Source organism: Macaca fascicularis, chromosome X, assembly GCF_037993035.2.
Source record: "Macaca fascicularis isolate 582-1 chromosome X, T2T-MFA8v1.1".
Lineage (NCBI taxonomy): Eukaryota > Metazoa > Chordata > Mammalia > Primates > Cercopithecidae > Macaca > Macaca fascicularis.
Genome location: NC_088395.1, coordinates 77,974,529 through 78,246,994, shown reverse-complemented (window position 1 = coordinate 78,246,994; position 272,466 = coordinate 77,974,529). Strand labels below are relative to the sequence as shown.

The 272,466-nt window shown below is 44.2% G+C and overlaps 3 protein-coding genes and 7 pseudogenes across 19 annotated transcripts; 6 read left to right on the top strand and 4 right to left on the bottom strand.

Moving 5' to 3' along the window:
• Positions 1–35,776: 35,776 nt before the first annotated feature.
• Positions 35,777–36,925, top strand: LOC102117859 (inhibitor of growth protein 1 pseudogene; annotated as a pseudogene).
• Positions 36,926–67,576: 30,651 nt separating this feature from the next.
• LOC102121130 (keratin, type II cytoskeletal 8-like) lies at positions 67,577–68,947 on the top strand (annotated as a pseudogene).
• LOC141406933 (keratin, type II cytoskeletal 8 pseudogene) lies at positions 68,947–69,468 on the top strand (annotated as a pseudogene).
• A 4,546-nt stretch (positions 69,469–74,014) lies between these two features.
• TAF1 (TATA-box binding protein associated factor 1) lies at positions 74,015–172,478 on the bottom strand. 14 transcript variants are annotated; one of them, XM_065538096.1, is made up of 40 exons: positions 172,223–172,478; positions 171,099–171,213; positions 170,544–170,660; positions 163,686–163,805; positions 161,475–161,716; positions 160,835–161,053; positions 160,205–160,423; positions 159,633–159,840; positions 157,248–157,424; positions 156,578–156,705; positions 156,377–156,484; positions 156,081–156,254; positions 154,866–155,039; positions 154,245–154,349; positions 151,504–151,704; positions 150,597–150,738; positions 150,107–150,237; positions 149,312–149,392; positions 146,251–146,400; positions 145,975–146,094; positions 145,491–145,666; positions 144,723–144,901; positions 141,564–141,777; positions 140,321–140,486; positions 137,014–137,225; positions 132,040–132,148; positions 131,043–131,141; positions 130,573–130,750; positions 117,424–117,491; positions 115,641–115,763; positions 114,823–114,915; positions 114,657–114,741; positions 85,981–86,048; positions 85,372–85,488; positions 81,920–82,045; positions 81,035–81,136; positions 80,582–80,738; positions 79,474–79,651; positions 76,157–76,221; positions 74,015–75,635 (listed from the first exon to the last, which is right to left on the bottom strand). In XM_065538096.1, the coding sequence occupies exons 1-40, from the start codon at positions 172,400–172,402 to the stop codon at positions 75,559–75,561; spliced, it is 5,703 nt and encodes a 1,900-aa protein (XP_065394168.1). In that variant the 5' UTR covers positions 172,403–172,478; the 3' UTR covers positions 74,015–75,558. The 14 variants fall into 14 exon arrangements, 12 of the variants coding, with proteins under 12 accessions (XP_065394168.1, XP_073886329.1, XP_065394165.1 ...); XM_065538093.2 differs by having other exon boundaries at positions 74,315–75,635; positions 75,951–76,221; XM_074030228.1 differs by lacking the exon at positions 81,035–81,136.
• LOC123571526 (small nucleolar RNA U13) lies at positions 98,515–98,642 on the top strand (annotated as a pseudogene).
• LOC102118589 (polyadenylate-binding protein 2 pseudogene) lies at positions 118,201–118,806 on the top strand (annotated as a pseudogene).
• Positions 172,479–185,589: 13,111 nt separating the features above from the next.
• On the bottom strand, positions 185,590–186,316 carry LOC102118215 (rho-related GTP-binding protein RhoG-like; annotated as a pseudogene).
• A 38,622-nt stretch (positions 186,317–224,938) lies between these two features.
• On the top strand, positions 224,939–225,950 carry LOC102117853 (zinc finger CCHC-type and RNA-binding motif-containing protein 1 pseudogene; annotated as a pseudogene).
• A 9,411-nt stretch (positions 225,951–235,361) lies between these two features.
• ITGB1BP2 (integrin subunit beta 1 binding protein 2) lies at positions 235,362–239,291 on the bottom strand. 2 transcript variants are annotated; one of them, XM_005593910.3, is made up of 11 exons: positions 239,171–239,291; positions 238,853–238,902; positions 238,707–238,763; positions 238,483–238,628; positions 237,380–237,474; positions 237,218–237,276; positions 237,034–237,104; positions 236,827–236,926; positions 236,438–236,551; positions 236,134–236,196; positions 235,362–235,765 (listed from the first exon to the last, which is right to left on the bottom strand). In XM_005593910.3, the coding sequence occupies exons 1-11, from the start codon at positions 239,232–239,234 to the stop codon at positions 235,538–235,540; spliced, it is 1,047 nt and encodes a 348-aa protein (XP_005593967.1). In that variant the 5' UTR covers positions 239,235–239,291; the 3' UTR covers positions 235,362–235,537. The 2 variants fall into 2 exon arrangements, with proteins under 2 accessions (XP_005593967.1, XP_015299378.1); XM_015443892.2 differs by lacking the exons at positions 238,483–238,628; positions 238,707–238,763; positions 238,853–238,902.
• A 575-nt stretch (positions 239,292–239,866) lies between these two features.
• NONO (non-POU domain containing octamer binding) lies at positions 239,867–258,453 on the bottom strand. Of its 3 annotated transcripts, none has more exons than XM_074030225.1 (12): positions 258,098–258,453; positions 257,636–257,692; positions 250,066–250,228; positions 248,876–249,069; positions 246,349–246,650; positions 244,256–244,351; positions 243,869–244,065; positions 243,448–243,532; positions 242,976–243,078; positions 242,416–242,455; positions 242,112–242,221; positions 239,867–241,086 (listed from the first exon to the last, which is right to left on the bottom strand). In XM_074030225.1, the coding sequence occupies exons 3-12, from the start codon at positions 250,217–250,219 to the stop codon at positions 240,952–240,954; spliced, it is 1,416 nt and encodes a 471-aa protein (XP_073886326.1). In that variant the 5' UTR covers positions 250,220–250,228; positions 257,636–257,692; positions 258,098–258,453; the 3' UTR covers positions 239,867–240,951. The 3 variants fall into 3 exon arrangements, with proteins under 3 accessions (XP_073886326.1, XP_005593965.3, XP_005593966.3); XM_005593908.4 differs by having other exon boundaries at positions 258,367–258,453; XM_005593909.4 differs by lacking the exon at positions 257,636–257,692 and having other exon boundaries at positions 258,367–258,453.
• Positions 258,454–272,466: the final 14,013 nt, after the last annotated feature.

The following is a 272,466-nucleotide window of genomic DNA, read 5'->3' as shown; positions in this document are numbered from 1 at the left end:
TTACAGGCTTGAGCCACCGCGCCCGGCCTCCACTATTATTTTTATGTATTGAAAGCACATTTCATATTTATTCAATCTCAAGTAAAGTTGAATGAAATTTTTATTTCGTTTTTTTTTTTTTTTTTTTTTTGAGACGGACTTTGGCTCTTGTTGCCCAGGCTGGAGTGCAGTGGCACGATCTCACCTCACTGCAACCTCCACCTCCTGGGTTCAAACAATTCTCCTGCCTCAGGGTCCTGAGTAGCTGGGATTACAGGCATGTGCCACCACGCCCAGCTAATTTTTGTATTTTTAGTAGGGATGGGGTTTCACTATGTTGGCCAAGCTGGTTTTGAACTCCTAACCTCAGGTGATCTGCCTGCCTCAGCCTCCCAAAGTGCTGGGATTACAGGTGTGAGCCACCTCGCCTGGCCTGAATGAAATTTTTCGAATGAAAATTGTTGTCTTTATTTTTGAGACACGGTCTCACCCCGTCACCCAGGCTAGAGTGCAGTAACACGATCACAGGGCATGATGGTGTTTGGTAGGAGGATCACAGTGGGAGGATCCTGGGCTCAAGTGATCCTCCCACCATGAGCCAACACACCCAGCTAATTTTTTTTTTTTTTTTTGTAGAGACCGAATTTCACTATGTTGCCCAGGCTAGTCTTGAACTCCTGGCCTTACATGATCCTCCTGCCCTGGCCTCTCAAAGTGCTGGGGATTACAGGCATGGTGGGTCATGCCTGGCCTAAAAATTGTTGTCTCTTCAAATGGCCCATTTTCAAAAGCTAGTGTTGAAGAGACATACCTGTGATAAAACACAGAATTTACGTATACCTTGTAAATTAGATTAAGTATTTTTAATCTTACACTTTAGAAAGATTTAGAATTATGCTTTGATATAATCTTAGACAAGGGAACACAGATCCACAACATATCTTTTAGAACATCATTTTCCAAATTATTTTAAGGTTGCACTAATTTTTTGGTTGTGAAAAGTTGAATTTTTCTGTTGCCTTCATTTTCATCTGTGGTTTGTCCTCTTTTTAAATGGTCTTGCACATAAAAATCTTAAAGAAATTTATCCCACCAATATAGACATTGTTGCTTTTTCTGTTATTAAACTCTGCTATACATTGTCATAACATATAAAGACAACTAGAACTATTACTTTTTAAAGTATTAGATGATCTTAGATTCCTATGATAGTATTTTTTGTATTATCTGTATTTTCCTTTGGTAAATGTTTTATCTTGATCTTGTTAGATTAGTAAACATTATCTTGGTTAGAACTTGATTATACAATTGGTTCTCATAAGAGATCGTATTATCTTGCAACATTAAAATTTTTATAAAGTTTGAATTGATTTGAATAAAACATTGTTTAAAAAAGAAAAAGAAAGCATTGTTTTGAAGTTGGATTTATATTTTTCTTGAATGTAGTCACTATTAAATATGCTACATTTGACCCCTGCCCTCCCCACTTCGCACAAAAAAAGACTCTGCCAGATTTATGGGAGTCTTATTGCATACCATATATACTGCCATTTAAAAAATAGTTCTTTTGAGGGGGAGCACGGTGCCTCACACCTGTAATCCTAGCATTTTGGGTGGCCAAAGTGGGAGGATCACTTGAGCCTAGGAGTTTGACACCAGCCTGGACAACATGGTGAAACCCCATCTCTACAAAAAAAAAATACAAAAATTAGCTGGGTGTGGTGACGCCTGCCTGTGGGCCCAGCTACTCAGGAGGCTGAGGTGAGAGAATCACCTGAGCCCAGGGAGGTGGAGTTTGCAGTGAGCCAAGATCACACCACTGCATTCCAGCCTGGGCGACCAAGCAAGACCCTGTCTCAAAAAAAAAGAAAGTTTTTTGTTTATTTTTATTTTACCTAAGTCTCAAGTAATTTGGAACCATTAATCTTTTTATTCTCTGAATCAGTAGTCATTGGAGGTGGTTATCCCCAATAGTTTTCAGTTATTGTGAAATGCAATGTGTGTATTCATTGCACAATGCTGTAATGTAGTGTTTTTGTATTGCCTTGTCCAGAAGATGTTTCCAGTTACACAGCTTTAAAGGAAAATGCTTCCATCTCACATACAACATGTAATTCAAGGTGTTTCTTCCTTTGTCTTTTACAGTTTTCCTATCTCTACCCTCATTTAAACACAGAGATAGGGCGGGGAGTGGTGGCTCACGCCTGTAATCCCAGCACTTTGAGAGGCCGAGGCAGGCGGGTCACCTGAGGTCAGGGGTTCGAGATGGTCCTGGCCAACATGGTGAAGCCCCCTTTTTATTAAAAATATAAAAATTAGCCAGACGTAGTGGCTGGTGCTGGTAATCCCAGCTACTCTGGAGGCTGAGGCAGGAGAATTGCTTGAACCTGGGAGATGGAGGTTGCAGTGAGCCAAGATCACACCACTGTACTCCAGCCTGGGCAACGAGAGTGAAACTCTGTCTCAATAAATAAACAAACAAACAAATAAACAAACACAGAGGTAAAGGTCTTAAGTCAAACTTAAGGGCTTTGTCATTCAAACATATCTGTATCCCCACTTTTTTAAATTTGCCTTTTTTTTTTTTTTTTTTTTTTTTTTTGAGACGCAGTCTCACTCTGTCGCCCAGGCTAGAGTGCAGTGGTGCGATCTCAGCTCACTGCAAACTCTGCCTCCTGGGTTCAAGTGATTCACCTGCCTCAGCCTCCGGAGTAGCTGGGATTACAGGCGACCGCCACTGTGCCCGGCTAATTTTTGTATTTTTAGTAGAGATGCGGTTTCACCATGTTGGCCAGGCTGGTCTCAAATTCCTGACCTCGTGATCCACCCGCCTCAGCGTCCCAAAGTGCTGGGATTACAGGCGCGAGCCACCACACCTGGCCTTTTTTTTTTTTTTTTAGAGACAGGATCTTGCTCTGCCACCCTCCCACCTCAACCTCCCAAGTAGCTGGGACTACATGTGTGCACCACCACACCCAGCTTTTCCTTTGTTTTTTGAGATCAGACTGAGATATTATCAGAAAAGACACAAAGCCATGATTATCATGGTATTATGCTATTTTGACTTAAAGGGAAAAAGGTAATTAATTTTGGAGAAACGTTGGCTGTACCTTGTTAATGAAGACTCATTTTCTGATATATTTTCACCTAATATGATACAATATGGAATGTGTTGTAATATGTGTTCACTATAAACTATTTGGATTAAGAACTGTTACAGACCGGGTGAGGTGGCTCACATCTGTAATCCCAGCACTTTGGGAGGCCAAGATGGGCAGATTACCTGAGCTCAAGAGTTCAAGACCAGACTGGGCAACATGGCAAAACCCCGTCTCTACAAAAAAAATTAAAAATACAAAAATCAGCCGGGTGTGGTGGCATGCTCTGGTAGTCCCAGCTACTCAGGAGGCTGAGGTGGGAGGATCACTTGAGCCTGGAAGGTCGAGGCTACACTGAGCCGTATTTGTGCCACCGCACTCTGGCCTGGGTGAGGGAGCAAGAATCTCTAAAAACAAACAAACAAAAAGAACTATTACAGTTGTGAACTTGCTATCAAATTAGTGCAGACATTTAAACTACTTTTTTGGCAAAACTGTTTATATGTAAACAATTTAAAATATATCTAGGGTGAGTTGAAAGTTCCCATGCATCTATATTAGGATGGCAGGTATTGTCAGAGAGCCACTGTATGTTAATAATAAATGTTGAAATGGCTTCTCCATGTTTCAAGAAGCACTTACATGTACTACTTGTGAAATCATTGTGCACAGAGATCTTTGAATTGCCCTGAATCCCATTGTATCATGTGAACATAGCTTGTCCCCTGAGTTTTCCTCATGACAGTATATAACATCTAGCTGTTTAGTGTCAAGATTATTCAAACTTTCATCTAAATGTTTTTAAAGTTGTATTTCATGTTGTTTTGGAGAGCAAATGTAAACACTGTTCTCTTTCATAAATATTTGATGTGCTTTTGTATAGCCATAATATATTTAAAGAAATATGCCCTGTCATAATACAATTTGAAATTGTTAAGTTCTGATAGCATATTGATGAAAATAAAAGTGTTTGCCAAGAAATTAACTAAATTTACAAACAGAAAGAAAGGAGTATTGCAATAATTTCTGATTTTGTATGGCAAAATAGTCATTTGACATAGGTAGCACATTATGTGAAAGATTAACTTTATATGATACTAAAACAGTCTGGTTAAAAAATGGAAGGTAAAAGGAGAAATAAAACTTCATCCTGTAGTTTGGTCCAAATACATTTTGATCATAGTTTTGGATGGTAACTGAGATTGTGTCTGGAATTGGTGGGTTCTCGGTCTCACTGACTTCAAGAATGAAGCCACGGACCCTCGCGGTGAGTGTTAACAGTTCTTAAAGATGGTGTGTCCGGAGTTTGTTCCTTCAGACATTCAGAGGCGTCTGGAGCTTCTTCCTTCTGGTGGGTTTGTGGTCTCGCTATCAGGAGTGAAGCTGCAGACCTCTGTGGTGAGTGTTACAGCTCTTAAAGGCAGCGCATCTGGAGTTGTTCAGTCTTCCCTGTGGGTTCGTGGTCTCCCTGGCTTCAGGAGTGAAGCTGCAGACCTTCGCAGTGAGTGTTACAGCTCATAAAGACAGCGTTGACCCAAAGAGTCAGCAGCAGCAAGATTTATTGCAAAGAGCAAAAGAACAGACCCTCCACACTGTGAAACGGGACCGGGTTGCTGCTGGCTTGCTGGGGCAGCCTGCTTTTATTCCCTTATCTGGCCCCACCCACATCCTGCTGATTGGTCCATTTTACAGAGAGCTGACTGGACTGTTTTGACAGGGTGCTGACTGGTGCGTTTACAATCCCTGAGCTGGACGGGCGCCGTGGCTCAAGCCTGTAATCCCAGCACTTTGGGAGGCCGAGGCGGGTGGATCATGAGGTCAGGAAATCGAGACCATCCTGGCTAACATGGTGAAACCTCGTCTCTACTAAAAATACAAAAAAAAAAAAACTAGCCAGGTGTGGTGGCAGGCGCCTGTAGTCCCAGCTACTCGGAGGCTGAGGCAGGAGAATGGCGTGAACCCTGGAGGTGGAGCTTGCAGTGAGCCGAGATCGCGCCACTGCACTCCAGCCTGGGCTACACAGCGAGACTCCATCTCAAAAAAAAAAAAAAAATCCCTGAGCTAGACACAGAGTGCTGATTGGTGCATTTACAATCCTCTAGCTAGACAGAGAAGTTCTCCAAGTCCCCACTAGGTTAGCTAGATACAGAGTACCAATTGGTGTATTTGCAAACCTTGAGCTAGACACAGGGTGCTGATTGCTGTATTTACAATCCCTTAGCTAGACAGGAAAGTTCTCCAAGTCCCCACTATACTCAGGAGCCCAACAGGCTTGGATCCTGCAGCAGGGCTGCAGGCGGAGCTGCCTGCCAGCCCCGCGCCCCGTGCACCGGCACTCCTCAGCCCCTGGGCGGTTGATGGGACCGAGCGCCGCGGAGCGGGGGGGCGGTGCTCGGAGCAGGGGGCGGTGCTCCCGCGCTGGCCGGGCGGGAGCCCACCGCGGGGCTTCGGGCATGGCGGGCTGCAGGTCCTGAGCCCTGTCCCTCGGGGAGGCAGCTGAGGCCCGGCGAGAACTCGAGCACAGCGCCAGCGGGCCGGCACTGCTGGGGGACCGGACGCACCCACCGCAGCTTCTGGCCCGGGTGCTAAGCCCCTCACTGCCCTGGGCCGGAGGCGGCGGACGGCCGCTCGGAGTGCCGGGCCCAACGAGCCTGCGCCCGCGCCCGCGCCCGCGCCCGCGCCCGCCGGAACTCACACTGGACTGTGAGCGCCGCGCGCAACCCTGGTTCCCGCCCGCGCCTCTCCCTCCACACCTCCCCGCAAGCAGAGGGAGCCGGCTACGGCCTCGGCCAGCCCAGAGAGGGGCTCCCACAGTGCAGTGGCGGGCTGAAGGGCTCCTCAAGCGCCGCCAGAGTGGACGCCAAGGCCGAGGAGGCGCTGAGAGTGAGGGCTGCTAGCACATTGTCACGTCTCAAGATGATATATGGGCACAAACTCTACCTGATTTTCTTTTTCTTTTTTCTTTTTTTTTTTTTTTTTGAGAGGGAGTCTTACTCTGTCTCCAGGCTGGAGTGCAGTGGTGCGATCTCGGCTGGCTGGAACCTCTGCCTCCGGGGCTCAAGCGATTCTCCTGCCTCAGCCTCCTGAGTAGTTGGGACTACAGGCGCACACCACCATGCCCGGCTAATTGTATTTTTTGTAGAGACAGGTTTTCACTATGTTGCCCAGGCTGGTCTTGAATGCCTGAGCTCAGGTGATCTGCTTGCCTCGGCCTCCCAAAGTGCTGGGATTACAGGCGTGAGCCACCGCATCCGGTCTTATACCTGATTTTTAAATACGTGCTTTTAAAAGTCTAAGCTCAAAGGAAAAAAGGAAAGAAAGAAAAAAGAAAAGAAAGAAAACAGGCAGGAAAGCTCTATCCATTTGCCATGATAAATAGATCAGAGGTTATTTTATTTTATTTTATTTTATTTTATTTTTTTTTTTTTTTTGAGACGGAGTCTCGCTCTGTCACCCAGGCTGGAGTGCAGTGGCCGGATCTCTGCTCACTGCAAGCTCCGCCTCCCGGGTTCCCGCCATTCTCCTGCCTCAGCCTCCCCAGTAGCTGGGACTACAGGCGCCTGCCACCTCGCCGGGCTAAGTTTTTGTATTTTTAGTAGAGACGGGGTTTCACTGTGTTAGCCAGGATGGTCTCCATCTCCTGACCTCGTGATCCGCCCGTCTCGGCCTCCCAAAGTGCTGGGATTACAGGCTTGAGCCACCGCGCCCGGCCGGTTATTTTAAATCAAAAGTTTTATCACAAAATATGATGAAGACCAGAATTATCGTCAAGTCTTACTAGGACACTGTTACGCATTTCTACAGATAAGAACACTATTGAAAGAACACTAAAGTTCTCATTCCCTTTTTCTCAGAAAAAAAAAAAAAAAGAAGAAAAGAGAAAAAAAGCTTTTATTTCTACTTGGTGCAATATTCTGAAATTTTAGAAGGTCAAAATATTTATCACAGGAAATGAGGATAGAACTAAAATAGTTTTCAAGGAGACCAGCTGCACAGGGCAACTATCTTGCTCTTGAAGAAAATCAAGTGTCATCTAGGAAGTAAATTATAAAGTATACATTATAGTTTCTGAGTCAGTATTATCAAAACAGGATAAAAGTTACTAAAATCTTTTTTTTTTCTTTGAGACTGAGTCTCACTCTGTTGCCTAGGCTGGAGTGCAGTGGCACAATCTCAGCTCACTACAGCCTCTGCCTCCCAGGTTCAGGCAATTCTCCTGCCTCCTCAGCCTCCTGAGAAGCTGGAATGACAGGCGCCCACCACCAAGCCCGGGTAATTTTTATAGTTTTAGTAAAGACGGGAGTTTCACCATGTTGGCCAGGCTGGTCTTGAACTCCTGACCTAGTGATCAGCCCACCTCGGTCTCCCAAAGTGCTGGGATTACAGGCATGAGCCACCGTGCCCAGCCAGTTACTAAAATCTTAAATGGGTTATGAGCAATCTCTCTGTTAGTGCTACATCTCAATATTTTATTTATTTATTTTATTATTTTTTTTTTTTTGAGACGGAGTCTTGCTCTGTCGCCAGGCTGGAGTGCAGTGGCGCGATCTGGGCTCACTGCAAGCTGCACCTCCCGGGTCCATGCCATTCTCCTGTCTCAGCCTCCCTAGTAGCTGGGACTACAGGTGTCTGCCACACGCCCGACTAATTTTTTTGTATTTCTAGTAGAGGCGGGGTTTCACTGTGTTAGCCAGGATGGTCTGGATCTCCTGAACTCATGAGTGTTGAAATTACAGGCATGAGCCACCGTGCCCAGCCAATATTTTCTTTAAAATGCCTTCAGTTACAAAAAATTAGCCAGCGTGGTGGCAGGCGCCTGTAGTCCCAGCTACTCGGGAGGCTGAGGCAGGAGAATGGCCTGAACCCAGTAGGCGGAGCTTGCAGTGAGCCGAGATCACACCACTGCACTCCAGCCCGGGGGACAGAGCGAGACTCCGTCTCAAAAATAAAATAAAATAAAATAAAATAAAATAAATAAATAAATAAATAAATAAAATGCCTTTGGGCTGGGCGCAGTGTCTGACGCCTGTAATCCCAACACTTTGGGAGGCCAACGTGGGCAGATCACTTAAGGTCAGGAGTGCAAGACCAGCCTAACCAACATGGAGAAACCCCATCTCTACTAAAAATACAACAACAAAAAAAATTAGCCAGGCATGGTGGTGGGCAACTGTAATCCCAGCTACTCTGGAGGCTGAGGCAGGAAAATCTCTTGAGCCCGGGAGGTAGAGGTTGTAGTGAGCCTAGATTGAGCCACTGCACTGTGGCCTGGGTGATAGAGCTAGACTCTGGCTCAAAAACAAACAAAAAATAAATAAATAAATAAATAAAACAAGGAACAATTGCCAGTTCCATAAATAAATTTCTAAAATATTGGTACACTAGCAATCACAAATTTAGTTTTTTATAATACTTTTTAACCTTTTTATAAACATCCTTTTTATTAATCAATTATAACATGGCAAAATATGTAGTTGCTGTTTCTGAAGACAGAATGTTCCAAACTCTACATTTAGAAGTAATGAAAAATTATTATTATTATTTGTTTTCAAGACAGAGTCTCGCTCTGTCGCCCGGGCTGGAGTGCAGTGGCACAGTCTCGGCTCACTGCAAGCTCCACCTCCCAGGTTCACGCCATTATCCTGCGTCAGCCTCCCGAGCAGCTGGGACCACAGGCACACGCCACCACGCCTGGCTAATTTTTCGTGTTTTTAGTAGAGACGGGGTTTCACCGTGCTAGCCAGGATGGTCTTGATCTCCTGACCTCGTGATCTGCCCACCTCAGCCTTCCAAAGTGCTGGGATTACAGGCGTGAGCCACCGCACCCAGCCAGAGTAATGAAAAATTCTTATAGAATTTTATAATAAGTAGCCAGGTTCAGTGGCTCACGCCTGTAATCCCAGCATTTTGAGAGGCTGAGGTGGGCAGATCATGAGGTCAGGAGTTCGAGACCAGCCTGACCAACATGGTGAAACCCTGTCTCTACTAAAAATACAAAAAATTATCTGGGCATGGTGGCACACGCCTGTAGCCCCAGCTACTCGGGAGGCTGAGGCAGGAGAATTGTTTGAACCCGGGAGGCAGAGGTTGCAGTGGGCCGAGACTATGCCACTGCACTCCAGCCTGGGGGACAGAGCGAGATTCCGTCTGAAAAAAAAAAATTGTAATAAGTATACATTGGATTAAAGAAATTTTATAGTCATGTTGGAGTGTTATGAAATTAACATTTGCAATCAGACTTCTGTAATTAACACCTTTTCTGTGTTTCAAATCAGGTGTGTACCATTTGTATTTAGAATCCCACAGAATTATCCCAATTCTATTGATTTCAATGGATTTTGGTTTGTAAACAAAGTGATTTCTTGGCCTGGCACGGTGGCTCACGCCTGTAATCCCAACACTTTGGGAGGCTGAGGTGGGCAGATTGCCTGAGCTCAGGAGTTGGAAACCACCCTGGGCAACATGGTGAAACCCCGTCTCTACTAAAATACAAAAAAATTAGTTGGGCATGGTGGCACTCGCCTGTAATCCCAGCTACTTGGGAGGCTGAGGCAGGAGAATCACTTGAGCCCGGAAGGCGGAGGTTGCAGTGAGCCAAGTTCATGCCACGGCACTCTAGCCTGGGCAATAGAGCAAGACTCCGTCTCAAAAACAAACAAAGTGATTTCTTGTACACTTCTGGAAATTAATTGTATAAGAATTTTTTACCTGTTTGTAGATATGGTGTATATATATATATACATTTAAAAAATAGAGATGGGAGTTTCACCGTGTTGCCCAGGTTGGTCTGGAACTCTGGGCTCAAGCAATCTGCCTGCTGCCTCAGCTTCCCAAAGTACTGGGACTACTGTGCCCATTCTTAATTTTTTTTTTAATTTTTATTTAAGGGTACAGTAGTGTGCACTTGTAGTACCAGGTACTTGGGAGCCTCAGGCAGGAGGATTGCTTGAGCCCAGGAGTTTGGAGCTGTAATGTGATATGATCACACCTGTGAACAGCCACTGCACTCCGGCCTGGGCAATGTAGCAATACTTTATCTCTAAATAAAAATTCATTCAAAAAACAATAATACCCCCCACCCCGCCCACACACACACACACATTTATTTTCTTACACTTTCCATGGATCAAGAATCCAGGCACAGGTTAACTGGGTCCTCTGCTCAGGGTCAAGGTGTTGGCTACACTTCAAACTCAGCTGAGGCTCAAGGTCCTCTTCCAAACTCATGTAGTTGTGGCAGAATTTAGTTCCTTGGTACTGAAGTTCCCACATTCTTGCTGGCAGTTGGGGTGGTGGGTGCTCTCAACTGTTAGAAGCCACACACACTCCTTGTCTTGTTTTGTTTTTTAATTTTTAATTTTAATTTTTATGGGTACTATAGTAGGCATATATATTATGGGGTACATGAAATATTTTGATACAGGCATACAATGCATAATAATCACATCAGGGTGAATGGGGTATTTGTCACCTCAAGCATTTATCCTTTGTGTTACAAACAATCCAACTATATTCTTTTAGTTATTTTTAAATGTACAATAAATTATTGACTGTAGTCACCCTATTGTGATATAAAATACTAGAACTCATTCATTCTATCCAACTATATTTTTCTATCCATTAACCATCCCACCTTTCCTCCTCCTCCACTACACTTCCCAGACTCCAGTAACCACCTTCTACTCCCCACATTCTTGTGATGTGGCCTCCTCCATCTTCAAAGTCAGCAATGGAGAATCTCCCTTGTGTCAAATTCCTGTCATGCTTTGAATCTCGCAAGAAATGGCCCAGTTCCCTCCCGCCCTTTTAAAATTGTGGTTAAAAAACACACAACAGCCTGTAATCCCAGCACTTTGGGAGGCCGAGGCGGGCAGATTGCTTGAGCCCAGGAGTTTGAGACCAGCCTGGTCAACATGGTGAAACCACATCTCTGCTAAAAATAAAAATAAAAATAAATTAAATTTTTAAAAATGAGCTGGGAGTGGTGGCAGGAGCCTGTAGTCTCAGCTATTGGGGAGGCTGAGGCAAGAGAATCACTTGAGCCCAGGAGGTGGAGGTTGCAGTGAGCTGAGATTACGCCACTGCACTCCAGCCTGGGCAACAGAGCAAGACTGAATCTCAAAACAACAAGAACAACAGCAACCAAAAACCTCACAATGTAAAATTTACCACCTTAACTTTTTTTTTTTTTTAAGACGGGATCTCACTCTGTCACTCAGGCTAGAATGCAGTGGTGTGATCACAGCTCACTGTAGCCTTGAATTCCTGGGCTCAAGTGATCCTCCTACCTCAACCTCCCGAAGTGTTGGCATTACAGGCATGAGCCACTGCACCTGGCCCATCTTAACCCTTTTTAAGTGTGCAGTTCAGTAGTGTTAAGTAGATTCACATTGTTGTGCAATGGATCTCCAGAACTTTTCCATCTTACAAAACTGAATCTCTATCCATTCAAAAACAGCTCAGGCTGGGCACGGTGGCTAATGCCTCTAATCTCAGCACTTTCGGAGGCTGAGGCTGGCAGATTGCTTGAGCCCAGGAGTTTGAGACCAGCCTGGGCAACATGGAGAAATCCCAACTCTCCAAAAAAAAAGCAAAACATTAGCTGGGCGTTGTGGCACGAACCTATAGTTCCAGCTACTCGAGAGGCTAAGGTGGGAGGATCACCTGAGCCTGGGAAGTCGAGGCTGCAGTGAGCTGAGATTGCACCACTGCACTTCCACCTGGATGACGGAGTGAGACTCTGTCTCGAAAAAAATAATAATAATTAATAAAAATAAATTTTAAAAAAAACTCCCTCCCTCCCCCAACCCCTGGTGACAACCCTTCTACTTTCTGTTTCTATGGATTTCACTACTTTACATATGTCCTATAGGTGGAATTAAACAGTATTTGTCTTTCTGTGACTGCAGAGCCCAGTCCTTTTTAAGAGTTCACTTGATTAGGTCAGGCTCACCCAAGATAATCTTTATTTCTTTTTTTTTTTTTTTGAGACGGAGTCTCGCTCTGTCGCCCAGGCTGGAGTGCAGTGGCCGGATCTCAGCTCACTGCAAGCTCCGCCTCCCGGGTTCCCGCCATTCTCCTGCCTCAGCCTCCCGAGTAGCCGGGACTACAGGCGCCCGCCACCTCGCCCGGCTAGTTTTTTGTATTTTTTAGTAGAGACGGGGTTTCCCCGTGTTAGCCAGGATGGTCTCCATCTCCTGACCTCGTGATCCGCCCGTCTCGGCCTCCCAAAGTGCTGGGATTACAGGCTTGAGCCACCGCGCCAGGCAATAATCTTTATTTCTTAAAATCAGCTGACTTAATTACATCTGCACAATCCCTTCACAGCAGTTTCTAGATTCGTGTTTGACTAAGTAACAGGGAGAAAGTATGTATACACCGGGATGAGGGAATATTGGGGGTCGTCTTAGAATTTTGCCTACTACAAATGGCAATTAGTAACCCTGAAAAAGGAGGGAGAGTGCTAAGTGGGGGTTGGGGGAGAGGGTCTGTCGGTTTCATATACTGAGTGTAACTTTCATATATAGTATTAGCCCTTTCAATTTGTCACATACAAACCTCTAGGCAACAGAGCACTGAAAAAGAAATAACCTGATTCTATAATGTTCAAGGTATGAAATTCTTACCTCGGATTAACTGAAGAATTTGGTAGAGGGAAACAAAAGCAAGTAAAGAAAAGTAAATTAGTGAGACGAAAAAGCCTTGGATAATTTCATCTCCTGCCCTATGGAGTGGGCATAGTGGAGATAAGGACCCCATCCTCAAAGGTCTGAAGGCTGCCTCTGGGGTGAAGAATTGGGACATTAAAGAGCATAAACTGAACGGAAAAACCTACCAGGCCTCACATTGCATGCTGAAAATAGGTGAAAGGGTGTAGAGCTGCAAGAACACATGTGGGATATCAAAATAGCTCTGGAATTCATCCTCCAACTCCACTGCCAGTGCCACGCCCCTCATCCTGGCTTGGGCAATTGCAACAGCCCCGTAACTGGTCTCTGGGGCTCTATTCCTACCTGACTCTAATTTTCCACACTTGACCTTAGAAAATCTAAAATAGAAACCAGAATTAAGTCAATACTCAGCTTAAAACCCCTCAGTGGTTCTGCATCATTTGGTTTAGTGCACAAGGCCCTCCATATGTCAGCTCTGCCTACTAATCCAGTCTCATCCGCTGCCACATTCCTGTACTCACACTTGGCGTCACTCATACTGGTTTTAGTTCCCTAAAAAGATCAGGCTGTTTCACACTTCCAACCGTGTCTTTTCCCAGTCTCCTCCCTCTCGCTAGAATGGCCATCCCCTCCATCCCAGTCTGCCTAGCAAATTCTTACATATTCTTCACTATCCTCTTTTTAAGTAAAGATACTGGCATGTGGCCCATCATCTCCCTCCCGACTCTAATTCCTGACCCTTTTACGAGGGGATCTCATTGTCTGTGAAGACGACACAATCAGCAACTTCTCATTTCCTTGACTCTCTCAATGACCTTCTGTGTTCCACTTCAGCCACACATAAAGCACCACATCTTGAACTGTATTGTTGTCTGGAACTGCTCACCTCTAACATCTATAATCCCAGGATTTCATTTGAACCACAGCGCCCTCTCCTTTCTGCTCCCTCAGGCCCCCACGCACATGTGAGGTTTTTTTTGTTTTGTTTTGTTTTTTCTGGTTTAATTTTTTAACCTCATATGGACTCCTCTAGTCCTTTGAGCCCTCTTTTTTCTCCCAGTCTGACAGTCCCTCCTGGCCTCTTTTCCTTCCCCTCTCAATAGATTTTTTTATTTTATTTATTTATTTGTTTGTTTGCTTTTTTAGACAGGGATCTCACTCTGTCACCCAGGATAGAGTGCAAAGGCATGATCCTAGCTTACTGCAACCTTGAACTCCTGGGCTCAAGCGATCCTCCTGCTTCCACTTCCTGGGTAGCTTGAACTACAGGTATGCCCAGAATTCGTTCCTTCTGGTGGGTTCGTGGTCTCACTGACTTCAAGAATGAAGCCGTGGACCTTTACGGTGAGTGTTACAGCTCTTAAAGGTGATGCAGACCCAAAGAGTGAGCAGCAGCAAGATTAATTGTGAAGAGCAAAAGATCAAAGCTTCCACAGCATGGAAGGGGACCTGAGCGGGTTGCTGCTGCTGGCTGTAGTGGCCAGCTTTTATTCCCTTATTTGTCCCCACCCATATCCTGCTGACTGGTCCATTTTACAGAGTGCTGATTGGTCCATTTTACAGAGTGCTGATTGGTGCATTTACAATCCTTCAGCTAGGCACAGAGTGCTGATAGGTGCATTTTTACAGAGTGCTGATTGGTGCATTTACAATCCTTCAGCTAGACAGAAGAGTTCTCCAAGTCCCCACTCGACCCAGAAAGTCCAGCTGGCTTCACCTCTCACAGGCACCACCACACCTGGCTAATTTTTTTAAATAAATGTTTTTATAGATGGGGGTCTCACTATGTTGCCCAGGCTGGTCTCGAACTCCTGGCTTCAAGTGATCCTCCCTCTTTGGCCTCCCAAAGTGCTGGAATTATAGGCATGAGCCACCATGCCTGGCTTCAACCTTTCTTAACCCCATGCTTGACTCTCTGAACTACTCTCTCACCAGTGCCCTCAATTCCCTTTCATCCCTGTCTACCACACCAGCCCCACAAACCTCTAACCTTGGGTCGGTACAGCTAACCACTCTTCTTCCCTTCTTCATCTGGATGTTTCTACCCTACAAAACAATACAAATCAGTGCCACTAGAAATACATGGTCTTCAGCCTCAGTGGAACGACTACAAGCAACACTACATTTACATACATCCCTATCTCCATTCCATCTTCCTGTTCCAGGTCCACCCATCCCCCTGTGTCCCAAATGCCATCTTTTTCCATCTCTTTCAGCAGCCTGCTCCATGAGTTATCCATTCTCTTATTTCAACCTGTGGTGTCTGTTCCTCAGCCTTAAACACGTTAGGACCTTACCCATTAAGAAAAAAATTACAAAACTCTCCCTTAATCCTGAATCTTAATCAGGTGCCAATTCCTTTCCTTCTCAGCTTTAAGCTTCTCCAAATAGCAATAGTCTGATTTGCAGTCTCTACTTCCTGAAATCCATTCATACCCCTACCTACTGTACTAGAAAATGGTTCCTCTGAAATTGCTTTTAGCAAAGTGACCTCCAAACTGCCAAAGTCAATAGGTACTTTTCACTCTTAATGTTGCTGGACCTCTCCAGCATTTGAACACTGCCAATCATTCCATCCTCATTGAAAGTTCCTATTCATTGACTTCTATCACCTTGAATTAATTCAGTTCCCTAGTTATTCTGTATGTGCCATGTAGTTTGTTTGTTTGTTTGTTTGTTTGTTTTGAGATGGAGTCGTGCTCTGTCGTCCAGGCTGGAGTGCAGTGGCACAATCTCGGCTCACTGTAACCTCCACCTCCCAGGTTCAAGCAATTCTCCTGGCTCATCTTCCTAAGTAGCTGGGACTACGGTCATGAGCCACCATGCCTGGCAAATTTTTGTATTTTTAGTACAGACAAGGTTTTGCCATGTTGGTCAGGTTAGTCTCGAACTCCTGACCTCAAGTTATCCACCTGCCTCGGCCTCCGAAAGTGCTGGTGGGATTACAGGCATGAGCCACCGTGCCCGGCCTATTCCGTGTGTACTTCTGACCATTCCTATTTGGTCTCCTTTTTGATCTCCTCTTCCTCTTTCCACCACTTAAATGTTAGTGTCCCCCAGTGTTTTGTCAAGAATGGTGAAGTGTCTGAGATACTCATACAATGAAGTACTTTGTATGTGTGAATACTAAAGAAACCTGAAGCATCTGGATCAGAAGAGTTGTTTTTTGTTTGTTTGAGACGGAGTCTTGCACTGTGGCCCAGGCTGGAGTGCAGTGGTGTGATCTTGGCTCACCGCAAGCTCCGCCTCCCAGGTTCACGCCATTCTCCTACCTCAGCCTCCTGAGTAGCTGGGACTACAGGCGCCCGCCACCACGCCCGGCTAATTTTTTGTATTTTTTAATAGAGACAGGGTTTCACCATGTTAGCCGGATGGTCTCTATCTTCTGACCTCCGCCCGCCTCAGCCTCCCAAAGTGCTGGGATTATAGACGTGAGCACCCGGCCCTCCCAATTTTTTTTTCTTTTTTTTTTTTTTTTTGAGACAAGGTCCCATTCTGTCACCCAGGCTGGAGTGTGGTGGCACATCTCAGCTCACTGCAGCCTCTGCCTCCCAGGATCAAGTGTTTCTCCCACCTCAGCCTCCTGAGTAGCTGAGACTATAGGCATGTGCCACCATGCCTGGCTATTTTTTTGTATTTTTAGTAGAGACAGCATCTCACCATGTTGCCCAGGCTGGTCTTGAACTCCTGAGCTCAAGCAATCCGCCCACCTCAACCTCCCAAAGTGCTGGGATTACAAGCATGAGCCACTGCACCCAGCCAAAAGTTCTTTATTAATACTCACGAACAGAGCAACAGCCAAAGTCACATTGTCACGTAGGTTCCCTACACCTAGACCCACAGATGACACGATGAGAACTGTTGGAGACTTCCTGGGTGAGTTACAAGTTTCACCCCATAGAGGAATGAAGAACAGTGGATTTTCTCCATTTATACAGAGGAGAGAGACAGCTGTCTTGCTCCCTTCTAAAAAACCTTTCACTCCTTGAAGATGGGATTGAAATGATTCTAGTTCTTACCTTAACCTTTTATAATGTAAACACATCTTTCCAAGGGCCAGATTTCTGTCTCCAGATTTTACAGCCTAGTGATGTCTCCAAGGTCTAGGCTTCATCCCTTTTGAAGCGTAAATATCTAGGAAAAGAGTGATCCAGTGGTCCTGGCCCCTAGGGACCTAGCCCTGGCTGTAAGCATTTGGATCTCTTGGGGAGAAGTTTTTTTCTTTTTAGAACAGGGCAATTAGCTAGACAAATGGCTACTACAGAAATCATCCTCATGGTATGTGAAAAGTGAAATGTGTCTAGGGGAAGCAAAAACAAACATTCTCTATATTGTATAAATTCCTGTAGCCTAGGCGGCTAGAGCTTCCCCCCCCCGCCCCCCCCCCCCGCCAAGACAGTTTCGCTCTTGTTGCCCAGGCTGGAGTGCAATGGTGCAATCTCGGCTCACCACAACCTCTGCCTCCCAGGTTCAAGCGACTCTCCTGCCTCAGCCTCCCAAGTAGCTGGGATTACAGGCATGCGCCACCATGCCCAGCTAATTTTGTATTTTTAGTAGAGACGGGGTTTCTAATTTTGTATTTTTAGTAGAGACGGGGTTTCTCCATGTTGGTGAGGCTGGTCTCGAACTCCCAACCTCAGGTGATCCGCCTGCCTCAGCCTCCCAAGTAGCTGGGATTACAGGCATGCACCCACCACGCCCAGTTAATTTTGTATTTTTGGTAGAGACGAGGTTTCTCCATGTTGGTCAGGCTGGTCTCGAACTCCCAACCTCAGGTGATCTGCCCTCCTCAGCTTCCCAAAGTGCTGGGATTACAGGTGTGAGCCATCACGCCTGCCAGCTAGGGCCTTTTATAGGGGCACCAAGAATCCAGGCAAGCTTTCTTTCCCACACCCAGGATTCTGTTTTCTTTCTTCTTCTCATCTCAATCTACATGCTCTCCCTGGACCATCCTACCCATTTTTATTGTTTTAACTGCTACCTGAATGCTAAGGACTTTAAATATCTCACCACCTGCTAGACATCTATATCTGAATGTTCTACAGACACCTGAAATACCACATGTTAAAAATGGAACTTCTCACTCCTGCCCCCAAACTCTTCTATTCTCTACATTGGTTCATAGCGGCACCATCTGCGTCACACTGTGGCTGCCCTCAGAATTTGAAAAGCTTTTCTATATATGGAAGAATGTCCATGTTATGAGCCCCAGCTCCGCAGTGTAAGTCAGAGATATTTGCCAGTCTTCCTTATGACCTTGTGAGGAAACCTGCTCTATGTGGATATGTGGAGTTTGGAGCTTCTCTTCCTTTTTTTTTTTTTTTTTTCCACTAGGGAATTTCCAGTGTTTTCAAGGTTGATTTCTCACAGCAGTGGGGGCACCTATATCATCCAGCCACTTCTGCAGTGGTTTCAGGCATTGTTCCTGAAAGCTGAGCCTCTAAGCTGATTCTCCAGCTCTCCCAACAATTGTGGGAGCTCCCCAATATCCTTTTTTTCTTTTTAAGAGACAGGATCTTGCTCTGTCAGCCAGGCTGGAGTACAGTGGCGTGATCATGGCTTACTGTGGCCTCAACTTTCTGGGCTGAAGTGATCCTCCTGACTCAGCCTCCTGAGTAGCTGGGACTACAGGTGTGTGCCACCACACCGAGCTAATTTTTTAAATTATTATTATTATTATTATCATCATGAGACAGAGTCTCACTCTGTCACGCAGGCTGGAGTGCAGTGGTGCAATCTTGGCTCACTGCAACCTCTGCCTGCCAGGTTCAAGAGATTCTCCTGCCTCATTCAGCCACCTCCTGAGTAGCTGGGATTACAGGTATGCACCACCACACCCAGCTAATTTTTGTATTTTTAGTGGAGACAGGGTTTCACTGTGTTGGCCAGGCTGGTCTCAAACTCCTGGCCTCAAGTTGTCTACACGCCTCAGCCTCCCCAAGTGCTGGGGTTAAGGCATGAGCCACCACACCCAGCCTATTATTTTTGTTTTATTTAGAAACAGGGTCTCACTAAGTTGCCCAGGCTGATTTCGAACTCCTGGGCTCAAATGATCCTCCAGTCTTGGTCTCCCAAAGTGCTGAGATTACAGGTGTGAGCCACCATGCCCAGCTCCTAATATCCTTCAAAAATAATCATAATAATAATACTCTTTATGCTGAGTCAGCCTTTGTTGCTCTCAACTAACATCTCTGACAAATCCACACTCCATCACACAGAACAGGAACCTGGAGTTATCTTTAACGCTGTCTCACCACCAATATCCAATCAATGCTCAAATCCTGTTAATTTTGCCATCTAAGCCTTTCTTGATTCTGACCTTTCCTTTTTATCACAATTACCACTTCCCTGCCTGGCTAAGACCCTGATCATTTTTCATCTGGATTATTGCAACAGTCTTCTTATTAGTCTCCCTGCCTCCAGTTTTGTTCCTCTTCTAATCTTAGACGTCACACTGTTAAAAGAAGGATTTATCTAAAACATAAGCCTGTTGTTCACTTGTTTGAAACCCATGACTTACCACTTCCTAGTTTGATTTTTTTCTTTTACAAGATGGAACCACTTGGCCAGGCACAGTGGCTCATGCCTGTAATCCCAGCACTTTGGGAGGCCGAGGCAGTCAGATCACTTGAGTCCAGGAGTTCGAGACCAGCCTGGGTAACATGGCGAGACCCCACCTCTACAAAAAAAAAATTTTAGTTGGCTGTGGTGGCACGCCCCCATAGTCCCAGCTACTCAGGAGGCTGAGGCAGGAGGATTGCTTGAGCCCAGGAGGAGTAAGTTGGAGTTAGCCAAGATCATGCCACGCACTCCAGCCTCAGCAACAGAGTGAAATCCCCATCTCAAAAAAAAAAAAAAAAAAAATTTCAAGATAAGATGGAACCACTTGTAATTACTTCCTATGCATATGCACGCACACACGTGCGCACACACACACACACACTCTCTCTCTCTCTCTCTCTCACTCTGTCTCTCCATATGTATCTTCTATCTCCTAGCTCTATACCTTTATTTGTGTTCTGCCTAAAATGACCTTCCTTCCCCTCTTCACTTGGCCACTTTCTTTTTTTCTTTTCTTCTTCTTTTTTTTTTTTTTTTTTTTCCAGAGACAGGGTGTTGCTCTGTCACCCAGCCTGGAGTGCAGCAGTGTGATCATGGCTCATTGCAGCCTCGACCTCCTGGGCTCAAGCGATCCTCCCGTCTCAACTTCCTGAGTAGCTGGGACTACAGGCACATGCCACCATGCCATGCTGATTTTATTATCATTATTGTTATTATTTGTAGAGACAGGGGCTTGCTATGTTGCCGAGGCTGGTCTTGAACTCCTGGGCTCAAGCGATCCTCCAACCTCAACCTCCCAAAGTGCTGGGATTACAGGCATGAGCCACTGCACCTTGGCCACTTGACCAATTGGCCACTTTCTAATAATTCTTTTAAAGCACCCCCAGGCTGTGATGGGTGCTGCTCCTCCTTACTTCCATAATACCTTGTATATACATCTACCATTGCATGTACCACAAGGTACTATAATTGCCTATTTACGTGTTTGTCTCTCCCAACTATATAGTGAGCTCTCTGAGGGGGCAGATAAGATCTGAATACATATATATATATATATATAGAGAGAGAGAGAGAGACAGAGAGAGAGAGAGAGAGAGAGAGAATATTAATATATGCATAGATATAGGTATCTATATCTACTATATCTATTTATGCGTTATTTTATTTAAATTTTTTGAGACAGAGTCTCACTCTGTCACCCAGGCTGGAGTGCAGTGGCGCCATCTCGGCTCACTGCAATCTCTGCCCCCGGATTCACGTGATTCTCATGCCTCAGGTGTGAGCCACTACACCTGGCCTATATCTATTTATATCACCTCAATGCCTACCTCACTGACTAGCATTTAGTGTGCACACAATAAATGTTTGCTAAGCGATTCACAAATTGATTAACAACTCAATTCAAACATCACTTCTGGCCAGGTACAGTGTCTCACACCTGTAATCCCAGCACTTTGGGAGGCTGAGGTGGGAGGATCACTTAAGCCCAGTAGTTCAAGACGAGCCTGGACAGCACAGGGAGAACCCCTCTCCTCCAACTCTACAAAAAATTCAAAAATTAGCTGGGCTTGGTGGCACACACCTGTAGTCTCAGCTTCCTCTATGCATGTGATGCATTCCTCTTTTTAAAAAGTTGATGTGGCCAAGCATGGTGGCTCACACCCATAATTCCAGCAATTTGTGATCCTAAGGTGAGAGGATTACTTGAGGCCAGGAGTTCGAGACCAGCTTGGGCAACATAATGAGACCTCATCTCTACAAAATATAAAAAATTAGCTGGGCATGGTGGTGTACACCTGTAGTCCCAGCCACTTGGGAGGCTGAGGTGGAAGGGTCTCTTGAGACCAGAAAGCTGAGGCTACAGCGAGCCCTGATCATGTCACTGCCCTCCAGTTTGGGTGACAGAGTTAGACCTGTCTCAAAAAAAATTGATGTAAAATTCACATAAAACATAAGATTAACCATTTGAAAGTGTCCAGTTCAGTGACATTTAGTATATTCATGAAGTTGTATAATAATCATCTCTATCTAGTTTCACAACAGCTTCATCACCCCATATGTAAACCCTATACCCATCAAGAAGTCATTCCCCATTCCTCCCTCCCCCAAGGCTCTAGAAACCACTAATCTGCATTCTGTGTACGGATTTATCTATTCTGGATATTTAATGCAAATGGAATCATACAATGTGTGACCTTTGTGTCTGTCTTTTTTCTACATAGCACATTTTTGAAGTTCATCTATGTTGTAGCATGTATCAGTATATGGTGGAATACTATTCAGTTCTATGGGATATGCCATTCATCCATTGATGGACATTTTGCTTTTTTCCATCTTTTAGCCATTGTGAATAGTGCTGCTGTGAACATCTGTGTACAACTTTTGGTTTGAATACTTGTTTTCAATTCTTTTGGGTAGAAACATAAGAGTAGAATTGCTGGAATATATAGTAATTTTTTTTTTTTTTTTGAAATGGAGTCTTGCTCTGTCACCCAGGCTGGAGTGTAGTGGCGTGATCTCGGCTCACTGCAAGCTCCGCCTCCTGGGTTCACGCCATTCTTCCGCCTCAGCCTCCCAAGTAGATGGGACTACAGGTGCCCGCCACCACGCCCTGCTAATTATATATATATATGTGTGTGTGTGTGTGTGTGTGTGTGTGTGTGTGTGTGTGTGTGTATACATATATACATATATATATATAGTTTTAGTAGAGACGAGGTTTCACCGTGTTAGCCAGGATGGTGTCTATCTCGTGACCTCATGATCCACCCGCCACGGCCTCCCAAAGTGCTGGGATTACAGGCGTGAGCCACCGCGCCACCCCAATTTTTTTTTTTTTTTTAGATGAGGTCTCACTCTGTCGCCCAGGCTGGAGTGCAGTGACGCTATCATTGTAGCCTCAAACTCCTGAGCTCAAGTAACCCTCTCACCTCAGCCTCCCAAGTAGTTGGGGCTAAAGGCATGCACCATCATGCCCAGCTGATTATTTATTTATTTATTTATTTATTTTTATTTTTATTTATTTTTTTGAGACAGAGTTTCACTCTTGTTGTCCAAGCTGGAGTACAATGGCATGGTCTCAGCTCACTGCAACCTCCACTTCCCGGGTTCAAGGGATTCTCCTGCCTCAGCCTCCGGAGTAGCTGGGATTACAGGCACGTGCCACCATGCCTGGCTCATTTTTTAAAAATTATTATTATTATTGAGGCAGAGTCTCACTCTGTCGCCCAGGCTAGAGTGCAGTGGTGTGATCTCAGCTCACCGCAACCTCTGCCTCCTGGGTTCAAGCGATTCTCCTGCCTTAGCCTCCCAAGTAGCTGGGATTACAAGCATACGCCACCACACCTGGCTAATATTGTATTTTTAGTAGAGATGGAGTTTCTCCATGTTGGTCAGGCTGGTCTGGAACTCCTGACCTCAGGTCATCTGCCTGCCTCGGACCCCCAAAGTGCTGAGATTATAGGCGTTAGCCACCTCGCCTAGCCAGATTTCTTTGGTTTTTACCTACTGTCCTTTTTCTATTCCAGGATCCCATCCGGGACACCACATAACATTTAGTTGTCATTTCTCCTCAGCTGTGACACCTTTTCAGACTTTTCTTGTTGTTGATGACCTTGATATTTCTGAGGAGCACTGGCCAGGAATTTTGAAGAATATCCCTCAATTGAGATTTTTCTGATGTTTTCCTCATGATTAAACTGGGGTATGCATTTGGGAGAGGAAGACCACAGAGGTAGGGTACCGTTTTCATCACGTTATAGGATACATACTATCAACATGACTTTCCACTGTTGATGTTGATCATCATCTGGCTGAGGTAGTGTTTGTGAGGTTTCTCCACTGCAAAGTTACTCTTCTCACCCCTTTCCACACTGTACTCTTTCGAAGGAAGTCATTGTTTGCAGCCCATGCTTAAGGAATAGAGAGTAATGCTCCTCCTCCCTGAGGGCAGAATATCTACCTAAATTACTTGGAATCTTTCTGCATTAAAGATTTGTCTATTCTCCCCCATTTATTTATCTATTTATTTAATCACTTATTTGTATCAGTATGGACTCATATTTTATATACATACATATTTTTTTTCTTTTTTTTTTTTTGAGATGGGGTCTCGCTCTGTTGCCCAGGCTGGTGTGCAGTGGCATGATCACAGCTCACTGCAACCTCTGCCTCCTGGGATCAAGCAATCCTCCCATCTCAGCCTCCCAAGTAGTTGGATCACAGGCACAAGCCACCATGCCCAGCTAATTTTTTGTATTTCTGGTAGAGATGGGGTTTCATCATGTTGCCCAGGCTGGTCTCAAACTCCTGAGCTCAAGCGATCCACCTGTCTCGGCCTCCCAGAATGCTGGGATTATAGGCATGAGCCACCGTGTCCAGCCTCATAGATATTTTAGACTTTGCCCACCTTCATTTTTATGTTCAATCATTTTTACTTTCTTTTCTTTTCTTTTCTTTTTTTTTTTTTTTTTTTTTTTTTGAGACAGGGTCTCATTCTGTCACCCAGGCTGCAGTGCAGTGGCTCAATCACAGCTCATTGCAACCTTGATTTCCTGGGCTGAAGCTTCCCACCTCAGCCTCCCAAATATTAATAGTTGAGACTACAGGCATGAGCCAATGTGCCTGGCCTACTCTCTTTTTTATGCAATTAACAGCATTTTGACATCAGCCAACCAACTAAGCAACAATATGGTGGTTCCATTTGACTACCATGGCACATGGCTCCTGACACTGGGAAACTCTTCCTGGGCCCTGAAGAATGTTTTATTTTCTATCAGAGGCAATGGTAGTTCTCTGTAATTATTCACTGAAATTGGTTTTCCCCTTGAGGGGCGGATAAAAGGGTCTGAGGAGTCCCTCCCTATGCTTGTCTTATCAATGAAATGAGTTCCCAGACTGGATGGCGGAAATACCTTGAAGGATGTATCAGTCAGGGTTCAATCAGAGAAACAGAACCAGTAGAAGATATATATGAAGAGATTCATTGCAAGAAATGGGCTAACACTGTTGTAGGGAGTGAAATCTGTAGGGTGAAATCCGAGTCTGAGATCCGTAGGGTGGGCCATCAAGAAGAGCAGGCTGGAACTCTCAGGCACATGCTAAAGCTACTGTTCACAGGGAGAATACTGTTCACAGGGCCTTCAGCTCTGGTCTTAAGGCCTTTCAACAGATTGAATCAGACTCACCCAGATTATCAAGGATAATCTCCCTTACTTAAAGTCAAATGGCTGTGGACTTTAATCACGTCTACAAAATAGCTGTACAGCAACACCTAGATTCATTTGATTGAATAACTGGGAACTGTAGCCTAGTGGAGTTGAAATTAAGGAGAGGAGGAGAAGAAAAAGAAAAGGAAAAAAAGTGTCCTTTTAGTGGGTGAAATTATATGAAGTCTGCTGGTAGTGGAGGAGGAGGAGGGAGGAGAACGAAACAGAGGAAAAGAAGGAAGATGCCAGGAAGTCAGCAGAGGGCTTCCATAACCAGGATTATGATGACAAGTAAAAGGTTGTGGAAAAAAAAAAGTTGAACCAGCCACATTACACCACATATACAAAGCATTCTCCGTGCATGAAGGATTTATACAAATCCACTAGATAAGACGTTTTATCACATACTCCAGAAAAGAGGGAGGATTCTGCAAGTGGAAACAGTTGCCCTTGATAGCAACAGCAGAGACTCTGAGGAAGGGGATGGCTCACAGCCACAGTGTTCAAGAGATCACTGGATAGAGCTTCCTCATGGCCAATCAAAATTGTTAGTGCCATATTCATTGATCTAGAAATTCTACTTCAAGGAATGTATTCTATATGTATTCATTCTACATGTAGTCTATGAATTTATTCTATATATTCTATAAGTAAATATATATAAATATAGATACACACACACACACACTCTCACTCTGTCACCTCAGCTAGAGTGTAGTGGCGGGATCTTGGCTCACTGCAACCACCGCCTCCCGGGTTCAAGCGATTCTCCTGCCTCAGCCTCCCAGGTAGCTGGAACTACAGGCATGTGCCACCATGCCCGGCTAATTTTTGTACTTCTTGTAGAGACAGTGTTTTGCCATGTTGGCCAGGCTGGTCTCGAACTCCTGGCCTCAGGAGATCTGCCTGCCTCAGCCTCCCAAAGTGCTGGGATTGCAAGCATAAGCCACCACACCAGGCCTATAAGTATATATTTTAAATGACACATGTACAAAAATATTCACTGAAACAGTCTGCAAGAGCAAAAAATTAAAAGTAACATAAAAGTCCACCAGTATGACATTGATTCAATATGCAGTGGTACAACTAGCAGTGTCATACTGAGAGGTGAAGCCAGTTGGACTTCCTGGGTCGAGTGGGGTCTTGGAGAGCTTTTCTGTCTAGCTAAAGGATTGTAAACGCACCAATCAGCACTCTGTGTCTAAAGGACTGTAGATGCACCAATCAGCACTCTGTAAAACACACAAATCAGCACTCTGTGTCTAGCTAAAGGATTGTAAATGCACCAATCAGTGCTCTGTGTCTAGCTAAAGGATTGTAAATGCACCAATTAGCACTCTAAAAATGCACCAATCAGTGCTCTACGTCTAGCTAAAGGATTGTAAATGCACCAATCAGCACTCTGTAAAAATGCACCAATCAGCACTCTGTGTCTAGCTAAAGGATTGTAAATGGACCAATCAGCACTCTGTAAAATGGACTAATCAGCAGGATGTGGGTGGGGACCAATAAGGGAATAAAACCTGGCCACCCCAGCCAGCAGCAGCAACCTGCTCGGGTCCCCTTCCACACTGTGGAAGCTTCGTTCTTTTGCTCTTCACAATAAATCTTGCTGCTGCTCACTCTTTGGGTCTGTGCCACCTTTAAGAGCTGTAACACTCACCGTGGAGGTCCATGGCTTCATTCTTGAAGTCAGTGAGACCAACTACTCACTGGAAGGAACCAACTCCAGACACATCCTGGCAACCCAGATGGGACTATCGCCAAGCAGTGGGTACCATTGGACCCCTTTCGCTTGCTAGTCTGTCCTATTTTTCCTTAGCATTCAGGGGCTAAATACCAGGCACCTGTTGGCCAGTTAAAAGCAACTAGCGCAGCCGCCAGACTAAAGACACGGGTGTCAGGCTTTCTGGGAAAGTGCTCTCTAACAACCCCCAACTCTTAGGAGTTGGGAGTGTTGGTTTAACTAGAACCAGTTTCCACTTTTCCTATACTTCTGGACTGAGCTGAGGGTCAACAGAGAGGAAAGCCATTCAGCTCTGGGGTCCCGACAAAAAGTTGGTTGACCCTGTAGCCATGAGCAGAACTCTCAAAGTCATGTCGCCCAAACAAGACTCGCCCATCTATCCTATCTATCCTGATTCTTGCCTCCTGGGTCTCAACTCCTATCAGACAAACTTCCTCTCACCTCTCTTCTCCGAGACTTGTCCCACTTTTAAAAACCACTCCCTGTCTCCGGTGCTTTTCTAGTTTCTCCTAGAAGAATGATTTCTAGTATAAACTTCAGGACTCTGTTCCCTTCTTTAGGCACCTGGGCTCAGCAATCAGAAAGACATATTTTTTGCCCAAAGCCCTGTCGGTGGTGGGGGGGCACTATCTGGAATTTTAGGATCCCTCCTCAGACTAGCAGGCCTAATAAAAGTTATTCCTGAAGCTAGGATATGGGGAACCTCAGAAATGATATCCTTCCTATTCATATGATGAGAAGCGAGGACAAAAGGCGTCACTCTTCCAACCCTGGAGATCCCTTCCCTCCCTCAGGATATGGCCCTCCACTTCATTTTTGGGGGCATAACATTTTTTTTTTTTTTTTTGAGAGAAGTCTCGTTCTTGTCCCCCAGGCTTGAGTGCAATGGCTTGATCTCGGCTCACTACAACCTCCACCTCCCGGGTTCAAATGGTTCTCCTGCCTCTGCCTCCCAAGTAGCTGGGACTAAGGCGCCTGCCACCATGCCTGGCTAATTTTTGTATTTTCTAGTAGAGACAATGTTTCACCATGTTGGCCAGGCTGATTTCGAACTCCTGACCTCAGGTGATCCGCCCACCTCGGCCTCCCAAAGTGCTGGGATTACAGGCGTGAGCCACCACATCCGGCCTTTTTGGGCATAATATCTTTATAGGACAGGGGTAAGGTCCCAATACTAGCAGGAGAACACTTAGGACTCTAACAGGTTTCTGAGAATGTGTCGGTAAGGGCCACTAAATCTGACCTTCCTTGGTCCTCTTTGTGGTCTAAGAGGAAAACTAGGGTTTCTGCTGCTGCGTCGGTGAGCACAACTATTCTGATCAGCAGGGTCCAGGGACCGTTGCAGGTTCTTGGGCAAGTGAGGTTTCTGCTGCTGCGTCGGTGAGCACAACTGTTCCTATCAGCAGGGTCCAGGGACCGTTGTGGGTTCTTGGGCCAGTGGGGGGAACAAACAAACCAAAACCATGGGCGGTTTTTTCTTTCAGATGGGAAACACTCAGGCATCAACAGGCTCACCCTTGAAATGCATCCTAAGCCACTGAGACCAATTTGACCCACAAACCCTGAAAAAGAAGCGGCTTATTTTTTTTCTGCACTATGGCCTGGCCCCAATATTCTCTCTCTGTTGGGAAAAAATGGCCACCTGAGGGAAGTATAAATTACAATACTGTCCTCCTGCTTGACCTTTTCTGTAAGAGGGAAGGCAAATGGAGTGAAATAACTTATGTCCAAGCTTTCTTTTCATTGAAGGAGAATTCACAACTATGCAAAGCTTGCAATTTACATCCCACAGGAGGACCTCTCAGCTTACCCCCATATCCTAGCCTCCCTACAGCTCCCCTTCCTATTAATGATAATCTTCCTCTAATCTCCCCCACCCAGAAGGAAAGAAGTAAAGAAATCTCCAAGAGACCACAAAAACCCCTGGGCTATCGGTTATGATCCCTTCAAGCTGTAGGGTGAGGGGAATTTGGCCCAACCTGGGTACATGTCCCCTTCTCCCTCTCTGATTTAAAGCAGACCAAGGCAGACCTGGGGACGTTGTCAGATGATCCTGAAAGGTATATAGATGTCCTACAGGGTCTAGGGCAAACCTTCTATTTCACCTGGAGAGATGTCATGCTATTGTTAGATCAAACCCTGGCCTTTAATGAAAAGAATGTGGCTTTAGCTGCAGTCCGAGAGTTTGGAGATACCTGGTATCTTAGTCAAGTGGATGATAGAATGACAGCCAAAGAAAGGGACAAATTCCCTACTGGTCAGCAAGCCGTCCCCAGTATGGATCCCCAATGGGACCTAGACTCACATCATGGGGACTGGAGTCATAAACATCTGCTGACCTGTGTTATAGAAGGACTAAGAAGAATTAGGAAAAAGCCCATAAATTATTCAATGATGTCCACCATAACTCAGGGAAAGGAAGAAAATCCTTCTGCCTTCCTCAAGTGGCTATGGGAGGCCTTAAGAAAATATACTCCCCTGTCACCTGACTTCCTCGAGGGTCAATTGATCCTAAAAGATAAGTTTATTACCCAATCAGCTGCAGATATCAGGAGAAAGCTCCAAAAGCGAGCCCTGGGCCCTGAACAAAATCTGGAGGCATTATTAAACCTGGCAACTTCAGTCTTCTATAATAGGGACCAAGAGGAGCAGGCCAAAAAGGAAAAGCGAGATCAGAGAAAGGCTGCAGCCTTAGTCATGGCCCTCAGACAAACCAACCTTGGTAGTTCAGAAAGGACAGAAAATGGAGCAGTCCAATCACCCGGTAGGGTTTGTTATCAGTGTGGTGTACAAGGACACTTTAAAAAAGATTGTCCAACAAGAAACAAGCTGCCCCCTCGCCCATGTCCACTATGCCGAGCCAATCACTGGAAGGTGCAAAGTTTCTCTGGGTCAGAAGCCCCCAACCAGATGATCCAACAAAAGGACTGAGGGTGCCCAGGGCAAGCGCCAGCTCATGTCATCACCCTCACTGAACCCCGGGTATGTTTAACCATTGAGGGCCAGGAAATTGACTTCCTCCTGGACACTGGTGCGGCTTTCTCAGTGTTAATCTCCTGTCCCAGAGAGCTGTCCTTGAGGTCCGTTACCATCCGAGGAATCCTGGGACAGCCTTTAACCAGGTATTTCTCCCACCTCCTCAGTTGTAATTGGGAGACTTTGCTTTTGTCACACGCCTTTCTCATTATGCCTGAAAGTCCCACACCCTTATTAGGGAGGGACATATTAGCCAAAGCTGGAGCTATCATCTACGTGAATATGGGGAACAAGTTATCCATTTGTTGTCCCCTGCTTGAGGAGGGAATCAATCCTGAAGTCTGGGTATCAGAAGGACAATTCGGAAGGGCAAAAAATGCCCCCCCAGTCCAAATCAGGCTAAAAGACCCCACCACTTTTCCTTATCAAAGGCAATATCTCTTAAGGCCTGAAGCTCACAAAGGATTACAGGATATTGTTAGACATTTAAAAGCTCAAGACTTAGTAAGAAAATGCAGCAGTCCCTGCAACACCCCAATTCTAGGAGTACAAAAACCAAACGGTCAGTGGAGACTAGCACAAGATCTTAGACTCATCATTGAGGCAGTAATTCCTCTATATCCAGTTGTACCCAACTCCTATACCCTGCTCTCTCAAATACCAGAGGAAGCAGAATGGTTCACAGTTCTGGACCTCAAGGATGCCTTCTTCTGTATTCCCCTGCACTCTGACTCCCAGTTTCTCTTCGCCTTTGAGGATCCCACAAGACCACACATCCCAACTTACATGGACGGTCTTGCCCCAAGCATTTAGGGATAGCCCTCATCTGTTTGGTCAGGCTCTGGGGCAAGATCCAGGCCACTTCTCAAGTCCAGGCACTCTGGTCCTTCAGTATGTGGATGATTCACTTTTGGCTACCAGTTTGGAAGCGTCGTGCCAGCAGGCTACTCTGGATCTCTTGAACTTTCTAGCTAATCAAGGGTACAAGGTGTATAAATCAAAGGCCCAGCTCTGCCTACAAGTCGAATATCTAGGCCTAATCTTAGCCAGAGGAACCAGGGCCCTCAGCAAGGAATGAATACAGCCTATACTGGCTTATCCTCGCTCTAAGACATTAAAACAGTTGTGGGTTCCTTGGAATCACTGGCTTTTGTCGACTATGGATCCCTGGATACAGCGAGATGGCCAGACCACTCTATACTCTAATCAAGGAGACCCAGAAGGCAAATACTCATCTAGTAGAATGGGAACCAGAGGCAGAAACGGCCTTCAAAACCTTAAAGCAGGCCCTAGTACAAGCTCCATCCTTAAGCCTTCCCACAGGACAAAACTTCTCTTTATACATCACAGAGAGAGCAGGAATAGCTCTTGGAGTCCTTACTCAGACTCATGGGACAACCCCACAACCAGTGGCATACCTAAGTAAGGAAATTGATGCAGCAGCAAAAGGCCAGCCTCACTGTTTATGGGTCGTAGCGGCGGTGGCCGTCTTAGTGTCAGAGGCTATCAAAATAATACAAGGAAAGAATCTCACTATCTGGATTACTCATGATGTAAATGGCATACTAGGTGCCAAAGGAAGTTTATGGCTATCAGACAACCACCTGCTCAGATACCAGGTGCTACTTCTTTAGGGACCGGTGCTTCAAATAAGCACACGTGTGGCCCTCAACCCTGCCATTTTTCTCTCAGAAGATGGAGAACAAATTGAGCATGACTGTTAACAAATTATAGTCCAGACTTACGCCACCGAGAGGATCTCTTAGAAGTCCCTTAGCTAATCCTGACCTTAACCTATATACCAACGGAAGTTCATTTGTGGAGAATGCCATATGAAAGGCAGGTTATGCCATAGTTAGTGATGTAACAGTACTTGAAAGTAAGCCTCTTCCCCCAGGGACCAGCACCCAGTTAGCAGAACTAGTGGCACTTACCCAAGACTTAGAACTGGGAAAGGGAAAAAGAATAAATGTGTATACTGATAGCAAGTATGCTTATCTAATCCTACATGCCCATGCTGCAATATGGAAAGAAAGGGAATTCCTAACGTGTGTGAGAACTCCCATTAAATACCACAATGAAATCATGGAGTTATTGCACGCAGTGCAAACACCCAAGGAGGTGGGAGTCTTACACTGCCGAAGCGAAAGTCAAAGGGGGCAGGAGGGAGAGACAGAAAGAGAGAGACAGAGAAAGAAAGAGAGACAGAAAGTCGAAGAGAAAGAGAGAAAGAAAGAGACAGAAGTCACAGAGAAAGAGAACGAGAAAGAGAGAGAGGAAGAGACAGAGAGACAGTAAGTCAGAGAGAGAGGAAGAGAGAGAGACAGAAAGTCAAAGAGAGAAGGAAAGAGAGAGAGGAAGAGACAGACAAAGGAGGAGTCAAAGAGAGAGACAGGCAGAGGAAGAGACAGACAAAGAGGCAGTCAAAGAGCAAGAGGGGAAGAGACAGAGACAAAGAAGGAGTCAAAGAGCAAAACAGAAAGTCAAAGAGAAAGAGAAAGAAGTAGTAAAGAAAAAACAGTGTGCCCTATTCCTTTAAAATCCAGGGTAAATTTAAAACCTATAAATGAGAATTGAAGGTCTTCTCCATGACCCTGTAACACTCCAATACCACCTTGTTGTCAGTGGTCAGTGTAAACAAGAGTGTAGCCCGAAAGCACTGAGGCCACTGACGACCCATAGCCTTCCTGTCAAAAATCCTTAACCCAGCAGGTTTCCTAACGGAATCTTAATTAATTACTACACAAAGATCCAACCAGATATAGGAGGAATTCCCTTCAGGACAGGACAATAGATGGTTCCTTCTGGGGGATTAAGGGAAAAAGACACAATGGCTATTCAGTAAGTGATAAGGAAACTCTTGTAGAAGCAGAATTAGGAAACTTACCCAATAATTGGTCTGCTCAAACTTGTGAGCTGTTTGCACTCAGCCAAACCTTAAAGTACTTACAGAATCAGGAAGGAGCCTTCTATACCAATTCTGAGTGAATATGAACTGAATGAGATTTTATTAATAGCAAAGAAAAATTAAAATCCCAAACTTACAAGGTTTCCAACAAAAGTGAAGTTTGCTAAAAGTTAACAGTGTAACATGTATTATCTTAACTTCTAATCTTATGGAAATCAGACCCTATCAGTGCCCCTCAAAGCTCAAGTCCGTCAGCACTGGGCCATACAACTAATACCCCTACTTATAGGGTTAGAAATGGCCACTGCTACAGGAACCAGAATAGCAGGTTTATCTATTTCATTATCCTACTACCACACACTCTCAAAGGATTTCTCAGACAGTTTACAAGAAATAACAGAATCTATCCTTACTCTACAATCCCAAATAGACTCTTTGGCAGCAGCAACTCTCCAAAACCACCGAGGCCTAGACCTCCTCACTGCTGAGAAAGGAGGACTCTGAACCTTCTTAGCGGAAGAGTATTGTTTTTACACCAACCAGTCAGGGATAGTACGAGATGCTGCCTGGCGTTTACAGGAAAAGGCTTCTGAAATCAAACAACGCCTCTCAAACTCTTATACCAACCTCTGGAGTTGGGCAAGATGGCTTCTCCCCTTTCTTTTTTTCTTTTTTTTTTTTTTTTTTTGAGACGGAGTCTCGCTCTGTCGCCCAGGCTGGAGTGCAGTGGCGCTATCTCGGCTCACTGCAAGCTCCGCCTCCCGGGTTTACGCCATTCTCCTGCCTCAGCCTCCCGAGTAGCTGGGACTACAGGCGCCCGCCACCTCGCCCGGCTAATTTTTTTGTATTTTTAGTAGAGACGGGGTTTCATTGTGTTAGCCAGGATGGTCTCGATCTCCTGACCTCGTGATCCGCCCGTCTCGGCCTCCCAAAGTGCTGGGATTACAGGCTTGAGCCACCGCGCCCGGCCGGCTTCTCCCCTTTCTAGGTCCCGTGACAGCCATCTTGCTATTACTCTCCTTCCGGCCCTGTATTTTTAACCTCCTTGTCAAATTTGTTTCCTCTAGGATCGAGGCCATCAAGCTACAGATGGTCTTACAAATGGAATTCCAAATGAGCTCAACTAATAATTTCTACTGAGGACCCCTGGACCAACCTACTGGCCCTTTGACTGGCCTAAAGAGTTCCCCTTTGGAGGATACTACAACTGCAGGGCTGCTTCTTCACCCCTATCCAGCAGGAAGTAGCTAGAGTGGTCATTGCCCAATTCCCAACAGCAGTTGGGGTGTCCTGTTTGGAGTGGGGATTGAGAGGTGAAGCCAGACTTCCTGGGTCAAGTGGGGACTTGGAGAACTTTTCTGTCTAGCTAGAGGATTGTAAACGCACCAATCAGTGCTCCATGTCTAGCTAAAGGATTGTAAATGCACCAATCAGCACTCTGTAAAATGGACCAATCAACACTCAGTAAAATGGGCCAATCAGTGCTCTGTAAAATAGACCAATCAGCAGGACGTGGGCAGGGACAAATAGGGGAATAAAAGCTGGCCACCCCAACCAGCATCAGTAACCCACTTGGGTCCCCTTCCATGCAGTGGAAGCTTTGTTCTTTCACACTTCACAATAAATCTTGCTGCTGCTCACTGTTTGGGTCCGTGCCACCTTTAAGAGCTGTAACACTCACTATGAAGGTCCACAACTTCATTCTTGAAGTCAGTGAGACCAAGAATCCAACAGAAGGAATCAACTCTGGACACAATACTATGCAGTCACAAAAACCATGAGCAGCTCTATATAGACTCACTTGGAAAGATATACTTCCAGGATATACCCTTTCGGGGGTGTCCAATCTTTTGGCTTCCCTGGGCCACATTGGAAGAAGAATTGTCTTGGGCCACACATAAAATACACTAACACTAACAGTAACTGATAAGCTAGCTATATTTTTTTAAATTGCCAAAAAATCTATTTATTTATTTAGAGATGGAGTCTCATTCTGTTGCCCAGGCTGGAGTGCAGTGGCACAATTTCGGCTCACTGCAACCTCTGCCTCCCAGGTTCAAGTGATTCTTCTGCCTCAGCCTCCCTAGTAGCTAGGACTACAGGTGCGTGCCACGACGCCCAGCTAATTTTTTGTATTTTAGTAGAGATGGGGTTTCTCCGTGTTTGCCAGGCTGGTCTTGATCTCCTGATCTCAGGTGATCTGCCTGCCTCGGCCTCCCAAAGTGCTGGGATTACAGGCATGAGCCACTGCACGCAGCCCAAAAATCTCATAATATTTTAAGAAAGTTTACAAATTTGTGTTGAGATGCATTCAAAGCAGTCCTGTGCCACCTGAGGCCCACGGTCTGCGGATTGGACAAGCTTGCCTCAAGTGGAAGAAGCAAGGTGCAAAACGGCGGGCATATAATGCTAAAATTTGTTTGTTTTGAGACAGGGTCTCGCTTTGTCATCCAGGCTGGAGTGCAGTGGCACAATTGTAGCTCACTGAGGCCTCAAATTCCTGGGCTCTCAAATAGCTGGGACTACAGGGGAGAACCACCAAGCCTAACTAATATTTAAAATTTTTTGTAGATATGGGGGTGGAAGTGGGGGTCTCCCTGTGTTGCCCAGGCTGATCTCCAGCTCCTTGTTTCCAGAGATCCTCCCACCTCTGCCTCCTAAAGTGTTGGGATTACAGGCATGAGCCACTGCACCCGGTGGAGGTGCTGTTTTTCTAAACTATGAATCTGGAGTATGTCACAGAATTTACCAAACTTTCTGACCTCTATCTGCTCCTACTGCCTTACACAGGGTTGAATAGCACTCCACAAGTAACCCACAAAGCGCTTCTACAGAACAATGCCTGGGCAAAAGCTGAAAACCTTGCGAACATAAGGGGGCATTTCCACTTCTTCCAACTGAAAGCAGAGATTCTGGAAGAGTAGGAAAGATATAGCAGCGGTGAATGCAGAGCTATTTGACAGTGTCTGAGAAAACAATCTGGCTTTTTGGACCGTGACTTAAGACATTGTAACAAGGTTTTAGCACAGAGAGCACATTTCTTAAGGGCTAGAGCGTGTTTGCTTGGAGACATGCCAATTAGATCATGTGAGTTTTAAGCAGAAAACAAAGTAAGAGTTAGCTCACGCCTGTAATCCTAGCACTTTGGAAGGCCGAGGCAGGCAGATCACGAGGTCAGGAGTTCGAGACCAGCCTGGCCAACATAGTGAAACCTCGTCTCTACTAAAAATACAAAAAATTAGCCAGGCATGGCGCGCCTGTAGTCCCAGCTACTCAGGAGGCTGAGGCAGGAGAATCGCTTGAACCCAGGAGGCGGAGGTTGTGGTGAACGGAGATCGCGCCACTGCACTCCAGCCAAGGCTACAGAGTAAGACTCCGTATTTTAAAAAAAAAAAAGTTCAAAGAAAGTAAAAATGGTTGCAACGGAGCACAGTAAGAACGGCATTGCGCTTCCAGCCGCGGAGCAATGCCGGAGGTCGGGCCGGGGCCAGGGCTGGGGGCTGGGGGCCTGGGCTGCAGCTCGGACCGCCCGTCTAGAGCCGGCGTACCGCGACACCGGCTCGCAGACGGTCACATGCCGCACCTCTGCAGACCGGAGGATGCGGCTGCGCGTAGCGGGGGAGGCGTGAGTTAGCGGGGCTCCAGGCGCGGAGACTTTGCTGGAGGAGACCCTGAAGGACCTGGACGAGTGCTACGAGAAGGTCCGCGGCGACACGAACTGCGCGCAGAAGCCGCAGGTGCCATCCTGCGTCCAGCGGACCCTGATCCGCAGCTAGGAGCCGGGCGACCAGAAGATCCAGATCGTGAGCCAGAGGGTGGAGCTGGTGGAGAGCCGCACGCGGCAGGTGGACAGCCACGTGGAGCCGTCCCAGGCGCAGCAGTAGCAGGGTGACGCGGCGGGCGACAGCGGCAAGGTCCTCCCGGACAGGCCCAGGGGCGAGGCGGCCGCGCAGGCGGAAAAGCCCAACAGCAAAGCGTTCTCGGCGGCAGCGCAACAACGAGAACTGCGAGAACGCGTCCAGCAACAGCGACCACGACGACGTCACCTGGGGCACGCCCAAGGAGAAGAAAGCTCAGACCTCCAAGAAGAAGCAGAGCTCCATGGCCAAGGTGTAGCGGCAGGCGTCCCCCGCAGACCTCCCCATCGACTCCAGCGAGCGCTTCTAATGAGAGATGATCCGCTGCGACAACGAATGCCCCATCGAGTGGTTCCGTTTCTCGTATGTGAGTCTCAACTATAAACCAAAGCCCAAGTGGTACTGTCCCGGATGCCGGGGGAAGAACGATGGACAAAGCCCTTGAAAAGTCCAAAAAAACAGGGCTTGTAACAGGTAGTTTGGGGACATGCGTCTAATAGTGAGGAGAACAAAATAAGCCAGTGTGTTGATTACATTGCCACCTTTGCTGAGGTGCAGGGAGTGTAAAATGTATATTTTTAAAGAACGTTAGAAGCCGGGCGCAGTGGCTCACGCCTGCAATTCCAGCACTTTGGGAGGCCGAGGCGGGCGGATCACGAGGTCAGGCGATCGAGATCATGCTGGCTAACACGGTGAAACCCCGTCTTTGCTTAAAAAAAAAAAAAAAAAAATTCGCCGGGCGTGGTGGCGGGCGGCTGTAGTCCCAGCTACTCAGGAGGCTAAGGCAGGAGAATGGCATGAACCCGGGAGGCGGAGCTTGCAGTGAGCCAAGATCGCGCCACTGCACTCCAGCCTGGGAGACAGAGCGAGACTCCGTCTCAAAAAAAAAAAAAAAAAAAGAAAGAAAAAAGAAAAAGAAAATATCCAATTCCTTAGTATAACAGACAGGATCCTTCAAATACAGTCGCCTGTCCATTTCATTTCCTGACATGATTTCTGTCTTTGTTTTGTGCTGCTATAACAGAATACCTGAAATTGGGTAATTTTTAAAGAATAGAAATTTGTATTCTCACAGTTCTGAAGGCTGGGAAGCCCAAGATCAAGGAGCCAGCATGTTGGGTTGTTGGTGAGGGCCTCCTCTGAAGGAAAATAATTCTGTGTCCTCACAAGACAGAGGTGTCAGGGCAAGCAAACTGAATGCTCTGTGAAGCCTCTTTTTTTTTTTTTCCCATCCAGAAACTTTTATGGGCAATTTTTTTTTTTTTTTTTTTTTGGAACAAGTAGGAGGGGAAAGTGGAGGGGGATGGAGGAGGAGGGGAAAAGAGTTTTTAAAAAGCCTCTTTTCTCCTTTCTGAGGGCCTTAATCCTGTTCTTGAGGGAGAGGCCCTCATGGCCTAATCACCTCTTAAAAGACCCATCTCTTGATATTATCACGAAGGCAACAACTGAATTTTAGAAGAGACGCATTCAAACCATAGCAGCTTCTTATGTACTTTATATTCCAGCTGTAAGAAATACTTTGTAACTCTCTGAAGCTACTGCTAATGTATTCCTCCAGGCCCTTTGCCATCCTCATCCCTCTGTCTGTAATACCAGTTCTGTTTCCACTTAGTTTGCCTGTTGAGCATCCACATGAGTGACTCACTTAACAATTTAGGCTTACTTTTTTTTTTTTTTTTTTTTTTTGCGACGGAGTTTCACTCTTGTTGCCCAGTCTGGAGTGCAATGGCGTGATCTCGGCTCACCGCAACCTCCTCCTCCTTGGTTCAAGTGACTTTCCTGTCTCAACCTCCCAAGTAGCTGGGATTACAGGCATGTGTCACCATGCCTGGCTAATTTTGTATTTTTAGTAGAGATGGGGTTTCTCCATGATGGTCAGGCTGGTCTCGAACTCCCAGTCTCAGGTAATCCACCCGCCTCGGCCTCCCAAAGTGCTGGGATTATAGGCATGAGCCACGGCGTCCAGCCTAGCCTTACATTTCTAATTCTGCCTTCACTCCAGGAGCTCTTCTATTCCATTGCAGCCCCATCTCTCAGGGCCAGACTCTCACTGACCAGAAAAACCCGACCTGTAACATCTTAAACCCCAGTATCACAAAGAGGCAGCGGGACTTCTACATTTGGCCAAGATTGAGTAATTCACCCTACTGCCTAAAACAATAGCAACAAAAGGGACAGACTATATAAAACAATGGTTTCCAGACACTGGACATCAGGCAGCATATGATAGTGACAAGAGAAAGGGGAGAAACAAACAAGATGAGGTTTTTTTGTTTGTTTTGTTTGTTTGTTTGTTTCAGACAGAGTTTCGCTCTGTTGCTCAGGCTGCAGTGTAGTGGTGCGATATCAGCTCACTGTGACCTCCGCCTCCCAGGTTCAAGCGATTCTCCTGCCTCAGCCTCCTGAGTAGCTGGGATCACAGGCGTGTACCACCATGCCTGGCTAATTTTTGTATTTTTAGTAGAGACAGGGTTTCACCATGTTGGCCAGGCTGGTCTCGAACTCCTGACCTCGGGTGATCCACCTGCCTCGACCTCCGAAAGTGCTGGGATTGCAGGCATGAGCCACCGTGCCCAGCACAAGATGAGTTGTATAATTGCCCTAGCATACTGCCTGGAGAGAGTTTCTAGGCTACAGTGCAGAAAGGAGGAACACAGGCAGAGCCTAGCAGTCTTTTTGAGCTAAGAAGACAGACTTGGAAGACTAGGAGGCCAAGGTAGCTAAAGTTCACAGGACAGAAAACTGGAGAAAAGATAGCTGCACCAAGAGAAAGCTCTGGAGATCTGCAGAGGATGTCTCTCAAGTCTTCAGCTGGGCATTGGTCAGTGCATGCCCATAAAGAAACTACCTACCAGTACTTTGGGAGGCTGAGGTGGGCGGATCATGAGGTCAGGAGTTCGAGACCAGCCTGGCCAATATGGTGAAACCCTGTCTCTACTAAAAATACAAAACTTATCCGGGCGTGGTGGTGCACACCTGTAGTCCCAGCTACTCGGGAGGCCAAGGCAGGAGAATCTCTTGAACCCAGGAGGTGGAGGTTGCAGTGAGCCGAGATCACACCACTGCACTCCAGCCTGAGCGACAGAGTGAGACTCCGTCTGAAAATAAAGAAAGAAAGAAAGAAAGAAACCACCTAAAGCTAAGAGAAGAACCACCTGAAGGGATTAGAGAGACAAATACTCAAAGATCACACAGGGACCAGAATAGTTTGTGTTCCCACTGGCCTGATTGTGGGTGGGAAAACTTCATAAGACACTGGGTAGAATACTTCCCCAGTAGAGAAGCAAATCTAGTCCTAGATTAAAAGGCTACTTTTTGATCCTGGCTTAAAAATCAACTAAGCCAAGAAGAGCTTAAAAGCAAGCATTTAAAAAGGTTAAACTGTTTCCAAATAACTTAACTTCCCAGAACAAAGCTTAAGCATATTTACAGTAGTACAGAAATACCCAGCACCCAACAAGGTAAAATTTTTAATGTCTGGCCTCCAATAGAAAATTAACAGGCAAGCAAAGAAGCAGGAAAATGTAATCCACCATGGGGAGAAAAATCAATAGGAACTGACCAGAGATGACATAGGTGATAAAGTTAATAGACAAGGATGATAAATGGTTATTATAACCATATTCCAGATGGTGGAGGAAAAATTGAGCATGTTAAGTAGAGATACAGGAGATATTTAAAAAGATAAACTTCTAGAGATAAAAAAGGCAATATCTAAATTTAAAAAAAAAAATGTGTTAGATGAGGCCAGGTGTGGTGGCTCATGCCTGTAATCCCAGCACTCTGGGAGGCCAAGGCAATTGTATCACCTGCGGTAAGGAGTTTGAGACCAGCCTGGCCAAGAAGGTGAAACTGGTCTCTACTAAAAATACAAAAATTAGCCGGGCATGGTGGCGGGCGCCTGTAATCCCAGGTACTCGGGAGGCTGAGGCAGGAGAATTGTTTGAACCTGGGAGGCAGAGCTTGCAGTGAGCCAAGGTCGCACCACTGCACTCCAGCCTGGGTGACAAGAGTGAAACTCCGTCTAAAAAAAAAAAAAACATACATTAGATGGAACTAACAGCAAATTAGGTACTACAGGAAAAAAGATTCGTGAACTTGAAGACATAATAATAGAAACTACTGGAATGAAGCACAGAGAAAAAAGACTGAAAGAAAGAACAGGTCATCAATGAGTTGGGGGGCAATCCGAAGCAGCCTTCTGTACATGTGATGGGAGTCCCTGAAGGAAGAGGGGTGGATTAAAAAAAAAAAAAAGGCCGAAATTTTTCCAAATTTGATGAATACCATAAACACAGATCCAAGAATCACAGCATACTCCAAGTACAGTAATTATGAAGAAAATTATACCAAGAAGAGCAAACTAAACCCAAGAAGAAAATAATGAAGAGTAGAGAGGAGATAAACAAAATAGGAAGTAGACTAATAATACAGAGATTCAAAGATCAGCAAAATTGACAGACATTTAACTAGATTGACTAAGAAAAAAAGAGAGAAGGCTCAAATTACTAAAATCAGAAATGAAAGAGGAAACATTACTACCAACGTTAGTGAAATAAGAAGGATTATGAGAGACTATAATTATTGAATAATCTAGATGAAATGAGCAAATTCCTAGAAACACACAAACTACCAAAACCGAGTCAAGAAAAATAGAAAATCTGACTAGACTTATAACAAGTAAAGAGACTGAACCAGTAATCAAAAATTTCCGGCCAAGCTTTGTGGCTCATGCCTGTAATCCCAGCACTTTGGAAGGCCAAGGCAGGAGGGTCTCTTGAGAGACCAGCCTGGGAAACATAGTGGGACCCCTGTCTCTACAAAAACAAACAAACAAAAAATATAGCCAGGCGTGGTGGTGTGCACCTGTAGTCCCAGCTCCTGGGACTGGGGTGGGAGGATTGCTTGAGCCCAGGAGTTGGTGCTGCAGTGAGCTATGACCAGGCCACTGCACCCCAGCCTGGGTGACAGAGCAAGACCCTGTCTCTAAAACAAATTTAAAAAAAAAAAATTTAGGCAGAGCACAATGGCTCATGCCTATAATCCCAGCACTTTGGGAGGCCGAGGCAGGAGGGATCGTTTGAGCTCAGGAGTTCCAGGCCAGCCTAGGCAACATAGTGAGACCTCACCTCTACAGAAAATCAAAAAATTAGCAGGGTGCCTGTAGTTTCAGCCACTCAGGAGGCTGAGGTGGGAGAATCACCTGAGCCCAAAAAGTCAAAGCTGCAGTGAGCCATGATCGCGCCACCCAGCTACTCGAGAGGCTGAGGCACGAGAATCGCTTGAACCCAGGAGGTGGAGGGTGCCGTGAGCGGAGATTGTACCACTGTACTCCAGCCTGGGTAACAGAGCAAGATTCTGTCTCAAAAATAAATAAATAAATAAAAGAAAAAATGTAGGGGGAAATATTGATGACCTTGGATTTGGCAATGAGTTCTTGGATATGACTCAAAAGTACAGGTAACAAAAGAAAACTAAGTCAATTGAACCTCATCAAAATTAAAAATTGTGTGCATTAAACAACAATATCAACAGAGTAAAAAGGCAACCTATAGGATTGAAGAAATATTTGCAAATCATATATCTGATAAGGCATTAATATCCGGAATATATAAATAATTCCTACAACTCGACAACAACAGCAAACAACCCAATCTAAAAATGAACAAAGGGTTTGAATAGACATTTCTCCAAGGAGAATATACAAATGACCAATAAGCACATGAATAGACGCTGAACATCACTAGTCATGAGAAAAATGCAAATCTAAACCACAATGAGGTGCCACTTCACACCCATTAGGAAGGCTATTATAAAACATACACCTGCATGTGCACACATAGAAAGCAGCAACTGTCGGTGGGATTGTGAGGAAATCAGAGCCCTTATACATTGCTGGTGGGAGTGGAAAATAAAATGCAGTCACTGTGGAAAACAGCTTGGCAGTTCCTCAAAAAGTCAAACATAGAATTACAATATGACCCTGTAATTCCACGCCTAGGTATATATTCAAATGAATTGAAAACAGGGACTGATAATGTACGATAGCTATGCAAGATGTTACCGTTTGGGGAAGCTCAGTGAAAAGTATTGGGATCTCCATACCACTTATTTACAACTGTCTGTGGAATTTACAGTTATTTCAAAATCAAAAGTTAAACCAAAACCATGCATTGACCTCACTATTTCCATGGATCAGGAATCCAGGCACTGCTTAGATAAGTCTTACAGTCCAGGGTCTCTCACAAGGTTGCAGTCAAAGTGTTGGCCAGGACTGAATTCATGTCAAGGTTCAACCGGAGCAAGATCTACTTCCACATTCACCTTGTGGTTGTTAGCAGGGTATAAAGTACCTTGTGGACTGTTGGACCGAGGGTCTCAGTTCCTTGACATGTTGGCCTCTCCACAGGGGAGCTCACAACAACACAGCATCAGGGTATTGAAGTTCATCACCCTGAAGCAAGCGAAAGAAAGCAAAAGCATACCAGCAAGATGGAAGTAATGGTCTTTTGTAACCTAGTCTTGCAAGTAATAGCTCCATCACCTTTGCTGTATTCCATTTGTTAGATCATCGGGCCCGGCCCACACACAAGAGGAGGGAGGGACTTATACAAAGGCATGAATACTAGGAGGTAGGGATCACTGGGGGCTGCCTGTCTACCTCAGTAGCCAAATAAAACACTTAAAGGATGAATAATAAGTTAATTTTGGCCAGGCGTGGTGGCTCACACCTGTAATCCCAGCACTTTGGGAGGCCGAGGTGGGCGGATCACCTGAGGTCAGGAGTTCAAGACCAGCCTGGCCAACATGGCGAAACCCTGTCTCTACTAAAAATACAAAAAGTAGCCGGATGTGGTGGCAGGTGCCTGTAATCCCAGCTACTCGGGAGGCTGAGGCAGGAGAATCACTTGAACCCGGGAGGTGGAGGTTGCAGTGAGCCGAGATCGCGCCACTGCATTCCAGCCTGGGGAACAAGAGCAAGACTTCTTCTCAGAAAAAAAAAAAAAAAAAAAAAAAAAAAAAATTGCTGATTAAGTCAGAGGTTATAACCACATTCAGATTTACTAAATATCAAAATGTATCCAAAGTGATTATATCAATTTACACTTCTGCTAGTAGGATTTCCATTGCTTAACATCCTTGACAGCACTAGTATTGTAAGGCTTTTTAATATTTAATATTTTTAATATTTTTCAATCTGATAGGTACAAAATGAATCTCATCATGATCATTTTGCATTTTTCTGATTATGGATGAATCAGAAGTTTTATTGGCCATTCCTGTGTCCTCTTCTGTGAAATGCTGCTTTATGTTTTTTGGTGAGTTTTCATTGGATGGCTTGTCTTTTTCTTACTGATATATAGTCTTACTTTTTTTTTTTCAGAATTTAAAAAGAATTTTTGCTAGAGATAGACCTCCCTATGTTACCGAGTCTGGTCTCAAACTTGTGGGCTCAAGCAATCCTCCCACCTCTGCCCGTCAAAGTTCTGGGATGCTGGGATCACAGGTGTGAGCCATCGTGCCTGGCCAGGATTCTCTCTTTTTTTTTTTTTTTTTTTTTGATACAAAGTCTCGCTCTATCACCTAGGCTGGAGGAGTGCAGTGGTGTGATCACAGCTCACTGCAGCCTCGAACTCCTGGGCTCAAGTGATCCTCCTACCTCAGTCACCAAAGCATTGAGATTACAGGCATGAGCCACCGCAGTTGGGTCAGGATAGTTATTCTTTTCGTTTCTTTTTTCTTTTTTTTTGAGAAGGGGTTTTACTCTTGTTGCCCAGGCTGGAGCGCAATGGCGTGATCTCGGCTCACTGCAACCTCGCCTCCCGGGTTCAAGCGATTCTCCTTCCTTAGCCTCCCAAGTCGCTGGGATTACAGGCACCCACCACCACAACCAGCTAATTTTTTTTCTATTTTTAGTAGAGACGGGGTTTCACCATGTTGGCCGGGCTAGTCTCAAACTCCTGACCTCAGGTGATCTGCCGGCCTCAGCCACCGTGCCTGGCCCAGGAGAGTTATTCTTTATCAGTTGTATGAATTGGAAACATCTTCTGCCAGCCCATCACCTTTTAAAATGATGTCTTATGATGAACAAACGTTTATTTATTTATTTATTTAGAAACAGATTCTTGTTCTGTCACCCAGCCTAGAGGGCAGTGGTGTGATCTCGGCTCACTGCAGCCTTTGCCTCCCATGCTCAAGCGAGTCTTCTGCCTTAGCCTCCCAAGAAGCTGGGATTACGTGCATGTGCTACCATGCCTGGCTAATTTTTGTATTTTTAGTAGAGATAGGGTTTCACTATGTTGGTCAGGCTGGTCTCGAACTCCTGACCTCAAGTGATCCACCTGCCTCAGCCTCCCATAGTGCTGGAATTACAGGCGTAAACCACCGTGCCCAGCTTCAAAAGTTTATATTTTTTAACATAGTTAAATGCATCCAACTTTTATTTTATGATTTGTCCTTTATGTTATTGTCTAAGAAATCCTTTTGTATACCAAAGTCATAAAAATATTCTTGGTGGGCACAGTGACCCACACCTATGATCCCAGCACTTAGCACTTCAGAAGGCTGAGGTAGGAGCATGGCTCCAGGCCGGGAGTTTGGGACTGGCCTGGGCAACATAGTGAGACTCTGTCTCCATAAAAAGTACAAAAATTAGCCAGGCATGTGCCTGTAGACCCAGCTTATTCAGGAGGCTGAGATGGGAGGATCAACTGGGCCCAGAAGGTTGAGGCTGCAGTGAGCTGTGATTTCTCCATTGCACTGCAACCTGGGTGACAGAGTGAGAATCTGTCTCAAAAAAAAAAAAAAAAATTAAAAAAAATGTTTTAAATTATCTTATATTGGCCGGGCGTGATGGCTCATGCCTGTAATCCCAGCACCTTGGGAGGCCGAGGCGGGCAGATCACGAGGTCAAGAGATCGAGACCATCCTGGCCAACATGGTGAAACCCTGTCTCTATTAAAAATATAAAAATTAGCTGGGCATGGTGGTGGGCGCCTGTAGTCCCAGCTACTCAGGAGGCTGAGGCAGGAGAATTGCTTGAACCCAGGAGGTGGAGGTTGCAGTGAGCTGAGATCACGCCATTGCACTCCAGCCTGGGCAACAGAGAGAGACGCCATCTCAAAAAATAAATAAATAAATAAATTATCTTATATTTCTCCTAAAAGGTCTAAAATTTTGGCCGGATGCAGTGGCTCACACCTGTAATCCTAGCACTTTGGGAGGCTGAGGCAGGTAGATCACTTGAGGTCAAGAGTTCAAGACCAGCCTAGCCAACATGGTGAAACTCACCTGTACTAAAAATACAAAAATTAGCTAGGCATGGTGGCAGGCACCGGTAATCCCAGCTACTCGAGAGGCTGAGACAGGAGAATCGCTTGAAGCTGGGAGGCGGAAGTTGTAGGGAGCCCGGATTACACCACTGCACTCCAGCTTGGGCAGCAAAGCAAGACTCAGTCTCAAAAAAAAAAAAAAAAAAAGGCTTTGCCTTGCACATCTAAGTCTTTTATCCATCTAGATTGATTTTTGTGTGATGTATGAGGTAGGGATCTCATTTCATTTCTTTCCTATGTGGATAACCAACTGATCTAGCACTGTTTATTGAATAGTCCATCCTTTCCCCACTGATCTGCAATGCTACTTTGATATTTACCAAGTTTCCACATATGTTCAGGTCTGCTTCTAAGTTATCTATTCTATTCCATTGCTACGTTTACCTATTCCTGTGCCAATCCCAAACTCTTAACTGTTGCTTTAAAATAAGTCTTTTTTTTTTTTTTTGAGAGAGAGAGAGAGAGGGTCTCACTCTGTTGCCCAGGCTGGAGTGCAGTGGTATAATCATGGCTCACTGCAACCTCAAACTCCTGGGCTCAAGCGATCCTCCCACCTCAGCCTCTCAAGTAGCTGGGACCACAGGCGTGTACAACCATGCCTGGCTAAATTTTTTTGTGTGTGCTTTTTGTAGAGATGGGGTTTCATCATGTTGCCCAGGCTGATCTTGAACCCCTGGACTCAAGTGATCCTCCCACCTCCCCCTCCCAAATTGCTAAAATTACAGGCATGAGCCACCGCACCTAGCCTAAAATAAGCCTTGATATCCAAAAGGGCAAGTTCCAGTTCCCTCACCCTGTTTGTCTCCTTAGTTATTTTCGGTCAGTTCCTCTTCCATATAAAGTGTGGAATCATTTTGTCAAATTCTATGAAAACCCTTATTGGAATTTTGATGAAACTGCCTTGGAATTCATAGATCAATTGAAGATATCTTTTCATCTATGTTAGTCCGTTTGCGTCACTGTAAAGAAATTTGTGAGGCTAGGTAATTTATAAAGAAAAGAGGTTTAACTGGCTCACGGTTCTCTGCAGGCTTTACAGGAAGCATGGTGCAGGCATCTGTTTCTGAGCAGGTCTCAGGAAGCTTACAATCATGGCAGAAGGTGAAGGGGAGCCAGCATGTTACATGACGAGAGCGGGAGCAAGACAGAGAAGGAGGAGGTGCCACATTCTTTCAAACAACCAGATCTCAGTGAACTAATAGAGAACTCACTCATCACCAAGGGGATGATGCTAAGCCATTCATGAGGGATCTGCCCCCATGACCCAAACACCTCGCACCATGCCTCACTTCCAACATTGGGGATCACCTTTCAACATGAGACTTGTAGAGGACAAACACCCAAACCATATCAACATGTTTCGTATATTGAGTCTTGCTATTCATGAATCTGGAATGTCTCTCCACTTATTTAAGTCTTATTTAAGTCTTTAATATATTTCAGTAAAATTTCATTATTTTCTGCATAAAGGTCTTGAAAATCTTTTATTTCGATTTATTTTTTTATTTTTTTTTTATTTTTGAAATGGTGTCTCGCTCTGTAACCCAGGCTGGAGTGCAGCGGCGCGATCTCGGCTCTGCAACCTCCACCTCCCAGGCTCAAGTGATTCTCCTGCCTCTCAGCCTCCTGAGTAGCTGGGACTACAGGCTCTCGCCACCACGCCCAGCTAATTTTTTTGTATTTTTAGTAGAGACGAGGTTTCACCATATTGGCCAGGCTGGTCTCAAACTCCTGACCTCGTGATCCACCTGCCTCGGCCTCCCAAAGTGCTGGGATTACAGGCGTGAGCCACCACGCCCCAACCCCTCTAGCTTCTTCTACCTTTGCCTACCCATTGGACACTGGGTCTTTTCCCAAGTTGGGCCAGCTCTCATCTCATCTTGTTAGCTAATGACATTAACAACCCAACCTTTCTCCTGAGCTCCACTATTTCCAGCTACTTACTGAACATCTCCACTTGGATGTCTCCCAGACATCTCACTCACCAAATCTGACACTTAATTCATTACCATCTTGAACCCAAAACCTATTCCTTAAGTTCTTCCACAATCACGTCCCACCCCCATCCCTGATTTCCTAAGACAAAAACCTGGAAGAATTCCACTCTCCTCTTTGCCTATTACACTCCCAGAAACGCTAGCAATATTTCAGTTCCTCAAATACACCAACCTCTTTTTTGCCTCAGAGCCTTTGATCTTACTATTCATTCTACCTAGAATGATCTTCCCCTGGCTCAATGCATGGATGGCTCTTTCTTATCTTCAAGTCTCAGCTAAAATGCCACCTCATTATTAGACACCTTCTCTGTCTACCTATCTAAAGTAGGATGGCCTCTACTCCAACCCAGTCACAATTACTTTAATACATCACCTTCTTTTACTTCTCACAGTTTGTGTTTACTTGTTTACTGTCTGTTCTTTTCCACTGGAATGCAAGCTCCATGAGAATAGGATTTATATCAATGTTTTCCCTGCTATATTGCCAGGGCCTAGAACAGTGTCAGGTGCATGGTGGGTACACTATATTTATTGACTGGATGAATGAATCTTATATGCCTCCTTATTCCTTGTCTGCCAATAATAGTCAGTCACCAAATGCAGTTGAGTCTATCTGCTAAACATCTCCCAAATCTAGCCCATATTCTCCAACCCAGTCATTGCTTTAATTGAAGCACTCATCACCTCTCACCGTATAGTCTTGTAACAGGTGCTTTTTCCTCAAGCCTGGCCCCTTCCCTAATACATTCACTACATTCAGTATATACATACTCTGAAACCAGTGCTAATCTCTCTGCAACCAAACTAACTCTAATCACATCCTTCACCTGTGTAAAATTCTGCATTGTCAATCAAGATCAAGTCCAAACTCCTTACCATAGCCTATAAATCCTTTGAGAACTCTTCCTTTCCTTCCTTCCTTCCTTCCTTCCTTCCTTCCTTCCTTCCTTCCTTCCTTCCTTCCTTCCTCCCCTCCCTCCCTCTCTCTCTCTCTCTCTCTCTCTCTCTCTCTCTCTCTTTCTTTCTTTCTTTTCTTGTTTTGCTCTTGTCACCCAGGCTGGAGTGCAGCGGCACGATCTTGGCTCACTACCTCTGCTTCCCGGGTTCAAGCGATTCTCATGCCTCAGCCTCCCGAGTAGCTGGGATTACAGGCGCCCGACACCACGCCCAGCTAATTTTTGTACTTTTGATAGAGACGTGGTTTCACCATGTTGCCCAGGCTGGTCTCGAACTCTTGACTTCAGGTGATCGCCCTCCTTGGCCTTCCAAACTGGTGGGATTATAGGCATGAGCCACCGTGCCCAGCCAGAGGCCCTGTTTCATAATCTGCCCTGCCTTCTTCACCTTTCCCCAACCCTCACCTTCCTTCCCCATATACCCAATGCTCCAATTATACTGGACTACTCGTAGCTCTCCAAATATTTCATGATAGTTCATGTCTCTGGTTTTGTTGTTGTTGTTGTTGTTATTTTTAAGACTCGGGGGTATCATGCTGTGTTGCCCAGGCTGGAATGCAGTGGCTCCATGTAGTGACTCACAGCTCACTGTAGCTTCCTCGAATTCCTAGGGTAAAGTGATTCTCCCACTTCACCCTCCCAAGTAGCTAGGACTAGAGGTGCACACCACCATGCCCTGCTAATTAAAAAAAGTGTTGTTTGTTTGTTTTTAAGAGATGTATTCTCACTATGGTAATGTCTCAAACTCATGGCCTCAAGTGATCATCCCGCCTCAGCCTCTCAAATCACCGGTATTACAGGCAAGAGTCACTGCACCTGGCCATGGCTCTGGCTTTTGGATATGGTACTATCTGTCTGGAATATCCTCACCCCACCTCACCTGTCAACCCCCTGTTATCCATTCAGATTCAGCCTAAAGGTCTTTTGTACTGTAAAGCTTTCCCTCACACTCACCCGACCTGCCTGTACTCTGCAAAGCTGATTTCTTTTTCCTCCCAAATTTCCCCCTTCCTTTCATGTACTTCTGCTGCATCAGCCACAGCCTACTCTCAGGTTTGTGCTTATTGTGTCTGTCTGACTACCTGTGACACTTGAGGGCGAATGCGGTATCTCATTCTTCATATTCTCAGTTGTCACATGTAGTAAGTGCTGGAATGTTTATTGAACAAGTGAAAATGAGCAAAAAAAAAAAAAACAAAAAAAAAAACCCTTTCTAAATAATATCTAAAGTTGTCAAAGTTGTAGTGAAATTAGTATGTTTACATAGGACTTCTGGCAAGATAAACAAATACAAACTTTTGAAAAGCAATATGACACTGCATATCAAAACTCGTAAATATCTTTGTAACAGATAAAAGTGGTCACCTCTGGAGAAAGTGAGCAGGGAAGAAAAGGGAAGGGGTAGGGAAGGGAACTTGCTATTCATTCTGAGCGGTTCTGATTTTTTAACTGTGTATTACATAGATAACTATGTTATTTTATTTTATTTTATTTTTATTTTTTTGAGATGCAGTCTCACTCTGTCGCCCAGGCTGGAGTGCAATGGCAAGATATCAGCTCACTGCAACCTCTGCCTCCCAAGTTCAAGCGATTCTCCTGCCTCAGCCTCCCCAAGTAGCTGGGATTATAGGTGTGCGCCACCATGCCCAGCTGGCTTTTGTATTTTTAGTAGAGACGGGGTTTCACCATGTTGGCCAGGCTGTTTTCAAACTCCTGACCTCAAGTGAGTCGCCCACCTCAGCCTCCCCTGTGCTGGGATTACAGGCGTGAGCCACCGCATCCGGCCAATAACAATTTCAAAGAATTGTTTTTGACCTTTGGCCTAATAATTCTATACTCAAGAACTGATGCAAGAGAAGCAATGAGACAGAAGTAAAAGCTATATGGATGAAATGTTCATTGTATTATCGAAAATTCGGAAATCTTAGAACAAACTAATAATAGGGAAATGGCTAAGTAAATAAGGATAAATTAATTCAATAAACTATTAAGCCAAGATGGGCAGATTGCTTGAGCCCAGGAGTTCGAGACTAGCTTGTACAAAACCTTTTATCTATTAAAAAAATACAAAAAGTTATCCAGGTGTGGTGGCACATGCCTGTAGTCCCAACTACTTGGGAGGCTGAGGTTGAGGCAGGAGAATAGGGTCTGGAGGTGGGGAACCTAAGGCCATTTCACACTGACTTCCTAGAACTAAATTGAAAGGAAAACTCTAACTTTCCATGTCTAAGTAACAAAAGGACCAGAGGCTACGCCCTTTGCAAACCCCCTCCTTTTCTGCCTGGCAGTTGGGAAATTGAAAGTACCTCAACCAATCAGAGGTTTGCATAGGAGTGTAACTTTGTAATGTCACTTCAGCCTCAGATTGGTTGCTGTCCACAACCAATCAGATTGATTGTGGGCCACCACTTTATTTACATGGGGTGAACACCAAGTAGCCAATGGGAAACCTCTAGCAGGTATTTGGACCTGAGAAGATTCTGTATCAGGGCCCTTGAGCGGCTGCTCGGGCCTGCTCCCACCCTGTGGGGTGTACTTTTGTTTTCAATAAATCTCTGCTTTGTTGTTGCTTCATTCTTTCCTTGCTTCGTTTGTGCCTTTTGTCCAATTCTTTGTTCAAAACGCCAAGAACCTGAGCACCCTCCACCAGTAACAAGGTGTGAAGATCACACCTGTAATCCCAGCTACTTGGGAGGCTGAAGCATGAGAATCGCTTGAACCCAGGAGGCAGAGGTTGCAGGGAGCTGAGATTGTACCACTGCACTCCAGCCTGGGCAAAAGAGCAAGACTGTCTCAAAAAAAAAGTGTGTGTATATATATATATATATATGCATACATGCATATATATACACACACACAGAAAAGATTGTGGTAAAAGGAATGTCACCTGTAATCTCATTACTGAAACAATTTTTATTTTTGAATATCACCTCTCTGTCTTTGTTCCCTCAATTGTGTAATATTACCTGATAGCAGTCATGGTGTACAAAGCATGTTTTTAAAACTTTTATAAAGTATTATTTTACAATATTATTACTCATTATAGGAAATCAGACAATATAAACAAAAAGAAGGCGATATAAACCTGTAATCCCACAGTCTACAGAGAACCTCTGTTAACTTGTCTATAGCTAGCTTCCAGACTTGTTCTTACACAGTTGTGTGTATATAATGTATATAATTGTTCAAAACTAGATCATAGTTGCACATAACACTTTATATAATGCTTTATTTTAAAACTTTAGACCAGGTGCGGTGGCTCACGCCTGTAATCCCAGCACTTTGGGAGGCCAAGGCAGGCGGATCACCTGAGGCTGGGAGTTCGAGACCAGAGCCTGACCAACATGGAGAAACCCCATCTCTACTAAAAACACAAGATTAGCCGGGAGTGGTGGCGCATGCCTTTAGTCCCAGCAACTCGGGAAGCTGAGATAGGAGAATCGCTTGAACCGGGAAGGCAGAGGTTGCGGTGAGCCAAGATCACTCCATTGCACTCCAGCCTGGACAACAGCAGCGAAAGTCCGTCTCAAAAATAAATAAACAAAATAAAACAAAAAATAAAACTGTATATATTAATATATTTATTCTGGAGACACTTGAGGTGGGAGGATCACTTGAGCCTCAACTCCCCAGGCTCAAATGATCCTCCCACCTGAGCCTCCCGAGTAGCTAGGACTACAGGTGTGCACCACCATGCCTGGCTACTAATTTTTAAATTATTTGTAGAGAGGAGGTCTCCCTATGTTGCTAGGCTGGTCTTGAACTCCTGGGCGCAAGCAATCCTCCCTCCTCAGCCCCTCAAAGTGTTGGGATTACAGGTATGAGCCACCATGCCCAGCCACCATTATTATTTTCCAGATCTTTTCTACACTTAACAAAAAAAGTGGTCATACTTAATTTTGTATATTGTCTCACTTATTATGTTATGAGCTTTTCCCCATTTCCCATGTTCATCTTGTGGCCATACCTTTTTTCTTTATCTCCCAAGCTGGAGTACAGTGATGTGATCATAGCTCACTGCAGCCTTAAACTTCTGGGCTCAAGGGATCCTCCTGAGTAGCTGGGACTACAAGCACATGCCACCACACCCAGCTAATTGTTTTTTTTATTTTAGTAGAGACAAGGTCTTGCTATGTTGCTCAGGCTGATCTCAAACTCCTGAGCTCAAGCCATCCTCCTGCCTTGGCCTTCCAAAGTGCTGAGATTACAGGCCTGAGCCACCGCACCCAGCCTCCTTTTTTTTTTTTTTTTTTTGACATAGGGTCTCCCTCTCTTGCCCAGGCTGGAGTGCAGTGGCACAATCATGGCTCACTGTAGCCTTGACCTCAGGCCCAAGCGTTCCTCCTGCCTCAGCCTCCCAAGTAGCTGAGACCACAGGCTCACACCACTATGCTTGGCTATTTTTTTTTTTTTTTTTGTAGAGACAGGGTTTTACCATGCTGCCCAGATTGGTCTTGAACTCCTGGGCTCAAGCGACCTGCCCACCTTTGTCTCCCAAAGTGCTAGGATTAAAGGTGTGAGCCAGCAGACCCAGCCTGTTTCAATTTTTTTTTTTTTGAGAGGGAGTCTCGCTCTGTCGCCCAGGCTAGAGTGCAGTGGCACAATCTTGGCTCACTGCAACCTTCGCCTCCCGGGTTCAAGCGATTCTCCTGCCTCAGCCTCCTGAGTAGCTGGGATTACAGGTGCCCACCACCATGCCCAGCTAATTTTTGGGTTTTTTTTTTTTTTTTTTTTTTTTTTTTGAGACAGAGTCTCACTCTGTCGCCCAGGCTGGAGTGCAATGGCGCGATTTCTGCTCACTGCAAGCTCCGCCTCCCGGGTTTATGCCATTCTCCTGCCTCAGCCTCCCAAGTAGCTGGGACTACAGGCGCCCGCCACCTTGCCCGGCTAGTTTTTTGTATTTTTTAGTAGAGACGGGGTTTCACTGTGTTAGCCAGGATGGTCTTGATCTCCTGACCTCGTGATCCGCCCGTCTCGGCCTCCCAAAGTGCTGGGATTACAGGCTTGAGCCACTGCGCCCCGCCTAATTTTTGTATTTTTAGTAGAGACAGGGTTTCACCATGTTGGCCAGGCTCATCTCGAACTCCTGACCTCGTGATCTGCCCACTCCAGCCTCCCAAAGTGGTAGGATTACAGGCGTGAGCCACCTCATCCGGCCTGTTTTCAATTTTTAATATTAAAAATATAATGCTTTGATGGGCATATTTTACACGGATCTTCATGTTCATCTCTGATTATTTACTTAGGGTAATGTTCTAGAAATGACATTACTAGATGCAAGGGTATGAAAATTCTTTTTTTTTGAGACAGGATCTCTGTTGCCCAGGCTGGAGTGCAGTGGCACTATCATGGCTCACTGCAGCGTCGATCTTCTGGGCTCAAGCAATCCTCCCACCTCAACCTCCCGAGTAGCTAGGACTACAGGTGTGTGCCACCACGCCTGGCTAATTTTTGTATTTTTTGTAGAGATGGGTTTTCACCATGTTGCCCAGGCTGGTCTTGAACTCCTAGGCTCAAGCAGTTCACCCACCTTGACCTCTCAAAAGTGCTGGGATTACAGGTGTGAGCCACTGTGCCCAGCCTGAAAATACTTAATGCTCTTGATGCATGGTGTCAAATAGCTTTCAGCAAAGTTGTACTGAGTTACACTGCCAAGCAGTGTTTCAGGGCCTGGTTTACCACATTCTCATCATAATATTTTCTTTAAAGGTATACTGTGTTTTGTTTTTTTTTTTTTTGAGACGGAGTCTCGCTCTGTCGCCCAGGCTGGAGTGCAGTGGCCAGATCTCAGCTCACTGCAAGCTCCGCCTCCCGGGTTCACGCCATTCTCCGGCCTCAGCCTCCCGAGTAGCTGGGACTACAGGCGCCCGCCACCTCGCCCGGCTAGTTTTTTGTATTTTTAGTAGAGACGGGGTTTCACTGTGTTAGACAGGATGGTTTCGATCTCCTGACCTCGTGATCCGCCCGTCTCGGCCTCCCAAAGTGCTGGGATTACAGGCTTGAGCCACCGCGCCCGGCCTATACTGTGTTTAAAAACATGTTTTGGGTTGGGCGAGGTGACTCACGCCTGTAATCCCAGCACTTTGGGAGGCCGAGGCGGGCGGATCATGAGGTCAAGAGATTGAGACCATCCTGGCCAATATGGTGAAACCTCGTCTCTACTAAAAATACAAAAATTAGCAGCTGGGTGTGGTGGTGCATGCCTGTAGTCCCAGCTACTCGGGATGCTGAGGCAGGAGAATCACTTGAACCCAGGAGGTGGAGGTTGCAGTGAGCAGAGATTGCGCCATTGTACTCCGGCCTGGTGACAGAGCGAGTCTCTGTTTCAAAAAAAAAAAAAACAAAAAAAAAACCATGTTTTGAAAACAGGTAGTCCCATGTTCAAATGCTGGCTCTACCACTTAGTGATGTTAGGAATGTCACTCAATCCTTCTAATCTTCAGATTTCTCATCTGTAAAAACAGGCATACTACCACCTACCCTCAGGGTTATTGTGAGGATTAAGGGAGACTACATACTAGATTGAAACATATGAAACTGCCAATATTTATTCGTTTTGACCTGCAAAATTGTTTTTCATATGCTTAAACCTAATACATAAAGCATGTTATGTGATCTGGAATATTATGTGATCAATAAATGGTAGATATAGAAATTATTATCATGGAAGTGGGATGATAAAAGTGAATGGCATCCTTACTGAAACCTCCAAACTTAGAAGAAATAAGCCCAGATAAACTCCTTAAGAAAAACTGACCTTTTTAGAAAAGGATTGGAAGCCAGGAGTGGTGGCACGCACCTGTAGTCCCTACTACTTGGGAAGCTGAAGTGGGAAGATTGCTTGAGCCCAGGAGTTCTGGGTTATGATGACTGTCTGCACTAAGCTTGGCATCAATATGGTGACCTCTTGGGAGTGGGGGACCACCAGGTTACCTAAGAAGAGGTGAATCAGCCCAGGTCGGAAACCAAGCAGGTCAAAACTCATGGGCTGATCAGTAGTAAGGTCACCCCTGTGAAAAGCCACTGTAATCCAGCCTGAGCAACACAGTGAGACCCTGAAAAAAAAAAAAAAAAAAGAAAAAGAAAAGAAAAGAAAAAGAAAGAGAGAGAGAGGGGAGGGAGGGAAGGAAAGAAGGAAGGGAAGGAGGGAAGGAGGGAGGGAGGGAGGCAGGGAAAGAAAAGAGCAGGTCTCAAGGAAGAAGAGATCAATACTATGGGGAGGCTGGGCGCAGTGGCTCACACTTGTAATCCCACACTTTGGGAGGCCGAGGTGGGCAGATCACCTGAGGTCAGGAGTTCGAGACCAGCCTGGCCAACATGGCGAAACCCCCCAACTCTACTAAAAATACAAAAATTAACTAGGCGTGGTGGCACACACCTGTAGCTACTCAGAAGGCTAAGGCAGGAGAATCACTTGAACCCGGGAGGCGGAGGCTGCAGTGAGCAGAGATCGTGCCACTGCACTCCAACCTGGGTGATAGAGGGAGACTCTGTGTCAAAACAAACAAACAAACAAAAAACTATCAGGAAACAGTTGGAGGTCACCTTCCCCTTCCCATCTATAAATCTCTCTTGTAGTTTACATTTTACTATCCTTACTTTTTTTGTTGTAGTTGTTTGTTTGTTTTAGACAGAGTCTTGCTCTGTCACCCAGGCTGGAGTACAGTTGTGTTATCATAGCTCATTGTAGCCCTAATCTCTTGGTCTCAAGAGATCCTCCTGCCTCAGCCTCCCAAGTAGCTGGGATTACTGACAAGTGCCACCACACCTGACTAATTTGTTTTTCTTTTTAGTGGAGCTGGGTCTCTCTGTGTTTCCCAGGCTGGTCTTGAACTCCTGAGCTCAAGCAATCCTCCTGCCTTGTCTTCCCAAAGTATTGGGATTACAGGTGTGAGCTACTGCGTCCGGTCTAAATAGTATCCTCACTTTATGGAAGATGGGAAAGTGCAAATGTCCTACATTTCAAAAAGGAAAATAAGGAAACTATAAACTCATAAATAAGGAAACTATAGGCTGGGCACAATGGCTCAGCACTTTCGGAGGCTGAGATGGGAAGATCACTTGAGCCCAGGAGTTCGAGACCAGCCTGGGCAATGAAGCGAGACCCTGTCTCTACAATAAAAATTTTATAAATTAGCCAGGTACGGTGGCATGCATCTGTAGTCCCAGCTACTTGGGAGGCTGAGGTGGGAGGATAGCAAATTATAGAATAATCAGGTGTAAGGCCAGGTGCGGTGGCTCACACCTGTAATCCCAGCACTTTGGGAGGCCAAGGCGGGAGGATCACGAGGTCAAGAGATCAAGACCATCCTGGCCAACATGGTGAAACCCCATCTCTCCTAAAAATACAAAAAATAGCTGAGCATGGTGGTGCCCGCCTGTAGTCCCAGCTACTGGGGAGGCTGAGGCAGGAGAATCGCTTGAACCTGGGAGGCGGAGGTTGCAGTGAGCCGAGATCGCACCACTGCACTCCAGCCTGATGACAAAGCAAGACTCTGTCTCAAAAAAAAAAAAAAAAAGTGAGGTGTATGTCCATGGTTAGTCTGGTATGTCTAATGGAAAACAGAGAGAAAAGAGAAATGCATAAGCCAGTGCTTCTCAAATTTGGGTTAACAGTAAGAATCAGCTGAGTTGCTTTTAAAGCTAGTTTCCAAACTCATACCCCAGACACACTGAATCTGACTCTGGAGGAGGGGCTTGGAAACCAATAGTTAAACATGTACCCCAAGTGATTATGATAACCAGACAAGTCTGGGAAACAACTGAACCTTATGGCTTTCAAGAAGGCAAACTCGCAATAACCTCATGGATGAGGAAATATGAGGTGGATGATAGGACAGGCAATATTGGTAATAACAAAATTAGGATGAGTCAAAATGTAAGGGACCTATCAAAAAATTGATTAATTACTATGGTGGTTTTAACATATGTCCACAACTTCTTGGATATATCTTCCTCTGCAAAGTGGAACTTAATTTCCCCAGCTCTTGAGTGTGAGCTGGATTTAGTGACTTGCTTCTAAAGATTAGAGTATGTGGCTGGGCTCGGTGGCTCACGCCTGTTCATCCCACCACTTTGGGAAGCTGAGATGGGCAGATCACTTGAGGACATGAGTTTGAGACCAGCCTGGCCAACATGGCGAAACCCCATCTCTACTAAAAATACAAAAAATTAGCCGGGTGTGGTGGTGTGCACTTGTAGAACCAGCCACTCTGAGGCTGAGGCACAAGAATCACTTGAACCCGGGAGGTGGAGGTTGCAGTGAGCCGAGATTGCACCACTGCACTCCAGCCTGGGCGACAGAGTGAGACTCTGTCCCCCACAACACCCGCCAAAAAAAAATTGTTTTGTAGACACAGTGGGGGGTGTTGTGGTCTCCCTATTCCCTGTGTTCCCTAGGCTGGTCTCAAACTCCTGGCCTCAAGTGATCCTCCTTCTTTGACCTCCCAAAGCGTTGAGATTACAGGCATGAGCCATCAGGCCCAGCCAACAGTAACTTTATAGTGGAGAAACCTGGCATTGCTTCTCAGCCTTTTGGTTAAGATCAAGTGGAGAAACTTGGCAGACAGCTTTTTAACCAAGTGATCAATATTAATATCACCAATAATAAGTTATGTTGATGTTATACGTACCACCTGATATGATGCAGATGTACTTCATCTCTGTGGTATTCTGCCCAAAAATACATTACCGAGTCTAATAATGAGAAAAACATCAGACAAACCCAAATTGAAAGACATTCTACAAATAGCTGGCCAGTACTCTTCCAAAGCATCATGAAAGACAAGGAAACACTGAGAAGATTCACAGATTGGAGAAGACTAAAGAGACACAATGTTCCACATTGAAATCCTAACTGAATATCACGAAAAGATAAAAAATAAACAAACAAAAAAAGAGACATGATGACCAAATGCAACGTGGTATCCTGAATCAGATCCTGGAAGGGAAAAAGGATGTTAGTGAAAAAACTAGTAAAATTTGAATAAAGCCTATAGTTTAAAGAACTATACCAATCCTAATAATTTAGTTTTAATAAATGTGCCTTTAGTAATATGTTAACATTAGGGGAAGCCAGGTAAAGGGTATATGGAAAACTCTTTTCTGTAAATCTAAAATTAGTTCAAAATAAAAGTATTGAAGGAAAAATGTGATTTTTTTTTTTTTTTGAGACGGAGTTTTGCTCTTGTTGCCCAGGCTGGAATGCAATGGTGCGATCTCAGCTCACTGCAACCTCTGCCTTCCGGGTTCAAGTGATTCTCCTGCCTCAGCCTCCCGAGTAGCTGGGATTACAGGCATGCGCCACCATGCCTGGTTAATTTTGTATTTTTAGTAGAGACGGGGTTTCTCCATGTTGATCAGGCTGGTCTCAAACTCCCGACCTCAGGTGATCCGCCTGCCTCGGCCTCCCAAAGTGCTGGGATTACAGGCCTGAGCCACCAAGCCCAGCTGAAAAATGTGATTTCTTAAGCTAGGTGGTAGGTACACATTTAATGGTTTTATTATTCTCCACATCTAATATATCCTATATTACTTTAGGATAATATTTTAGGATAATTATTTAGGACTTTTTTATTCTATATTATTTTACACATGAACTATTTCATAATTTAAAAAACAAGACTGGGAGTTGTGGTTCACACCTGTAATCCCAGCACTTTGGGAGGCAAGGCAGGAGGATTGCTTCAGCCCAAGAGTTTGAGACCAGCCTGGGCAACATAGTGAGACCCACATCTCTACAAAAAAAATTAGCCAGGTATGATGGCACACGCCTGTAGTTCCTGCTACTCAGAAGGCTGAGGTGAGAGGATCCCTTAGACCAGGAATTCAAGGATGCAGTGAGCTGTGATTGTGCCACTGCACTCCAGCCTGGGTGGAGAGTGAGACTCTGTCTGTAAAAAATAAAAATAATAAACAATTATATTTTCCTTTGTTAATAAATAATAAAGGAAAAATGTAAGGCTTCTAAAATAAGCCATCCTTGGAAGGGATCTTTGAGATTTTTAACACTCTAAAGTCAATTAAGTTGATTTGGAATAAGCACAGGATTGGCTGTGCCAGTAGGCAACACACTTCTATTTCAGAACTACCCTGAGCTCTACCTGATGAAATGATGTATTAACAGAATAAGGGTAGTAAGCAAGTCATCAGATGAGAGTCCAGAATACAGGCCAAATTCATCAATATTCACCAGCACTATCTGGAAGCGGGGAGTGTTCTGGTAGAAATCCATCCCTATAGAGAAAATGGGTGCTTGATGATAACTAGGCATTAAAATCATTGAACGCAACAACTAGACATCATATGCCTTCTCATGTGATACAATAGGAAGCATACGCCATCACTTACAAAGCATCTTGCTACTCCCTGATCCACAAAAATAAAATCATTTTTTACCTGAGTCTAATCCAGCCTACTGGATTGATGGTCTAAATGTCCATTGATAGTACAGAAAAATACTGGGTATACAATCAGCCATACTATGAGAAATTCAAAATCATCTGGTTTCCTCAAGAAATAAATGCCATTTTTAGGCTGGGCAAGGTAGCTCACCCCTGTAATCCCAGCACTTTGGGAGGCCGAGGCAGAGGGAATCACCTGAGGTCAGGAGTTCGAGACCAGCCTGGCCAACCATGGCCAACATGGTGAAACCCTGTCTGTACTAAAAATACAAAAAATAGCTGGGCGTGGTGGCAGGTGCCTGTAATCCCAGCTACTGGGGAGACTGAGGCAGGAGAATTGCTTGAACCTGGCAAGCGGAGGTTGCAGTGAACTGAGATTGTGCCACTACACTCTAGCCTGGGCAACAGAGAGAGACTGTGTCTCAAAAAAAAAAAAAGAAAAGAAAAAGAAATAAATGCCATTTAAAACAATTCCTGCATAATTAGCTCATGAAAGAAAGAAAGAAAAAGATTGGTGGGACTTTTTTTTTTTTTTTTTTTTTTTGGTGTGTGTGTGTGTGGAGACAGGGTCTCACTCTGTCGCCCAGGCTGAAGTGTGGAGTGCAGTGGTGGGATCATGGCTCACTGCAGCCTCTGCCTCCAGGCTCAAGCGATCCTCCTGCCTCACCCTCCTGAGTAGCTGGGACTTACAGCACATGCCACCATGCCTGGCTAATTTGTGTATGTTTTGTAGTGATGGGGTTTCACCATGCTGCCCAGGATATTCTAGAATTCGTGACCTCAAGCGATCTGCCCACCTTGGCCTCCCAAAGTGCTGGCACTACAGGCCCGAGCCACCTCCCCCGGCCTGAACTCTTAAAGATTATAAAAGACTTCAAAGACAATGTCTAAATCCTGATGTCAACAAGACAAATGTATAAAAACATTTTTCAAGACAATGGGGAACTTTGAACATAGATTGGGTATTATATTGTATTAGGGGATTATTATTACTTATTTGATACGTGTTATAATGGCAGAAGCATTTTGGGGAGGCTTGTTTCATTTTTGTTTTAGAGATAGGGTCTCATTCTGTTGCCTAAGCTGGAGTGCAATGGTATGTGTGATCATAGCTCACTGCAGCCTTGAACTCCTGGGCTCAAGCAATCCTCCTGCCTAAACCTCCCAAGTAGCTAGGATTACAGGTATGCGCCACTAAGCCAGCCCATTTTATTCTTATTCTTATTTTGTAGAGATGGAGGTCTCGCTATGTTGCCCAGGTTGTTCTCAAATTCCTGGGCTCAAGCTATCCTCTTGCCTCAGCCTTCCAAAGTGCTGGGATTACAGGCATGAGCCACTGTGCCTGGTCAGACGAGTTATTGATTTTAGAAGTTTTTATCTGTAAGAGATACTGAAGAATTCACTGGTAAAATAAAATGTCTGGGATTTGTTTTAAGATACCACAGCATCTTTCTAAAAAAGGGTGGGGGCCAGATAGATGAAAGAAGACGGGCAAAATGTTGTTAATTGTTAAAGCTTGATAAGGGTTCACTATACTCTTAAAGGTTCATTATATTCATTCTGGTTTTTTTGTGTGTATTTTTTGTTGGCTTTTTTTTTTTTTTTTTTTTTTTTGAGATGGAGTCTCGCTCTGTCACCTAGGCTGGAGTGCAGTGCCGTGATCTTGGCTCACTGCAACCTCCACCTCCCGGGTTCAAGCGATTCTTCTGCCTCAGCCTCCCGAGTAGCTGGGACTATAGGCATGCGCCACCATGCCTGGCTAATTTTTGTATTTTCAGTAGAGACGGGGTTTCACCATATTGGCCAGGCTGGTCTCGAACTCCTGACCTCAAGATCCGCCCGCCTCGGCCTCCCAAAGTGCTGGGTTTACAGGTGTGAGCCACCACACCCGGACCATTATATTCTTTCTACCTTTAAGTACGTTTAAAATTTTCCATAGCAAAAAGCTAAAAATAAAATCCAACTTACTGACTGGTTCTGATTTCTCACCGAGCAACATTCTGATTAAAATGTCTTCTGGGCACAGAAGACATATATGTGTGTGTGTGTGTTATATATATAATTTTTTTTTTTTTTTTTTGATTCAAGGTCTCACTGTGTTGTTCAGGCTGGAGTGCAGTGGTGTAATCTTGGCTTACTGCAACCTCTAACTCCTGGGCTCAAGCAATCCACCTAAGCCTCCCGAGTAGCTGGGACCACAGGTGCATGCCACCATGCCTAGCTAATTTTTTTGTATTTTTTTAGTGATGGGGTCTTACCATCTTGCCCAGGCTTGTCACCAGCTCCTGGGCTCAAGCAATCCTCCCGCTTCAGCCTCCCAAAGTGCTGTGATTACAGGCGTCAGCCACCACACCTGGCCACTTACGTATATATTGAGAGACTATCTTTGACGTTTCAGGGCATTATCTATGGTAAGACTTGACATCTAGAGATAACTCCAGGCAGTCCTCTTTACACAGCTCCAACTGATAGCAAAAGCACTCTAATTGCTTGAAACTTTAATAATTACAGGTTTGCATGGAAAAACCTAGAATTTATGTCATAAAATGAAGAGCCTTTGAAATTAGGTCAATTGGCTACACTGGGATGTAAAAATATTTTAATGGAATGGATGTATTTACTATGTAATAACTTCTAAATATGGATTAAAAATCGTCATGCCAGAATTGAGTTAAAGGGAACACCTTCTGGTTTAATTGTAAGAAACTTTTTTTGAGACAGGGTCTCACTCTGTCACCCAGGCTGGAGTGCAGTGGCATGATCACGGCTCACTGCAGCCTCAGTCTCCTGGGGCTTAAGCGATCCTTCCTCAGCCTCCTGAGTAGCTGGTGCCTCAAGCATGCACCACAATGCCCAGCTAATTAAAAAAAAAAATTATTTGTAGAGACAGTGAGGGGGAGTCTCTCTACGTTGCCACACTGGTCTCAAACTCCTGGCCTCAAGAGATCCCCGCAGCCTAATTCTAAGAAATTTGTCTTACCTTTTAAAAAATGTATATTACACTTTCTGGTAAACAAATTCTGTCCAGCTCGATTTTTTTTTTTTTTTTTTTTTTGAGAAGGAGTCTTGCTGTGTCGCCCAGGCTGGAGTGCAGTGGTGTGATCTCAGCTCACTGCAAACTCCGCCTCCCAGGTTCATGCCGTTCTCCTGCCTCAGCCTCCCGAGTAGCTGGGAACTACAGGTGCCTGCCACCACGCCTGGCTAATTTTTTATATTTTTAGTAGAGACGGGGTTTACACTGTGTTAGCCAGGATGGTCTCGATCTCCTGACCTCGTGATTCGCCCACCTCGGCTTTCCAAAGTGCTGGGATTACAGGCGTGAGCCACCGCACCTGGCCTGCAGTCCGATATTTATTGCTTAAAGTTTGGAGAACCCATACTTACTTGGTGTTCTTAAGAGTTAAATCTGTTGACTTAGAATTTAAAGTTAAAAAAAAAATGAAGAGAAAATGAAATGAGAAGCAAATCTTTTAAAATTCTCAATTTTTATTCTAAATTTGAATTTTGGAAATATATAAAGAAACTGTATTATAGTACTTGGAGCTGTCCAGAGCTCTCAAGTATTTGTTTTGCTTTCATTTGACTGTGTCATCTAGTTTATTTTAAATAACAGAGAGTCAAGTAAGTTGAAAAGATTGCTTTCTAGCCCTGTCAGAAACGGGAGACGAAATCAGTAAGTGGTTCTGAAGCTTTTCCCCTATCTTTATACATTTTCTTTTTTTTTCTTTTTCTTTTTCTTTTTTTTTTTTTTTTTTTTTTGTAGAGATAGGGTCTTGCTATGTTGCCCAGGCTGGTCCTTTATACATTTTCATCTGTAACAGTGGCTCACCAAGGCACTACTTTACAGCCAAGGGGATACTGCTTCTCTAGTTGTGACTATTTATGTTTCCAATTTCCCATTACAGCCTTTTCTTTAAAGCATTCCTGATTTCATAGGAAGAAGGAAACACAAGGAGAAAGTAATTTTGTGATCACTGGTATAACATGCCCTCCAACTCAAATGTAATTTAACTGCTTACTCTATTTGACCACTTCTTACATATACTGTAGGATAACTGAGTCAAATTTCTGGTTAATGGAAGGTCTTATGTGCTACATAAGAGAGTCACGAACACAAGATACAAGTACACATTTTTATTTTATTGTAAATCAGGATGAATGGATATTTAAACAAGACGAAACATGGTAACATGGAGTTCACTGAAAACACTGGATTCCGAGTCCCCAAAATGTGGACAATCCAAACCTATATAGGCAAAATTTTAAATAAACGATTTCAAACTTTTATATCCATTTAAACCAACTTGTAGAATTTATATGTAATTTTAATCATCACAATTTATGCATGATGGACGAAATATAAAATGTTAAGAGCAATTTATTACTAAAAAGCCGTGACTATTGGCTGGGCACGGTGGCTCACACCTGTAATCCCAGCACTTTGGGAGGCCAAGGTGGGCGGATCACGAGGTCAGGAGATCGAGACCATTGTGGCTAACACCGTGAAACCCCGTCTCTACTAAAAATACAAAAAAAAAAAAAAAAAAAATTAGCCGGGCATGGTGGCAGACGCCCGTAGTCCCAGCTACTCTGGAGGCTGAGGCGGGAGAATGGTGTGAACCCTGGAGGCGGAGTTTGCAGTGAGCCGAGATGGCGCCACTGCATTCCAGCCTGGGTGACAGAGCGAGACTCCATCTCAAAAAAAAAAAAACAAAAAAAAAAAACCTTGACTATTAAGTTATTAACCAGAAAGCAAAGAATAAATCTGCAAGATTATATACCTAGTAATTTTTAAAATTATGACTATATTTCTTCTAAAGTACTTGTATTTACCAAAGGATTATTATTAATAATATCGCTATTGCTTTAGGGACTATCTGCATCACAATTACAGGTGTGCATATTATAAATGCACATTCCAAGCCCAGGAATTGAAATTTCACAATAAGCGATCCCTACTCCATTTTGATGCACATTAGTTTAAGCAGCTGATACAGAGAATAACATTAATTTGGGAATGTTGCTGGATCAGAGTTTCCCAAACTTCTCAAGTAAGAATCACTTAGGTCATCTATAAAATATACAGACTACTACCTCTTCTCCACTAGATATTCTGACTCAAGAGGGCTGAACTGGGGCCTAGAATCAGTGCTTTTTTTTTTTTTTTTTTAACAAGTACACCAGTTGCTTCTTTTCTTTTTCTTTTTTTTTTTTTTGAGACGGAGTCTTGCTCTGTCACCCAGGCTGGAGTACAGTGGCCGGATCTCAGCTCACTGCAAGCTCTGTCTCCCAGGTTTATGCCATTCTCCTGCCTCAGCCTCCCGAGTAGCTGGGACTACAGGCGCCCGCCACCTCGCCCGGCTAGTTTTTTTGTATTTTTAGTAGAGACGGGGTTTCACCGTGTTAGCCAGGATGGTCTCGATCTCCTGACCTCGTGATCCGCCCGTCTCGGCCTCCCAAAGTGCTGGGATTACAGGCTTGAGCCACCGCGCCCGGCCACCAGTTGCTTATTTTCAAAGTTGGGGGAAGGGAAAAAGATTGTTTTATTTAGCAAATATTGTACTGTAATTCCCAAGATCCTAGATCTGCAAATGAAGCTTAAACTATCCATAGGAAAAAAAATTTTTGGATGACCAGGTGCGGTGGCTCATGCCTGTAATCCCAGCACTTTGGGAGGCCAAGGCGGGTGGATCACCAGAGGTCAGAAGTTTGAGACCAGCCTGGACAACATGGTGAAACCCCATCTCTACTAAAAACACAAAAATTAGCTGGGCATCATGGCGCATGCCTATAATCCCAATTACTCGGGAGGTGGAGGCAGGAAAATCACTTGAACTGAGGAAGTGGAGGTTGCAGTGAGCCGAGATTGTACCACTGCACTCCAGCCTGGGCAACAAGGGCAAAACTTATCTCAAAAAAAAAGGCCAGGCATAGTGGCTCAAGCCTGTAATCCCAGCACTTTGGGAGGCTGAGGCGGGCGGATCACGAGGTCGAGATGGAGACTATCTTGGCCAACATGGTGAAACCCCATCTCTACTAAAAATACAAAAATTAGCCGGGCGTGATGGCACGCACCTGTAGTCCCAGCTACTTGGGAGGCTGAGGCAGGAGAATCGCTTGAACCTGGGAGGCGGAGGTTGCAGTGAGCCGAGATAGCGCCATTGCACTCCAGCCTGGCGACAGAATGAGACTTCATAGTATCCAAAAAAAAAAAAAAAAAAGCCCGGGCGCGGTGGCTCACTCCTGTAATCCCAGCACTTTGGGAGGCCCAGGCAGCAGATCACCTGAGGTCAGGAGTTTGAAACCAGCATGGCCAACATAGTGAAACCCCGTCTCTACTAAAAATACAAAAGTTAGCAGGGCCTGGTGGCAGGTGCCTGTAAGCCCAGCTATTTGGGAGGTTGAGGCAGGAGAATCGTTTGAACCTGGGAGGCGGAGGTTGCAGTGAGGTGAGATGGTGCCACTGCACTCCAGCATAGGTGACAAGAGCGAGACTTCATCTCAAAAAAACTTTTTTTTTTTTTACTATTTTCACACTGGTTTGGAAGCACAAACCTGAGGTCATCTTCCCAGGTTCTACCCCATTCCCACTGAAAAGTTTCCCATTACTCTTAGGATAAAAACAAAACTTTATTTTTTTAGAGACAGGGTCTCCCTATGTTGCCCAGACTGGTCTCAAACTTCTGGGCTCATGTGATCCTCCCACCTCAGGCTCCCAAAATGCTGGGATTACCGGCATGAGCCACCGGGCCAGCCTGACAAAACTTCTCAACAGGGCCTACAATACCCAGGGGCATGGTTTTGCCCCCTTCCTACTGCATATATATGCATCTTTCTGGCCTTAAAGAGAGTCCTTCTCCAGTCCAAGGCTAATCCCTCTATTTGTATGACCCTGAACAAGTTCCCTCATTTGTAAAATGGGAATAATACCTATCTTATAGATGGTTCAGGATTAAATGAGGTCAGGTACTCTCTGCGGAGAGGTTGGCACAATGAATGATAGCTATTATTTAATCAAATCAAGCTCCTAGAAACTGTTGCTACTTCTTCTCATTCAATTATTCAACCTACTTGCCATCTGATTTCAGCACTGTTTTCACCAGGCTCACCAAATGCCAAATCCAAATGACAAATTTCAGTCCTTACCTGACTGACCTTTCTGCAAGTACTGGACACTGCTGACCACTCCATCCTTTGAAACTCTCCTTCTTTGGCTTCCCTCCAATCAGTATATCCTGGTTTCTGCATATTTTTCTGGACAGTGTTTCAAAGCATCTTTTGAGGTTCTTTTATTGCTTGCCTTTTCACACTTAAAAAAATGTTTTAACTTTACAGAAATAATACATGTATATTTGTATGTCAATGACAGTTACTCAGCAAGGGCTTCCCTGACCATTAAATTAGCACCCTTGATTGGGTGCAGTGGCTCATGCCAGTAATCCCAGCACTTCGGGAGGTTAAGGCAGGAGGGACTGCTCGTGTCCAGGAGTTCAAGACCAGCCTAGGCAACATAGCGAGACTTTGTCTCTTCAAAAAATACAAAAAAAATTAGCCGAGTGTGGTGGCACGTGACTGTAGTCCCAGCTATTCAGGAGGCTGAGGTGGGAGGATCACGTGAGCCTAGGAGGTTGAGGCTGCAGCAAGCTGTGATAGCGCCACTGCACTCAGCCTGGGTGACAGAGTGAGACTGTCTCAAAAAACAAAACAAAACAAAACAAAAAACTAGCAACCTCACCCACACCCTCTCATATCAATTTTATTTTCTTAATAGTGCTTCTCACTCTTATTTGTTATTGTCTCCTTCATTCACTAAATTCTAAGCACTTTGAGGGAAGGGGCTGTTTTATTCATTGCTGTATCTAAAACAAGCTTGTCCAACCTGTGGCCCACAGGCCACATGCGGCCCAGGATGGCTTTGAATGCGGCTCAACGCAAATTCATAAACTTTCTTAAAACATTATGAGGACCAAGAAGCAGGTTCTCTGCTCCTTCTGGGATCTCCACCTGGTTCAGCCTGCCTGCTTCCACTCCTGCCTCCACCATCTCCATCACAAGTCCTACAAGGTGTCCACCTCTGGCCCCCGAGGCTTCAGCAGCCACTCCTACATGAGCGGGCCCGGTGCCTGCATCAGCTCCTTGAGCTTCTCCAGAGTGGGCAGCCGCAGCTTCCAGGGTGGCCTGGCCAGAGGCTATGGTGGGGCCAGCGGCATGGAGGCATCACCGCCGTCATGGTCAACCAGAGCCTGCTGAGCCCCCTTAACCTGGTGGTGGACCTCAACATCCAGGCCGTGAGCACCCAGGAGGAGCAGATCAAGACCTTCAACAACAAGTTTGCCTCCTTCATAGACAAGGTACAGTACCTGAAGCAGCAGAAGATGCTGGAGACCAAGTGGAGCCTCCTGGTGCAGCATAAGATGGCTCAGAGCAACATGGACAACATGTTGGAGAACTACATCAACAACCTGAGGCGGCAGCTGGAGACTCTGGGCCAGGAGAAGCTGAAGCTGGAGGCAGAGCTTTGCAACATGCAGGGGCTGGTGGAGGACTTCAAGAACAACTATGAGGATGAGCTCAATACGGGTACTTACAGAGATGGAGAATGAATTTGTCCTCATCAAGAAGGATGTGGATGAAACTTATATGAACAAGGTAGAGCTAGAGTCTCGCCTGGAAGGGCTGACTGACGAGATCAACTTCCTCAGGCAGCTCTATGAAGAGGAGATCCAGGAGCTGCAGTCCCAGATCTCGGACACATCTGTGGTGCTGTCCATGTACAACAGCCACTCCCTGGACATGGACAGCATCATTGCTGAGGTCAAGGCGCATTATGAGGAGACTGCCAACCGCAGCCAGGCTGAGGCTGAGAGCATGTACCAGATCAAGTATGAGGAGCTGCAGACGCTGGCTGGGAAGCACAGGGATGACCTGCGGTGTCCAAAGACCGAGAACTCTGAGACGAACTGGAACATCAGCCAGTTCCGGGCTGAGATTGAGGGTCTTTTTTTTTTTTTTTTTTTTTTTTTTGAGACGGAGTCTCCCTCTGTCGCCCAGGCTGGAGTGCAGTGGCCGGATCTCAGCTCACTGCAAGCTCCGCCTCCCGGGTTCACGCCATTCTCCGGCCTCAGCCTCCCGAGTAGCTGGGACTACAGACGCCCGCCACCACGCCCGGCTAGTTTTTTGTATTTTTTAGTAGAGATGGAGTTTCACCGTGTTAGCCAGGATGGTCTCGATCTCCTGACCTCGTGATCTGCCCGTCTCGGCCTCCCAAAGTGCTGGGATTACAGGCTTGAGCCACTGCGCCCAGCCGAGATTGAGGGTCTTAAAGGCCAGAGGGCTTCCCTGGAGGCCGCCATCGCAGATGCTGAGCAGCCGGGGGAGCTGGCCGTTAAGGATGCCAACGCCAAGCTGTCCGAGCTGGAGGCAGCCCTGCAGCAGGCCAAACAGGACCTGGTGTGGCAGCTGTGTGAGTACCCAGAGCTGATGAATGTCAAGCTGGCCCTGGACATCGAGATCGCCACCTACAGGAAGCTGCTGGAGGGCGAGGAGAGCCGGCTAGAGTCTGGGATGCAGAACATGAGTATCCATATGAAGACCACCAGCGGCTATGCAGGTGGTCTGAGCTTGGCCTCTGGGGGCCTCACAAGACTCAGCCTCGGCTACGGCATGGGCTCCAGCTCCTTCAGCTGCACCAGCTCCATCAGGGCCATGGTTGTGAAGAAGATCGAGACCCGCGATGGGAAGCTGGTGTCTGAGTCTTCTGATGTCCTGCCCAAGTGAACAGCTGCAGCAGCCCCTCCCAGCCTGCCCCTCCTGTGGCTTCCCTAGAGCCCAGGAGGGAGGCCACTGTGCAGGGGAGCACAGGGAACAGGAGACCCACCTGAGGCTCAGCCCCAGCCCTCGGTCTACCTGCGGGGGAGTTTACTGCCTGGGGACCCCCCTTGTCCATGCCTCCAGCTACAGAACAATTCAACTGCCTTTTTTTTGGTCCAAAATAAAACCTCAGCTAGCTCTGCAAAAAAAAAAAAAAAAAAGATTTATGCGGCCTTTTTATTAAAAAGCTCATCAGCTATCGTTAGTGTATTTTATGCGTGGCCCAAGACAATTCTTCTTCCAATGTGGCCCAGGGAAGCCAAAAGATTGGACACTTCTGATCTAGAATAATGCCTGGTATCCATTAGACTCAATGAATATTGACTGACTGAAATAATCCACATCTAATCAGTCATCAAATTTTATATAGATTCTACCTCCTAAATTCTCTCAAATCTCTGACCACTGTTCCTGCCTTACAGCTGATTTGTCTCACCTAATGACTGCCATAACAATTTCCAGTCCTGCTCTTTACCATCCACATTCTGAATTGCTGCTGAAATGATTCCAGTCCTTCAACAGATCCCCACTGCCTTTAGGATAAAGTCCAAATTCTTTAGCAAAGCATACAGAGCTCTCCAGATCTGGACACTGGCTAATTCCTTAGTTTCAGTTCTTGCCAGCCCTTCCATGTGCACCATGCTGTAACCATTCCTAATTCTTTAGTCACATGTTCCTTGCACATGCTATTTTTTCTGCCTGGAATGATAACCATTCCCTACCCCCATTGCTTGCTTTGCCTAATTCAAGCTAGTAATCTCTGGAAAGGTTTCCCTTAGATCCAGAGTTGAGGTTACTCTGTATCTTCAAAGTACACCATATGTATTTTATCATTTCACTTATCACACTCTTGCATGGACTTGTCTAACACTAGACCATGAGCGGTATTCACAGCACCTAGCACAGTGCTTGGTATAGAGTAGTCAAGAGAGCGTTACTGAAATGAAATGAAATTCACCATCTATTCCTTATAACCAGGTCTTCACCCCAGACTGCTTTACTATCTGTGCTTCTACACACTGACCAGTTGTGTTGCTAAGTACCTTTAAAGGAAAAACAGGCCGGGCATGGTGGATCATGCCTGTAATCCCAGAACTTTGGAAGGCCGAGACAGGTGGATCATGAGGTCAGAAGATCAGGACCATCCTGGCTAACACGGTGAAACCCCGTCTCTACCAAAAATACAAAATATTAGCCAGGCATGGTGGCACACGTCTGTAATCCTAGCTACTCGGGAGGCTGAGGCAGAAGAATCACTTGAACCTGGGAGGCGGAGGCTGCAGTGAGCCGAGATCGCATCACTACACTCCAGCTTGGGCAACAGAGTGAGACTCCATCTCAAAAAAATAGAAATAAAAATAAAGGAAAAAAAATCACACCACAATAAGTGGGTACCATTTTAAATTAAGTCTTCAACCTTGCTTGTACATTAAGCATCCAGTAATCCTTTCATGGATCCCTAGTCAGCTCCAGCTCCCATTTTCATCGGTGACTATTACAAGATTAAAAACAGGCCGGGCGTGGGGGCTCAAGCCTGTAATCCCAGCACTTTGGGAGGCCGAGACGGGCGGATCATGAGGTCAGGAGATCGAGACCATCCTGGCTAACACGGTGAAACCCCGTCTCTACTAAAAAATACAAAAAAAAAACTAGCCGAGCGAGGTGGGGGGCACCTGTAGTCCCAGCTACTCGGGAGGCTGAGGCAGGAGAATGGCATAAACCCGGGAGGCGGAGCTTGCAGTGAGCTGAGATCCGGCCACTGCACCCCAGCCTGGGCAACAGAGCGAGACTGCGTCTCAAAAAATAAAATAAAATAAAATAAGATTAAAAACAAAAATGCTTAGACTTATTTTTTTTGAGATGGAGTCTTGCTCTGTCACCCAGGCTGGAGAGCAGTGGCACGATCCTGGCTCACTGCAACCTCCGCCTTCCAGGTTCAAGCAGTTCTCCTGCCTCAGCCTCTGGAGTAGTTGGGATTACAGGCACGCGCCACCATGCCTAATTTTTTTTTTGTAGTAGAGATGGGGTTTCACCACGTTGGTCAGGCTGGTCTCAAACTCCTGACCTCAAGTGACCCACCCGCGTTGGCCTTCCAAAGTGCTGGGATTACAGATGTGAGCCACCGCACCCAGCCAATTTTCCTTTAACAGCTACATACTTTTTCACTGAATGGATATACCATAACTCAACCTCTCTGCTACTGGACATTTAGCTTGTTTCCAGTTTCTCATTATCCCCCACAGTAGGATAGTATTCAAGCCCTCATTCCCATTTTCACTTTTGTCACAAGGATGATCTTACAGCTTCAGAGAGGAAGCTGAAGCTACGAAGCGTGAACTCCTCAATTTCCCATCTCCCTATCTACACAATGATAGATAATTACATCCATTCTTTTGTCTCTCTCAGGGGAAGATCTCTCTCAGGGGAAGATCTCTCTCCTCTAAGTCAGTATCTCTACCTGTTAGCTAACATCTTCTCCTGTTTTCACAGGTCCTTCCAACAATTATCCTCTCTTGCTTTCTTTCCCTAAGCCTACAGAGGTATACATATTTGTCTTCCATCTTAAGACTGTGCATCTCCCTAGCTTCTTGAAAGAGTAGTCTATTATCTTTATCATCACTTCCTCATCTCCCATTTGTTCCTTGCTCCACTGCTGGTGAGATTACAATCTCACTACTCTGTTAAAACTGCTTTTGATCGCTCAGGTCACCAGGGACCTGCTAGTTGCCAAATCCAAATGCTCTCTCTTGGGTCTGACTTTACTTTTCTGTGGTAAATATGTTGTCTTTTTCTCTTCCTTAAATCCCTTCCTTGGCTTGAGAAATACTACTCTTCAGGTTTTCTATTTCTCACCACCCCTAAATACTGGTCTTCGCCAGGAGTCTATCCTCTGTACTCTTCGACTCTACACATTTCCTGGGTGATCTCACCTACTTCCAAGATTGTAAAAATCCTAAACTTTATACATACCATACTTCAAACTTACATGCTTCAAAACTAAGCTTAGCTGTTTCCCCCTACCTTCCACTCTCAACCTGTTCAGTAAATGGCATCACCATTTATCCAGTTACCCAGATCAGAAACCTAGGTTCCACTCCCTTACTTTCCATTATCCAATCAGTCACCAAGACATACCACTCATTCCATCCCTGCTGTCAATGCCTTAGTCAGTTTAGGTCTCCAGCATCTCTTATCTGGCATCACCCCTTCTCCACTCTATTTTCATACTGCTGCCAGAGTGACTGCTTTAAAATGAGCATTTCATCCTGAGCTTGTGATCACTATACTACATAGGTTCCCTACATTCCAGCCGTCTATAACTATATGTAGTTCTATGAACACGTTGCTTCATGCTCCTAAGCATTCTGTTCCCTCTGCTTAGAATGCCCTCCCATCCCACCCCTATGACCATCTAGTAAATTCCTTTCCACTCTTCATGATTTTTTTAAGGGTCTCCTCTGCGAAGCATTCTTGTTCGTACTTCGTAAAGAGTCAAGAACTTTTTCCTCTCACCACGGATTCTTGTAAATATTTATTGCAATGATCACTTTTTATTAAACTTTTTTATTTACATATCTATCTCTCATTCTAGACCTTAAGTTCCTTGCAATCAGGGAGTATATCTTACTTCTCTATCAGCATCTGGCAGGCTGCTTATAAAAACAGGTGGTTTGGCCAGGCACAGTGGCTCATGCCTGTAATCCCAGCACTTTGGGAGGGCAAGGTAGGTGGATTGCTTGAGGTCAAGAGCTCTAGACCAGCCTGGCCAACATGGCAAAACCCCATCTTGGCTGGGTGCGGTGGCTCACACCTGTAATCCCAGCACTTTGAGAGGCCGAGGCAGGCAGATCCCCTGAGGTCAGGAGTTCAAAACCAGCCTGGCCAACATGGCGAAACTCTGTCTCTACTAAAAATACAAAAATTAGCTGGGCATGGTGGCAGGCATCTGTAATCCCAGCTACTGAGGAGGCTGAGGCACAAGAATCGCTTGAAGCCGGGAGGCGGAGGTTGCAGTGAGCTGAGATTGCACCACTGCACTCCAGCCTACAAAAATCAGCCTGGTGTGGTGATGCGTGCCTGTAATCCCAGTTACTCAGGAGGCTGAAGCAAGAAAATCGCTTCGAACCCAGGAGGTGGAGGCTGCAGTGAGCCGAGATCACACCACTGCATTCCAGCCTGGGCAACAGAGGGAGACTCCATCTAAAAAAAACAAAACAAAAAAAGGTGGCATGATAAATGTTGAAATGAACCAACGAATACCCCAATCCTCCCAACCAAAATTCTGGAAGCCACCTTCCATTCCTCCTTCTCTACCCCCAAATGCCAAGTCCTACTCCCTGAAGATCTCTCAAATCCATCCCCTTCCTCCATATTCCAATGCCATAGCACCAGTTTGGGCTCCATTCTCTCTTACTTGAACTAGATCCATCCAAACCATTCTCCACACTACTGCTGGAATTTTTTAAAAATTTTATTACAAAAATAATACACACTTGTAAAAAAATTCAAACAATACAGAAATAAAAGCACAATATCCCACCCAGCATACATAACAAACACAGAAGCCCCCTCCCCTCCAATCCCATTCCTGGGGGTCATCATTGTGAACAGTTAGCATATATCCTTTCAGACTTTTACCTTTGCATACACAAGTATATATATAAACACATATAAATAAACACACATGGTTCTGTCTTTTACAAAAAATGGGATCACATATATCTGTTACATGATTCTTCAATTTCTTTCTTCATTCATTCATTACACAGATTTCTAAAACACAAACCTGATTATATCACTCCTTTAAGAGCTTATTTCCCATAATATAAAAATCATACATATTAACATCAAACACAAAGCTTGTGATGATATACTTCCTGCCCATCTTTCAGTCTCATCTCTAGCCATTCCAGCATTAAAGGACTGGAATATGAACTACCTTAAATCCTTCCTGGAACAAGGCAGGTACAAACAAACAAACAAACAAACTAGGAACACACTCTGCCATTTCTAGACTGTGGCCCTTCCCATTCATGTTACACTTTGCCTGGACTTTTCCATCTGGCAAGCTTCTACTAATTCTAAAACAATCAGCTTAAAAATTACCTCTAGGAAGACTTCCCTGACTTTTCAGACATGATTACTCCTCTATTTCCCCTATACTTTATAACTAGCTTCTTAATTGCACTTATCTCACAGTACTATGATGATTTATTAACATGTTTTGAATTCCACTTCCCCTCCCCCAACTTGATGGTGAGCTCTTTGGGTAAAAGGGATTTGTCTTATTTACCTTTGCATCCCAAGGATCTGATAGAGTGCTTATCATGAAAAGCAGATGCTCAGTAACGTATCTGTTGAGGACTTTATGATTCTAGGAACATTTACTGAGTACCTACTATGCACAGAACCATATCCTAAGCATGAAAAGAAACAGAAGACACAGTCTTTGTCCTAAGAAACTTACCATTTTCCTACCATTTCCCCTGGGGGGGAGGGACAGAAAACATTTAGGTGGCAACATTATCATTTCTGACATACAGGCTGTTTCAAAATTTACGGTAATTTGCCTCAAATCCATTTAGGAACTAGGCATTGCATAATTAAATAAATAAAATAATGGGCGGTTTGTCTCATAGGTTTAAGTGTAGCACAGAGTCCACTAGAACCCAATTCTCTGTCCCAGCAGGAGGGCTTTCATCTGTTCCAGCCTGTAAATTAGAAAACTGAGATGATACCATGCTTGGAAATTTTCTTTTTTTTTCCTTTTTTCTTTTTTTTTTGAGATGGAATCTCACTCTTTCGCCCAGGCTGGAGTGCAGTGGTGGGATCTCCACTCACTGCAAACTCTGCCTCCCGGGTTCAAGCGATTCTCCTGCCTCAGCCTCCCAAGTAGCTGGGATTACAGGTGCCCGCCACCACGCCTGGCTAATTTTTGTATTTTTAGTAGAGATGAGGTTTCGCCATGTTGGCCAAGCTGGTCTCGAACTTCTGACCTCAGGTGATCCGCCTGCCTCGGCCTCCCAGAGTGCTGAGATTACAGGTGTGAGCCACCACGCCCGGCCGGAAATTTCCTAATACATCAAGAGGACATAAAGTTACTAGTTCTTTCATAATTTCCCCTCCTTCCCCAGGGAAAAATTATACCAAAAGCAATACATGGAGTTAAAGGAGGACACGGGAAAATGAGCTTGCTCTTTTTGGTAGTGGTAGGGGAAAGGGGGTTGCTTTGTTTTAAATCAAAGGGTGACACTGCCCCAGGAAGATTAGGAGAGGTGATTTATTATCATTTACTTACTACTTTTAAAAAGGCTAAGGTGTTAGTTAATTTCATGATTTCAGGATCAGATACTGTACAAATATGAACAAATTGGGGAAAGGTGAACCACCTAGGCTGGAGAACAGGGAAGGCTGACCAAGGAGGCCCAAAGGAAGCCTCATTCATCAGAGTCCAAGTCACTGTCCCCAGCAATGGAGTGGAAATCCTCACTGTCCTCCTCGTCCTCTGACAGGTGGACCTGGCTTAGTACGCTCGGCCCAGAGCGCTGCTCTTCCTCCTCCTCATCTTCTTCCTCCTCTGATACCTCATACCCACCGATGCTGCTGAAGCTTGTGTCTTGGGTGTTCGACTTGGGATCAGGCTCCTCATAGCTCCCATAACTGAGAAGAGAAACATGTCATCTCTCAAGCTCGGACACCATCCTCTAGCTGACCATTCCCATTCTCAGTGCCACCAAAGGATAAGCCCATCTCACCTCCCCTGGACACTAAAGTGACTGGTTCTGAACTATTCTATATGCCCCTGAGAGAAAAATGATCCTGTTCAAAAACATCAACTTGCCAACTTCATATACACAAGAACCTGAATGGAAGAAACTCCCTTACACCTGAACAACACACTGCCATCTTACATGACCATAAATGCTCTGACAGCCTCATGGTTTCATCTACCACTTACAGTATCCAATTAGTCAATAGTCCTGAAGATTCTCTCTTCAATATATCTTGTCTCTATCCCCTCCTTTCCATCCCTACTCTGCCTGCCTTGGCTTAGTCCTTTGTTATCTCTGGCCTGCACTACTGAAGTAAGTCGTCATGTCTCCAGTCTTGCTCTCCTCCAATTACTTCTTCACACTTCTGCCAGAGTGCTCTTTATTTTTTTGTTTGTTTGTTTATTCTTAATTTTACTTGAAAAAAAAAAATCACACAAGTAATGCACGTTCACTGGTTAAAAAAATCAGAACATACACCAGAAAAAATTTTTTAAAAATCATCAATAACTCCATCATCCAAGATAATCTTTTGGTATATTACCAAAATTTTCTGTGCACTTTAGATGCTTAAACATTTTTGTTTAATTTACAAAATTGCGATACTCTACATACTCTCCAGGAATCTGCCTTCTTCACCAATGATTATAACGAACATCTTCCCGTGTCAATAAACATACATCTATAGCATAATTTTAATAGCTACATGGTATTCTGCCATATGGCTGTAACATGACTTAACAGTCTCTCACTAGGACATTGAAGCTGTCTCCAATTATTCCACTATTAGGAACAATGCTGTCATAAAACATCCTTACACAAACATCTTGATGGTGTGTTAATTATTCCCACAAAATAATTTCCTAGATGTGGATTTTTTGGGCCAAAGGGGATGCACATTTTTAAATGTTTTTATTTATGATGATAAATTGCTAAGCCTCTCTCCAAACCACCCCATTTTTATCAATCAACATTACCACCAGTAGTTTGAGAATGTCTTTTTCCTCATAATCTTTCCAAACACTAGGCATTATCATTCATTTTAATCACCAATATGATAGGTAAAAAATTGCACTTCGTGGTTTTACTGCATTTCTTTATTAGGGGAGTTATTATTATTATTATTTTGAGACTGAGTCTCGCTCTGTCACCAGGCTAGAGTACAGTGGCACGATCTCGGCTCACTGCAACCTCTGCCTCCTGGGTTCAAGCGATTCTCCTGCCTCAGCCTCCCCAGTAGCTGGGACTACAGGTGTGACCAGGTTCAGCTAATTTTTGTATTTTTAGTAGAGAGAGGGTTTCATCACGTTGGCCAGGATGGTCTCGATCTCTTTTTTTTTTTTTTTTTTTTGAGACAGAGTCTCACTCTGTCGCCCAGGCTGGAGTGCAGTGGCCGGATCTCAGCTCACTGCAAGCTCCGCCTCCCAGGTTCACGCCATTCTCCTGCCTCAGCCTCCCGAGTAGCTGGGACTACAGGCACCTGCCACCTTGCCCGGCTAGTTTTTTGTACTTTTTAGTAGAGACGGGGTTTCACCGTGTTAGCCAGGATGGTCTCGATCTCCCGACCTCGTGATCCGCCCGTCTCGGCCTCCCAAAGTGCTGGGATTACAGGCTTGAGCCACCGCGCCCGGCCGGTCTCGATCTCTTGACCTTGTGATCCGCCTGCCTCGGCCTCCCAAAGTGCTGGGATTATAGGCATGAGCCACCGCGCCCGGCTGGAAGTTATTTTTTCATATGATATATTGGTCATTTACATTTCTTTTCTAAATTAGTTCATGCCTTTGCCCATTTTTCTTTTGGGGCACAGGACAATCTTTCTAAAATGTAAATCTGGTCATACTATTTTCATTCAATGACTGCCCAGAACTTTCAGGCCCTTCATGATTTGGTATTTACCTACCTCTTTAAATCATTTCTATCACATGAATTATAGATCTTACATGGATCAATCAAAAAATCTTCAGTCACACTGAGCTACGTGTGGTCTCTAAAAGTGTTTCATGCCTGTGTCTTCATATAGGCTCTTCCTAGTCTCTGGAATGCCCATTGCTTTCTCATTCGTTTAGCTAATTCCTATTCATATTTGGCTCAATTTCCTTCTCTAGCCAGCTCTCCTCCCTCCCCACCTCTACCCAGGTTCTAGAAGAACCCTGTGGTTGCCTAGCATAGCACTTTTCATATTACACTGTGATTGCCTGTTTTAGGTTTCCTACTAGACTCATCTCCTTGAAGGAAGGGACCATATCTTAGTTTGTTTTTGTACTTATGATAAATATTTGCTGAAATAAAAAAATTTATTTACAATGTTATTTGCATATTAGCTGCTTGCTGGTTAGATGTATCATAGGTACATTAAATCCAACATGTCCAAAGCCAAATCCAAATCCATTTTTTCCTCCTTTCCTGCCCCATCTAACACGTATTCTTCCTCTTTACCAGAGACATCTCCATTCATTATTCATCTAACCTCTTACCTCTTTATGTCCCTTTATTTTCCCCACTCCTGACAAGTCCCTGTTGATATCATCATCTGTCCCACATTGTCCTAAGTTATACAAATTTGATGTCACTTCCTTTTCCTTAAACTGATGACTCCTATTACCCACAGGTTAAGGTCCAAATGTCTTAGCATGCCTTGTAAAGTCCTTCACAATATAATTCCCCTTGCTACACTTCTGGAGCCTCAACTCCCCAACAAATTCCATTTGCTCTGGAACACACTGTTCCACCTATAAAGATCTCCCCACCCCCTGCCATACTACCTACTTACTAAACTCCTATTAATCTTTTAAGGCCCAATTCAAATGTTCCCTTGTCTGTGAAACTTTCCCTGATAACTCCAAGCAGAGTGAGACACTCCCTTCTCAGTAGTGCCTTGGCACTTTGTCTTACTTATGCTATAGCACTTATCACATTGTATTTATAATGATTTGTTTGTGTCAGTCTCTTCCACTAGGCTGTGAGCTCCTCAAGGGCAGGGTATGTTTTGCTCCTCTGTGTATCCCCAGGACCTAGCACAGTGCCTGGCCCTAGTAGGTGCCCAGGAAATGTTTGATGGATGAAAAGTAATCTGATGCTGGGCCCCTCGACATCATAGCTAGGCACTGATGCCACAGCCCTGTAGCATGTTGCTGCCGATTACCTGATGTTGCTATCCTCCAAACCATGGGAAGCCTCCCCACCGTCTCCCTCATAGGACATCATGCTTTCTTCATTTTCCATGTCCATCCTTGTGTTCTCCTGAAGCATGCGGGGTTGTTTGGGTCTTATTCCACCAGATCCCACATCAGAGTCACTTCCACTTTCACTCAGCTGGATAGCTGTAAAAAGAGACAGATTCTGGTTCATCAAGAGTTAAGCCTGACAGATTTAACTTGATCTTTGGCTTGATCTTCCCAAACTAGTAACACTCACACATCTACACAGGCATCTTGCCTATACTCCTCTCCTCAGATGCCTTTCTTATAACTGCCTAGGGTCAACAGTAGTAGCAAGGTTTGTAGTTTAGAATCTGAATCCAAATAACAATTTCCTTTTCCATCTCATGCCAACCTATCTGTGTTTTTTCTACCATCTACTCCCATACTTTTCCTTGGCCATTGCCATTAATCCACAAAACATTAGTCCCCCAAACAGGATTTTTCTTAATTTTCCTTCCCTGTTGCCACATATAACACTTTATTATTCTGTTCTCATCTTTTTTTCTTTTTCTTTGGAGACAGTCTCACTATGTTGCCTAGGCTGTAGTGCAATGGTTATGATCATGGCTCACTGCAGCCTTAAAGTCCTGCACTCAAGCGACCCTCCTGCCTCAGCCTCCTGAGTAACTGGGACTACAGGCACTTGCCACCACACCCAGCTAATTTTTATTTATTTACCTCTTGTAGAGACAGGGTATTGCTATGTTGCCTAGGCTGGTCTCAAACTCCTGGTCTCAAGTATTCCTCCTACCTTGGCTTCCCAAAGTGCTGGGATTACAGGCATGAGCCACTGTGCCCAGCCTTTGACAAGTATCCAAATCAAAGCTCTTACTTAGACACTATCTTTTCCACTGTCGTATTTTGTACCTCCTGCTAATGAATATGATCATCCTATGCGTGAGTGCTCAGTACTCTCAGTTCTATTAATAGGAATTCAATAAGAGAGGCAGCTTCCAATAAAAGCATATGTGGCCAAGAGCGCCTATCCAGTCCAGCCCTGAGGGTGCTATAGTGAGTTATAAAGGAATAGAAGCAATGGTCGAGGCCTACCAGAGAATGGATTGTCTCCTTCTTCATCACTCCCAGCATCTTCCTCATCATCTTCTCCTTCAGACATAAGCAAATCCTCATACAGGACACTGGCTTGAGGCTGTTGTACAGTTCCTTCCTCTTCATCTGCAAGATCACCATCTCCATCTTCACCTTCCTGAATGAGACCAGTTGGGGGTCAAAGTCCTATCAACTGACCACGTAAGAGACCAGAAGCCACCACCAGACACAACCCCCCTCCCCACCCTGCCCATCCCTCCACTTGCTGCCTCACAAGAAGTTAAGTATTTTTGGTGGATAGATTGTTTAGTTGGTCCCAAGGATTAAATTCGGATTGGGGCTCACTAAGGAGACCCCCTGATATCACCTTAGGATTTGGCCTGCCCTGTACTGATGGGGCTCCTATCATATAAGGGTATAACGTAACCATAAGCTTTCTGTAAGCATACTCACTGGGGCTGGAGTCTTAGGTTTCCCATCCTCCTCCTCATCATCATACCCTTCAATATCTACATCAGAGTCTTCCTCGCCCAGCCTACCTCGGCCCTGGCGCATCTGAGTAAGGAACACAAATAGCACATCATTGAGGGACGTGCCTGTAGGAGGAGTTAACCAAGGGCTCTCACCCAGGATGAATGCTCCTCCCTGATATCCCAGCCAACCCCACTGCTAGTGGGGGCTGTTTAGACCACTCAAGGCATGCGCATTTTCCCCCATTCTTTGGAAATCATAGCCAGAGTAAAAAACCCAAAGAACAGGAAAGGCCCTTAGTCTACTCTTACTGTATCATTACAAAGAGACTCTTTCTAACCCAAACTTTTCCTTATAGCTTGTGTTGAACTCTTTGGGATAGAAAAACCTTCCTGGGTTTTTACACTTTCCAGTGGAACCCTGACTGAGAATAGCTGTAGAATTTCTGGCTTCAGACTGTATCTTCTGATACCTCTAGAAAAGGCCAATTTTTAAAATTTAATTTTATAAATAATTTTAATTTAAATTATAATACACATAAAGTAGGCCAATTATTCTGAACTGTCTGAGTGCAGCTGGCCATTCTAGTCACCTGTCAGGCTACTCTGATGCTTCATACCCTTTTTTCATACTTGTGCCTTCCCTGAAGTTCTGCTGTGCCTGACTCTGCCCATGGGGACAGACAGAAGATAACTCCGGTCACACGACCTGACGCCATCCCAACTTGAAATCCCATTTGTAAGCTTTCATTCCCAGGGCCAAAGGGCCCAGTCATTCTTGACATATGTCACATATCACCATCACCATTCCCCTAGCCCCACCTGCAGGCATAATACCAATCTTATAAAAAGAAAAACAACATCCTACCTGTGTTACTTGCTTTTCTGGAGTGGCAGTGGGAATATCCAAGACAGACATATTGCTCTCATCTTGAAATACAGAGGCATCTCGAGACATACTGAGGGATGTGTTGGTATCATACAAATCAGGAGGCTGTGGCACAAAACATACAACTTAGCTTCTATCTAGGAAAGGGAAAATAAATACAGATAACTCCCCTTTAAAGCATTTACTGGAGAAAAAGATCATGCAGAGCAATTCAGTTAAAGAGAAACAGTCTGACACAGCTTTACAGACAAGTTTTTGGGACTCTTACAAATGTTGCCTATTCTAGTAGACAGGTGCCTGATGCATGTAATCAGAAGCCTGAAGCAGAAATGCACCAAAGCTATGGGACAGTTTTATGCCCTAACAGCCTTTCTGGTCAATAACTTAGTTTTTTCTAAGCCTTGTCTTTTGGTTTTTAGGCCCAAGGCTTAGTATCAGTGCTATTTTGATTGCTTGATCTGGAGACATCTCAGAGAAAATGGGATAAAGGAATTTCAATTCCAACAAGAGCATAGAATGCTTTGATAGTTTATGAGCCCATCAGAGGATGCCATGAAGCAAAATGGCATGGTGAAAAATCACAGGCTTTGGAGTAAAATGTCCTGGGTTTGAGTCCTGGCTCCAACACTTGCTAGTGAGTAACAAATTACGTAACATCTCTAAACCTTGATTAACTCAAGTATAAAACATGGATGATAATGTCTACCTCACAGGGTTGTTGTGAGAATTAAGAGATGTGTAAGTTCCTTACCAATACTCAATAAATTATAGATCCCTTCCCTGTTTTCTTCCCTGGAAAGAACAGGGATTTAGCAAATAGACTATTCAGTGACAGGAGGGCAAGAAGGACTAGATAAAGTGCTCACAATATAAAGTGAAAAGAGTAAGACACAAAACCATATCGATCAATTTCATTTTAAAAGTGTTTATATAAACACAAATACATACCCCACAGATATGAAAAATAAAAATATTCACACTGGTTGATGTTGCTTCTGAGTGGTGGAAGTGATTACAGGTAACTTATTTCTTGTTTTAATTTTTCAATTTTCTCTAACGAACATGTTACTTTTATCAACAGAAAACCCATATATGTGTTACATTGTGTTTCTTGAAAAAAGGAAACAAGACTGATTCTGAAGAGGGTTTTGGTGAAATAGAGGCAAAACAAAATTCAAAGCATTACAGAGCAGGTAAATCAGTGTGGAACAGAAGGAGGGAAAAATAAGGGGATGAAATTTCTGCAAAACCCTACAGCACAGTGTAGAAAACTGCAAAGTCAACAGTTTTAGATAAAGTGTTAAGCTGAACAGATGATGCAATGCAAGTTAGGTGGAAATAGTTGAGTGAAAATACATCATTGGGCTGGGCGCATGGCTCACGCCTGGAATCCCAGCACTTTGGGAGGCCAAGACGGGCCTGAGGTCGGGAGTTCAAGACCAGCCTGACCAACATGGAGAAACCGTCTCTACCAAAAATACAAAATTAGCCAGGCATGGTGGCCCATGCCTGTAAAACCAGTTAATCGGGAGGCTGAGGCAGGAGAATCGCTTGAACCCAGGAGGTGGAGGTTACAGTGAGCCAAGATTGCGCCATTGCACTCCAGCCTGGGTGACAAGAACGAAACTCCGTTTCAGAAAAAAAGAAAATATATTATTGACCACCACCATTTAGAAGTTGAAAGGTATGATTACTGTCATGCTTCTTACAACCAAAATTGTATTAAGGCAGGTTACACTTTTGCAAACATACTCTAATAACATTTGAGTTTGAGAGTAGTAATGTGTAAGGACAGTCACTCATGTACACCTTCCTCAGGTTAAGAGATAATGAGTTGGTTACTATCTTAAACTGTTTGAGTGAAGGGAATGATGACAAGGTGAACTGGAATAATGAAGCAGTACTATCTAATCCTACTCTTCATAGGAAACCCTCTAACTGCACTAAACAACAGCTAATGTTCAAGAGAGAGAATAGTTGACAGGTTTTCCTTAGCCATTTGAAGTAGCCTGGGAGACGTAGCGAAGAAAGGAAGGTGACTTTGGGGTCCAAGGCTTTGACTCACCAAAGGACTAGGCTTAGACTGTCCTAGAAATGAGCAAACCATGTGTCATTCAATGGCTAGACTCTCCTGGGGAATGATGGCTAACACCCAGGCTTTAACTTACCAGAAAGTACCTTGTGGAAGCTGTGGGCCTATTAGCAAATAGGGCCTTCCTGGGGCAACATCACTCACCCAAGAACCCTTGACCCAATCTGCCCACACACTCCAAGAGCCTTTCCTTGTTCTGGACCTTGAAGGAGTATCTGAGGGTTCTTTTATACCTGGCCCCTCAGTAACCTAGGTTGTGAGATGAAAGAGAGAGTAAAAGATAGATAGGGATAGTGCATGAACGAGATACAGAGATAGCAATAATCCAACAGAGGTCACATAAGTTGCATTATCAGTTCAGAGGGAAACCTGGATAGAATGAAAAAAAAAATTTTCCTGTGGGAATTGGCAGAGTTCTGCATTAAAATACTTGATTAAATTTGAAAGGGTCTCAGAGAACAGATAAAGATGTATCAGGCAAATTAAATTAATTCATTTAATGTTTACAACAATCTTGAAAAGATTTCAGAGAAAAGGAAACTAAGTGAGAGAGGTTAAGTTTCCAAGATTACAAAGCTAGACAACAGGAGAACTAAGACTCAAACCCAGGCCTGTTTTATGTCAAATCTTATGTACTTTCCGCCCTACCATAGTGCCTCCAATACAGAAACCAAGCACCAGTGATGTTTTGTTAAGTCCTATTCTTCAAATATGCCAACCCTCTAAGAGTACAGTAGAGAGGAAATACACTCTTACTGTATTTCAAGGATCCAGTTAGACCAGGAAGACTAAAAATTTCTTAATTATCTTTCTCTCTAATTCTTTTGACACAAACATTTAAGAACATTATTAGTACTACCTTTCTTCATTTACTAGGAGTCAATCCAGGAAAATGAGTGACTTCTGAGCTACACTGAGATACCTCTGAGGGAATGAGTAATCAAGTGTCTGTAAGGCACAGGAACAATATGGCCCATGTCTGTAACTGAGAAGTCTACACTCCAGGGATGTTCTAGAGTCCCAAAATTCATGGACAAGAAAATTCCCGAGACCCAGAGGATGGCTGGGTCAGGAATTTGGTATTCCCAAACATTGCCTAAACAACTAAGGCCCCACCCCACTCATTCATCCCACAGCTGCCTCATCTGGATTCAAGGCCACCAAGACCCATGGCCCTCACTCACCTTAGCCTTTGAGAAGACAAGAAAGCACACGAAAGGCATATGAAGAGGAAGGACAGAGAAGAATGGTATCTCAGTAAACGGATTTGTTAACACGCTCCCAATTTCCCAAACCAATAAGAAAACTATACAAGGAAGCACTTAGTCCTCAGACTCACCTGAGGTGTGTAGGGCCCTGGGGTCATTGGGTCCAGGCTTTCTAATTCTGCTTCCTCCAAAGCTGCTTCTTTAGCTGTACAGATATCCTTCTCAAGTTGAGTCAAATGCTCATCATACTGAGAAATAAAGGAAATAAATTCATTCAACATGTATTTTAATTACTGGGGATACAAAAGTACACAAAAGACAAAAATATCTATCTTCATGAAGCTTATGTTCTAGTGGCAGGACACAGATAACAAAAATAAATCAAGCAGGGAAGGAAATAGGGGATGTGGAGTTGGGGGGCAGGGAATACTACATTTTAAAATAGGATAATCAGGGAAGGCTCCTCATTCAAGGGAACAGGATTTCAAAAAGCTAGATCCCAAGGGGATCTCTTTTATTTTTTGAGACAGAGTCTTGCTGTTGCCCAGGCTGGAATGCAGAGATATGATCATGACTCACTGCAGCCTTGACCTCCCGGGCTCAAATGATTCTCCTACCTCAGATGAGTAGCTGGGACCACATGCGTTTACCACCACACCCCACTAATTTTTAAATATTTTTTGTAGAGATGGGGTCTCCCTATGTTGCCCAGGCTTGGGACCTCCATCTTTACCACCTACCTCAGTCAATGTCTGGTAACAGACGTTCACAATCTCCTGGGCAGTCTTAGTATACTGACTCTCAGGTCCTATAAATAAAATAAGAAAGTGCCATTATCTTTGCAGACTTGTTCCAGAATTTTACATTCTGTCATCAGCAGTGTGTCCCATTATCCTAGACCTAGAAAAATCATTCCTCAGCTTTAACTTGGACTCTTGTTCTACTTTCAGAGGCAGAAAATTTCAAACATATGCAAAACAACACTAACATAATGAACTCCCATGTACTCACTAGCCAGCTTCAATGATTAACACACAGCCAATCTTGTTTCATTTACTTCAATTTTCAGACTCTTCTCAAATTGTTCTAAAGCAAATTCCAGCATCGTAACAATTTTCCTTTAAAAATTTTTCAGTATGTGTTGCTAGGTTTCACCATGTTGGCCAGGCTGCTCTTGAACTCCTGGCCTTAAGTGATCCACCCCCCTCAGCCTCCCAAAGTGCTGGGATTATAGGCATGAGCCACTGTGCCCAGCATAAGGCTGCTTTTAATAAACAATTATTGGTATAAAGGTGGATACATGTCATTATACATTTCTCAAAACCCATACAACGTATACCACCACCAAGAATGAACCATGGACTTGCGGGTGATAATGATATGTCAATGTAGGTTCATCAACTAACACAATTAATATAACACTCTGGTGCAGGATGTTGTTTTTGTTTTGAGACAGAGTTTCGCTCCGTCACCCAGGCTGGAATGCAGCGATATGATCACGGCTCACTGCAGCCTTGAACTCCTGGGTGCAAGCATGCGCCACCACGCCCATTTTCGTTTGTTTGTAGAGATGGGGGGGGGTCTCATTATGTTGCACAGGCTGGTCTTGAACTCCTGGCCTCCCAAAGTGCTGGGATTACAGGCGTGAACCACAATGCCCAGCGTGGTGCAAGATGTTGATAACTGGGTAGGCTGTATGTATGTGAGGGCAGGGAGTATATGGGAACTCTGTAACTTCTGCTCAATTTTGCCATGAACTAAAGTTGCTCTAAAAATAAACCAACTATATCACATCTAAAATAATTAACAATAATTCTTTAATATTATCAAATAGCCAGCCAAGATTCAAATTTCCCAAATTACTTTATAAACACTCTTTTACATTTATTTCTTTGAATCATAACCCAAAAAAGGTCCATACATTGCATCTTGCTGATGTGTCTCCTTAAGACACTTTTACCTACAAGATGATTCTTAACTATATGGGTCCCCATATGGCCTTAGTTACAAGTTGCAAACTGGTGGCTTATAGCTTTGTTTGGCTCACATAAAAAATTAGTTCAGTTTGTAAAAATGGATTGAGCTATACACCCACAATACATAAAACACTTTTCTGTATCTAAGTTATATTTCAATAAAAGGCTTTTTGAAAAAAACTTAGTTGATAACATTTAACAGTGGGAGATTTCACATAAAAACCTAAATTGTCTGGCTTCTTTTAGAAAATGTAAAGATGTGGCCAAGACAGGGTCAGCATTCCTGCAAGGCACCAATGGGCTGGGGCTGAGTAGCAGCTGTTCGTTTTAGATAAAGCATATGTTCTCCAAGTTATCATAGTCCCTCCCAGGTCTGCTTATCTTATGCCTAGACCCTGAAGGCATTTGAGTTTTCAATCCCTGCCTTAAGTGCTCAAAATGTTCTTTTAATATACTGATCATTCACTTATTTATTCATAAGACATTTTCTTAATACTTCTTGTGTGCCAGGCATTGGAGATGATAGAAATGAGTGAGATATAGGTAATATCCTCAAGAAGTTTATAGTCTAGTACAATGAGATAGACTGTAAACAAATAGGGTAACACAACGCAATGGAGAAACAGTGGCACAAAGAAGGAAGTGGCTCATTCCTGGAGGTAAGAGGGGAAGAGGAATTAAGAAAGCCTTCATAAGAGGTGATCCCTAAATTAAACCTACTGTTTTATCAGGATATAAAGGATAAAAAATATACCACAGGCCAGGCATGGTGGCTCAAGTCTGTAATCTCAGCACTTTGGGAGGCCGAGGTGGGGAGATTACTTGAGGCCAGGAGTTTGAGACCAGCCTGGCCAGCATGGCAAAATCCTGTCTCTACTAATAATACAAAAATTAGCTGGGCATGGTGGTACATGCCTGTAATCCCAGCTACTCGGGTGACTGAGGCATGAGAATTACTTGAACCCGGGAGGCAGAGGTTGCAGTGAGGCAAGATCATGCCACTGCACTCCAGCCTAGGCGACAGAGTGAGACGGCCTCAAAAAAAAAAAATATATATATATATATATATATATATGTACACACACACACACACACACACACACACACCCCATGTGGACTTCAAATTATACTACAAAGCTATAGGAACCAAAACGGCATGGTACTGACATAAAACAGACACACAGACCAATGGCACAGAATAGAAAACACAGATACAAATCCAAACACAGCCAAATAATAATTTTCAACAAAGGCAACAAGAACACACATTTGGGGAAAGGGCAGTCTCTTTAATAAATGATGCTGGGAAAACTGGTTATCCACATGTAGAAGAATAAAACTAGATCTCCATCTTTCACCATACATAGAAATCAACTCAAAATGGATTAAAGACAAATGTTAAGACCTAAACTACAAAGATGAAAATGTGGAGAAAGGGGAACGCTCGCACACTGTTGGTATACTAGTACGCAGCCATTATGGAAAACAGTATGGAGGTTACTCGAAAAACTAAAAATTGGATTATCACAGGATGCTCCAGCACTACCACTGCTGGGTATCTATCCAAAAGAAGGGAAATCAGCATAATGAAAAAATATCTGCACCCGCATGTTTACTGCAGCACTATTCACAAGAGCCAAATATGGAATCAACCTAGGTGTCCATCAATAAATACATGGATAAAGAACATGTGCTGGCCAGGCACGGTGGCTCACGCCTATAATCCCAGCACTATGGGAAGCCGAGGCAGGCGGCTCACCTGAGGCCAGGAGTTCGAGACCAGCTTGGCTAACATGGTGAAATCCTATCTCTACTAAAAATACAAAAAAAATTAGCCAGGCGTGGAGGTGGGCGCCTGTAATCCCAGCTACCCGGGAGGCTGAGGCAGAAGAATCGCTTGAACCCGGGAGGCAGAGGTTGCAGTGAGCTGAGACTGTGCCACTGCATTCCAGCCTGGACGACGAGAGCAAGATTCCATTTCAAAAAAAAAAAAGTGTTATATATACATGATGGAATATTATTCAGCCATAAGAGAGAATGAAATCCAACCAGTATGGTTGGAAACAGAGATCATCATGTTAAGCAAAATAAGCCACGCACAGTGAAACAAATATTACGTGTTCTCATTCATATGTGAGAGCTAAAAACGTGGATGTCATGGAAGTAGAGAGTAGAATGGTGGTTACCAGAAGCTGGGAAGGGAAGAGATGTGGGGGATGAGACAGGAGGAATAAATTCTAGTATTCAATAGTACAGTAAGGAAATCATAGTTAATAATTTATATTTCAAAATAGCTAGAAGAATTGTAATGTTTCTAATACAAAAAAAAAAAGATAAATGTTTGAGGTGTTGGATATCCCAATTACCCTGATTTGATTACTACACATCGTATACATGTATCAAAATATCACATGTACTCCATAAATATGTACAACTATCATCTGTCAACAAAAAATAGATACCGCATGTGTATGTGAAGCTTTGAAGCTTTCAGGTCATATCTACTATGACTATTACAAGCTATTACATAAATAAAAAAGTCTTGGCCAGGCGCTGTGGCTCACAACTGTAATCTCAGCACTCTGGGAGGCTGAGGCGGGAAGATCATTTGAGGTCAGGAGTTCGAGACCAGCCTGGGCAACTTGATGAAACTCCATCTCTACTAAAAATATAAAACTTAGCTGGGCATGGTGGCACATGCCTATAGTCCCAGCTACTCGGGAAGATGAAGCACAAGAATCTCTTGAACCCGGGAGGTGGAGGCTGCAGTGAGCCAAGATTGCACTACTGTACTCCAGCCTGGGCGACAGAGCAAGACTCTGCCTCAAAAAAAAAAAAAAAAAAAAAAAAGTATCTTCCAGGTAAAACTTCTTACAAGTATAGGTCATTTATTCTTTAAAACATGAAAAATAAAGTTGTATCCTGACAGAAACTGCCTGTGCCAAACACAAACAAGGAAGAAAAGTCAATTGTCAAGATATCTAGAGCCGGGTGTGGTGGCTCATGCCTGTAATCCCAACACTTCGGGAGGCTGGGCAGGATGATCACTTGAGCTCAGGAGTTCAAGACCAGCCTGGGCAATACGGCGAAACCCCGTCTATACAAATAACACAAAAATTAGCTGGGCATTGTGGTGTGCACCTGTAGTCCCAGCTACTCAGGAGGCTGAGGTGAGAGGATCAGTTGAGCTCAGGAGGTTGAGGCTGCAGTGAGCCATGATCGTGCCACTGCACTCCAGGCTGAGTGACAGAGCGAGACTCTGTCTCAAAAAAAACAAAAAAAGAAAACAGAAATGTTGCTGGAGAAAATAGAAAGGCTGCATACAGGTTACAGGCCTCCTTCACCAAGCCTGTACAATGGTAGTTCCTTACAGTATAGGCTCTTCTACCTATAGGGACCTGCCTCATGGCTAAAACCCCAGCCTATAAATTAGGAATTCAACCTTTATTCTACTTTAGTTTCGAAACTTAAACATGAACTAACCTCTCAATATCTCAATTCCCTCACTTTATAATACAAGGAAAAATTAGTTTTATACATTTGTGAAGTTTCTCTCTTACTTTAATCCATTTTGAAAATGGGACCTCTTCCCTACCCATTTTCTTTGCAACACATCACTCTAAGAAATACCCACTAATGGCTGGGCGCAGTGGCTCATGCCTGTAATCCCAGCACTTTGGGAGGCCGAGGTAGGCAGATCACCTGAGATCAGGAGTTTGAGACTAGCCTGACCAACATGGAGAAACCCCATCTCTAATAAAAATACAAAATTAACCAGGCATGGTGGCGCAAGCCTGTAATCCCAGCTACTCGGGAGGCTGAGGCAGGAGAATCACTTGAACCCAGGAGGCGGAGGTTGCGGTGAGCCGAGATCGTGCCATTGTACTCCAGCCTGGGCAACAAGGGTGAAACTCCGTCTCAAAAAAAAAAAAAAAAGCAAAGAAAAGAAAAAAGAAAAGAAATATCCACTAATACCTCCAGAATATTTTAAAAAACCCACACTTACTTGCACAGCTGATACACTTATGTGTTTGTGTCAGTTTCAGACAGTCCATGTTCTCAATAGTTACAAGAGCTTCAGCTATTAGACTCTATTACACTATTATATGCAAAGGAGCATTTAAGTCTTTCTAATGAAACATGGTGGTGGAACTGGCAAACCACTGTTAACATAGTGGATAAAAATATCCACTGTGATGTTTTCTTATCCCTACCTATACCAGGAGTTCTTATGAGAGAGAGAGCTACGAATCCTTAGAACTATAAACAAAATTCTGTATGTAATACTCATCTTTGAGAGCAGAACAGCTTTAGTTTTTCATCGGATTTTCAAAGGGATCCATAACCATCTCCGTAAGTCTAAAAATATCGTTCTACATTTTGGAGCAATCAGGAACTTACTAAAAGTAGGATGATCAGCTATAGGTTTTGTAGCTTAGGAAGAAATGAGGAATCCAAGTAAAGAGACAAAGACAACAGAGCCTCTACAGGAATAGTAAAGGTGCTGAAGCTACTGTGGGTGGGCTGGGAAGAAGGTTAAACAGAACTGAACTCCAATTCCTAGTCCCTACAGGGTTACTACACAGAAAACTAGAATTAAGTTATAAAGAATTTCTAGAATGACACCAAAATGAATGAAAGATGATCTGTGACTTGTCACTGTACTCAACAGAATAAGCTACCCACTCATGAAAAGGAATGTTTTTCCTGAGTATATTTTTTTTCTCTCTCTCCTTGTTAAATCATGGCTGAAGCAACTCTACATGTCACGTTGGAGAAACGTTATTTATTTATACTTTGCCTCATACCAAATAAGGAGTGGTAGAGTCTACAGAATCACATACAATTCAAATTCTAATGTCCTTAAATAGAGATAATGCCAATGACAACTTTGGAAAGCTGATACTCCACCAAGAAAATTCTTTTTCTGGTTTCTAAGTTAATTTCCTTCTGTATGGTGATGTGAGAAGAAACCCAAGTCACAAGCTTCATGGTTCTAGTAAGAGGGGGAAAGCAAGCATTATTGCTATTTTTTTTTTTCTTGACACAGTGTCTCGCTCTGTCACCCAGGCTGGAGTACAGTGGCGCCATCTCTGCTTGTTGCAACCTCCGTCTCCCGGGTTCAAGTATTTCTCCTGCCTCAGCCTCCCCAAGTAGCTGCGATTATAGGTGTGCACCACTACGCCCATCAAATTTTTTACTTTTTAGCAGAGACAGAGTTTCACCATGTTGGCCAGGCTGGTCTCGAACTCCTGACCTCCAGTCATCTACCCGCCTCGGCCTCCCAAAACGCTGGGATTACAGGCGTGAGCCACCATGCTCTGTCTATTGCTGCTAACTTTCTGAAAACATTCAGAGAAAAACACCAGTCAAGTTGGTAAGCATCCCTGGGCCCCAAGAAGAGGGGATTTGTGATCACTCCTAGGCTCACATTTCCCTTGAGAATTCTTCCACAAATACTAAAAATAATCCCTCCCTAAGAAAATGAGTACTCTGTCAAAACAGCATAAATTATCATCTTGACAGTGGATGGTGTGAGGATATGCATTTGTTCCAATGTGAACTATTAAAATTAAAAAATAAAAGTTCAGTAGAAGTACAAAGCTTTTTTTAAAAAATCAGTGCCAGATATAAAAAAAAGAATCTGCATACTAAATTCCTAAAGAAATCAGAATTACTAAATGCAACTATGCATAGTCCAGATCCCAAAGAGATGAGCTCTGACTCTGCAATTCTTAGATATTTATCTTCAAACTAGATCCAAAACAAGTGAAAATTAAAGAGAAGTGAATCTAATCTTTCACAATATAGCTAGGCTCCTTACCTTATGTAGAATGAGGATCAAAAGTAAATTAGGATGTTTAGTTTCCAAAGAGGTTCAGTCTCTCAATAATCTCACTCAGAATCTAGACTAGAAATTCAAGAAGGTAGAAACCATCCAGAAGGAACTGGGGTAATAAATCTCACTGGCCAAGGGTCTATTTGATGAAAAGCCCAAAGACCCTGAAAATGTTTTTTTCCTCAAAAATGAAACACCATTCCATTTAGCAACTTAAAAATACATAGATAAATAAACAGATAGCTTTGGCTAAAAACATATCCTCATATCTCATATCTCTACAACTACAAAAATAAACACCTCAAAACACCTTTTCCTATAGAGTAAAATTTATGATACTTCACACCAAATCTAATACTGGCTACTAATGGGATGGTAGGAAGGGAAGAACAAGATTTTTCCTTTTCACTTTATACAATTCTATGCTGTTTCATTTATTCAATGAACATGTATGTAATTTTTATAAAATTTTAAGTTATATACTTTAATTTTACAAGAATAATTTTTAAAGTATTGATATTCCCAGCGTTAAAGAGGTTGTAGGGAAACAGATATTTTCCTTCACTGTTATTTTGACTATAAAGATACAGCCTTTTGGAACACAATTTCAAAATATCAAGATTTCCTACAAAAATTTTATACAAGCACTCATCAATAAAATATAAAAATAGTGAACAACTAGGCCGGGCACAGTGGCTCACACCTGTAATCCCAGCACTTTGGGAAGCTGAGGCAGGTGGATCACCTGAGGTCAGGAGTTCGGGACCAGCCTGGGCAACATGGGAAAACCCCATCTCTACTAAAAATACAAAAATTAGCCAGGCATGGTGGTGCACACCTGTAATCCCAGTTACTCGGGAGGCTGAGGCACAAGAATTGCTTCAATCCGGGAGGCAGAGGTTATAGTGAGCCGAGATCACACCACTGCACTCCAACCTGGGTGACAGAGACTCAGTCTCAAAAAAAAAAAAAAAAAAAAAGTGAACAACAGTCTGCAAGCCAGCATCATGGAGATACTTTAAATGCCTATCAATATAAAATAAATTATGATACATCCATCCATGCTAAGAAATAAGTTTAAAAGAATGTAGAAATCTATATGTACTAACATGAAAAGAGAATCAGTAAAGATGTCAATTCTCCTCAAATTGATCTATGGGTTTTAACACAATTCTTACCCAAATCCCAGTAAGGTGTTTTTGTAGATATAGACAAGCCCCTTCTAAATTTAGTGGAATGGCAAAAGAACTAGAATATAAAACAGTTTTGAAAAAGAGAGGAATCACTCTACCTGATCATAAGACTTCTAGAAATAAACCAACACACTCAATTGATTTTTGATAAAGGTATACATACAGGGCAACTCAATGGAGGAAGGACAGTTTTTTCAATAAATGATGAAAAATTGGACATCCATAGGCAAAAAAAGTACTTCAACCTAAATTTCAAACTGTACACAAAAAGTAATTAAAAATGGATCACGGACTTAAATGTAAAAGGCTACAACTGTAAAATTTTAGGAAAAAACATAAGAGAAAACCTTTGTGATCTGAGCTGGGCAAAGACTTTTTTTTTTTTTTGGAGACGAGTCTCACTCTGTCGTCCAGGCTGGAGTGCAGTGGTGTGATCTCAGCTCACTGCAACCTCCACCTCCCAGGTTCAACCAGTTCTCATGCCTCAGCCTCCTGAGTAGCTAGGATTATAGGTGTGCGCCACCACACACCACACCCAGCTAATTATTATTATTTTTTTCTTTGTATTTTTAGTAGAGATGGGTTGCACCATGTTGACCAGGCTGATCTCAAACTCCTGACCTCAAGCAACCCACCGTTCTCGGCCTCCCAATGTGCTTGGATTATAGGTGTGAGCCACCGTGCCTGGCCAACTTCTTAAGAGACACAAACACTGGGCTGGTTGTGGTCTCGTACCTAGAATATATCAAGAACCCTCAAAACTCATTAAGAAAACAGGCCGAGCGAGGTGACTCACGACTATAGTCCTAACACTTTGGTAGGCTAAGGAAGGCCAATCACTTGAGGTCAGGAGTTCCAGACCGGTCTGGCCAACATGGCAAAACCCCGTCTCTACTAAAACTACAAAAATTAGCCAGGCATGGTAGCAGGTGCCTGTAATCCCGGTTACTTGGGAGGCTGAGGCAGGAAAATCACTCAAACCTGGGAGGCGAAGGTTGCAGTGAGCTGAGATTGCGCCACTGTATTCCAGCCTGGGTGACAGTGTGAGACTCTGTCTCAAAAAGAAAACACAGGCTGGGCACAGTGGGTCATACCTGTAATCCCAACGCTTTGGGAGGCTGAGGCAGGCAGATCACTTGAGGTCAGGCATTCAAAACCAGCCTGGCCAACACAGTGAAATTCCGTCTCTACTAAAAATACAAAAAAATTAGCCAGGCATTGGGGCGGACGCCTGTAATCCCAGATTCTCAGGAGGCCGAGGCAGGAAAATCGCTTGAATCTGGGAGGCAGACACTGCAGTGAGCCAAGATTGCGCCACTGCACTCCAGCCTGGGTGACAGTGTGAGACTCTGTCTCAAAAAAAAAAGAAAACAACACAATTAAAACTGGGCCACAGACAGGGCAATCAGGCAAGAGAAAGAAATAAAGGGTATTCAATTAGGAAAAGAGAAAGTCAAATTGTCCCTGTTTGCAGATGACATGATCGTATATTTAGAAAACCCCATCGTCGGCCGGGCGCGGTGGCTCAAGCCTGTAATCCCAGCACTTTGGGAGGCTGAGGCGGGTGGATCACAAGGTCAGGAGATCGAGACTATCCTGGCTAACATGGTGAAACCCCGTTTCTACTAAAAATACAAAAAACTAGCCGGGTGTGGTGGCGGGCGCCTGTAGTCTCAGCTACTTGGGAGGCTGAGGCGGGAGAATGGCGGGAACCCAGGAGGCGGAGCTTGCAGTGAGCCGAGATCACGCCACTGCACTCCAGCCTGGGAGACACAGCGAGACTCTGTCTCAAAAAAAAAAAAAAAAGAAAAAAGAAAACCCCATCGTCTCAGCCCAAAATCTCAAGCTGATAAGCAACTTCAGCAAAGTCTCAGGATACAAAATCAATGTGCAAAAATCACAAGCATTCTTATACACCAGTAACAGACCAACAGAGAGCCAAATCATGAGTGAACTCCCATTCACAACTGCCACAAAGAGAATAAAACACCTAGGAATCCAACTTACAAGGGATGTGAAGGACCTCTTCAAGGAGAACTACAAACCACTGCTCAATGAAATAAAAGAGGACACAAACAAATGGAAGAACATTCCATGCTCATGGATAGGAAGAATCAATATCATGAAAATGGCCATACTGCCCAAGGTAATTTACAGATTCAATGCCATCCCCATCAAGCTACTAATGACTTTCTTCACGGAATTGGAAACAACTAATTAAAGTTCATATGGAACCAAAAAAGAGCCCACATTGCCAAGACAATCCTAAGCAAAAAGAACAAAGCTGGAGGCATCACGCTACCTGACTTCAAACTATACTACAAGGCTACAGTAATCAAAACAGCATGGTACTGGTACCAAAACAGATATATAGACCGATGGAATAGAACAGAGGCCTCAGAAATAACTCCACACATCTACAACCATCTGATCTTTGACAAACCTGACAAAAACAAGAAATGGGGAAAGGATTCCCTATTTAATAAATGGTGCTGGGAAAACTGGCTAGCCATATGTAGAAAGCTGAAATTGGATCCCTTCCTTACTCCTTAACAAAAATTAATTCAAGATGGATTAAAGACTTAAATGTTAGACCTAAAACCATAAAAACCCTAGAAGAAAACCTAGGCAATACAATTCAGGACATAAGCATGGGCAAGGACTGCATGACTAAAACACCAGAAGCAATGGCAACAAAAGCCAAAACTGACAAATGGGATCTAATTAAACTAAAGAACTTCTGCACAGCAAAAGAAACTACCATCAGAGTTAACAGGCAACCTACAGAATGGGAGAAAATTTTAACAATCTACCCATCTGACAAAGGGCTAATATCCAGAATCTACAAAGAACTTAAATTTACAAGAAAAAAAATCAAACAACCCCATCAAAAAGTGGGCAAAGGACACAAACAGACACTCCTCAAAAGAAGACATTTATGCAGCCAACAGACACATGAAAAAAATGCTCATCATCACTGGCCATCAGAGAAATGCAAATCAAAACCACAATGAGATACCATCTCACACCAGTCAGAATGGCGATCATTAAAAAGTCAGGAAACAACAGATGCTGGAGAGGATGTGGAGAAATAGGAACACTTTTACACTGTTGGTGGGACTGTAAGCCAGTTCAACCATTGTGGAAGACAGTGTGGCGATTCCTCAAGGATCTAGAACTAGAAATACCATTTGACCCAGCCATCCCATTACTGGGGATATACTCAAAGGATTATGGATCATGCTACTATAAAGACACATGCACACATATGTTTATTGTGGCACAATTCACAATAGCAGACTTCGAACCAACTCAAACGTCCATCAATGATAGACTTGATTAAGAAAATGTGGCACATATACACCATGGAATCCCTATGCAGACATAAAAAAGGATGAGTTCACGTCCCTTGCAGGGGCATGGATGAAGCTGGAAATCATCATTCTGAGCAAACTATCACAAGGACAGAAAACCAAACACCACATGTTCTCACTCATAGGTGGGAATTGATCAATAAGAGCACTTGGACACAGGGTGGGGAACATCACATACCAAGGCCTGTCGTGGGGTGGGGGGTTGGGGGAGGGATAGCATTAGGAGAAATACCTAATGTAAATGACGAGTTAATGGGTGCAGCAAACCAACATGGCACATGTATACATATGTAACAAATCTGCACGTTGTGCACATATACCCCAGAAAAAAAAATACAAAATTATAGCTAGATAGAAATAAGTTCTAGTGTTCTATAGCACCATAGAATGACTATAGTTAATAATAAAACAATCTATAGTTTCAAATAGCTAGAAGGATATTGCACATTCTCAACACAAAGAAGTGATAAACATTTGAGACACTGGATGTGCTAATTACCTTGATCTGATAACTATAAATTATATGTATGGAAATATAATTATGTGCCCTCAAGAATATGTACAATCGCTGTTAATTTAAAAAATTTTTAAACTGTATATTGAATCCTTAAGATGCTAAATTTACTTATATAACAAAAAAATTTCTTATGCTAATATTTTTCAAAAATCATAGCTTTTATGACTTTATATAAATATATCTAAAATAACTGTATGATTTTTGTAGTTTAATAAAATTTGCACCAAATTCCAAAAAAAAAAAAAAAATAAAATCACAATAGAAGAACAGCTAAAATTTTTTAAAGTGTTAATAGTGAATGCTGCAGAGAAACTGGATCACGTACATTGCTGGTGGGAATGTAAAATGGTACAGACACTCCAAAAGTATGGCACAATCTTTTTGTAGTTCATAAGCTTATGATGACATAAGTGTGATGACGTTGGGTTTTCACGCTCATGTGTGAGATGTGCCTCCCTCAAGCCTTATTACAATGCCAGTACATTTTTTTTCCACATCTGATATGGAAAAAAAAAATGAAATAGTGCGGTTTCTTGTAAAACTAAACATATACCATTCTATTCTTGGGCATTTATCCCAGAGAAATGAAAAATTAAACTCATCCAAAACCCTGTCTATGATTGCTCACAGCAGCTTTACTCATAATGGCAAAATAGTGAAAATCTGAATGTCCTTCAATGAGTAAATGTTTGAACAAACTCTGCTACAACCACACAATGGGACACTCAACAGTTTAAAAAATGAACTACTGATACAACAATTTAGATGGACTTCAAGGGAATTATGCTTTGTGAAAAAAGTCAATCTCAAATTGTTACATACATATTATACTATTCCATTTATATAACATGCTCAAATGTCAAAACTATAGAGATGGAGAACAGATAAGTGGAACAGGAACAGTGGTGGGTGCGGTGGTGGGCGTGTGTGTGTGGGGGGTGCAGATACAAAGAACAGGGAGTTCCTTTATGGTAACAGTTCTAAGTCTTAATTGTGGTGGTGGTTACAGGAACATACATACGGCATGAAATTGCACACAGATATGCACAAATAGATTTTTTAAATGGTGAAAACTAAGTTTTGTAATTTATTTAACAGTAATGTACCAATATAAATTTCCTGGTCTTGATATTGAAGTACAGCTATGTAAGATATTGCCATTGAAGGAAGCTGAGTGAGAAGCCCACAGGACTCTGTACTATTTCTTACAATTTCCTGAATCTATAATTACCTCAAAATAAAAAGGATCAGAATATATTCATGAGCAAAAAAGAGCAAATTACAGAATAAAACAAAAACTTGAAAAACCTACATGTATTTTTCTTTTTTACTGCTCCTGCAGAGCAGGGCTACCCTATAGGCAGTGTGCTGAGAGTGGCGTAATAAGTAAACACATTTTGTGTAAGCATAGAAAAAAGTACCTAAGACTATATATCAAGCTGTTATCTCTGGGGAAATGAAAATATGGGAGACAGGAGTGGGAGGGCAGGCAGAAGCTTTAACTTTTAATTTTATATATTTCTAGATTATTTGATCTTTTTATAAGAGGTTTTGCTTTTTTGTTTTTTAAAAGGTCTACCCGACAGGAATGTAGATGTTAGGTTAGAAGGAGATAAATATAAAGGCTGGGACATTCACCAGGTGACTAGGCAAAATATAATGCAAGCTTTAGTGACATACTGGATGTTGGAACTTATTCAAAATAAAGAATCAAAAACAAGAGGTTCCTAGATGTAGCTACTGGGTAATGTTAATGTCCCATTAAACCCAGATTGGAAATTGTAAATGAGTGATTCAAGTAAAGGAGGAGAGAGGGAGAAAGTTGGAATAAAGAAGGATAGGAGGAAACAATAATACACTCAGCTTGAGGTATGTTTTAAGTTCCACTGAAACATCCAAGAGGAAATGTTTGGCAAGTGGCTTTGTCTACAATAGAGTCATCAGGAAAGAGGTGATAACTGAAGTTACAGGAGTGGGCAGAACATTCAGCAAAGGAGATTAAAAAGGAATAGTTTAAGAGGTGGGAAGAAAATAAGGGCTGACTTTTTTATTTTTGGAGTCTCGTTCTGTCACCCAGGCTGGAGTGCAGTGTCATGATCTTGGTTCACTGCAACCTCTGCCTCCCAGGTTCAAGTGATTCTCCTGCCTCAGCCTCCCGAGAATGCTGACTGCATTCTTATACTGTGTGCCACCACGCCTGGCTAATTTTTTTGTATTTTTAGTGAAGACAGGTTTCACCATGTTGGCCAGGCTGGTCTCGAACTCCTGACCTCACGTGATCCACGCGCCTCGGCCTCCCCTAGCCGGAGCTAAAAATTGTCATGGAAGCCAATCGCAATACAGTTGTGAGGAAAGAATGGTCAATTACGTCAAATAGTAGGGTGAGGTCAAGATAAGCACAGAAAAGTGCCCACTATATTTGACAATTATGCGGTCCTGTTTACTTGGGAGACTGGACAGGGTGGAAGCCAGCTTAAAGCTAAGTGAGGCATTACTGGCAGACAAAGAAAATAGTGAGAGATGTTACATATTCATAAAAGAAGTCTGGCTGTCATAAAAAAGAATGAAAGTCTGATACATGCTACAACATGGATGAACCTTGAAAATATGGTAAGTAAAACAAACCAGACACAAAAGGAAGAATATTGTATATAATGTATGATTTACTTATATGACATACCTAGAATAGGCAATTGCATAGAGAGAGAAACTAGAATAGAGATTACCAGGAGCTAGGAAGAAGGGGAGTTACCATGTAAGGGGTACAGAGTTTCTGTTTGGAATAATAAAAAAGTTCTGTAAATACATAGTGGTAATGGTTGCACTACACTGTGAATGAACTTAATGCCACTGATTTGTACACTTAAAAATAGTTAAAATGACGGCTGGGCACAGTGGCTCATGCCTGTAATCCCAGCACTTTGGGAGGCTGAGGCAGGTGGATCACCTGAGGTCAGAAATGGGAGACCAACCTGGCCAACATGGTGAACCCCCGTCTCTACTAAAAATACAAAAATTACCCGGGCGTGGTAGTGTACACCTGTAATCTCAGCTACTCTGGAGGCTGAGGCAGGAGAAACGCTTGAACCCAGGAAGCAGAGGTTGCAGTGAGCCAAGATCGCACCACTGCACTCCAGCCTAGGAAACAGAATGAGACTCAGTCTCAAAAAAATAAAAATAGTTAAAATGACAAATTTTTATATTATCTATATTTTACCATAATAAAAAAGTCTGTATGGAAAGAGAAAGAGACAAGATGGCAGCAAGAGACTCAAGCAGGATTTGGGGAAGTTTTTCTTCTCTTCAATGACGTGAAGGACTTAACCTTCATATGGAAATATTTCTTTTTTTTTTTTTTGGAGACAGAGTCTCACTCTGTCGCCCAGGCTGGAGTGCAGTAGCATGATCTCAGCTCCAGGCCCAGCTAATTTTTGTATTTTTAGTAGAGATGGGGTTTCACCATGTTGGCCAGGCTGGTCTTTAACTCCTGGCCTCAAATGATCCGCCTGCCTCGGCCTCCCAAAGTGCTGGGATTACTGTTGTGAGCCACCAAGCCTGGTCAGAGATACTTATATCTTGGGTCCCAATCACTGATGGAAAAAAAAGACCCTTATTATTTGTTAGTGGCCAAACTTACAGAGTAGTACCCTCATAGCACAGACTTAGAAACTAGTATCATGGAAACGCTTTAAGTATTACATTTAACCTATGAACAATACTGAATCAACTACCCATATTCTTCAAACTGAAACCTTTAGACTTAATAACCAGTTAGGAAAAAAAGAGCACAAGCACAATGGCAGCAAAGCTTTTAAATTTTATATAGAATATTGACAATGAAGAATAAACAAAATAAAAACTTTTAAATTGCCTAGGAATAAACAATGAGAAATTCAAAAGCAACAACAACTATAAAATGTATAAGAATAAATTAAAAGATGCCTAGAAACTATATGAAGAAAACTAGAAGCCATTATTGGGGGACATAAAAGAAAATGTGAGTAAATGAAGAAATATAAACTCCCAGGTGGAAAAATGGAGAATTATAAAGATACACAGTTTCTCCAAATTAATCCATAAATTAAATAAGGTCTCAATCATGTTTATTCATTCGACGACAAGGTAGAATCTAACAAAAATGACCTTAGGGTTTATTTAGGATAATCAAGCAAGCACAGTCAAGGAATTTAAAATTATAAAGCCTTTGTGATAAAACAATTATATTATCTGGTGATAATAGCACCAGACTAGACAAACAGATCAATGAAGCAGAATAGAAAGCTCTCAAATAGGTTTGAGAATATTTAAGAGCCGGGCGAGGTGGCTCACGCCTGTAATCCCAGCACTTTGGGAGGCTGAGGCGGGCGGATCACGAGGTCGAGAGATCGAGACCATCCTGGCTAACACGGTGAAACCCCGTCTCTACTAAAAATACAAAAAAATTAGCTGGGCGTGGTGGCGGGCACCTGTAGTCCCAGCTACTCTGGAGGCTGAGGGGGGAGAATGGCGTGAACCCGGGAGGCGGAGCTTGTGGTGAGCCAAGATCGTGCCACTGCACTCCAGCCTGGGGGACAGAGCGAGACTCTGTCTCAAAAAAAAAAAAAAAAAAGTAAGAATTTAGTATAGTATAAAAGTAGCATTTTGGCCAAGTGCATTGGCTTATGCCTGTAATCCTAGCACTTTAGGAGGCTGAGGCAGGTGGACCATTTGAGCCCAGGAGTCTGAGATCAGCCTGGGCAACATGGTGAAACCACATCTCTACAAAAAATACAAAAAGTAGGCCAGGCCAGGTGGCCCATGCCTGTAATCCCAGCACTTTGGGAGGCCGAGGCGGGCGGATCACGAGGTCAGGAGATCAAGACCATCCTGGCTAACACGGTGAAACCCCGTCTCTACTAAAAATACAAAAAATTAGTCAGGCATGGTGGCGGGCGCCTGTAGTCCCAGCTACTCAGGAGGCTGAGGCAGGAGAATGGCGTGAACCTGGGAGGCGGAGCTTGTAGTGAGCGGAGATCAGGCCACTGCACTCCAGCCTGGGCGACAGAGCGAGACTCCGTCTCAAAAAAAAAAAAAAAAAAAAATACAAAAAAACAAAAACTAAACCAAAAACAGAAATTAGCCAGGCTTGGTGATGTATGCCTGTAGTCCCAGCTACTTGGGAGGCTAAGGTGGTAGGATAGCTTGAGCCCAGGAGGTGGAGGCTGTAATGACCCATGATCACACTACTGCACTCCAGTCTGGGCAACAGAGCAAGACCTTATTTCAAAAAAAAAAAAAATGCAGGTAGCATTTCAATTAGTAGAAAAGGTTAGACTGTTCCATAAAAGGGACTTGGACACTTTGGCTAGTCATTTGGGAAAGAAAGAAAGTTAAATATTTACCTTCTACTTAAGATTTTATTCTAAAAAGTAGACAAACATTTAAATATTTAAAATACTGTACGTATTAGAAGAAAATATGGTTTGCTATCTTGGGGGTAGGGAAGATCTTTTGAAGAGTTATAATACCAAAGACAGGAATCATATAGGAAAGACTGATAAATACAAATGTATGCATATGAAGTTTCTGTATGTCAGAAATACCATAAAACTAAACATTAAAAGACTTTCTGGGCATGATAGAATAAATGCTATTGGATTAGTCTTCCTACTATAAACAGAAAACTAGAAAAAAACAAATGAAACAACTGCTTTCAGACACTGAGCAACTAGTAGTGTAAGATTCTGTGATCCCTGTGAGAAGGGAAGGGAAATGAAGTGAGCCCTACAATTGTCCCTGGCTTTCTGCTGAAGGCAAGCCAATTATCGCAGTCTTCCTGAGCTGTGGAGACATATTAGAGTCTGAGGAGGTTAAGACAGCCGGAAATTGCAAGGCACAACTGGAGAAGAGGGTGCTCCACAAGATCTGCAAGGGCTCCCTTTAGTCTTTGGCTGAATAACTACTAAGCTACACAGGCATAGGATGAGACCCGAGAATGTCAGGCAAAGGTCCTATAACCTGAACAACTATCAGAGCCCACAAAAGATTGGGAGATACTCAAAAGTTGGGGACAGGGGGAGATTTCTCAGTTTTTCTTTGTAAATTTATATCTAGATTGTGGGGTCCAACTGAGCATTCTAAAACTTTGGGCTCTCAGGTTTCATGACACAAGTTCTACCTATGTCCATCCTAAAGATGGTTTCTTACTGGAGTTGATTTTGGTTTTAAGAGCACTAGAGGAGAAACTTGCTATGAAATCTTTGGGAAAGGGGAATCTCATCATGACTAGCTCAGCATTACCTATTGGTTCAGACTACGCAGCTCATTTCAAATGAGATCAGGCACATTTAGGGTGGTATAGCCACAGACTATGCAGCTCATTTCAAATTTAACTAAACATTAAGTAGTAAGGCCTCTGCCAATTTTGTTAAGTCCGGCAAAAAGTTTGGGTTGTATTTTTGAGAAGGGACTTATCTGTATGACTCTCTCCTTTAACTGTTGTGGTCCTTTGGGGACTGCTGTAAATAACTCCAACCACTTAAAGTTGTGGACTTCCCTGTATTAATGTTCTTTTCAAATGCTATTTAAACATGAACAGAGGTTCTGAAATTGATCTAGTACTTACGTGGCAGCTGGAAGGTACAAGGGCTTAACTCTATAATTAGCGTACAGTCCACTGTCATCACTTAAGGACAAGACCAATTCCTCTGATACATGCTGCCTATGTCCAGATGTGTTTTATATGGAATGTTACTTATCTTCTGGTTTTTGCCTAATGACCCTAATCTTAGTGCTAAGTATTCTGGCTATATACAATATAGTTCACGGGCTAAATATGTGACTAACAAAGTCAAGGAAGTCAGTGTAAAATGTTATAGAAATATGGTCATATGCAGTATATTATGAGTGAAGGATCTGAATATAGAGTCAAAATAATGTTAATTAGAGATACCATTCTACTAATTTAGATTAACTTTAATACTAACAATAAAATTTTACAAAATAAAAATTTTAACGTAGAGAATAAAGTCCACATGGACTTTGTTACTATTTATATTTTTTGTTTCTTGAGACAGGGTCTCACTCTGTCAACCAAGCTGGAGTGCAGTGGCACAATCATGGCTCACTGCAGCCTTGAACTCCTGGGCTCAGCAACAGGCACACACCACCATGCCCAGGTAATTTTTAAAATTTTTTAAGAGACAGGGTCTCTTGCCAGGGCTGATCTTGAACTTCTGGCCTCAAGAGATTCTCCTGCCTTGGCCTCCCAAAGCATTAGGATTACAGGAGTGAGTCGCTGCATCCAGCCTGGACTTTGTTACTATTAATTAAAAAAAGAGGAAGGATCATATTTGGCTGAACCAACAAAGTTTTAAACAGAAATATTTCGTGTGTATCACCTGATAGTGGGAAATATTTCATGTGCCTTTAACTCCTCAATGTCTTTATGGTATCTTTCTAGATGTCATCATTTCATATCACATGGTACCACTAACCCTTATAGCCCTATTCAGAAGTTTCCTATTCCACTGGTTAAGAAGGGGGAAAGTCAACCTTCTAGGCTGTCCACTGCTACTACCTAGACATTATTTACTTCTTCTTGGGGATAAAAAAAAAATCTCTCCTACTCTAAGGCCTGTTTTTCACTACGCCAGAGGTTGAAGACTTGGAGCCAAATTTGGCCTGCAGATAGATGTTTTTATTTGGCCAACGGAGTAAATAAACATTTAAACTATTTGCAAATACGTAAAAATTTAAGAAATGTCACATAAAAAATTCAGATTTTCAGCTTCTCTTGAAAAATTAAGGGCCGGGTGTGGTGGCTCACGCCTGTAATCCCAGCACTTTGGGAGGCCAAGGCGGGCGGATCACGAGGTCAGGAGATCGAGACCATCCTGGCTAACACGGTGAAACCCCGTCTCTACTAAAAAAATGCAAAAAATTAGCCGGGCGAGGTGGCGGGCGCCTGTAGTCCCAGCTACTCGGGAGGCTGAGGCAGGAGAATGGCGTGAACCCGGGAGGCGGAGCTTGCAGTGAGCCGAGATCGCGCCACTGCGCTCCAGCCTGGGCAACAGAGGATACTCCGTCTCAAAAAAAAAAAAAAAAAAAAAGAAACATTAAGACATCTAGCAACACAGGATACTCATTTCCTTAGGACAACAATCAGATGAAGGACATGCTGCTTTAGATGGAATATGCATGCACTCTTCTAGTTTAGCACAATCCCACCTGGCCCACCTTAGTCATTTACATTATTTGCCTGGCCCCTGCAGGACACCTGAGTTTGAAATCTGTGTTCTTCACCTTTAGTCACCATTATTAACTGATTCTCATTCACAAAAACTTATGCACCTGGCACAATCATTCTCTCGGCTCCAAATCTCTCCCATCATAGTGAGTTACTTTATTGTTCACATGTACAACCTATCCAAATCCCTGCAAATCTTTGTGCCAATAGTTTGCACCTTTGCTCCAGCCAAACACATCCATGGCTACCAAACACATCCATGGCTATACCCAGAATGCTATCTAGTGAAAACTGCTTCACCTCTGGAACTTTCAACTCCAAATATTCAACTTTCTTACCACAGCCTTGTGTCTGTCCAGTTTTTTCATTCTCTTTCTCTTACTTCAAGAAAATTGCCAGGCCCATTAATTTCTATCTCTAAACATATTAAGCCTCTCCTGGCATTACTTTAATGTATAATCAGCCCCATGTTTTAAAAACTAAGGTAATGCAGAAGAATATACCAAAGTAAGCTATGGGATCATTGTTGTATAGCTTCCTGAATCAGCAATTTTACTTGAAGATTGGAGAGGGGATGTGAAGTAATTTGGTAAGAAATTTAAAGCAAGTTAAAGTACAGATAAGCCTAAAGGAAAATTTGCATAAGTTTTTAAGATAAAACACAAATTGCCAAATAAATTGCAAGCTTTTGTGAAGCTGCTCTGAGATATTCCCCCAAACTGGAGACTATACGGTCACAATCCTCTGCAATAAAGCGTCCTTTATTGGTCTGAGATGCCTGAACTTCAACAATTTTTTCTTCTTTTGCTAATACCCTCACAATTCCCAATCTTTCCAGCACATCCACAAAACAAAATCTCAATCCTGAATCAATTTTATCATCTGCCTTCTCAGTTCCCTAACTTGATCTGATGAGCACTGACAAAAATTACAGAACTGTTCCAAATGATACTGCTCAAAAAAAAAGTCTCCATCTTCAGCTGGACCCTGAAAAGCTGCTCAACAGCATTCTTCTGAAATGTCCCTAATCAGCTCCTTTTCCAATTTCCCATAAAAATAATTCTTGTTGATATTTTTCTTCAAATTCCTTCTCGTACTTTAATCTCAGCAAAAAATACCGTTTCCTACTTTACAGAGAACTAAGATGCTACTTAGGCGGAAACTTTCTCAATGTCTATCTTCCCACTTTCATAGGCATTTCACATCCTTTTCTTCTCTTTGACCTATACAAAGGTCTCCTCTGTCCAACTGCCTTCATCCCCTCAACATATTGTCTACTTCCTTCTTCCCTTCACAGGCAACTCTCAATCTCTACTTTCTTGCTTCCCATTCATTCATAACTCCTGCAGTCTGGCTTTTTATTCTACCACTTCAGTGAAATAACTCTTCTAACAACCATCCTCTTTGGTCTTCTCTGTAGCACTTGACCTGTTGGTAATTTTCCCTCTTTGAAATTCTCTTCTCTTAGTTTGCAGTATATTATTCTCTCTTAGTTTTTCTTCTTTCATTCTGGCCACTCCTTCATACTCACTTTTTTTTATTTTTTTTATTTTTTTTGAGACGGAGTCTCGCTCTGTGGCCAGGCTGAAGTGCAGGGGTGCAATCTCGGCTCACTGAAACCTCCGCCTCCCGGGTCCAAGTGATTCTCCTGTCTCAGCCTCCCGAGTAGCTGGGACAATGGCGCATGCCACCACGCCCAGCTTATTTTTTGTATTTTTAGTAGAGACAGGGTTTTGCTATGCTGGCCAGGATGGTCTCGATCTCTTGACCTCATGATCCACCCACCTCGGCCTCCCAAAGTGCTGGGATTACAGGCGTGAGCCACCGTGCCGGGCCTCACCTATTATCTTAAATATTGGAATTTGTCAGGTCTATTCTTATCCCACATCCTCTCTTAAACAGTGATTCTTATCTTTTTTGGGATCACACACAACTTTGATAATCTGATAAAATCTATGGTCTTTCTACTCAGTAAAATCATCATATTTTACATACAACAGAGGGTTCAAGGAATGTACCCTACTCCCTATTTGAACTCATCTACTTATATTTTTATATGCTGATAATCTGAAAAATAACCATATTTATAGTATAAACTCTCTTCTGAGGCCAGGTGCAAAAGTTCACACCTATAATCCCAGCACTTTGGGAGGCCGAGGGAGGTGGATCATTTGAGGTCAGGAGTTTGAGACCAGCCTGGCCAACATGGTGAAACCCCGTCTCTACTAAAAATACAAAAATTAGCTGGGTGTGATGACATGTGCCTGTAATCCCAGCTACTTGGGAAGCTGAAGCAGGCAAATCATTTGAACCTGGGAGACGAACGTTGCTGTGGGCCGAGATCACACCACTGCACTCCAGCCTGGGTGACAGACCAAGACTCTGTCCCAAAAAAAAAAAAAAATATATATATATATATATATATCATCTGAGCTTTGGACTTGTATACAGCTAACTACCTATTAAAAGTCTTCACTTAGATGTCCTACCCCAATACAACATAGCAAGTTGAACTCTGCTATCTTTTCTCCAAACTACTCTTCCTGTATTTCCCATATTAGTCAATGGCACCACTTGTTGCCCAAGTCAGAACTTTGGACGTCATTTGGTTTCTTCATCCTTCCAAAAATGGAAATTTCTCCTAATTGCAAAAGTACATAATACTTTTAGTGAGCACATATGCTCACTAAAAAATTCAAATACCTAAGTACAAACAAGTATAAAGTAAAAACTATTCTCCATTTCTCCCTTTGGTAATTCAATTCCATGGCAACAACTGAGCTAAACAGTGACTGACTCCTAGATGGGATACCTGCTCTCCAGTTCATTGGCCCCCACAACATAGCCCATTTCACTCATTTGTATTACCTGTCCATAGAATCCAAATTTGTGACCCCCCCTTTCTAAATATACTGTTGAGTAATATGGTTCTCAATAATACAACTTGAATATCTTTTCATATGAGTATACACAAATACACCTAATTTGTTAGCTAAGTCTACCGTTTTGATAGCTGAGCAGTACTTCATCATATAGATGTGCCATTTTTAAAACAATTTCCTATTGTTGAATATTTAGAATGCTCCATGTTTTTGCAATTACAAGCAATGCTGCAAAGAACATTTGTACATGTACCTTTATAAACTTGTGTGTAGTCGTCCCTGGAAGTGAAGGTGCTTAGCCAATGGAAATGAACATTTACAGTCCTCTAAAACGTTTGTACTAATTTATGTTTCCCCCAAGAGCATGAGTGCTTGATACCATCTTAAAATCTCCATCCTTTACCCATGCCCCCAACTTCTAACCATTTATGAAACATCAATTCTACCTCCTCAGTATCTCTACACCCCGTCTTCATCTTTTTACTCTTATCGATACTGATCTTAGTTCAGGCCGTCAGTATTTTTAACTGGGAATGCTGTCAATAGTTTCTTTACCGGTCTCTATCTTATTCCCCTCTTCCAATCCATTCTTCAGACAGGTTTCGGAATGATACATTCAGGTACTAGTACCTGATATGTCCCTTTCTCCTTCTAAAGGTTTGGTGTAACATACTAGGCCTTTCATGATTTGGCCCCTCTACCTTTAAAATCTCGAATCTCACTACCAAATGTAATTCCACTATGCATCCTAGTCATATTTAACTACCGGCATTTCCTATCCAAGGCACCTTCATCTACTTTTGCATTTGTGTTATCTGCCAGGAACTTCTCCACCGTTTTCCACTTGACTATTTCCTTGGCACAGTAGGTGCTCAATAAGTAGTTACTATCATCATCATTCTTCAAAACTCAGTTCAAAAGTCACTTCCTCTTAGGAGAGTTCCCCTGCTTCCTATACAAGGAAAAACCATGGAAAACATATAACATCATCCCCTTTACGTCAACTGTTCAAGTTAAATAAGTCCTTGCTAACATAAATAACAGTATCATGAATACCTCTGACTACATCTCTGATTAGGATTATCATCTTACCACATGCTAACTACTTACATGCACTATTTTATTTAATCCTCACAACAACCCTCAGAGGGGAGTACTATTATTCTTATTTTACAGATAGGAAAAGCAGAGACTAAGTTATTTGCTCAAAGTCACATTGCTATTAAGTGCTGGGGCCAATGTTCAAATCCAAGTCTACCTGACAATAAAGTCTGTTCAATAAAGTCTGAACAATTTTTTAGTCTCTCAATGTTGCCAAATAGCTTTCCAGAAATCTCACACAATTTTATACTGCCAACAGCAAAGCGTGAGAGCACCTGTCTCACTACCATTATGTCTACTAAAAAACTGAGTTGGCTGGATGCAGTGGCTCATGAGGTCAGGAGTTTGAGACCAGCCTAGCCAAGATGGTGAAACCCCATCTCTACTAAAAATACAAAAATTAGCCGGGCACGGTGGCGGGAACCTGTAATCCCAGCTACTCGGGAGGCTGAGGCAGGAGAATCACTTGAACCCAGGGGGTGGAGGGTGCAGTGCGCCAAGATCATGCCACTGTACTCTAGCCTGAGCGACAGAGCAAGACTCCGTCTAAACAACAACAAAACAAAACAAAACAAAACAAAAACAAGAAAAAAAAACTCTTTCAATTTTTTTTTTTTTTTTTTGAGACTAAGTCTCACTCTGTCACCCAGGTTGGGGTGCAATGGCACTATCTTGGCTCACTGCAACCTCTACCTCCCAGGTTCAAGCAATTATCATGCCTCATACTCCCAAGTAGCTGGGATTACGGGAGCCTGCCACCACACCCAGCTAACTTTTGTATTTTTAGTAGAGATGGGGTTTCACCATGTTGGCCAGGCTGATCTCGAACTCCTGACCTCAGGTGATCTATGTGCCTCAGCCTCCCAAAGTGCTGGGATTACAGGCATGAGCCACCACGTCCGGCCCAATTGCATTTCTTCGATTACTAGTGCAACACAATATTTATTCATGTTTGTTACCTCTTTAATTTTCGTCTTTTGTGATTTGTCCATCTGCCCTCTGCTTACTTTTTTATTAGTATCTTCTGGGTTTTTCTTACTGTTTTACATAAGCTCCTTGTAAGTCTGCCCTATGTCCTAAGTCAGGCATCACCAGGTCAAGTGCCTTTCTGTAACACTCTTGCTTATCACTTGCTACACATAGTCTTTTTTAGACGTCTGTGAGCTTACCAACACTTCCACTGCCAGAATTCTGGGTGATTAACTTTAGGTGTTTTCATGAAATAATGGATAATTGACCCAAGAAGGGACATTTCCACTCTCCAATTTCCAATGTGTAATAAGCAGAGCAAAGTGAGAAAGTAGATTCTTTCAACCCAAACCAGAATGAACAAAAATGGAAGTCTCATCTCTTTAATGATATATGCATGTCCTAGTTACATATAATTCCCTGAACTTGCCCTGTTCTTTCATTCTTCCATGATATTAAATATTGTGTTCTCTGCCCAGAACGCCTATTTCTTCATCAGTCTTTCCAACTGACCAATCCTTCACCTTTTCTCTCCAATACTCTGCCCCTTCTGACAAACTTAACAGTCATACTACTTACTGCTAAAAATTACAGGAGAAAAGTCTTATAATCATGTGGATTCTTAGTTGAGAACCTCAGTATGCTAGATAATTCTCTCATATGCCCTTAGCTCCCTCTTCTATTTGTTTAAGGAATTATAAGAAATCGTTTCCCTGTTTCATTCCTTCAGTGTTTTCCTATTTAGGATCAAGTACAAACTCAAGTATAGCACACAAAATCCTCTATGATTTGACTCTTGCCTGCCTCTCTAAACAGTTATTCACCAATATGTACACTTGAACTGCAACCCCAACACCTTGTTTCTTTTTTCTTTTTTTGAGACGGAGTTTCACTTTTGTTGCCCAGACTGGAGTACAATGGCGCCATCTCGGCTCCCTGCAACCTCCGCCTCCCAGGTTCAAGCGATTCTCCTGCCTCAGCCTCCCGAGTAGCTGGGATGACAGGCATGCGCCACCACGCCCGGCTAATTTTGTATTTTTAGTAGAGACGGGGTTTCTCCATGTTGGTCAGGCTGGTCTCAAACTCCCGACCTCAGGGGATCCCACCACCTCGGCCTCCCAAAGTGCTGGGATTATAGGCATGAGTCACCGCACATGGCCTGTTTCTTAAACCTATCATGCAATTTCAGGCCTCTGTGCCTTTACATATTGCTGTTCTCTCTACCTAGAACATTTTCTCCTCCACATTCTTTGCCAAGTAAACACCATTGATCTTTCAGAATTCAGCTTAAGAAAACTCTCTTCTGGATGGGTGTGGTGGCTCATGCCTGTAATCCTAACACTTTGGGAGGCCAAGATAGGAGGATGGCTTGAGTCCTGGAGTTCCAGACCAGACTGGGCAACACAGCAAGATCCCCATCTCTATTTACAAAAAAGAAAAAGAAAAAAGAAAATCCTCTTCCAGAAAGCTTCCTCTAACCCCACTTTTTTTTTTTTTTTTTTGAAATGTGGTCTCACTATGTTGCCCAGGCTGGTCTTGCACTCCTGAGCTCAAGTGATCCACCCGCCTTGGCCTCCCAAGGTGCTAGGATTACAGGCGTGAGCCACTGCACCCCGCCCCACTCTAATTTAGATATACTGTCCTGTGATACTCTGTGCATGCTTATAGCAATAAAATTTAAGTACTATAATTTTTCTTTTCTGTTTCCCGAACTAAACTAAACTAATTTGGAACAGAAACCATATATAATTTGATATTTATAACATCTATCAGTGCTAGCACATATAAGTACTCAATGTTTAAAAATTGTCATTAAAAACTGTATTAGCTTGTTTATGAAGCCTTCCCTCTCAGTTAAGATATTCCTTGCTCTCGTCTGATGCACTCTGCACATACTTCTATTATAGCCCTTGTCAAGCTGCATTTTACTTATTTATTTTATTTATTTAGAGACAGGGTCTTGCTGTCACCCAGGATGTAGCGCAGGGGCGTGATCATAGCTCACTGCAGTCTTGAACTCCTGAGTTCAAGTGACCCTCCTGCCTTAGCCTCCCAAATAGCTAAGACTTCAGGCACTCACCACTACACCTAGCTAAGCTTTTGTTTGTAAGTGTTTTATACAGACAAGGAAGGTCTTGCTATGTGTGCCCAGGCTGGTCTCAAACTCCTGGCCTCAAGCAATCCTCCCACCTCCGCCTACCAAAGTGTTGAGATTACAGGCATGAGCCACCATGCCTGGTTCCAAGCTGCATTTTAATTGTCTCTTTCTGCCAACTGGATTGTGAATTACTTGAGGACAGTGACTGTCTCTCTTATCAGTAGATTAAGCAGCTAGCACAGAGCCTGGCATATGTTATTCAATCAACTCATGTACTGAGCAAAACTCCATGCACCAAGGAAGCTCACCACGGTCCATAGCTACCCATTTCCCTAAGCTCCATCTAAGGGCCTGGGACATAGGTGAGTTTTCACATTCTAGGAAAAAGCAGTGATGGCTCAGAGCCCAAAGTAATATCCATTTGATTTTTATTCTCACTTCATTTTTCTGTGCCTTCCGAGATTTCAAAAGTAAGCATATATTACTTTTTCATCATTAAAGGCTAATAGCAATCTTTATACAACATACACACTAAAATATATGCTTGCTTTAAAAAAAAAAAAAAAAAAAAAAAAGACTGGCCAGGAGTGTGGCTCACACCTGTAATCCCAGCACTTTGGGAGGCTGAGGCAGATGGATCACCTGAGGTCAGGAGTTCGAGACGAGCCTGGCCAACATAGTGAAACCCCATTTCTACTAAAAATACAAAAATTAGCTGAGCGTGGTGGTAGGCACCTGTAATCCCAGCTACTCAGGAGGCTGAGGCAGGAAAACTGCTCGAACCTGGGAGATGGAGGTTGCAGTGAGCCAAGATCGCGCCACTGTAATCCAGCCTGGGCGACAAGAGTGAAACTCCATCTCAAAAAAATAAAAATAAAAAGACTAAGTCACTCAATTGATTCTGTGATCACTGCTCAAGGCTGCTTTATGCACATAAATTTTAATAATGCTGGCTAGGAGTGTTGGCTCATGCCTGTAATCCCAGCATTTTGCGAAGCCGAGGTGGGAGGATTGCTTGAGCTCAGCCTGGGCAAAACAGCAAAACCCTGTCTCTACTAAAAAAAGAGCCTGGCGCAGTGGCGTGTGCCTGGTTCAGTGAACTATGATCACATCACAGCATCCAGCCTGGTTAGGAGAGCAAGATCCTGCCTCAAAAAAAATTTTTTTAATAATGCTAAGTAATGTCAGATGGATAGAAGATGGATGGATTCATGGAAAGAAAATAAAGAGAAATACCCACCATTATACTTAACACTGTTGGCCAGAATAAGGTTTACATCATCTAGAAAGCTCTCCCGACTCTGATACTTGTGCTTCGAGATGTTCTGTGATGAAAAGAATCAGGCACTCAGATACACACAGTCACTTGATTACAAAAAGGCATTTAGATCAAATCAGTCACTCACCTTACGTATGGTCTCTAAATCCATTGGATTGACAATCACTTTGTAATAATCTGGAACAAATTTCTTATTAACTGGGTGATGAAATGGCCAAGACTAGTAAATAGAAAGCATAAGAAATTAAATGGAAATCACTCTTCATACCAGAATTTCACCACCTTTGTTGGGTTACAAATATTCCTATAAAAAGCTATGGACTCTTTCCCTAGAAAAACACATACTCATACAAAACTTCTGTATATAATGTAAGGGGTTCACAGATTCCTTTAAGGATTTCTATGCCATGATAGGGTAAAAACACTTGCTCTATAGTCATAATTAAAATTTCTTCTTCCCTAGTCCCATCCGGAAGTTTTATAGCATTACACACGTAGAACACATTCCTATAGTGCAAAAGGAAACTGTTGAGAATTCCTAGGGAGGATCACCATAACAATATAAAAACGAAATAAAAGACAACCAACGGTGTCTAATTATCAAAGTATCATTTGCTTAGAAGTACCTTTAAATCAAAAGCCTCACATTCGCTAGCACCCTCTCTCTATAGGGCTACTCAGGAGCATTCATATACTGAATGTCAGCAACAGGAAGCAAAAACCTCCCTACATCCAAAGATTCCTGGCCTCTTTGACTTCAATGATAATGTACTCTTTAAAAAAAAGATAATGTACCCATACAGCAAAAAGGTCAATATTTAAAATCACATACCAGTCACAACTGACATACCCACTTAGACTCTCCAAAATACACACACGTACACCCTATACATTTTTCCTTTCCCCTGCACGATCCTCACAATATTTAGCACAGAGACAGCTTACATCTGGAACTGCCATCATTTTCTGGGTGACTATGTTGTCCAGAATGAAAGAAAAGGCCACTTGGTCATCATCATCCAGCAAGGGGTTGATAGCTTTCTCTAAGCGAGCTAATTTGTCTTCTTTCTGAAATTAAAGCAAAGCCAAGACAGAAGTTTCCCTAAGGTGTGATCACCACAGAAAAATTAAGGATAATTTGCTGGGCGTGGTGGCTCATGCCTGTAATCCCAGCACTTTGGGAGGCTGAGGCGAGTGGATCACAAGGTCAAGAGATCGAGACCATCCTGGCTAACACGGTTAAACCCCATCTCTATTAAAAATACAAAAAAAACTAGCCAGGCATGTTGGCGGGCGCCTGTAGTCCCAGCTACTCGGGAGGCTGAGGCAGAAGAATGGCATGAATCTGGAGGTGGAGCCTGCAGTGAGCCAAGATCGTACCACTGCACTCCAGGCTGGGTGACAGAGCGAGGCTCCATCTCAAAAAAAAAAAATTAAGGATAATTTAAGGTTCAGCTAGCTATCTATGACCCTTGCCCCAGAAAGTGTAACTTTGAATTGTCTACGGAATGACAAAAAGTCAAGATAAATGATATTCCAGGCTGGGCACAGTGGCTCACACCTGTAATCCCAGCAGTCTGGGAGGCCGAGCAGGTGGATCACATGAGGCCAGGAGCTTGAGACCAGCCTGGTCAACATGGCAAAACCCCATCTCTACTAAGAATTAAAAAAAAAAAAAATTGGCTGGGCGTGGTGGCACACGCCTGTGGTCCCAGCTACTCAGGAGGCCAAGGCACAAGAATCACTTGAACCCAGGAGGCGGAGGTTGCAGTGAGCCAAGATCATCCCACTGCACTCCAGCCCGGGTGACAGAACGAGACCCTGTCTCAAAAAAAAAAAAAAAAAAACAGATATTCCAGTAAAACGGTCAAAATGGATACGTCAACAACTTCTTTAGGTACTCTACATTCTATTCTTCTGGTTCACCAAAATTTATACTTCCCTGAGTGTCAACATCATAGCTGCCACACACACAAAAAAAACATCTTTAGCAATTTAGGCTTTAAGATCATGCTCTCTGTTTTTGGTATAAAACTACTGCTGAACAACACTAAACATTATTACTGATTAGTGACTTTTGTATAATGGGACGTAACCCAATAAATTTATTTTAGACTCTAGTAGGAAAAAGTTTGTATTCCTATTGCTCCAAATCCTCATCAACACTTAGTATTGTCAGTCTTTTTAATTTTAGCCTTTCCAGTGGGTATGTAGTGACATCGTGGTTTAAATTTGCATCTCCTCAATAATCCGTCAAGTTGAGAATCTTTCCATGTTTACTGGCTAGCTATCCTCTTTTGTGAAATGTCTACTTCATACTTACACTTTTGTAGGTTTATAAAGTACCATTAAATGTTTTTGGTAAGAAGAGGGAATATAGATAGATTATCATTTAAAAATTAAAACTTCTAGCACTTGCTGCTTAGTTGGTTAAAAATACAAAGAAAAAATTAAAATTCCTCCTTCCTAAAACATTGACTAGTCTCTCAGCTACAGCTGACTTCCTGGAAACTCACTTTCCTTTGCCCTTTCTAATGAGTTATGGGCCCAGTTTTTCCATCTACAAAAGGGACTGGCCTATGAGTTCTAAAGTCCCTTCCAGCCTTCACATATACTAAATATCTGCTACTCCCACATATATTTTTCCTTCTGTTAAACTCCCTACTTCCTAAACCCTGATATACCCCCCTCCTTCAAATTCCACTGCCTTTCTCTCACTCTGTCTTACCTCTTTGAGTTTTTCATCACAGAGATCCAGCATGGATTGAGAGATCTGAGTCAATGAGTGTTTTGGCCCTGTAGAGGAACAGTAAGAGATGAAACCATTAAAAATGGAAGGCAAAATCTGCCAACACTTCTTTATCCTCTTAATGCACTTGCTTAAGAACCTAATATGTGTCAGGCACCAGGCTAACTGATGGGTTAGACAAATATACCAGACTTATATCCATTTTTCAGTGCCTAAAACATAGCAGGTACACAATATGAATGAATAAACTAATTTTAACTCTTTCCTTAATTTGTGTATATCTACACACAGTAGTACTACTGCTGCCTTTAATACCTTGAACATAATACTATGGAAGGGGAGCAATTATTTAAGAATGCCTGAAGAGTGAGCAGGCGGCAGGGGCTGTGGATGGCGGGGGCTGCGGACGGTCGGGGCCCCAGGCCAGGGCAGCGGTGCCATCTTGTGCCCAGGGCCGGTGGGGAGGCCAGGGAGGGGACCCCGGGGGGCACAGGGGACTACGGGAATGGCCTGGAGTCTGAGGAACTGGAGCCTGAGGAGCTGCTGCTGGACCCCAAGCCAGAGCCCAAGCCCGAAGAGGAGCCGCCCCAGCCCGACACCCCCACTCCCGCGGGAGCTCCGGGCCCTGGGCCTGGTTCGGGAGCCCCTGGCAGCCAAGAGGAGGAGGAGGAGGAGCTGGGACTGGTCGAGGGTGACCCGGGGTACGGTGCCATTGAGGACCAGGAACTGGAAACTATCAAAACTCGAGTCAGGGAGATGGAAGAAGAAGCTGAGAAGCTAAAGGAGCTACAGAACAGAGGTAGAGAAGCAGATGAATACGAGTCCACCTCTAGGCAATGCTGGCCCAGTGATCATGTCATTGAAGAGAAGATGGAGGCTGATGCCCGTTCCATCTATGTTGGCAATGTGGACTATGGTGCAACAGCAGAAGAGCTGGAAGCTCACTTTCATGGCTGTGATTCAGTCAACCGTGTCACCGTACTCTGTGACAAATTTAGTGGCCATCCCAAAGGGTTTGCATATACAGAGTTCTCAGACAAAGAATCAGTGAGGACTTCCTTGGTCTCAGATGAGTCCCTATTTAGAGGAAGGCAAATCAAGGTGATCCCAAAACGAACCAACAGACCAGGAATCAACACAACAGACCGGGGTTTCCCACGAGCCCGCTACGGCGCCCAGACCACCAACTATAACAGTTACCTCTCTCGATTCTACAGTGGTTTTAACAGCAGGCCCCAGGGTCGCGTCTACAGGGGCCGGGCTAGAGCAACATCATGGTATTCCCCTTACTAAAAAAGTATTAGGAGAAGAGAGAAGAAAAAAAGAGGAAAGGAGGGGAAAAAAAATAAAAAAAAAACAAAACAGAAGATGACCCTGATGGGAAAAAAAACATTTTTTTAAAAAAAGATATACTGCGGAAGGGGGGAAAATCCCATAACTAACAGCTGAGGAGGGACCTGCTTTGGGGAGTAGGGGAAGGCCCAGGGAGTAGGGCAGGAGGCTGCTTATTCACTCTGGGGATTCGCCATGGACACGTCTCAACTGCATAAGCTGCTCCCCATGTTTCCCTGCACCATTTCACCCCCTTGGGTGCTGCTCAAGGGTAGGTGAGTGTGGGTGGTAGGAGGTTTTTTTTTTTTTACCCAGGGCTCTGGAAGGACACCAAACTGTTCTGCTTGTTACCTTCCCTCCATCTTCTCCTCACCTTTCACAGTCCCGTCCTGCCTGCTCCTGTCCAGTCAAGTCTACCACCCACCCCAGCCCTCTTCTCCGGCTCCCTGCCCCTCCAGATTGCCTGGTGATCTATTTTGTTTCCTTTTGTGCTTCTTTTTCTGTTTTGAGTGTCTTTCTTTGCAGGTTTCTGTAGCCGGAAGATCTCCATTCAGCTCCCAGTGGTTCCAGTGTAAATTCCCCTTCCCCCTGGGGAAATGCACTACCTTGTTTTGGGAGGTTTAGGAGTGTTTTGTTTTTCAGTTTTTTTTTTTCCTTTGCCTTTTTTCCCTTTTATTTGGAGGGAATGAGAAGTGGGAACAGGGAGGTGAAAAGTGTATTTTGGTTTTTTTAGCTCATTTCCAGGGGTGGGAATTTTTTTAAAAATATGTGTCATGAATAAAGTTGTTTTTGAAAACTAAAAAAAAAAAAAAAAGAATGCCTAAAGAAACCAATGGGTAACTTGTAATTTTCCCACACTTAGCATATACAATTTGTGATTGCAATTTTTGTTTGTAGAATTTATGGTCTGTAATGTTCTAATAACATTGGGTTAATCCAAAGCCTCTGTTAAAAAATAATCTCTGGGCTGGGCGCGGTGGCTCAGGCCTGTAATCCCAGCACTTTGGGAGGCCCAAGCAGGGCCTGAGGTTGAGAGCTCAAGGCCAGCCTGACCAACATAGAGAAACCCCGTCTCTACTAAAAATACAAAATTAGCCAGGTACGGTGGTGGGCGCCTGTAATCCCAGCTGCTCGGGAGGCTGAGGCAGGAGAATTGCTTGAACCCAGGAGGTGGAGGTTGCGTGAGCCAAGATTGTGCCATTGCACTCCAGCCTGGGCAACAACAGTGAAACTCCGCCTCAAAAAAAAAAAAAAAAAAAAAAAATACACGAATCTCCACACTGACCCCTATCAGAAGCTTCAGAAAATCCTTGAACTATCTGACCTATCTCCTACACTCCCTGCTTATGAATGCCCTAATTTAAGCTCATCATAAAGAAGCTAAAATATTTTCATTTAGCTAGTAACTCCAATTACTTCTTTTACATATCCTTTGCTAGATTGTATTCCTCTGTCTATCCTTTTGTTAGTGCTCCCCAGAGCCTAAATGTCAGTTCTCTTCTCACTTACTATTTAATTTAATTCAGCATTCACTTGTTTATTCATTTAATAAATGTTTAATGACTATGTACAATGTGTTCAATGATGGGAATATAAGGAAAAATAAGACAGACTTCCTGCCTATGAGACTTACTGGTTTAGGCCAGGCACAGTGGCTCATGCCTGTAATCCCAACACTCTGTGAGACTGAGCAGGAGGATTGTTTCAGCCTAGGAGTTTGAGACCAGCCTGGGCAACATAGCAAGACCTCACCTCTACAAAAAAAAAAAAATCAAAAATTAGCTGGCCGTGATGGCATGTACCTGTAGTCCCAGCTACTCGGTAGGCTGAGAAAGGAGGATTGCTTCAGCCCAGGAGGTCAAGGCTGCAGTAAGCCAAGGCTGTGCCACCGCACTGCAGCCTAGGTGACAGAGTGAGATCCCATCTCAAAAAATAGAACAAAAAAATAAAATAAAGATAGTTGCTGGTCTAGTCAAAGAAATGACTTGAAAATAAATTATTGCAAGACAGAGAATAAATGCTTTAAGTATTTATGGATGAAATGATACAAAAGCTGAAAATATATACTAGATTGACCATATGCTAACAAAGTGTTGAACTGAGTGAATAGCACTGAAGTTTATTTCCTCTTTTACTTCTGAATGTGTCTACCAATTTCCGTAATAATTTTTTAAAAAATAGAGTATTCGTATAAATAGAGAAATATATTGGTTGCCATAAATTATGGAGGAGCTACATATGAGATACAGATGCTCCTTGACTTATGATAGGGTTACATCCCAATAAACACATAATCAGTGGAAAACATCATAAATGCATTTACTGCAGACAGCACAACACAGTATGCTATAAGCTGTTTTACAACAATTGAATCTGCTTACTGGGGCCGGGGGTGGTGGCTCACACCTACAATCCCAGCACTTTGGGATGCTGAGGTGGACAGATCGCTTGAGCCCAGGAGTTCGAATGTGACAAAACCCTATCTCTACAAGAAAAAAAAAATACAAAAATTAGCTGGGCGCACTGAAGCACACCTGTGGTCCCAGCTACTTGGGAGGCTGAGGTGAGAGAATCATCGAGCCTAAGGATATTGAGACTGCATTATGCTGTGATTATGCCACTGTACTCCAGCCTGGGCAACAGAGTGAGACCGTCTCAAAAAAATAAAAAATAAATAAATTTCTTACAATTATGGAGGCTGAGCAGTCCAGGGTCAAGGGGCCTCAATTAGTAAGAGTCTTTTTGCTAATGGAAACTCTGCAGAATACCAAAGTGGCTCAGGGAATCCCGCGGTGCTTGCTCAGGTCCCTTTTCGTCTTCTTATGAAGCCACTAGTTCCACTCCCATATTAACCCATTAATCTATTAATCCATTCATGAGGACAGGGTCCTCCAGATCCAGTCACCTCTTGAAAACCCCACCTCTCAATACTGCCACATTTGGGCATTAAGTTTCAATATGAATTTTGTTTTATTTATTTATTTATTTGAGACAGGGTCTCGCTCTGTCGCTCAGGTTGGAGTGTTGGCCAGGCTGGTCTTGAACTCCTGACTCCAAGCAATCTGCCCTCCTCAGCTTCCCAAAGTGCTGGGATTACAGGCGTGAGCCACTGTGCCCAGCCTGTCTCTAAGAGTTTCACTCTGGTTCAGCAACTGCCTAAGTTGCACTGCTGTTCTGAAAGCAGTCACTTTAAGCAGAGGTGTTGGACACTGGATGATACCTAGAGGAAGCTGGGAAAATGAGTTGCACAGGCAGTAATTGTTGTATGAATTCAGAGGGGAAATAAATTTATCCAGATCAGGAAAGTCAAAGAAGGCTATTCTCGAGGAAGGTGGTGATGACTGTGCCCCTTTTGTATCGACCTTGTGTGTTTGATCCTTATGCCTATTCCTGGATGGAAAAAGAACGGGCTGATGGTCAGTGAATACCCTGGGGTGGTTTCCCACCAGAGTTAAATTATGCTCTGGACTTATTTTAGCTGTGGAAGCTGTGCTAAAGACGACTTCTAGGTGGGAGGCCTCACCACTCAGAATTGGCTCTGTGTGGGCAGAGAGCAACCCCTAGTGGGCACACTCTGAAAGCCACTTTTTTTCTTTTTTTTTTTCTGAGACAGGGTCTCCATCTGTCACCCAGGCTGGAGTCCAGTGGTGTGATCATAGCTCACTGCAGCCTCGATCTCCCAGGCTCAAGGAATCCTCTCACCTCAGCATCCCAAGTAGCTGGGACTACAGGTACATGCCACCATGCTTGGCTAATTTTTTTTATTTTTAGTAAGACGAAGTCTATGTTGCCCAGGCTGGCCTCAAACTTCTGAGCTCAAGCAACCTTCCCCCCTCAGCCTCCCAAAATGCTGGGATTACAGGCATGAGCCACCAAGCCCAGCTCACTTTTCTTTATTCTGACCAAAATGAGGTGTTGTGTTTATTTTGTTTTTGCCTATGATATGGGCCTAATGTGGACCTTAGCTAATGAAACAACAGGATGGGGGATGTATCTATTTCCCCAAATCCTTAAGGTGAGAAATAAATTCATTCTCAATTTTTTTTCTGTAACCAAATATGTATGATTATTTAATGCCCTTTCCTCTGTGCTCTGACACTTAAAGAAGATACTGCTATAAGAATTAGGTCTGAAATTAGGGCAGTAATTAAGAACCTACAGAAAGTGGAGTACTTCGGGACCTAAATTGAGGGCAAGGCGTTGATGGGGTATTAATATGAGGGTATAAATATAGGAACTCATAATAAACAAGCTTCTTGGAGAGCATCTCTGCCATATCATTTACTCGGAAATACTGATTCATGAAGAAATGGATGAGTGTGGTGGCATTAAGACCTGTAGTTTTACTCACATAAGGTTGAAGGGGAGGAGACCCCTGGTTTATCTAGCATTGTAACCATATTACAGAATTTTTGCCTTCTCCAGCAGAATACTAGAATTATTAAGAAGACATAGTAGCTTCTATCACTTAATGAGTACTGTCTATGTGAGAAGGACTAATAAGTACTATGCATGCCTTCTTTCATTTAACCCTCAGGTTAAAAATTTTTTCTGGCCAGGAGCTGTGGCTCACGCCTGTAATCCCAGCACTTTGAGAGGCAGAGGCGGGTGGATCACTTGAGGCCAGGAGTTCAAGACCAGCCTGGTCAATATGGTGAAACCTTGTCTCTACTAAAAACGCAAAAATTAGCTGGGCGTGGTGGCGCACGCCTGTAATCCCGGCTACTCGGGAGGCTGAGGCACAAAAATCGTTTGAACCCAGGAGGCAGACGTTGCAGTGAGCTGAGATGCACCACTGCACACTCCAGCCTGGGTGACAGAGCAAGACTCTGCCAAAAAAAAAACAAAACAAAAAACAAACGACAAGTTCACAAAGATTAGAGGGAGAAATGGGTTTTGCCTCCTGACCTCAGAGACTAGACTCTTAACCATTCCTCTTTTTCTTTCTTTTTTTTCTTTTTTGAGACAAGAGTCTTGCTCTGTTGTCCAGGCTGGAATGCAATGGCATGACCCTGGCTCAATGCAACCTCTGCCTCCCAGGCTCAAGTGATTCTCCTGCCTCAGCCTCCCGAGTAGCTGGAATTACAGCAGATGTGTGCCACCACGTCTGGCTAATTTTTGTATTTTTAGTAGAGATGGGGTTTTGCCATGTTGGCCAGGCTGGCCTCGAACTCCTGACCGCAGGTGATCTACTCGCCTCGGCCTCCTAAAGTGCTGGGAATACAGGCGTGAGCCACCGCGCCCAGTCCTCTTAACCATTTCTCTAGCTGAGTGTGACTTTGTCTGCCTTTCTCTCCAGTTTTGTGATGTCTCTGTTTTTCAGGAATGGAGGTTCCTCTGCTGCTCTATAGCCAGAGACCCAAAGTGAGAGCCATGTTTCTTGATTCAACCCTGGAAACCTTCTATGATAATTTAAAAAAAATGACTAACCATTTATTGAGCACCCATAATATTTTAGCACCTTTGATACAGTAGATCCAGACCTTATGACAACAGTGTAACACAAATACCTATGTGTATGAATGGTTTTTAATCTTTTTGAGCTCACCAAAAGATTAAAAAGCCTTTTGTGAGATACTGGTGACAGCTCTGGATCTTCTTTCCAGAAAAATTCAGTTATGCACATATACATAGTATTGTACACAACTTCAGAAGAGGCTTCTAGGACCTACTGAAGCCCATCCTCTAGTAGTCCACAGACTCCAGGGTAAGAACTCTTGACTTATACAACCCTTTGCAGCTGACTCTTTTATAGCATTAAGGGTATAAAGAGTGTGAGGGGGCATCTTATCCTCCTCATCTTCTCCTCAGAGAGAAATGTTTAGAATAGCTCCCTACATTAACCAAGTATCTCTGAATATTCTTTCTTTCTCTCTTGTACATAGGACTACAAGGGAAGAATGCAGACAATCACATGTGTGGTTGTAGGAGATGAGGCTATAGGTAAAACCTGCCTCCTCATCAGTTACACAACAAACGCCTTTCCTGAGGAGTATATCCCCACTGTCTGACAACTATAGCGTCCAGACATCTGTGGATGGGCAAATCGTCAGCCTGAACACGTGGGACACTGCTGGCCAAGAGGAGTATGACTGACTGCGAACACTCTCCTAACCCCAGACCAGTATCTTTGTTCTTTGTTTTTCCGTTGGCAACTTAGAATTTCCAATTTATGGGACTTAGTTATCTATGAGTGTGGGGAAGAGAAGATGGAATAAATTATGACTATGATTTCTAGGATGTACAACTAGATGGGCAATCAGATAATAAGTTGCCAGTAGGGCAATGAAAAACGGACATGTCTGGCAGACAACTGGAAGCACAGGTATGGAGCCCTGAAGAGAGGTATGGGGCTGGAGATAGTGATGTTAACAGACATATGATGGCTGAAGTAATGAGAATGAAAAGGCAAGGAAATCATTTGAGAAAGTGTTTCTGGAAAAGGGAGAAGAGAGTATCAAGGAGGAAAAAGTGGTCAATAGTGGCAAATGCACAAAAGTTCAAGAATGATATTTCTAATTACATGCAAAAATTTTCGGCATCATTAGTCAATAGGGAAATGCAAATCAAAATTACAATGAAATACCACTTCACACCCACTAGGATGGTTAGAAGCAAAAAGATGGACAATAACAAGGGTTGACAAGGATGTGAAGAAACTGGAACCCTCATACACCGCTGGTGGGATTACAAAATGGTGCAGTTGCTCTGGGAAACAGTTTGGAGGTTCCACAAAAAGTTAGTTAAACATATGAGTTACCATGTGGACTCGGCAATTCGGCTCCTAGGTACAGACTGAGTATTCCTTATCTGAAATGCTTGGGACCACAGGTGTTTCAGATTTCAGGTTTTTTAAGAATCTGAAATATTTTGGAATATCTGCAAATATGTGAACATCCCTAATCCGAAAATCAGAAATCCAAATGTTCCAGTGAGCATTTCCTTAGAGCATCAAGCAGGCATTCAAAAAGTTTAAAATTTTGGAGCATTTCAAGTTTTTGGATTTGGGATGCTCAATCTTTATATACCCAAGAGAAATAAAAACAAGTGTCCCTTTCTTACATGCCCAAGAAATAAAAAAAATTAAAATTAAAAAAAGCAAATGTTGGCCGGGCGCGGTGGTTCACGCCTGTAATCCCAGCACTTTGGGAGGCCGAAGCGGGTGGATCACGAGGCCTGGAGATCAAGACCAACAGTGAAACCCTGTCTCTACTAAAAATACAAAAAATCAGCCAGCCATAGTGGCACGCGCCTATAGTCCTCGCTATTTGGCAGGCTGAGGCAGGAGAATCACTTGAACCCAGGAGGCGGAGGTTGCAGTGAGCAGAGATCGTGCCACTGCACTCCAGCCTGGGCGACACAGGAAGACTCTGTCTCCAAAAAAAAAAAAAAAAAAAAAAAGCAAATGTCCACACAAAAGTTTGTACAAGAATGTTCACAAAATGTTCACAGATGCATTATTTGCATCAGCCAAAATTACAATCTAAATGTCCATCAATTGACAAACAAAATGTGGGGCATCCATACAATGGAGTATTACATGATAAAAAAAAAAAAATGAGGTTGGGCACAATGGCTCATGCTTGTAATCCCAGCACTTTGGGAGGCCAAGTCAGGAAGATTGCTTGAGCCCAGGAGTTTGAGGCCAGTCTGGGTAACATAGTGAGACTCTGTTTCTACAAAATAAAAAATTAGCTAGGCATGGTGGCATGCACATGTGGTTCCAGCTACTTGAGATGTTAAGATGGGAGGATTCCTTGAGCCTGGGAGGGTGAGGCTGCAGTGAGCTGTGACTGCGCCACTGCACTCCAGCCTGGACAACACAGTGAGACCCTGTCTCAAAAAAAACAGGAATGAAGTACTGATACATGTTTTTTTTTTTTTTTTTTTTTTTTGAGACGGAGTCTCGCTCTGTCACCCAGGCTGGAGTGCAGTGGCCGGATCTCAGCTCACTGCAAGCTCCGCCTCCCAGGTTTATGCCATTCTCCTGCCTCAGCCTCCCGAGTAGCTGGGACTACAGGCGCCCGCCACCTCACCCGGCTAGTTTTTTGTATTTTTTAGTAGAGATGGGGTTTCACCGTGCTAGCCAGGATGGTCTCGATCTCCTGACCTCGTGATCTGCCCGTCTCGGCCTCCCAAAGTGCTGGGATTACAGGCGTGAGCCACCGCGCCCGGCCCGATACATGTTACAATATGGATGACATGTTAAAACTGATCACTTTAGCCAACCAGGCGTGGTGGCTGATGCCTGATTTAATCCCAGCACTTTGGGAGGGCGAGGCAGGCAGATCACTTGAGGTTGGGAGTTCAAGATCAGCCTGACCAACATGGAGAAACCCCAACTCTACTAAAAATACAAAATTAGCCAGGAGTGGTGGCGCATGCCTATAATCCCAGGTACTTGCAAGGCTAAGGCAAGAGAATCGCCTGAATCCAGGAGGCAGAGGTTGCAGTGAGCCGAGATCGCGCTATTGCACTCCAGCCTGGGCAACAAAAGCAAAACATCATCTCAAACAAACAAACAAACAAAAAAAACTGACCACTTTAAATGGATAAATTGCATAGTATGTGAATTATATTTCAATAAAGGTGTTTAAATAAAAGGTTATTTCTGAAATGTGGCCAGTGGATCCAGCAATTAGGATGTAGCTGGTACTTCAGCAGAAGACAAGTGCAGGGTTGTGAGGCGTAAACAGTAAGTGAAAAAGTGGAGAAGGGTATATGGAGCATGGTGGTTAAGAGTACAGGCTCTGACATTAGATATAACTGGATTAACATCTCTACTCTGTCATTTTTTTTTTTTTGAGACAGAGTCTTACTCTCTCACACAGGCTGGAGTGCCGTGGTGCGATCTTGGTTCACTGCAACCTCCACCTCCCAGATTCAAGTGATTCTCATGCCTAAGTCTAGTGGTGGCTCTTGCCTGTAATCCCAGCATTTCGGAAGGCCAAGGTCAGTGAATCACTTGAGGCCAGGAGTTCAAGACCAGCCTGGTCAACATAGTGAAACCCTGTCTCTACTAAAAATAGAAAAATTAGCCAGGCATGGTGGGGCACAGCTGTAGTTCCAGCTACTCAGGAGGCTGAGGCAGGAGAATCGCTTGAACCCCAGAGGGGGAGGAAGTTGCAGTGAGCCAAGATCATACCACCACACTCCTCCAGCCTGGGTGACAGAGACTATCAAAAGAGAAAATCAGCTGGACACGGTGGCTCACGCCTGTAATCCCAGTACTTTGGGATGCTGAGGAGGGCAGATCACCTGAAGTCAGGAGTTCGAGACCAGCTTGGCCAACATGGCAAAACTTCATCTCCACTAAAAATAAAAAAATTAGCCCAGCATGGTAGCGCATGCCTGTAATCCCAGCTACTCAGGAGGCTGACGCAGGAGAATCACTTGAACACAGGAGGCAGAGACTGCAGTGAACCAAGGTCGCATCACTGCACTCCAGCCTGGGCGACACAGCGAGACTCCATCTCCAAAAAAAGAAAATCACAAATGTAGGTTAGAAGTGCCCCTAAAGGTAAAGTAATCTTCCTCCTTTTTTTTCTTTTTACTTTTTTTTTTTTTTGAGACGGAGTCTCGCTCTGTCACCCAGGCTGGAGTGCAGTGGCCGGATCTCAGCTCACTGCAAGCTCCGCCTCCCGGGTTCCCGCCATTCTCCTGCCTCAGCCTCCGAGTAGCTGGGACTACAGGCGCCTGCCACCTCGCCCGGCTAAGTTTTTGTATTTTTAGTAGAGACGGGGTTTCACTGTGTTAGCCAGGATGGTCTCGATCTCCTGACCTCGTGATCCGCCCGTCTCGGCCTCCCAAAGTGCTGGGATTACAGGCTTGAGCCACCGCGCCCGGCCTTTTTTCTTTTTTTTTAATACATGTGCAGGATGTGCAGATTTGTTACATAGGTAAACGTGTGCCATGGTGGTTTGCTGCACACATCAACCCATCACCTCATCATTAAAAAAACATTTTTTAAAGCTATTTAAACACTATATGCCTGCATGTTAATCTGGAAAATGAGGGTTATAACAGTACCCATTTTAAAGATTTCTTAAGGTGAAATAAAGAAAATCATGGGCCGGGTGCGGTGGTTCATGCCTGTAATCCTAGCACTTTGGGAGGCTGAGGGCAGATCACGGGGTCAGGAGTTCAAGACCAGCCTGGCCAACATGGAGAAACCCCGTCTCTACTAAAAATACAAAAATTAGCCACGTGTGGTGGTGGGCGCCCGTGATCCCTGCCACTCGGGAGGCTGAGGCAGGAGAACCGCTGGAACTCAGGAGGCGAAGGTTGCAGTGAGCCGAGATGGCGCCACTGCACTCCAGCCTGGGCTACAGAGCAAGACTCCATCTCAAAAGAAATAAAATAAAAAGAGGTAATATAAGTTGGCCCAGAAATATAGGAAAGAAAGGCATCCCAGAGAGAGAGCAAAGACTGCAAAGTCATGAAGAAATGACAGGGGATATTTTGTGAAATATAATGCTGAGTGTGGCAGGGGTTGATAGTGGGTATGGGAGCCAGTCATTGGAGATGGAAAGTTGATAAATGGGTTGGGCCTGCTTCTGAAAGGTTTTAAAATTCACATAGTACTATCCCATGTTTACAGATGAGAAAACTGAGGAGGGTATGAGAAGTTAAATAACTTGTCTATGGTAACTCAATTAGTAAGTGCCAGAGCCATGATTTACACTCTATCTGTACTCTGAATCCCTACATTTATATATGTGAATCTGTGCTCAAGGACGCAAACGGAAACCAGAAAACCTTATCCTTTACATGCAGAAGCTATACTGTTTCCTCTTTTTAAGACATAGCAACAGGCCAGGTGCAGTGGCTCATGCCTGTAAACCCAGCACTTTGGGAGGCCGAGGTGGTCAGATCAGTTGAGCTCAAGAGTTTGAGACCAACCTGGGCAACATGGCGAAACCCCGTCTCTACCAAAAAAATACAAAAATTAGCATGGCATGGTGGCAACCACCTGTAGTCCCAGCTACTCGGGAGGCTACTGGGCAACAGGAGTGAAACCCTGTCTCATAAGGGGAAAAAAAAAGACAAACAGATTTCTTCCCCTTTGTCTTCTCAGTTTTTGAGCAAAGTGAACATATAACGGCGCCTCTAACAAATTTGTAGACCAAATAGAAGATTCAGACACAGCAAACATGGTCCCAAGTGCATACCCTACACAGGTTCCATCCACACTGAATGTCCCTCTTTTCTACTAACCTAGGACCACCTCTTCCACTACTTTCCATGGAACTGTTTCATTGCAACGGACAGACTCCAAATTCTCCAGAGGATGTAAGAATTAAACAGTGGGAATAAAAAGAAGTGACATTAGGCTGGGCGCAGTGGCTCATGCCTGTAATCCTGGGAGGCTGAGGTGGGTGGATCATGAAGTCAGGAGTTAGAGACAAGCCTGACCAACATGGTGAAACCCTGTCTCTACTAAAAATACAAAAATTAGCCGGGCATGGTGGCGCGTGCCTGTAATCCCAGCTACTTGGGAGGCTGAGGCAGGAGAATCGCTTGAACCGAGAGGCGGAGGTTGCAGTGAGCCAAGATTGTGCCACTGCACTCCAGCCTGGGCAACAGAGAGATACTCCAACACCCACTCCCCGCAAAAAAAGAAGTGATATTTATTAAATGACTGAAAATGTGCATTACCTGATTTTCATACCCACAAATGAATGCACAAATACACTGTAGTCCTCTCAGTCCAATCTAGTCTGAATTTAGGCCCAGTAAGGAATAAATAAAGATCTGAACAGTGACCTTTGCAATCACAGAACATTTGATTCTTACCATTGTAGGTTGCACTATTTTTCACAATTAGCTCCAGATGCTCTCTGAACTCTTCCCGAGATGGGTAGAGGCGTTTACGCACATTTTCGCGGAGAGTTTGTAGGTCCATTGGCCGAGTGATGATTTTGTAGTAGTCCTTTACAACCTTTGCATTGACTGGAGTGTGGAAAGGGTATGTCTGCAAACAAGGGCCGGAACCATACATCAGCAAAGAACATTTGCCAGAGCCAATTCCTGAAGATTCTCACATCTTACCTATCTACCTGGCTATCAACTCTGAAAGGAATCTTTCTAGGTGGAGCAGGTCTGTTTCCTCTACTGAACTGCTTAAACAAACAAAAAAACTAAATCCCCAAAAATTAGGCATTCCAGTTACCTAAATCTATAGATTACTGCCCTCTACTGGAAATCACAGACAGAACAAAGGGCTTTGACACCCCTACTATAGATATCCAACGCAATGAACTCACATTCGGAAGATCTCTCATGTCATTGATGATAGACTCCAAGATGGATGACAGCGTCACCATAGGATCTGTGCGGCGCCGGTGGATGGACTTATGAGGTCTCTAAGAAGAAACATGAAATCAGAATGCTTCCTCAGACCAAAAAAAATCCACATTCTGTCCAGGCACAGTAGCTCATGCCTGTAATCCCAGCACTTTGGGAGGCCGAGGTGGACGGACCACTTGAGGCCAGGTGTTCAACACCAGCCTGAATAACATGGCGAAGCCCCATCTCTACTAAAAATACAAAAATTAGCTGGGTGTGGTGGCACATGCCTGTAATCCAAACTACTCAGGAGGCTGAGGTGGGAGGATCACTTGAACCTGGGAGGCAGAGGTTGCAGTGAGCCAATATCACACCACTGCACTCCAGCCTGGGTAACAGAGCGAGACTCTATCTCAAAAAAAAAAAAAAAAAAGAAAAAGTCCGCCAAGCACGGTGGCTCACACCTGTAATCCCAGCACTTTGGGAGGCCAAGGCGAGTAGATTGTGTATCAGCTGGGCATGGTAGCTCATGCCTATAATCTCAGCACTTTGCGAGGTGGAGGCGGGCAGATCACCTCAGATTACCTGCGGTCAGGAGTTCAAGATCAGCCTGGTCAATACGGCAAAACCCCCTCTCTACTAAAAGTATGAAAATTAGGTGGTGTGTGCCTGTAATCCCAACTACTTGGGAGGCTGAGGCAGGAGAATTGCTTGAACCTGGGAGGTGGAGGTTCCAGTGAGCCGAGATCGTGCCACTGCACTCCAGCCTGGGCAACAGAGTGAGATTCCGTCTCAAAAAAAAAATCCACATTCTCTAACTAGACAAACATATTTTAGAAATCTTATAATGAACAGTACACATAATTCTCAGGGCAAGGCAAATGGAGAATCTAAGGCTGTCAGAGCCATGGCATATACGGTTAGGGGAATCAATGAGAACCCACCTAATCAGAAGGAAGCAATGCACATACTCACATTCAAATAGTCACAATGAACAGTGGTTCCAACTCTCCGTTTCTTCTTTGGAGGAAGCTGCTGTTTAGGAAATTTGAGAACCAGAGATTTTCTGCGAACCTCATCCGCACTGTAATCAAAACACTTTAGTAAGATACAGCCCCTATTTCTAGTTCCCAGGGAAAAAAAACCAACTGTAATAAAAAAAAGTCCGGCCGGGCGCGGTGGCTCAAGCCTGTAATCCCAGCACTTTGGGAGGCCGAGACGGGCGGATCACGAGGTCAGGAGATCGAGACCATCCTGGCTAACACGGTGAAACCCCGTCTCTATTAAGAAATACAAAAAACTAGCCGGGCGAGGTGGCGGGCGCCTGTAGTCCCAGCTACTCGGGAGGCTGAGGCCGGAGAATGGCGTAAACCCGGGAGGCGGAGCTTGCAGTGAGCTGAGATCCGGCCACTGCACTCCAGCCTGGGTGACAGAGCGAGACTCTGTCTCAAAAAAAAAAAAAAAAAAAAAAAAAAGTCCAAGGTACCTAAGCATGAGCTTAGGGAGGAAAAAGCCAAACCAAAGGCCAGACATCCACCTTCAGATCAGGCAAGCCCTCATAGGCTCTCCAAGTTAATAAATAACTAGGCAAGTCACAACTTTACCTCAGTTTCCTATTGGGAAGATAAGGAAACCAGGCTAAAGAATTTTAAGAATCCTTCCAGTTCCAACATTCTATCTTTTTCTTTGAGACGTAGTTTCACTCGTCTCCCAGGCTGGAGTACAATAGCGCAATGTCAGCTCACTGCAACCTCCACCTCCCAGGCTCAAGTGATTCTCCTGTCTCAGTCTCCCAAGTAGCTGGGATTACAGGAGCCTACCACCATGCACAGCTAATTTTTGTATTTTTAGTAGAGGCAGGGTTTCGCCATGTTGGTCAGGCAAGTCTCGAACTCCTGACCTCAGGTGATCCACCCGCCTTGGCAAACCAAAGTGCTGGGATTACAGGTGTGAGCTATCGTGCCCAGCCCCAGCATTCTATCTTAAAAGGCTAGGAAACCTAACTCATTCAGAATGGAAACAAGAAATTTAAAACTGGTTTGAAAAAAGAAAACAAACTAGTTTGGGCTTCCCTCAATCATTAAAGCTCATTCACCTTCTTCTCTTCCACTTTAAGGGACCATGGTATCACATTTTCTTCTTCTTCATTTTTTAAATTTAAAAACTGCTTTTTCAGTAATAGAGACAGGATCTCACTATATTGCCTAGGCTGGTCTCGAACTCCTGAGCTCAAGTGATCCTCCCACCTCAGCCTCCCAAAACGCTGGGATCATAGGCATGAGCCACCACGTCTGGCCCATCTTCCTCTTCTAATGTGCTTCAAAAAACAATGACTATTACAAATATTAATAATTAAATCAACAAGGATGGAGGCTGGGTGTGGTGGCTCACGTCTATAATTTCAGCACTTTGGAAGGCCAAGGCAGGCAGATTGCCTGAGCTCAGGAGTTCAAGACCAGCGTGACCAACATGGCGAAACCCCATCTCTACTAAAAATACAAAAATTAGCCAGGCGTGATAGAACGCATCTGTAGTCCCAGCTACTTGGGAGGCTAAGGCAGGAGAATCACTTAAACCCAGGAGGCAGAAGTTGCAGTCAACTGAGATCGCACCACTTCACTCCAGCCTGGGCAACAGAGCGAGATTCCATCTCAAAAAATAAAATAAATCAACAAGGATGGGAAAAGGAACCCCAAACTAAACACAAACAGAAATAAATGACTCTAACTGTATCAAATTGATTTCTTAAATTACACACAAAAAAAGAAGTGATTCAAATATGTTTGGAATACCCTAACTATACCTCAGCGGCATGTAGTCCAAGAAAAATAAACTATGAAAAACATCTTGAATCTACTTTATGGGTTTGTTGGTGGTAGTGGTATTATTATAGTAATTCTGAAACTATTTTGTACCTATCATAGGATAGAGTAAATTTCTCAATATATTGATTTCTAAGTAAACATATAGAGAAATTAAGTTATTTCTTGAGAATGGAGACAAATATGAAATGAGGGAAGATGAGGAAAAAAAGATCTATAAACTAAATTGGAGGTATCAGTATAAAGTTGTAATTTAAAATACATGTATATCAGCTGGGCATAGTAGCTCATGCCTATAATCTCAGCACTTTGGGAGGTGGAGGCAGGCGGATCACCTCAGGTCGGGAGTTCAAGAGCAGCCTGACCAACAGGGAGAAACCCTGTCTCTACTAAAAATACAAAATTAGCAGGGCAAGGTGGCACGTGCCTGTAGTCCGTTACTCAGGAGGCTGAGGCAGGAGAACTGTTTGAACTGGGGAGGCGGAGGTTACACTGAGCCAAGATGGTGCCACACTGCAGCCTGGGAGACAGAGCAAGACTCCGTCTCAAGAAGAAAAAGGAACCTGGGCTCTTGGAGAAATGGCTGACTCCAGGTATAGGATAGGAAAATTTGAAAGAGAGCTTTTAACATCTTGTGCCAGAAGGCTGGGATTGGTGGCTCACGCCGGTAATCCCAGCACTTTGAGAGGCCCAGGCGGGCGGATCACGAGTTCAGAAGTTTGAGAACAGCCTGGCCAACAAGGTGCAAACCCATCTCTACTAAAAACACAAAAATTAGCCAGATGTGGTGGCACAAGTCTGTAATCCCAGCTACTTGGGAGGCTGAGACAGGAGAATCCCTTGAACCTGGGAGGCAGAGGTTTCAGTGAGCCGAGATTACGCCACCACACTCTAGTCTGGGCAACGGAGCAAGACTTCGCTGAGACGGAAACAAAAACATCTTGTGCCAGAAAGCAAGGAAGTTCTCAAATATTTATAGGGTCGTTTAAAAAAAAGAAAAAAAAAGAAAAAAAAAGAAAAAAAAAAAAAAAACAGGATCTGGCTTGAGGGAGTCAAATTTGGGACACTATGTTGGAAAGGGAGAGTAGAAAGCTCTTTTTTATAGAAAAATGTTAGCTAATGTTGAAGAAATGCTAGAATTAGAAAAATTACCATTTTTGAACCCCCACTGAAATAACTGAATAAAGCAATGGTCATCAACTGATGCTAAAACTATTAAAAGATTGTCAGGGAACAGGATATTCACCAACATGTTAATTACAAAGAAAAAACATACTTTATTAAAGGATCTGAGGATCACCACTTTAGCAAGATGATCAAAACAGTGGGAAAATCTGACATTACATGCTTGCTGATATGGTATAGTAAGTATATCACCCAGATATGACATTAAATGTCTTGCCAACAACATTTAATTGGAATCTGATCAATGAGAGAACAGACAATTCCAGAATGTGGAATATTTTGAGACAACTGGCCTGGAATTTTCAAAAAATGCATGTCATGAAAAACATAAATGGGGCTGGGTGCAGTGTCTGATGCCTATAGTCCCAGCACTTTGGGAAGCTGAGGCAGGAGGACTGCTTGAGCCCCGGAGTTTGAGACCAGCCTGGGCAACACGGCAAAATCCTGTCTCTACAAAAAATACAAAAATTAGCCAGGTGTGGTACTGCACGCCTGTAGTCCCAACAACTGTGGATGCTGAGGTGAGAGGATGACTTAAACCTGGGAGGCAGAGGTTGCAGTGAGCTGAGATCATGCCCCTGCCCCTGCACTCCAGCCTGGGTAACAGAACCAGACCCTATCTCAAAAAAAAAAAAAAGAAAAATATAAAAGGTAGGGAAAACCATTCTAGATTAAGAGAGATTCAAAATATATTTAATGTTTGAACTGGGAATGAATCCAGAACTGGGGACAGAGGAAATAAAGGACACTGAGACAACTGGGGAAGACTGAATGAGATCTGAATATTATATATTATTACATTAATGTTAACTTTCTTAGGAGTGAAATATGATGCCTGCAACTTAGTTCCAAATGATTCAGGGGAAAAAAAAAAAAAAAAAAGCTTTAGGTATATAAAGATGAAGCAAATGTGACAAAATGTTAACAATTAGTGATTTTAAAGGAATCATATACTACATTCTTTCAACTTTTCTGTAGGTTTGCCATTTTCAAACTAAAAAGTTAGGAGAAAGAACTTTACAACTTCTTCATTTTATTATCTATTAAAGTCTCTGAGGGCAAGACCCAAGTATAAGCACAGTTTCTATGTCTCTTCCATCCTTTATTAGAACACTACAAGGCCGGGCATGGTGGCTTACGCCTGTAATCCCAACGCCTGGGGAGGCCGAGGCTAGAGAATCACTTGAGGACAAGAGTTCGAGACCAGCACGGCCAACATGGCAAAACCCTGTCTGTACTAAAAATACAAAAATTAGGCCGGGCATGGTAATCCCAGCACGTCTGTAATCCCAGCACTCTGGGAGGCCAAGGTAGGCAGATCACTTGAGGTCAGGAGTTCAAGTCCAGCCTGGCCAACATAATGAAACCCCATCTCTACAAAAATACAAAAATTAGCCAGGTGTGGTGGTGTGCGCCTGTAATCCCAGCTACTCGGGAGGCTGAGGCATGAGAATCGCTTGAACCCAGGAGGCAGAGGTGGCAATGAGCCACTGCACTCTAGCCTGGGCAACAGAGCAAGACTTTGTCTCAAAAAAAAAAAAAACAACAATATTATGGACCTTGCAAATATTATTAAGTATCTAGAAGTAGAACAAGAAGAGATAACCAACATCTACTGAGCATCTACTATATGTCAGGCACTATCCTGTATGCTTTGTAATCTGTCTCATTTTATCTTCTTAACTATCCTGGTAAGGGTGGTTTTATTTTGTAACTAAGGAAACAGACTCAGAAGTTAGGCAGTATGCTCCGAAACAAGTGGTACAACCTAATGAGTGCTATAATTTTCAGTACTGGCAACAATAACTGAGGAAAAGCCATCAAAATTCCTGTTCCTTCAGTTCCATTTCAGAGAACACATCACATCTACCCCCACCAGCCACCAATAAAACCAAACTCAAATGAATCTGTCCCATAGCACTTCCTGCCTGGTATCTCTTACCTCTCAATTAGCTGTTTCCCCAAGACAATTTTAGTCCCTTCAACCTTGATAAGTTCTTCATTATCATTATGAATGACTGTCTTTTCCAACTCCTCCTCCTGCTCTTCTGTCATGGCAACAGGGTTGGAAGGTGGCGCATTTGTTTGATAATAGAGGGGGCAGAATTTGTTAGTCCTCATGTGTCCAATGGCACCACATGCTCCACATTTCAGCTGCAAAAGGAAAAGTATCAAACATGTCAGAGGTAAGTAGGCTGAAACATGTATCAGAGATAAGCAGGCAAGTTGTCCCTCAGTATATGTAGGGGATTTGTTCCAGGACCCCGAGTATACCAAAATCCACACATAGTGAAGCCCATATATCCAAAAAGCCAGCCCTCCATATACACAGGCTCCACATACCACGATCCACACATAAGTGGACCCGTGCAGTTCAAACCCATGTTGTTCAAAGCTCAACTATACATACAAGACGGGAAAAATAAAGTCAGCTTAAAAACTTTTGCTCTGGCCGGGCGTGGTGGCTCAAGCCTGTAATCTCAGCACTTTTTCGGGCGGATCACGAGGTCAGGAGATCGAGACCATCCTGGCTAACAGGGTGAAACTCCGTCTCTACTAAAAAATACAAAAAACTAGCTGGGCGAGGTGGCGGGCGCCTGTAGTCCCAGCTACTCAGGAGGCTGAGGCAGGAGAACGGCGTAAACCCGGGAGGCGGAGCTTGCAGTGAGCTGAGATCCGGCCACTGCACTCCAGCCTGGGTGACAGAGCAAGAGTCCGTCTCAAAAAAAAAAAAAAAAAAAAAAAACTTTTGCTCTAATAGAATTGTTAGGCACTGATCAATCAGAAGCCACTAGACAAAACTGCATGTATGGAAATGACACATGGAAAAAAAATGAAATCCAGAGACTAAACATTGCTTTAAAACTCAGGTAAGAAGAAGAAAGAGAAGATTTTCACTCCCAATTTAAGTTGTAAACTACGAAAATATTAAATATGCAGGAGACAAGCTGTTGGAAGCCTATCTACATTCAGCAGCATAATCAGCCTGCTGGGTGTATTCCCATTCTCTAGTCAAAACAAGAAAAACGTTCGATAACACCGAGTCTCCATCTCAGTTTTGCAGATGAGTAGCTCTGGTATCCTAGACCTTGGTTTCATCTGTAAAATGGGGCCAATACTGTATCACACTTACCTAACGCCACATACAAAAAGGAACATTAAAACACTTAATGACTTCAGTATGCGTTAAGAACAGCTCTTTATATCTGTTGAATATTTTATAGTTTATAAAGTGCTTCCCCTGAATTGCATCATTTAAAACAACAACACTGTGGATATATCATTTTATATTAGAGAAAACAAGTTTGGAGAGGTTAAGGTCACAGACCTATTAAATGGCAGAAACAGAACCTGAATTCAGATCTTCCGTTTCCAAGCTCATGGCTCTTTCCACTGTATGACAACTGCCTCATCTTAGGATGCTTATTACAATCACAGTAGTATCTGTGATCCTAAGTTATGGAAAACAACTTGTATGTTTTACTTTTGTTGCTTCTTTTAATATGTAAAATATTTTAAAGGTACATATTTAAAAATATATATACACAATGTATACACACAGACAAGAGACATGAAAGTACATGTTAAAAAACCTACCAAACTTGGGCCAAGAGCAGTGGCTCATGCGTGTAATCCCACAACTTTGGGAGGCCAAGGTGGGAGGATCACTTGAAGCCAGGAGTTCGAGACCAGCCTGGCCAACATATTAAAACCCCGTCTTTACTAAAAATACAAAAAAATTAGCCGGGTATGGTGGTGCACACCTGTAATCCCAGCTACTCGGGAGGTTGAGGCACAAGAATCCCTTGAACCCGGAAGGCAGAGGCTGCATTAAGTGGAGATCACACCATTGCACTCCAGCCTGAGCAATAAACAGAGACTCTGTCTCTAAAACAAACAAACAAACAAAAAACCCTACCAAACCTATCTCAACTCCTAGAAAATATTTCAGATAAAGAATAAGGCCAGGCTCAGTGGCTCATGCCTGTAATCCCAGCACTTTGGGAGGCCAAGGTAGGCAGATCATCTGAGGTCAGGAGTTCAAGTCCAGCCTGGCCAACATGGTGAAACCCCACCACTACTAAAAATACAAAAATTAGCTGACCGTGGTGGCGAGCGCCTGTAATCCCAGCTACTTGGGAGGCTGAGGCAGGAGAGTTGCTTAATGGGAAGGCAGAGGTTGCCGTGAGCCGAGATGGCACCACTGCACTCCAGCCTGGGCAGAGCAAAACTCCGTCTCAAAAAACAAATATTAGCCGGGCATAGTAGCACATGCCTGGTAGCACAGCTACTTGGGAGGCTGAGGCACAAGAATTGCTTACCAGGAGGCAGAAGTTGCAATGAGCTGAGATTGCGCCATTGCACTCCAGCCTGGGAAACAGAGTGAGACTCTGTCTCAAAAAAAAAACAAAAGAATAAATAACAAGCCTGGTGTGGTGGCTTACACCTGTAATCCCAGCACTTTGGGAGGTGGAAGCAGGCAGATCACCAAGTCAGGAGCTCGAGACCAGCCTGGCCAACATGGTGAAACCTCGTCTCTACTAAAAATATAAAAAATTAGCCAGGCATGGTGGCAGACACCTGTAATCCCAGCTATTCGAGAGGTTCTGGCAGGAAAATCGCTTGAACCCGGGAGGCAGAGGTTGCAATGAGCTGAGATTGCGCCACTGCACTCCAGCCTGGGAAACAGAGTGAGACTCTGTCTCAAAAAAAAAAAAAGAATAAATGACAAGCCAGGCATGGTGGCTCACGCCTGCAATCCCAGCACTTTGGGAAGCCAAGGTAGGAGGATCACTTGAGCTCAGGAGTTTGAGACTAGCCTGGGCAACATGGCAAAACCCCATCTCTACAAAATATACAAAAAGTATCCAGGTGTGGTGACATGTGCCTGTAGTCCCAGCTACTTGGGAGGCAGAGGTAGGAGGATGGCTTGAGCCCAGGAGGCAGAGGCTGCAGTGAGCCAACATCGTGCCAGAGTGCTCCAGCCTGGGCAACAGAGCCAGACTCTGTCTAAAAAAAAAAAGAAAGAGAGAACAACAGCACCAGATTTGGTGTGGAATTGTCAATATCACCCACATTAGTACTGAGAACACCCCCAAGTAGTCACATCAATTCAAACCAGCTTTCCACAATATACCTCCCTCATTCCCAGTAAAGGAGGATATCAAAAGAGGATGTCAAAAGCTAAAGGAAAAGGTATACTTTCTTCCTTTGCTCCATTAGCTGTAATTATACCACATTATACTTACTTTTAGGTCAGGACGCTCCTTCATTTTCTTGGGCTTCTTCTCAGGAGGACCCTTAAGCTTCTCCTTTTCCTGGTTCCGCTTAAGCCGCCTCAGTTGCTCTTGAATCCTCCGCCGTTCTTTTCGCATCTCTTCCCGATGTTGTTCATCAAAAAGGGCAAATTTTCGACTGAACAATGTGGGCAGCAGAGGAAGGACCGTAAGCAAACCTTAACCAAAAAGGCTATCGTAATAGCTAACATCTCAGGACTACAGTAATCCATTCAGGTTAATATAAAAGGGGCTACATGCCATTCCCATCTCCCTCCCTAGTCGACCCTCCATTTGCAGAGGTAACTCTCTTAGAATAAGTCCTGAGTAATCTCTAAGATTTTTTTTTTTTGAGACGGAGTCTCCGTCTGTCGCCCAGGCTGGAGTGCAGTGGCAAGATCTTGGCTCACTGCAACCTCTGCCTCCCGGGTTCAAGTGATTCTCCTGCCTCAGCCTCCCGAGTAGCTGGGATTACAGGTGCGTGCCACCACATCCAGCTAATTTTTGTACTTTTAGTAGAGACGGGGTTTCACCATGTTGGTCAGGCTGGTCTTGAACTCCTGACCTCGTGACCCGCCCACCTTGGCCTCCCCAAGTGCTGGGATTACAGGCATGAGTGCCCGGCCAGTAATCTCTTAAGATTTTTGCAAACCAACCAATCAAAATGCAAAGGACTGAAATGGAACAAGACATGCCTTCATCTTGTGGCAAATACTGAATAGAATTTTCCCTGTAATTTGGCTCTATTCAAACCCAATCTAAAGGCAAGATAGTTCTCAATTACAGCAGAGTTCTAGAAATAACTGTGAAGAACCCTGTCACTAAAACTCAAGCACCCACCCCAATCACCATTCCCCACCATTACTATTCTCCCTATCACACTCAAAAGTGGTGAATTAGGCCAGGCGCCGTGGCTCATGCCTGTAATCCCAGCACTTTAGGAGGCTGAGGCAGGCAAATTGCTAGAGCCCAGGAGTTCAACACCAGCCTGGCCAACATGGCAAAACCCCATCTCTACTAAAAATACAAAAATTAGCTGGGCATGGTGGTGCACGTCTGCAATCCCAGCTACTCTGGAAGTTGAGGCACGAGAATCACTTGAACCCGAAAGATGGAAGTTGCAATGAGCCGAGATCATGCCGCTGCACTCCAGCCTGGGCCACAGAGCAAGACTCTGTCCTCAAAGAAAACAAAGGAAGTGGTAAATCAAACTCACATGAATTCCTCATCTTTTGTAGTCCGTATGCGCACATAGGCATCAATGACAGCTGGTTTTCGGACTGTCTCACAGCGAACATACTCTTTCCCTTCTTCATCTCGAAACGTGCGATAAATCTTGAGACAGCGTCCAGTGGCAGAAGAGTTAAGGCTAGTCACGGAAGCTGTGTCATCATCTCTGTGATTGTTTCCTGATGCTGCTGAGCCTGCTGCTGCAAGGTAAGTAGAAAAGATTTCCAAACGTTCCCCTTATCTCCCAAATGATCAAAATGATCATTTTCTTGGGGTTGAGTGGAGATACCAAAACTCAACATGCCACAAAGAAACTATGGTTCTACAAAAAGCATCAAAGTCATCATCATCCCCAAGAATATGCTGATTTGTCCTTTCCTGACCTCATTTTAGGCACTGCCAATTTCCCCACTTTTTTTTTTTTTTTTTTTTTTTTTGAGACAGGATCTCTCTCGCTCTGTTGCCCAGCCTAGAGTAGTGGTGCAATCTCGGCTCACTGCAACCTCCACCTCCCAGGCTCAATCCATCCTTCCAGCTCAGCCTCCTGAATAGCTGGGACTACAGGTGTGTACCACCACACCCAGCTAAATTTTTGTAGAGATGGGGTCTTGTCATGTTGCCCAGGCTGGCCTCTAACTCCTGGGCTCAAGAGATAGGCCAGCCTTGGCCTCCCAACATGCTGGGATTACAGGCCTAAGCCACACACCCGGCCAATTTCCCAACTTTTATAAATACAAAAAGTTCTGAAAGAACCTCAAAGAACTACATGTTTGCTATAGGAGATAGAGAAGCAGATTCCTCTGAACAACAGTGCAAGAGAAAAGGCCAGGTAGGCAGTGGGTGATGATCACATTACAAATAAAAGCACGCAAGGCCGAGTACAGTGGCTCATGCCTATAATCCCAGCATTTGGGGAGGCTAAGGTGGGAGGATCGCTTGAGCCCAGGAGTTTGAGACCAGCCTGGTCAACAAAGGAAGACACTGTCTCTACAAATGCCTTTAACTAGCCAGGTATGGTGGTACACACCTGTGGTCCCAGCTACTCAGGAGGCTGAGGTTCTTGAGCCCAGGAGGTTGAGGCTGCAATAAACAAGCCATGGTTGCACCACTGCCCTCCAGCCTGGGCAACAGAACGAGACCCTGTTTCCAAAAAAAAAAGTACCCAAGCACGTAACTCAGGGGGAAAATGGCACTACAAAAACAAGTTCCGAGTCTTAAAGCCTAACATATGCTTCTCAAACGTTAATATGAATAGGAATCACCTGGGGATCCTGTTCAAATGTAGGATTTTTTTGGGTTTTTTTTTGAGACAAGAGTTTTACTCTGTCGCCCAGGGCAGAGTTCAATGGCGCACTTTCAGCTCACTGCAACCTCTGCCTCCCAGGTTTGAGCGATTCTCCTGCCTCAGTCTCCCAAGTAGCTGGGATTACAGGCACCCACCATCATGCCCGGCTAATTTTTGTAGAGATGGGGTTTCACCATGTTGGCCAGGCTGGTCTTAAACTCCTGACCTCAGGTGACCTGCCCGCCTTGGCCTCCCAAAGTGCTGGGATTACAGGCGTGAGCCACCGCACCCAGCCACAAATGTGGGTTCTAATTTAGTAGATGTGGAGTGAGGCCTGAGATTCCACATTTCTAATTCCCAAATGATATAGATACTGTGTTTCAGGACTACACTAGAAAACATAGAAGACCACATTGGTGGAAGGGCTATATCACATTTTTACAAACCACCCAAAACAATGAAATTACACAAAACTTACACAGAAAAGAGGAAACAAAGGGAAGACTACTGTGACTGAGAAGTCATATAAATCTTCATCATCAGCCTTTATCCTCTCTTGCAATATCTACATTCAAGTTTTCAACTGCCTCTTTGACACGTATACTTCAAGGGTGTCAAAGGGACCTCAAACTCCACATACTACACATTCCCTTCCTAACTTCTTTGAGACAGGGTCTCACCCTGTCACCCAGGCTGGAGTGCAGTGGCGCAATCTCAACTCAACGCAACCTCTACCTCCCAGGCTCAAGTGATCCTCCCACCTCAGCCTCCCGAGTAGCTGGAATTATAGGTGCCTGCCACCACATCTAATTTTTGTATTTTCTGTAGAAACAGGGTTTCACCATGTTGCCCAGGCTGGTCTCAAACTCCTGGGCTCATGTGATCCTCTCACTTTGACCTCCCGAAGTGCTGGGATTACAGGCATGAGCCACCACGTCAGACCTTGAAATTCACTACTCTAATCAATGGTACCAACATCTTTCTAGTAATCTCAGAGTGAAATCTTAAGGTTGTCTTGATTTTCATCCTTAATGCCCTCCATATCCCAACTCAATTCAGGTCTTTATTATTCCTACCCTCAATTTCTACAATTTTAAAACTCTTTTCAGGGTCTAAGACTCCTTCTAAGGGTCTTCTGAAAGCCATGGATGTTCTCAGAAAATGCACATTTAAGGCCAGGCACGGTGGCTCATGCCTTTAATGCCAACACTTTGGGAGGCTGAGGCAGGCGGATCACTTTGAGCTCAAGAGTTCGAGACCATCCTGGGCAACATGGTGAAATCCCGTTTCTACAAAAAATACAAAAATTAGCCAGGCATGGTGGTATGCACCTATAGTCCCAGCTACTCAGGAGGCTGAGGCAGGAGGATCGTTTGAGCCTGGGAGGCGGGGGCTGCAGTAAGCTAAGATTGTACCAGTGCACTCCAGCCTGGGTGGCAGAATGAAACCCTGTCTCCAAAACAAAAAAATAATAAAATGCACATATGCATATTTTACACGTAATTTCAGAAGTTTCAAAGATAACTGCCTAAATTCATTTACAAATTCTGTATTAAAAACTCTTACCCTCTAGGATAAATGCACAAAAAGCTCATTTGAAGTACAGCACTGATAGCCCAGGCTTGGCCAGGCACCTGATACAGACAGAGGCAGTAGTGGAGTGGCATCATCTCTGAAATTTGTCCTCCACAGACAATCCTAGAGTCCAGATTGTGAAAAGCTTTCTACTTCATTCACAGACTTTTCTACATGCATCCTCTACATCTTCTGCCTCCAGATCTCCCTCAATTATAGTCTGCGGTTATTCAGGCTCCTTTTTAAATCCTCTTTTTTATCTGTCTGTGAAGCCACTATCCTCACCCAGTAGCATTCGCTGTAGTTCCTTCCGCTCCTGCTCCTCCCGTTCACGTGACAGCTGAGAGCTGGTTTTCTTGTTCTGCAACATGTTCTCAATGTTCTTTCCCATTTCTTCGAAGTCACTATCTTCAGCTGAGCTGCTGTCTGTGTCAGTTGATAAAACTTCAGTTGATGACAGAACCCTAAAAAGAGAAAAAGCAATGTGCAGAAAGAGCTAAAGAAATATGGTTGCAGGCAAAAGTAAAAAATTGGGAAATCAACCTTAAAAAGGCATACTCAAAATCCACTAAGACATGGGGCCCCTAACAGAAAAGCTTTACAAAGTTTTCCGACACATTTGGTCAACAAGACAAGTTTGAAAAACTGTAGTAACTCTTTCAGAATTCCTGGAGACAATTTGATAAATAAATCAGCACACTGGTCATTTTTAACAGTGTATTAACGTCCTCTCACAACTAAACCTTTAGAAAAAAACTCCACCTGTCACCTGCTACCATTGTGCTGTTAGTTAGGCCCAAGTAGGCCATAAGAGTTGTCATGGAACCTAGAACACAAGACTAGCATCTCTTTCCATTCAAAAATTTTGCCAAGTTGGATTGAAGGAAATAGGTACTCTGGTGGTGGTATTACAAACAGATACTACCCTGACACGTCGGATATCTGACTACCTAGGTAGTCAAACTTTTAGGTGACCTCCTCTTTATTATGAAATAGTGCCTGGAACTCCTCCCCTTTCCAGCTTGGATTTTCTGCAGCACTAAAACGACCCACTTGTTCTGTAGGTCAAAGATGCGCTGACATTCCTCTTTGTAACGCTCTTGATGCTCAGCCACAGAAAACCTTGATCCGCGGGCAAATTTACTCATGGGCCCCTCTCCAGAACGAGCCTGTTCTGTTGACATTGTGCGCACCACATCAATCACTTCCCAGCGGGACAACTTTTTAATCTGCAAGACAAATAGCCACATACATATACATACACACACACACACACATATATACACACAAAAATCATTCAGGGATTTCAAAGGACAAGCCAATGTACACAATTAGTTAGACCAAAAAAGAAAAATCATCCCAAAGCAGATTACATAGAAAGATAACTCCTGAAACAATATCTAAGACCTAGCTTACTATATCCTACTATACCCTACCATACAAAGTTACCCAGATAGTTCTATACATCTACCTCCTAGCAATTCCCTCTCTATACAAAGCCCCTAGTATCCTCTAAGTTTTCCACTTCCACACTCACCTCTTCCTCAGGCACACCAAATTTACGTAGAAGTTGCTTGGCATTTTTCAGGGAAAGGCGACGAAGGTCTGCATCTGTTCCTGTCACTGTCTTCTTCACTGGCTGCGGTTCTTTATCATCCTACCTCAAACCAAAAAAAGTGAGAATCCTAAAAACCTGAATTCCTTGTAAGTAGGAATCTAAGTCATTCTGCTAACTTAACTACATTCCAAGTCCTCCACTCACCCATTTCTTTCTCCCCTGACTTTCTCATTCTAGAAATAAACACAATCCCACCTTCTGCTGTGTTGGTTTGTTTGGAATCTTCACATAGGAGAATCCTTCACCACACCCTGTGGGATCTGCCACCCCAGTCACCTCTAGGAGACACTTGCCCTTCATGGCAGCAATGAAGGCCCTTGTGGTGTTCCAAGGAGCAGTGCGAACCTGAGATAAAGAAGAAGATTCTCAGGGCAGTGGGAAACATTTGTTCTATGTCTAGCCAATATCCACAAGAGTAGAATAATTACAAACTATTTCATGTTCCTTTTTTTCTAATGTTTAATTTTTGTGGGTTCGTGCTTTCTTAACTGTCCACAAAAATCAACAGTTAAATATAGCTACCTAGTACTCAGTTCTCTTCTATCCTATGGTACAATACTTACAACATGATATTAAATAGAGATCAAGAGCTCAGCCAGGATAAGGAGAAAAATAAAGAACAGTGGTATCCCTTCAGCCCCTTATCCCTTGGGCTTCAATAAGCATTCTTAAAGACAGTGTTTCCCTCATCTTCATGATGCTCAAAATTAGACTAATGACTACATTTGATTGTCCAACTGCTCAAATAGCTGTTTTAGAATGAAACCTATTTTCTCGAAATAGTCGATATGCTTGCATTCAAAGCACTGGCCCCCTATTCCAGTGACACTGAACCAAAGTCCATTCTATTTCTGCCACTGGTTTGGTCAAAAAGGTCTGTCGTCTCCTGCGACCCTGAATAGTGTTTACCAACCCCTGCAAAATTCTTAAAGAATTAAGCCAAGGGGTGAATGTGCCTGCCCACACAGACCAGTCAGGAGTACACATAAGGCCAGGTGCGGGGGCTCACACCTGTAATCCCAACACTCTGGGAGGCCGAGGCGGGCAGATCTCTTGAGGCCAGGAGTTCAAGACCAGCCTGGCCAACATGGTGAAATCCCATCTCTACTAAAAATACAAAAATTAGCCAGATGTGGTGGCGCACACCTATTGTCCCAGCTACTCAGAAGGCTGAGACACGAGAATAGATTGAACCCAGCAGGCAGAGGTTGCAGTGAGCAGAGACTGCGCCAATGCACTCCAGCCTGGGCGACAGAGTGAGACTCTGTCTCAAAAAAAAAAAAAAAGAGTATATATGATTAGCAAGAAAATGGCCAATTCTCTAAGATACAATATTAAAGCCATTCAACAGAATTCTTCTTTTCTTTTTATTAAAAAAAATTGTTTTTCTTTTTTAGAGAGAGGGTCTCACTATGTTGGCCAGGTTGGTCTTGAACCCTTGGCCTCAAGCAATCCTCCCACCTTGGCCTCCCAAGGTGCTAGGATTACAGGCCTGAGCCACTGCACCTGGCCTCAATAGAATTCTTAATTTCTGAAATTCTTAGATATCCACTCATTTTTCATTCCAACCTCAAAATAGTACAACGATTCTTTACTCACTCTCTGTGGCCTCATTTTCTGCTTCATTTTATAATCACTTAATTCATTTAACAAATATTTACTGAATACCAACTACACACTACTCCATGCTACTTTTTCATGAACCTCAAGTCAGTGAGGGAAAAACAGCCAACCAAGTTCAGTAATATTGTGATCAGTACCATGGTAAGAAAGTAAAGGAGGCCAGGCACAGTGGTTCATTCCTATAATCCCAACAGTTTAGAAGACCAAGGCAGGATAATTGTTTGAGCCCAGGAGTTCAAGATCAGCCTGGGCAACACAGTAAGACCCCATTTCTTTCTTTCTTTTTTTTTTTTTTTGAGACGGAGATTCGTTCTTTTAGTCCAGGCTGGAGTACAATGGCGTGGTCTCGGCTCCCTGCAACCTCCACTTCCCAGGTTCAAGTGATTCTCCTGCCTCAGCCTCCCAAGTAGCTGGGATTACAGGCATGCACCACCACGCCCAGCTAATTTTGTATTTTTAGTAGAGACAGGGTCTCACCATGTTGGCCAGGCTGGTCTTGAACTCCTGACCTCAGGTGATCCACCCGCCTTGGCCTCCCAAAGTGCTGGGATTACAGGCATGAGCCACCATGCCCGGCCGTGAGACCCCATTTCTACAAAAAATTTAAACTATTAGCTGGGTATCGTGGTGTGTGCTTGTTGTCCCAGCTACTCGGGAGGCTGAGGCAGAAGGACTGTTTGAGCCCAGGAGTTCAAGGCTACAGTGAGCTGTGATCTCACCACAGTACAGCCTGGGCAACAGAGCAAGACCCTGTCTTGGGAAAAAAAAAAAGTAAAGGGGTACTATATGTACATAATGAAAGGAGAATTATCATCCAATCGAAACTTAGGGTGGAATGAGGGGAAAAGTCCAGGAAAGCTTCCCAGAGAAAATAACTTGTAGATGAGAGTCAAATGGCAGAGTGGAGAAAAAATATCTCCACAGAAGACATTAACAGTTGCAAAATTCTGGAAGGGGAGAGAAATTTAGGAAACTGAATGAACTTCGGTATGGTTGGAGCTTAGAATATAAGACAGGCAGTGACAGAAGATGAAAAGAGGTCAGATTAATATGCAAGGTCAAAATCATGTGGAGTCTTATAAATCAGGTCAGTCTTTTTTCTAGAAGAAATGAAAATCCTGCCAGGCGCAGTGGCTCATGCCTGTAATCCCAGCACTTTTGGGAGGCCAAGGCACGAGGATCACTTAAGGTCAGGAGTTCGAGACCAGTCTGGTCAACATGGTGGAACCCCGTCTCTACTAAAAATACAAAAAACTAGCTGGGCATGGTGGCATGCAACTGTAATTCAGCTACTTGAGAGGCTGAGGCAGGAGAATCGCAAGAATCGCGGGAACCCGGGAGGTGAAGGTTGCAGTGAGTCGAGGACCTGCCACCACTGCACTCCAGCCTGGGCGACAAAGCAAGACTCCGTAAAAAAAAAAAAAAAAGAAAAAGAAAAAAACCATATCATATAAAGTACAGTATTTGATATATCACATCATTTTTTCTGGCATGAATAAAGCAAGAACATGAAATAGTATACTTTAAATGTGTACAGTTTATTGTATCTTAATTTTATCTCAATAAAGCTGTCTCTTTTAAAAGGATAAATGAAATGTATTAATGACTAATACAAACTAGTATAAAGCCTTACTTCATCATCAATCTTCATCTGGAAATCTTCCTCATTTTCTTCTTCTGGAGCAAAAAAGGATTTCTCACCATAGCCAGCATCCTGGAAGAGGACAGATCCATGCATAAATCAGTCAGTTAAAAAACACAAAGCACAAGTTTTTTTTTTTACTGAATACAAGTACAGAATACCAAAGCCTATTTTGCATAGATGGATTCCATAAAGTCTTCACTATATCTAGCACCATGATACATCCTTAAGCTATGAGAAGATACATTACCACATGCCAAAGAGCTTACTAGCTGATGTACAGATAGTTACAGCCCATAAGCAAGCTGAACAGAGATGCTCAATAACTGAGACTCATTAACTCAGTGGGACAGAGCTGTGCTGTCCCACCCCAGCTGGACCTTTTCTCTTTCGGCCTTATAAGAATTCTGTGCTTCTCTAAACCACACATTCAGCACCATCATCATCTCTGCCTACCCGAGAGGCTGACAAGTACTTTCCCTGCTTATATGCTTATCTTGCAAAGAAGAGATTAAAGTCACCCAGTCACCATTTTCAAAGCAAAACAATATGCCCAAAGTTCCTGGTTATGCCTTCCCACTGATATTCAGCTACACTGCAGTTTTTCTCCAGAACTGATGTACATAGGAAGTAATTTACACAAATTCAACTTCTTAGTAATTGGTAATAATCTAGTAACCATCCTCCCTAAGCCAGCGAGAGAGAGAGTCTTCTTTCTCATCTCTCTGGGGGGGAGGAAAAAAAAAAACCACAGGCATAAGTGGTGTCTGAGAGGAAGGTGTTCACCTTCAGTCGTTGCTCTGCAGCTATCATGCTATAATAAGCACAGCACTGCTCTGGTGACACCATAGCTCTGATCTCTTCTTCCGTTGGTAAACGAAAATCAGACTTAAGCACCCACCAGTTTGAGTCCATCCCTGGAAAAGACATACACATAGAGAATGAGACCATTCTGAATTCCAAAGGCCCTGATATTTATTGACAGCAACAGGGACAGTAAACCAAAACTGTAACAGGCCTAGCCACAGTTGGCATGACTGGCCAAGAAAACCCCAGCTGCTAAGTTTCCTACAACTCATAGAAGATATCCAACAATCACATTAAACTTCCTGGCAGCCAAATTCAAAAAAGCAACCAGAGCGTTAGAAGATCTGCTACCGCCTTTCAACGGCCATCAATTTCTATTTTATTAACTATATGCTTATCCTTTAACTCAAAGCCATCAAAATTCTTTTCTTGGAAAAAGGTAGTCAAATAACTAGTCACAACGGATGACCTGTGCGTTTGAAGTCAGCGCAGAGCTTTAGCCTCTTCCGGATGCTGCTTTCTGAATGGGAAGGAAAGGCTTTTTTTATATCTTCCATTCGTATCCTCCGTGGCCGATCTTTACTTTTCCAGAAAAGGCGGTAAATAAAAACCTGCCCAACAAACCAAGTGTATTTTAGTTGGCAAAGAAAAGGATGAAAGTCCTCACTAGGGCCTCTTCCCTTGCTAAGCTCTAATGTATTTTCATCTTTCCTGATGTGCTCCCAAAGCCACACACCCCACTTTTTCTGAGACGGAGACTCACTCTGTCACCCAGAGTGGAGTGCAGTGCTCACTGCAACCTCTGCCTCCCGGCTCCAGTGATTTTCCTGCCTCAGCCTCCAGAGTAGCTGGGACCATAGGTGTACACCACCACGCCCCAGCTAAATTTTTTTTTTTTTTTTTTTGGAGACTGTTTCACTCTTGTTGCCCAGGCTGGAGTGCAATGCTGCGATCTCGGCTCACTGCAACCTCCGCCTCCTGGGTTCAAGCGATTCTCCTGCCTCAGCCTCCCGAGTAGCTGGGATTATAGGCATGTGCCACCACACCTGGCTAATTTTCTATTTTTAGTAGAGATGGGGTTTCTCCATGTTGGTCAGGCTGGTCTCAGACTTCCGACCTCAGGTGATCTGCCCGCCTTGGCCTCCCAAAGTGCTGGGATTACAGGTGTGAGTCACCGCGCCCGGCTAATTTTTGTATTTTTAGTAGAGATAGGGTTTCACCATGTTGGTCAGGTTGGTCTCGAACTCCTGACCTCAAGTGATCCATTCGCCTCGGCCTCCCAAAGTGCTGAGATTACAGCCGTGAGCGACGGTGCCCAGCCCCAACATACCCTTTCTATATACAACCCAACCCCCTCCCTATCCTCCCATTCTTACCTGTAGAAAGTCTCGAATATGTGTATTGGCCCTTTTGGAGTTAGGCCCAGGAACTTCAAACAAGGGACACTGCTGGCCAACCACAAAAATATCCACTAATTCCCGAATATAGTATCCCTGTCTTGTCCGAATGATCAGGAAATCAGTTTCTGGCATCTTATGAAGATAAATTGGAGCACGAAAAAGGTTGTTCTCAAATGCCTAACAAAAGTAAAAACACAAAAATTATGTACAGAGTAGCCCCAGGAAATTCAGTCAACTGCTGAGAAAGAAAAATCAAGCTTATTGCTCTCCATCTTCATTATGCCATCTAAAGTCTATCCAGTAATACAAATAAATTAAAATATGGATTATCAAATGTGATTAAACAATTTTTCATCCACTATCTATCTTTCAGAGTCAGTAGGGGAGAAAATACAAGAAGTGAATTCAGATGATGCTAGCTCTGCCATTACCTATATTATTTAACATGTCTATTTAAGCTTTTTAACAAGTCTATTTAAGCTATTTAACATATCTAAGCTTAGTTTTCCTCATCTACAAAACAGAGGTACTTAAAAATGCCTATACCTCACAGGACTGCTACGAAGATTACATATGAAAATCACTTAATAATGTACCAAGTATTACACTACTACTCTAGACCACAGTGTAGCCCGACACACAACAGGTGAGAGCAACATTTGTTGGATAAATTAGTGAACTAATTAAAAAATAAAACAACGCTGGGCACGGTGGCTCATGCCTGTAATCCCAGCACTATGGGAGGCCAAAGTGGGTAGATCACTTGACCTCAGGAGTTCAAGACCAGCCTGGGCAACATGACAAAATCCCATTTCTACAGAAAATACAATAATTAGCTGGATGTGGTGGCATGCACCTGTTGTCCCATCTACTTGGGAAGCTGAGGTGGGAGGATGGCTTGAGCCCAGGAGGCAGAAGTTGTAGTGAGCCAAGATCGTGCCACTGCACTCCAGCCTGGGTGACAGAGCCAGACCCTGTCTCCAAACAAATCATAAAACAACCAATGAAGTATAAAGGGTGCTAGACAGAACAGGCTGGAAAAAAAAAAGGAAAACACAAGACAGTAGGGCAGAGGACAGCTGAACAGAAACATCTAAGCCAGTTTAAGTAGAGGCAAGATAGGGATCAACTGTCATAAGAAGCCTGAGACTAAGGAAAGCCTTTGCCGAAAATCAGAAGAGTAGACAGAAAGAGGGAAGAACATCACTGAGTGTGGAAAGAAAATTCTAAATGTGAAATACAGGCAGAAAAAGAATTACAGAAGAACACAGAAAAAGAATTACAGAATACAGAAAAAGATCTTTTTTTTTTTTTTGAGATGGAGTTTCACTCTTGTTGCCCAGGCTGGAGTGCAATGGCGCGATCTCGGCTCACTGCAACCTCCGCCTCCTGGGTTCAAGTGATCCTCCTGCCTCAGCCTCCCAAGTAGCTGGGATTACAGGCATGTGCCACCACACCCGATTAATTTTGTATTTTTAGTAGAAACAGAGTTTCTCCATGTTGGTCAGACTGGTCTCGAACTCCTGACCTCAGGTAATTCGCCCACCTCGGCCTCCCAAAGTGCTGGGATTACAGGCGTGAGCCACTGCACTCGGCCAGAAAAAGATCTTTAAGAGCCAGGCGCGGTGGCTCCTGCCTGCAATCCCAGCACTCTGGGAGGCCGAGGCGGGTGGATCACAAGGTCAGGAGATCGAGACCATCCTAGTTAACACTGTGAAACCCGGTCTCTACTAAAAATGCAAAAAATTAGCCGGGCGTGGTGGTGGGCGCCTGTAGTCCCAGCTACTTGGGAGGCTGAGGCAGGAGAACGGCATGAACCCGGGAGGCGGAGCTTGCAGTGAGCCAAGACCACGCCACTGCACTCCAGCCTGGGCGACTGAGCAAGACTCCGTCTCAAAAAAAAAAAAAAAAGATCTTTAAGAGACTACAAAAGTAGACACAAAAGAAGAGGCTGAACTGGTAGAAAACCTCAACAGAAAGTTTCAGGGAAAGGAGAAGAACAATACAAAGATGATACTAAAAATCTGGTAGGCAATAGACTATGGATGTAAAGGATAAAGAAAAAAACTGAGTTTTGCAGACGTTTTAGGAGAGTAAAGGATAACAACAGTAGAATAAACTAGGTATAAGAGTAGGACAAATGGTTAAGATTGCCAAGAGAAATGAAATGGAGAAAAAAAAGATAGGACAGTGCTAGAGATTTTCCACATCATTTGTGGACCACCATACTTCCCCCCTTGAATATATAAAAGCTGTTACAAGAGGGCCTCTTTACACCCATTAGAATAAAGGAGGAAAAAAAGGCATTTCACTATGGCTGGGGACTGCAGATGGCACAGTTCAGGTGTGGTTCAATATTCACAATAACCACAGCTAATATGATCAAAATGTTATCAATTTTATACACAAAAATTAAATATTCATAAATTATAGTAAATTCATCCTAGGTTGACTTCCTTATGCTTCCCAGATGTTACTGAGCTTACCAGTGTGTATTTTTAAAAACCTATTTTACATTTAGCCTAAGAACAACACAATTTACAGCCAGTTTTAAGAAAAATATTTCTTTAAAACATTTTTGGATTATACTTATCTTCTTTGTACTTAATATTAAAGCATCTCAATCAACTAAAATTATAATAGTTCTTTCTGAGCTGACTGGCTCCTCATTTATCAATTTCCTTAGTTAACAGTAAAAACAGGAAAGAATTCCTCACCTGCAGTAATTGGCCAGGATGGAGAGAGCCCAGGAAAGGAGATGTATGGCAGTAAACAGTTTCCCCATATTTACAATCTGGTGCTCCAGGATCTTTTCCAGGTTTCTAAAAGGAACACAGAAGACCCAGTTATTAATCACAGAATATAATCAATAATCCTACACAATATGAGCATAGCACTTTACTAACACATGTTGAGTATCCCTCATCCAAATGTTTGTGACCAGAAGTGTTTTGGATTTTAGAATAGTTGCATTATACTTACCAGTTGGGCATCCCAAATCTGGAAATCCAATATGCTCCAATGAGTATTTCATTTGAGTATCATGTTAGTAGTGCTCAAAAAGTTTTGGATTTTTACTTCGAATTTTGAGGTCTGAGATGCTCAACATGTTTTAACTACAAAACAGGTACCACTCCTTTCTCCCACGAAATTTATGGTATATGTTCACAGATTACCAGTAGATCTCTAACTACAGCTATGTTAATAACAAAAAGTTTGTATATAAGTTTGCAGTTTGTCTTACTACAGCTACGTTAATAACAAAAAGTTTGTACATAAAAGTTTATGGAAGCATAAGCAGAGTTATGTGTGGAAAAAAATTCTCTGAAAAGACTCACCCGTTTATAATAGTTCTTTATCTTGGTTGCCATGCCAACCTGCATCATTAAGGGTCCATTTTCCTCACTATATTCTGCAAGAATAAGATCTCCATCTTTGCCTGTGAGGTCCTGAGGTGTGCGCATAAAAAACATCTCTCCACCACCTGAAGCTTGCCTCTCTTGTTCTCTCATCTGTCCAGAACAAAGAAAATACCATCTAGCTCCTGACAGGATAACTACTACACACAATGATGTTGTTCAATCTGAGACAAACACACCAAAAAGATTTTACCTATTTTTCAAACTACTGTAAAGTCCAAACAATAGTACAGTCAGCCCTCCATATCCATGTATGGTTCTGCATCCGTGAATTCAACCAACCATAGATAGAAAATATTCAGAAAATACAACTGCATCTGTGCTGAACAGGTACAGACTTGTCTTGTCATTATTCCCTAAACAATAACAGTGTAACAACTGTTCACATAGCATCTACTCCAATATAAGTAATCTAGAGGTGATTTAAAGTATAGGAGAGGATGTGCATAGGTTATGTGCAAATATTATGCTATTATATCAGAAACTGGAACATCTAAAGATTTTGGTATCCAGAGGAAGTCCTAGAACCAATCTCCCAGAGATACCTAAGGACTACTGTACTACGAACACTTATCCCACGTTGCTGTTTATATTTTGCCTTTTTTTTAACCTTTACCTTTCTATAGACTTTGCTGGATGGTTTTTGAAAGATGCAGTCATTGTGACACCTCACCTTTAAATATTTTCACAGCATCACCTAACAATAAAGACATTCTCCCCCAGCACTTTGGGAGGCCGAGACGGGCGGATCACGAGGTCAGGAGATCGAGACCATCCTGGCTAACGCGGTGAAACCCCGTCTCTACTAAAAATACAAAAAACTAGCCGGGCGAGGTGGCAGGCGCCTGTAGTCCCAGCTACTCAGGAGGCTGAGACAGGAGAATGGCGTAAACCCAGGAAGCGGAGCTTGCAGTGAGCTGAGATCCGGCCACTGCACTCCAGCCCGGGTGACACAGCGAGACTCCATCTCCAAAAAAAAAAAAAAAAAAGACATTCTCCTAAATAAATAAAATAACATTCTATCACATCTGAGAAAGTAACCAAGTCCCTGATAGAATCTAATATCTGGTACATTTCCCTAATTTATACCCCAATATCCTTTATAGCTGTTTTCTAACCAGAATTCAATTATACCTTGGCCTTTTTTTTGATGTGCTTTAGCAAAGGTTGGACTGAGTGGGGACCTGGCTGAGACAGTGCACCAAATGAGTACTTTTTCAGAGGTGGGCGATGGAACTGCCGGAGTTTGATGGGCCCCATGTGGGTGGGAAAGAAGGGCTGCCGTAATTCCACAGCAGGAATTGAATGCTAAAACAGGAAATAGAAGGGTTAAAATTAGCTAATTCCAGCCTAAGCAAGATTTTCCCATATCCTCCGTCAGAACAAAGCCATGGGGTTCTCCTCTACCACAGAAAAGACACTATTTGTACCTGGATAATATTCCCTCCAAAGGTGCCTCGAAGACCCTGTTGCTTGGGGTAATAATACTCATCATTGGAGAGATTCCACGGATCTTTCACTTCTGGCTGAGACATGTTCTAATGATAGATAATCAAACAAATCTTGGTCAGACTATCCTTCTCTATTACCTTTGTTCCTCTAAACGCCAAGCCCCTTTTTTCTTCACACACCTGCTGTGGTTCCTCCTTGATGACCCCTGTTTTCCCTAAGAGAATTCGACTCTTCTTCAGAGATGATTCCTTCTTACTCTCCTTGGAGGGGGAGTTAGAGGTGGCCTCTTCCTTCTCATCAGGAATTTCTGAGAATAAAACAAAAATCACTTGAGTTGCTCTCCCTGAAGATTCACCTTTCCTACAGACAAGTATCCAGTTTTCTTCTTTTTTAAGGTGATGGATGTCCCAATGAAGTTATTAACTAGATCTTTCATCCCACCCCAGGTAACTTCTAGTCCATGATTTACTAACTCAACTACATGCTTGACATCTCAAAGGTACTACTGACATTCCTACATGAGTTTTCCCTAGGGAATACACAAATTAAAAACTAACAGCTACAACTTTGCTCTCTCTGAAACTGCTACCTAGAAGTTTCCAGTCCATGATTCACTAACGGAACAAACTATGCTCCTGACATCTCAAAGTTGCAACTTTCCAATATTCCTACATGAGTGTTCCCTAAGCATATACACAAATATAAACAGCCAAAACTTTGCTCTTTCAAGCCACTACCTATAAGTTTCTAGTCCTAATCTTCTCCAACCCTTCTGATTTCCTCCTGCCTGTTGACATTAACAGCAAGTTGTCAAAGGAGAAGGAACACTGGCCTCTGCCAGTAATATACCCAAAATGAGGTTCTCATCATTGGGATCAAGTGTCAAAACAGGAGGTTCCAACAGCCGGGGCATGGCCTGAGCATCCCAAATGATATTGTCCTCCCAGCGTCCATACACCAGATCCTCATTGTCAATGGGAAAAATGGAGTACCAAGGTTTGTCATCATCAAGGGTGGCTGCAAAACCTAGTCAAAGCGCAAGGAGGAAATAGTAACAGAGAAAACATTTATGCCCCTTTCAATCAAGATTCTGGCAAAGATTTTTTATGAGTAACATGAGTAATGTGAGTTACTCATGTGCCCACTGAAAAGGAACCTACACAGCGCATTTCTCACTTTAAAATAACGTTGCAGGCTGGGCGCGGTGGCTCACACCTGTAATCACAGCATTTTGGGAGGCCAAGGCAGGTGGATCACTTCAGGTCAGGAGTTCAAGACCAACCTGACCAATATGGAGAAACCCCATCTTTACAAAAAATACAAAACTTAGCTGGGTGTGGTGGCACATGCCTGTAATCCCAGCTACTCAGGAGGCTGAGGCAGGACAATCACTCAAACCTGGGAGGCAAAGGTTGCAGTGATCTGAGATCGTGCCATTGCATTCCAGCCTGGGCAACAAGAGTGAAATTCTGTCTCAAAAAATAAATAAAAATAAAACAATGTTGCAGTCAAAAATGTTCATTGCAACACTGTTTACAATAGTTGAAATTTAAATAACCCAAATGTTTAAGAAGGAATTGCTTATAGTGAATGATATGGTAAAGTATGCTAACAATAAATGGTAATAAATTTTATTAACAAATGCAACATGTATCAGTAAATTATGAAACATTCATAATAATAATACACAACCCATAAAGTGGGCAGAATGGAAAGGAAAAAACCTATTTCTTAGGTTTTAAAAATCAGACATTTTTGTATCCGGGTGCGGTGGCTCACGCCTATAATCCCAGGACTTTAAGAGGCCAAGGCAGGCAGATCACTTGAGGTCAGGAGTTCAAGACCAGCCTGGCCAACCTGGTGAAACCCCATCTCTACTAAAAATACAAAAATTATCTGAGCACAGTGGTGCACACCTATAATTCCAGCTACTCGGGAGGCTGAGGCACAAGAATCACTTCAACCTGGGAGGCGGATGTTGCAGTGAGCCAAGATCGCGCCAACACATTGCACCCTGGGCAACAGAGACTGTTTTCTCAAAAAAAAAAAAAAAATTTTGTTTTTCCTCCAAAATGTAGAAGTAATTCAGCTTTCTATGTTTATGCAGTCTGCTTTTTTTCATTTACACTAATAGGATATCATATATGTTGTTTCATATCTTCTTTCTTTCCATTTAAAATGAGTTTCTCAAGCCAGGTGTGGTGGTGTGCACCTCAAGTCTCGGCTGCTTGAGAGGCTGAGGCAGGAGGATCACCTGAGCCCAGGAGTCCAGCCTGAGCAACATATAAGACACTACCTCTACAAAAAAAATAATAATTTAATTAAAATAAAATGAATGAGTTTCCCATGTCATTAAACATTTTTATAAAGAACACAATAATATTTATGTGGCTGGGTTGGGTGGTTCTTGCTTGTAATCTCAGCACTCTGGGAGGCCAAGGCAGGAAGATCGCTTGAGTCCAGGAGTTTGAAACTAGTCTGGGCAACAAAGTGAGGCCCTGTCTCAATAATAAATAATAAAAAATGAAAGAGAGAAAAATATTTATTAAGTGAAAAGCACAATACACAAAAACTGTACATATAGAAATGAGCTCAACTACATACACACAGAGAACACTGAAAATACACCAAAAATTAACAGTTGATAATCTCCAGATAGATTACCAGTGACTTTTTTTTTAACACTATACTGTATTTTCAAAGTGTTTTACATGAATCATGACATACCTTAAAAAAAAACACACAAACCTATTTAAGGAGAAAAAAAGGAAACTAGAATTCTAAATACAAAGGGACTTGGGAAACAAAAATATACTATAAAGTACTGTTATAGTTCAGAAAGATCTTTAACTTCAGGCCAGGTGTGGTGGCTCATACCTGTAATTCCAGCACTTTGGGAGGCTGAGGCGGGTGGATCACCTGAGGTCGGGAGTTCGAGACCAGCCTGACCAACATGGAGAAACTCCGTCTCTACTAAAAATACAAAAATTAGTCAGGCATGGTGGTACATGCCTGTAATCCCAGCCACTCCAGAGGCCGAGGCAGGAGAATCGCTTGAACCCGGGAGGCGGAGGTTGCAGTGAGCCGAGATTGCACCATTGCACTCCATCCTGGGCAACAAGAGCGAAACTCTCTCTCAAAAAAAAAAAAAAAAACACACACACAGCTAAGCCCACTTATGGTGACTAAGATTAAGGGCAGTATATGCTGGACACAGCTAGCACAGAAGCACACCTTGCTGAACATTGTAAGCCATCGCATTCCTAGTCATGCTAGAAGGAAGCCAGCCTGCTAGGCTTGCACGCTGAGGTTTTGTCCCTTTGTGTTTGACATCCTCCCCATCCCAGATGATATCATCCTCCCAATGCAGCTGTGTCACCATCAGGAAGTTTTCATCAGCCAGAAGATCAGTGCCATTGTTTTCCTCAAGTTTCCTAAATTCCTGGGTAAGTAGGGAAGAAAAAACACACCCTCGATTGGTCACTGGTCAAAGTTTACACTCCAAATTCCACATTAGAGATACAGACACATCGTAAGCGGTCCTTTACTTGAAACAACCACTTGATAACAGAGGAATATTTGCCTCTTCCCACTCCTAGTCTGGCACAGCACTCACTTCACAAACAGAATCCTTAGTATAGGACCTAGCTACCAGGGTGATATACCATACCAAATAAAAGGCTGAGACACCTCAATCTCCCACTAAAGAAACTCCACCCAATATCTCCCAAATTAAAAAGTAAAGTTAGTAAAAGTAATAGGACCCGAGTACACTGATTCCTTTCTTACATACCAGTGTTGCTCACCTCTATCATTCTAGATTTTATCACAGGTTCATGTTCTGTCTTTCTCAGTTTGAAGCCATAGTCAAACCCACTGCCATCTTCAGGGACACCCAGCATATCGTACCACAGTCGGGCAGGCCCATAACGCCACTCAGCCACTCTTGGTTTGGTATCTGTCACTTTATCTATATCTCCAGTTGATTGGGAAAATTTGGACTCCACAGGAGCCATCATTGTGATCTGTAACAGAAAAAAGAAGTAGAGCAGGGAGAATTTCCTGATCCCAGCTGTCCTAAGGCTATAGAGAGTTAACAGTCAGGAGGGGAACTTAGACAAACTGAGGATGATTTACCTGGAGTTAGAATGTAAACAATGGAGATGTATCATAGCACATTCCGCCTATCGATCAAACCTTATTCAGCAGCATATCACCATCTATCCCTCTCATCCCCGCCTACCCCACCAAACATTTTTCTTTTACAATAGGGAAGGGGCAGCCGCTGAGATTGAACCCATGATTACTCATTGAGAATTAGCACAGAATTCTATCTGCTATGGTGTTATTTACAATTTAGACATAAACTAGAGAGAATTCATTGAATTCATTTGTTCCTCTCATAAGCCTTAATCTCAGGTCTCCATTTTGCCTACTTCATCATCAGAGAGACACTGCTCTGGAGGTGGTGGTGGAGCGTAGTCGTAGTTCCACAAAGACTTCTGGCTGACTTCTGATTCTACTGAGCATTCCACCTCCTGGATCTGCTCTTCTTGTATCAGCTCACGGTGCTTCTTCTTCCTCTTTCTCCGAGCACTCCGCCAAACAGATGGGACATTCTTCCCTGGTCCAAAAAGACGTAGGAAGCGTAACACCTAGAACACAGAATACATTACTATGACAGAGACTCAAAGTCAGATAGGAAAACAGCAGCATCTGGGCCTGAAAACGCCCTTGAGAGATCTATTCAAATGCGGAGGAGAAACAAAGGAGTGTTGCATTCAGACTTACAACATCTAACAACAAAGTAAAGAAGTGTTCCTTAATAATTTGGACTAGTTCTTTTAAGGTAACAGGGAAATTTCCAATGAGAACAGCATAAATCACATTTACTATCAATATATACAACTTTAAAAAAAAGACCTAATACAGTGTGAAGAACTCTTATATAGCCAAGAGTATGTCACTGAATAAGGAAACCCTTAGGTCTATTCCATACTCAGCATCTTAACAACGAAACTCATTATTTGGAAGAGGTCGGTGGTTTGCAATCTGGGCATTCTCCATACAATGTACCTTTCCAGGTCGAAATTCTGGAAAAAGTTCTGTGACACTTGGCAACAGCTTGGTGGCATCATGTTGCATAATCCCAGCCAATGGAAGGGTCAGCTTTCCATCCTCAGATTCTGCCTGTGTTGTTTCCTGAGATCCCATCTCAGATTCTGAGTCAGAGGAACTACTGAAGTCCACTTTCTCTGAGGCCAAAGAGGAAGGGGCAATGATGGAGGGCAAGATGATGCCTTCTCCATTTTCAGACACTGCAACAAGGAAGAGAAACCCCTTTGGCATATAACTGTGAATATATTTCCTCGAATTCCGCAAACACCCACTTTAGGCTATACACATGGCTCAATGCCAGGAGATATAGGCCCAAGCACCCAAATCGTAATACTAGTATGCAACCCAGAAAACTCTTCTAACTCGTTATCTCCCATCATCCCCCAACTCACCACGTACCTGGTACCCTACGGTTGTGATGAGAAAACAAACACTATTACTAGGTTTACTACTTTCGGTGTTTTTTTTTTTGAGACAAGTCTTGCTCTGTCGCAGAGGCTGGAGTGCAGTGGTGAGATCTCAGCTCACTGAAACCTCTATCTCCCAGGTTCAAGTGATTCTCCTGCCTCAGCCTCCTGAGTAGCTGGGATTACAGTCATGCGCCACCACGGCTGGCTAAATTCTTGTATTTTTAGTAGAGACGGGGTTTCACCGTCTTGGCCAGGCTGGTCTCGAACTCCTGACCTCAAATGATCTGCCCGTCTCCACCTCCCAAAGCGCTTGGATTACAGGTGTGAGCCACCACGCCTGGCCCTACTTTCTGTTAAGTAACCAATATTGTAACCAATGTTGTGACCAATAGCAAAATTATGTAATACTTTATACCACTCAGGTAGTCCTAGTTCAGAGACCCATGAGCTGGAACATCTTTTTTTTTTTTTTTTTTTTGAGTCGGAGTCTAGCTCTGTCGCCCACGCTGGAGTGCAGTGGCCAGATCTCAGCTCACTGCAAGCTCCGCCTCCCGGGTTTACGCCATTCTCCTGGCTCAGCCTCCCGAGTAGCTGGGACTACAGGCGCCTGCCACCTCGCCCGGCTATTTTTTTGTATTTTTTAGTAGAGACGGGGTTTCACCGTGTTAACCAGGATGGTCTCGATCTGCTGACCTTGTGATCTGCCCGTCTCGGCCTCCCAAAGTGCTAGGATTACAGGCTTGAGCCTGTAATTACAGCGCCCGGCCTGGAACATCTTTTTAAGCCCACAGGACAACATTAAGATTCTTTGGCATAAAGAAGATCTATGAAACAGCTGACATTTAGCAGACTGTTAAAAAGAAATGGCTTAAAACAGGAAGAATTTAGGTAAATGCAAGCCTCAACATACAGGTCAATCAAACACACTGCTCTTCCCCAATTTTCAAGCCTAGGACAGTTACTGTTACAGGAATAGGTAAGATAAACACTGAAGACTCTACCAGCCTTTGAAATCTCCGAATATCTGGTAGTTGACACTATCTGATTTATCAACATTCCAGGGCACCTTCCTTATTTAACCACTTCACTGAAAATAAAGCCATCTAAACAAGTAGTTTCTAAATACCAGTATACAGATCAGTTGTATCATAAATTACTTAAGAAACTCTTTAAAATTCTTGGGTTCGGCAGGGCGCAGTGGATCACACCTGTAATCCCAGCACTTTGGAAGGCCAAGGCAAGAGGATCACTTGAGGTCAGGAGTTCCAGCCCCTACTCTAGAGGCTGAGGCACAAGAATTACTTGAACCCAGGAGGCAGAGGTTGCAGTGAGCCAAGATCGTGCTACTGCACTCCAACCTGGGCAACACAGCAAGACTCTTTCTCAAAAAAAAAAAAATTAATTAATTAATTAAATTTAATTCCTGGACTCTACCCAAGATCTTCTGAATCAGGTTCAAGGGGTGAAAGTCAGGTATTGGTGTTTTTTTGCTTTTTTTTTTTAAAGACTCTAAGTGATTCTGATGGGTAACCAGATTTGAGAACCACTGACTAAACTACTATATATTGAGCACGTTAAAATACTGTGGTCAAATGTTTTAAAACTTCCCTTTAATACAAAAATTTGAGATTGTATGAATTATTTCTAGCAGTTTTGTCCTTTCGTATAAACTCAAGTTTGTCCCTTATGTGTGAGCCACAAGACTGGACTTATGAATGGAAACTTGCTCCTAACACAAAAGTAGACAATCTCTACTTACCACCGGTAACAGCATCCTGGTCCTTATCCTTCTTCATTGGTCCCGGGGGTGGAGGTGGAGGAGGCATCAACTTGCAATCAATGTCTTCACAATCAGCATCATAGTCATCTTCATCATAATCTAATAAAACCAAGAACGTGATCTCCTCAATATCCAAAATATTACACAACCGCCTTAAGCTTCCTTGCCACTCAATTTTTTGTTTTTTTTTTAAGATGGAGTCTCACTCTGTTGCACAGGCTGGAGTACAGTGGCACAATCTCAGCTCACTGTAACCTCCACCTCCCGAGTCCAAGTGATTCTCCTGCCTCAGCCTCCTGAGTAGGTGGGATTAAAGGCATGCGCCACCATGCCTGGCTAATTTTTGTATTTTTAGTAGAGACAGGGTTTCATCATGTCGGTCAGGCTGGTCTCGAACTCCTGACCTCGTGATCTGCCCGCCTCAGCCTCCCCAAGTGCTGGGACTACAGGGCCACTCAATAATTTAAAGTACCCCATGAAGCACTATCCATATCCCTTAAGAACACACAAGTGAAAAAAGCAAGGTGAGGGCCAGGCATGACAGCTCACACCTGTAATCCCAGCACTTTGGGAGGCCAAGATGGGCAGATGGCTTGAGCCCAGAATTTTAAGACCAGCCTAAATAACATGGAGAAACCCCATCTCCACAAAAAATACAAAAATTAGCTACGCATGGTGACACATGCCTGTAGTACTAGCTACTCAGGAGGCTGGGGTGGAGGTACGGTTTGAGCCTGGGAGGTCAGGGCATTGACGAGCAGTAATCGTGTGACAGAGCAAGACCATGCCTCAAAATATTTTACATATATATATCTGAAACATAGCTTTAGCCTTTAGAAAGAGATGACATCAAGGTGCAAGTCAATTGCTGTAACATGAATAACACCTCATACAAGACATGATGGCTGGGCACAGTGGCTCACGCCAGCACTTTGGGAGGCTGAGGTGGGCAGATCACCTGAGGTCAGGAGTTCCAAGACCAGCCTGGCCAACATGATGAAACCCCATCTCTGTCAAATACACAAAAATTAGCCAGGAGTGGTGGCATGTGCCTATAATCCCAGCTACTCAGGAGGCCGAGGCACAAGAATCACTTGAACTGGGAGGTGAAGGTTGCAGTAAACCGAGGTTGCGCCACTGCACTCCAGCCTGGGCGACAGAGTGAAACTGTATCTCAAATAAATAAATAAATAAATAAATAATCATACAACATATGAAAGAGCTTCCAAGAGCTATTTGAAACCTTTGCTCCTTTCCTGACCATATCTTTTTTAGAATTTTCATACTGGGCCGGGCACAGTGGCTCGCACCTGTAATTGCCAGCACTTTGGGAATCTTCTCCCTCTGTCAGTTTCCCGTAAGACTGGTCTTTCTTCTCATCTCTCAAATGAGAGATGACACAGTTTTTCTATCTATCATCTGCAGTTTATTACTCTTTTCATGGCCCTTCAGCCATTGGCATCACTCAAGATTTCGTCCTGAAGACTCTGCTTTTATTCCCCTGCACATTCCCCATTCCCTTTCTCAAGAATCACCTTCACCTGGATTAAACCCAAATACACATATGCGGCCTTAAGTTACCTCCTCGGGCTGGGCACGGTGGCTCACGCCTATAACCCCAGCACTTTGGGAGGCCGAGGCAGGTGGATCATGAGGTCAGGAGATCGAGACCATCCTGGCTAACACGGTGAAACCCCATCTCTATTAAAAATACAAAAATTAGCTGGGCGCAATGGCAGGCGCCTGTAGTCTCAGCTACTCGGGAGGCTGAGGCAGGAGAATCGCTTGAACACAGGTGGCAGAGGTTGCAGTGAGCCAAGATTGCGCCACTGCACTCCAGCCCGGGTGACAGAGGGAGACTCTTGTCTCAAAAAAAAAAAAAATTTACCTCCTCTACAATTCCACAACTCTTCTGCTTCCTAAAGAATCTTTCTACTCAGATATTTAACAACTGTACCTTATAAAACACTGAAATATCCTTTATCTCTTTTAAATTCCCTATCAACATCACATCCACATGCATTTTCCCAGCTTATGACTTTAGTCCACTGTCTCCATCAATCTCGTGACCCCCAATATACATTTGTCCAGTTGATCATTACAAATAGTAAGTGTAGGGCCAGCGAGGTGGCTCACACCTGTAATCCCAGCACTTTGGGAGGCTGAGGCAGGCGGATTGCCTGAGTTCAGGAGTTCAAGACCAGCCTAGGCAACATGGTGAAACCCAGTCTCTACTAAAATTCAAAAAATTAGCTGGGAGAGGTGGCATGGGCCTGTAGTCCCAGCTACTCAGGAGGCTGAGACAGGATAATCGCTTGAACCCAGGAGGCAGAGGTTACAGTGAGCCCTGCCTGTGCCACTGCACTCCAGCCTGGGCGACAGAGCAAGACTCCGTCTCAAAAAAAAAAAAAAAGCATAGCAACTTCCTACTATAAAACTTCCATTATGTGCCAGGCATTTCTAGATGTTTTATGTATAATCCTCCCAGTAACACTTCACAACAGGAATTATCCTGAGATATGGAAGAGACTGAATTTTAAGTGACAAAATCACAATACAAGCCTGGTTTAACAACAAAGCCTACATCTTTCCAACACAATTCCTCACTCACCAAGCCCTGTATTTTATTTATTTATTTATTTTTTGAGACAGGGGTCATGCTCTGTTGCCCAGGCTAGAGCAGAGGCTTGATCATAGTTCACTGCAACCTCCAACTCCTAGGCTCAAGTTATCTTCCCGCCACAGCCTCCTGAGTAGCTGGGACTATAGGCAACCAAGTCCTATGATACTTTATCAGTATCTTCTAAGTTTGACCTTAGCTACCTTTTTTTTTTTGAGGCGGAGTTTCGCTTTTGTCCCCCAGGCTGGAGTGCACTGGCATGATCTCGGTTCACTGCAACCTTCGCCTCCCGGGTTCAAGCGATTCTTCTGTCTCAGCCTCCCAAGTAGCTGGGATTACAGAAGTGTGCCACCATAGCCGGCTAATTTTTGCATTTTTAGTACAGACGGGGTATCACCATGTTGGTCAGGCTGGACTTGAACTCCTGACCTCAAGTTATCCATTGTCCTCGGCCTCCCAAAGTGCTGGGATTATAGGCGTGAGCCACCACGCCCGGCCTGACCCTAGCTATCATTTTCTACAATTGTCACCCTACTTCAGACCTTAATAACTTTATATCTCTAGCCTGCAAGAACAACCTCCAAGTTGATGTGACATTCACTCTTTTACTAATCAAAACCCCATAGCGACAAGTATCACTCTTCTAAAGCATCACAAAGGGAAGCCTCTAAGACTGTAAACTAGCAAAGCAGAAAAAAAGGAAAGTCAACTAATATTGACAAGAGCATTTACCATTATACTATGTGCTTTCACATCATGTGATAAACTTAAATTCTCACAAAACTATTATTAATGTAACTATTATCACCTTTACTACTGACAAGAAAACAGAGGGATTATTACAAATGAGAAATCCAAGCCTCAGAGATTGAGCAACATGCTCACAGTCACACTAAATGTGGAGTTGGAATTTGAATCTATGACACTCTAAGCCTAGGACACTTTGACTCCAAAGTCCTTTTCTTTTCATTATACCATCCTGCCTCTCACTCAACAGTCTATGATGGTTTACAATTCCTTATGTCATCAAATCCCAAGTAATACATACATAAAGGTACTGTGAAATTGCTCTATTCTTGGTTCTTGCTATTTGGCAGCATGTTTTCTACTCCTTTCAAGAAAACCTACTGGCTAATTCCCCCCTCTACACACATGACTTGCTTATTTCTAAATATCTCCAAAACTTTAGACAAGCCATGTTTTCAAACCAAAATGAACTGCTGCTCCTTCTCCACCAAACCTTGCCTCACTTTCAAAATTCTACTCAAAATTCACCTCCACGAAAGCTTTATTAGCAATCTACATCCACTTCCAATTATTCCCAAGAAGCACCCTTGTAAATCAAGCCACGCAAAGGAACCAATGCCAAGGAAGGAAAAAGCTAAGGGTATAGGTGAAGGCACCCCTAGAGGACAAGAGAACTTAGAAATGAGCATCCCAGAGTACTGAGATTCTATCAAATGTAGCATCCTCCTTTTCCAGGAAGTTAGCTCATAAAACTCACCTAGGGAAACTCCCAGCCTTTTCCTTACCATCCCTAGTCAAGACAACAAACACAAACCTGGAAATTATAACTTCTACTGAAAATAATAACTGCCACCATCTCCCCTCAGTCAGGGTGCTCAAAAATGACAGCTATTGACTTACCTATTCTGGCAGCCCATCAAAACTAAATATAACACTCTATATACAGAAACATGAGCTCATAGTTGGTTCGCCTTACTATGAATAACTGTTCTGCATTTATTTATGTCATCTTCCCCACAAGATAACAATATCCTTAAAGGCAGGGCTTATATCTTCTATTTTTCATGGGTTAATTTTCGTATATGCAGTACAGTTAATTCTTTTCAATATAAGCAGCACTCAAATCCATAAGCTGTCCCGAAAAAATTAAGTTCAAGTATTTACCAAGGTTTTATTCACATTTATCAGCAGCCTGAAATCTAGTTCGAAGAGGTGGACAATGAATAAATAACGAGCAACTTCATATAAAACTTTCAAGCAGGCCGGGCAGGGTGGCTCACATCTGTAATCCCAACACTTTGGGAGGCAAAGGTGGGTGGATCACCTGAGATCAGGAGTTCGAGACCAGCCTGGCCAACATGGCAAAACCTCATCTCTACTAAAAACACAAGAAAAATTACCTGGGAGTGGTGGCACGCACCTGTAGTCCCAGCTACTGGGGAGGCTGAGGTGGGAGAATCACTTGAACCCGGTAGGTGGATGTTGCAGTGAGGCAAGATTGCGCCACTGCACTCCAGCCTTGGTGACAGAGAGAGGCTCCGTCGGGGGGGTGGCAGGGGCAGTTTCAGGCAGTGAGAGGCAGAACAGGGCAGTGCAAAGAATGAACTATAAAGAACTGTGGAACAATAGCTCTAGATTCCAGACCACTAAATTGAATTCAAGTTCCGAAAATGGACTTCATTATCTTTTGAGACAGCGTTTAGCTCTTGCCGCACAGGCTGGAATGCAGCAGCGTCATTTTGGCTCACTGTAACCTCCCCCTCCCTGGGTTCAAGCGATTCTCATGCCTCAGCCTCCCGAGTAGCTAGGACTACAGACGCACGCCACCATGCCCAGCTAACTTTTGTACTTTTAGTAGAGAAAGGGTTTCTCCATGTTGGCCAGGCTGGTCTCGAACTCCTGGCCTCACATTATCTGCCCACTTGGGACTCCCAAAGTGCTGGGTTTACAAAGGCCTGAGCCACCACACCCAGCCAACTTCATTATCTTCGAAACACACTGCCTAGGCCGGGTGCGGTGGCTCACGCCTGTAATCCCAGCACTTTGGGAGGCCAAGGCGGGGTGATCACGAGGTCAGGAGATGGAGACCATCCTGGCTAACACGGTGAAACCCTATCTCTACCAAAAATAAAAATAAAAATAAAAATAAAAATAAAAATAAAAATAAAATTTAGCCGGGCAAGATGGCGGGCGCCTGTAGTCCCAGCTACTGAGGAGGCAAAGGCAGGAAAATGGCATGAACCCAGGAGGCGGAGCTTGATCTCAGCTCACTGTAACCTCCGCCTCCGGTTTGAAGCAATTCTCCTGTCTCAGCCTTCCGAGTAGCTGGGATTACAGGCATGTAATCCCACACCTGGCCAATTTTCTTCTATTTTTAGTAGAGAAGGGGTTTCACCATGTTGGCCAGACAGGTTTCGAACTCCTGACCTCAAATGACCATGCTCCCCTACAGGCGTGAGCCACCACACCCTGCGTAAACAATGAACTTGATACCTGCTTGCAAATATGTTTTCTTCTTCTCTGGTATAAGGTGCTACATTATAGAATCAGAACAAGATGCTACATTGTAGAATCAGAACCTCAGACCTAGAAGGTAAAGTCAGTAAGTGGAAGGAGTCTTAGGATTTATTTGTAACCTCTAGTAGAAAAGGAAAATTTGAACTTTAGAGAATAAAGTGTGGAATTTTATCAAAAGTAATACAATTAGCTAGTAGTAGACTCTGACTAATTTAACTCAGTTCATTACACGTTGTTTGAGCACTTGTTATGTACTCTAAACTGACAGGAAGTTTCTTTTTATTTTGAGACGGAGTCTCGCTCTGTCGCCCAGGCTGGAGTCTAGTGGCGCGATGTAGGCTCACTGCAACCTCCGCCTGCCGGTTTGAAGCAATTATCCTGCCTCAGCCTCCCGAGTACCTGGTATTACAGTCCATGTGCCACCACGCCTGGCTAATTTTGTATTTTTAGTAGACCGAGTTTCTCCATGTTTGTCAGGCTTGTCTCAAACTCCCGACCTCAGGTAGGTAATACGCCCACCTCGGTCTCCCAAAGTGCTGGCGTGAGCCACCGCGTCCTGCCTTAGTTCACTGTTTATGTATGACCTTGCATCCCTCTTGAACTATCAATTCCTTCAGGGCAAAAACTGAATTTGTTTCATAGTTTCCAACTTTGAAGTGCATCCCACAAACCCCTGCAGGTATTCAAATACCAGATGACAAGGAAGCTACTTGTCATTAACCAAGAATTCATGACTGAACAGTATGAGGAATAACCACGAGTACAGTTAACACTGGCCAGAACAAAAAAAGATAGCAGCTACTTGGAACTCAGCTGACAAAGGGAGAGGAGCAAAGCAAAGGCATAGAGAGCAGGAACAATGGCAGAAAGCAGGCATGGAAACCAGAGCCCAAACTGGACTATACAGCAGGATAATGCACTGGAATGTTCAAGCTAATACACCAAAGAATCACCTGAGTGGCAAAGGGGCTGCAAGGTTCCCATTGTCTGCTGGTATCTTCGGCTTTCATCTTCTGCCACCTCGTTGATGTCTGAATAGTCCACAGCATCTTCCGTACTCCTAATCCACCCTATGAAAAAGCAGGGAGAATCGCAACAACAGTAAGTGACCCTCACTCCCTCAGGTAATTCCCATTTAAAAGTACATGTACAGGCTAGATTGGTGGCTCACGCCTATAATCCCAGCACTTTGGGGGGCCGAGGCGGGCGGATCACCTCAGGTCAGGAGTTCGAGACCACTCTGACCACTATGATGAAACCCTGTCTCTACTAAAAATACAAAAATTAGCCGGGCGTGGTGGCGCGCGCCTGTAGTCCCAGCTACTTGGGAGGCTCAGACAGGAGAAATGCTTGAACCCGGGTGGCGGAGGTTGCAGTCAGCCGAGATCGCCCCACTGCACTCCAACCTGGGAGACAGAGCAAAACTCCATCTTACACACACACAAAAGTACATATATAGTAGGTGGCTAGCCTCCTCCCCCACCTACTCCTCACAACCCAGACTTCACCTTCATCATTTACCAAGGCACCGTCAGTCCCGGTCAATTCTTCATTTGCCGTGAGTTCAGTGATCAGGCTGCCCAGCCCCAAAGCCCCCAAGCCTGCCAAGTGCTTCTTACACTCCTGAAAAAGGGACAGCACCAGAGTCGAAGACAACAACTAAACCTACGATTCCCACACCAGAAAGGCTTATTTCCCTGGTCCACAACAAAGTCACAAATCCACATGAAAAATGACTGTGCAGTGTGCCAAAAGGAGTAACACGTTCAAGAACTGCAGTATCTATCTACCAAACTTCCCATCGATCAGATCTTTATTAAAGCACCACAGCCAACTGCATCGCCTACACTTTAAAATATAACACTACAAGAGAAGACGAATCAAAGAACTACCAAGACTGAACGAATGGAACAGTCGTTCTCGGAATCAGGGCCAAGGCAGGGAGATGAGTGGGATTGGAGGCGGCGAGACGGGGCTCGTTCGGGCCAAGTTTCGCATGGGCCTGTGGCACAGTAGGGGCCACAGCGGCCGACAGCTTCACCCCTCAAGAAAACGGGCCTAAGTGAAGGCGGGGTAGTTTCACGAGGGCGCAGGACACTATTTCACGGATGTCAGTGAAGACGCTGGGAGAACCACCTATAAGGCGCACTGGGAACAGGAGGCCCGCCTGGGTGCTGAGAATACCCCATTGTCGTAAGCCTGGGGCCAGAACCAAATGAGCGGGGGGCAGGTCCTGTCCAGTCCTCTGGCTCTATAGAGCCATCTCAGCCTAGCGATGTCAGAGGGGCAGGAAGTGTCAAGAATCTCCAACCAGGTTACGGGTGGGAAGCCATCTCATTAGGCAAAACAAGCATGTGTCCTACTGTCTGGTCGGCAGAGCACTAGCTCCAAAGCCACCATTCCCTACGCCCCTGGCCCCGGGCTCGCCTCGCGCTCTCTTCTGCCCACCCTCCCCCAGAACTGATCACTCCCACGCGACGCTGCTCCCGCACCCACGAGGGCGGGATCCTCCTCCCCGGCGTTAACTGCGCCCAGTTCTCGCTGCCTGAGCACCCTCTGCTTTCCTCCCTGCACCTCCTTCCTCTGCTTAGCCGCACCCTCCCCAGCCCTACCCCCACGCCCACCCCCTCACATCATCCAAGACGCTTTCCCCCTCCAGCTGCCCGGCTCCATTGATGTTGCCGAAGAGGAAACCCGCTAAAGAAAATGGGCCGCCTCCAGCGGAATCTTCGTCGCTGTCCGTGTCTGACATGATGGCGGCAGCAGTGATGGTACCTGCTGCCCGCAGCAGCAAATCGCAGCCGGGTCCCATAGACCGGAAATAAAACAACAGTCGCACAGAAGTGACTTACTGAGCTCCCTTACCCTACCAGCCTCTACCGGAAGCTGAATAAAGGTGGGGAGGGGAAGGGAGGGAAAGGGAGGGGAAGGGAGACGAGGGAAGGGGGAAGGGGGGAGATGGGAGGGAGGAGGGGGAGGGGGGAAAAACCCGGAAAGACCGGCTATCCTAAGAGAAAGAAGTAACTACTTTACTAACGGCTTTTGATTCGACGCTACGGGATCAGGAGGATGGATACGTGGAAAGCGGTTGGTCAAAGAAAATATTCAGTCCCGCCCGCTCCCACTGCTCTGCGCGCGAGCTTTCTCACGGCACCGAATTAGAGCAATGGCTCTTCCTCCAGTCAGAAGGAGTTGCTCGGGTCACGTGGCTTACGCTCTGGCAACCTCGGGTTCCTGTGCCACAATACCCGGAAGTAGGGATAAGAGCCGGTCTTTGTGCTGCCTGCGATTTCACTGCTTCTTCCCAAGGAGAGCCTTGACGTAAATTATACGGGCATTCCCCAGCTATGCTGAAGGTATCTTTGCAGGTTACTTGTTTTGAGTTGACATTTTTCCCTAGAAATTGATTTTTTGACCAGGCGCGGTGGCTCAGGCCTGTAGTTCCACCACTTTGAGAGGCGGAGGTGGGAGGATCGCTTGAGCCCACGAGTATGAGGCCAGCTGGGGCAAGAAAGCGAGACTCCATCTCTACACAAAATCTAAAAAATTAGCCAGCTGTGGTGGCCAGTTCCTGTAGTCCCAGCTATTGGGGGGTCTGACGTGGGAGCCAGGAGTTGGGAACTGCAGTGACCTGTGATCGGGCCACTGCACTCCAGCCCGCCTCAAACAGACTTTTTCCCCCAACGTTTTATTTCGGAAAATGTGAAAGTTTAGTAAAATGAACAGCTGACCCTTAACCTAGATTCACAATTGTTAACATTTTGCTAGGATTTTTGTTTTTCTAAACCATTTACGGGCATCTTGTTCTTCACTCCTAAAAATAAGCGTCTTAATTACGGAACCAAAGTACCTTTATCACATCTTTAGGAAGGAAGTCAATATTATTTAACAAAGAGTCCGCACTTAAATTTCCCCAGTTGTCCTAGTTGGGACATTTTACAGGGTTTCGTCATGTTGCACAGGCTGGTTTCAAACTCCTAGGCTCAAGCAATCTGCTCGCTTCAGCCTCCCGAAGTGCTGGGATTACAGGCGTGAGCCACCACGCCCGGCCTTCACCTTGCTTTTTTCACTTATTATAATAACATAGACTGAAATAATTTCTGTACCACACCATAGCACTCTTCCTCATTTTCATTTTTTTCCACTCTAGGATCCATTCACTTTCCATGCATTGTATTTGGTCATCTTCCTTTAGTCCAGAATCCACCTGCCTTTTTCTTTGTTTTTCATGACACTGAATATTTGGAAGAAGCCAGGCAAGTTGTCTTGAAAACATTCCATGATCTGAATTTCTCTTGTTTCCTTAGATTGATTCAGGTTAAAATACAGGGCCGGGCACGGTGGCTCAAGCCTGTAATCTCAGCACTTTTTCGGGCAGATCACGAGGTCAGGAGATCAAGACCATCCTGGCTAACAGGTGAAACTCCGTCTCTACTAAAAAATACAAAAAAACTAGCCGGGCGAGGTGGCGGGCGTCTGTAGTCCCAGCTACTTGGGAGGCTGAGGCAGGAGAATGGCGTAAACCCGGGAGGCGGAGCTTGCAGTGAGCTGAGATCCGGCCACTGCATTCCAGCCTGGGCGACAGAGCAAGACTCCCTCTCAAAAAAAAAAAAAAAAACATATATACATATATTGCAGCCTGGAATGCTTTTTAATGTACTTTATGGTTAGTTATGTAGCACCCCGGCGCAGTGGCTCACAGCTGTAATCCCAGCACTTTGGGAGGCCTACGTGGACGGATCACCTGAGGTCAGGAGCTCGAGACCAACCTGGCCAACACTTTGAAACCCTGTCTTTACTAAAAATACAAGAAAATTAGCTGACACAGTGGCGCACACCTGTAGTCCCAGCTACTTGGGAAGCTGAGGCTGGAGAATCGCTTGAACCCGGGAGGTGGAGGTTGCAGTGAGCTGAGATCACGCCGCTGCACTCCAACCTGGGCAACAGAGCCAGACTGTCTCAAAAAAAAAAAAAAATTATTTAGTACAATATATTGTCTCTTGGATGCTTGTATTTGAGGAAAAGCAGATTGAATAAAAGTAGAGGCTTGTAGGGAGACTTCAGGTCCTATAAATATAAAAGATAACTTTTTTTTTTTTTTTTGGAGAGACAAGGTCTCACTATGTAGTCCAGGGTGGTCTTGAACTCCTGAGCCCAAACAATCCTCCCACCTTGGCCTCCCAAAGTGTTGGGATTACAGGTATGAGCCACCACACCTAACCTAAAGATACCATTCTTGATTCAAAACATGGCTTTATATATTCACATTGTTTGGTCCAAAAAGTAAAATAAAAATTTTTTAAAAAGTAAAAATAGGCTGGGCACGGTGGCTCACTCCTGTAATCCCAGCACTTTGGGAGGCCCAGGCGGGCAGATCACCTGAAGTCAGGAGTTCGAGACCAGCCTAGCCAACATGGTGAAACCCCATCTCTACTAGAAATACAAATACAAATATTAGCCGGATGCGGTGGTGGGCGCCTGTAATCCCAGTGATTCGGGAGGCTGAGGCAAGAGAATTGCTTGAATCCAAGAGACGGAGATTGGCAGTGAACTTAGATTGCGCCACTGCACTCCAGCCTGGTCGACAGAGCGAGACTCCGTCTAAAAAAAAAAAAAAAGTTATTTAGTACAACATATTTTCTCTTGGATGCTTGTGCTTGAGAAAAAGCAGATGCAATGAGAGGTAGAGGCTTACAGGATGTGGAAGGAGACTTCAGGTCCTATAAATATAAAAGATAACAATATTCTTTTTTTTTTTTTTTTTTTGTAGAAACAGGGTCTCACTATGTATCCCAGGATGGTCTTGAACTCCTGAGCTCAAGCAGTCCTCCTGCCTTGGCCTCCCAGAGTGTTGGGATTACAGGCATGAGCCACCACACCTAACCTAAAGATACCATTCTTGATTCAAAACATGCTTTTATATGTTCACGCTGTTCTGTCCAAAAAGTAAAATTAAAATCTTTTTAAAAATAAAAATAGGCGGCCGGGCGAGGTGGCTCACGCTTGTAATCCCAGCACTTTGGGAGGCCGAGGCAGGTGGATCATGAGGTCAGGCTAACACGGTGAAACCCCATCTCTACTAAAGATACAAAAAATTAGCCGGGCGAGGTGGCAGGCGCCTGTAATCCCAGCTGCTCGGGAGGCTGAGGCAGGAGAATGGCGTGAACCCGGGAGGCGGAGCTTACAGTGAGCTGAGATCGCACCACTGCACTCCAGCCTGGGCAACAGAGCAAGACACTGTCTCAAAAATTAAAAATTAAAATAGTCCGGGCATGGTGGCTCACTTCTGTAATCCCAGCACTTTGGGAGGCCAAGGTGGGCAGATCACCTGAAATCAGGAGTTGAGACCAGCCTAGCCGACATGGTGAAACCCTGTCTCTACTAAAAATACAAAAATTAGCCAGATGCGGTGGCGGGCGCCTGTAATCCCAGTGACTCAGGAGGCTGAGGCAAGAGAATCGCTTGAACCCAGGAGACGGTGGTTGGCAGTGAACCAAGATCACGCCACTGCACTCCAGCCTGGGCGACAAAGCAAGACTCCATCTCAAAAAAAAAGTTTTTAAAAATAGGCCGGGCACAATGGCTCACGCCTGTAATCCCAGCACTTTGGGAGGCCAAGGCAGGTCAGGAGTTAAAGACCAGCCTGACTAACATGGTGAAACCCCATCTCTACTAAAAATACAAAAAAATTAGCTGGGCGTGGTGGCACATGCATATAATTCCAGTTACTTGGGAGGGTGGGGAAAGAGAATAGCTTGAACCTGGGAGACAGAGATTGCAGTGAGCGGAGATCACGCCACCGCACTTCAGCCTGGGTGACAGAGTGAGACTCCCGTCTCAAAAAAATTTAAAAAAAAAAATGGTTTTATGTAAATTTACCTTGTAACCCAACAATTTCACTCATGGTTTTCTACCCAAGAGAATTAAAACATATGTCCACACAAAACCTTGTACATGTTCACAGCAGTGTTAATAATAGCCAAAAAGTAGAAACAACCCAAATGTCCATCAACTGATAAGCAAAGTATGGGATATCCACATAATGGAATATTATTCAGCAATAAAAAGAAATGTAACCAGGCAGAGTGGCCAGCACTTGTAGTTCCAGCTACTTCGGAAGCTGAGGCAGGAGGATCGCTTAATCTCAGGAGTTCAAGGTTTAGCATGGTATGACTGTGCCTGTGAATAGCCACTGGACTCTGGCCTGGGCAACACATCAAGACCCCATCTCTAAAAAAGAAATGAAGTACTAATGCATGCTACAAAATGAATGTGTGTTGAAAACATCCAAAATGAATGAAGTTACAAAAGACCATATATTACATTATTTCATTTATATGAAATACCCAGAAAAGACATCTGTAAAAGAAAGTAGACTAGTTTGTCTAGGGCTAGAGGTGGGAACAGGGATTTAGTGAATGAGGCATCTTTTTGGGATGATAGAAATGTTCTAAAACTGGATCTTGGAGATGGCTGCACAACTAAGTAAATATTAAAAAGTATTAAATTGTACACTTGAAATGGGTGGATTTTATGTTATATAAATTATACCTCAATGAAGCTGGGTTTGATTAAAAAAACATGGTTCTTTCCTTACTAGTGCACCAGCACTACACACAATTACCAGCCAGAATTAGTCAATTTTTATAACAAACAGAAGGATATTGAAGGATATTTTGCTGAGATGACTGGAAGAGGCAAAGCACATTAAATGATGTCTTGTCTTTACAACTCCGGCCCCTAGTATGGTAATGCTTGTAACATAGTAGGAGCTTAATAATTATTTGCTGAGGCCTGGCACGATGGTTCATGCCTGTAATCCCAGCACTTTGGGAGGCCTAGGCAGGCGGATCACCTGAGCTCAGGAGTTTGAGACCCAGCTGGGCAACATGGTGAAACCGTCTCTACTAAAATTCAAAAATTAGTCGGGCATGGTGGCACACCCCTGTAGTCCCAGTTACTCCAGAGGCTGAGGCATGAGAATTGCTTGAGCCCGGGAGGCGGAGGTTGCAGTGAGCCAACATCACACCACTGCACTCCAGCTTGGGCTACAGAGTGAGACTCCATCTCAAAAAAAAAAAAAAAAAGTCTGAACAGCATCTAGTTTCAGGCACTAAAAAGGATAAGACATCAGTTTGAAAAGAGCCCTATCAGAACAATATGAATTCTTCTATAATTGAAGCAACAACATCAAGTTTATGTTCAAGTTTGGGTGAAAGAATAGTGAAATCATTGGTGCTTTATGAAAAGTTTATGGGGACAATGCCATAAAGAAATCAGCAGTTGGCTGGGTGAGGTGGCTCACGCCTGTAATTCCAGCACTTTAGGAGGCCAAGGTGGGTGAATTTCTTGAGGCCAGGAGTTCGAAACCAGCCTGGCCAACATGGTGAAACCCTGCTTCTACTAAAAATACAAAAATTATCTGGGCGTGGTGGTGCAGGCCTGTCATCCCAGCTACTCGGGTGGCTGAGGCATGAGAATCACTTGAACCCAGGAGGCAGAGGTTGCAGTGAGCCAAAATTGCACCACTGCACTCTACCCTGGGTGACAGAGCAAGACTCTCTCTTGAAGAAAACAACAAAAAGCGGTTTACAAATAGATAACTCATTGTAAGAAGGGACAAGACAATTATTGAAGATGTAGCTGGCAGCTGGAGACCACCTATTTTTTTCTTTTTTTTTGAGACAGGGTCTGACTGTTTGTTTTTGTTTTTGAGATGGAGTCTTGCTTTGTCACCCAGGCTGGAGTGCAGTGGCACAATCTCGGCTCACTGTAACCTCCGCCTCCTGGGTTCAAGCAATTCTCCTGCTTCAGCCTCTCGAGTAGCTGTGACTATAGGCACGCACCACCATGCCTGGGTAATTCTTTTAATTTTTCTTTCTTTTTTTTTTTTTTAAAGTAGAGACAGGGTTTTGCCATGTTGGACAGGCTGGTCTTGAACTCCTGGCTTCAAGTGATCCGCCCACCTCAGCCTCCCTAAGTGCTGGGATTACAGGTGCGTACTACCACGCCTGGCCCTGAGACAGGGTCTGACTCTCGTCACCCAGGCTGGAGTGCAGTGGTCCAATCTCAGCTCACTGCAGCCTCTCCCTCTGGGGCTCAAGCTATCCTCCCACCTCAGCCTTCCGATTACTGGGACTACAGGCACACATTACAACGCCCAGCTAATTTTTGTATTTTTTGTAGAAATGGTTTCACGGCCGGGCGCAGTAGCTCACGCCTGTAATCCCAGCACTTTTGGAGGCCGAGGCGGGCGAATCACGAGGTCAGGAGATCAAGACCATCCTGGCTAACACGGTAAAACCTCGTCTCTACTAAAACTACAAAAAATTAGCAGGGCGTGGTGGCATGCTATGCTTGTTTTAAAACAAGGCAAAGCAAAACTTACAACTCCAAAACCCTGTAGTCCCAGCTACTCAGGAGGCTGAGGCAGGAGAATGGCATGAACCTGGGAGGCGGAGCTCGCAGTGAGCCGAGTTCGTGGCACTGCACTCCAGCCTGGGCGACAGAGGGAGACTCTGTCTCAAAAAAAGAAACAGGGTTTTACCATATTGCCCAGACTGGTCTCTAACTCTTGAGCTCCAGCCCACCTCGGCCTCCCAAAGTGCTGGGATTACAGATGTGAGCCATCATACCCGGCCTTTCCTCAGTTCATTATGTAAAAAAACTGCATTTGACTGCTTAAATTCTCAGGACCCTCAGTTCTTCAGGATGGACTAAATTGCTGGTATCATTGCAAAAGTGTGTTGGCCAGGTGCGGTGGCTCATGCCTGTAACCCCAGCACTTTGGGAGGTTGAGGCTGGCAGATCACCTGAGGTCAGGAGTTCAAGACCAGCCTGGACAACATGGTGAGACCCCATCTCTACTAAAAACACAAAAATTAGCCAGGTGTTTTTATGGCTCATACCTGTAATCCCAGCTACTCGGGAGGCTGAGACACAAGAATCACTTGAACCCAGAAGGCAGAGCTTGCAGTGAGCTGAGATCATACCACTACACTCCAGCCTGGGTGACAGAATGAGACTGTGTCTTAAATATTAATACATAAATAATAAAAATGAACTTTCCTAATAACTCAGGACCTACCCATCTAGGAATAAACCATCCTAGCCATGAGAGAACAGACAAAACCTGGAACCAGAGACTCATTTTCTTCTAAAGTGCTTTCTCCAGAAGATTTTTAAAAATAAAAAGGAGGGAAATGTGAAAGGAAAATAGCTTGGGTCCCCAAAATCACTAAGCTAAAGGGAAAAGTCAAACTGGGAACTGCTTAGAGCAAACCTGCCTCCCTTTTTATTCAAAGTCATCCCTCTGCTCACTGAGATAAATGCATATCTGATTGCCGCCTTTGGAGAGGCTAATCAGAAACTCAAAAGAATACAACCATTTGTCTCTTATTTACCTATGACCTGAAAGCACCCCCCCTGATTGGAGATGTCCCGCCTTTCCAGACTGAACCAATGTTCATCTGACATATGTTCATTGATGTCTCATTTCTCCTAAAATATGTAAAACCAAACTGCTCTGACTACCTTGGGCACATGTTTTCAGGACTTCCAGAGGCTGTGTCACGGGCTCACATCCTCAATCTTGGCAAAATAAAACTTTCTAAATTAACTGAAACTTGTCTCAAATTTTCAGGGTTCACATGTCCAACCTGGACTTGCCACAGCCATTAGACAACCAATGGTGTCAACAGTGAAGAGCTATCCAAAGTTAAGGGTACAGTGATGAAAGAAAAGCAAAAAAAAAAGAAAGAAAAAAACAACAAACACTTTAGCCCATGGTGAGGGAAAAGAGAAACCAGAAGAAAAGGAAGGAGAATAGGAAGCTTATGTAACCTTTTATCTTCTATCAATACTTGATATCTGCTTGACTTTCAGGTTCCAGATTCTCCAAGAGTAGGCTTGACAGATTTATCAAATAAAAACACGAGATGGCCCATTAAATTTGAATTTCAGATAAACAATAATGTTTTAGTGTATGTTCCAAATATTGCATGGTATATACACTGAAAATTTTCTGTTGAAAAAAATACAGAATTGGGGGATTTAGAAAAATTATAGAAAATTATCTGTTTATTTGAAGTTCAAATTTAACAGGGCATTGGGTATTTTATCTGTCAGCCCTGTCCAGGAGGCTGTGCCGACCAAACCTTGTCAAAGAACAACAGGGAGGCTACCACAGAACAAAGCACAGACACTTTACCCACTGCAGGGGGTGGGGACCATGCAATCCCTTAGCTTCATTTCCTAAACTCTCAAAAACCCAATGCTATTTGACGGGGAGCATGTGTGCACAGTGGAGTTATCAACCACTGTGCACCAGGTGAAGAAGTAAGTTTTCCTTCCGGATCAAATGAAAAAGGTGGAAAATACAAGCAGGGAAGAGAAGCAGGCCCACTAGGACATGGAATCTGACTCTTATTGCCCTGGGGCAAGCTTAGCAACTCCAGCAAAACTTGAACTCCTTTATAACCACAAGGGGAATGACCTCAGTGGCTGGAGATATGGATCTGGGACGCGCTCAGTGGCTCACATCTGTAATCCCAGCACTTTGGGAAGCAGAGGCGGGTGGATCACCAGGGGTCAGGAGTTCCAGACCAGTCTGGCCAACATGCTGAAACGCCGTCTCTACTAAAAATACAAAAATTAGTTGGGCGTGGTGGTGGGCACCTGTAATCCCAGCTACTCGGGAGGCTGAGGCAGGAAAATCGCTTGAGCCCAGGAGGTGGAGGTTGCAGTGAGCTGAGATAGTGCCACTGCACTCCAGCCTGAGCGACAAAGTGAGACTCCATCTCAAAAAAACAAAAAAGGATCAAACATGCTAAAACTTTTGGAGCAACTAAAAGACCTCAAAAGGCACACAGAGCTGAATAAATACACAGGGAGATGTTCCGAGCAGGGAAGGACAGGAAGCAAGCATGACAGCCTGTGTAGACTCAAGCTAAACCCAGACACGAGGGCAAAAGAGAAGTCTCAGAAAAAGCACAGAACTCCAATGACTGGCAGGACAGTATTTTATTTGTTAGTTTTATTTAGGGGCTTAACTTATTTTTTTTCTCCTTTTTCTTTTAATAGAGATGGGGGTCTCCCTATGTTGCCTAGGCCGCTCTGGAACTCCTGGCCTCAAGCAGTCCTCCTGCCTTGGCCTTGTGAGTAGCTGGGATTACAGGAGTGAGCAACTGCACCCTATTGGAGGTTAACCTTGAGTGGTCTGTCCTTTTTTTTTTTTTTTTTTTTGAGACGGAGTCTCGCTGTGTCGCCCAGGCTGGAGTGCAGTGGCCGGATCTCAGCTCACTGCAAGCTCTGCCTCCCGGGTTTTTACGCCATTCTCCTGCCTCAGCCTCCCGAGTAGCCGGGACTACAGGCGCCCGCCACCTCGCCGGCTAGTTTTTTGTATTTTTTAGTAGAGACGGGGTTTCACCGTGTTAGCCAGGATGGTCTCGAACTCCTGACCTCGTGATCCGCCCGTCTCGGCCTCCCAAAGTGCTGGGATTACAGGCTTGAGCCACCGCGCCCGGCGAGTGGTCTGTCCTTAAAGCTGAAAGTGAGAGGGGCCACAGGGAAGACTCAGACATAAGCTTTTTTTCAGAGGGATTGGTAATTCCACATCACAAGGCCCATAGTGCTATCAGAATGTGATAGCAGATCTCACTGTCAGATCCCACCTCCAATGCACTATCATGACTAAGGGCCAGACCCATCTCCTAAAGCAGAGGAACAAATAAGACTATGCTGATAAACATTTGTCTCAAAGGCATGAAGAGGAAAACACCAAAAGAACAAGACTACATTATGCTTTTTGGTTTTACAGCCTCTTCCTTGGAAATTCCTAGTTCCCATTAACCCAGCTTCTTTGAAATGGTGTCGGCCAGGCACGGTGGCTCATGCCTGTAATCCCAACACTTTGGGAGGCTGAGGTGGGTGGATCATGAGGTCATGAGTTCAAGACCAGCCTAGCCAAGATGGTGAAACCCTGTTTCTACTAAAAATACAAAAATTAGCTCGGTGCAGTGGCAGGTGCCTGTAATCCTAGCTGCTTAGGAGTCTGAGGCAGAGAATTGCTTGAACCCAGGAGGCGGAGGTTGCAGTGAGCCAAGATTATGCCACTGCACTCCAGCCTGGGCGACAGAGCGAGACTCCATCTGAAAAGAAAAAAAAAAAATGATGTCACCAGACATATTAATAGGTGTTGCATGGGACCAAAAAAAAAAATTCAGTGGTGAAATAAGTTTGAGAAATGTTTCATACGTCACATTAACTTATAAAGTCTTGCCATTAAAGAACCTGTTCAGTTTTATTTATTTATTTGTTCATTTTTGAGACAGAGTCTCCCTTTGTCACCCAGGCTGGAGTACAGTGGTACCAACCCAGCTCACAGCAGCCTCGACCTCCCAGGCTCAAGTGATCCTCCCACCTCAGCCCCTCAAGTAGCTGGGACTACAGGCGCACACCACCACACCCGGCTAATATTCACATTTTTTTTTTTTTTTTTTTTTGAGACGGAGTCTCACTCTGTCGCCCAGGCGGGAGTGCAGTGGCCGGATCTCAGCTCACTGCAAGCTCCGCCTCCCGGGTTTTACGCCATTCTCCTGCCTCAGCCTCCCGAGTAGCTGGGACTACAGGCGCCCGCCGCCTCGCCCGGCTAGTTTTTTGTATTTTTTAGTAGAGACGGGGTTTCACCGGGTTAGCCAGGATGGTCTCGATCTCCTGACCTCGTGATCTGCCCGTCTCGGCCTCCCAAAGTGCTGGGATTACAAATATTCACATATTTTGTAGAGACGGTTTTGCCATGTTGCCCAGGTTGGTCTCAAACTCCTGAGCTCAAGCCATCTACATGCTTTGGCATCCCGAAGTGCTAGGATTATAGGCATGAGCAACCGGGCTCACCACTATTTTAAATTGCTGGTTCTTGAACCTATTTGATGACAGAACCGTTTTTTCCCCTTTTTTTTTTTTTTTAAAATCCCAGTAGGAAGAACAGAGTTCTGTTCTTCTGACAGAACTCTTCTAAGGAACATCTATTACCATCTCACAGAACTTTAAAAAATGCTCCTAAACCATTTTTGTGAAAATGTCTCATCTCAAGAATGGGAGTAACATGTCAACACTGGGAACACCCAGGAATCACACAAATATGGTTTCCTTTTTTTGTTTTGTTTTTTTTTGTTTTTGAGACGGAGTCTTGTTCTATCACCCAGGCTGGAGTGCAGTGGCATGATCTCGGCTCACTGCAAGCTCCGCCTCCCAGGTTCATGCCATTCTCCTGTCTCAGCCTCAGGAGTAGCTGGGACTACAGGCAGCCACCACCACACCCGGCTAATTTTTTGTATTTTTTAGTAGAGATAGGGTTTCACCGTGTTAGGACAGTCTCGATCTCCTGACCTTGTGATCCGCCCGCCTCGGCCTCCCAAAGTGCTGGGATTACACGCGTGAGCCACCGCGCCCAGCCCATAATATGGTTTTCAAAAATTAGTTGCCCAGGCACGGTAGCTCACACCTGTAATCCCAGCACTTTGGGAGGCCAAGATGGGAGGATCACTTGAGCTCAGGAGTTCAAGACCAGCCCGGGTGACATGGTGAAACACCATCTCTACAAAAATAAAAAAATTAACCAGACATGGTGACACGCACTCATGGTCCCAGCTACTTGGGGGGCTGAGGCAAGAGGATCCCTTGAGCCTGGGATGTCGAGATGGCAGTGAGCCATGTTCATGCCACTGCCACTGCAGTCCAGCCTCCATGGATGACAAAACAAGACCTGTCGCAATAACCTCCCCCCCCCCAAAAAAAAAAAGCAACCTCGTATATGAAAGTTTAAAGCAATGATTTAAAAACTGAATAACCAGCCGGGCATGGTGGCTCATACCTATAATCCCAGCACTTTGGGAGGCAGAGGCAGGCAGATGACCTGAAGTCAGGAGTTTGAGACCAGCCTGGCCAACATGGTGAGAGTCCATCTCTACTAAGAATACAAAAATTAGCCAGGTGTGGTAGTGCGTGCCTATGGTCCCAGCTACTCAGGAGGCTGAGGCAGAAGGCAGGAGAATTGCTTGAAACTTAGGAGGCGGAGGTTGCAGTAAGCCAAGATCGTGTCACTGCACTCCAGCCTGGGTGACAGTGAGATTCTCAAAAAAATAATAAAAATAGGCCAGGCATGGTGGCTTACACCTGTAATCCCAGCACTTTGGGAGGCTGAGGTGGGTGGATCATCTGAGGTCAGGAGTTCGAGACCAGTCTGGCCAACATGGTGAAACCCTGTCTCTACTAAAAATACGAAAGAATTAGCCGGGCATGGTGGCGGGCGCCTGTAATCCCAGCTACTCGGGAGGCTGAGGCAGGAGAATTGCTGGAACCTGGGAGGCGGAAGTTGCAGTGAGCCGAGATCATATCATTGCACTCCAGCCTGGGTGACAAGAAAGAAACTCCGTCTCAAAAAATATTAACGATAATAATAATAATAAATAAATAAAAACCGAATAACCTTGTCCTTCTGTGAGGCACTTGCTCAGTGGTAAATACAGCAAGGAAAGCTCCAATTAGATTTAAAAGCAGACAAGCAAAAGTCTACAATGAACAGTCCTAAGCTGCTCTGCTTATCATTACCTGGCCAGGAGAGAAAAGAAGAGCACTGAGTGGCACCTCCTCTTACCACTTCGACAGGGGACACACACACACACACACACACACACACACACACACACACACACACACCCCTTCCTCCAAAAGATCAGACCAAAGTCTACAATGAAACACACACACACACACACACACACACCCCTTCCTCCAAAAGGTCAGACCAAAGTCTACAATGAACAGTCCTAAGCTGCTCTGCTTATCATTACCTGGCCAGGAGAGAAAAGAAGAGCACTGAGTGGCACCTCCTCTTACCACTTCGACAGGGGACACACACACACACACACACACACACACACACACACACACACACACACACACACACCCCTTCCTCCAAAAGGTCAGACCAAACTTAAAAGCAGCTATGCACAAAAAAGTCTGTCTTCATTCCTCCAAAAGCTCAATATCCTGCAGTCTAGGGTTTCTAGAAGAGACAAATGGCTCATGCTGGCACTCTTTACTGACAAAGGAATATCACCCTTATACTTCTTAGGTGCAGTCCCCAGGTAGCACCCAGAAGCTATAAGAGGATGCACTTCTTGGTGTTCTTTGTAGCAGAGTAAAGCACAGCCCAGAGAGCTTCTGAAAATACCTCATGCACCCCATCTTGCATCAGGGCCGAATATTTCAGATACTTCACAGCCCCCAACTGCTTAGCCAGGGAAGTGCCTTGCTGGGGAGTCATGGGCACTAGGCTCTTCTCCTTCAGCTTCTTCACTGTCTCAAGGTCACTCCACAGGTCCCTCTTGGTGCCTACCAGCAGAACAGGCACATTGGGGCAATGATGGGAGACCTCTGGGTGCCACTTATGCCTCACATTGGCATAAGAGGATGGGTTCCCAGTGGAAAAACAACAAAGATACTGGTCTGGGGTTAGGAGAGTGTTCGCAGTCAGTCATACTCCTCTTGGCCAGCAGTGTCCCACGTGTTCCGGCTGACGATTTGCCGATCCACAGATGTCTGGACGCTATAGTTGTCAGACAGTGGGGATATACTCCTCAGGAAAGGCGTTTGTTGTGTAACTGATGAGGAGGCAGGTTTTACCTATAGCCTCATCTCCTACAACCACACATGTGATTGTCTGCATTCTTCCCTTGTAGTCCTATGTACAAGAGAGAAAGAAAGAATATTCAGAGATACTTGGTTAATGTAGGGAGCTATTCTAAACATTTCTCTCTGAGGAGAAGATGAGGAGGATAAGATGCCCCCTACATTCTCTATACCCTTAATGCTATAAAAGAGTCAGCTGCAAAGGGTTGTATAAGTCAAGAGTTCTTACCCTGGAGTCTGTGGACTACTAGAGGATGGGCTTCAGTAGGTCCTAGAAGCCTCTTCTGAAGTTGTGTACAATACTATGTATATGTGCATAACTGAATTTTTCTGGAAAGAAGATCCAGAGCTGTCACCAGTATCTCACAAAAGGCTTTTTAATCTTTTGGTGAGCTCAAAAAGATTAAAAACCATTCATACACATAGGTATTTGTGTTACACTGTTGTCATGAGGTCTGGATCTACTGTATCAAAGGTGCTAAAATATTATGGGTGCTCAATAAATGGTTAGTCATTTTTTTTAAATTATCATAGAAGGTTTCCAGGGTTGAATCAAGAAACATGGCTCTCACTTTGGGTCTCTGGCTATAGAGCAGCAGAGGAACCTCCATTCCTGAAAAACAGAGACATCACAAAACTGGAGAGAAAGGCAGACAAAGTCACACTCAGCTAGAGAAATGGTTAAGAGGACTGGGCGCGGTGGCTCACGCCTGTATTCCCAGCACTTTAGGAGGCCGAGGCGAGTAGATCACCTGCGACCAGTTCGAGGCCAGCCTGGCCAACATGGCAAAACCCCATCTCTACTAAAAATACAAAAATTAGCCAGACGTGGTGGCACACATCTGTAATTCCAGCTACTCGGGAGGCTGAGGCAGGAGAATCACTTGAGCCTGGGAGGCAGAGGTTGCATTGAGCCAGGGTCATGCCATTGCATTCCAGCCTGGACAACAGAGCAAGACTCTTGTCTCAAAAAAAAAGGAAAAAGAAAAGAGAAATGGTTAAGAATCTAGGCTCCGAAGTCAAGAGGCAAAACCCATTTCTCCCTCTAATCTTTGTGAACTTGTCGGGGTTTTTTTGTTTTTTTTGTTGTTGTTGTTTTGGCGGAGTCTTGCTCTGTCACCCAGGCTGGAGTGTGCAGTGGTGTATCTCAGCTCACTGCAACCTCTGCCTCCTGGGTTCAAACGATTTTTGTGCCTCAGCCTCCCGAGTAGCCGGGATTACAGGCGTGCGCCACCACGCCCAGCTAATTTTTGCGTTTTTAGTAGAGACAAGGTTTCACCATGTTGACCAGGCTGGTCTTGAACTCCTGGCCTCAAGTGATCCACCCGCTTCTGCCTCTCAAAGTGCTGGGATTACAGGCATGAGCCACAGCTCCTGGCCAGAGAAAATTTTTAACCTCAGGGTTAAATGAAAGAAGGCATGCGTAGTACTTATTAGTCCCTCTCACATAGACAGTACTCATTAAGTGATAGAAGCTACTATGTCTTCTTAATAATTCTAGTATTCTGCTGGAGAAGGCAAAAATTCTGTAATATGGTTACAATGCTAGATAAACCAGGGGTCTCATCCCCTTCAACCTTACGTGAGTAAAACTACAGGTCTTAATGCCACCACACTCATCCATTTCTTCATGAATCAGTATTTCCGAGTAAATGATATGGCAGAGATGCTCTCCAAGAAGCTTGTTTATTATGAGTTCCTATATTTATACACTCATATTAATACCCCATCAATGCCTTGCCCTCAATTTAGGTCCCGAAGTACTCCACCTTCTGTAGGTTCTTAACTACTGCCCTAATTTCAGACCTAATCCTTTTTTTTTTTTTTTTTTTTTGAGACGGAGTCTCGCTCTGCCGCCCAGGCTGGAGTGCAGTGGCCGGATCTCAGCTCACTGCAAGCTCCGCCACCCGGGTTCCCACCATTCTCCTGCCTCAGCCTCCCCAGTAGCTGGGACTACAGGCGCCCGCCACCTCGCCCGGCTAGTTTTTTGTAATTTTTAGTAGAGACGGGGTTTCACCATGTTAGCCAGGATGGTCTCGATCTCCCGACCTCATGATCCGCCCGTCTCGGCCTCCCAAAGTGCTGGGATTACAGGCTTGAGCCACCGCGCCCGGCCAGACCTAATTCTTATAGCAGTATCTTCTTTAAGTGTCAGAGCACAGAGGAAAGGGCATTAAATAATCATACATATTTGGTTACAGAAAAAAAAATTGAGAATGAATTTATTTCTCACCTTAAGGATTTGGGGAAATAGATACATCCCCCATCCTGTTGTCTCATTAGCTAAGGTCCATATTAGGCCCATATCATAGGCAAAAACAAAATAAACACAACACCTCATTTTGGTCAGAATAAAGAAAAGTGAGCTGGGCGTGGTGGCTCATGCCTGTAACCCCAGCATTTTGGGAGGCTGAGGGGGGAAGGTTGCTTGAGCTCAGAAGTTTGAGGCCAGCCTGGGCAACATAGTGAGACTTCGTCTCACTAAAAATAAAAAAAAATTAGCCAGGCATGGTGGCATGTACCTGTAGTCCCAGCTACTTGGGATGCTGAGGTGAGAGGATTCCTTGAGCCTGGGAGATCGAGGCTGCAGTGAGCTATGATCACACCACTGGACTCCAGCCTGGGTGACAGACGGAGACCCTGTCTCAAAAAGAAAAAAAAAAAAGGAAAAAGAAAAGTGGCTTTCAGAGTGTGCTTTCCACAAGCCCACTAGGGGTTGCTCTCTGCCCACACAGAGCCAATTCTGAGTGGTGAGGCCTCCCACCTAGAAGTCGTCTTTAGCACAGGTTCCACAGCTAAAATAAGTCCAGAGCATAATTTAACTCTGGTGGGAAACCACCCCAGGGTATTCACTGACCATCAGCCCGTTCTTTTTCCATCCAGGAATAGGCATAAGGATCAAACACACAAGGTCGATACAAAAGGGGCACAGTCATCACCACCTTCCTCGAGAATAGCCTTCTTTGACTTTCCTGATCTGGATAAATTTATTTCCCCTCTGAATTCGTACAACAATTACTGCCTGTGCAACTCATTTTCCCAGCTTCCTCTAGGTATCATCCAGTGTCCAACACCTCTGCTCAAAGTGACTGCTTTCAGAACAACAGTGCAACTTAGGCAGTTGCTGAATCGGAGTAAAACTCAGGGAGAGGCTGGGCTCACGACTTTAATCCCAGCACTTTGGGAAGCTGAGGAGGGCAGATCGCTTGGAAGTCAGGAGTTCAAGACCAGCCTGGCCAACACTCCAACCTGAGTGACAGAGCGAGACCCTGTCTCAAATAAATAAATAAATAAATAAATAAATAAATAAATAAAACAAATAAATCAGAGATATTTAGGTATGCTTAAAGGATTGGAAACTGGGAGGGGCCTGTAACTGTAGAGACAGCACCCAAGAAGGCCCCTGAGTTAGTCATTCACTCCTAACCCTGGTATTACAATGTCTGAAAAGTCTTCCAACCTCATCTACTAAAGCAGTGGTGTCCATATCTTTTGGCTTTCCTCCACGTTGGAAGAAGAATTGTCTTGGGCCACACATAAAATACACTAATAATGCTGATGTGCTAAAAAAAAAAAAAAAAAAAAAAATTCAAAAAAAATAGTTTTAAGAGAGTTTACAAATTTATGTTGGGCCATGAGTTGGACAAGCTTGTCCTAAAGCATCCTTCTCCACATATACAGTCTGTCTGGCAGTCAACTGTCTCCTGGGCTAGACACACAATATGAAAGTCCTAACAACAGTCAAGACAAGAGTCCAGCTCAAAATGGTACTGTTTCTAACACATTCTCCATGTGTCAACCGTCTTCCCACAAGTCTGAGTTTACATTCACTTGAAATGGCTCTGTCTTTCTGAAACCCAAATAATTCAATAGAAGACCCCCATTTTTAATCTACTGTACTTTCTGCAACTTAGTTTATCTACTGAACTTAGTTTATCTACTGACTTCTTTGGTTCAAGACAGGTTAAAAGAGACTCTAGGACACTCCAAGATGAAGCAAGCCACTTGAACCCTCCCCAGCCCTGAGCCAGAGGAGACTATCTTGCACTTGGAAATTTAAATGAAGGACAGGCAAGCCTAGTGATCCATCAAGTTACACCACAAGCCCGTTTGACACTTCATACACATCCTTCTCCACCAAGGGTAGTTGATTCCGGGGCTTCACATGGACGCGTGAGGCTGGGCCAGAGAGGCACCCTCCATCGGATTCACATACAGGAAAGCTGGCTCAGTCTGCCCGACATACACACACCTCACTCCATCCTCAAATCCCTTCCATCCAGGGAGTGGCTCATAAGACAACGTTCTCTAAAACAACCTCCGGGGGATGGGGAGACTCGGGGAGAGAAGATCGGAGGTAGGGATCGGCTCGGGTGTTCTCAATCCGATCGTTCACAGTCCGATAGTTCTCCAGAGTTGCTCGAACGCCAGAGCCTCCCGGGCGTCTTGCATTGGGCTGGGCAGGTTCGGCGAACTCGGCGCCACATCCGGGTAGCGTCCGAGTCCCATGCCACTCGACGCCTGAGACCTCCTGGGAAGTGAAGTTCTAGGGACAGCCTCACTGTAAGTCACAGGCTTCTACACTACATCTTCAGGTAATCCAGGACTACTTAGATCGCGACATCAGTAGGATTTACTTAGCCCAGGGGTCCCCAAACCTCACCTTTCCCTTGGCAAAGTGAGACCACCCCGTGTTCCCCAGATCCCCAAGTCCTATTTTCTCCTCTGGACTAATATTAACATAAAGAGAAAATAAAATAAAATAAAATAAAAGTAAGTAAAGACAATGAGGTTAAAAAAAAAAAAAATTGGCCGGGCATTGGCCGGGCGCGGTGGCTAACGCTTGTAATCCCAGCACTTTGGGAGGCCGAGGCGGCGATGGGGGAAGGAGGGGATCAACTGAGGTCAGGAGTTCGAGACCAGCCTGACCAACATGATGAAACCCCGTCTCTACTAAAAATACAAAAATTAGCCGGGTGTGGTGGCGTGCGCCTATAATCCCAGCTGCTGGAGAGACTGAGGCAGGAGAATCGCTTGAATTCTGGAGGCCAAGGTTGCAGTGAGCCGAGATCATGCCATTGCACTCCAGCCTGGGCGACAAGAGCGAAACTCCATCTCAAAAAAAAAAAAAAAAAAGGCCGGGTGCGGTGGCTCAGGCCTGTAATCCCAACACTTTGAGAGACAGAGGTGCAATCACCTGAGGTCAGGAGTTCGAGACGAGCCTGACCAACATGGTGAAACCCCGTCTGTACTAAAAATACAAAATTAGCTGGGTGTGGTGGTGCACGCCTGTAATCCCAGCTACTCGGGAGACTGAGGCACACGAATCACTTGAACTTGCAATGAGCCAAGATCACACCATTGCACTCCAGCTTGGGCAACAAGAACAAAACTCTGTCTGCCTCAACAAACAAACCAAAAAAAATTTTTTAAATAAAATAATTCTTTAAAAATAAACAAAAACACAAACCGGGTGTGGTGGTGCCCGCCTGTAGTCCCAGCTACTCTGGAGGCTGAGTGGGAGAGGATTGCTTGAGCCCAGGAGTTCAAGTCCAGCCTAGGCAACACAGCGAGATCCCAGTCTCCAAAACAAATATAATCTTTTTTTTTTTTTTTTTTTTTTTTGAGACGGAGTCTCGGTCTGTCGCCCAGGCTGGAGTGCAGTGGCCGGATCTCAGCTCACTGCAAGCTCCGCCTCCCAGGTTCACGCCATTCTCCTGCCTCAGCCTCCCGAGTAGCTGGGACTACAGGCGCCCGCCGCCTCGCCCGGCTAGTTTTTTGTATTTTTTAGTAGAAATGGGGTTTCACTGGGTTAGCCAGGATGGTCTCGATCTCCTGACCTCGTGATCCGCCGGTCTCGGCCTCCCAAAGTGCTGGGATTACAGGCTTGAGCCACCGCGCCCGGCCAACAAATATAATCTTAAAAAAAAAAAAAAAAGACAATGAGGTAGTGCGAGAATTACAGTTCCTTTCTATCACTATATATTAGTTTGAATTTCCAAGAGTTTTATATAAATGGAATCATACAGCTTTACTGAAATATAAATTCACACACCATTTAAAATTTACAATTCAACGGTTTTTGGTATATTACATTTTTAATTTTTATTTATTGTTTTTATAATTCTAAAATAAATTTTAAATTATTGATTAATTTTATTTCTTTATTCATTTATTTTTTGAGACAGAATCTCACTCTGTCCCCAGGCTGGAGTGCAGTGGCACAACCACGGCTCACCCCAGCCTCCACCTCCTGGGCTCAGGTGATCCTCCCACCACAGCCTCTCCACTGCAGATGAGTGCCACCACACCCAGCTAATTTTTGTATTTTTTGTAGAGACAGGGTTTCACCATGCTGCCCAGGCTGGTCTCGAACTCCTGGGCTCAAGCGATCTGCCCACCTCAGCCTCCCAAAGTGTTGAAATTATGCATGCGGCCTGTGCCTTTGCTGTTTTGTTTTGTTTTGTTTTGTTTTGAGACGGAGTCTCGCTCTGTCATCCAGGCTGGAGTGCAGTGGCGCGATCTCGGCTCACTGCAACCCCCACCTCCTGGGTTCAAGCAATTCTCCTGCCTCAGCCTCCTAAGTAGCTGGGACTACAGGCATGTGCCACCACACCTGACTAATGTTTGTATTTTTAGTAGAGAGGGGGCTTTGCCATGTTGGCCAGGTTGTCTCAAACTCCTGACCTCAGGTGATCTGCCCTTCTTGGCCTCCCAAAGTGCTGGGATTACAGGCATGAGCCACGGCGCCCAGATTGTGTCTTTGTATTTAAAGAGCATTTCTTGTATGCAGAACAAAGGTTGGGTCTAGCTTTTCTTTTTTTTTTTTTTTTTTTTTTGAGACGCAGCTTTGCTATTTTTGCCCAGGCTGGAGTGCAATGTCGCGATCTCGGCTCACCACAACCTCCACCTCCCAGGTTCAAGCAGTTCTCCTGCCTCAGCCTCCCGAGTAGCTGGGATTACAGGCATGTGCCACCACGCCTGGCTAATTTTGTATTTTTAGTAGAGACGTAGTTTCTCCATGTTGGTCAGGCTGGTCTTGAACTCCCAACCTCAGGTGATCTGCCCACCTCGGCCTCCCAAAGTGCTGGGATTACAGGCATGAGCCACCGTGCCCGGACTTTTTTTTTTTTTTTTTTTGAAACAGGGTCTCACTCTGTCACCAAGGCTGGAGTGCAGTGACATGATATCAGCTCACTGTAGTCTCAACCTCCCACCTCAGCCACCTGAGCAGTAGCTAGGACTACAGGCAGGCACCACCACACCCGGCTAGTTTTTTGTTTTTTTGTTTTGAGACGGAGTCTTGCTCTGCCATCCAGGCTGGAGTGCAATGGCATGATCTCGGCTCACCACAACCTCCGCCTCCCGGGTTCAAGCGATTCTCCTGCCTCAGCCTCCCGAGTAGCTGGGATTACAGGCATGTGCCACCACACCCGGCTAATTTTTGAATTTTTAGTAGAGACAGGGTTTCATCATGTTGATCAGGCTGGTCTTGAACTCCTGACCTCGTGATCTGCCCACCTCGGCCTCCCAAAGTGCTGGGAATACAGGCGTGAGCCACCGCGCCCGGCCACCCATCTAGTTTTACTTTTTGCAGAGACAGGTCTCTGTGTTGCCCAGGCTGGTCTTGAACTCCTGGGCTCAAGCAATCCACCTGCCTTCGGCTCCCAAAGTGCTGAAATTATAGGTGTGAGCCACTGTACCTGGCAGGTCTTGCTTTTCTACCCAATCTGATCACCTCTACCCTGTAATTAGGGTGTTAAGAACATCTAAGTTTGGTCGGGCGCGGTGGCTCAAGCCTGTAATCCCAGCACTTTGGGAGGCCCGAGACGGGCGGATCACGAGGTTAGGAGATCGAGACCATCCTGGCTAACACAGTGAAACCCCCTCTCTACAAAAAATACAAAAAAAAAAAAGAACATCCAAGTTTAATATGATTGTTAATACAATTAGATTTGGGTCTATCATCTTGTTTTTATTCATCCCATCTCTTTGTTCTTTTTTTCCTTTTTCTGACTTATTTTGGATTAGTCAATATTACTTTTATTCCATTATATCTCCTTTACTGAGTTATTAGCTATTCCTCCTTGTTTTATTTTAGTGGTTGCTTAAAGGTTTATAGCGACATCTTTAACCTATCACCATCTACCTTCAAATATTATACCATTTCACAGAGAGTGTAAGAGCCTTATATTAATAGGCCAGGTGCGGTTGCTCACGCCTGTAATCCCAGCATATTGGTAGGCTGAAGCAGGCAGATCATTTGAGGTCAGGAGTGCGAGACCAGCCTGGCCAACATGGCAAAACCCCGTCTCTACTAAAAATACAAAAACTGGCCAGGTGTGGTGGTGCATGCCTGTAGTCCCAGCTACTCGGGAGGCTGAGGCAGGAGAATCGCTTGAACCTGGGAGGTGGAGGTTGCAGTGAACCCAAATCATGCCACTGCACTCCAGCCTGAGCAACAGAGCAAGACTCCCTCAAGAAAAAAAAAAAAAAAAGAACCTTACATTAATATACTTCCAGGTTGGGCACAGTGGCCCATGCCTGATAATTCCAGCACTTTGCAAGGCTGAAGTGGGCAGATCGCTTGAGTTCAGGAGTTTGAGACTAGCCTGGGCAACAAGATGAAACCCTGTTTCTACCAAAAATAGACTTTATTTTTTAGAGCAATTTTAAGTTCACAGTAAAATCAAGTGGAAAGTACAGAGAGTTCCCATATATTCCTTGCTGTACCCCACAACCTCCCCTACTATCAAACTCTAGCATCAGAATGGGAAAAGAGAACAAAGAACAGTTTGTTACTGTTGAGCTGACCAGGCATGGTAGCTCATGCCTGTAATCCCAGCACTTTTAGAAGCCGAGATGGGTGGATTACTTGAGGTTAGGAGTTCAAGACCAGCCCAGCCAACATGGTGTAAACCCTGTCTCTACTAAAAATACAAAAATTACCTGGGCATGGTGGCACATACCTGTAATCCCAGGTACTCGGGAGGCTGAGGCACGAGAATCACTTGAACCCAGGAGGTGGAGGTTGCAGTGAGCCAAGATCATATCACTGCACTCCAGCCTGGGTGACAGAGCAAGACTCTATCCGAAAAATAAATAAATAAATAATTGTTGGCTGGGTGCAGTGGCTCACGCCTATAATCCCAGCACTTTGGGAGGCCGAGGAGGGCAGATCACCTGAGGTTGGGAGTTCAAGACCAGCCTGACCAACATGGAGAAACCCCGTCTCTACTAAAAATACAAAATTGGCTGGGCGTGGTGGCACATGCCTGTAATCCCAGCTACTTGGGAGGCTAAGGCAGGAGAATCGCTTGAACCAGGGAGGTGGAGGTTGCAGTGAGCCAAGATTGTGCCATTGCACTCCAGCCTGGGCAACAAGAGCGAAACTCCGTCTCAAAAATAAAATGAAATTAAATTAAAATAAATAAATGAATAAATAATTGTGGAGCCTACATTGACAAATTACTATCATTCAAGAGTCCATAGTTTATTTTAAGGTTCACTCTTGGTGTTATACATTCTATGGGTTTTGACAAATGTATAATGATATGTTTTCACTATTATGGCATCATACAGAATAGTTTCCCTGTCTTAAAAACCCTCTGTACTCCACTTATTCATCCCTCTTCCCCCCAACCCCTGGCAACCACAGATCTTTTTACCGTCTCCATAGTTTTGCCCTTTCCAGAATGTCATATAGTTGAAATCATCCAGTATGTAGCCTTTTCAGATTGGCTTCTTTCAGTTAGTAATTGCATTTAAGCTTCCTTCATGTCTTTTCATAGCTTGATAGCCATTTCCCTTTTGAGAAGCCAGAAATTTTATTTATTTTTTTTTTCTTTTCTTTTTGCAAAAGAAGGTAGCCTCATAAGGAGAGCCAGAAATTTAAGGAAATCTTTGTCAGGTCATCGACTGACCTCAGAGATAACAGAACAGAAACTTTAGTGGCCACATACAATAAGGAATATACAGTTTGCAAAAGTTAGTTTGCAGAAGTCACAAACAGATGGCTCCGGCCTTCAACAAGCAAGATTCAGCAATCCCTGAGGAGGAGAATTAGATCTCCAGAGTTACTACAATATAATACTTAAGATGTCTAGTTCTCAAATGAATGATAAAACATACAAATAAACAAGAAAGTACAACCGGGTGCGGTGGCTCACACCTGTAATCAGAGCACTTTGGGAGGCCGAGGCAGGAGAATCACTTGAACTCAGAGACCGAAGGTTGCAGTGAGCCGAGATCATGCCACTGCACTCCAGCATGGGCAACAGAGTGAGACTCCAACTCAAAAAAAAAAAAAAAAAAAAATATATATATATATATATACACACACACACACACACACACACACACACACACATATTTAGTTATATCTAAAATTATATATACGTATATAGTTTCAAAAGAAGGTAGGTATATGTATATAGGTATACAGTTTCAAAAGAAGTAAGGTATATGTATATAGTTTTAGGGACAGGGTCTCACTCTGTCACCCAGGCTGGAGTGCGGTGGTGCAATCATAGCTCACTGCAGCCTTGAACTCCGTGGCTCAAGTGATCCTCCTGCCTCAGCCTCCTGACTAGCGGGTACTACAGGCATATGCCACCATATCTAATTTTTAAATTATTATTATTTTTTTTGAGATGGAGTTTCACTCTTGTTGCCCAGGCTGGAGTGCAATGGCGTGATCTTGGCTCACTGCAACCTCTGCCTCCCGGGTTCAAGCAATTCTCCTACCTCAGCCTCCTGAGTAGCTGGGATTACAGGCACCCACCACTACGCCCGGCTAATTTTTTTTTGTATTTTTAATAGAGACGGGGTTTCACCATGTTGGCCAGGCTGGTCGTGAACTCCTGACCTCAGGTGATCCACCTGCCTCAGCTTTCCAAAATGCTGTGATTACAGGCATAAGCCACCATGCCTGGCCATAATTTTAAATTTTTTTGTAGGGATGGGGCCTTACTATGTTGGCAAGGCTGGTCTTGAACTCCTGACCTCAAACAATCCTCCTGCATTGGCCTCCCAAAGTGTTGAGATTATAGGCATGAACCACCACACCTAGCCAGAAAAAATACTCGAAGAAATAATGGCCAAAAACTTCTCAAATCTGAGAAAAGACATGAATATACATGTTCAACAGTTAAACTCCAAGCAGGATAAATTCAAAGAGATCCACATCAAGACACATTATAGTCAAATTGTTGAAACCCAAAGACAAAGGGATATTTTTTACTTTTTTTTTAGAGACAGGTCTCACTATGATGTTGCCCAGGTTGGTCTTAAACTACTGGCCTCAAGTGATCCTCCCACCTCAGCCTCCCAAAGTGCTGAGATTATGAGTGTGAGCCACTAGGTTGGAAATAACCACTAAGAAAAAAACTTAACATACAGAGCAGGAAAGAAGAAGGGAATCAAAATTGTACACCACCAAAAAAATCAACTAAATTTTTTAAAAAGTAGTAATGGAAGAACTGAGGAACGAAACCCATACAAGACATAAAGAAACAAATAGATAAATGGCAAAAGTAAATCCCTCTTTATCAGTATTCACATTACATATAAATGGATTAAACTCTCCTAGTAAAAGGCAGAAATTAGCAGGTTAGATTTTTTAAAAGATCCATTTATATGCTGTCCATAAGAATCTCATGTTAGATATAAGGACACAAAGAGATTGAAAGTAAAAAGATTGGGAAAGATACTGCATGCAAATAGTAACCAAGAGAGCTGTGGTGACTATATTATTGTCAGACAAAATAGGCTTTACAACAAAAAAGGTTAGACAGAGGACATTAAATACTGATAAAAGGTTTATACAGCAAGAAGATATAGGCCAGGTGCGGTGGCTCACGCCTGTAATCCCAGCACTTTGGGAGGCCGAGGCAGGTGGATCACGAGGTCAGGAGATGGAGACCATCCTGGCTAACATGGTGAAACCCCGTCTCTACTAAAAATATAAAAAATTAGCCGGGTGTGGTGGCGGGCGCCTGTAGTCCCAGCTACTCGGGAGGCTGAGGCAGGAGAATGGTGTGATCCCAGGAGGCGGAGCTTGCAGTGAGCAGAGATCGTGCCACTGCTCTCCAGCCTGGGTGACAGAGAGAGATTCCATCTCAAAAAAAAAAAAAAAAAAAGAAGATATAACAATTATAAACATATATACACCTGTCTTAGTCCATTTTGAGTTGCTATAACAGAATACTCAAGACTGAGTAATTTATAAACAAAAAAAGTATTTAGCTCTCAGTTTTGTAGACTGGGAAGTTTAAGGGCATGGCCCTGGCTTCTGGCAAGGGGTTTCATGCTACATCATAACATGGCAGAGAAGGTCAAAGTGGAAATAGACACCTTGATCAAACAAAACTTGAGGGGCATCCTGACTTTATAACAACCCATTTTCATGGAAATTAATCCATTCCTGCAAGAACTAATCCAGTCTCACCAGAGCAGGAACTCACTCACTAACATAAGAACAACACTAAGCCATTCAAGAGGGATCTCCATCTCCCTCCATGAGCCATACACTACGCCCCACCTCCCAACATGGTCACACTGAGGATCAAATGTCAACATGAGTGTTGGTGGGGACCAAATCATAGCAGCACCTAATAACAGAGTTCCAAAATATATAAGCCAAAAATTGACAGAATTGAAGGGGAAAAATACTTCTACAATAGTAGTTGGAGACCTCAATACCCCACTTTCAATAATGGCCAATACAACCAGACAAAGGATCAATGTGGAAATGGAAGATTTGAACAAAACTACAAACCAATTAGACCTAACAGACATATACAGAACACTCCACCTAACAATAGCAGAATACAAATTCTTCACAAGTACACATGGAACATTTTGAGGAAAGACCATATGTTAGGCCACAAAACAAGCCTCAGTAAATTGAAACAGATTGAAATAATCTTTTGTGATCTGATCACAATGAAATGAAACTAGAAAGCAACATAATTAAAACTGGAAAATGCACAAGTATGTGGAAATTAAACAACACATTCTAAAACAACCAGTGGGTAATAGAAGAAATCACAGGTGAAATGAGAAAATACTTTGAGACAAATTAAAATGAAAACACAAAATACTAAAACTTATGGGATGCAGTGAAAGCAGTGGGAAGAAGGAAATCTGTAGTTGTAAATACATACATTATAAAAGAAATGTCTCGGCGAGGTGCAGTGGCTCATGCCTCTAATCCCAGCACTTTGGGGGGCTGAGGTGGGCAGATCACTTGAGGTCAGGAGTTTGAGACCAGCCTGGCCAACATGATGAAACCCCATCTCTATTAAAAATACAAAAAATTAGCCGGATGTGGTGGTGAGTGCCTGTAATCCTAGCTACTTGGGAGGCTGAGGCAGGAGAATCGCTTGAACCGGGGAGGCAGAAGTTGCAGTGAACCAAGATTATGCGACTGCACTCCAGCCTAGGCGACAGAGCAACACTCCGTCTCAAAGAAAAAAAAAAAAGTCTCCAATTAATAACCTAAATATATACCTTAAGAAATAAGAAAAAAAGAGCAACCTTTGGGAAACTGAGGCAGGAGGACTGCTTGAGTCCAGGAGTTCAAGACCAGCTTGGGCAACAGAGTAAGACCCTGTCTGTTAAAAAAAGAAAGAAAAGAGAAAAGAAAAAGAAAAAAAGAGAGAAGACCCAAATAATTAAAATCAGAAATGAAGATGGGAACATTATTACCAAACCGCCTTTTCCCATTTCATAGCCTATATCTTAAGATTAAAGTGTTTAAAAACCCAGAGGGAGGGATTGAAACCGCCTTTGCAAAATTATGACTGAGACAATGAAAGAGATCTAACTTAACTGACTCCATCTTGCTTCTAACCTCCAAGCTATCCTTGTTCATTCCTGGGCGTAGGCTGAACTAACTTTGGGAAAAACTTAGTTTATAGTTTAAACAAAGACGGTAACAGCCCTTTCCCAAAGCAGACCTCCTTCTTGCCTGGGGACTAGATTGCCTTTGTAGGACTAACATTAGCCACAAGATTAGAAATTACAGTTTAGGAGTCATGCAGCTGGAGGCTACAAGATTCTGACCCTAAACTGCTCCTAAGATCTGTGCTTGAGATATTTTGCAGACTCTGCACTTGATGGATCAGCTGGCACCACCCAGATCAATAAACTGGCTCATCTGATCTTGCGGCCCCCACCTAGGAACTGACTCAGCACAAGAAGAAAGCTCCAACTCTCTATGATTTCATCTTTAACCAATCAGCACTCTCGGCTCACTGGCTTCCCCACTACCCACCAAATTATCCTTAAAAACCCTGCTCCCAGGATGCTCTGGGAGACTAATTTGAGTAATAATAATTAACTCCAGTCTCCTCCACAGCCGGCTCTGCAAGAATTACTCTTTCTCTACTGCAATCCCCCTGTCTTGATAAATCGTCTCTGTCTAGGCAGCAAGGTAAACTCCTTGGGCAGTTACAATTGTAAAGAACTGTGAAGTAGGCAGGGTGTGGTGTCCCACACCTATAATCCCAACACTTTGGGAGGCCAATAAGGGCGGATCACTTGAGGTCGGGAGTTCAAGACCAGCCTGGCCAACATGGTGAAACCCATCTCTACTAAAAATACAAAAATTAGCCAGGCATGGTGGTGTGTGTCAGTAATTCCAGCTACTCAGGAGGCTGAGGCAGGAGAATTGCTTTAACCCAGGAGGCAGAAGTTGTAGTGAGCCGAGATTGTCCCACTGCACTCCAACCTGGGTGACAGTGTGAGACCCTAGCTCAAAAATAAAATAAAATAAAATAACTGTAAAGTATTATAACAGAATACTGTCAACAACTGTACACCAACAAATTGTATAACCTAGATGAAATGTGTAAATTCCTAAAAACACATAATCTATCAAGACCAACTCATAAAGAACTAGAAATCCTGAAAAGATCTATAATTAATAAGGAGACTGAATCAGTAATAAAAAACCTCCCAACAAAGAAAAGCCCAGGATCATATTGATTCACTGGTGAACTCTATCAAAAATTTAACGAAGAATTAATACTAATCAATTTTTTTCTTTTTTTTCTTTCTTTTTTTTTTTTTTTTTGAGACAGAGTCTCACTGTGTTGCCCAGGCTGGAGTGCAGTGGCACAACTTGGCTCACTGCAAGCTCCGCGTCCTGGGTTCACGGCATTCTCCTGCCTCAGCCTCCGGAGTGGCTGGGACTACAGGCACCTGCCACCACACCCGGCTAATTTTTTCTATTTTTTAGTAGAGATGGGGTTTCACCGTGTTAGCCAGGATAGTCTTGATCTACTGACCTCGTGATCCACCCGCCTCGGCCTCCCACAGTGCTGGGATTACAGGCGTGAGCCACCGCGCCTGGCCTTTTTTTTTTCTTTTTACTGAGACAGAGTCTTGCTCTCTCACCCAGGTTGGAGTGCAGTGGTGAGATCTCGGCTCACTGCAACCTCCACCTCCTGGGTTCAAGCAGTTCTCCTGCCTCAGCCACCCAAGTAGCTGGAATTACAGGTGTGTACCACCACACCTAGCTAATGTTTCTATTTTTAGTAGAGACGGGTTTCACCATGTCGGCCAGGCTGGTCTTGAATTCTTTTTTTTTTTTTTTTTGAGATGGAGTCTCGCTCTGTCGCCCGGGCTTGAGTGCAGTGGCACAATCTCGGCTCACTGCAAGCTCCGCCTCCCGGGTTCACGCCATTCTCCTGCCTCAGCCTCCCGAGTAGCTGGGACTACAGGCGCCCGCCACCACGCCCGGCTAATTCTTTGTATTTTTAGTAGAGACGGGGTTTCACTGTGTTAGCCAGGATGGTCTTGATCTCGAACTCTTGACTGCGTGATCCACCTGCCTCGGCCTCCCAAAGTGCTGGGATTACAGGTGTGAGCCACGGTGCCTGGCCAAGAATTAACACTAATCTTTCTGATAGTCTTCTGAAAATTTGAAAAGGAAAGAACACTTCCTAGCTCATTCTATGAGGTCAGCATCACACCGATACCAAAGCCAGAGAAAGACACTATGTGAAAAGAAAACTACAGACCAATATCCTTTATGAATACTGATGCAAAAACCTTAACAAAATGCTGGCAAACCAAATTCAGCAGTATATTAAAAGGTAATAGACCATAACCAACTGGGATTCATTCCTAGAATGCAAGAATGGTTAAACATAGGAAAATCAATCAATGAATATAACTACATTAATAGAATGAAGGAAAAAACCACATGATCATCTCAGTTGATGCTGAAAAAGTATTTGACAAAATCCAACATCCTGTCATGATAAAAGGCAAACAGTAAACTAGGAATAGAAGAGAACTTCCTCAACATGATGAAAAGGCCCTATATGAAAAACCCATATGTAACATCATACACAATGGTGAAAGATTGAAAGCTTTCTTCATAAGGTAAGATACTGCCTTCACCACTTATTTTTTTTCTTTTTTTGAGATGGAGTTTTGCTCTTGTTGCCTAGGCTGGAGAGCAATGGTACGATCTTGGCTCACTGCAACCTCTGCCTCCCAGGTTCAAGCAATTCTCCTGTCTCAGCCTCCTGAGTAGCTGGGATTACAGGCATGCACCACCATGCCCAGCTAATTTCATATTTTTAATAGAGACGGGGTTTCTCCATGTTGGTCAGGCTAGTCTTGAACTCCCGACCTCAGGTGATCTGCCCGCCTCGGCCTCCCAAAGTGCTGGGATTACAGACGTGAGCCACCACATCCAGCTACCTTCACCACTCCTATTAAACATAGTAGTGGAAGTTTTAGCCAGTAATTAAGCAAGAAAAATAAATAATAGATTGGAAAGGGAGAAGTAAGATTGTCTCTTTTCACAGATGACATGATGGTATATATGTACAAAACCCTAAAAATTACACAAAAAATGATTATAGCTAATAAGTGAATTCAGTGAAGCTGTAGTATACAAAATCAACACACAAAAATTAATTGAATTTCTATACACTAGCAATGAAAACTACAAAACATTGCTGAGTGAAATTAAAGAAGACATAAATAAATGGAAAGATATCCTGTCTTCATGGATTGGAAGATATTATGTGATGAATTACTCTTCATATGGTTATGATAAAAATACTCTTCTGGTCCGGGCGCGGTGGCTTATGCCTGTAATCCAGCACTTTGGGAGGCCGAGGCAGGCAGATCCCCTGAGGTCAGGAATTCAAGAACAGCCTGGACAACATGGTGAAACCCTGTCTTGACAAAAACACAAAAATTAGCCAGGCATGATGGTAAGTGCCTGTAATCCCAGGTATTCAGGAGGCTGAGGAATTTTTTTTTTTTTTTTTTTTTTTGAGACTGAGTCTCGCTCTGTCGCCCATGCTGGAGTGCAGTGGTGTGATCTCAGCCACCCCACCTGTAATTGTGCCGTTGCACTCCATCTTGGGGGACAGAGCAAGACTTAGTCTTAAAAAACCAAAAAAAAACCCTCTTCAAAATGATATACAGATTCAATGCAATCCATATCAAAATTCCAATGGAATTTTTGACAGAAATAGAAAACCCACCTTCAAATTCATGTGGAATCGGCCAGACACAGTGGCTCACACCTGTAATCCCAGTGCTTTGGGAGGCCTAAGCGGGAGGATCACGAGGTCAGGAGTTTGAGATCAGCCTGACCAACATGGGGAAACCCTGTCTGTACTAAAAATACAAAAAAAAAATTAGCCAGGCATGGTGGCCGGTGCCTGTAATCCCAGCTACTTGGGAGGCTGAGGCAGGAGAATCACTTGAACACCAAAGCCAGAGTTGCAGTGAGCTGAGATCACACCACTATACTCCAGCATGGGCAACAGAGCGAGACTCAGTCTCAAAAAAAAAAAAAAAAAAAAAAAAAATCATGTAGAATCTGAAGGGACTTCAAATATCTAAAACAGTCTTTAAAAAGAAGAAAAACAAGTTGGAGGACTTACACTTCAAGATTTGAAAACGTACTACAAGGCCGGGCGAGGTGGCTCACTCCTGAAATCCCAGCACTTTGGGAGGCTGAGGCGGGTGGATCATGAGGTCAGGAGATCGAGACCATCCTGGCTAACAAGGTGAAACCCTGTCTCTACTAAAAATACAAAAAAATTAGCCAGGCGTGGTGGCGGGCGCCTATAGTCCCAGCTACTCTGGAGGCTGAGGCGGGAGAATGGCGTGAACCCGGGAGTCGGAGCTTGCAGTGAGCCAAGATCGCACCACTGCACTCCAGCTTGGGGGACAGAGCGAGACTCCATCTCAAAAAAAAAAAAAAAAAAAAGAAAACGTACTACAAAAGCTACAGTAACCAAAAGAGTGTGATACTGGCATAAAGACATATATATAGACCAATGGAATAGAATTAGAGAGCCCAGAAATAAATCCTCACGTATATGGTCAATTGATCTTTTTGTTTTTATATTTTAAATTATAAATTGACAAGTTATAGTTGTAAATATTTATGGGGTACAAAGTGATGTTATGACTCATGAATACAAGCAGAATAATTAAATCAGGCTAATGAACACATTCAGTACCTCAGACACTTAACCATTTTTTGTGGTAAGAACATTTGAAATTTAAATTTACTCTCTTGGCCGGGCGCGGTGGCTCAAGCCTGTAATCCCAGCACTTTGGGAGGCCGAGACGGGCGGATCACGAGGTCAGGAGATCGAGACCATCCTGGCTAACACAGTGAAACCCCGTCTCTACTAAAAATACAAAAACTTAGCCGGGCGAGGTGGCAGGCGCCTGTAGTCCCAGCTACTCGGGAGGCTGAGGCAGGAGAATGGCGTGAACCCGGGAGGCGGAGCTTGCAGTGAGCTGAGATCCGGCCACTGCACTCCAGCCTGGGTGACAGAGCGAGACTCCGTCTCAAAAAAAATAAAATAAAATAAATAAATAAATAAATAAATTTACTCTCTTAGTGATTTTTGTTTTGTTTCATTTTGTTTAATTATTTTTTCTTTTTTTTTTTTTTTTTTTTTTTTTTTGAGACGGAGTCTCGCTCTGTCGCCCAGGCTGGAGTGCAGTGGCGCAATCTCGGCTCACTGCAAGCTCCGCCTCCCAGGTTCACGCCATTCTCCTGCCTCAGCCTCCCGAGTAGCTGGGACTACAGGCGCCCGCCACTGCGCCCGGCTAATTTTTTCTATTTTTAGTAGAGACGGGGTTTCACCATGGTCTCGATCTCCTGACCTTGTGATCCGCCCGCCTCGGCCTCCCAAAGTGCTGGGATTACAGGCGTGAGCCACCGAATTATTTTTTCTAGAGACATAGTCTCTCTGTGTTGCCCAGGCTGGTCTCAAACCTCAAACTCCTGGCCTAAAGCGATCCTCCTCCCACTTCAGCCTCCCAAAGTGTTGAGATTACAGGTGTGAGCCAGCACACCTGGCTTCTCTTAGCAATTTTGAAATGTACAATACATTATTATTTACTATATTCACTACACTGAGAAATGTATCTTTTTTTTTTTTTTTTTTTGAGATGGAGTTTCGCTCTTGTTGCACAGGCTGGAGTGAGTGCAGCGGCGTGATCTCAGCTCACTGCAACTTCTGCCTCCTGGGTTCAAGTGATTCTCCTGTCTGCCTCAGCCTCCTGAGTAGCTGGGATTACAGGTGCGTGCCACCATGCCCGGCTAATTTTTTTTTTTTTTTTTTTTGAGACGGAGTCTCACTCTGTCGTCCAGGCTGGAGTACAGTGGCATGATCTCGGCTCACTGCAAGGTCTGCCTCCCAGGTTCACGCCATTCTCCTGCCTCAGCCTCCCGATTAGCTGGGACTACAGGCACCTGCCACCATGCCCAGCTAATTTTTTGTATTTTTTAGTAGAGACAGGGTTTCACCATGTTAGCCAGGATGGTCTCGATCTCCTGACCTTGTGATCCACCCGCCACTCCCAAAGTGCTGAGATTACAAGCGTGAGCCACCGTGCCTGGCCTATGCCTGGCTAATTTTTGTATTTTTAGTAGAGACGGGGTTTTGCCATGTTGGCCAGTCTGGTCTGGAACTCCTAACCTCAGGTAATCCACCTGCCTCAACCTCCCAGAGTGCTGGGATTACAGGTGTAAGCCATTGCACCCAGCCTTATATCTCAAATTTAAAAAAACATATCCCTCCTAATTGAGGCTTTGTACCCTTTGACCATCATCTCCCCATTTCCTCCACCCCTCAGTCTCTGTTAAATACCATTCTACTTTCTGCTTCTTTGAGTTTGTTTTAGATTCCACGTATGAATGAGAACAGTATTTGCAGCACTATTCACAATAGCCCTGTTATGGAATCACCCTAAGTGTCCATCAACAGATGACTGAATAAAGAAAATGTGCTCTCTCTCTCTCTCTCTCTCTCTCTATATATATATATATATATGCAACTGAATACTATTCATCCATTAAAAACAAGGAAATTTTGTCATTTGTGATAACATAGATGGAACTGGAGAACATGACACCAAGTGAAATAAGCCAGGCATGGAAAGACAAACACTACATATTTTGACAAGGGGGTACCAACAATATTCAGTGGGGAAAAAGAGAGTCTCTTCAACAAATGGTACAGAGAAAACTGTATATCCACATGCTAAAGAATGCAGTTGAACCCTTGCCTTACACCATTTTTTTTTTTTTTTGAGACAGTCTTGTTCTGTTGCCCAGACTGGAAGTGCAGTGATACCATCTTGGCACACTACAACCTCCGCCTCCTGGGTTCAGGTGATTCTCCTGCCTCAGCCACCCAAATAGCTGGGATTACAGGTGTGTGCCACCACGCCCGGCTAATTTTTGGTTGTTTTCTGTTTGTTTGTTTTTGTAGTTTTAGTAGAGAAGGGGTTTCACCATGTTGGCCAGGCTGGTCTGAAACTCCTAGCCTCTAGTGATTCACCTGCCTCTGCCTCCCAAAATGCAAATTATAGGCGTGAGCCACCACACCCATTCACCTTATACCATATTTTTAAAAATTAACTCAAAATCAATCAAAGACCTAAATGTAAGAACTAAAATTATAAAACTCCTGGAAGGAAACATAGGGGGAAATCTATATGACATTTGTCTTGGCAATGATTTTTCGATATAACACCAAAAGCACAGGCAACAAAAGAAAAAAAATGGATAAATTGGTCCAGGTGCAGTGGCTCACAGCTGTAATCTCAGCATTTAGGGAGACTGAAGTGGGAGAATCACTTGAGCCCAGGAGTTCAGGACCAGTCTGGGCAACATAGGGAGACCCTGTGTCTACAAATTAAAAAATCAGACTGGGCGAGGTGGCTTATGCCTGTAATCCCGGTACTTTGGGAGGCCAAGGTGGGAGGATCACGAGGTCAAGAGATCAAGACCATCCTGGTCAATATGGTGAAACCCCGTCTCTACTAAAAATACAAAAATTAGCTGGGCGTGGTGGTGCACGCCTGTAGTCCCAGCTGCTTGGGAGGCTGAGGCAGGAGAATCGCTTGAACCCGGGAGGTGGAGGTTGCTGAGATGGTGCCACTGCACTCCAGCCTGGTGACAGAGTGAGATTCTGTCTAAAAAATAAAAAATAAAAAATTAGCCAGGTGTAGTGATGCACAACTGGGGTCCCAGCTACTCGGAAGGCTGAAATGGGAGGATTGTTTGAGCCCAGGAGGTTGAGGTTGCAGTGATCAGTGACTGCACCACTATACTCCAGCCTGGGTGACAAAGCTGAAACCCTGTCTAAAATATATATATATATATGTATATATTATTTATATATATATACACAAATAAATAAATTGGACTTCATCAAAATTAAAATTTTACCAACATCAACGGACATTATCCAGAAAATGAAAAGACAACTCGTAGAATGGGAGAAAATATTTGCAAATCATATACCTGATAATATTCAGAACGCGTGAATAACTCCTACTATTAAAAAAATCCCAATTCAAAAATGGACTAAAGATTTGAATAGACATTTCTCCAAAGAAGATATACAAATGGCCAATAAGCACATAAAAAGACGCTCAACATGATTTTCATTAGGGAAATGGCAAATGAAAAGTACAATGAAGCTGGGTGCAGGGGCTCACGCCTGTAATCCCAACACTTTGGGAGGATGAGGCAGGAGGATCACTTGAGCTCAGGAGTTCGAGACTAGTCTGGGCAACCTGACAAAACCTGGACTCTACAAAAAATACGAAAATTAGCCGGGCATGGTGGCATGAACCTGTAGTCCCAGTTACTTTGGAGGCTGCTATTTGGGAGGCTGAGGCAGGAGGATCACCTAGGCCCGGGAGATTGAGATTGCAGTGAGCTATGTTTGTGCCACTGTGCTCCAGCCTGGGTGACATAGTGAAACTCTGTCTCAAAAAAAAAAGAAAAACAAAAGAGGAAAAACTACAATGAGATACTGCTCCACACCCACAGGATGGCTATGATTTTAACAAAAGGAAAATAACAAGTTTTGACAAAGATGTGGAGAAGTTGGAACCCTTGTACGTTGCTGATGTGAAGGTAAAATGGTTGCAGCCACTGTGGAAAACAGTTTGGCAATTCCTCAAAAAGTTAAACATAGAATTACCATATGATCCAGCAATTCTACTTCTTGGTATAGACCCAAAAAAATTGAAAACAGGGACTCAGACAGAGTCATATATTGCTTAATGACAGGGATACATTCTAAGAAATGCATCACTAGGTGATTTTGTCACTGTACAAACATCATAGAGTGTACTTACACAGACCCAGGTGGTATAGTATACTACATACCTAGGCTATATGGTATAGCCTATTACTTCTAGGCTACAAACCTGTACAGCATGTGACTATACTGAATACTGTAGGTAATTGTAACACAATGGTATTTGTGTATCTATTTTGTTAATTTAAAAAAAAAGGCTGGGTGTGGTGGTGGCTCATGACTGTAATCCCAGCACTTTAGGAGGCCGAGGCTGGCAGATCACCTGAGGTCAGGAGTTCGAGACCAGCCTGGCTAACATAGTGTAACCCCGTCTCTACTAAAAATACAAATATTAGCCAGGCATGGTGACGAGCACCTGCAGTCCCAGCTACTCAGGAGGCTGAGGCAGGAGAACCGCTTGAATCCGGGAGGCGGAGATTGCAGTGAACCGAAATCATGCCACTGCACTCCAGCCTGGGCAACAGAATAAGACTGTGTTTCAAAAAAAAAAAAAAAGAAAAAAGAAATTACTCACAGCTTGACTTAAAAAATCAGGGGGCCGGGCGCGGTGGCTCAAGCCTGTAATCCCAGCACTTTGGGAGGCCGAGACGGGCGGATCACAAGGTCAGGAGATCGAGACCATCCTGGCTAACACGGCGAAACCCCGTCTCTACTAAAAACACAAAAAATTAGCCGGGCGAGGTGGCGGCGCCTGTGGTCCCAGCTACTCGGGAGGCTGAGGCAGGAGAATGGCGGGAACCCGGGAGGCGGAGCTTGCAGTGAGCTGAGATCTGGCCACTGCACTCCAGCCTGGGCGACAGAGCGAGACTCCGTCTCAAAAAAAAAAAAAAAAAAAAATCAGGGCTTAGGCTGGGCGCAGTGGCTCACACCTATAATTCCAGCAGTTTGGGAGGCTGAGGCTGGTGGATCACAAGGTCAGGAGTTCAAGACCAGCCTGGCCAAGATGGTGAAACCTCATCTCTACTAAAAATACAAAAAATTAGCCGGGCATGGTGGCGGGCGCCTGTAATCCCAGCTACTTGGAAGGCTGTGGCAGAGAACTGCTTGCACCCAGGAGGTGGAGGTTGCAGTGAGCCGAGATCATACCACTGCACTCCAGCCTAGGCGACAGAGCGAGGCTCCATCTCAAAAAAAAAAAAAAAAAAAAAAAAAAAAATCAGGGCTTAGAACAGTATATATATTATCCTACTATTTATGTAAAAAGTAGCATTCACATATGTGCTTATATTTGGATCAATTCATCTCTGGTAGGATATATAAAAAAAGAACAGGAATTGCCTGTCAGCAAGGAAATTTGGAAACAGAGATGGGCAACTCTTCACATACCTTCTTCTACTATTTGAATTATTTACTTTGTTCTTATAGTATCTTAAAAATATGTTCTCAGCCAGGCACCGTGGCTTATGCCTGTAATTCCACCACTTTGGGAGACCAAGGCAGGAGTACTGCTTGAGCCTAGGAGTTCAAGACCAGTTCAGGCAACATAGGGAGACTCCATCTCTACAAGCAATAAAAATAAATTAGTTGAGTGTAGTGGTGTCTGCTGGTAGTCTCATCTATTTGGGAGGCTGAGGTGGGAGGATCACTTGAGTCCGGAAGGTCAAAGCTGCAGTGAGCCACGATTGCGCCGCTGCACTCTAGCCTGGATGACAGAGCAAGACGCTGTTTCAAAAAAAAAAAAACCAAACAAACAAAAAAATTCTCAATAGGCTAGGAACTGTAGAAATTCACAATTTGATAAAGAGTTATCTATGAGAAAACAATGGCAATCATCATACTCCATACTGAAATATGGCTGGGCGCAGTTGCTCCCGCCTGTAATCCTAGCACTTTGGGAGGCCGAGGCAGGTGGATCACGAGGTCAGGAGATCTAGACCATCCTGGCTAACATGGTGAAACCTCGTCTCTACTAAAAATACAAAAAAAATTAGCCAGGCGTGGTGGCAGGCGCCTGTGGTCCCAGCTACTCGGGAGGCTGGGGCAGGAGAATGGTATGAACCTGGGAGGCACAGCTTGCAGTGAGCCGAGATTGTGCCACTGCACTCCAGCCTGTGCGACAGTGAGACTCCGTCTCGAAAAAAAAAAAAAAAAAAAATGATAGGGGAATAAACCTAACAAGAAATATACAAAACATTTATATAAGTAAAATGACAAAATTTTACTGAAGGCTGTAAGTATGAAGGTTTTTTTTGTTTTTTTGAGACAGAGTTTTGCTCTTGCTACCCAGGCTGGAGTGCAATGGCGCGACCTCAGCTCACTGCAACATCCTCCTCCCAGGTTCAAGGGATTCTCCTGCCTCAGCCTCCTAAGTAGCTGGGATTACAGGCGTCTGCCACCATGCTTGGCTAATTTTTTGTATTTTTAGTAGAGACAGACTTTCACCATTTTGGTCAGGCTAGTCTCGAACTCCTGACCTCAGGTGATCCACCCACCTTAGCTTCCCAAAGTGCTGAGATTACAGGCATGAGCCACCGCACCCGGCCTTATTATTATTTTTTGAGACAGGGTCTCGCCATCACCCAGGCTGGAGTGCAGTGGCACCATCATAGCTCACCATATCCTTGAACTCCTGAGCTCAGGCAATCTTTCTGCCTCAGTCTCCTGAGAAGCCATGACTACAGGCATGTGCCACCATTCCTGGCTATTTTTTTTTTTTTTTTTTTTTTGAGATGGAGTCTTGCTTTGTCGCCCAGGCTGGAGTGTAGTGGCGCAATCTCGGCTCACTACTGCTAATAGTGACTTTCTCTGAAGAATAAATTGAAGGGTTCAAGTCTTTTATTTTTCATTATACTCACTTCTGCAAGTTTCTTGCTTTTTAGAGATGAAGGAAGCTCATATCAGAATGTTGAATATTTAAGTGTCACAACGGCACAGGTGATATTCAAACCTATCTTCAGTGCTGACTTTTCTCATGAACTCCTATTCTGCATTTACAATTAACTGCCTGCTAGCATGTCCACTGGCATGTTTTGCCATTACTTCAAACTCATACCTAAAATAAAATTCATTATCAGAATAATATTCAAATAATATTAGTTCCAGTTCATGGTTTTCCTATTTTTGTTAAAAGCACTAGCTTTCCACTTGTTACTTAAGCTTGAACCCTTGGAGTGATCTTATACCCTTCCCTCCTCATCAGAAAAAAAAAAATTAGCGGCCGGGCGCGGTGGCTCAAGCCTGTAATCCCAGCACTTTGGGAGGCCGAGACGGGCGGATCATGAGGTCAGGAGATCGAGACCACCCTGGCTAACACAGTGAAACCCCGTCTCTACTAAAAATACAAAAACTTAGCCGGGCGAGGTGGCAGGCGCCTGTAGTCCCAGCTACTCGGGAGGCTGAGGCAGGAGAATGGCGTAAACCCGGGAGGCGGAACTTGCAGTGAGCTGAGATCCGGCCACTGCACTCCAGCCTGGGTGACAGAGCGAGACTCCGTCTCAAAAAAAAAAAAAAAAAGAAAAAAAAATTAGGTTCAGGGTTTTCTTCTTCTTTTTAATAATATTTTACATGTCTCTCTCCTATCTATTTTTTGTTTGTTTGTTGGTTGGTTGTTTTTTTCTGTTGTTTTGTTTTGTTTTGTTCAGACAAAGTCTTGCTCTGTCACCCAAGCCGGAGTACAGTGGCATGATCTGGGCTCACTGCAACCTCCATCTGCCGGGTTCAAGTGATTCTCTTGCCTCAGCCTCCCAAGTAGCTGAAACTACAGGCACCCGCCACCACGTCCAGCTATTTTTTTGGTATTTTTAGTAGAGATGGGGATTCCTCATGTTGGCCAGGCTGGTCTCGATCTCCTGAGCTCAGGCACTCCACCTGCCTCGGTCTCCCAAAGTGCTGAGATTACAGGTGTGAGCCACTGCACCCAGCCTCTCTCCTATCCTTTGCCATTCCAATTTAGGTCCTGCATTCAACAAATATTTATTAATCACAAATGCTAGGCAATTTTAGTTGCTGGGAGGAGTGCACTAAAATAGATTTATATTCTAGTGAAAGAGAAACAAGGTACACATAAACAAGTAATTATGCAATACAATTGCTAACATATGTTTACCCTATGCCAGGCACTGGGCTGAGGGCTTTGGATGTGTTAACTCATTTAATACTCCTAATGACTCCATGATATAAGCATTGTTATTATCCCCATTCTACAATTGGGGAAACTGAAGCATATAGCTATTAAGTAGTTGAAGATCATATAGCTAGTAAGTAGAGAGACAAAATTTAAATCCAGGCATCCTCATGCTATAGTTTGCCCTTTCAACAATCATGTTCTATTGCTTCTCATGTAAGGAAACTTCAGTCGATAAGGGCTATGGAAAAAATCAAACAGGGTAATGTGATAGTCACTGAGACAATAGGTGCTAATTTAGAGAATTTTATAAGTAAAATGTTTATTCAGAAACAGAATGCTTATTCCTTGGTACTGCAAGGAAAAATCAGCATTCAGACAAAAAGTTTTTGCAGCAAGGCAATTTTACTTTTTGCAGAAAGGGTGCGCCTCACACATGGAACAATGCAGAAATTTACTTTCTACAGAAAGTAAAATTGCCTTGCTGAGAGAACTTTTTGTCTGAATGCTAATTTTTCCTTGTGGTACTGAGGAACAAGCATTCTGTTTCTGAATAAACATTTTACTTATAACAAGAAGATGGTCAAAAAAGACATTTCTGAGAGGTTTTATTTATTATTATTATTATTATTATTATTATTATATATTTTTTGAGACAGAGTTTCACTCTTGTTGCCCAGGCTGGAGTGCAATGACACAATCTTGGCTCACTGCATCCTCCACCTCCCTGGTTCAAGTGATTCTCCTGCCTCAGCCTCCTGAGTAGCTGGGATTACAGGCATGCACCACCACGCCCGGCTAATTTTGTATTTTTAGTAGAGACGGGGTTTCTCCATGTTGGTGAGGCTGGTCTCGAACTTCCAACCTCAGGTGATCTGCCCGCCTTGGCCTCCCAAAGTGTTGGGATTACAAGCGTGAGCCATCATGCCCAGCCCTATTTATCTATTTACAGACAGGGTCTCACTTTGTTGCCCAGACTGTAGTGCAGTGGCACCATCTCAGCTCACTACAGCTTCCATGCCCTGGGCTCAAGTGATCCTCCTGCCTCAGCCTCCTGAGTAGCTGGGACTACAGATGTACACCATCATACCTGGCTAATTTTTGTATTTTTTGTAGAGACAGGTTTTTGCCATGTTCCCCAGGCTGGTCTCAAACTCCTGAACTCAAGGGATCCTCCCGCCTCAGCCTCACAAAGTGTTGATATTACAGGTGTACACCACCACACCTGGCCTTTTTTTTTTTTTTTTTTTTTAATTTAAAAAAATCATGGCCGGAGGCAGTAGCTCACGCCTGTAATTCCAGCACTTTGGGAGGCCGAGGTAGGTAGATCACCTCAAGTCAAGAGTTCAAGACCAGCCTGGCCAACATGGTGAAACCCCATCTCTACTAAAAATACAAAAAATTAGTTGGGCGTGGTGGCGGGCGCCTGTAATTCCAGCTACACAGGAGGCTGAGGCAGGAGAATCACTTGAAACCAGGAGGCAGAGGTTGCAGTGAGCCAAGATCATGCCACTGCACTCCAGCCTGGACAACAAGAACAAAACTCCGTCTCAAAAAAAAAAAAAAGAATAATTTTAGGCCGGGTGTGGTGGCTCATGCCTGTAATCCCAGCACTTTGGGAGGCCGAGGTGGGCAGATCACTTGAGGTCAGGAGTTCAAGACCAGCCTGGCCAACATGGTGAAACTCCATCTCTACTAAAAATACAAAAATTAGCCAGGCGTGGTGGCACATGCCTGTAGTCCCAGGTACTTGGGAGGCTGAGGCAGGAGTAAGTCCCAGGTACTTGCTTGAACCTGGGAGGCGGAGGGTGCAGTGAGCCAAGATCACACCACTGCACTCCAGCCTGGGCGACAGAGCGAGACTCCATCTAAAAAAAAAAGAAAAAATAAAAAAACAAAACAAAAACAAAAAGAAGTTGTTAATGCTCACTACCTATATCTATTTATTGAGAATTAAAAATTGTTATATTCTATTATTTTTCTTTTTATTCATTGGAATAGTTGTGTAAAGACATGTGCTCTCATTTACTATTTTGTTACCCAGTTTACCTAGGAAAAGCAGGATAAATGTTTGATTTTTTTCCCCTTCATTGACCAGTTTTCAAGATAATTAATCAGTTTCCATCAGGAGAGATGATATTTGAGCTAAGACCTGAATGAGGAGCCAGCTATTCAAAGATCTGGAGGAAGAGGCCAGGGGTGGTAGCTCGTGCCTGTAATCTTAGCACTTTGGGAGGCCGAGGTGGGCGGCTCGCTTGAGCTCAGGAGTTTGAGAACAGCCTGGGCAACGTGGCAAAACTCTGTCTCTACAAAAAATACAAAAATTAGCTGGACGTGGTGGTGCATGCCTATAGTCTAAGCTACTTTGGGAGCTGAGGCGGGAGGATCACTTGAGCTGGGCAGTTAGAGGCTGCAGTGAGCTGTGATCACGCCATGGCACTTCAGCCTGGGCAACACAGTGAGACCCTGTCTCAAAAACAAAAACAAAAACAAACAAACAAATAGGCGGAGTGGCTCACGCCTGTAAACACCTGTAATTCTAGCACCTTGGGAGCCTGAGGCGGGCGGATCACTTGAGGTTAGGCACTCGAGACCTGCCTGGCCAATATGGTGAAACCCTGTCTCTACTAAAAATACAAAAATTAGCTGGGCATGGTGGTGGGCACCTGTAATCCCAGCTACTTGGGAGTTTGAGGCAGAATAATCACTTGAACCAGGGAGGTGGAGGTTGCAGTGAGCTGGGATCGTGCCACTGCACTCCAGCCTGGGGGACAGAGCAAAACTCCTTCTCAAAAAAAAAAATTCTGGAGTAAGAAAATTCCAGCTGGAAGGCCGGGCACAGTGGCTCATGCCTGTAATCCCGGCACTTTGGGAGGCCAAGGCGGGCAGATCACCTGAGATCAGGAGTTCGAAACCAGCCTGACCAACATGGAGAAACCCCGTCTCTACTAAAAATACAAAATTAGCCGGGCATAGTGGCGCTTGCCTGTAATCCCACCTACTCAGGAGGCTGAGGCAGGAGAGTAGCTTGAACCCAGGAGGTGGAGGTTGCAGTGAACTGAGGTCGCGCCATTGCACTCCAGCCTGGGCAGCAAGAGCAAAACTCTGTCTCCATAGAAAAAAAAAATAGAGAATTCCAGCTGGGCGCAGTGGCTCACGCCTATAATCCCAACACTGAGAGGCTGAGGTAGGCAAATTGCTTAAGCCCAGGAGTTTCAAGACCAGCTTGGCCAACATGGCAAAACCATGTCTCTACAAAAAAATTAGCTGGGCATGATGGTGTGCGTCTGTGGTCTCAGCTAGTTGGGAGGCTGAGGTGGGAGGATCACCTGTGTCCGGGAGGTGGAGGCTACAGTGAGCTGAGATCACCACTGTACTCCAGCCAGGGCAACAGAGTGAGAACCTGTCAAAAAAAAAAAAAAAAAAGAAAAGAAAAGAAAAGAAAAAAGAAAGAAAAAAGAGAGAGAGAATTCCAGACAGGAGTATCAGATAGTACAGACGAACGGAGGAAGGAGTGAGCTGTATATGTTCAGGGACTACAGAAGACCAGCGTGGCCATATTACTTTCATTCCTACCTTTGGAACTATCTCTTAAATCCATTACCCCCTCTTCCATTTTTCCTACCATACCGTTAATCTGGAGTCTCATCCTTCTCCCTTGGACCACTGCAATTACCTTCAACTCATTTTAGTGCCTCCAAGCTTCTCTCCCACCCTACCCAGTTAACCCCTTGGTCACCTAAAGCTTTTAACTCTGTATAGTTTCTTTGGTGAGAATGCATTTATAATTTTACAACAGATGTCACTGGCAAAATAAGATTCATTTAATAGAGGGGAGTGTTTGCTGAAAAAGTATTGCTGGACACCAAGGAATATAGGCTTTGAATTTCATGACATGAAGTAAAAAATAAAAAAAAAAAAGAATACAGGTTTTGTAGTCAGACCTGGATTTAAGTCCCTGCTCTGACACTTGCCAGCTGTGTGACCTAAGGAAAATCATATAACGTCCCTGGGATTGTTTCCTCATCTATTAAAAAAATAGTAATAGGCCAGGCGCAGTGGCTCATGCCCGTAATCCCAGCACTTTGGGAGACTGAGGCGGGTGGATCACCTGAGGTCAGGAGTTCAAGACCAGCCTGGCCAACATGGTGAAACCCCATCGCTACTAAAAAATACAAAAATTAGCCAGTCATGGTGGCACATGCCTGTAGTCCCAGCTACTCGGGAGGCTGGGGCAGGAGAATTGCTTGAGCCTGGGAGCAGAGACTGCAGGGAGCTGACATCGTGCTACCGCAATCCTGCCTGGGAGACAGAGCAAGACTCTGTCTCAAAAAAAAAAAAAAGTAATATACATTTTTGTGAGAATGAGAATAGACACACACACACAGACAAAAAGAGAGAACAGAGAATATATATATGTATGTATGTATGTATATATATATCTTTATTACAATGTCTAGATCATAATAAAGGCTCAATAAATAGTAGTTTAATTTTTGTATTACTCCCACCATGCCTCTTGCAGAAGATCCAGGTTCAGTGATTAAATCTACCAGCTTAAAAACCTCAGGCATTGCTAAGAGCTGTCCTAGAGTCATTTGAAAACATCCAAAATCTAAAACCTAAAAGGGATCTTGGAAGAGGAGTCTGATATGATGCCCCTCTAGCCTAGCAGAGTCCCTCTGACAAGCCTAACTGTGGACCAGGGAGGCTCTTGGTTGATAGTGGTATCTTACATTGATATAAGCCTTTTCCAAATAACTTTTATTTATTTATTTATTTATTTATTTATTTATTTATTTATTTATTTATTTTGAGACGGAGTCTTACTCTGTTGCCCAGGCTGGAGTGCAGTGGCTCAATGATAGCGGCTCACTGCAACCTTCGCATCCTGAGTTCAAGTGATTCTCCTGCCTCGGCCTCCTGAGTAGCTGGAACCACAGGTGCATGCCACCACGTCTGGCTAATTTTTGTATTTTTAGTAGAGATGAGGTTTCGCCATGTTGGCCAGGCTGTTTTTGAACTCTTGACCTCAGGTGATCTGCCTGCTTCAGCCTCCCAAAGTGCTGGGATTACAGGTGTGAGCCACTGCACCGGGCCCCAGATAACTTTGACATCTCTGATCACCTGCTCTCTAACCTCACTGAGATGCCTAGGTACTCCACCTCTCAGTTCATCCAGATCAAGTAATTATCTCCCAGTTATACTAGTTTTCTCTCCCACACTCCATGAACAGCCACTCCAATGTTACTGTCTCTGAGACCCCTGCCTCCATTATCCTCTTTCTTCCTTTCTGCTCCCAAAGTCCCAGAAACTGCTAGAGGGAGAACCAAGTAGACAAATATAAATTCATGCTGTCCAGTTTCAACTTGGCCCTTGCAGTTGCTCAGCAACCCTTTTATTTGTCTCATACATTCTCTGGCAGTCTCCCACAGAGGCTGTTCCAGACCTTCCTCTTTCTCTTCAAACTACAAATTCCAGTCTCCCTCTTTCTACTTCCAAAAACTTCATATTAGACAGTTTCATTACATTAACTATTCCTCCTGCAACAAATCAGTATCTTTCTCCCTCCCAGCTCAATCCTCTAGACATCCAGTTCCATTCCTGGGAAAGCAATAAATGTTATTTATCTCTTATTTATCTTTCCAGAGATATTTTATGACTCTATAAGCAAAAATATGGAAAAGAAGGAATTTGCACTGCCTGTTAAAGATAAGCAGGATTGGGCGGGTGTGGTGGCTCACACCTGTAATTCCAGCACTTTGGGAAGCCGAGGTGGGAGGATCACTTGAGCTCAGGAGTTCGAGATAAGCCTGGACAACATGGCGAGACCCCATCTCTATAAAAATTAAAAATTAGGCCAGGCGCAGTGGCTCACGCCTATAATCCCAGCACTTTTGGAGGCCCAGGCGGGCGGATCGCGAGGTCAGGAGATTGAGACCATCCTGGCTAACACGGTGAAACACTATCTCTACTAAAAATACAAAAAAATTAGTTGGGCATGGTGGCAGGCGCCTGTAGTCCCAGCTACTCGGGAGGCTGAGGCAGGAGAATGGCTTGAACCCAGGAGGCAGAGCTTCCAGTGAGCTGAGATCGTGCCACCGCACTCCAGCCTGGGCAACAGAGCGAGACTCCGTCTCAAAAAAAATAAATAAATAAAAAATAAAAAATTAGCCAGGCCTGGTGGCACATGCCTGTGGTCCCAGCTACTTGGGAGGCTGAGTTGAGAGGATCACTTGAGTCCAGGAGGTCGAGGTTGCAGTGAGCCATGATCCTGCCATTACCCTCCAGCTTGGGCAACAGAGGAAGACTCTATCTCAAAAAAGTAATTACAAAAATAAATTTTAAAAACAGATAAGTAGGATTTGGAGGCCGGGTGGAGTGGCTCTAGCCTGTAATCCCAGCACTTTGGGAGGCAAAGGTGGGAGGATCGCTGGAGTCCAGGAGTTTGAGACCAGCGTGGACAATATAGTAAGACCTTGTCTCTACAAAAAATTTAAAAATTAGCTGGGCATGGTGGTGCATGCCTGTAGTACCAGCTACCCAAGAGGCTGAGATGGGAGGATCACTTCAGCCCAGGAGGTTGAGGCTGTGGTGAGCCATGGAGCCATGGTCACGCCACTGCTCTCTAGCCTGGATGACAGAGCAGACTCTGTCTCAAAAAAAAAAAAAAAAAAAAAAAAAGCCAGGCGTGGTGGCTCACACCTGTAATCCCAGCACTTTGGGAGGCTGAGGTGGGTGGATCACTTGAAGTCAGGAGTTCGAGACCAGCCTGGTCAACATGGTGAAACCCCATCTCTACTAAAAATACAAAAAATTAGCCAGGCATGGTGGCACACACCTGTAAGAGCTAAACTCCGTCTCCAAAAAAAAAAAAAGATAAGTAGGATTTGGATAGGTGAAGAGAAAGGAGATGATATTCCAACCAGGACAAACATCCTGGGCAAAGGCATAGAGTTGGGAATTAATAAGATATATTTAGAAAACAGGGTATGGTGTAGAGTAATCCCCTGATAAATAATCCCAGCTGCTGCCTCAACTGCTACTTCTCCTTTTCCAGTTCTGTCTTCAGCCCAACTGCTTCCCTGCCTGACATATTCTACATACCAGCTGAGTAGAAATATGACACTACATGGCCCCTCACCCCTCCTATCTTGCCTGGACCTTCGTTACTATTTATTAAGCTTTCACCCCAACCATGTGTTTCAGTCTTGTTAAAGAGGTCCCAGCTCCTTCCTGAGTCACTTTCCAAGTCAGACACCTTCCATTTCCTTGGTTACCATTAAAAACAGGACAATGGGGCCGGGCGTGGTAGCTCACGCCTGTAATCCCATCACTTTGGGGACTTGAGGTGGGTGGATCACAAGGTCAAGAGTTCGAGACCAGCCTGGCCAACATGGTGAAACCCAGTCTCTACTAAAAATACAAAAATTAGCCGGGCGTGGTGGCGGGCGCCTGTAATCCCAGCTACTCAGGAGGCTGAGGCAGGAGAATCGTTTGAAACTGGAAGGCAGAGGCTGTAGTGAGCCAAGATTGCTCCACCGTACTCCAGTCTGGGCAATAAAAGCAAAACTCCATCTCAAAACAAAAAACAAACAAACAAAAAAACCCCAGGACAATGAATATAAAAGATGCAATGTAGGGCCAGACATGGTGGCTTATACCAGTAATCACAACACTTTGGAAGGCTGAGGCGGGCGGATCACTTGAGGTCAGGAGTCTGAGACAAGCCTGGCCAACATCGTGAAACCCTGTCTGTACTAAAAATACAAAAATTAGCCGGGCGTGGTGGCGGGCACCTGCAGTCCCAGCTACTCAGGAGGCTGAGGCAGGAGAATCGCTTGAACCCAGGAAGCAGAGGTTGCAGTTAGCCGAGATTGTGCCACTGTACTCCAGCCTGGGCCACAGAGAGAGTCTGTCTCAAAAAACAAACAAACAAACAAACAAAAAGATGTTTTTGTTTTTTTTTTTTTGAGACGGAGTCTTACTTTATGACCCAGGCTGGACTGCAGCCACACGGTCTCTGCTCACTGCAGCCTCTGCCTTCCAGGTTCAAGCAATTCTCCTGCCTCAGCCTCCCAAGTAGCTGGGACTACAGGCACCCACTGCCACGCCAGGCTAATTTTTGTATTTTTTGTAGAGATGGGGTTTCACCATGTTGGTTAGGCTGGTATGGAACTTCTGACCTTGTGATATGCCCGCCTCAGCCTCCCAAAGTGATGGGATTACAGGTGTGAGCCACCGCGCCTGGCCAAGATGTTATTGATTTTATCAATATATACAATTTTATCAATATATACAACACACAGGTCAAGGAAACATATTAAATTATGTGACAAAGTTGCAATCAGCAAAACCCAGACTGTGTGAAACTCTACTGAAAAATAACCCAATTCCTTCAATGAAAAAATTGCAAGGAAAAAATGAGATAAAGAGAACCTTTATTTATTTTTTATTTTTATTTTTTTTCAGAGGGAGATCTCGCTCTGTCACCTAGGCTGGAGTGCAGTGGTATGATATCGGCTCACGGCAGCCTCCCCCCAATGCCCCACCGACCCCAGGTTCAAGCAATTCTCCTGCTTTAGGCTCCCAAGTTCCAAGTAGCTGGAACTACATGTGGCCACCACCACACCCAGCTAATTTTTGTGATTTTAGTCGAGACAGGGTTCCACCACATTGGTTGGGTTGGTCTCGAACTCCTGACCTCAAGTGATCTGCCCGCCTGGGCCTCACAAAGTGCTGGGATTACAGACCTGAGCCACTGTGCCCAGCTCCAGTATATGTCACTTTCAAATTAAGGGTTCCTGTGCTGGTCATGGTGGCTCACACCTGTAATCCCAGCACTTTGGGAGGCCAAGGTGGGCGGATCACTTGAGGTCAGGAATTTGAGACCAGCCTGATTAACATGGTGAATCCCCATCTCTACTAAAAATACAAAAAGTGTCTGGGCATGCTGGCTCATGCCAGTAATCCCAGCACTTTGGGAGGCTGAGGTGGGCAGATCATTTGAGGTCAGGAGTTTGAGACCAGCCTGGCCAACATGATGAAACCCCATCTTTCTAAAAATACAAAAATTAGCTGGGTGTGTTGGTACATGTCTGTAATTCCAGTTACTTGGGAGGCTGAGGCAGGAGAATCGCTTGACCCTGGGAGGCGAAGGTTGCAGTGAGATGAGATTCTGCCACTGCACTCCAGACTGGGCGACAGAGTGATACTCAGTGTCAAAAAAAAAAAAAAAAAAAAATTAGCTGGATGTGGTGGTGTGCACCTGTAGTCCCAGCTACTTGGGAGGCTGAGGCACAAGAATCACTTGAACACGGGAAGTGGAGGTTGCAGTAAGTGGAGACCAGGCCACTGCACTCCAGCCTGGGTGACAGAGTGAAGCTCTGTATAAAAAAAAATAAAAATAAAAAAAATAATCCTGGGCATGGTGGCTTACTCCTGTAATCCCAGCACTTTGGGAGGCCGAGGCAGGTGGATCACCTGAGGTCATGAGTTTGAGACCAGCCTGGCCAACATGGTGAAACCTTGTCTCTACTAAAAATACAAAAGTTAGCTGGGCATGCTGACGGGCACCTGTAATCCCAGCTACTTGGGAGGCTGAGGCAGGAGAATCCCTTGATCCCGGGAAACAGTTGTTGCAGCGAGCCAAGATTGAGCCACTGCACTCCAGTCTGGCAGATAAGAGCGAGACTCCATCTAAATATATATATATATATATATACACACACGCACACACACACACATATACATACACACACATATATATACACATATATGTATATATATACACACACACACACACACATATATATATAGACCGAGTGTGGTGGCTCATGCCTGTAATCCCAGCACTTTGAGAGGCCGAAGCAGGTGGATCACCTGAGGTCAAGAGTTCGAGATCAGCCTAGCCAACGTGGTGAAACCCCGTCTCTACTAAAAATACAAAAAGTAGCTGGGCGTGGTGGTGGGCACCTGTAATCCCAGCTACTCGGAAGGCTGAGGCAGAATTGCTTGAACCCGGGAGGCAGAGGTTGCAGTGAGCTCCAGCCTGGGTGATAGACTGGGACTTCATCTCAGAAAAAAAAAAATATATATGTGTGTGTATATATATATACACATATGTATATAAATACTTGGTATTTGATGATATGAAGGTATCTTCTTGGTATCTGATATGAAGGAATTATTGTTTATGTGTGCTAATATTATAATGATTTTTTAAAAAATAATTCTTACTTTTTAGAGAAATATACTGAAATATTTTCATTATACTAGTCTGTCTACTTTTATACATGTTATAAATTCTTCATTAAAAAGTCTTAAAACAATGTTATTGAATTCTCAAGCATCTAATGAAAGTGTACAGATTAGTCTGAAGGAGTAGAACAGGAGGAGCTGGAATTTAAGAAGAGGAAGGTCTGGAACAGCCTCTGTGGGAGACTGCCAGGGAATGTATGAGTCAAATAAAAGGGTTGCTGAGCAGCTGCAAGGGCCAAGTTGAAATTGGACAGCATGAATTTATATTTGTCTACTTGGTTCTCCCTCTAGCAGTTTCTGGGACTTTGGGAGCAGAAAGGAAGAAAGAGGATAATGGAGGCAGGGGTCTCAGAGACAGTAACATTGGAGTGGCTGTTCATGGAGTGTGGGAGAGAAAACTAGTATAACTGGGAGATAATTACTTGATCTGGATGAACTGAGAGGTGGAGTACCTAGGCATCTCAGTGAGGTTAGAGAGCAGGTGATCAGAGATGTAAAGGTTATTTGGAAAAGCCTTACATCAATGTTAAGATATCACTGATCAACCAAGAGCCTCCCTGTTCCCCAGTTAAGTTTTGTCAAAGGAACTCTGCTAGGCTAGAGGTGCATCATATCAAGATCCTCTTCCAAGATCCCTTTTAGGTTTTTAGGTTTTAGATGTTTTCAAATGACTCTAGGACAGCTCTTAGCAATGCCTGAGGTTTTAATCAGTAGCTGTATGACCCCAGGCAAGCTATTTTATATTTTGTTCCCTAGTTTCCTCATCTACAAGAAGTTGTGATAATAATACCTACCTCACAGAGCAAGTGTGAGGATTAAATAAAATAATGTGGGTAGAAGTGCCTAGCACAGTGGTATTCTGTACAGAATACTGTACTCCCTCATCAGGTGAATATAGTCTCCCTTAATCCTGAAGCTGATGCAATTGTGTGGTAATTATGTTATCACTTTATAGAGGAGCAAAACCTGACTGTCGGACTGTCAAGAAAATCCTATTTTCTTTCTTGCCTTTTTTTTTTTTTTTTTTTTTTTTTTTTTTGAGGCGGAGTCTCGCTCTGTCACCCCGGCTGGAGTGCAGTAGCGCAATCTCCGCTCACTGCAACCTCCGCCTCCCGGGTTCACACCTTTCTCCTGTGTCAGCCTCCCAAGTAGCTGGAACTACAGGCACCTGCCACCACACCCGGCTAGTTTTTTTGTATTTTTAGTAGAGACAGGGTTTCATCGTGTTAGCCAGGACGGTCTTGATCTCCTGACCTCGTGATCCACCCGCTTCAGCCTTCCAAAGTGCTGGGATTACAGGCATGAGCCACTGTGCCCGGCTGAAAATCCTATTTTCTTAAAAACATTATAAAATTGGATACTGGAGATGTGTCCGCCCCCCTTCAATAAAAAAGTCATCTAACTTTCCTAACATGCTGAGGTAAAAAAGCTTTCAGTGAAGAAAAGGAATAGTAGCAGCAGTAATAATAATAGCAAACACATGTTTACTGGATTCGAGCCTTAGAGGAATGATATGGCCTAGAGATTAAAATGTGAGTCATCTGTATGGGGGTGATATTTGAAGTCACGTACATAATTGAGGGTGTCTGGAAGAGTTATATGAGAAGAGAGCAATCCTAGGACTGAGTCCTAAGGAACTGAATCACTGAATGGCCAGGAAGAAAAAGAGGAGTGTAAAAATGAGTCCCAGGACCCGTGACGCCAAGGCTGCTGCGAGCGGCTATGAAGAGTCGGGGTTGAGGTGGGGTTGAGCCCCAAATGAGCCGAGGGCTCGCACTCTTCTGGTCTCCCAGGACCGCCCCACCTGAAGAAATGAGTGGTGGATTGGCTCCAAGTAAGAGCACAGTGTATGTATCCAGCTTGCCCTTTCCCTGACAATGACCTGTAGCGGATATTTTCCAACTATGGCAAAGTTGTAAAGGTTACCATAATGAAAGATAAAGATATCAGGAAGAGTAAAGGGGTTGCATTTATTGTATTTTTGCATAAACACGGCACAAAACTGTACCAGGGCAATACACAACAGTTATTTGGTAGAGTGATAAAAGCAAGCATTGGCTGGTTGCAGTGGCTCATGCCTGTAATCCCAGCACTTTGGGAGGCCGAAGTGGGCGGATCACTTGAGCCCAGGAGTTCAAGACCAGCCTGGCCAAACATGGCGAGACTCCATCTCTACTAAAAATACAAAAACTAGTCAGGTGTGGTGGCGTGCCTGTAATCCCAGCTACTAGGGAGGTGAGACAGGAGAATCACTTGAACCTGGAAGGCAGAGGTTGCAGTGAGCGGAGATCACGCCACTGCACTCCAGCCTGGGTGACAGAGCAAGACTCCATCTCAAAAAACAAAACAAAACAAAAACAAAAACAAGAGGAAGCATTGCTATTGACAATGGAAGAGCAGCTGTGTTCATCCGAAGGCGAAACTACTTTGATAAATCCAAGTGTTATGAATGTGGGGAAAGTGGACATTTAAGTTATGCCTGTCCGAAAAATATGCTTGGAGAACGTGGGCCTCCAAAGAAGAAAGAAAAAAAGAAAAAAAAGAAAGTTCCTGAATCAGAAGAAATTGAGGAAGTAGAAGAAAGTAAAGATGAAGGGGAGAATCCTGCTCTTGACAGCCTGAGTCAGGCCACAGCATTCCAGCAAGCCAAAATTGAAGAACAAGATGATTCAAGATGCCCAAGGATAAAGAAAAGCACATATTTCCATGATGAGGAAGAAACTTAGTGATTAAAATCTTGCCCTAGCACAGTAATAAAAATTAAGATTTGTTAGTAACAATCTTGATGATCTGATTTTAATAAAAATAAGAAAAGTTAACACTATCATGTTAATACTATTACTGTCATCCCAAGAAAAATGATATATTTTCTCTCCTTTTTGAGATGGAGTTTCACTCTGTCACCCAGGCTGGAGTGCAGTGGCGCGATCCAGGCTTACTGTAGCCTCTGCCTCCTCCCAGGTTCCAGCGATTCTTCTGCCTCAGCCTCCCAGGTAGCTGGGATTACAGGCACACGCCACTACACCCGGCTAATTTTTGTATTTTTAGTAGAGACACGGTTTCACCATGTTGACCAGGCTGGTCTTGAACTCCTGACCTCAGGTGATCTGCCTGCCTTGGCCTCCCAAAGTGCTAGGATTACAGATGTGAGCCACCGCGCCTGGCTGAGAAAAGATTTGGAAGGCCGAGGTGGGCAGATCACGAGGTCAGGAGTTCGAGACCAGCCTGGCCAACATAGTGAAACACCATCTCTACTAAAAATACAAAAAATTGACCAGGAGTGGTGGCTCATGCCTGTAATCCCAGCACTTTGGGAGACCGAGGTGGGTGGATCATCAGGTCAGGAGATCGAGACCATCCTGGCCAACACAGTGAAACCCTGTTTCTACTAAAAATAGAAAAAAATTAGCCGGGCATGGTGGCAGGCGCCTGTAGTCCCAGTTACTCGGGAGCTTGAGGCAGGAGAAGGGAATGAACCCGGGAAGCGAAGCTTGCAGTGAGCTGAGACTGCGCCACTGCACTCCAGCCTGGGTGACAGAGCAAGACTCCATCTCAAAAAAAAAAAAAAAAAAAAAAAAAAAACCCACAAACTTCCTGAAGACCGAAAAGTTGAATGATTTATTGTTATTTATGTTAATACACTTTTCAAGATAATTTTGTCTTTAAATATGGGTGTTTTGTCATCATATTTCTTGCAGCTTTATCCCAATCTGGATAAATTGAAAGTAACTATAAAATAAATTGTAAATACCTATAAAATATAAAGTAACATAGCTCTAAAAGGCTTAAAATCAAACACAGGTGTTATTTGTCTGCCCTACCCATAGCACCAAATTCCATTCCCTAGAAGAAACTGCTCATATGTGCATACATGTTGCTAAATACAATACATATATTTCTGTCACTTAATAAAAGAATAAAGGGGAATTATTCAGTCTCTTATACTTCTCCTACCTTCCTCAATCTTCCCAATGTGGCTGTGTTAAAAATTTTGGGTCCCAGCACTTTGTGAGGCCGAGGCGGGTGGATCACCTGAGGTCAGGAGTTCGAGACCAGCCTGACCAACATGGTGAAACATGGTATCTACTAAAAAATACAAAAATTAGCCGGGCATGGTGGCAGGCACCTGTAATCCCAGCTACTTGGGAGGCTGAGGCAGGAGAATCGCTTGAACCTGGGAGGTGGACATTGCAGTGAGCCGAGATCATACCATTGCACTCCAGCCTGGGTGACAGAGCAAGACTCCATCTCAAAAAAAAAAAAAAAAATTACAGCCAGGTGCGGTGGTTCATGCCTGTAATCCCAGCATTTTGGGAGGCCGAGGCGGTTGGATCACGAGGTAAGGAGATAGAGACCATCCTGGCTAACACGGTGAAACACCATCTCTACTAAAAACACAAAAACAAAATTAGCCAGGCGTGGTGACGGGCACCTGTAGTCCCAGCTACTCAGGAGGCTGAGGTGGGAGGATGACGTGAACCCGGGAGGCGGAGTTTGCAGTGAGCCAAGATTGTGCCACTGCACTCCAGCCTGGGCAACAGAGCGAGACTCCTTCTCAAAAAAAAAAAAAAAAGGAGGGGGGGAATCCATATGTATTTTTTTTAATGACCACGTAAATACTTTTCACTTCTTTTTTTTTTTTTTTTTTTGAGACGGAGTCTCGCTCTGTCGCCCAGGCTGGAGTGCAGTGGCCGGATCTCAGCTCACTGCAAGCTCCGCCTCCTGGGTTTACGCCATTCTCCTGCCTCAGCCTCCCGAGTAGCTGGGACTACAGGCACCCGCCACCTCGCCCAGCTAGTTTTTTTTGTATTTTTCAGTAGAGACGGGGTTTCACCGTGTTAGCCAGGATGGTCTGGATCTCCTGACCTCGTGATCCACCCGTCTCGGCCTCCCAAAGTGCTAGGATTACAGGCTTGAGCCACCGCGCCCGGCCAATACTTTTCACTTCTGAGCCGAGGAGTATGCTATGATTATATTTTTCCTAGAGTTAATAATTGTCCATTTTTTTCCATGTATCTTCTTTGTATTTATGATGAAATCTTCCCATTCTATCTGCAGGTAGTTATAGGGGAATGGGATTAGAGAGTCTTTAATTTTCTACTTTGTGTATTCCTATATGTTTAACTTTGTAAGAATACCCGTTTATTACTTTTTTAACTGATAAAAGCAATAAAAATAAGAAAAGTTAATACTATCATAATAATACTATTGTTGTCATCCCCAAAAAAAATATATTAAAAAGATTTATTTGAAAAATAAATAGGCCAGGCGTGGTGGCTCAAGCCTGTAATCCCAGCACTTTGGGAGGCAGAGACGGGTGGATCACGAGGTCAGGAGATCGAGACCATCCTGGCTAACATGGTGAAACCCCGTCTCTACTAAGAAATACAAAAAACTAGCCGGGCGAGGTGGCGGGCGCCTGTAGTCCCAGCTACTCGGGAGGCTGAGGCCAGAGAATGGCGTGAACCCGGGAGGCGGAGCTTGCAGTGAGCTGAGATCCGGCCACTGCACTCCAGCCTGGGCGACAGAGCGAGACTCCGTCTCAAAAAAAAAAAAAAAAAAAAAAGAAAAATAAATAAGTAAATAAAAATAAAAATGAGATTGAAAGGAATGGCCAGAGAAGTAGGACAAAGAAGAGGCATGATAGGTCACAGAAGCCAATGTATCAAAGTATTTCAAGGATTATTTCTTGTCATATTTTGCTTGACAGGTCAAGCGAGATGAGGACTAAAAGTATCCATTGGATTTAGTGATTTGATAGTCATTGGTGACATTATCACCACAGACTGAGGAAGTCAGATTAGAGTGTGTTATATTAATAAAAGGGAGTAAGAAGGAGGAAATGGAAAAATAATAGTTATTTCAAGAAGTTTGGCTATAACGGATAGAAGGATGTTAGTTGGTAGCTGGAGAGGGATGTGAACTCAAGGGAAATCATTTTTGTAAGACTGGAGAGACTGGAGCATATTTAAATGTCAATAAAAATATGTCAACGAGGCCGGATGCAGTGGCTCACGCTTGTAACCCCAGCACTTTGGGAGGCCGAGGTGGGTGGATCACCTGAGGTCAGGAGTTCAAGAACAGCCTGGCCAACGTGGTGAAACCCTGTCTCTACTAAAAATACAAAAATTAGCTAGGTGTGGTGGCAGGCACCTGTAATCCCAACCACTTGGGAGGCAGAGGCAGGAGAATCGCTTGAACCCGGGACGTGGAGGTTGCAGTGAGCCGAGATCCTGCCATCGCACTCCAGCCTGGGCAATAAGAGAGAAACTCCGTCTCAAAACAAAACAAAAAAAAACCTTAGTGAGAGGGGAATGTTGAATAAACAGGAGAGAGAAGGGATAATTAATAGTGGAAGGTTTCTGGGAAGGTGTAAGGAGATCGCATATAGTAGGAAGAAATGAGAAGTATAAAAGGAGGTAGGAAGAGGATTTGTTCTAATGTGAGCAAATAGGTAGATTTGATGGTGGGAAATGGGGAATTAAATGAGATAACGCATGCAAAGCACTTAGCATAGTGCCTGGCACAGTTTGTATCAGAAATGGTAACTATGGCTACTGTTGTTGTTTTTATGTCATACACCTGCTTGAAAATTTCTCACCTTTTAGGCTTTGTCCATGTGAAATGAGCTAGTACCCTACTTTATTAATACCATAAATTTCAATTTTTATTTTTTTGAGACGGAGTCTAGCTCTGTCACCCAGGCTGGAATGCAGTGGCATGATCTTGGCTCACTGCAACTTCCGCTTCCCGGTTTCAGGTGATTCTCCTGCCTCAGCCTCCTGAGTAGCTGGGATTACAGGTGCCCACCACTATGCCCGGCTAATTTTTGTATTTTTACTAGAGAAGAGGTTTCACCACGTTGGCCAGGCTGGTCTCGAACTCCTGGCCTCAAGTGATCTGCCCACCTTGGCCTCCCAAAGTGCTGGGATTACAGGTGTAAGCCACCGCACTTGACTTTCAAATTGTATATGTTAAATTTATATACAACAAGGGTTACTTGGTGTTTTTGTTTTTTGTTTTTTTTTTGAGAGGAGTATCACTCTGTCGCCCAGGCTGGAGTGCAGTGGCGTGATCTTGGCTCACTGCAAGCTCCGCCTCCCAGGTTCATGCCATTCTCCTGCCTCAGCCTCCCAAGTAGCTGGGACTACAGGTACCCGCCACCACGCCCAACTAATTTTTGTTTCTGTATTTTTAGCAGAGACGGGGTTTCACCGTGTGAGCCAGGATGGTCACGATTTTCTGACCTCGTGATCCACCCGTCTCGGCCTCCCAAAGTGCTGGGATTATAGACTTGAGTCACTGCACTCGGCCAAGAGTTACTTGAACTTTTGATTCCTCACCTCTGTTCTCTTTAGAATTTCTGGATATTTGCTGGTTCCCTGATTTTGATAAGAAGATAGAAAAAAGTTGTACATTTAGGATTAATGGGCCAGGTGCAGTGGGTCACACCTGTAACCCCAGCACTTTGGGAGGCCAAGGCAGGCGAATTACTTGAGGTCAGGAGTTCAAGACCAGTCTGGCCAACATGGTGAAACCTCATCTCTACTAAAAATACAAAAATTAGCCGGTCATTGTTGCATGTGCCTGTAAACCCAGCACTTTGGGATGCTGAGGCAGGCAGTTCACTTGAGTCCAGGAGTTCAAGACCAGCCTGGGCAACATGGCAAAACCCCATCTCTACAAAAAATACAACAATCAGGCAGTTGTGGTGACACGTGCCTGTGGTCCCAGCTACTTGGGAGGCTGAGGTGGTAGGATCACTGGAGTCTGGGAGGTGAATGTTGCAGTGAGCCGAGATGGCACCACTGCACTCCAGACTGGATGGCAGAGCAAGACACCACCTCAACAACAACAACAAAAAAGAGAGAGAGAAAGAAAGAGAGAGAGATCACTCCTCACTCCTCCTCTGATTAAGAATCTACATTTGAGGCCGGGCGCTATGGCTCACACTTATAATCCCAGCATTTTAGGAGGCCAAGGCAGGTGGATCACGAGGTCAGGAGTTCAAGACCAGCCCGGCCAAGCTGGTGAAACCCCATCTCTACTAAAAATACAAAAAATTAGTCGCGTGTGGTGGCAGGCGCCTGTAATCCCAGCTACTTGGGAGACTGAGGTAGGAGAATCGCTTGAACCCGGGAGGCGGGGGTTGCGGTGAGCCGAGATCACACCACTGCAGTCCAGCCTGGGCAACAAGAGTGAAACTCTGTCTCAAAAATAAATACATACATACACACATACATACATAAAAAGAATCTACATTTGGCTGGGTGCAATGGCTCACACCTGTAATCCCAGCACTTTGGGAGGCTGAGGTGGGAGGATTGCTTAAGGCCAGAAGTTTGAGACCAGCCTGGGAAACATAGCAAAATCCTGCCTCTACTAAAAATACAAAAAATTAGCTGACAGTGGTGGCGCATGCCCGTAGTCCCAGCTTCTCAGGAGGCTGAGGTGGGAGGATTGCTTGAGCCAGGGAGGTTGTAGCTGCAGTGAGCCGTGATCATGCTACTGCACGCCAGCCTGGGTGACAGAGTAAAACTCTGTCTCAAAAAAAAAAGAAAAAGAAAAAAGAAAGAATTGGCTGGGCATGGTGGCTCACACCTATAATCCCAACACATTGGGAGACCGAGGTGGGCAGATCACTTGAGGCTAGGAGTTCGAGACTAGCCTGGCCAACATGGCAAAACCCCATCTCTACTAAAAATGTAAAAATTAGCCAGGTGTGGTGGTGCATGCCTGTAGTCCCAGCTAATCGTGAGGGTGAGGCTTGAACCCGGGAGGCAGAGGTTGCAGTGAGCCAAGATTGCGGCCACTGTGCACCTGGGAGACAGAGCGAGACCTTGTCTTAAAAAAAAAAAGAGAGAGAAAAAAAATATATATATATATATTTTTTTTCTTTTTTTTTTTTTAAAAGGCCTATAATGCCCTTTTAACTCTCTTTTAAATCATTTTGAAAATCCTTGACCTAGAATTTTAGGCTCCTGTTAATCTAGCCACACTCCATTTAATTTTTTCGTCTTCTTTCTTCAACATAACCTCTGATATGTTACCAGTGCTTACAAGAGGACTAAGCTTGGAGAGACTCTGAAGAGAAGCATTTACTTTTTACTCTACATACTTCTGCATTTAATTTTTTTTCAGTGATAATGTACTACTTTTGGAATTTAAAATGAAACACAATAAATAAATTAAAACAACTTTTGCCCTAGTATCGCTCTCCCTAATCTTCCATACCCATCAAAATTAATTTCTCATTATTCAGATTTCCATTCAAATGTACAGGTGACACTTGAACAAGGGTTTTAACTGCACGGGTCCACTTATATGTGGATTTTCTTCTGCCTCTGCTACCCCTGAGATAGTAAGATCAACTCCTCATCTTCCTCCTCCTCCTCCTCCTCAGCCTACTCAATATGAAGACAATGATGAAGAACTTTATGATAACCCACTTCCACTTAATGGATAATAAATATATTTTCCCTTCCTTATGGCCTCACTCTGTTGCCCAGGCTGGAGCGCAATGCGACAATCACGGCTTACTGCAGCTTCGATCTCCTGGGCTCAGGTGATCCTCCCACCTTACCTTCCCAAGTAGCTGGGACTACAGGTGTGCGCTACCATGTCTGGCTAATTTTTTTGTAGTTTTGTATGTTTCTGTAGAGTGGGTTTCGCCATGTTGTCCAGGCTGGTCTTGAACTAGGCACAAGTAATCTGCCCACCTCAGCCACCCAAAGTGCTAGGATTACAGGCATAAGCCACCATGCCCAGCCCCTTATGATTTTCTTAATAACATTTTTTTCTCTAGCCTACTTTATTGTAAGAATGTAGTATATAATACGCATAACATTCAACATATGTGTTAATTGATTATGTTATCAGTAAGGCTTCTGGTCAACAGTAGGCTATTAGTAGTTAAGTTTTTGGGAAGTCAAAAGTAGACTATGGGCTGGGGGCAGTGGCTCACGCATGTAATCCCAACACTTTGGGAGGCCGAGGCAGGTGGATCATGAGGTCAGGAGTTCAAGACCAACCTGGCCAACACAGTGAAACCCCGTCTCTACTAAAACTACAAAAATTCGCTGGGCGTGACGGCGGGCGCCTGTAATCCCAGCTACTCAGAAGGCTGAGGCAGGAGAATCACTTGAACCCGGGAGGCGGAGGTTGCAGTGAGCCGAGATTGCCCCACTGCACTCCAGCCTGGGCTATAGAGTTAGACTCCGTCTCAAAAAAAAAAAAAAAAAAAAAGTCCACTATGTGGTGGCTGGGTGTGATAGCTCACACCTGTAATCCCAGCACTTTGGGAGGCAGAGGTGGGAGGATAACTTGAGGTCAGGAGTTTGAGACCAGCCCGGGAAACGCAGTGAAATCCCATCTCTACTAAAAATAAAAAAAATTAGCCAGGTGTGGTGGCACATGCCTGTAATCCCACCTACTTAGGAGGCTGAGGCATAAGAATTGCTGGAACTTAGGAGGCGGAGGTTGCAGTGAGCCAAGATCATGCCACTGCATTCCAGCCTGGGCAACAGAGTGAGACTCTGTCTCAAAAAATAAATAAATAAATAAAAATTTAAAAAAAGAAGTCAAATGTGTGGGGAGTCAGTGCCCCAACCTTGCATTGTTCAAGGGTCAACTGGACTTCTTAACCTTCACATTTATGGTTAATTTTCAACTAGGGAACCAAGACAATTCAATGGGAGAAAGAATAGTCTTTTCAACAAATGGTACTGAGACAACTGGACATCCACATGCAAAAGCATAAGGTTGGACTCCTACTTCACATCACATACAAAAATTAATTGAAAATGAATCAATGGGCCGGGCGCGGTGGCTCACGCCTGTAATCCCTGCACTTTGGGAGGCCGAGGCGGGCGGATCACGAGGTCAGGAGATCGAGACCATCCTGGCTAACACGGCGAAACCCCGTCTCTACTAAAATACAAAAAATTAGCCGGGCGCGGTGGCGGGCACCTGTAGTCCCAGCTACTCGGGAGGCTGAGGCAGGAGAATGGCGTGAACCCGGGAGGCGGAGCTTGCAGTGAGCCGAGATCGCGCCACTGCACTCCAGCCTGGGTGACAGAGTGAAGACTCCGCCTCAAAAAAAAAAAAAAAAAAAAGAAAAAAAAAAAAAAAGAAAATGAATCAATGACCTAAATGTAAGAGCTAAAAAACCATATTACTTTTTTTGGAGACGGAGTTTTTGCTCTTTGTTGCCCAGGCTGGAGTGCAGTGGAGTGATCTCGGCTCACTGCAATCTCCACCTCGCGGGTTCAAGCGATTCTCCTGCCTCAGCCTCTTGAGTAGCTGGGATTACAGGCGTGTGCCACCACACCCAACTAATTTTTTGTAGTTTTAGTAGAGATGGGGTTTCATCATGTTGGCCAGGCTGGTCTCGAACTCCCTACCTCAGGTGATCCACCTGTCTCAGCCTTCCAAAGTGCAGGGATTATAGGCGTGAGCCACCGCGCCTAGCCCTATATAACTCTTAGAAGAAAACATAGGGACAAATGTTCATGACCTTGGATTAGGTAATGGTTTCTTAGATATGACATCAAAAGTATAAGCAACCAAAGAAAAAAATAAACTGTATTTCAAATTAGCTGGGCATGGTGGCGAGCGTCTGTCGTCTTAGCTACTCGGCAGGAGAATCGCTTGAACCCACAAGGCAGAGGTTGCAGTGAGCTGAGATTGCACCACTGCACTCTCCAGCCTAGGCGACAGAGAGAGACTCTGTCTCTAAAAGAAAAAAAAAAAAGGACTTCTTCCACGGAGTCTTCCCTTTTCACTACTGTCCACATTAACTTTTCCATTCTTTCAACCACAGTTCTTAAAAACTGTACTGCACAATTTAGCACTCAGTTAAACTACCTGATAATGTTTATTATTATTTCATGTAGACTGGTCTTGACTTGTCAGCCAGGTTGTTACTTTGTTGAGAGAAATGAGTAAGTCTTCTGCTTCTCAGATATTTCTAAACCACCTAACACATAATTGGGCGTATAGGAAGTATTCAGTAAATACCTGGTGGTTGTGAGGAATAGATTGAATGTGCATGTGCTTGTTTTCACAATGTGTGTTGAACACACAGTTGGGGGTAATAAATACAATCTTAGATAGTGAGGTGAGAGAATGACACTATGTGAAACTGAAGAATACAAGATTTATTTAAGGGAAAAAACAGCATGGTTTGGACAATTTTGTTCTCCCCTCCTTCAGCCTCCTGCTGCTCAATGACACCACATGGCCAACAATATCCTGGTCTCTAAGATTCTAAGGGAATCATTGAGGTCCTATCTAGACATCAACTGTCTGGTCACTATTCCCCCATTGCTTCCTCCTCTTCCTCCTCCTCTGTCCAGCTCAGATCATCATCTGAATCGTCAGATTCTTCCTCATCCATCTCTAACACAACCCCTGCCCTAGCCTTCTTAGCTAGTGCATCAGGGTGCTCCAGCTGGGCCCAGGATCCTGGGTCAGCCTTGACCAGGGAGATTTCAACCCGAGATGGCATCAAGGAGACAGAGCTCTGCTCCACGTTTATGACCTGAGGAGGAGCAAAGGAAAACAGAAGAAAGACAGAATGAGGAAATCAAAGGCATTGGGGTCAGCGTAGAGCGGTGACAAATGAGAGAGAAAATTTTTTAAAATAAGGTAAGAAAAAAGACAAGGGAGGAATAAGACAATATAATAAGGGAGAGAGAGGAAAGAAATGAGAGATGAAAAGGGAGAAGGAAGAGGGGAGGGAAAGAGGAAAGTAGGAAGAGCAGGAGAGAGAGAGAAAATGAAAGCAAATGAAGAGAAAATCTCTATTTTCCTACTACAACTCCTTCCCTCAAGACACCCTCTATTCCAGTCTAGCCGCTCTTTCACCCCATCTGCCTCCCCCTCCTGTGCCCCCTGGTCTTCACTTACCCCCCAGAGCTTCATCTGTGCTTGGAACACACGGTTACCATCAAAGACAATGTGGACATGAAGCTGAGAGAAAAGAATTACAGGGGTAGTAACAAACCCAGAAGGTCAGAACAGGTCATTACGACAGATAACCAGGTCAGAGGTGTGATCCACAGATTGGCCAGACAGCCCTGACCTAATAGCTCTCCCTTCCTCTAAGGGTACTATGGAGCCTACAGGTTAACAGCATATGGCAACTCTGCCTGTGAGATTGTAGTATCACCCAATTCACTATCCTCCCATCCAACATCAGATCATTGCTCACCTCAGTTTGACTGGCCTTCACCCAGATAAACGCAGGAAGTGGAATCTGGCCATATACAGTCACCACTACTAAGGAATCTGTCTGGTGCCAATCATGGCGGCAAGATGCTGGGAGCTAAAGAGAAGATGTGAAATGTAGGTGGTAAGAATAAATTCTTAGCCCAAGGGGAGTTCTCATGATGCATATGGAGAAGAGACAGAGAGTCTCAAAAAGATTAACACAACCTCATATTGCTAAGCCTCTGGGCTGTTGAGGGATAAGGAGCAGAATCTTATTTGGTCTGTACTAAAGGGAGAAGACAGGGAGCTTAGTTATGTGGTACAGAGAGGGAGGAGAATTTACCTCTGAGATTGGGTCCTAATCAAGAGTTCAGGAAAACTGGGGCTTACCTGCTTCCCCCAGTCATGTCTACCAACTCTGCACCCTGGCTGTGCCAAGAATGCCCCAAAATCCAGGGTCTGGATGCCACAACAGCTCCAAGACTTCATCCTGAAGTAGGAAGATAATTCAACTGAATTCTCTCACCCCCAGTATTTATCTTATGACCAAATATTAGGAGAAACCTGTCTCATAGCCCACCCAGTCCCCTCCCTCACCCCTCATGGAATCGGGGTGCTCCTGGGTGGTAGGTACATGGAGTAGCATCACTCTCAGGGCCTTGGTAAACCTAAGAAGGATAAAGTAGAACCAGGTCATTCTAAGGTATATCCTACTCAGCCTCATATCTATACCCAGTCATCCCTCAGCCATATGCTTGAGCCCCTCAAAACTCTCACTCACAGCATCACATCCTGGGTTCTGGCAGCTGGAACCAGTCCGGATCAGACTACTATCAAGTCCTGGGCAAGGGAAACAGAGTCAGGAACTTATCCATCCCCCCACTCAATTGGCACTCCACTAAATTCCAGTCTATGAAGTTGATCTTACTAAAGACCCACCTACCTGCCCCAGGTTCCTGGTCTAATTCCTTCTGTTCCAATGCCATTTCCAGGGCTTGGGATATATTTAGCGGCAGCAGCTTCAGAGGCAACTCTGACCTAGGGGTTATGGGTGGTGATTTAGTTCTGACCCATTAGCTATGATTGCTAGCTCCAACACTCCCACCAATGGTAATGGAATTAAACAAGCCTGGTGAAAGTGAGGCAGAGTTGGAGAGGTTGGGTAGCAACCCCATTGCCAATTTTCATCTCTGTGGACATCCCAAATACCTGAACCCTAGAGAAATCCCCAGCACTTCTCTTACCCATCTACTCAGTTGCTCTAAACCTAACCATTTTCTCTGCAGAACTGAGTCATATCCTTTTCCTCTTTTATCTAATCGTGGACCTAATATGACTTCCTTCTGTTGCTCTTATTATTCCCATAAAATTTGGGAAGTCTCCTGGCTGCCAATAATACATCCTTTTCTTGATAGGAGATTTAAAGTTCTTTTCTAGAAAGAGAAGTCATTCTCAACAATCCCTTTTGTGTTATATACTAAGGATGTATTTGTGAGGGGCTATCTACTGTTTTTTGTTGTTGTTGTTGGTTTTTTTGAGACAGAGTCTTGCTTTGTTGCCCAGGCTGGAGTGCAGTGGCGCAATCTCGGCTCAATGCAAGCTCCGCTTCCCAGGTTCACGTCATTTTCCTGCCTCAGCCTCCCGAGTAGCTGGGACTACAGGTGCCCGCCACCACGCCTGGCTAATTTTTTTGTATTTTTAGTAGAGATGGGGTTTCACTGTGTTAGCCAGAATGGTCTCGATCTCCTGACCTCATGATCCTCCCGCCTCAGCCTCCCAAAGTGCTGGGATTACAGGCGTGAGCCACCGCGCCCAGCCTTATCTACTCTGTTGATTCAGATATCTATCCCATCATCCCATACCACCTTAGAGAAAAGGGCGTTATTTCCAAATTTCCCCTAAGGCACAGGATATACACCATCCAAACCCTGACATCTGGCCCTCCTCACATCCCTGGTCCCTGGTTCCCAGCCCTCAATGACCCATTAATCACTCCTAGGAAGCTACATGAAAATAGGAAAAGTCCAGGGGCCTCCTCCTCTTTACTTGGGCCTCTCCCGGTGCAAGGTCTCTGCTGACTTTGGAATCACATTCAGAGGTTTTTGCTCCTGAAGTGAACTGCTTGTAGCAGGGCCTTCAGGTTGAGGGGCCTCAGGAAGCTTCTCAGCACAGTGTGGTCCCATAGTACAGCCCTAGTATAGATAAGGAGATAAGGATTAGGGATAGAATCCTTCTACTGGGGGCAGAATCCAAGTATGTAAATAATTTACCTTGATGTTTAAGAACTCAGAGAAATCTACAGTTCGCTTTCGGCAGCAGGACCAACCCTGATAACAAGAGACCCAGATCAGCTTAGGTTCCTGGGTGTCTCTCTTCTGGGAAATGCTCTTGCTAACCCCCCTCACCTACTCCTCACCTTAAGTGCATCATGGAAGATTGGGACCCCAGGGTGATGGCAACAGGAATCTGTGGACATCAGTACAAGTTATCAAGGAAGGGAAGATAACTATACCAAGTATAATTTTTCACCTCTTCCCCGGGTTTATATTTATGGTTTCTTCCCATATAACGTGAAAAACAAAAACAAAAACGCATCAAAGGCTGTAAGATCACTTAGACCAATTAAACTAGGGCAGGTAGTTTCTTTCCCTGCTCCTCAAACATACTGCCCCCCAGCTGACCACTCCACAACACCCATGCACAGCCCCTGGCCAGGTCAGGATCATTTACTTACCAGGAAGGTTGGTATTAGGGTCAAAGTGCTGCCCACAGCCTTTGTTACGACAGAGTAGAGACATGGAAGCGTTGGTAGAATAATTACTGAAAGGGTATTTCAAGGAGTCTGGCTGCCGAATGGGGAACACCTCTTAGTCTGGAGGCTTTTAGATGCCTGGAAGGGCCAGCTGTTTCTATCTTTAGTTCAGGAGGCGTACACCTCCTAACATGGGCAAGGGAACTTCAATTGGTCTTTCCAGCCAATAGAAAAGAGCTCAGGGGCATTTTAGCTCTGAGGCTCAGGAAAAAAGGATCAGGCAGAGTAGGGCTTGGAACTTGGGTGAGGTCAGCTCACCACTACTGAGACAGTTTTAGATTCACCACGGCAATTCCAAGCCTTGGACACAGCAGCAGCTGCTAAGAAACAAACACCAATATTAAGACCTCCCCCACCCCCAGCTCAATGAGGGTTAAGCCCATTTTCTGCCTCTTTCAAAGGGGCAGCTTTCCTCCATTATTACTTCCATATAGTGTCAACAGCACTAATCCTCGCCGACCACTTCAGCCATTTGACGCATCTCATCCCCACCTCCCCATGTTTGTCTAGATGAATACTGTAATCAAAATGTCTAAAGGATTACCTTTATAGAGCCTACTGCTCATCTCCTAAGATAACTCCCCTCCCTCCTTTCCCCTTCAAAAACACCACAGAAAATTAAAAGGCTTAAAATGTATTTTAATAGGTTGATGCTGCATTACTGCTCCATTTCTCAGAAAAACTCCAAATATATCAGAGACAAATCAAACACAGTACACCAATGAAAAAAAAATGCACAGCGTGACTACCTAAGATAGGCGAGTCTAAGAGCTACTGTCAGACGTTCAGTATACAGCAACCCTGTTCCCAAGATTGTACTAGGCCTATCAAGAAAAGCTGTGAACAGCAACATCATAGACACAAAAGGGTCATTCCTGGGTGTCCTCACCCAAGAAAAAGATGGAGGCAAGTTAACACAAGATTTTTCTTTTTAAAGATACACTAAAATGAAAATCTCTAAGAGAAAATGTCTTCTTTAGGACATGAAGGGGTAATATATGGGATATAACAGAACCGTATGCACGTTGCCTGTGACCTTTGTGGACGTTTGCCTGAATTCTCACCTGGGAGTGAATGGAGCAATGGGGCTAAGGTCATTGGGGGTATTTGGTTTTTGTGGTGTATGTGGCAGTTACTCTGGGACTGGGGGAGTGTAAGGATAAGAAAGCAAGTGAGGATGGGCACTGTGGCTCACCCCGTAATCCCAGCATTTTGGGAGGCCGAGGTGGATGGATCATGAGGTCAGGAGTTCAAGATCAGCCTGGACAAGCTTGAACCTGGGAGGCAGGCTGCAGTGAGCCAAGATCGTGCCAGTACAGTACAGCCTGGGTGACAGAGTGAGACTCCGTCTTGGGGGCGGGGCAAGGAAATGAAACAAGATGGACAAAAAAAACGGAATGATCAAGATTAATGGGCTCTAACTGGATCCACTTTGCCATGGTTTCCCCAGGCCCTCAACAATCACATTTGAGACTTCAGGAATGCACCACACAGAATTGATTAAACAATATATCACACAGAATTGACTTGTTTAATACCACCCCTCCCTTGCCCTCTGCCTCCAGCATACTCCCTAGAGTAGTACAGGCAGGGCAGATCTAACTATTGGAAGGAATCCCTAATACTTTTCCAGGGTAGAATTCTGGCTAGTCCAAAAAGGGTCCTTCTTTTAAGGGTTTTGAGAAACTAGACACTGCAACTTATTAGTATCGGCGACGTTTGTTTGGAGCAAATTCAGCTCCAGGAGCTGCACGGTTGAATGCAGGAGGAGTTCCACCAATTGCCCCAATTCCTTCCATTGTAGCAGCCTGACCAAAGCGTTCAGTTGTTGGTGGGGTCTTAAAGAGAAAAAGAGAGCAACATTGTAACAGAGCCATTGCTGGAAGCTTCCCACCCATCTGTAGTCCCTCCACTGGAGGCTATTTCCATTCAACTATTCAAGGCTCCTGATGGTAGGCAGGAGTGGGTGATTAAGTCTGTTTAGAACTCTAGTGGATAACCCCAAAAGTGGTGGCGTATGCCTGTAATTCCGGCTACTCAGGAGGCTGAGGCAGGAGAATCGCTTGAACCCGGGAGGCGGAGGTTGCAGTGAGCCAAGATTGCACCACTGCACTCCAGCCTAGGCGACAAAGAGCAAAACTCTGTCTCAAAAAGAAAAAAAAGAAAAAACAATAAACCAAACTGTCTAGTTTTGGCATCTTAACACCATAACCAAAACCACCTCAGGATTGCATGAGCCATGAAGTATTTGGATTCACAACTATTTTATTTGATAATGCCTAGCCTTCATTGATTTCCCTCCAACAAACATAGTCAATCAGAGTGGCCAGTCAGACGGTGGCATTTACTTAACTCCTAGATTAAGTATAGAGACCGAGTTTGCTCAAGATTCAAAAATAAAGACCTTGAGGTTACATTTAATGGATACCAGCAGTCCTAAAGACTGCTATCTAGGCCGGGCTTGGTGGCTCACGCCGGTAGTCTCCGCACTTTGGGATGCCGAGGTGGGCGGATCATTTGAGGTCAGGAGTTCGAGAATAGCCTGACCAACGTGGTAAAACTCGGTCTCCACTAAAAATACAAAATGATCTGGGCACAGTGGCGCATGCCTGAAATCCCAACTACTCAGGAGGCTGAGGCAGGAGAATCGCTTGAACCCAGGAGGCAAAGTTGCAGTGAGCCAAGATCATGCCATTGCACTCCAGCCTGGGCAACAAGAGGGAAACTCTGTCTCAAAAAAAAAAAAAAAAAAAAGATTGCTATCTGTAGCAAATTGAGGTAGGCCCCCAGGGGCTATGAAAGCAATGCCTGTTCTCCTCCTACCACCATTTAGAATTACTGTTAAGGCCTTGCAGTTTATTACCAATCCCAAAGTTCCATCTGGCATCATAGTGGCAGGTCCTGGAGGAGCTGGGGTACCAGCTGGCACAGGAGCAGGGGGCATGGCACCTCTGTTGTTTATGCCCATAGCACCTAAGGCAGAGTAGTGTGATCAGTACAAGGGATAAAGATTGTTAGTCTCTTTCTATGCCAAAGGAAACAATTCTACAAGACCTCTGAGCTAAGACATGCACGTCACCCCCTTAAAGTAGGTAGCAAAAACTACATAGTTCACCAGAGACCAAACAAAAAAGGAAATCAGAGCCATTAATCTCTTAAGTCCTTACCTCCCATAGCCATCTGACCCATCCGAATCTCCTGCTCTCTCTGAAAAACAAAAAATACTCAAGAAAGTCCAAGACAGCAGTGCATTCTACCACAATCCATCAAGGACCACACACTAAGGGAAGTAGATAGAGTGATAACACATCCAAAGAGCACTGAGACCAAGCTGAGGAGCACAACCCTTGCTAGTTGTGCAACAAATTCAAGGTCACAGAGCAACTAGGACACAAGCCAGAGCCTCCAGAGAGGTGAAAGGGGGAAGAGATTTCTTCTAAAGGTCCAACTTGTACAACTGCAAGGACAGCAGAGGACTAGCCAAGGTTGCATATCTCTTCCTATAGTAAGTCTAAACAGAATACAGCAGATCCAGTTTTTCATCCTATATTGCTTGTGAGGCAAGAACTCCTCTTTAAACCTTACCTCTCCTTATGAATTCTTTTTTCTAAAGGGTTACTTCACAACACGGGAAAAGTGGTCATAACCGATAACCTAGCAGACAATTCATGGTGAGTCTGTCTTATCACGACTGGCCTGGCACATCATGGGCACATGGGAGATATACCGCATCAGGGAAGGTTCCCTTGAATCCTTCCTGCTGTCGCCGCATCATTTCTTCTTGCTGCCGCCGCATCTCTTCTTCACGGCGCCTGCGCTCTTCCTCCTGCCTAGAGAGAGTCACCAATATATTTAAGATAGAGGCATTTAAGAACTTGAGTAGGTTAACAGGGGACTCGACCGAGGAGACCAGCCTACTGAAAACTATCACAGTTCACCAGGAAACTCACTGTTAAGTGTGCCCAGCCCTGAGGCAACCCCCAAAGAAACCTCATGAGACCAGTATTCAGCTTTCTTTTTAGCAGGTAACTTCTAGAACCATGGGCAGCTAAAAACATCTCCAATCCAAAGAACCTGAGAAGCAGCCAGGAAATATTTGCCAACACATTTATAAATGCATGAGATAGCATGGCAGTAGGAAAGAGGAATGAGACATTACCTTTTAGAGTTGTCAGAGGAAAGGGTTCGAGAAAAGTTACCTGAGCTCCAGTTGCTTTCGTTTTTGCACCTCTTGGTTGTGCAGCTCTTCCATCCTCCGAAGTTCTTCTTGGCGCCTCATCAAATCTAAAGAAACAACAGACTTAAGAATATTCCTCATTGTCTTCATATAGATCTAATGACTTTCTTCAAATAAAGATCCAGAAAGCAAAGAGGATATAATTCCTTTGGAGCCACCTGTGGTGTCCAGATTCCAAAATGAAGTCAAACCTATCATTTCCTTCTTCACAGAATCCAGTATCTCTGCCACATCTCCAAATCTACTTATCTACCAAAATCAACGCAAAATATTTCAAAGTATAAAAGCAGAGATTTAGGCCTTTCTGCTAATTGATACAAAGAAACCCATTTAAAAATGTCATTTTGTCCTTTCAGCTTTAAAACTTACAGGCCTAGACTCACCCTGTCTCATTAGCATGACCTGGTGCTCATGGCGTGCAGCCTCCATCTCCATCTCCAGCTTCTCACGAGCCTCCTTGATGTTGCGGTCCACTTGGTCCTGCTGCTGCTTCTCCATCTCAATGAGTGCCTTCCAGCGCATGGCATACTCATACTCAAAGGAGCCAGGCTGTGCAAATCTGGGTGGCTGCTCTCGTTCCCTATAGGCAAGGTTCCTAGGTTACTAACTTTGTCCAGGATTACCCCAGCTAAGTATTGCATTCCTTGTGAGGACCAAGATAATGGCTGCCAGTGAACATGTGCAGCAAAGACCTGCCTCTTTTACATATCCCTTTATAAGCTTCCTTAAGAAGGAAACACCTAATAGGGAAATCTATCAAGACGGCATACTTGTGAAACTGCTGGTTTTTTATAACCAGCTTCTCTGGAAGTCCCTCTTCATCATCTAACTGGTCCATGGGCTCCACAGTCACAGGACGAGGAAATCTAAGAGAAAGAACGAAGTTCAGTGTTAAATCATACCCCACACCAGGCTTCTTCTCTACACATATCACTGGCACAATGAATTAGCTAGGGCTCAGGATTGGACAAACACTTCTGAAGGAGTTTTTATACCTAATGACATTATAAAAAATTGGGGGTTGGGCCAGGGGCGGTGGCGCATGCCTGTAATCCCAGCACTTTGGGAGGACGAGGCAGGTGAATCACAAGGTCAGGAGTTCAAGACAAGCCTGGCCAACATGGTGAAACCCTGACTCTACTAAAAATACCAAAAATTAGCTGGGTGTAGTGGCAGACGTCTGTAATCCCAGCTACTCGGGAGGCTGAGGCAAGAGAATCGCTTGGACCCAGGAGGCAGAGGTTGAAATAAGCTAAGATTGTACCACTGCACTCCAGCCCGGAATACAAAGTGAGACTGTCTCAAAAAAAAAAAAAAAAAAGAAAAAGAAAAAGAAAATCTGGGGTTGATAGGAGAAATCAGGCCTCAGATCTCTGAATACAGTCTCAAAGATATTCCAAGTAGGTAGATGCAGTACTTAAGTACAGCCTGAACATCTACAGACAATCTGAGAAATGACTTGTGGTAAACACTAAGAGATACTGCATGCACAAATCAACTTTTCAGAGCTCTAAAACTTCAAAGTAAGGAGAGACTTAACACTAATTAAATTAAAACGTACGGAGTGACTAAAAAGTTAATTTTCATAATCGTCATTCCACTTCTATTAATATAAGATTATAGCAAAAATCATATGAGAAAGCTCACTTAGTACCAAGTCTTTTTTTTATTTTTGAAACAGAGTCTTGCTCTGTCGCCCAGGCTAGAGTGCAGTGGTGCTATCTCGGCTCACTGCAACCTCTGCCTCCCGGGTTCAAGCGATTTTCCTGCCTCAGCCTCCTGAGTAGCTGGGATCACAGGCACCCACATTTTTGTATTTTTAGTACAGACGGGGTTTCACCACTTTGTCCAGGCGGGTCTCAAACTCAGGACCTCGTGATTTACTCGCCTCAGCCTCCTAAAGTGTTGGGATTACAGGCGTGAGCCACCGCACCCACCCTAATATCAAAAGTCTTTCTTTTTTTTTTTGATACAGAGTCTTGTTCTGTCGCCCAGGCTGGAGTGCAGTGGCGCAATCTGCAAGCTCCGCCTCCCAGGTTCGTGCCATTCTTCTGCCTTAGCCTCCCGAGTAGCTGGGACTACAGGTGCCCACCACCATGCCCGGCTAATTTGTTGTACTTTTCAGTAGAGATGGGGTTTCACTGTGTTAGCCAGGATGGTCTCGATCTCCTGACCTCGTGATCCACCCACATTGGCCAAATGTCTTTTTTTTTTTTTTTTGAGACAGAGTCTTATTCTGTCGTCAGGCTGGGGTGCAGTAGCGCAATCTCGGCTCACTGCAACCTCCGCCTTCCGGGTTCAAGTGATTCTCCTGCCTCAGCCTCCCGAGTAGCTGGGACTACCCGTGTGTGCCACCACACCCAACTAATTTTTGTATTTTTAGTAAAGACAGGCTTTCACCATGTTGGCCAGGATGGTCTTGATCTCCTCACCTTTTGATCTACCATGCCTGGCCTTTTATTTATTTATTTCTTTGAGGCAGTTTCACTCTGTTGCCCAGGTTGGAGTGCAGTGGCGTGATCTCAGATTGCTGCAACTTCTGCCTCCTGGGTTCAAGCGATTCTCCTGCCTCAGCCTCCCAAGTAGCTGGGACTACAGGCACATGCCACCATGCCTGGCTAATTTTTTGTATTTTTAGTAGAGACGGGGTTTCATCATGTTGGCCAGGTGGGTCTTGAACTCCTGACCTCGGGTGATCCGCCTGCCTTGGCCTCCCAAAGTGCTGGGATTACAGGTGTCAGCCACCATGCCCGGCTGACCAAAAGTCTTTAAACATAGAAACGTGGTTACTAGAGGCTAACTTTCCAGACCATGGAAGGAATTAGCAATCTAAGGTCTATGTCTGAAAATGACCCTCACTTACGTGGTTAGCAGGAAGGAGCCTTCACTGCATCTGTCCAGAGCTTTCCGAGCAGCTGGCTTCCCTGAGAACTCAACAATGCCTTTTCCTGAGGGCCTTCCTCGATCATCCACAATGACTACAGCCCTCTCTACCTGGCCAAACACAGAAAAGGCTTCTTCCAGCAGTTCGTTTGACACATACTGAGGAAGGTTTCGAACTGTAAGGGATGCACTATGGCAGGCAAAGCGCACACGCAGCTGCTTTCCACGGAGTGGCATATTGTCCAGCTCCACTTTGGCAATCTCCGCTAGGGTTCGTGTTTCCTAGGAAGCAGAGGAAAATTAGAATAATTCAGTTTGACAAAGAATACCTTAGCAGCCATCAACAGTCTAAAACAGTATAGTTCAATAACAAAGTATCTCCCCTGAAAAACTAACCACCATACAAAGAAACAGAAGTGAAAGAACTTAACTGTGTGCTTCAGCTCTTTGGCCACCCTAGTTTGCTTCTGATGGCCTTGCAATAAATCACATGTAATCCTAGAAGTTAATAACACTTAGGTGGTCATCAATTTCATAGGTATTATTTTCCCAAGTGACAACAGATCATCCAGAAAACAAAGACCATTGGCCGGGTACGGTGGCTCACGCCTGTAATCCCAGCATTTTGGGAGGCCGAGGCAGGTGAATACCTGGCTAATACAGTGAAACCTTGTCTCTACTAAAATACAAATAATTAGCTGGGTGCAGTAGAAAGCACCGGTAGTTCCAGCTACTCCAGAGGCTGAGGCAGGAAAATCGCCTGATCCCGGGAGGTGGAGGTTACAGTGAGCCAAGATCGCACCACCGCACTCCAGCCTGGGCAACAGAGCGAAACTCCGTCTCAAAAAAACAAAAACACAAAGACTACCCTAAAATCACCCAGAATATTTTAGTTTTTTTTCTGAGATGGAGTCTTGCTATTTCGCCCAGACTAGAGTGCAGTGGAGTGATCTCAGCTCACTGCAACCTCTGCCTCCCAGGTTCAGGCGATTCTGCCTCAGCCTCCTGAGCAGGTGGAATTACAGGCGCTTACCACCATGTCCAGCTAATTTTTGTAGTTTTAGTAGAGACGGGGTTTCACCATGTTGGCCAGGCTGGTCTCAAACTCCTGACCTCAAGTGATCCGCCCACCTTGGCCTTCCAAGGTGCTGGGATTACAGGCATGAGCCACCGTGCTCATTCTAATTTTTGCTAGGTATGTACCAGAATCACGTATATCCTCCAAGAAGCCTCTTTGGAACAAGGAACCTTGATAGGATCCCTTTCATATTACTAAAGAGAAATCTGATACACAGAGAAAAATAACTTGCCTATATAGTACAGTTAGTGGCAGATGGGAATGAAAACCAGTTCTGACCACCCCATTCAGTGATCCTGCTGTCACATTATTCTCTTCCATTTATGGAGGTAGATAATGTCTAGAAATGTTTTCCTCTCATATACTTTCCCTAAATCGAAATAGATTTTAAAATAATGTCTACACTTACAAATGGTAAAGATGGTAAATTTTATGTTGTTTGTTTTACCATCACTAATTTTTTTTTAAGAGACTGGGTCTCACTCTATCACCCAGGCTGAAGTGCAGTGCTATGAGCATAGCTCACTGTAACCTCGAACTCCTAGGTTCAATCAACCCTCTCATCTTAGCCTAGTTGAGTAGTTAGGACTACAGACACACACCATGTCTGGCTAATTCAATTAAAAAAAAAATTTTAAAGATACAAATAAACCAGACACCGTGGTGCATATCTATTGTCCCAGCTACTCAGGAGGCTGAGGACAGAGAATTGCTTAAGCTCAGGAATTCAAGTCCAGCCAAGGCAACAGGGTGAGACACCCATCTCTTGATCATGGGGGGACCAAACAGGGGAAGGGTATAGATAAAACAAAATTAACCACAACTTGGTAATGACTGAAGCTATACAATGCATATGTGCAGGTTCATTATTATTCTGTCTACTTCTGTATGTTTGAAATTTCCCAATTAAAACAAAAAAGTTCCAGCCAGGTGTGGTGGCTCACGTCTGTAATCCCAGCACTTTAGGAGGCCAAGGTGGGTGGATCACCTGAGGTCAGGAGCTCAAGACCAGCCTGGCCAAAATGGTGAAACTCCATCTCTACCAAAAATACAAAAATTAGCCAGGCGAGGTGGCAGATGCCTGTAATCCCAGCTACTCAGGAGGCTAAGGCAGGAGAATCGTTTGAACCCAGGAGGTGGAGGTTGCAGTGAGCTGAGATCCCACTACTGCACACCAGCCTGGGTGACAAGAGTGATACTCCGTCTCAAAAGGGCATACTTTAACTCCAGTATCCTAGGCAAAAAAACCTGTTATCCTTGAAACAAAACCAATGAGGAAAAATTAAAATGTGCCATTTTGGTGGTTGTTTCATCAACAAGCTTTTAATGAACAAATCATCTGCGAATCATTTCCACTGCCTATTTTTGCATATCTATTATTCTCCAGCTTCCCCACCTTTACATGCCTCAAAAGCCAACAGTTGCTCACCAAGCGGATAAAGCCAAATCCTTTATCCTTATGAATGAAGACTTCGCCTGCCTTTCCATATTTCTCAAATAGTTTCCTCATTTCTTCCTCGGTGATGTCGGGAGGAAGATTTCCCACAAAAAGACGGCTTCGTTGGGTGAAGGTCTTCTCTCCTGGTTTTCTAAAATTCTTCAGGTCAATAGTCAAGCCTTCATCTGAGAGAAGACACAGTCACTTAAAAGACTGGGGAAATAGAATTACAGTTGTATCCTCAAAGACCTATAACCATTGATAGATTAGGAAACATTAATTGTTGTAGAGAATGCAAATACCATTTCCCAAGGCAACCTAATCACTTATGAGTATATTGTGCCTTAGAATGTGAAAGCAGTATGCAGAAATCTGCAAGGACATCTGAACAGCTCTATGACAGGCCAGAAGTCAAGCTGGACTAAGCAAGAGAGAGAAAAATATAGGCGCCACTGGCCAAAGAGAAAAATTAAGCAATTCAAGGAAGGAGCCCTATGTTACAAGGGATCAGATTTTAACATTCAAAACATACCTTCAGATGAGAATAAACAAACAAAAATAAAATAAAAATAAAAACAAAAACAAAATCAAAACGAAGTAACGGTTCCATTTTCCTAATCTCTCACCAATTTTCATAACCTTAACAGTTCCCATTCCTTCAGGCTGGGGGCAACAGAATGATGAGTTATGAAAGAGCAATTCTTTATAGTAATCTCTGGAAATAAAGTTGGGATTGGTTCTAGTCTTAGAGGCACACAATGTACTTAAAGACTTTTCACAATGAGCTGGAACAGGCTCAAGGCTATAAGTACAGTACTCAGTACCAGACTCCTCCATTTAAGCCTTAAAGACTTTTCTATATTCTTTTTAACTACCAGTCATCTGATAACTACCCCTAAGAACCACGCTGAGGTAAAACATGCAGACATCTGTTTAGCAATAGAATGTGCCAACACAGCAAAGCAACTTGTACTCAACTGCTTTCATACATGTTTGCTCCTTGGTTTCGGAAAATCAGCCTTTTCCATCATAAGAAGTATTAAGAGGTAAAGAGAAAAAAGAACAAAGGTGTGCCATAAAGGCCTATCTATTCCCTTATAAGCCCAAGAAACTAATCTAAAAACCAAGAAACCATTCCCAGAGGGAATCTATTTCTACTCCATCACCTAGCATATACACACTTTGGCTGCTGGCCTGTTGCCCATTTGCAGGTATTGGTGGTGGTGGCGGCTGCTGCTGTTGCTGCTGGTGGTGCTGCTGCTGGTGGTGGTGTTGATGATGCTTTCTTGGAGTATGGTTTTGCTTCTCCAAGTTAAAAGTTTTATTACTCTGCATTTTTGCACCCTACAAAGAAAAAGTAGACTAATAAATAAATTCAGTACTAATAACACAATCAGCCACCTTCCTGATGAATTATATGTAATTCATCACCTTTGGTGCTCTGGCTTTTGCCAGAGGCAAACAATTGGTTACTTTGAACAACCATGACAAAGAAGAACAATTCAAAAATGTATCAGTGTTGTATATGGAAACAATGTTAAAAAAAAAATCTTGCGTTCTGGAGGTTACAAAATATAGCAAAAATCAAACAAAAAAGGAAAAAATAAAGAAAAAATAAAGAAAAAGGCCGGGTGCAGTGGCTCATGCCTATAATCCCAACACTTTGGGAGGCGGAGGTGGGAGGACTGCTTGAGTCCAGGAGTTTGAGATCAGCCTGGGCAACATGGCTCATCTCTACCAAAAAAAATACAAAAATTAGCTGGGTGTGGTGGCACACACCTGTGGTTCCAGGTACTTGGGAGGCTGAGGTGGGAGGATCACTTGAGCCCAGGAATTCAAGACCAGCCTAGACAATACCACGAGACCCCATCTCTACAAAAACATTTAAAAATGACCCAGGCAGGCTGGGTGCATGGCTCAAGCCTGTAATCCTAGCACTTTGGGAGGCCGAGGTGGGTGGATCACCAGGTCAGAGGTGTGAGACAAGCCTGGCCAACATGGTGAAACCACATCTATACTAAAAATACAACAACTAGCCAGGCATGATAGCAGGTGCCTGTAATCCCAGCTACTTGGGAGGCTGAGTGAAACAGGAAAATCGCTTGAACCTGGGAGGCGGAGGTTGCAGTGAGCCGAGATCGCACCACTGTACTCCAGCCTGGTGACAGAGCGAGACTCCGTCCCCAAAAAACAAAACAAAACAAAAAAACACTACCCAGGCATAGTGGCATCGTAGTCCCAGCTACTCAGGAGGCTGGAGCTGGAGGATCACTTGAGCCCAGGAGTTAGAGGCTGTAACAAGCCATGACTGTGCCACTGCACTCCAGCCTGGGCAACCGAGCAAGACCCTATCTGAAAAAAAAATAAATAAAAACAAAAATCTAGAAACAACCAGGCATTTGCAGTTATACTGCACATAAAAACTAAATGAGTACTGGATGAGGACAGTTTGTACTAGAATGGCTTAAGGAACTTCCCAGTTCAATACTATACATTAATAGAAAACTACTTTTCCAAAAGAATCTACTCTTAAAAACTGGCCCCATCACACATTCAGGCACACTATAAAAACAAAATTATTGAAATAGATTCTGGTTATCACAAGGACAAAGACTAGTAAAGTCTTATCTTCTCTGGCACCCACCAATCCTAGCCCACAGTACATACTGTGTAAGTAACAGTGGTACAAGTATGGGCTGTGAGGTTAGGCATCCTTAAGTTTGAATTGTGTTTCTCAATTGTGTACTACTTACTAGTAAATTATTCTGTACCTGTTTCTTCAGCTGTTCTAAAGGGGATGATAAAAATACCGCTCTCAAAGAGGCTATGAGAATAAACATGTGAAAATGCTGGCTCACTAATGGCATACAGTACACACTCTAAATATTTATTAATCACAACGGAAAGACAAATGACTACTAAAGCAATAACAGTAAACATAAAAAGATAGGCCAGGCGAGACAGCTCACGCCTGTAATCCCAGCACTTCGGGAGGCCGAGGCCAGTGGATCAGCTGAGGTCAGGAGTGCAAGAACAGCCTCACCAACATGGTGAAACCCCATCTCTACTAAAAATACAAAAATTTGAGTGGCGCGGTGACACATGCCTGTAATCCCAGTTACTCAGGAGGCTGAGGCAGGAGAATCACTTGAACCTGGAAGGTGGAGGCTGCAGTGAGCCGAGATTGTGCCACTGCACTCCAGCCTGGGCACAAGAGCGAAACTCTGTCTCAAAACAAAAACAAAAACAAAAACAAAAACAAACAAAATAAATAAAAGGAGAAAAGATAAACAGGATGGGCACAGTGGCTCACATCTGTAATCCCAGCAATTTAGGAGGTCTAGATGGGAGGACTGCTTGGGCCCAGTAGTTAGAGACCAGCCTGGGCAACACAGTGACCCCATCTCTACAAAAAATATGTATAAAAAAATTAGGCATGATAGCACACTCATGTAGTCCCAGCTACTTGAGAGGCTGAGGCTGCAGTGAGCTGTAATCACGCCACTGTATTCCAGCCTGGGCAGGGAGAATGAGCTCCTATCTCAAGAAAAATAAATAAATTAAAAAAATAAAAATAATAAAATGTTAAATTCTATCATTTAAAAATCAACATAAGATTAAAAAGAAAACAAGTGTTCCGTGCTCCCAAATGTTGAAATAAAAAAAAAAAAAAAAAACAAAGCCAGCATGGTGGCTCAGGCCTGTAATCCCAGCACTTTGGAAGGCTGAGGCGGGAAGATGGCTTGAACCCGGGAGACCAGCATGGGCAACATAGCAAGACTCAGTCTCTATTTAAAAAAAAAAAAAAAAAGGTAGGGTGGAGGGGAGGCCAGGTGCAGTGGCTCATGCCTGTAGTCCCAGCTATTTGGGAGGCTGAGGCTGGACAATCACTTGAGCCTAGGAAGAGGAGGTTGCAGTGAGGCAAATCATAACACTGCACTCCAGCCTAGGCAACAAAATGAGACCCTATCTCAAAAAAATGAAAAAAAAATAGGCTGGGCGTGGCGGTTCATGCCTGTAATCCCAGGACTTTGGGGGGCTGAGGCAGACCAGATCACCTGAGGTCAGGAGTTTGAGACCAGCCTGGCCAACATGGTGAAACCCTGTCTCTACTAAAAATACAAAAAATTAGCCAGGTGTGGCAGTGTGCACCTGTAGTCTCAGCTACTTGTGAGGCTGAGGCAGGAGAATTGCTCAAACCCAGGAGGCCGAGATTGCAGTGAGCAGAGATGCTGCCATTGCACTCCAGCCTGCGCAGCGGAGTGAGACTTGGTCTCAAAAATAAACAGGCCGGGCGCAGTGGCTCACGCCTGTAATCCTAGCACTTTGGGAGGCCAAGGTAGGAGGATCACCTGAGGTTGGGAATTCGAGACCAGCCTGGCCAACATGGTGAAACTCTGTCTCTACTAAAAATACAAAAATTAGCCAGGCGTGGTGGCGCATGCCTGTAATCCCAGCTATTCGGCAGGATGAGGCAGGAGAATCGCTTGAACCTGGAAGGCGGAGGTTGCAGTGGACCGAGATCATGGCCATTGCACTCCAGCCTGGGCGACAGGAGTGAAACTCCGTCTCAAAATAAATAAATAAAAATAAAGGAAAAAAAAAAAGATTATTGGTATAATCCAGACTGAATTCAAAAGTGGAGTTTTAAAATGCAAATTTTCAAATTGATCAGGTTAACAAACTGAGGACAGTCTTCCTTATTCAAGGACAGTTCTCCAGGAATTAAAAGGACATCAAACCTAAATCCATTCCCTCAAACACAAGACGCTCTAGTAATAATTTAGCTGAAGGAAAGATGCAGAAAAGGACTTTTACGAGCATCATATTAATACTATATGCTTCCTTTGAAATAAGAGAAAATTGGCTGGCTGCGGTGGCTCACACCTGTAATCCCAGTACTTCGGGAGGCTGAGGCAGGCAGATCACAAAGATCAAGAGCTCGAGACCAGCCTGGCCAACATGGTGAAACCTCATCTCTACTAAAAATACAAAAATTAGCCAGGCGTGGTGGCGGGTGCCTGTAGTCCCAGCTACTCAGGGAGGCTGAGGCAAGATAATTGCTTGAACCCAGGAGGTGGAGGTTGCAGTGTGCTGAGATCGCGCCACTGCACTCCAGCCTGGACGGCAGAGCAAGACTCCACTTCAAAAAATAAACAAATAAATAAAAATAAAGAAAATTAGGTAGGATACGGCGGCTCACGCCTGTAATTGCGGCACTTTGGGAGGCGGAAGTGGGTGGATCATTTTGAGGTCAGAAGTTCAAGACCAGCCTTGCCAACATAGTGAAACCCCATTTCTCCTAAAAATACAAAAATCAGGCCAGGCGCAGTGGCTCATGCTTGTAATCCCAGCACTTTGGGAGGCCAAGGTGAGCAGATCATGAGGTCAGGAAGTTTTGAGACCAGCCTGGCCAACACAGTGAAATCCCGTCTCTACTAAAAATACAAAAATTAGCTGGGAGTGGTGGCGGGTGCCTGTAATCCCAGCTACTCGAGAGGCTGAGGCAGGAGAATCGCTTGAACCCAGGAGGCGGAGGTTGCAGTGAGCCGAGATTGTGCCACTGCACTCCAGCCTGGGCGACAGATCTAGACTCCGTCTCAAAAATAAAAATAAAATAAATAAATTAGCCAGGCATGGTGGTGTGCACCTGTAATCCCAGCTACTTGGGAGGCTGAAGTGGGAGGATCACTTGAACCCGGGAGAGAAAGATTGCAGTGAGCTGAGATCACACCACTGCACTCCAGCCTGGGTGACAGATTGAGACTATCTCAAAAACAAAACAAAATAAAACAAAACAAAACACAGAAAACAAAAAATAAAATTGGCCAGGCGTGGTGGCTCACACCAGTAATCCCAACACTTTGGGAGGCTGAGGGTGGACTGCTTGAGGTCAGGAATTCAAGACCAGCCTGACCAACATGGTGAAACCCCGTCTCTACCAAAAACACAAAAATTAGCTGGGCATGGTGGTGGGCACCTGTAATCCCAGCTACTCAGGAGGCTGAGGCAGGAGCATCACTTGAACCTGAGAGGCGGAGACTGCAGTAGGCCAAGATGGTGCCACTGCACTCCAGCCTGGGCAACAGACTCTTGTCTCAAAACATAATAAACACAAAAAATTATATTTCTCAAATGAAAGAAATGTGACACAGGCTTGATAACTACTGATTTTGACGATGAGTATATGGGAATATTTTCATGTGCATAAAAACATTCCTAATCCATTTTATGTCACATCCCACCAAAACTGAAAACATCAATGCAATTACCAAATTCTGTATCCAAAAGTTTAGTAAGAGAACAGTTAACAAGAGCTATCAAGATGTTCATTCATAGTCTTTAATTCGGAAATTCTACTCCTGGAAATTTATCCTAATAATTTTAAAATTGAAAACTACACTCGTGAAAATGTTCATTGTAATGGCCTTTATGGTAACAAAATAATAAAAATGACTTAAATTTCCAAAACTAGGGGAAAGGTTTTCATGAAATTATGGTACAGCTATATAATAGAATATTCACAGCATTAAAAATTATGAAGACCACATAAACATGACTATGTCTGATACTCTAACGGGGAAAGGGTTTTTTTTTTTTTTTTTAATTTTAAAGGTGTGAATATAGACAAGGAACAGAAGGTAGGCAAAAATGAAAACTGCATTGCTTGTAGGTTACTGATAATTTTTCAATTCACGATTTCATTAAAAAAAAATTCAGTGAATGCCTACCATTTGCTAGGCACTATTCTAGATGGTTAGAGTGGATCAGTGAACAAAGCAGATTCTTGCCTACAGAGCTTACTTCTAGTGAGAGACAACATATATAAGTAAATTATATAGTACTTAAAAAGAGGTAAATGCTATGGGAAAATAAATTAAAACGGGGGAGGAAGGTAAAGTGGATAGGGAGTGGAAGGAGGCAGATGGTAATAAACCTCACAATATTTGACATTTCAGCCAAGATTTAAATTTTCACATTTATATCATTTAATTTTGTTTTTCATTAATTTTATAAGGTATCAGAAATTACAATTTAAAATCCTATTTAAAAATTTTTAAACAGAAATTACTATCAGATACTTATTACAAAATGTATTAATATAGAAAATTTAGAAAAACCAAAATAAATAAAAATACAAATATAAAAATCCACAGACCTGCCACTAAAATAGTCACTATTAACATGTTGGTATATCCTTCTAATCATTAATTTAGGTATTTGAAATGAGATATGATAAAAACTATTCTGTAACCTGTTTTTTCCACTTTATGATGTATCATAAACAGTTTTCACGTCATTAAATCTTTTACGTTAATGGACACAGCATTCAGTTGTCAACCAAGTCCCTCTTGTGTTGGACACCTGGGTTGCTTCTTATTTTTCACCATTATAATCAATGCTCATAGCTAAATCTTTGGACATATCCATGATTAAATATTCCTCCCACAATTTTCCATTCTTGCTTATTTAGACATACATTATCATTTTGGTAACTGATAATGCACTCTTGTATATTCAGTTTCCTAATTTCTGCTAACGTCAACATAATTGTAATTTTTAATGACTAAAGTTCCCCAGGATGTACTAATTTAATTTACTAAACTACACCCTACTACAAGACATTTAGGTTGTTGTTTTTGGCTTTTCCTATTATAATGCTGCAGTAAATGTCTTCTGGCTTTCAGTTTTATTTCCATTTAATTATTTCCATAGGATAAATTCTTAAAAATAGAATCTACCCTGTGACCCTTGCCACAAAGTGCAACATCGTTTTCTCAAAAAGTTTTAAGGATTTTAAATGCCACAAGCAGGTGTAGCAGTTTCATGGCAAATGAGATACCTTAAAAAAAAAAAAAAAAGGAAATAGTCTTTTAAAAAATAAGATATAAAAGCAGGAAGTTAAAACACGAAATCTAAAGTCCAACCTGGAAAGAGCTGGGGATGGGGTAAGGTGGGCATCAGAATCAAATCTTTTCCTATTTGGGTTCCAGGTGTTACCTCTCTCTTCCCCTAGCCCCGGAGAGGCCCAAGATGGAATGTACTAGTGAAGACTGTCATACTGTATAAAGCACCTAGAACAGTGCCTACCAAGTAGCAAGTAGCTCGAGAAGTATTTCTTCCTATCACCTACTTCTCATGACCACCAATATAATTTGGAAATATGTGCAGAGCCCTCTTCAGAGTAATAAATTCACCGTCGCCTAAATACTGGGCCTCTGAAAAGTGAACACAGCGCAAACATCAGCAGCAAAGATTTCTATCTACTTATGTGTTCCTGAGACTAATAATCCTGATGAAGAATTCTGAGAGAAAATACGTATTGCTGGTTAGAAAGACTAACTACTGGGCATGTTACAATTGAACAAATGTTTAGGTACAGGACCAAACACTACATCACACATATCTGAAATCTTAATCTGGTATAAATTTACGAGACTGAGATGGCCGCCTGGATGGCCAGCCTGAAAGCTGCAAAATGAACAAGGTCCTTTGCTAAGAGTTTCTTAGGACTTTTCATTTAATAACAAAGAAGGTGGACAAAGACACAGTATAAATTCAGGCCACCCCCCCCCCGACTAGAGTTGCCAGATTCAGCAAATAAAATACACAACCCACAATTAAATTTGAATTTCAAATTTAGTTGAAACTATGCACACGTATACTTAAAAATAATTGGTTGTGTATGTGAAATTCTAATTCAACTGGGTGCCCCGTGTTTTGTCTGGCAACCCTATCCCTTACACCTACCTCAACTTCGATTAAAGACAGCAAAGTGCCTCCCAGTTCTCTCTAACCTCGACTTCTCTGTTAAAAACACAAAGAAACGTGTCAGGTTATGGTAAGAGTTTCTCAATCTGGAAAATAAAATGCTCGATGCGAAATCCATAAATTTAAGTTTCATTTTAAAAAGTGACGCTATATAAATGCGTCAAGGAGCCAGGCGGTAAGACTAGAAAAAGGGCATACAGAAATCAGACTACGAAAGCGGTGGGCTCTGGATATGCAGAGGAACTTTCCAGCTAAGAATTTTGACAAAGAAATATCGCTCGAGGGGCCCCATTTGCCCATTCTGAATTAATGGCCTCGCGGGGCCGAGAGGAGGAGCGCCCGACAAAGCGCCTCCTCCTCCAACCAACCACGACTTCAGCGATCTCTCATAATAGACCCCACACCCTCGGGCCCAGAGCGGCTCAGAGGCCGGCAACTTACACTGACACGGGTAAGATTCGGAGATGAGTTGCACAAAGAAACGCGGCGGGAACGAAAACGGGGAAAGCCCGATGCGAAGCGAGTTAAGAGAGGTGGGCCCCCGCGGGTGGGCTGAGAAGGCAGTGTGGCGGCGGAGACAAGGCCTCAAGGGGCCTCGGAACCGCCATCCTCCCTCCAAACCTAGCTTCACCCTCGCCTCTTCTTTCGCTGATTGTTCCAAGAAATCCCACTACCCTCCCAAACAAGAACCAAGCCGTCCCAAAACTCACCCTCTACCGACTGGTCTCTCCTCGGAGTAACGGCGACGCTACACGGCCTCTCCCGTCCCGAGAAAAGAGCGCGCGACCGCCGGAAACGAGACGACGGAGCTCGGTGCCTCCCAGGGGTACAAAGTGGCGTTCTCGATTGGTTAGCTGAACTGCCAATCAAGGTTTATCTCCCGAGCGGAATCATTTTTCCGCCATTTCTTAGATTCTATTGGCTGCCGAATGCCAAAGGCTTGCGTTCGTGTGAACGACAGATGGGGACAAAGAGCGAGGCTCTGTACCTAATGCGCATGTGCAAGCGGCCTGGCGCGTGAGACGGAAAAGGAAAGGGGGAGGGGGAAAAGGAAAAGGAGAGGAGCTGGGGCTGGGGGTCGGAAGGAGAGACATAAACGAACTAACTGAAAGACTCAAAGACTAAGTGGTGGGAGGGGGAAAGGAGAGGAGAAAATGGGAGAGGAAAGTGGAAAGAGGGAGAGGAAGGGGAGAAAATGCGCGCGTAGGCGTGCTCGGAGCAGTCCTGCACTGCGCCTGTGCAAGAAGCAAGAGTAACAATGTCATTGTATTCAATGTAATAGATTTGGCCTTTTCCTACTGAAAAAGTGCCCCGCCATGTTTCTTTTTTCACACTTCCTTTTTAGGGCTTGCATCCTGACACTACATACTTAATCAGATTTCTAGGTGCTTCTCCTGTTGCTGGGGCTGCTCGGAAAACGCAAATGAAATAGTCAACTCTTTGGTCATGGTTACAGACGGGATGGGGGAGGAGGGGGTGCATCACACCTTAGTCTCTGCGTGATTACACAGAATTGTAACCAGCACCCTCATTTCCATGGTAACCAGAAAACTTAACAGTCCAAACATCACTATTGTTCCTATGATTTACAGAGAGATTCAACAGGTGTCATCATTGCCATGGATATATCGTAGGCCTCTAGATCAGACTGTATATTCCATAGGAGGCCTATCAGTAACTAACCTTCATTGTTTCAGTATGCCTAACTCGCCCTGCCCCCGTGGTTAACCAAGGACTACAAGGATCAATTGATAAGTATTTGTTGTTAATTCCCATTAATTAATTCACACTCAGGGTTGCAGGGTATCCCAATGGGCGCCACCTTATGTGGGAACGCAATGATCTAGACTTGGGCTGTTCAATAGAACTGTCTGCAATGATGGAAAGGTCCTATGTCTGCTGTGTTCAATATGGCAGCTACTAACTATAAGTAGCCATTGAAATAGAACTAATGCAACTGAGAACCCGAATTTTTAATTCTGGCTGGGTGCAGTGCTCATGCCTGTAATCCCAGCACTTTGAGAGGCCGAGATGGGAGGATCGCTTAAGCCCAGGAGTTCGAGACCAGCCTGGGTAACACGCCGAAAAACCATCTCCAAAAAAAAAAAAAAAAAGCAAAAATTAGCCTGTCATGGTGGAGCGTCCCTGTAGTCCCACCTACTCGGGAGGTTAAGGTTAAGGTGGGAGGATAGCTTCAGCTCGCTTGGGAAGCAGAGGCTGCAATGAGTAGAGATCGCGCCACTGCACTCCAGACTGAGTGACAGAGTGAGACCTCGTCTCAGTTTAAAAAGAAGAAAACTAATACCTACTCAAGGGGAAAAAAAAAAAATACCCAACAGTATAAAGGAAAAGTCTCTCGCTCTATTCATTCTCTAGAGATAGCAATTATGACCACTTTCTTGCGTTTCTATTTTCTATGTATGTACTGTTTATATTTATTTACTTAGAGACAGAGTCTTGTTCTGTCACCCAGGCTGGAGTGCAGTGGCACAAACACGGCTCACTGCAGCCTCTGCCTTTCAGGTTCTAGCGATTCTCCCACCTCAGCTTCCTCAGTAGCTGGGACTACAGGAGTGCACAACTACGCCCGGGGGGGGGGGGGGCGTTTTGTATGTTTTGTATGTGAGACAGGGTTTCACCATGTTGCCCAGACTGGTCTTAAACTCCTGAGTGTAAGCAATCCCGCCTCCGCTTGGCAAAGTGCCGGGATTACAGGCATGAGCCAGGGCGCCCAGCGGAGGACCACTTTTTTTTTGGCGGGGGGACGGTTTCTGGCTCTGTTGCCCAGACTGGAGTGCAGTGGTGTGATCTCGGCTCACTGCAGCCACTGCCTCCCAGGTTCAAGCGATTTTCCTGCCTCAGCCTCCCGAGTAGCTAGGATTACGGGGGCCTGCCACCACGCCCGGCTAACTTTTGTATTTTTAGTAGAGACAGGGTTTCACCATGTTGGCTAGGCTGGTCTCAAGCTCCTGACCTCAAGTGATCCGCCCACCTCGGCCTCTCAAAGTGCTAGGATTACAAGCGTGAGCCACTGTACCTGCCCAGGACTACTTTTTAATGTCAAACATTTTATAGATTGCCACATGATAGTTTTTAGTTATCTGCTGAGTGAGAAAATACATAATTACAAAAAACCACTATAGATTCAATAACATTTTAATGAATTTATACGTTGTTAATAAAATAACTGGAAAGATGTTCATGTAACAACCAATAATTGCAATACCTTATGCAAATAAAATAATAGTAACATATTGGAGGTACAGTTAGCAGTAAAGGGTAACATAGATCTGCTTAAGTAGATCAGGAATGGCTTCGCAGGAAAGAATACCTTTGAATTGGTTTATATATTTATTTATTTATTTTGACACACTATCTGGCTGTCACCCAGGCTGGAGAGCAATGGCATGAACACGGTTCACTGCAGCCTTGACCTCCTGGTCTCAAGGAATCCTGCTACCTCAGCCTCCAAGTGGCTGGGACTACAGATGCTTACCACCACACTCGGCTAATTTATTTGTTTGTGTGTTTGTAGAAACGTGGTTTTGCCATGTTGCCCAGGCTGGTCTTAAACTCCTGAGCTCAAGCCATCCTCCTGCCTCAGCCTCCCAAAGTGCTGGGATTACAGGCATGAGCCACCTTCCCTGATATGAATTAGTTCTTGACCAAGAGGATGAAGTCAAAAAGGTCAATATGCAAAGTGTCAGAGGCAGAATGATATGTTTTGGGTAGTTTTTCATGGCTGAAGAGAAGTTGGGAGGCTGAGTGATAGGAAATTAGGCTAGAGACATAGGCAAAGACCAAAAAATTAAGGCCCTGTGCTATGCTTAGAAGTTTGCACTTTAGGCCAGGCGCGGTGGCTCAAGCCTGTAAACCCAGCACTTTGGGAGGCCAAGACGGGCGGATCACGAGGTCAGGAGATCGAGACCATCCTGGCTAACACGGTGAAACCCCGTCTCTACTAAAAAATACAAAAAACTAGCCGGGTGAGGTGGCCGGCGCCTGTAGTCCCAGCTACTCCGGAGGCTGAGGCAGGAGAATGGCGTAAACCCGGGAGGCGGAGCTTGCAGTGAGCTGAGATCCGGCCACTGCACTCCAGCCCGGGCAACAGAGCGAGACTCCCTCTCAAAAAAAAAGAAGTTTGCACTTTAATCTGTAAGTGATGGGGAGCCATTGAAGGGTTTAAAAAAAATTTATATTGCTTTTTCTGATTACAAAAGTAATATATGCTTTTTGAGGGAAAAATTGGAAAATGCACAGAATAAAAATCATCATAATCCCACTGTCCAGAAATAATTTTTAACATTTTGGTACTTTTTTCTTTCAGGTATACACACACATGGACAGATAGATACATACATACATAGACATATAGATACATAAATACATAAATGGAATGATAGATATATAGAGACAGAGACACAGAGACAGAGAAAATCATTTTTTTCCATCTGTGATAGGATTGAATTTTAGAAAGTCACTGTATTAGTTTCCTGAGGCTGTTGTAACAAATTACCACAAATTTGATGGCTTAAAACAAGAGAAATGTATTTTCTTACAGTTCTGGAGGACAGAAATCTGAAGTCATTATCACTGAGATGAAATCAAGGTGTTGGTAGGGGCATACTCCTTCCAGAGGCTCCAGGGGAGAATCTGTTTCTTGTCTCTTCCAGCTTCTGGTGGCTGCTGGCATTCCTTGGCTTGTGGCCCTTTCACTCCAGTCTCTGCCTCCATCATCACATGGCCTTCTCCTCGTCTCTGTGTGTCAAATTTCTCTCTCTCTTATCAGGACATTTGTCATTGCATTTAGGGCCCACTTGGATAATCTCTCTATCTCAAGATCCTTAACTTAATCATATCTGCAAAGTCCTTCTTTTCTGCCATATAAATTAACACTCATGGGTTCCAGGGAAGAGGACATGGATATAACCCTGGGAACAGAGTGTAAAATAGATTGGAGGAGTTATGCTAGGAGATAGGGACACCAATTAGGATACAATGATGATAATTCAGGTAAGAAACCAGGAAGTACTGAACTACAGCAGTGGTTGTAGGGGTAAAGAGAAAGAAACCAAATTCAGATATTTAGAAGGTAGGATCAAGGGAACTTAATAACCAGTTAAATGTAGGGGGTAAGGAATGGAAGAAGACTAGAATGATTCCCAGGTTTCTGATTTGGGTGCCTGGAAGTCTGGTTGTGCCACTAACCAGGATAGTAAATAGAGGAAAAAGAGCAAAATTTGGGGAAAGTCAATCAGTGCAGTTTTGGTCATGTTGAGTTTAAGTGTATGCAGAATGTCCGGGTGCAGATAACATGTAATTGGCTACAAGCCAATTGAAATGTAGGTCTAAATGACAAAATAGAGGTCTGGATTGTCGACATAGACAATGTGTGAGTTGTCAACCTAATGTTGGTAGTGGAAGCTGAGGGCATGAGGGAATGAGAAAACTGAAGTTAAAAAAAAAAAAAAAAAAGACAACCTAGGACAGAAGCCTGCAAAACATCTACAGTTAAGAGGCAGGTGATGGAGAGGAGTCAGCCAAAGCAACAGAGAAAGAAGGTCCAAGCAAGGCTTTGAGAGGCCATTTTTTTTCTTTTCTTTTCCCCCTGAGACAGTCTTGCTCTGTTGCCCAGGCTGGAGAGTAGTGGTGTGATCTCAGTTCACTGCAACCTCCACCTCCCGGGTTCAAGCAATTCTCCTGCCTCAGCCTCCCAAGTAGCTGGGATTACAGGCATGCACCACCACGCCCAGCTCATTTTTGTATTTTTAGTAAAGACAAGGTTTCACGATGTTGGCCAGACTGGTCTCAAAACTCCTGACCTTGTGATCTGCCCCCTTGGCCTCCCAAAGTGCTGGGATTATAGGCGTGAGCCACCGCCCCTGGTCTTTTTTTTTTTTTCCTTGAGTCTCAGAGTGCAATGGCACGATCTCGGTTCACGGCAACCTCCACCTCCTGGGTTCAAGCCATTCTCTTGTCTCAGCCTCCCAAGTAGCTGGGATTACAGGCGTCTGCCACCACACCTAATTTTGTTTGTGTGTTTGTTTGTTTGTTTTGAGACAAGAGTCCACCCGCCTCAGCCTCCCAAAGTGCTAGGATTACAGGCATGAGCCACCGCGCCCAGCCAAGAGGCCATTTTTTTCTAAGTATCATTATTAATTCCATACTACTTGAATACTTTCGAGGTACTGAACATAATTGGGGTTTATCAATACTAAGGATTTCTGTCCTCAATAATAAGTAACTAGATACATAAGAAATATCAATCAAGAAAAAGTGAATGGCCCAGTTTGCAACACTCTGCTTTAAGGACTATAAGTGAATGACAGTTGTATTCAATATTGTACTTAGAGATTCTAGCTAGAGCAATTGACAAGAAAAAGAAAAGATATCCAGAATGTAAAGGAAGAAGTCAAACTGTATCTATTTGCAGATGACATGATGTTGTATATAGAAAATCCTAGGGCATCTACTAAAAAAAAAAAAAAACAAAGAAATGAATTCAGCAAGGCTGCAGGATATACAAAAGTCAATATAGGAAAGTCAAGTATATTTCTATACACTTGCAATGAACAATTTGAAAATGAAATTAAGGAAACACCACAGCCACAACATGTACTACAAAAAGAAAAAAAATTAAGGGAACTATTCCATTTATAGTAGCATCAGAAAGAATAAAATGCTTAGAAATAAATGTAACAGCAGAAGTATAAAACCTACACTCTGAATACTACAAAATATTGTTTTGTTTTGTTTAGTTATTGAGACGGTCTCACTGTGTCACCCAGGCTAGAGTGCAGTGGCTTGATCTCGGCTCACTGCAACCTCCACCTCCCGGGTTCAAGTGATTCTCCTGCCTCAGCCTCCGGAGTAGCTAGAATTATAGGCGCACAGCACCATGCCCGGCTAATTTTTTTTTTTTTTTTTTTTTTTTTTTTGTATTTTTAGTAGAGACGGGGTTTCACTATGTTGGCCAGGTTTTGCCGAGGCGGGTGGATCACCTGAGGTCAGGAGTTTAAGACCAGCCTGGCCAACATGGTGAAATCCCACCTCTACTAAAAATACAAAAAATTAGCTGGGCGTGGTGGCAGACGCCTGTAATCCCAGCTGCTCGGGAGCCTGAGGCAGGAAAATTACTTGAACCCGGGAAATGGAGCTTGCGGTGAGCTGAGATCGCGCCACTGCACTCCAGCCTGGGTAACAAGAGCAAAACTCCATCTCAAAAAAAAAAAAAAAAAGAAGAAATTAAAGAGGATCTAAGTAAATGGAAAAACACCTGATGATTGTGGATCGGAAGGCCTAATGTTGTTAAAATGACAATATTCCCCAAGTTAACCAAAAATTCAATGCAATCCCTATCAGAATCCTAACTAAGTTATTTGTAGAATTTGACAAGCTGATTCTAAAATTCATATGGAATTCCCAGGGACCCAGATTAGCCAAAACAACTTTGATAAAATAAGAGCAAAATTGGAGGACTCACACTTTCTCTCTCTCTCTCTCTCTCTCTCTCTCTTTCTCTTTTTAACAAGCTCTTGTGAGGCCAAGGACTCACATTTTCTAATTTTTTTTTTTTTTTTTTTTTTTTTTGAGATGGAGTCCTGAGTAGCTGGAATTACAGGCATGCACCACAATGCTCAGCTAATTTTTGTATTTTTAGTAGACACGGGGTTTCACTATGTTGGGCAGGCTGGTCTCAGACTCTTGACCTCAAGTGATCCACCCACCTCTGCCTCCCAAAGTGCTGGGATTACAGGCGTGAGCCACCGCACCTGGCCTATAAAACTATTAGAAGACAACATAGAGATAAATCTTCATGACCTTGAATTTGGCAATGAATTATTAAATATAACACCCAAAGCAAAGACATCAAAAGAAAAAATAGGCCGGGCGCGGTGGCTCAAGCCTGTAATCCCAGCACTTTGGGAGGCCAAGACGGGCGGATCACGAGGTCAGGAGATCGAGACCATCCTGGCTAACACGGTGAAACCCCATCTCTACTAAAAAATACAAAAAGCTAGCCAGGCGAGGTGGCGGGCGCCTGTAGTCCCAGCTACTCGGGAGGCTGAGGCAGGAGAATGGCATAAACCCAGGAGGCGGAGTTTGCAGTGAGCTGAGATCCGGCCACTGCACTCCAGCCTGGGCAACAGAGCGAGACTCCGTCTCAAATAAAAAAAAGAAAAAATAGATAACTTGGACCACATCAAAATGAAAACTTTCTGGGCGGGTGTCCTAAAAAATTTAAAACTTTTATGCTTCAAATTACATTATTAAGAAAATGAAAATTTCAACACGGAATGGGAAAAAATATTTGTAAATCATACATCTGACAAGGGGCTTGTATCCAGGATATACAAAGAACCCTTACAACTCAATAATAAAAAGACAAATAAGCCAGGCCTGGTGACTCATGCCTGTAATCCCAGCACTTTGGGAGGCCAACGTGGGCAGATCACCTGAGGTCAGGAGTTCGAGACTAGCCTGGCCGACATGGTGAAACCCCGTCTCTACTAAAAACACAAAAATTAGCCAGGCATGGTGGTGTGTACCTGTAGTCCCAGCTACTTGGGAGGCTGAGGCAGGAGAATCGCTTGAACCTGGGAGGTGGAGGTTGCAGTGAGCCAAGATTGCACCATTGCACTCCAGCCTGGGCGAGGAGTGAAACTCTGTCTCAAAACAAACAAACAAAAAAAACCACAAACAAACAAAAAAACACTAGCCCAATTCAAAAGTGGACAAAATTTTAAATATATATTTCTCCAAGGAAGATATACAAAAGGTTCAAAGTACATGAAAAGATGCTCAACATTATTAGTCTTCAGAGAAATGCAAATCAAACCTACAATGAGATTCTACTTCATAACCACTAGGATGGCTAGAATCAAAGTCAGATAGTAACAAGTGTGGACGAGGATGTGAAGAAATTGAAACCTTCCTAGTGGGAATGTAAAATGGTACAGCTATTTTGGAAGACAGTCTGGCAGTTCCTCAAACAATTAAACATAGCAGGTGACCCAGCATTTCCACTCCCAGTTATCTACCCAAGAAAACTGAAAATATATGTTCACACAAAAACTTGTACACAAATGTTTATAGCAGCATTATTAATAATAGCCAAAAGTGGAAACAACCCAGATGTACAACTGATAAATGCATAAATAAAATATGGTCTATCCATACAATGGAATATAATTCAGCCGCAAAAAGAATGAACTAATGGTACATTCTACAATGTGGATGAACCTTGAAAATATGCTACTGAAAGGCAACCACAAAAGACCACATATTATATGATTCCGTTTGTGTGAAATGTCCCAAATAAGTAAATCTATGGAGATAGAAAGTAGCATGGTGGTTATTTAAGGCTGGGAGGAAAATAAATAAATACACAAAATTTAAAAAATAAATAAAAATAAGTATCTGAGCCTACTCTGGCTCGAGAGACTTCCCAATTGGCAAAACAAACAAATAAAAAAAAAAAAAAACAAGAAAAGAAAAAGGCTGGGAGGATGGGGAAATGGGGGTGATAGCTAAAGGGTATAGGCCTTCTTTCTGAGGTAATGAAAATGTAGCATTGACTGGTAATGGTTACACATATCTGCGAATATACTAAAATCCACTGAATTGTATACACCTATCTGTGAATATACTAAAATCCACTGAATTGTATACGTAATTATTTTTTAATTTCTTTTTCTTTTTTTTTGAGATGGAGTCTCGCTGTCGCCCAGGCTGGAGTGCAATGGTGTGATCTTGGCTCACTGCAACCTCCGGCTCCCGGGTTCAAGTGATTCTCCTGCCTCAGCCTCCTGAGTAGCTGGGATTACAGTCCCAGGTTTAAGCGATTCTCCTGCCTCAGCCTCCTGAGTAGCTGGGATTACAGGCGCAGGCCACCACGCCTGGCTAATTTTTGTATTTTTAGTAGAGATGGGGTCTCACCATGTTGGTCAGGCTGGTCTCGAACTCCTGACCTCGTGATCTGCCCACCTTGGCCTCCCAACGTGCTGGGATTACAGGCACGAACCACCGCACCCGAGCTATTTTTTAATTTCTTTTTTCTAAAATAAATATTTTCCTCTTCTCAGGTGATTTTTTCTAAATTTTTTGAGATGGAATCTTACTCTGTCACCAGGCTGGAGTGCAGTGGCGCCATCTCGGCTCACAGCAACCTCTGCCTCCCGGCTTCAAGTGACTAAGTGACTCTCCTACCTCAGCCCCCTGAAAAGCTGGAACTACAGGCACGAGCCACCATGCCCAGCTAATTTTTTTTTTTTTTTTTTTGGTAGAGACGGGGTTTCACTGTGTTGGTCAGGATGGTCTCGATCTCTTGACCTTGTGATTTGTCCGCCTTGGCCCCTCAAACTGCCAGCCAATTTTTGTATTTTTGTACACAGGGGTTTCACCATGTTAGCCAGGCTGGTCTTGAACAGCCTCAGGCAGGTCTTGAACAACCTGAGGCGGGTGACCTCAGGTGATCCACCCGCCTCAGCCTCTCAAAGTACTGGGATTACAGGCGTGAGCCACTGTGCCCAGCCCGGTTTTTGTTTTTTTTTTTTGAGGCAGAATCTTGCTCTGTCACCCAGGCTGGAGTGCAGTGGCACAATTGCTCACTGCAACCTCCTCCTACCCGGTTCAAGTGATTCTCTGCCCCAGCCTCCCCTGTAGCTGGGATTACAGGCGTGCACGACCACACCCGGCTGATTTTTGTATTTTTTGTAGAGAGAGGGTTACACCATTTTGACCAGGCTGGTTTAGAACTCCTGGTTTCAAGCCACCCACCCACCTCGGCCTCCCAAAATGACGGGATTACAGGTGTGAGCCACCGTGCCCAGCTTTTTTTTTTTTTTTTTTTTTTTTGAGAGGGAGCCTCACTCTGTCACCCAGGCTGCCCAGGCTGGAGTGCAGTGGCGCAATCTCAGCTCACTGCAACCTCCGCCTCTTGGGTTCTAGAGATTCTCCTGCCTCAGCCTCCAGAGTAGCTGGGACTACAGGCGTCCGCCACCACGCCGAGCTAATTTTCTGTATTTTTAGTAGAGATGGGGTTTCACTGTGTTAGCCAGGATGGTCTCAATCTATTGACCTCGTGATCCACCCGCCTCGGACTCCCAAAGTGCTGGGGTTACAGGCATAAGCCACCGCGCCTGGCCTGAAAAGTTAATATGATCATGTTAATACTATTACTGTCATCCCAAGAAAAATGATATATTTTCTTTCTCTCTTGTTTGTTTGTTTTTTGAGATGGAGTCTTGCTCTGTCTCCCAGGCTGGAGTGCAGTGGCATGATTCCAGCTCACTGCAGGCTCTGCTTCCCAGGTTCCAGTGATTCCCCTGCCTTGGCCTCCCAGGTAGCTGGGATTACAGGCACACGCCACTACGCCCAGCTAATTTTTGTATTTTAGTAGAGGGGGTTTCACCATGTTGGCCAGGCTGGTCCCAAACTCCTGACTGTCACGTGCATCCTTGTGAAGAGAGTCCACCAACAGGCTTTGTGTGAGCAACAAGGCTGTTTATTTCACCTGGGTGCGGGCAAGCTGAGTCAGAAAAAGTAGTCAGCAAAGGTGGGATTATCATTAGTTCTTATAGGTTTGGGATAAGCGGTGGAGTTAGGAGCAATTTTTTGCAGGTAGGGGATGGATCTTACCAAGTACATTCTCAACGGTGGGGAGAATATTACAAAGTACCTTCCTAAGGGCTGGGGAGGATATTACAAAGTACCTTCTCAAGGGTGGGGAGGGTATATCGTACAAAGTACATTCACAAGGATGGGGGAATATCACAAAGTACATTATCTCAAGGGCGGGGAGGGTGTATTGTCACAAAGTCAATTGATCATTTAAGGTGGGGCAGGAATGGTGGCTTGTCATCAGTTAAGGCAGGAACTGGCTATTTTCACTTCTTTTATGGATCTTCAGTTGCTTCAGGCCATCTGGATGTATACGTGCAGGTCACAGGGTATATGATGGCTTAGCTTGGGCTCAGAGGCCTGACATTCCTGTCTTCTTATATTAATAAGAAAAACAAAATAAAATGGTGATGAAGTGTTGGGGCGACAAACACTTTTTGGGGGTGGTATGGAGAGATAATGGGCGACGTTTCTCAGGGCTGCTTCGAGTGGGATTAGGGGTGGCATGGGAACCTAGAGTGGGAGAGATTAAACTGAAGAAAGATTTTGGGGTAAGGGATGATATTGTGGGGTTGTTGGAAGGAGCATTTGTCATATAGAATGATTGGTGATGGCCTGGATGCAGTTTTGTATGAATTGAGAAACTAAATGGAAGACACAAGGTCCAAATAAGAGAAGGAGAAAAACAGGTATTAAAGGACTAAGAATTGGGAGGACCCAGGACATCCAATTAGAGTGCCCAAGGGGGTTCAGTGTAATTATTTGCTTGGTTGGTGAGTTTTTGGGCTCTATCCTTGAGTTTTTTTATGTCGTCATATACCAGGCCATATTGATTTAGGTGAAAACAACACTCTTCATTTAAAAATATACAGAGTCCCCTTTTTTTAGCAGTGAGTAAGTCGAGGCCTGGGTAATTTTGGAGGAAAGAGAAAGGCAAAGCTAGCAATTGTTTGTTAAAGAAGGATTAGAAACGGCTAGGAGAGAGTGAGTGAAATTGATAGTGTGGTGGAGATAGCTGGGGAGAGTAGAGGGTGGCATAAGAACAGGAATGAGAATAAGAGTGAGTATAAAAGTAGGCTGGGTGCGGTGGTTCATGCCTGTAATCCCAGCACTTTGGGAGACTGAGGCAGGCAGATCACAAGATCAGGAGATCAAGACCATCCTGGCTAACATGGTGAAACCCCGTCTCTACTAAAAAAATACAAAAAATTAGACAGGCGTGGTGGCACGTGCCTGTAGTCCCAGCTACTCGGGAGGCTGAGGCAGGAGAATGGCGTGAACCTAGGAGACGGAGCTTGCAGTGAGCCGAGATCATGCCACAGCACTCCAGCCTGGGCAACAGAGTGAGACTCTGTGTCAAAAAAAAAAAAAAAAAAAAAAAAAAAAGAGTGAGTATAAAAGTAAAGAATAGGACTTCATCAGGGTAAAAGTATTGGAGTGTGCCCTGTCAGCAAAGATCATCCATCCACTCCAAGAGGGAGTAAGAATGGCGGATTGGGGATAATACCAGGAGATATCTGCTATGATGGTTTGGAGGAAAAGTGTAAACCAGCCATGTAAACAAGGGCAGGGCATTTACGAGTAGTTGAGAATGTTGAGTAGGAGTATGACTAGACAGAAGATAGTAGAGATGACAAGTTTTTGGGGTGCAGTCCAATTAGTGGGGGGTGACTGGGTAAAGCCCTATTGTATAGAGTAGGGTAAGGAAGAAGAGACCTAATAAAAATGAAAGGATGTATTAGGCTCATAAGGGTTATTACTGTTCTTCAGAAATGCGAGTGAGTTTAAGGGAAGTAGAGGAGAGTACATGTGACTTCCAGGAGGAAGAGGAGAGATCAGGCTGGCTGTCCGATGGACACAGCTTTATTCTGGAACAGTGAACCCAAAGGGGACGGTCCTACTGTTGGACGGCAGTTGGGGTACTATAGATGACTAAGTAGGGTCTGGTCCATCAAGGTTGTAGAGTTTGAGGGGTCAGATTCTCAGCAAGAACTGATCGTCCAGCTAGGGTGTCTTCATATGGCTGGGAATCTGGAGTAGGCAAGAGAAGATTAGGAGCCTGGCGAATTTCCTGTTTAGCCTGCTGGAGGACTGGAAGATAATCAACTAGAGGGCTGGTGTCTGGAATGAGACAGGGCCCTAATAAAAAGGAGCATCCATACAGGAGCTCAAATGGGCTGCACCCTGTAGCATCCCGAGGACAGGCCCGAATTCTGAGAAGGGCAAGTGGTGAAAGTACTGTCCAGCCCTTTTTAAGTTGGAGGCTGAGTTTGGTGAGATATGTCTTCAGAAGATCATTAGTCTGTTCTACCTTTCCTGAAGATTGAGGATGGTAAGGGATATGAAGGTTCCACTGAGTACCAAGAGCCTGGCAAACTGCTTGGGTGATTTGACTAATAAAGGCCAGTCTGAGCTGCCCACCGTCTGGGATGTGAGAAGCACCTCTGCCCAGCTGCCCACCGTTTGGCAAGTGAGAAGCACCTCTGCCTGGCCACCGCCCTGCCTGGGATGTGAGGAGCGCCTCTGCCTGGCTGCCCACCATCTGGGAAGTGAGGAGCACCTCTGCCCAGCTGCCCCACTGTCTGGGAAGTGAGGTGTGCCTCTGCCCAGCTGCCACCCATCTGGGAAGTGAGGAGTGCCTCTGCCTGGCCGCTGCCCCATCTAGCAAATGAAGAGCACCTCTGCCCGGCCGCCGCCCTGTCTGGCAAGTCAGGAGCGCCTCTGCCCACCTCCCCACCCCCACCGTCTGGGATGTGAGGAGCACCAACTCTGCCTGGCCGCCATGCCATCTGGCAAGTGAGGAGCGCCTCTCTCTGGTCACTGCCCTGTCTGGGAAGAGACGAGCACCTCTTCCCGGCTGCCGCCCTGCCTGGGACATAAGGAGCACTTCTGCCTGGCCGCCCACCTTCTAGAAAGTGAGGAGCCCCTTTGCCCAGTCGCCCAACTGACTGGGAAGTGAAGAGCGCCTCTGCCCGGCTACCCACCGTCTGGGAAGTGAGGAGAGCCTCTGCCTGGCCGCTGTGCAACCCTCCAAGTGTGAAGTGACAGCCTTGTGTGTGATCTTTCTGCCTTCCCCAAGTTTGCATTTTTGACATTAAAGTTTACTTTTTATTTTTATTTATTTATTTTTTGAGATGGAGTCTTGCTCTGTCACCCAGGCTGGAGTGCAGTGGCACAATCTCGGCTCA

What these genes read in the sequence shown, in the direction of transcription:
- ITGB1BP2 (XM_005593910.3), bottom strand. Translation starts at nt 239,234, where the DNA reads ATGTCTCTACTCTGTCGTAACAAAGGCTGTGGGCAGCACTTTGACCCT. An exon ending in TCTTCCATGATGCACTTAAG is followed by an intron (nt 238,764 to 238,852) that starts GTGAGGAGTAGG and finishes TCTTGTTATCAG; the next exon opens with GGTTGGTCCTGCTGCCGAAA. An exon ending in GACATGACTGGGGGAAGCAG is followed by an intron (nt 236,552 to 236,826) that starts GTAAGCCCCAGT and finishes TCTTCTCTTTAG; the next exon opens with CTCCCAGCATCTTGCCGCCA.
- NONO (XM_074030225.1), bottom strand. Translation starts at nt 250,219, where the DNA reads ATGCAGAGTAATAAAACTTTTAACTTGGAGAAGCAAAACCATACTCCA. An exon ending in GATTTGGCTTTATCCGCTTG is followed by an intron (nt 246,651 to 248,875) that starts GTGAGCAACTGT and finishes TCTGCTTCCTAG; the next exon opens with GAAACACGAACCCTAGCGGA. An exon ending in CGAAAGCAACTGGAGCTCAG is followed by an intron (nt 243,079 to 243,447) that starts GTAACTTTTCTC and finishes GACTCTCTCTAG; the next exon opens with GCAGGAGGAAGAGCGCAGGC.
- TAF1 (XM_065538093.2), bottom strand. Translation starts at nt 172,402, where the DNA reads ATGGGACCCGGCTGCGATTTGCTGCTGCGGGCAGCAGGTACCATCACT. An exon ending in GCAGCCCCTTTGCCACTCAG is followed by an intron (nt 163,806 to 170,543) that starts GTGATTCTTTGG and finishes TGGTTTTATTAG; the next exon opens with ATTATGATGAAGATGACTAT. An exon ending in AAATGATGGCAGTTCCAGAT is followed by an intron (nt 114,916 to 115,640) that starts GTAAGCTGTCTC and finishes TCTATTTACTAG; the next exon opens with TCTTGGCCATTTCATCACCC.